The sequence below is a fragment of the Hypanus sabinus genome, chromosome 30 (genome assembly GCF_030144855.1).
Source record: "Hypanus sabinus isolate sHypSab1 chromosome 30, sHypSab1.hap1, whole genome shotgun sequence".
In the NCBI taxonomy this organism is placed as follows: Eukaryota; Metazoa; Chordata; class Chondrichthyes; order Myliobatiformes; family Dasyatidae; genus Hypanus; species Hypanus sabinus.
In genome coordinates this window covers 28,542,246-28,790,868 of record NC_082735.1, presented here as the reverse complement: position 1 = coordinate 28,790,868, position 248,623 = coordinate 28,542,246, and the positions used below count along the sequence as shown (strand labels likewise).

Genomic DNA, 248,623 nt, shown 5'->3' with positions numbered 1-248,623 from the left:
TTTGGAAGCTGAATGGTTCACATGCTAATTATTTATGCTGAGGGAAAATCTGATGAGATTTTCCAAGACCTTATTCATTTACTGGTCCATTGAATTTAGTAAAGCTTAAACATCTCAAAGCATTACGTCAATTTTTATATTTGTCAAATCAGTTATTTTCCTGTGGACAACAGCTATCGTGTTAAATACATGATGACGTTCCACTCATTTTCTTAACATGCTGTCTACATTTACTTTCCAAAATTTACTTTTAGGAAATGCTGGAGTTAGAAAATGATATTCTGAATCACGTTGCGCACAAGAGCAGCTTGTACAAATGTCTGATCTGTTGGTCCTGCAGCTTGGCTGGTCTACCAGACCCCAAAAGTGGTGTAGTTGATTTGACAAGCTAATTGTTGTGATAGGAAGGAAAGTAGTCACACTTTTTTATCCTAATGTAATAAAAATGCTCTCATTTTGTTTGACAAAACACATCTTCATTTCAAATCTGGAAAGTACCCCAATACCCAGCAGTAAGTGAAACAGAAACAAGAGAAAATCTGCAGATGCTGGAAATCCGAGCAACACACACAAAATGCTGGAGGGTCTCTAACAGCTGAGTAAATGAAACTGTGTATGTATCTATGTTAGGGCTTTATATTATCAGTTTTGATATGTGTGTACATTGTAGTAATGCAGCAAAATTTGCGTAGAGACTAATTGCTTACCAGTGCAACCGGAACTAAAGAGACTTGGGGGAATTGGGAGCTCATATGAATGCAGAAGGATTAAAGAAGCAAAAGGGCAAATTACCGGTTTGAAATTCATAGATTGAAGATTTAAGGAAGACGGGGAGAAGTGCTGTATAGCTTTAACTAATTGAAGATTTTTATCACATTTTTCAAATTTTCTGATATGCTTATGTGGGGTTCATAACAGCCCGTAAGCAGCAAACATCTTGAGGAACGCTAAGCAAGATTGAAAGAGAATTCCTGCAGGCGAAGGAGTCAGGCATTCTCAAAGCACCAGGGCTCAGTAGGAGAGAAACTAGAAGTGCTGTGCATAATACTGGTGACTTGTGTGCAAGCACAGGAGAATAAAATTTGATTTTAAGAAGTAGCAAAAAGAGAGAGAATTGAATTATTGAGGCTGGAAAGTAGAAGGAAACAACCAAACCTCCTTTACAATGCTAATATTAGGTTGCCAGTGCTTTATCTGTATTGTAAGAGACTGGAGTCCATGAGTTTTCCTCAGTCGTTCATTTGCTTTATATACCAAGATAATTGGCATTGAAGTCGCTTGCCAGAATAAGAAAGTTGGATTTAATAATATAAACACTGAAGGACATGAACTTTGAAATAAAGCAGCTCAAATATCTTTGTGATCATTTAAATTTTCATGGCTCTTATATTTCTCAAATCACTTTGCATTGTTGATACTCATTTGCCACATGTTTTTCTCACTGTATAATAGACCTTGAGCTGCATCAGTTGCCCTTGCAACATCAATTGCCTAGGCTGCCTCAGCTGAGTTGCTCTTGATTTATTGCAACAAAAGGCTTCCTAACTTGAGATTGATCTGCTTCTCATCTCGATGCACAGAAGCCAGATAATGAATTGAAATTTCAATTCTCTCTCTTTTTGCTACTTCTTAAAATCAAATTTTATTCTCCTGTGCTTGCACACAAGTCACCAGTATTATCAGAATCAGTGAAGACCAGCACCCTCTCTATCTATAACAGAAAATCTGCAGATGCTGGAAAACCAAGTTACTGCCAAAGCCTCTTGGCCCAAAAAGTCAACTGTACTATTTTCCATAGACGCTGCCTGGCCTGCTGAGTTCCTCCAGCATTTTGTGTGTGTTACCCTCTTAATCTAGTCATAATCTTCTCAGTTGCAAAATATTTAGAGTAACATTGCATGCAAATGGCACCATTTCCAGAATTCCTTTCCATTGAATTTCTGCACCCTGAAGACCCTCCACTGAGTTTTAGCAAAAGCAACAAAGCATTGATCTTTTAAAATGCGACCTGAGCAGTTACAGAATAAATAAGTTTCCACCGTAATACTCTTTTGATTTCTCTACTACTAACTTTATATGCATGTAAATGTTGTGCTTCCCAAAGAAATCTAAGACTTCAGTTTTGATAAGCGACTTCTATGACACAATGTTGCTCAAGTAAGCAATTTGATATCAAGAAATGGCTGATAACACTCGATACTAGAAAGACGACAGGACTAGATAATTTCCCAGCTCTCATACAAAGACCGGCATTCCAGAACTAGCTGTAGCTCTGGCCAAACAACTCTGCATGAATCCTACACTGGCATCCGCTTAATGATGTGGAAAAGTGTATATACATACTGTTCATAAAAAGCAAGAGAATCTTACCTTATTAATTTGACTAAGATTTTTGAGGAGGTGACAAAGGTGAGTAATAAAATTAGAATAATAGAAGTTGCCAACATGAGCTCTAGCATTCTACAAGGTCTTACATGCGAGGCTGTGACTAGTGGTGTTCAGATATAGAAATATAAATGAATGAATGACCGAAATTTTAATTCGGTCAGTATAAACATTACAAAAAGCATCATTTTCAATGATGATTTCATAATGATAATTTCATAAGACAAAATTAAATAATAAAAACCTTTGGACCCCACCGAAAGCGTGTAGGCTGAAGCTACAGCTTATTATGCCTAATCCTCTTATTAAAAATATATTTGGCATCAATCATCACAACAAAACAAAAGATTTCGTAATCTTTTAACACAAAATCCAGTTCCAAGATTCATTTATTTACATTATACTCATTTTAAATCATGTATTTTTATACTTGTTCGTTAAATTATTTTTAAATAATTTTTTAAACTTGTTAAGTGTAGTGCATGCTTTTAAATTCTCACTACAACTGTTCCATAGATTCACCTCTCTGACTGAAATACAATGATTTTTCACATTTGTTCTTATACTTTGTTCCTGATGTTATACATGTTCCTCTCAAATCATGCTGACTTTCTCTCAGTTTAAACAATCTTTGGGTACTTTGTGGTAACTGTCCATTTTTTACTTTATACATAATTTGTATTAGTTTAAAATCTATGAAATCTCTGAATTTTAAAGAGTTTAGTTGAATAAATAGAGGATTATAAATATAAATAAATACAGAGCAACACACACAAAGTGCTGGAGGAACTCAGCAGGTCAGGCAGCGTCTATGGAAATGAATAGACAGTCGACGCTTCGGGCTGAGACCCTTCACCACGACTGACAAGTAAGGGGGAAGATGCCAGGATAATGAGGTGGAGAAGGGAAAGGAGGCTAGCTGGAAGGTGATAGGTGAAGCCAGGTGGGTGGGAAAGGTAACAGGCTGGAGAAGAAGGAATCCGGTAGGACAGGAGAGTGGACAATAGAAGAAAGGGAAGGAGGAGGGATCCAGGGAGAAGTAAAAGGCAGATGAGAAGAGGTGAAAGGTCAGAATAGGAAATAGAGGAAGAAGGGAAGGGTGGGAAATTTGTTTACTGGAAGAAGAAATTGATATTCATGCCATCAGGTTGGAGGCTACACAGATGCAATATAAGGTGTTGCTCCTCCACCTTAGCACAAAAGGGCCGTGGACCGACACGTCAGAAAGGGAATAGGAATTGGAATTAAATTGTTAGGCCACCGGCAAGTCCCGCTCATGCCGGATGGTGCAGAGGTGCTCAATATATCTGACCTGGATGAAAACCTTTTGGGTGGATTGGTACGTCTGCAGATGACAGGATGTTTAGTTGCAATGCGGAGAAGATTGCCAAATGATACCCTAATATAAAGTAGATCAGTTACAGATATGGTTAGAGGAATTGCTGATGGAGATTCAGTTGGGCAAGTGTGGGATGTTACAGTTTGGGAGATTGAATGTAAAAGGAAACTACACAATTATTAATGGGGCACTTAACAGTACTGAAGCACAGAGGGATTTTGGGGTCTTGGGGTCTGCGATCATTTGCCATTTAATCCCAATCATCAACAATGTGACGGAAGCTGCCATCAGCACTGACACTTTGTGGGATTAACTCACCAATAACATATTCGCCAACGTCCAGTTTGCATGTTCGCTAAGAGCACAGCATCCTGGCAAAACTAAGTCAAAGAGCGTCAAAGTAAAAGAAACAATTCCAGCCAGTGGAGTCATGTCTTGTTCAATGGAAGATGGTTTTGGTTGTTGGAGGTCAATCATTTACTCCCAGATGTCAGTGCAGAAGTTCTTCCACTTAATGTTGTACACTTAAGCACCTTCAGCTGCTTCAGTAATGGCCCCACCCCTTCCATCATAAGGTCAGAAGTAAACACAGAAAACAAGTCAAATATAAATGACATACATTGTTGATTGGTCATGTACAAGAAGTCAGTCTTAATGATGAAAAACTCAAATGGTTCAAGTTAAAATCAGAGAATGTATACAGTATACAGCCTGAAATTCTTACTCTTCACAGACATCCCTGAAACAGAAAAAAAAAACACAGAATGTATGAATGAAAGTGCCCCCCCCCCACTTGCACCAGTAAAAGCACTGCCCCCCCCACCACCTGCGGAGAACCGTAGTTTGAGCTGCAGCTGTAGATCATGGACTCCGACAGGACCCCAGCCACCTTGAAAAGGAAAGAATTACAGGAGAAAAGAAGAAGAATAGGCTGTTTCGCAGACAAACTGGAAGAAGTCGCCACGGTCTGCAAAAAACTCTGGCATCATCTACAAGGGCTATACCATTTTGAGAGGTTTTAATGATTGGAATTGTCTGCTCTGGCTGGAAAATATTTCCTTGAAAAAGGGGCTGAGCTCGGACTGTATAGTGATTTGAACAATGAAGATAGAGTGCGCATAGTGAATGAGCTTCCTCTCAACAAGTCCATAGCATCATAAATATAAGATAATCACTTGTAAACTTGCCAAGGAGTTTCGGATAAACCTCCTCACCCAAACAACCTTCGGGAACGACCGCTTGTTGCCACCAGAACTAGTTGAGGCAGAAGTTGCTTGCTAGGAAGTTGGTCAGTAGCATAAACGAGAAACAGAAGGGAGCTGAGATACGCGCAGACGGAGTAGTGGGAAGTGCTTCCCATAGAGCACAAACATAGTTGTATGTCCTAATTAAAGCAGAAACGCTGGAAACACTGAGCAACCAGGGATCGACTGTGGACAAAGGGAAAAACAAGTCACTGGTTTCAGTCAACCTTTCATTAGGAAGAACCAGAAATAAAAGAAGTTTAACATTTTTAAATTAAGTTTTATTTCTACCTTTTTCTAGTTCTGGTAGCCTGAAATGTCAACTCTGTTTCTCTCTCCATTGATCCTGATTCATCTTTCTGCACATTTTCAGTGCTACCTGGTTTTTATTTCAGGTTTCCAGCATATACTACATTTTCCTTTTTGACAGTCATAAGTTAGTTAGGCTCTTTATGTGATGTGTTTCAACATAAAGAGTGGTAGTGAGGAAATCTGTAATAAATTCAGAGGATTAAATGTGCTATATGGACACAATATTTCATAAAATACATTTGGTACAGTAGTTGCTTCAAGTAGCATTTTAAGGCAAAAAAATTAAAGGATAATGTTTCAATTCAGTAAAATGTTATCAATGTCCTCTTTATTCTCTTGAACGCTATCCTTGACAGTGGTAAATGATGAAAGATATCTGCCGTTCTTTGCCAGGTTCGAAGCTTCTATTTTTCACAGGGATACAAGGAGTGAAGCCAGAGCATTCGAACCAGGCCAAAAACCTGAGCCGATCCAATATGCCCAAGATCAGTAAGATTTTGGTTAAAGAATGATCAGAACAAAGAAACCCAAAATCAGAATGATATCTTAGAAGTTATTGAAATAAAAGGAAACAGCTCTGGAAACTGCATTGGTCTTGTGCACCGTAGATGTAAGTTTGAATTAACAGTGATATCTACAATTAGCTATGATGAAATTGTATTAAAATATGATTATAGATGATTATAGTCTATCACATTACACAATATTGATCACAATGTAACTTTATCTATATGGTTTTCATTTTTATTAATCACATTTATAGTATGTTCCACTAATGGTTGATAATAAGAGTGACCACACATGTGGAATACTTTCCAGTCCACTGTGACATATTATGACATACAGTTAAACCCAACAGCGTCCCAAGATGGTTAATTTGCTTGTTATTATCATGTTTGAAAAACAGATCAAGTCTGTGACTTTCTGTAAAAACATTCTGTCTCTGTTCTCAGAGCACTGATAAGCACAAATGACAGAGCATCTGTACTGCGTCTAATGATAAAAGTGTCTGTACTGCTTCATGCATCAGAGCAAAGGTAATGATAGTATGTGTTAACTCTCTGAGCACTGGATCCCCGTGGTTTTCAAAATCCATTTGTAACATCATATAAGATAATTAATGGCAGGCAGATAATTGAAGAAACTTTTGACAGAAATAGCCAGCAACACCACAAATAGATAGACATCCGATTCCTAACAGTGGCTCGAGTGCTTTGGAGTTCAAGGATATATAAAAAAATAAGAAAAGAAAGCTCAACACTTAGCACCAGCACTAGTGAGACCACTTCCTGAGAGTATAATATAAACACATTTGAATGAAAGGCTCACATTTATATTACGTGTTGTCATATTCTTCAGAAACTTCCTTCCCAGACTCTTCTGCGTATGGTGAGTCAGACCGAAGTGCTGTGGCTTCCGCAGACAACTGCAGCGTGAAGTTCATAAACCGCAAGATGCTGCTAAGAGAAGCTGAATGAACAGTCATTTAGTGAGAAGTACAATTCAGGATCAGATGAGTGAACGTCGGCACACATTTGTGAACAGGATATCGCAGCTTTCCAACCTATGAATGCGTTAAGACTTGTAACTAAGAGGGTGATCTAAATCTAGAAAAATATACATTATCCCACAAAAGACTGGTGAAGATCATGAAATTGCTATGCAATAGATTAAAGCATCTCTGTACGATTGGAAATTGGTGTTTGAGCACTTAATGATTTCAGTAGCTCAATCTTGATTATTCTCAATGTTCATAGGTGACCTAGGGAAATAGAAGTTGAAGTCTCATATCCAAGCTGCCCTGTATGTGGGGGGCAGGTTTGTACAGAATGCTATCACTATACAAGAACACACAGAGATAAACTACTTGTGCTTGCAAATGCAAGTGGGATTTCACGTGAATTAGTAATCCTCCATTAATAGATGCAAAAATAAATTAATTTTACTGTAAGACCAATGAATAGATGTAGAAAGTGGGGAAAAGAGGAGTAGGTGTGATGCTGATGAATAAAGTCGACTGAGACTAGATTCCATTAGACTGCCAGGTGCTTAGAGTTTATGTTCAAGGACATTGCCTCCCCTCTCTGCAACTTTTAAAAATGAATGAAGAGTAGGAGGAAATATCACGCTGGCTTTAAACAGGAAAAATACAGACAGAAACACCCACAATGCCCAAAGCAGGGCAAAGGAATGTTGGTTTTATGAATCACAAGTTCAGTACAGAGAGCTAAGCTGCATTTCAGTTAATTTAAGATTGAAAAAAATTGTACCATTCTATGTTTCACCTAACCATAGAGTCCTTGTAGCACTGAAAGAGGCCTTTCACCATTAATTGGGCAGCTGTATTTTGTCAAGTAAAGCAGTTTATCCTTTACCTTCTATTCTTTCCCCAGCAAATTATTTTCTTTAATTATCCTATCTAATTTCCTTTTCAAAGCCCTGATTATTTTTCCAACACTGTTCTAGGTTAACACCATTCTCTGCATTTTCAATCCCTCTTTGTATTTATTTCCCATTATTTTATTGGCAGATGTTGGTCACTTACTATTTGCTAATTGAAATGGCGTCTGTCCATCATGGACTTATTCTGGTGAAGGGTTCTTCTCCTGAAATGATAACTGTTTCTACCGTTGTTGTCTGACCTGTTGACCGTTTTCAGTATTTTCTGCTTTTATCCAGCTTTCCACCATTAGAAAAGTTTTAAAAATACTTTCATGGTCTGCTAAACCAATACCATCTCCTTCATCCTCTACAGAAAGGAGAGCAACTCCCAATTCTCCAATTGAAACTTGATTCTTCATCCTTGGAACCATTCCACTAAATATTTTCCGCACCATCTCTAGAGAATTTACATCCTTCCTGGAGGCGTGATGATCAGAATTAGATGTAATATTCCAGTGGTGACTTTGCCTGTATGTTATACAGCTTCAATGTACCTCACCCATCCCTATTATTGTGCTCTCTGCCTGTACAAAGAAACCTAGAGACTTAGGCAATCTCAAGTTTCCCTTTTCAAAAGTTTTCTTGCATTTCCAACCAGTCCCTCCGATTCTGTGGATCCTTTAAAACTATACCACTAAGTCAAAATTTCTTCTCATCATTTTTTTGGCAAAAATTTATCACTTCATATTTCACTGCATTGAGTTTCATCTACCACTTGATCGGCTATTATTCCAGCCTATTGCTGCCCTTTTGCAGAATATTGCTATCCTCTTCACTCTTTGTTATGCCTCTTAACTTTGTCATCTGTAAATTTCAAAATTTCACCCACTACTAGTCATTAATGAATTATTCTTGTAACTGCAACGCCTTATTCTGCTTTCCTTTTAAGTAGACAGTAGAGTTAAGTAGACATCCTCAGAATAGAGGGCCATCCTTTTAGAACAGAGATGAGGAGGAATTTCTTTAGCCAGAGAATGGAGAATCTGTGGAATTCTTTGCCACAGGCATCTGTGGAGGCCAAGTCTGTATGTGTACTTAAGGCAGAGCTTGATAGATTCTTGATTGGTCAGGGAATGAAGGGATGCAGGGGAAGGTAGGAGATTGGGGCTGAGAGGAAAAATGGATCAGCCATGATGAAAAGGCAGAGCAGACTCAATGGGCCAAATGGCCTGATATCTGTTCCTATGGCCTTATGTACTTACATACAGAATGATCTGCCTGGGTAGATCGTAAACAAACACTTTTCTCTGTATTTTGCTACATGTGACAATGATAAAGCAGTACCAATGCCAACATCAAAATCTACACAAAATCAATGGAATGAATGAATTTTATAAATGGTGAACAAGGCAAGAAGGCGTTGATTGTGGATAATATGACTTAGAACATAAATAGAATCCAGAATAGACCATTCAACCCTTTGAGTTTGTGCCTGATCTACTGTGTCCATTTACTTTCCCACTCCAATAATTCAGCGATTAGTTCCATTTAATATCAGAGAATGTATACAATATACACCCTGAAATTCTTTTCTTCACAGACATCCATGAAAACAGAAGCATGACCCAAAGAATGAGTGGCAGTTAAAAACACTATAACCCCAAAGCCCTCCTACTTCCCCCTCCCATGCACAAGCAACAGCAAAACAACGACCCTCCCCCTCCCCACTTTCTTCTGCAAAAGAGCATCAGCACCCTCCACCCACAAAGCAAGTAATAGCAAAGCCCCCAAGAGAGACCATGGTCTCATCAACAAAAATCTAATTGTTCTCCTAATAATTTGACATACCACAGGCTCTCCTTCCCCCCCCTCCAATAAAGGAACAGAGAGATGTCCCTCTTTTGCTACGAGAGAGGAGACCAACAAAGACAAAGAGCTAGCACGAGGAAATCTGCAGATGCTGGAAATCTTGTGTGAGTTGCAAGCAAAGAGCTCACTGATTAGGGTTTAAAAGTCTGCCGAATCACATCTTTTTCCGGGTTGTCTGACTCGAGAATCGGCAACAAACTCTCCCCCTCCGAGGAGAGAACGAGTCAGAGTGGGGCGAGGGAAAAGACACTCTGTGTTTGCTTTCCTATATACTATACCTCAATGCACTGTTGTAATGAATTGAATTATTTGGGTGGCGAAATTTTTCACTGCGTCTTGGTACATATGTCACTAAGAAACCAATTTACCAAAGCACGGCTGTTGCCCCATCTCGGTACAGCTCAAGTTTCCAGCAAACTTTCGGTCTTTTCTCCTTGCTCCTTTTATTTTGGAATGTTTTCTGCATATTTGCAGGTGCATCATGGACTTGAAACCACCGACCATCATCGTTCATATTGGTGGATTCTCATTTATATTCAAAAAAATGTGTATACATCTGAAGATATTTTTGTTTATATTAGGCACGTTGTGTATGTCCCTCAGCTTTGCAATTGATTGGTTGATTAATCCCCCACCCAGCGTCTTATTCTCGGCCATGATGGGGTGTAAATCTTCACAAATCCCTGTAAATCTTGACTCAGCAGCCTGAGCATCTCAGTCATCATCTGCCCATTTTCAATTGAATTTGTCTTTATAGTTCGTTCATACAACGAGCTATTGATATCGCAGCAATTGCTTTACATGCAAGAAAATGGTAGCCCATCAGCTAAATTAAACAGCATGCTGTCACTGCACGATGCCCTCTTTTTCCTCAATACTTTGGAGTGGTCTGTCAAAAATCAATTCTCTTATCAGCAAGATTTACCCACTGTGGCATTTCCCCACTTCCTTTTCACCCCTGAAGACAGTTCTCAGCCCAAAACGTCGACTGTTTATTCTTTTCCGTAGTTGCTGCCCGACCTGCTGAGTTCCTCCAGCACATTGTGTGTGTTGCTACAGAGTGCTGAATAAAGTGTTACAGTGACAGAGGAAGGGCGGAGCAGACTGACAACAAGGTGGAAGGCAGGCTGTGAGGTCAAGTACGGTACTCCAGTGTGTGGACAGGCAATCGGGGGTCAACATCAGGCAATGGGAAAGCAGTTGCATCAGGGGTACAAAGACTTTTGCAAGGGGAATAGGGCTAAAGTTATGGAGGTGGGAAGGGATTAGATTAGGAGTGCTACTGAATCCAAACCCAATGCAAGTCATTAAGCATCCCACCACTGCCTGTGAGGAGTTTGCACATTCTCCCTCTGATCAGATGAGTTTCCTCCAGGTGCTCCGGTGTCATCCTATAGTCTGAAGGTATACTAGTCGGTAGGTTAATTGGTCATATTAAACTGTCCCGTGATTAGGCTAGGATTAAAATGGGGGAGACTGCTGAGCAGGGCAGCTCAAAGGGCCAGAAGGGTCTACTGTTCTCTGTATCCCAATAAATAAATATATAACTGGCAGGTGATCAGAAGCTTCATGTGACACAGAAGATGTGCATGGGTAAAGTTTGCAATGATTGGGGAATGGGAGACTGGGATTGCTTTAGAGTACTTGGTCTAGAGGAGGAAAAGAACAGAAGAATTTTCCAACAGTTTTACTTCTTGTTTGTTATTGAGTTTACTTATTTTAGAAGAGCACCACCTCAAAAAATAATTGGATAAGTCGTGGGATCACCATAGCTTTAAGTTTAATTTTTTTTTTGGAGATGCAGCATGGAATAGGCCCTTTCGGCCCCTTGAGTCATGCTGCTCAGCAATCCTGGCCTAATCACAGGACAATTCATCATCATCAATGATCACCCCTAGTTGGGTATGATTCTTCTCCTGGTGGTTGATCTGGTCACTTGTGGGTATTGAGATGACTGAAGGGGCTGATCTGTGATCCACAAGTCCTATTGCAGTGTTGGCAGGTGTAGGTCATTGAAGTAGTGGTGGATGTAGTTGGACCTGTCCCAGTCTCTCCTTATGTTGAAGTCGTTTGGTCTCAGCGGCATGGTGGAGATATTCTTTGAGCTGTGCAGTCCCCTCATAGACAGTCCTTCTCCAGCTTTTCCTAACCTGTGCTAATTTCTCCAATCCATTCAATTTAATGTGGCATTTCCTCAGGTGGGCCTTGATATTGTCCTTGAACCACTTTTTCTGCCCTCCAGGAATGTGCTTTGCATCCTTGAGTTGGCCAAACAGGAGTTGTTTAAGGATACAGGAGTCAAGTACCATATACGGACAATGTGGCCAACCAATCACGGTTGATGTTAAGTCACGATTGTGGCTATGGACTTAATGTTAACTTCCTCCAGGATGCTGGAGTTAATATGCCCGTTCTTCCAGCCAACTCTCAGAATCTTTTGGAGGCATCTTTGTTGGTAAGTTTCTAGGGATCTCATGTGCCTGCTGTATGTTGTCCATGAATCCGCTCTGAATAGCAAGGACTATAGTTTTATAGACCAGAAACGTAGTGTTGGTCTTGATATTTCAATTTTCAAAAACTCTCTTTCTCAGCCTGGCAAAAGCTCCACTCACCCAACCTATTCTGTGATTTATTTCAAGGTCAATATTGGCTCTTGAAGAAAGAAGGTTGCCAAGATATAGGAAATGTTCGGTGTTCCCCAGAGGGAGGTTGTCAACCTGGATGGCTGGAGGTTTGGGAGCTTGATCTGGAGCAGGTTGATGCAGGACTTGGGTTTTCTTGATGTTTAGATCAAGTCCCAGGACCTTGTATGCTCTGACAAAAGCATTCATTATGCACCGCAGGTCCTCCTCAGAATGAGCTTCGATGGCGTTGCCATCCACATAATGGAGCTCCATAATGGAAGTAGTTAACACTTTCTCCTTGCTTTGAACCTGTTAAGGTTAAAGAGCCCCCCTATCTATCCTGTAGAGAATCTGGACTCTTCGTGGGAGGACTTGGCCTGTGAGGTGAAGAATAGTTGCAATGAAAATGGCAAACAGATTTGGGGTAATGATGCCCCCCTGTTTGACACCAGTCTCAACCCTAAAAGGAGCTGCTTAATGGCCAATTAACCTAACAACTGTTACATCTTTGGACTGCGGGAGGAAACCTGAGCACCCGGAGGAAACCCACACGGTCACGGGGGGGGGGGGGGGGAAACGTACAAACTCCTCACAGGCAGCGGTGGGAAATTGAACCTGGGTCGCCTGGACTGTAAAGCGTTGTGCTAACCACTACACTACTGTGCTGCCCTAATGCAGACACAAGAGACTGCTGATGTTGGGAAATGGAGCAGTACACGGTCCACTGGAGGAACTCAGCACACCATGCAGCATTGGCGGGAGGAAAGGAATTGCTGATGTTTCAGGTTGTAAATATTTTTATAAAATGTAATCGACTGGAGGAGACTGTGAGGTTGAGATTATTGAGGTATAATTGCCGGGGACAAACGACAGTTGTACAGCTCTAGTTGTAGAAATATATTGTAGACTCGTGGGAAATAGGAACATGAGGAGGCAGTGGCTCCGTGAACCTGCTTCACCACTCACCATGATCCTGGTTAACCTTTGATCTCAGTGTTATATTCCCACTCTTTCCCTATGATTCCTGATGCATTTTGTGTATAGAAATCTATTCACCTCCAGGAACCGTCTGGGAATGTAGAATCGGTGACTACAGTCCCAGCACACAGACCAAGACCAATAAGACAACAAGAAGTGAGATTTCTTTGCTCAGAGGGTGGTGATTGGGTGAATTTCTATTCTTTAGTTGTTTCCAGACAGTGGAAACAATTTCTCTGCATTGAATCTGCGACAGAATCTACCCAACAGAATTTTGTACCTTTCAGTGAGATCCCCTCTCATCCTTCTAAACTCTAGTGAATACACATCTGGTCAATCGAATTTCTCCTCTTACAACACACTTGAAAGTTTAGAAATCAATCCAGTGAATCTTTACTAAATTCTCTCTATGGCAGGTATACTCTTTTCTGTGTAAAGAGGCCATAACAGGAAAGCGGCATCCATTATCAAGGACCCCCACCACCAAGGACATGCTGCCAACAGGGAGAAGGTACCAGAGCATCAGGACTCACACTACCAGGTTCAGGAACAGTTACTGCCCCCGACCATCAGGCTCTTGAACCAAAGGGGATAACTTCACTCAATTTCACTTGCCCATCATTGAAATGTTCCCACAACTTATGGACTCACTTTCAAGGACTCTTCATCTCATGCTATCAATATTTATTTCTGACTAATTTGTTGTTATTATTTTTCTTTTTCAGTTTGCTCTCTTCTGCACTCTGGTTGAGTGCCCTCGTTGGATGGTCTTTCATTGATTCTGTTATGGTCATTATTGTATAGATTTATTAAGTATGCCCCCAAGAAAATGATTCCCAGGGTTGTATATGGTGAGATACATGTACTTTGATAATAAAATTTACTTTGAACTTTTAACTAAGGCCCTATGCAATAGTAAGAATTTGTCCTAGAAATGTAGCAAGTTGTCCATGTATTTGTGTCATTTCAGTGTGTTATCTGTGCTTTCTCACAGCACATTCAATGCTGACAACATTTATAAAGACATTAGTTATAAATAAAGTATCTCTGATGAGTAGCCAACTCTGCTGTAAACTTGCCTCAGTTTACAATAAAACACTAAGTACGTTGCAAAGCCCTGTAGGACATTTTGAAGCCATGTGTGGTGCCCCATAAAAATGCAAGGTTTCTTTTGTTGCTTTCAAGATGTAGCCAGCAATGCCCCAGAGCAGCAAACAACCCAAGGATGAAGGAGACCTTCTAGAAACCAGACTGTACATTAAAATGGCGTCTGAATACAACCATCTCAATTCTTGGTGTACAGTCGTGGCCCTGCCTGAAAGTCATTATAACAGGGTGGACTCCTCCTTGAGCTGTGGTGCTTGTTCTCAGCAACAATGGAAGATAGATCCAGAAATAATCTCAGTGCCATGAGTAAGGAGCAGGCAAGTCAGGCAGGATTCCCACTGCAGTCATTCTCATTGGGACGATTCAAAGAGATGGGGAACTGGGAACTGTGAATATGCTACATGCTCATTGTATATTTTGAACACAAAAAAGCTTGTATGATTCAATTATACACTTCAAGCAGCCAATTTGTGAATGTTAATGCCTGATTTTGTAGGTTGATTGGCTCCTCTTTAAGGAACTGTAAGGAAAGAATATCTCCAGAAACTATATTATTCTGCTATGTATCAACAGCAGATAACAGAGCAAGAAAAGACATTTCATCATCTCATAACACAGTCACTCTTACTATCAATTCCAAGTAACTCACGTTTCCCAAATTTAAAACAAGCAAAAGTTCGGTGTACCTTGTGTTTTATATGCCTATGTGTTTACCCATGGCCCCTCGTTCCTCTGCTATGACATTCCCAAGACTGCAGCAATTCAGAACTACTTGATTTTTAAACGATTTCATTTATATAATCAATATTAAATGTGTACAAATATAACTACATCCACAAAGTATTTCAATACAGTATCCCTATTGTTCTAAACCTTAATCTCATGCAGAGTTACTAATCAAATTGCCTACTTTTTAAAAAACTTATAATCAATAAGGCAATGGTTGCTTGATCTAGGAATCTTTTCCATGATACAGCATTCTGGGTCCTCTCTTTCTTTAAAAGAAGCCAATGTGACTCAAGTAATCTTAAATAAAAAATTTCTGAGGAGGAATCTATAAAAGATCAGCACTAATGCATCTATGTTACTTAATAAATGATAGTGTTTTATCCACCACATTCAGTGATTGATCCCCTCCATTTTGAATGAGTTGTAAGGTCAGCAATACATCTCCTGCATTCTCCTCTCTCTCATCACATAGTAAAAACAATTTTCCGTTTTCTTCAGCTATTGTCTTCAATTATGTCTTTCACCACCTTTCACCTTTATCTATGCTCCCTATTGACAGGGAGCATCCAACCAAGATCTAACAGAGTAAATGTCAGGTTCGAATCTCTTTATCTTTTGTTCTGAACAGTGAGTGCTGCCTGTTTCTTCGTAGTGAGAACATCTCCTGAGTGCTCACCACCATGTCCGAAAAAAAAAAGCAGCATTCATCCGGAATAACCCTATAGTTCCACACCCACTAGATAAGAATCCAGCAATAGATGCAACACACTTGATGGCCATTTTATCAGGTACATCTGTACACCTGCTCGTTAGTGCAAATAGCTAATCAGTCAATCACGTGCCAGCAACTCAATGCACAAAAGCATACAGTTGTGGTACAGACCAAACATCTGTGAGGTTTAATTATCTCCGTGCTGATCTGGGTCTGTGGCTTGCAGCTAACGGGCTACGGGAACAACTGCAGTGTTGACTGGTTTCAGGGCTGTGCACGCATTTGCATGAACTTCAGTTCTGAATGTTATTTGCTTATTTTTATTGTTTGCATAATTTGGTTTTCTCCCCAGCCCATTGGTGGTTTTTTAATAGGCTCTTTTGTTCTTTGTTTTGCAGCTGCCAGCAAGGAAATTAATCTCAAGTTTGTATATAGTATACATACTTCGATAATGAATGTACTTTGAGCTTTGAATGGGGAAGAAATGTAGTTTAAGTGATTTTGATTGCTGGTGCCAGATAGGGTGGTTTGAGTATCTCTGAAACTGCTGATCTCCTGGGACTTTCACACACAACAGTCTCTAGTCTTGGGCTGAGAGTGGTGTGAAAACAATGAGCAGTATTTCTGTGGGTGAAAATGCCTTGTTAATGAGAGAGGTCAGAGGAGAATGGGCAGACTGGTTCAAGTTGACAGAAAGGTGATAGCAACTCAAATAACCATGCATTACAACAGTGCGTGCAGAAGAGCATCTCTGAATGCACAACCTTGAAGTGGATAGGCTACAGCAGCAGAAGATCACAAACATGCACTCAGTTGCCACTGTATTAGGTGCAGAGGGCTCCTAGTAAAGTGGACCCTGAGTGTGCACCGGCACAGAAATCAAGCTACTGTGTGATCAGCTATTCTTTCCCGAGGAACCAATTATTTCCGCAATCTCGCACTCAGCCCCATGTAAGATGCTGAATGCTGAGAGATTAGACGGGTCTGCTTTTCTCAAAAGAAGTCCATATCAAAACCCCATTACAACATCCGAGTGATATGTTTTCCTTTCATTTACTCCTTTGCAGCCGTAAACTCCAATGAGGAATGAAGACATAATCCCTGTCAATTGCCAGCTGGAATGTTTGGGACATTCACTGGTTTGAACTGAAACCCGACCAGGAATGAGGCCTGGTCCACCAAAGTCACAAGGCCGTGAGAATAGGCTCATTCACCAGCAGCAGCTGTTAGCTGAGAGGTCCTTGAATAAACTAACACATATCTTGCTCCCCAGTCTTTTGTGAAACTCTACCAATAATTAATGAGAGGGTATAAAACTGTTAGCTGTACAAATAAATGAAAAGTCAACAAGCCAATAAAGAAATAACCAGATTAAATTGAGGCTGCTGAAAACAAGTGCTAAGGCTGGGTAGCAGAGGACCTTTGCTTACTGACACTATTCAATATTCTACAGTAGCATCGATAACAGGATATGAAAATGCCTGCTCTCAAAATAAGTAAAAGATCAGCACTTTATGGATCTAATCCTTGTGTTATGTTTTTTAACTTCAAAACATTAAACTATTTAAAAACAAGACGCGGGTGTCTGAAATGTGAGTCAGACTTCGGGTTTACTTTAAGCGAGCCACACACGAATCATGTGATGACACATGCAATTCACATACTTATACATGTTACACATAATGAGTAATTCAAATAATCAGGAATGCTTAATAAAACTTTATATAAAATATTACTAAGTATTTCTGAAATATTAAATGCACAATACCTTGTCCCTTGAACAACGTCATGCCTTGTTCTCATTGCTACCTTAAGAAGGAGGTACAGAAGCCAGAAGATACACACTCAACGATTCAGGAATATCTTCTTCCCCTCTGCCATCCGATTTCTGAATGGACATTGAACCCATGAACACTACCTCACTACGTTTTTTTTATTTCTATTTTGCACTACTTATTTAAGTTAGCTATTTAAAATATATATTTACCGTAATTCATGTTACTTTCTATTATTATGTATTCCAAAGTACTGCTGTCGCAAGGACAAAAAACTCATGACCTATGCCGGTGATATTAAACCTGATCCGATTCTGATTCTGACTGAGCGACCCAAGGGTGCGACTGGAGATAAGTGAGCATCTAATGATAACAACACATGTGCGTCGTCCAATAAAATCCTCGTCAACTGGGCAAAAAAAAAAAAATTCTCTCAGAATATTGCGACTCTTTGAAATTTCCACCTTCAAGGACAATGGGAAGCAGAAACTTTGAATATTTTTAAAGCAAGGGGTGGTAGGTTCTGGATAAGTGTGGGGTGAAAGGTTACCAGAGACAGGAGGACAAGGAGAGTTAAGTTTACATTTTGATTAACCAGGTATTATTAAATGGCAGGACAGACTTGGGAGAGTTGGTGTCCTCCTGCTTCATGTGTAAGATTAGTAATGAGGGTAAAAGACTCAAAGTCTAAAGGCTATGAGATTAGACTCAGAACAAACATCTATTGGACATTTTTCTTGCAGGTATCTGGTGTTGCCACACTGAAAAAGCGAAAATGCCAGAAACTCTCTGCAGTTCAGGCCGATTTACGGAGCGAGAAATAGAATCAATTTGTCAGGTCATTTATTTTTGGTCAAAATTTGGTTGACATTGCAAATTACCAATGGTGAACAAAAATGCTTCCAGTAAGGTAGACAACATTCGACTGCCTCACTGCATACTGTCTGGTTATGGCGGGGGTGGGGGGGGGGGGGCTACTGCACAGGATTGAAATAAGCTGCAGAGTTGTAAAATTAGTCATTTCCATCAGGAGCACCAACTTCCATAGTATCCAGGACATCCTCAAGGAGCGATGCCTCAAAAAGGCAGTGTCCATCACTGACGACCCCCACCACACAGGTCATGCCTTGTTCTCATTGTTACCATCAAGAAGGAAGTACAGAGGCCTCGAGGCACACAGTCAGCAATTCAGGAGCAGCTTCTTCCCCTCTGCCATCTGATTTCTAATTGGAAGTTGAACCCATGAATACTACCTATTGATTTTTTTATCTTAATATTTGCACTACATATTTAACTATATATATATTCCTGATTCTGATGTATTAAAGTTCAAAGATCAAAGTATATTTATTATCAAAGTGTATGCGTATACTATTTACAACCTTGAGATTCATCTCCTTACAGGCAGCCACAAAACAAAGAAACCCAGTAGAACCCATTTAAAGAAAGACCATCAAACATATAACGTGCAGAGAAAAAAGAGCACGTTATGCCAACAAAGAAAGCAACTAGACAACGGAAGTTCAAGTTTTGAAATAAAAATATACAAAATTCAAGACAAGGTACATAAGGAGTAAGCTCATCATTGTATACGAAAATCGAAGGTGACTAATTGGGATTGCAGGGCATTGACTGGGTATTTCGCAATTCATTGAACTTTTAGACGGCGGTTGTTTATTGGTAGAGTAGCTTTTTCCAATTTAGTTAGCAATGCTACTGAGGGCATTGAATAAAACTGTTCATAAATGCTTGGAAGCATGATGCATCATGCAGTCTCAACAGAGGAGACACATGTGAAGTCATTCATAACCATTGTTATTCATAGTGGGTTGCTGCCTAACCTACTACCTACAGCCTCGAGCTGTCTTCACTATACTTGAAGAAGTTGTTTATTGCCATTTGTATGCAATTATTTGCATTTCTGTTATTCCAGTAACTCAGACTAATCCGTCTCACACAGATAAACTGTTGCAAAGTCCTTGAAAGCTTCAAATAAAAATGTAATCCTCAGCACTTCAAATTATACCCATGTATCTGATAAATTAAGATCATATTCTTGGTGTTTCTGTAAAGTTTTCAAACTCTTCTATTTCTCCATATCATTCTTTTAACACTGTAAATTCTTAATTATTAATATTCCATCTACCTGTGAGAGTCTGTGCTCTCTAACCACAAACTCAATCAGCACTCACACTGGAATAATGTGCTAAGTTTTACTTTCAGCTGTTAGTAGAAGCATTCTGCATGCCACACACCACTAGGAGACTTTGGAGTATGTGTACCAAGTGAGAGATTTCAAACTAAGCGAATGGGGGCAGTTGAGACATTCTGCGCAGAGCCCATCACCAGGAGACATTGAAGGGTACTTAATTAGGCACTTAGCAAGGTCCAACTAAAAGAGTTTAGGTGTAAGTGGAGCGGCCAGTGTGTGAGTGGGCCAATGTTAGAGTGGGGACATCAGACTCTGGCTCATAGGGGCGGAGGCTGTAGGCAGATCTTATCATTGAATTTTCCTTTCTTATTACACAGTTAGAGCAGTGGGGATGCCCGGTGGGATGGTGGAATGCTCCTCCTGCGGGAATGTGGGAAAACAGGGAGGACTCTTGTGCCCTGACTACCACACCTGCAAGAAGTGCCTCCAGTTGCAGCCTCCTTCAGGCTATGTTAAGGAATTGGATGAAATTTGGATCGACAGGGATGTGGTTATACTCGAGGTGCAGGATACAGGATACTGGGTGATCATCAGGTGGGGGAAACGGGATCGGCAACTAATGCAGAGTACTCCCGTTGCTGTTCCTCTCAACGACAGGTATACTGCTTTGAATACTTTGGCGGGGGCAGGGGTATGACCTAGCAGTGTGTTCAGCTCTCAGGCACTATTCTGGCTCTGGGACACAGAAGGGAAGTGGGGAGAAGAGGCAAGCTGTAGTGACAGGGGATTCGATTATTAGGAGAACAGACAGAAGGTTGTGTGGATGAGAAAAAGATTCCCAGGTGGTACACTCCCTCCCAGGTGTCAGGGTCAGGGACATCTCGCACTACGCCCACAGCATTCTTAAGTGGGTGAGCAGACAGAGTTCATGATCCGTGTCGGTACCGATGGCATGGGCAGGAAAGGTGACAAGGTCTTGCAAGGTGAGTTCAGCGAGTTAAGCGCTAAGTTAAATGACAGGACCTCCAGGGCTGTGATCTCCAGACTGCTACCCATGCTCTGCACTAGTGAGGACAGCAATAGGAAGCAATACAGTTTAAACATGTGGCTAAGGAGGTGGTACAGGAGGGAGGGCTTCACATTTTTGGATCATTGGGCTCTCTTCCAAGGAATGCACAGCCTTTCCATGTGGGATGGTTTGCATCTGAATTGAGGGACTAATATCCTTGTGGAAAGGATTGCTGGTATGCATGTAGGGGCTTAAACTAGAGTTGCAGGGGAATGGTAATGTAGCACTAGTGAAGATAATGGAGTGGTTGTGGGGTAAGATATTGTTACGCCTACACACAAAGTCAGGAATCAAAAGATGGAACATGGTGGGGTTAATGCGAGGTGTGTGTATTTCAGTGCAATGAGTATTGTAGGAAAGGTGGATGAGTTTAGGGCACGGATCAGCACGTGGAGTTATGACATTGTCGCCATTAGTGAGACTTGGTTGCAAGAGAGGCAGGACTGGCAGCTCAGTGTTCCGGGGTTCTACAATTTTAGACGTGAGAGAGTGGGATGGATTGAAGGGGGAGTGGTGGCATTACTAGTCAGGGAAAATGTCACAGCGACTTCGAACAGTACAGACTGGAGAGTTCGACTGCTGAGGCTTTATGGATGAAACTGGGCAATAAGAATTGAGGAAACTGACCTCATTAATAGGATTATATTATAGACTGCCCAATGGTCAGCAGAATCTAGAGGAGCAAACTTGTAGAGAAATCACAAATTGTTGCAAGAAACATAAGGTTTGAAAGTAGGTGATTTTAACTTTACACATATTAGTTGGGTCTCCAATACTGAAAAGGGCCAGATGGGATAAAACTTGTCAAATATGTTCAGGGAAGTTCCCTTAATGAATACATAAAGGCCACAAGTAGAGGGAATGTGATACTAGATCTCCTATTAAGGAATGAGACAGGGGAGGTGACAGAAGTTTGTGTAGGGGAACACTTTGCATCCAGTGATCAAAATGCCATTAGTTTCAACATAATTATGGAGAAGGATAAGCTTGGTCATTGTGTTGAGATTCTCAATTGGAAAAAGTCCAATTGTATGTTCCTGTCAGAAAGGCAAGGATAGGATGTTTAGGGAACCTTGGTTTTCGAGTAATATTGAGGCCCTGGTTAAGAAGAAGTAGGAGATACATAGCAGAGATAGGCAGGAAGGAGCAACTGAAGTACTTGAGAAGTATAAAAAATGCAAGACAGTGCTTAAGAAGGAAATCAGGAACATTGAAAGAAGACGGAAGGTTGCTGTAGCAGAAAGACAAGAAAATCTGCAGAAGCTGGAAACCCAGGCAACACACACAACATTTCGGGCTGAGACACTTCATCGGGACTCACTACGGGTCTCCTGATGAAGGGTCTCAGCCCAAAACGTTGACTGTTTACCCTTTTCCATAGATGCTGCCCGGCTTGCTGAGTTCCTCCAGCATTTTGTGTGGGTTGCTCTAGCAGACAAGGAGGAAGAGAATCCCAAGGGCTTCTACAGGCATGTTAAGAGCAAAAGGATTGCATGGGACAGAATTGGTCCCCTTGAAGATCAGTGTGGTCATCTATGCATGGAGCCAAAAGAGATGGAGGAGATCTAAACTGGATATTTTTACACCCCTATTTACTTGGGAGATGGAGTCTATAGGAGGTAAAACAGCAATGAGGTCATGGACTATATACAGATAATAGAGTAGGAGGTGTCTTGAGGCAAATTAGGGTAGATAAATCCCCAGGGCCTGACAAGGCATTCCCATGGATCCCATAGGAGGCCAGTACAGAAATTGTAGGGTCCTGAGCAGAGATACTGTATTTAAAACATACTTAGCAAGGGATGAGGTGCCAGGGGATCGGAGGATAGTTAATGTTGCTCCATTCTTTATGAGAGGCTCTAAAAATAAGACAGGAAATTATAGACTGGTGAGCCTGACGTCAGTAATGGATAAGTTATTGGGAGACATTCTGAGGGACCAGGTGTGGATACCAGCTAATTGGTCATATCAGGAACAGTACATTTGGGCCCAACTAAACAGCTCCTCCACTTAACAGAAGTTTCATGGAAATAGTTAAAAAGGTATTAAAAATTACCAGCTACCATTCAATTGAGTAACAATTTATATATTTAAATGAAATACAGAGGAAATTAGAACACGACCAATACCTCTAGAGTACTATAAAACTGAGAATTAGTTTTAAATAGTTATTTATGAAGCAATTCATCTGATGTACACTGCTGTGTTCTTTTGAATGACTGTAAAAGAACAAAATTAGTGCAGACACAAAGTGCAGATAATGGACTATCTTCAAAAAAATGCATCCTTCAAATCTTCACTTTCATTGTAACATTCAAAATGATTGTTGATACCTTCAAATTATTTGTAGTTCTTAACTTTGTTGAAGAAGTGAAATCGGTTCATTTTCACTCACAGCCATTTCTAGCATCTCCAAGACTGAATGCGTGAAACTGCGGTGAGCAGAACCGAATTGTTTTACTGCTTATTTCACAATTCTCAGTGACAGAAGTGTTTTTTGAACACAAACGCCTGTAACTGATGATATTTTAAAACTGTTCACTTTAAGTATGGTATAGAGTCTAACAAGTGCATGTGGCTGACGCTAGTTAGAAACTATTGGGCAACAGTCTCCTGTCCAATTAAGCCAAATAGTGTCCCAAATTAACAAAGGGAACCCCAGTTACTTTCTTGATTAGTTCTTGTTCTTTAAGAGTTGTCCCAAATAAGCAACTGCCCTGATTAACTGATGGCCCAGTTAACCAGAATCCACTGCACTTGGATAGAAAGGGATTGATTAGAGTCTTTCAAGGAAGTTACCAGGAAAGTTGATGAAGACAAGGCAGCAGATGTTGTGTACATGGACCCTAGCAAGACCTTTGACAAGGTCCCACATGGGAGGTTGAACAAGAAGGTTTGGTTGTTTGGCATCCAGGATGAGGTAGTAAATTGGATTAGATACTAGCTCGATGGGAGAAGCCACGGTGTGGTAGTAGTTAGTTGCTTCACTGACTGGATGCCTGTTCCGAGTGGTGTGCCACAGAGATCAGTGCTGGTTCCGATGTTTGTCATCTGTATTGATCATCCGGGTGATAACGTAGTAAACTGGATCAGCAAATTGGTAGATGACACCAAGACCGGCGATTTAGCAAACAGCGAGGAAGGCTATCAAAGCCTGCAGCGAGATCTAGAAAAATGGGCTGAGAAATGGCAGATGGAATTTAATGAAGACAAGTGTGAAGTATTACATTTTTGGAGTACTTGCACGCTGAGCAGTAGGGCACTGGGAAGTGATCTGAGAATACAGATTCATGACTCCTTGAAAGTGTAATCACAAGTAGATAGGGCCATAAAGAGGGCTTTTGGTGCTTTGGCCTTCATAAATCAAAGTATTGAGTACTGAATTTGGGATGTTTTGTTGAAATTGATGAGATATTGATATAAGATATTGATGAGGCCTAATTTGGAGCATTGTGAGCAGTTCTAGTCACCTATCTACAGGAAAGATACTAATAGGTTTGAAAGAGTGAAGAATGCTACCAGGACCTGAAGACTTGAGTTATAGGTGTAGATTTTTGTAAATAAAATGGCAGGGGCGTTTTAAGTTTAAAGAAAACCGTAACTAGTCCTTTGTTGTCAACCAAACACAGAACATAAAGCACGGTTAAAAAACTTCACATCATTACATCAGACCTGCCTCTTAAAGTGAACCCCAACGCATTGTCAGTAGAATGAGAGTTATGCATGTGTTTCCACCCTTTACATTACCCTGCATAGGAAAAGGTTAAGACTTTATTCCCTAGAGTTTTGAGACTGAGGGGCAATTTGACAAAGGTATACAACATTATGAGGGATATAGATAGGGTAAATGCAAGCAGGCTTTCTCCACTGAGGTTAGATGAGACTAGAACTAAAGGTCATGGGTTAAGTGTGAAAGGTGAACTACGTAAAGATATCTTCTTCACATGAGGGTTGTGAGAGTGTGGAATAAGTTGCCAGCGAAAATGATTGATTCAAGTTTGATTTCAACACTTAAGAGCAATTTGGATAGGTACATAAATGGGAGGGCTATCGTCTGGGTGTAGGTCAATGGGAAAAGGCAGATTAATAGCTTAGCATGGAGTAGATGGGCCGAAGGGCTTGTTTCTGTGCTGAACTGTTCTAAGACTGTAATCAATAGAAATGGAATTCAGCGAGGTAACATGTCCCACCACTCTACAAGGCAGCTCAGTTACTCACGAAACTATTGCAGATTCCAAGTGGCAATTTTAAACTTAAATTGCCTCTTTGTAAATGTGCGCATGTTGCAAGTGTATGAAATACAAATGTTGAAATGTGCAGAATTAGTAATTCAATGGCATTGTCGAAAAGTGATGAATGAAATCTGTGAGAAGATGTGCCTCATTTTGGTGAATACAGCTTAATTTACCTTTAAGGATGAACCACATCAAAAGAGCTTATGTGTTGTTTCCATCTTGCAGTTTGGGATGTCACCGTGCAGAATGGCCACATGATGTATTGGCACATTAGACTTTTCAGTGCGGCTATATAGATTCTTAAAAAAACATACCATTGGAAGAGAAAGATCATTTAAATTATTTGATTACATGCGACTTTGTGCTAACCTGACTGAAACACAAGCAGAACCATAACACATTAGACTCTGCGATGTTGGGAGAGTTACTTAAGTTTCACTCCCAACGTACAAGGTCACTCAGCAGCACATAGTCTCCACACAGTTTGTCAGCAGGGTTTATTTAGATTTCTCTCTAATCTATTGATGCACCGCAGTTTGGCTCATTTAAAAGCTTTTGCATTTCTTTGCGTAGGGGTCATCTGGTGCGCACCAGGATTATAATTACATCAAATGTTCTTCTCCCTTCTGGATGGGCCAAAGGTCAACATCAGTACACTTGGCGGATGAATCCATTTACTGTGAAGTTCAAAGTAACTCTGAACAAAGTTAACATATATGTCACCACAATCAACCCTGAGATTCACTTTTTTTGTGGGCATACTCAGCAAATCTATAGAATAGTAACCACAACAGGATCAATGAAAGATCAACCAGAGTGCAGAAGACAATGGACTGTGCAAACGCAAATACAGTCTTATCCGCGGGTTCAGCACGCACGGATTCAACCAACCGCGGATCGGAAAAACATGGAAGTTCTCTCTCCAGCACTCGTTGTTTGAGCATTGTTTGCCTCGCGTCTTCATGTACAGACTTTTTTTTCTCGTCATTATTCCCTAAACAATACAGTGTAACAACTATTTACATAGGATTAGGTATTATAAGTAATCTAGAGATGATTTAAAGTGTACAGGAGGTTGTGTGTAGGTTATATGCAAATACTATACCATTTTATATAAGGGACTTGAGCATCTGCGTTTTTTGGTATCCACGGGGGTTCCTGGGACCAATCCCCCACGGATATGGAGGGCCGACTGTATAAGTAAATAGCAATAAATAACGAGATTGTGATACAATGAGATAGAGAGTCCTTAAAGTGAAATCATTGGTCGTGGGAGCATTTCAATGACGGGGCAATTGAGTGTAGTTATCCCTTCTATTCAGGAGCCTGATGATTGAGGGGTGGTAACTGTTCTTGAACCTGGTGGTCTGAGTCCTGAGGCTCCTGTACTGTCTACCTGATGGGAGCAGTGAGAAGAGATCATGACCTGGGTGGCAGAGATCTCTGATGATGGATGCTGCTTTCCTTTGACAGGGTTTCATGTAGATGTGCTCAATGGTTGGGAGGGCTTTACCCGTGATGTACCGGGCCAAATCCACTACCTCTTGTAGGATTTTCTGTTCAAAGGCATTGGTATTTCTATACCAGGCTATGATTCAGCCAGTCAGTATATGCTCCACTACAGATCTATAGTAGTTTGTCAAAGTTTTAGATCTCATGCCAAATCTCCGCAGACTCCTAAGGAAGCTGAGGCGGTGCCGTACCTTCTTTGCAACTGCACTTACATACAATGGTGCCATTAAAAACACACACATGGAGATAAATTGCTAGTAAGTGCAATTATAGTTGGAATACAGACTTGTTAATATTTTCAAACAATTCAAATGCAAATGTTTAGTCACGACATTTTTTTGTGAGCTGTAAGACAATGTATGTAAAACAGGAGCAGGGAATCAGATGCAAAATATTCACCAGTTTCTAATTCATCCAGAGATGAGATTACAATTAGTAAGCCAGAGCTGCAGCAGAATATGTTGCAGTTATTCTTTAAGTAAAATTCAATCTCCAACTTTATTTACTGTTAGAAATAAATTTAATACATTAACCTGAACATTTCTGCCAAAGAGGAAGTGCTTCAAAACAAAATATTCTCTGGGTCGTCGCTGTAAACGGCTCATTTGTTTTGTAAAAAACTTTGCGATTGATGAAGGAAGTGGTTTGTTTAATTTTTGTGGATGGGATTCAAAACTGAGCCTGCAGCAGTTTGAACCAGTCAGTGGGGAGGAAAGCAGGCATGCAAAATTAACTTCTTGTTGATTGGCAAAGCCCATCGACACTGCAAAAGCAAATAAATTAATGGCCGCACATGTTCAGGTGAGTTCTTATTTTACCGTTTTTTTTCAATTGTCGCCTTCAGACACATGGAAAATTCCCTTTGCAGTGGTCACCATCAGCAGATGGCAGTATGGTAGTCTGGTGGTTAGCACATCGCACCAGTGATCCGTGACCCGGGTGCAATTCCTCCACCGTTGGTAAGGAGTTTGCTCTCTTTCCCCGTGACTGCATGGCTTTCCCCCCAGAGACTCCAGTTCCCTCCCTCATTCCAAAGTCATATGGCTAGGGTTAGGGAGCTGTGGGCAGGCTACGTTGGCGGTGGAAATGTCGCAATACTTGTGGGCTGCCCAGCACAATCCACACTGATTTAATTTGATGCAATAAACACATTTCACTGTACACGTGACAAATAAAGCTAATCTTTATACATGAAGTTGTTTAAAACAGTGCATTTCTTTTACCATCCTGGCACCTGCCAGCTACGTTTACGGTCAGTAGCTGATGAAGCTACTATGGGCCATAAGGACAACTAATTCATATCACTGTCAGAAGCCATGGCACTGCTGACATAAGCAAGATCAGAAGTAGGCTTAAAGTGCCTGCCTCCAGAACCAACCCCCCAACCCCCCGGTCGCAAACACAGAAATTCCTGCAAGGTGACTCTTCATCAGCATTGAACGTAACAATATATTGACCAAAAACACATGATGCTAACGTGCCGAGCGAAAAACAAACCCCAAACACGAGAAAGTCTGCAGTTGCAGGAAATCCAAAGCAACACACACAGAATGCTGGATGAGCTCAGCTGGTCAGGCAGCATCTGTGGAAAAGGGCAAGCAGTCGACGTTTCGAGCCGAGACCTTTCTTCAGGACTCTATTATGTTCACTTACTCTGCAGAGCTTGTATCAATGAGTGAGAAACTGAAGATTTACTCAGTGATCAGAAAACTGTTCATTATTGCATCATTTTCATTTACTGGGGCTGAGTTTGTAATCTTGGTGTCTCTCTGAAAATCCCAGTGGGTTGGGCTTAGGAAAACCAGGAAAATAACCTATCAGGACTTATCTGAGGAGTTGAGCTGTGGGCTTGTTAAACAGTTTACCATCCCTCTTTATGGTCAATACTAATTTTGATAAGGCCATCACCTAGAAAAGCCGGTGACTAAAATTTGACTAGGCTACAGCAGGAACACTTCATCTTTACTTCGAAGAATGTGACGAGTTAATTTTTCCCTCTGTGATCAGCATGAGAAGAACTAAAATTTAATCAGCATATTCGTGGTTAAAGTGGAGATGTCAGGAGAGGCTCTGATTCCAATTTGCTATATGACAACCCTGTGTATACCAGCACTAACCAGACAACATGTTAAATTGCCCATTTCAACACACTTCCTTTAACTGGATGAGTTTTACCAGTTAACTCGGTCTAATAAAGCTGTGCAGTTGTGGTGAGGGTTGACTAATCCACTGACCCTCAGCTGAAGAGGTACATACTTGCATCTATAAAACAAAAACAGGCTGGATCACGCTTAACCCAGCCTCTGCTCAAGCTCACCCCATGCTCAATCTTCAGAACCTCATTAATGTTACCTGGCCTTGCACATTCATTTGGACTACAGCCATTCCCCAAAGGTAAATAGGCCCAAACCGGGGATTTATAAAGGAAAAACAGTCAAAAGCTCCCAAAGCAGATTTGAATTATTAAAATAATTTTAAAAATAAAAAATGTATTGTAAGATACAATAACAAATCAAATTAAACACTGGGAGACTGGGAGGCCAGATGTAGTGAACACACACAAAATGCTGGTGGAACGCAGCAAGCTAGGCAGCTTCTATAGGAAAAGGTACAGTTGACGTTTCAGGCCGAGCTCCTTCGTCAGGACGAATCTTGTGTGTGTTGCTTGAATTTTCAGCATCTGCAGATTTCCTTTTGTTGGCCAGATGTAACGGTAGTTCAAGGTGTGACTGTAGGCCAAAGAAGAACCCAGTCTGGGCCAGTGTTGTCTACAACCTTTCTGATTTGAGCATCAGCAAACTATTTGTTCTGCTCATAAATGGGGGCATAAATGTAAGATCCTTAAGGTTGTTATAGTTGGGGGCTGGTAACGGGGATAAGTTCCCACCACCTATTAAATGCCCACAATAGTATGCATCTCAAATAGCTTCTAACAACCAAGTCCAGCTCCTGGCCTCTACATGTGGCTTTGCTACTCAGCCGGTGGAACCATTTTTACTGACAGGAGAAAAGGCAAAGCCAGGCTACTGGCGCTTTGCAACCAGTTGTTTTGGGCAGATGGGCTCACCGACCGGGTTTGGCAGCTCATCTAAGAAAAGGAGAACAGCTATACCCACTCATGGGAAAAGCTTAGGGAGTAAATCCCAAGGGAAATATCTGGAACTGGAGACCCTAAGGTTGCCCTACTTTGAGTTGAATGTTGGCTGGAAACTCCTGCGATGCTGTTGGTGCCAAACTGTATCGGTCTCTGCCGTTCCTTTGGGTTCATCGGATACGTGAAGAGGGGGTGACTGCTACATGGGCAACAGCTTGCTCTCCATATACTGCACAGGTTTGCAAATCTAGACAGCCAGGGTGCAACATCCATCGATAGAACAGCTAACTAAAGTGAAATAGTTCTGTTGCACTCTTCGTATTAGCTGTATTTGTCACATGTAATGAAAGCTTTCAGTGAAATGTGATGTATGCTTCAAAACTGGTCCAGTCTGGGGTTGTGCCCCGGGCAGCCCGCAAGTGTCACTATGCTTCCAGTGCCAACATAGCATGTCCACAACTTACTAACGCTAACTCATGTCTTTATAATGCGGGAGGAAACCAGAGCACCTGGAGGAAACCCACATGGTCACAGGGAGAACGAACAAACTTCTTACAACTGATGCTGCAAATTCTCTCACTAACTGCTGTGCTGTTATGCCATCCTAACAAATTTATGCTAGTAAAATATATTCTTCAATACATTTTATTTAATATCTGCAAAACTGCTGGGGTCGTCTATTGTATCTGGTGCTTCTGAAGCAGCCTCCTCTACATTGGTGAGACCTGTCGTAAATTGGGGGACCACTTCGTCAAGCACCTCAGCCACCCTACGCAACAAGTGTGATTTCCTGGCGGCCAAACATTTTAATACAGGTACCCACTCCTGTTCTGATGTGTGGGTCCATGGCCTCCTTTTGTGTCAAGATGAGGACATGCTCAGGGTGGAGAAGCAACACTTTATATTCCGTCTGTGTAGTTTCCAACCTGATGGATTGAATATCAAATTCTTCCCCTCAACCCTACTCTGATCTTTTATTTCTTCTCACCTGTCTATTACTTTCCCCGGATCTCCTCCTCCTTCCCTTTCTCCTATGGTCCACTCTCCTCTCCTATCAGATTCCTTCCTCTTTAACCCTTTCCCACCCACTTGGCTTCACCTGTCACCATCCAGCTAGTCTTCTTCCTTGCCCCCAGCCTCGTTGTTCTGGCATCTTTTTTCTTCCTTCTCAGTCTGGAAGAAAGGTCTCGTCTGAGATGTCGACTATTTATTCCTTTCTGTAGATGCTGCCTGACCCGCCGAGTTCCTCTAGCAAGTTGTGTGTGTTGCTTTAGACTTCCAGCATCTGCAGACTTTCTAGTGTTTATAAATTTTATCACTTCGCCTCTTCTAGTTTGAACAGACAGAACATTAACACAAAACTCAAAATTATCTGCTTCTGTAAGAACCGGCTGTTGAATAAATCTAACAAATATATTTCATTCTCAAAGGCACACCATGTATATTCTCCCCCAATTAAGTCAAAGATATAGTGTGTTAGATCCTAAAAGCTACAACATACATTAGTGCCAACATTTATCTATTTAACTCCTTGGATCAGCGCATGTACCTGGATATTGTAAAAAAACACAGTTGCATTTGGGAAAGTGACCTGTAACCTGACTCCGAAGGAAACATACTCTGTGCAAACTCAAAACTATGGGAATGCAGTGGAAGAAAAGGGGATTGCTTAAACTTTCAAACAGAAATGCTGATAAAATTTGAAAATGACTGAAAATCCAAGAATTTGTATTTTTTTCCACAAAGCAGATGTAGGGGATTGTAATTAAGAGGTGAGTAACTGGATCATTGGATTGAAGATATGATATCAGATGTCCCCATAGCAACAGAGGAATTTAAATTCAAGTAATAAATCTGGAATAAAGTATCTAGTACTAGCAATGGTGATTGGCAAATGGCTATAACAATCTAATAAATCATTTGGTTGACTAAGAGAGAGGAAAATTAGCCTAAATTATCCAGTGAGTGTCTACAATGTTTGACTGCCTTTGGAAGTGCTTCAGAATATCAACAATTTGTGAATGAATGAATGTTTCAGAAAACAGGAATATGGGGGACAAAAGATTGCATTTTGACAGAGATACTGAAAAAGACAACAGCATTTCCTTTCCCTTCCACTGCTGCAAGACATTTCCTTTCAATCTTTGTGGCCAAGATATCATCCTGCGCTGCAGAGTTGACCAGACGCTTGTGCAGGAAAGAGAGGCTCGCCTTCAAGTCTCACATTCTGTTTTCCCCATTCGTCTCCTGTAAGAAAACAATAGGTTTTGATCTGCAGCACAAACATAATCGTTCTTCTTTGTTTATGCCGCAATGGATTTATCAGCATGTCACAAAGATAGCTACCTATTACTTGGCAGATTGAAGACTGGATGGTGGTATATTTGAGTGAACTGTAAATCTGTTAATTGGCTGATTAATTATCACTCTCAGATAATTACAATGAAAACACACATCATTTGCGGAAAAATGAAGTTTTTCTCCAACCTTCCTTGTTAAATCTGACCACTGTAAGTGTAGATTACCAAAACCTGCAGGCAGCTAATCAAAGTAAAGTCTCTTATTTTACACACGACTGACAGGCAAGTGAAGGAGGCTGGATGGGTTGGTAAAACAGTGAGAGTATTTATAGAATGATGCAATTGGGCAGCATGCAGCTTCTGTTCCAACAGTGAGCTCATTAAGCTGAAGAACTTGTTATCTTTCAGTTGCTATAAATAAGAATTGATGCGATTGTTCATGTTAGTTAATGGTCACCATGTCCACATTCACACTCACTTAAAGGAGCTTTTATAAGACTATAAAACATAAGAGAAGAATTGGGCCATTCAGCCCATCAAGTCTGCTCTGCCATTCCATCATGGCTGATTTATTATCCTTCTCAACTCCATTCTCTTGCCTTCTCTCCATAATCTTTGATGTCCTTACTGATCAAGAACCCATCAACCTTCACTTTAAATACACCCAAATGACTTTGGTTTATGAGGTTTTTTTTTTGTAATCCATTTACACTGACAAACTGCTTCATAAACAAAAACTTCACAAGTATATTGTTTAAGAGAATATATGACCTATAAACTGACCGGCCCAGAACTAATCTCTGGTCAGGTTTCAATTCAAGTCTATTGTCATTTAACTATATACATGCACACCACCAAACGAGATGTTTCTCCAGAGCAGAGTGTAAAGCACAGTAGAACACATCACACACAATAACTTAGGAAAGTAAGAATTAAATCTACAAATGAATTACATATAGATAAACAAAGTAAAGTGCATAAATTTAATATTGTAAGCTACAGTTTAAACTGTCTGGTGACACTTTGAAAGTTATGCTGCAGGTCTGAGGGAAGTAACTTTAAATTCCTGGGTGTCACTATCTCAGAGGACCTATCATATAAATATTATTGTGAAGAAAGCACGACAGTGCCTCTATTTCCTCAGGAGTCTGCGGAGGTTCGGCATGTCATCAAAAACCTTGGCAAACTGCTATAGATGTGTGGTGAAAAGTGTGCTGACTGGCTGCATTACGGCCTGGTATGGGAACAACAATGCCTTTGAGTGGAAAATCCTGCAAAAAGTGATGGATTTGACCCAGTACATTACAGATAAAACCCTCCCAACCACTGAGCAATCTACATGAGATGTTGCCATAGAAAAGCAGCATCCATCATCAAAGATTTTCACAACCCAAGCCATGGTCTTTTCTCACTGCTCCAATCAGGTAGGAGGTACAGGTGTCTCAGGATCACACCACCAGTTCAAGAACAGTTACCACCCCTCAACCATCAGGTTCTTGAACAAAAGGGGATAACTACACTCAATTAAGAACTCTTCTACATTGTTATTTGATGCTCATTGTTTCTTGCTATTTATGCACAGTTTGTTTACAGTTCCTGGTCTTATAGGTTTGCAAAGTATGCCCACAGAAACATTAACTCTGTCTCTCCCTTCCCTGATGCTACCTGAAAAGCTGAGCATTTCCAGCATTTTATTTCAGTTTCAGATATCTAAGAGACATAGTATTTTTGAACTGTATAAATAAAACTCTACCTCAACTGGGACAGACTGAAACAAGAGGAAGGATAGCTTACAGAGAGACATTTGTTCTTTTGAAGATCCTGTTTCCATGCTCCTACAATTGAAGATATAGGAAGAGATTAAAAGAGAACACAGATTACAGTTGCACATATATACTGTTCTGACTCAGTGCTCCAGAAGCCTGAATATGAAGCCAAAGATTAGTGCAGGGATTGGGCAGGGTCTAGCCAGGGGCCCAGGCTGTGCTGGGTCTCCCCCAACATTTGCATCATGATGATTCTAGACTAGGGGCTGGGATGAAGCTGGTTCTATTCCAGGAGCCCAGATCATGGACCAAAGGCCTGGATCTTGCTGAGCCTGGCCAATGAGCCTGGATCATAGACTCCGATCAAGCTGGATGTGGCCCAGGTGCTCAAGCCTTCCTAGGCCTAGGCCAGAAGCCCATATTTCCCACCTTCCCTGATCTAGACACACTGATCTCGACCTTCACACTTGGGAGCTAGGTGGCAGAATCTTGGTAGTGATAAGTATGGCAGGTGCCCGACAGCTCCTGGACAAAAGGTCAAATCGGAGATGGTGTGATGTCCGAGTTGTCGTGAATTTTTAATGAACTCTAAATGTCTCTACCATGCAGAAACAGAAAAACTATTAAGGCTAATTAGTACAAAAGAACACTCAATTATTTAAATGAAATTAAGAACATAATGAGGCATGAGGTCTTGCCATGGACTGCAGAGAGATGCAGTGCCAGCAGAGTGTGGGTTCAATCACCAGCACTGAATGAATGACAGTGGTTCTGGTCAGTGTCACTATTTTCTACCAGTGAGATTCACCCATTGATATAATGTATTATTGCTTTAAAATGGATACCAAAACCTCATAGTCATCAGAGGAGAAATCAGGTGGGTGAAGGTGGCCTAATTTGAACTTGGAAAATAGATCTGTTACTGCTTTCCTTGGATTTAACTTCTGCTGAACAAGTCAATGCAGTTATCAAGTTTCTTTCTACTAATTATTTGAACAAGAACTAGGGCACCAAGGTAGCGTAGCGGTTAGTGCGACACGATTACAGGTCGGAGTGTCGAGAGTTCAGAGTTCAATTCTGACATCATTTGTAAAGAGTTTGTCTGCCCTCCCAGTGAATACATGGGTTTCCTCCCACAGTGCAAAGCCGTAATGGTTAGTCGGTTAATTGGTCATTGTAAATTGTCCTATGATTAGGCTCAGGTTAAATAGGTGGGTTGCTGGGTAGCTGGCTCATTCTGCTGGAATGACTTGTTCTACATTATATTTCTAAATAATAAATTAATAAACATTTCCTCAAATTTTGTCCTTATAAAATCTCCATGAGTAAACAACATTTGTTTGTGTCAAGGTTATTTTAAAAAGAGATGGTATCTTGCAGATCAACACATGTCCCCACCAGAGCCAAAGTGTTGGAAAATTAATGAATTCCTGACTTTGGCAGCTGAAATCATGTGAGCTGCTTATACGGGAGATGCATACGTCAGTAGTATGAGCTACTTGCTCCTCAAGTTTGGCTTTTGTTGCTTCAAAAAGTGGTTAAGAGGTGCCAACACTAGTTGTCTAAGAAAAGAGATGCTAGTTTATATTTTATTCCTGATGGAAGCTTCTGCAAAAAAAAAAGTAGAAACAAGGATAGAATTGAGTGCATTTATGTCAACAAGAGTAAAAAGTTACATCAGTAATCATTTTTCATGGAAGGAGCTGATTTGGGGGAGAAATTAGCACTTGTATAATCCTTTATATTTTCCACAGGATATTCCAGGATGTTTCCTATTTAATATCAAACCTAATTTTTTGATATGTTTAATAAATAAACTATGGTGGTAATAGAAAGGGTCTTTATTTCTTTGTAGCATACATGGAATCTGAACAAAATACAGAGAGGTTTGTTATTAATATATTAAATTAATATTTAATATACAAACATTTGTATTTATAGTAGAGAACTGGTGTGATTAAACCAGTCATGAAGGGCTGGAGAACAATACATTCTGAATGAGGAGATTAGAGTTAAAAGATATCCATCATATATTGATGCTTCAGTCAGAAATGGCTAATTCTAATTCATTCAAGCCTATAAAACATTATTCAAATGTTAATTTCTCTGCAGTCAAATCTTGTCATGAGAAATAACCACGATAGTCTACTCTTACCAAAAACTGAAACTCATGCTAAATTTTTCATCTTTTCAGTTCTTAATGACAACTCCTAAATAACAGACCACACTGAATTATACGTTACAGAATCTAAAAAAAAACTCCACATTCTTCTTTACATCCAAGGCTGGATACAAATGCGGTTCCAAAGCACAGAATAATATGTTGTTGCTCAATCCACAGTGCCTGAAGTCTTGTATTGGATGTGTTCCTTCTTGATTTAATCTTAAGAAACAGATTCCAAGTCCTTTCCTCATTCTATTGAAAAGATTTCAGGGAGATTGCATTCTTCTCTTCTGCTCTTAAGTTTCCTTTCAAAGCTGGACTTCCATTTTATTCTTCTGCAAAGTAATTGCTCGAACAGTAAATAGCACGTTAAAAACCGCAACTTCTATCTCATTAAATTCCTTTTAAGCTCCTACCAATTGGCAACTCTGTACCTATTCTTCTCTGTTCCTGATACATCATTGGTTCCAGGGCCAGTCTCTATCTCTTCGTTATGGTTCTCTTTTGGGTTGTTGCCTCGAAGAAAATTATGGAAAGAACACGTACAAATAAAACTTTGACAATCAAAGGAATACACAGGAAGCAGAATGTATGAAGGCTTCAGAATCAGTACTAAGAGAATAAAGTCACAGGGGAACAAGGAACATAAAGTGAAAAAGAGAAACAGAAGAAGAAAAGTATTTTTTTAAAGGTCGGAGAGTCCCACTGTAGTTTATAATCTACACTAGGACATTAGAAAAAGCTAAAGTCGGAACAGCATGGGTGTGCCTATTGCATTTGTTGGCAAAGCTTCTCAATGGAGCAAAAACAAAAATCAGCCCATTGCAAAAATATTGACTTGTACAGTTTAAATAAACAGAAGTGGGTGAAGGTTATTTGCCTCTCCCTCACCCACCCTCCCCCAACTACCTTCTCATTATGTCCATTGCTGATCCAGCTACCTCAGCTGTTTTCCCCATACTTTATTCCGTGAGGGTCCCAAAAAACCAAGAATATTAAGCAAGAGTTGTAGAAGTTGATTGAAGCACAGTCAAGGACAAATTTTGAGGATGGTTTCAAATGTAGGAGTTTCTGCTTTTATAAAGGATGTTTTCTGGTGTTCATTGTCCACCCACAACTCTCCTTGCAAATAAAAAATACTAAAAGTCCTTCTGGAGAAAGAGCTCTTGCAGTTCTGTTGGGTAATGAGTTCTAAAATTTGGATCCAGCCAAGAAGGAGGATTGGTTATCTATCTCCATGTCAGAGGGCAATGTGCAACATGCGGGGGTACCCGTAGACAGTGATGCTTTCTCGAGCCTGAAGTGTAAGACCCGTGTCAGGTTACGTCTGCGTGGAAGGAGATGGGAGTGCCAAAGGCAGTCAGATCAGGAAGGGAACACAGAGCAAGCCAAAAGGACGGGCAGGTTGCATTTCAGGAATGGGTTGAGTTTGGTGCTTCCTCAAAACAGTGATCCTGTAGTCGCCCTGCTTTTTTGGAGGGCAACAAAATGAGATGAAGGGAGAAGCTAAAGAGGATTTACTGGAATAGAGAGTGAGAGCAGAGTTGTGGTAAATGTAAATTTGTGGGGGGGGGCAGGAACTCTGAAAGCAAGAGGGCATTAATGTGGGTATGAAGGAGTCTGAGGAAACTGTGGATGATAGTTTTATCTGAGATGGTGATAATTTGCATTAGAAAGCATTCCAAATGTTCCCAAACCAGAAGCCCAGGAGAGGCACAGGCTGCTGAGGCTAGATTTGTGATGTTTTAGACTGGTAATCTCGAACCCTACCTGAACCTAGAACGTTACAGCGCAGTACAGGCCCATTGTTCCAGGATGTTGTACCAATCTCTTAACCTACTTCATGATACAGTAAATCTAATCCTTCCCTCCCACATGGCCCTCCATTTTTCTTTCATCCATGTGCCTGTCTAAAGGACTCTTCCTAATGTGTTGCCTCTACCACCGTTCCTGGTAGTGTGTTTCCATGCACTTTGACAGTCCCCCTATACGCTCCTCCACTCACCTTAAAATTACACCCTCTCCTATTAGTTATTGCCTCCATACTGGCTGTCCACTCCATCTATACTTGTTATCATCTTATGTGCTATTATCAAGTCACCCTTCATTCTGCTCCTCTCCAAAAAGAAAACCCCTATCTTCCTCAGTCTCTCCTGATAAGACAGCCTCCTGGTAAGTCTTCTCTGTACCCTCTCTAAAGCTTCCATATCCTTCCTATAATGAGGCGACCAGACCTGAACAAAATATTCCACTAGAGGCTGTAGTAGAACAACGGACCCTACGGAAACTTGTGAACAATTCTGAACGGTGTTTCTCACCCTCTGCGTGCCAAGTTGGCTGAACAGAGGAGCACTTTTAGTAATAGACAAAGACAAGTGCACTGCTCCAAAGAGCACTGTCCGAGATCATTCCTACCCTCGGCCATTAGGCTCTAAAGTGATAACCTCCTCCTGTTAGTCTGTTTGGGGTAACTTGTTTATTTTCATTCTTTCTTATTTCTCTTCTAATATTTGTATATCTGTGCACTTGTAATGCAACTGTGACATTATAATTTCCTTTGGGATCAATAAAGTATTATCTATCTAGATAGCTGCAATATTGCCTCATGGCTCTTGTTTCAATACCCCACCTAATAAAGGCAAACACATTGTATGCCTTCTTAACCACCCTATCAACTTGTGTGACAGCTTTAAAGGATATAGGAACATAAAGCTCCCAAGATCCTTCTGTTCCTCAACACTACTACGAATCCTGTCTTTCGTGTTCTGTTCTTCCTTTAAGTTCTACCTACCAAAATGTATTAATTCACACTTTATAAACAGAAGAGATTCTGCAAATGCTGGAAACCTTGAGCAACGCAAAACAAAGTTCCGGAGGAACTCAGCCGGTCAGGCAGCATCTATGGAGGGAAATAAACAGTTGATGTTTCTTTGAGAGACCCTCATCAAGCAGTCCTGCTGAAGCTTCTCAGCCTGATGTGTCAACCATTTATCCCACTGCAGCACACACAAAATGCCGGAGGAACTCAGCAGGTCAGGCAGCATCTAAAGAGAGGAATAAACAGTCGATGTTTTGGAGAGAGAAGGCACTGTCCAGTGCACAGGATTGAAAGTGTCTGCAGAGGGCATACCCCTTGATTCTGAGAGTGAGACAGAATACAATATTATACAAGCAACTGGTGGCTCCAAGTGGATGTAAGAAATGAGACATTTCACAAAGTATCTGCATCATTATTGAAATGAGTCTAATATCCCAAAACATTTTGTGGTTAAATTAATAGAATCATAATGCAGGCTTATAAAATGTAATGTTACATGGAAGTATCAGAATCAATTTTTTTTATCATTGTCTTATATGATGCAAAATTTACAGCAGTGAAAATACACAAAATTACTATAATTGCAAAATAAATAGTGCAATGGAAAAGCAATATTGAGGAAGTGTTCAATGATTTTGAAATCTGATGGTGGAGGGGGAAAAAATTGTCCTAAGTCATTCAGTGTGAGTCTTCAGACTCCTCTACCTCCTCCCTGATGATGTAACAAGAAGAGGTTATGTCCCAAATCATGAGGGTCCTTGATGATCTTTGAATATTCAATTATTATTCAACTGTTATTCAATAAGCTATTTTGTAATAAATATAGTAACTACATAGTTGATCATAAAATACAAAGTTAGTTAATAGTGCAGGCAAGATATTAGACACAGCATACATTAGCTTGCTTTCTATTGTTTTGGAAAAGGTACTGTGCTGTGATTTAAATACTGCAGCTATTGTGATTCGGGCAAAACTGTTAGAATTTCTCAGAAATACATTTGGACAATAACTACAGAGAAAATGGGTCAGAACAGGGTCTTCCACACTGGAAGAGTTAAAATTACTTAGTGTATGCAGAAAGACTTTATCTTTGGCGGTTAATTTCTTTTCAGGGCCACTTTCAGTTGCATTCAGCAGACAGAACTACGATCATCCAAGGACAAAGAAAGTAATTTTCAATAGAAGCACGCCCCCTGCAGTTCAGTTGCACAAATTACTGAACAAGCGGCAGTGAGGAGTGAATGACAATCTGATAGATGGTTTATTACCCGTATACGCAGCAAAAAGCTCTACAGATCCCCTGTTAAATGACTGGAGTAGCTTAGCACAACTGGAGACAATACTAGCCCAGAGCTTGTGGAATATTGCTGCTATAATTGAATCTGTAATAAACAAAATGTGGTAATCATAAACATTTGATAGATTAATAAAATAAAATCCTTGCTTTGTTTATTTATTTTTACTGTCTTCCTTACTTGGATTCTAAACCCACCAATCGGCTGACTCTGGACTGCTCTTTGAAATGAAGAGAATTAAGGGTGGCCGATAAAGGCCGACTGAGCTGGTGACATCTCCACACCATGAACAGGCACAAGGAACAATAGCTTCTGGAAAGTTCAGGTCACTAGGAAGCTGCCGGGTAATGTAAATTATATCTCTTGTTATAAACTTCGGTAGTTGATTCTAGTACAAGTGCTTTTGTTAAGCCAACATCGAGCAATTTACTGATAACATTTGTTTTTCATTTCACCAGCCTTAACCAAGTATTATTAACTGGTAGGACATAGTGGAAAATATTCATAATCTGGCAGTCTGCTTGTTTGGTAACTAAAATCTGAGACTCCGCTCAGCATGAATACACCACACCAAAACTGATTCTCTCATTTATGGATTTCTCTTTTAAAAGGAACAGCGTGGAACAGGCCCTTCTGCCCCTTTGAGCTGTGCCAGCCAGCAACCCACTGATTCAACCCCAGCCATGTCATGAGACAATTTACAATGACCAATTGACCTCCTAACCGGTAAGTCTTTGGACTGGAGGAGGAGAACGGACCAACTGGAAGACACTTGCGGGCACATGGGAAGCAACGTACAAATTTGCTTACCGAGGAAAATTCCGACGCCGAGTTGTAATCACGTCGTGTATACCACTGTTACCGAGTTGCCCAAAGATCACCTTTACTTCATCATCCTCATTCACCTGAGCTCAGTAGCAGCAGCTATTTACGTGACGACATTTCAGACTTTGTCATCTTTGCTGATGCTGATTTGCTTTATTGTCCTTATAAAAAAAATGGTGACACATATTCCGAATTTCACTTTTAGAGTACCTACATAATAATGCTGCGTAGCAGGGTGGAGATACATCTCTACCAAAGGAGGTGTTAGGCGCTCATTCCCTCTGCTCGCCTGAAAGTCACCTTTGCGCTTGTGTAGCACCTGTTTAGCCCCCCAACCAAATCACATGGAGCCCTGGGAGCAGGTGGTGGATGGCCATATAAGAAACTGGTGCACATCTGAAGTGCTCGTTATGCTCTGAGGAGTATTGATAATGGCTGGGGTCACCTGTCTTGAAAAGACACTGCCCAGAAGAAGGCAATGGCAAACCACTTAAATTTGTCAACAATCATGGGCATAGACCATGATCGCTCACATCACACAACACAGCACACAACGATGATGAGGAAATAATGGAGAATAGTAATCAGAAAAATGACACAGACGAGCTATTAAGACAATTGTATCAAGAAAAGTCAGATTATTTCTGCAATCATACTTCAACAGACTTTTACAACGACCAAGGACATTTTTCAAGGTAATTGTGTCAAGCAAACAATACTTGATGTGCCCTAGTAGAGTAGGTAAAATAGATGACACTGAAAAACTCTAAAGGATCATCAGAAGGATTATTAAAATCAATGAAAGTCCTTTTTAATTATAGATAATGCATCCTAAGAGCAAAACATATTTTCATTAGATTGCTCACCCCAATTAAGTAAACATTAGAACAGCTGTATTAACAAGAGTACTTGGCAATTTGTAACACTTACTTTTCTAGTATACAGAAATTATTCTTTGACCCACAACATAGGCCCTTTTAACTGACTTTGCACAATCTTCATATCTATTAAAAGAACACATTCACAGTCAATAGCTGCGCTCAAGTAATTAGAGCAGTTGGGAATGGAAAAGTTAAATTTCATCACATAGTCATTGATTGGCTGAATATCTGCGGCTCTGCACAACTTCAGTTACACTGATTACAATTCTATGAGCTTCGAACTCAGTGATCAATCAGCTCAATCCTGGCCTGTGTTTAAAGTTCTTTTCTGATAACAGACCCAAAGTTCAGGGACCACTCCTTCTTCGAGATATCATTCAGGAGTATAAACCAAATGAATGCAATTACTTGTTATCAGTCTCGTTCAGAAACTGACCATGAAAACAAGCTGATTACATTCTGAAGAGAAAATATGCATTATAGCTGTTGTAAATAAGGATTTGATCAAATGGTTGAATGCTATTAATTCAAATTATTTAAAAACTCAGTTTTTATTTACAGGATTTAATATGCAATTTGCATAAATGACTTAACTTTCTAATGTAGAAATTGATTTAAAATTTAACAGCAGACTATGTCTGCTTTTTCCATTCCCCCATAGATGAGAGCCAATATATATTAAAAAAAATCAACTTGTTAGCCGCCTAGAAATGGTGTAAAGCCATAACTTTCCCTTCTTTGAGGAGGCACAAAATAGGGACATTAAAGAACACCTTTCTACATAAATCTTTAACGATGCATTACTGCTGTAGAGTTTGCACGGTAACCAGGTCCTCATGCATGCACAATGTAGCAATATAAATTGCATCAGTAGATCAACTGCACCTGATATCACAATGATAATTACCATGGGGTGGCATGGTTGTGTAGTGGTTAGCACAAAGCTTTACAGTTCAGAGGACCCGGGCTCCATTCCTGCTGCCGCTCGTAAGGAGTTCCAGTCTTCTCCCCTGACCGCGCGAGTTTCCTCCCACAGCCCGAAGACATACTGGCTGGTATTGGCCATTGTAAATGGCTAGGGTTATATCGGGGCTTGTTGGGCAGTGTGGCTCAGAGGGCTGGAAGGGCCTACTCCATGCTTTATCTCAATAAATAAAATAAATTCTCTTCTCCACCTCAGAATTGCAGAAACGGTTCTAATTGTTAAAATGATAATTAAAATGAATCTTGTTTTAAAAATCATAATACCATAGAGAAAGTTTTAAGAGAGGGAACCTGTACACAGTGATACTCGGCTCCCTGTTACTATTGATGGTGAGGATATGGATGTGCTGAGGATCTACAAGTACCTAGGGGTGCACCTGAGTGGAGCACCAGCACAGGGGCTGTGTACAAGAAGGGCCAGAGTCACCTCTACTTCCCGAGGAGACTGAGGTCCTTTGGAGTATGCAGGCCTCTCCTTTGCATGTTCTACCAGTCTGTTGTCATCAGTACAATCTTCTATGCTGGCACAATGGCATCAACACGGGAGATGCCAACAGGCTCAATAAACTGATTAGAAAGTCTACCTCTGTTATAGGAGTCAAATTGGACACACTGGAGGCTGTGGTAGAACAAAGGACCCTACAGAAAATTCTGGCAATTCTGGACAATGTTTCTCACCCTCTGGATGCCAAATTGGCTGAACAGAGGAGCACTTTTAATTATACACTAAGACAAATGCGCTGCGCCAAAGAGCGCTAAACAAGGTCATTCTTACCCTCGGCCACTAGGCTCTATAATGAGTCAACCTGCAGCCTGGGAAATGAGCCCCATCTTGTTAGACTATTTGTGGTAACTTTTTCTTATTCTTTCTACTTCTCTTCTAATATTTATATGTGTGCAGTTGTAATACGTGTTACGGTAATTTCCTTTGGGATCAATGAAGTACCTATCTATCTAATGCAATAGGATGTCCAACTCTTAGGTTCAATTCCTATTGAATCATGTCACAGGTGTATAAGACAAGAGATAGTCTGCAGTTGCTGGAAATCAAAGTAATACTTACAAAATGCTGGGGGAGCTCAGCAGGCCAGGCAGCTCCTACGGAAAAAACATTTCGGTCTGCGAACCTTCATCAGGACTGGAAAAAGAGAGGAGAAGTCCAAGTAAAAACCTTACTCTGAGTCTTACACTGAACCGTCATCTCTTTTTCCCAGTCCTGATGAAGGGGCTCAGCCCAGAACGCTGACCGTTTACTCTTTTGCATAGATGCCGAGTTCCTCCAGCTTTTTGTGTGTACTGCAGATGTGTAAAGCACTGGTTTACGATGGTTTACGATGGTAAATTGGAAACAGTGTTGGACAGATTTATTGAGAGTTGAGTGCAAAGCAAGCTGGATCAATAAAAAGGAACTGGTAGATGAGGTATACCTGGATGTATCTGATAAGGTGCTAGTACAGATTACTTCACATGTCTCACTGCTTTTCTGTGATTATTATTAGCATGGAAGATGATTGATCAAACAGTAGAAAAGAGGTCCAATGAATGGATATCTTTCAAATAGTTACAAACTGCATTATGCAGTAGATGAACGGGTTGGGTGTATTTTTCCGAATTTTGCTGATGATATGAAAGGGGAGAAGGCATCAAATTATGAGAATAAATCAGAATGTCAAAAGAGATGTGGATAAGTTAGACAAACAGCCAGAAGTTTGACAAGTGATTTATAATGTGGTGAAATATGAGCTGTTCACTTGGCAGAAACAATAGAAATAACATAATTTTGGAATGGTGGAAGAAGACCAAAGGTTTCTGTTGAAGTTTCTCATCTATGAAACACAGTAAAGCAGCATACAGATGCAGTTAGTTATTAGGAAAGCAAATACAATGTAGGCTTTCATTACAATGGGCATGGCCTTTAAAAGATCATAAGACATAGCAGCAGAATTAGGCCATTCAGCCCATCGAGTCTGCTCTGCCATTTCATCATGGCCGATTTACCAATGCCTCTCAACCCCATTCTCCTGCCTTATCCCAGTAATTTTTGGCTCCATTACTAATTAAGAATGATCCTAGCACAGATCCTGTAGTAACAAATTTCTAGTTATGGAAACATCCACCTACCTACCTTTGTAGGACCAACCTCCTCTGTGGGATCTTGTCAAAAGCCTGACTGAAGTCCATTTAGATAACATCTACTCCCTTGCTTTTGTCAATCACCTCTCACCGGACTTCAAATGAAAGAAAACTGGTGTTACAGAAATATAAGGTTGTGAGGGAGCTTGACATGGTACAAAGGTGCTGAATAGATGGAAGCCATAGAGCAATGCCCAAAGGTCCTTTGGCTCAACCAGTCCATGCCGACCACTTTGTTCACTCAGCTAGTCTCAATTTCCTGCATTTGGGTCCATATTCCCTAATGCCCCTCACCTGTTTGTCCCTATCCAAATGCTTCTTAAATGATACTATTGCGCCTCCCTCAACCACTTCTGGTGGCTATTCATTCCAGATATCATTTCAGTCTGTGTGGAAAAAGTTGACTGCAAGTTCCCTTTTAAACCTTTCGCCTCTCACCCTAGTTTTGAACTCTCTTACTCCGAGGAAAAGGCTGTTAACCATCTCCTAACGTTCTAAGAATGCAGACCAAGCCCGGCCAACCCCTCCCTATAATTCAGGATCTCAAGTTCTGGCTAAATCCTCAAAAATCTTTTCTGCACTCTTTCCAGTTTAACTACATCTTTCCTACAACTTGGTTATTAAACCTGTATTTATTACTCCAAATGTGGCCTCATCAATGACTTATACAACTGCAATATAATGCCCCAGATCCAATACTTAATATCCTGACCGATGAAGGCCAATGTACTAAATGCCTTCTGCACCTGTCTACCTCTGATGCTGCTTTCAACTAACTATACACGCACATCTATGTATCTCTGCTCCATTACATTCCCTAGTATCCTAGCAATCATTAGAATAAGTTCTATTTTGGTTTGACTTTCCAACATGTATCATCTCTCATTTGCCACTTCTCAGCCCTTTTCCCTAACTTATTATGACCTCCATATAATCTCCGATGACATTCTTCACCCCATCAATTACACCTCGCTTTGTGTTGTCTGCACATTCAGTGATTAAGCCTTGCATACTCTCATTCAAACCCTTTATGTACAGCAAGTAATGAATTAGAAGGGTCCCAGCAATGACACCTGCTACACACTGCTACTTACTATTCACTAGGCTCCATTCTTAGAAACCACCTTCAACTGCTTCCTACCTGAAAGCAAAAGTTTGAAGAGATTTGGCATGCCACCTAAAAGACTCCCAAATTTTATACAGATGTACCGTGGACAGCATTCTACCTGGCTGCATCATCATCTAGTATGGGGGAAGTACGCTGCAGAGAGGTGTAAACTTAGTCAGTACTAGCCTCCATAGTATCCAGGACATCTTCAAAAAGCGTTGCCTCAAATAGGTAGTGTCCATCATTAAGGACCCCCATCACCCAGGACATGCCCTCTTCTCATTGTTGCTGTCAGGAGGGAGGTACAAGAGCCTGAAGGCACACACTCAGTGATTCCGGAACAGCTTCTTTTCCTCTGCCATCAGATTTCTAAATGGACATTGAACCCATTAACACTCACTACTTTTTTAATTTCTATTTTTGCACTACTTACTTAACTGATGTATTTATTGAAATTCATTTTAAAATTATGTATTGCATTGTACTGCTGCCACAGACTTAACAAATTTTGCAACGTGCCGGTGATATTAAACCCAGTCCTGATTCTGAATAGCCTTTCTTTCCCAGACTTTGTGGAAGAGGTCTCCTAAAGGAATCCTTATTCCCCTCTTCTGTCTGGTGTCCATCTTTAAAAGACCTTTTTGCTAACTTTGCACAGCCCAAGGAAAACCCTCCATAAAATGTAAGAGCAAAATTCTGGCTGAGGAAACTGGCAGGAGCGGGCAGCTCTGACGCAAGATTTTGACCTGAAGAGTCAGGACTTCCTTTCCCTCCACAGATGTGGCTCAACCCACCACTTTTCCTCCAGCAGATTGCTTCTTGCTCTGGATTCTAGCGTCAGCAGTCGCTTGTGTCTTCAAATGTTTCATGTCTGGTAGCAAGAAGGTTAACCAATATTGGAGCTTCATTCACAGCACTCTCCAAGAGATTTCATTCAGCAATGCTGTCCAAATCAGTCATCAACCTCCAAGTTGTGCCCTCTCTTTATATCAGGCAGTGTTCGTCCTATCAGCTGCTCTGCTCTGTTCATCAGTTAGTTGCATTGCCAAGGTCTAATTTGACAGCAATGGTAACAAATAATTGTTGTGCAGAATTGCTGCGACTTGTCACATCATTCAATGTCCAGCCCAGTGGGAGGAATCCAGAGCACCCAGAGGAAACACACTCAGTACATTGCTCCTATGACTCATGAATCCGACTATTCCTTGTTCAAGCACAGAAAGGGTAGAGGAAAAGATTCAGGAATTTTATTTTTTTTAAATCGCCTCTTTAAAACTGTACAACCTCTCTGACTCCTGGGATTCCTGGCTGTGCAAAGAGGAGAAGCACGTCCATGTATTAGAAGAAAAGTAAACAGGAAGGAGGCACTGCCTCACAAAGAATCAGCCTCCTGCCCCGTATGTAACAGAACTTATGGGCCTCATCAGTCATATCAAAACCCACAGAACTAGAGAGGAAGCAAACACGAGGAAATCTGCAGATGCTGGAAATTCAAACAACATACACAAAATGCTGGTGGAACACAGCAGGCCAGGCAGCATCAATAAGGAGAAGCACTGTCGACGTTTCGGGCCGAGACCCTTTGTCAGTGTCGGCCCGAAACGTCGACAGTGCTTCTCCTTATAGATGCTGCCTGGCCTGCTGTGTTCCACCAGCATTTTGTGTGTGTTGTAGAGAGGAAGCAAGTCATTCTCAATCCTGAGAAGCCACCTAGATATTAAAAACCTTCTGCAACCAAGTTCAGTTTGATAAAATATTGTATCATTTTTAATTTTGTCATAGTAAGCAAAAAATCAAACCAAAATGTCAAATACCATAGATCCACATCTTGAATGGAACAAAATTAAAATACTAAGTATTCAAAATTGTAACAGTGAGATGACTATACACTTGCTGTACATTATTAACTTAGATCACAAGTCTGACAGGTGGTTGAGGATAAAACATTATTACATAAACATACTGAAGACTGAATGGCTCATTTATTTGCAAATAAGGTGATTTTTCAAAAAGTAATTCATACCAGATTTTATCCAGTTCATAATGCACAGGCATAGTAAAAATAATTCAGTGGGAGGTATGAATTAATACATTTGAAACAAGTTTTACATTTGTAAGTTGTAAATTTGAGTGAGCCCAACAGCCACAAGAAGATGCCAGACAGGCCACATTTAAAAACTCCGAGGCAGATTGAACATAGCTGTTCCTGTGGCTGCAGAATTAATTTTACATGTCAAAGTCAAATTGTATACCAACTTCCAACACTAAGTTTTGATCTGATATGACATTCTGTTTACTTGCTTTTGCCCATTTACATGATTTTCAAATCATCATTGCCAATTTTTAACATTTAAAAATGGCAGAAATGATAATAAAACTTAAGACATCTTGTATTAAGCAATTTTAAGTTTTCTTGTATGTAACACGCTTATTGTCCAGAAATACACTGGAGTAGAAATTTATTGGGTATCAAAAGAATATTCCATTAGAAAGAATTTACACAGTAATTTGTCTTTCAATAAATTTCAAGAGCCCATGTAATATTTAGTTGTGGCTCTCTCTGTAAATGTATGCTGTTTCATTTAAATTCCATCTAGATATTTTAGACCAGGGGCTCCCAACCATTTAGAAAATGCCACCGAGTCTTACCAGTAACTGAGGGATCTGTGGATTCCAGGTTGGGAACCCTTGATCTAGTCTTACGATTTCTTCCAGATTAGTAGCATTTTAAAATTTTTGGCTCTATAACAATCGCAAGGTTTCTATTAACCAGTTTATCAACATGGGCCTTTCAATGAGTTTTAACAAACACTACACAAACATTACAATCTAAACTTTGTAAGTTTTTGAGCAATGTATCAAAATTTAAGTGGGGTACTGTTACCTAGATACAATATAGAATTAATACATGTTCATATTTAAGAAAATCGCAAACACTATCAATAAAATTAAATTGGCAGAGATAAAGTTCCATGGAAAATATAACACAGCTATCTAGGATGGACTCAGCATCTCCACAAGAAACATTGACAAAAATAAGTTATCAAAAAATACAAGGGAAAATCTATTGTTTCTTGTCATAATGAGTTGGGCCATATACAGCTAAGGAAGTAATCAGAATTAAGTGTTCTACATAAAATTACTCAGTCACAGTGCAATACATCATGGAAATAGGCCATTTGGTCAAGTTCATCCCTGTCGACCAGGTTTCCACCCTGAGATCCCATTTCCCACTGAATCTTTCCTATCCATGTACCTGCCTGAATGTCTTTTAACAATTTGTCATTGAACCTGCCTTTACCACTTTTGGCAGCTCATTCCATATGCCCACCACCCTCTGTGTGGGAAAAATTTGCCCTGAAATGATCCCAAATCAACTTGCCCCTCTTATCTACCATTTGGCAGTCACAGGATATATGGGTTGAAGATAGTTTTTACTTTGTGGCCTGAACGAATGAAAGGCGTTGAGACAATGCCAAGCTGCAAAAGAATACAAACATCTGTTCCTTCCCTAACAATCCCACTGAGGAAAGCTGCAGAACATGGATAAAAGTAACTGTGAGCTCCCACATAATCAACCAAGCTGGTATCATACTTATATGGATCAAGCTTAGAAATTTCTTCCTCCTCTGATATCACATTCAAAATGGTATCACTGGATAGTTATTCTGCAAAACTTGATTGAATGACAATAAACCCCTTTCTAAAACAGAAGCTTGGAAAAGTCAACTACCAAATAATTCGGGGTGGCAGGCTAGGTATTGCTTAGCGCAGCCACTCTGCAGCACCAGTGATTACTGATCGTGTTTCAATTCCTGCTGCTGTTTGTAAGGTAGTTGTATGTTCTCCGCTTCCTTCGGGTGCTCCAGTTTCCTCCCCCATTCCAAAGATGTATGGTTAGGGTTAGAGAGTTGTAGGCATGCTATGTTGGTGCTGGAAGCGTGGTGATACTAACAAGATTCCCCCCAGCGTAATTCTTGCTGATTTGATGCAAATGACATACTTCACTGTATGGTTCGAAGTTTCAATGTAGATATGACAAATAAATCAGACAAATAATCTTTTCTTTATCTGATATCTTGAGATGGATAAAATATCCATGGGTGTTATTGTTCTTGCAATGTATAAAAACTTCTCTTGGCCTACACATATTAAGAAAAAAATGGTCATGTATCTTGATGCCTATAGGACGTTAACACAATAAATTGACTGTCACAACTCTCCACAGTACAAACAACTGCATTTGAAAAGTTTTCAGTAAATCTCAACTCACATTTAAGATCCTTCTTGATAGGAGCTTCTGGGCCTTCTTCAATCTACACACTTAACATGTGATACACAAAGGTTTTTGATTAATAAAATATTGAATTTCTCCCTTTCTATTGCTTTTGAATATGCAATACCAGCTATTGTTTCTGAACCATGTTGAAATGTGCATTCTCTACTGCATTTTTTGCCACTACTTGACTTTTGCAGTTTCTTTTTGTTATTAGATACAAGGCATCATGACTAAACTTAAACTTGTCCCTAGTACGCTCATTAAGGGCTATGTGAATAATTTTCCTCTTTGCAACCCAAGAACAACTGAGCAAACTATCATGGTTCTTCCAGCACACATCACCACCAGAGAGTCTTTTGGAAGCTCTGATTGCTCCGGGCTTAGTGTGTGGGGGCTCCGCAACATTTACTCGGCGATGTGCTGAACTCGGGCCGAGGCCATGGGCCTGCTCCAGGCTTTGTGTCTGAGGACTCACTTTTGTTCTAAATGCTATTTGCTTACTTTTATTGTTTGCACAATTTGTTTTCTTTCCCTCCCTCTGCATATTGAGTGCTTGTCGGTATTCCTTTGGGTCTCTTGTTTTGTGGCTGACTCAAGATTGTACAATGTATACATACCTGAAAATAAATGTACCTTGAAACACAAAGTTGCTTACCCATTAAATCAGCTGTGACCTATAACATGTTTTAAAGATTATGAGGCTCAGATTACAAGCACTGAAATAAAAATCTGTAAATTTGCCAAATTTGGCTCCATTTCAAACATAACAATTCATATTTGGTTTGGCTGGCATTTTCCATATAGTATGTTACTCGTATCACCATAAACAATCCAAGTTACATCATTGGTATCATGCTTTTGGAGCTCACATTTCACCTGACTGCAGAGCAGTGATGATTCCAGCAAGTTTCTTAGTTAAATTCAAATTAAATATGCTGGAAACTCTCAGCGGGTCAGGCAGCATCAATGGAGAGAAAGACAGTTGACGTTTTTATTCACTGAGTTCTCCTCAGCCCTCTAGGTCAGCAATCTGATGCAATCTGACCTGCTCAGCATTAAATTATCCAGCATATTTTATTTTTAAATCATTGAAGTGTCAGCGGAGCAACATATCAATAACACAAAACGTAGTGAGACACAGTCCCTATCTAACATAGTGGTCCTGTTCCAACAGATTAGATCAGCAAAACATTTTTTGACAAATTCACATTGAACATTATATAGAAGACATTCAGATGCTATATTGGCCACATTTTTTGCTGTTTTAATTTAAGGAACATAGTTTAAAACATGTACTTCATTATCGGCAGCACAGCAGTTTGCTGGTATACAAAAGGTACATTTCAAAAAGAATTAAACGGGTTATCTCAGTTTCTGGTAGGCACTATATCTGGGGAGTTAACACTTTATTACATTATTTATCTATATGATGTCAAGTAATTACCAATTGGATTTTTCACCAGTGTCAAGATATGCTCTGGTGCCAGTGTACTGAAAGGAAGACTTTGTTGGAAAAAGTAAAACAAGCCAGCAGCAAATATTGACTTACATTCAAATGGAGTAACATTACAAAGCATTTCCTTTCCATCAATGAATCAATTAAACAAAAAATCACCCTGTTAATATTTCACACAAATAAGAGGTTTTGAAAACAACACATTCCCAATATTCACAAAAAAAAGTTTAAGCAGTGAGAATTATTTTTATAAAGTGAAGACGACTTGGATCATTATCAGTTGTGCAATTTTCTACAGAGGTGTTAACATAAACAGGAGAAAATAGCAAATCCTCTTTGTGCTCGCCTATGGCAATTCTTCAACAGGAGACAGGTGAAAGTTCATTGTGAGTTATCCAGTACTACAGGATAGGTTTACCATCACAGTATTTAGCTTTCCACAGATTTCAGTTATTTATAAAGTCAGCAACCTGAAGAAAAGGGTCATATGCATATCTCAGGTGATAATTGAAGTTCACAGAACATCCAGTGTGTTCTCCTCCACAGTTTTTGGTTCTTCATGATTTCCTTCATGCTTGCAATACAATTGACTTCCAGTGGGCGTCTCACTGGAGATACAAGACATCAAAACCACAATAGTGCAGACAGTCTGCACCTATCGTTTCAGCTTCAGGAATTAATGAAATGTTTCAGGTGGAATCATACCAAAAGAAAACTTTTTTTATGGCCAGTTTGCACCCCACCTGTGTCTTTTCTTCTGGCCTTTAAGTGAGAAACCAGCTCTGTTAAACTTCTGTAGACCAGTACAAGAAGTGGGCTACTGAACTCGCTGATTTCACAAGGATTGTGCACCACACACTCTCTCTCTCCATGCAGCAGTCACTATTGCTTCAGATCAATCTTCATTTTACTGAGCAGAAACAGTGAAGTACTGGGAGAAAGGTTCTACCTAGATCTATAGATTGTACAAGTTTGACAAGTGGATTCCAGTTATAAAGCTTCTTCTCTTTGTTTCTTACATTTCTGAACTACTTGGCCATTGTGGATTGATCCATTCTGGTTTTGGAGTAATTTCCCTTTCTCTCTGTCTGGCCAGGTGAAGAAAGCTTCATCACTGTCAAGTTCAGATTCCGAAATCATTAAGCTGGTGTTCTGTGCTGGAGCTTTCAGCCTGCCAACTACAATGAGACGTTTATCAGCAATATTGTAACACAAGTGGGGCGGTGGGTACATTAGCCTGTCTTGGTTGGAATTTTTACCCCTGAAACTGCCAAATTTGATAACACCACTTATTGGGTAACTGAGAATATAAATTTTACAAATACAGCAGAGTTGAATTTAAGCTGCAACCAGCATATTCAAATCAATGTGACAAATTATTATCCAGCTGTAACTCCATTTTGAAGATAATGCACTTTGCTGATTAAACCGAACTAGGATAACTGCACTTTAGCATATCTAAAGAATTCAAAATTTTAATACTCATTAAAAAGTAACAGAATAGGAGAATCTCAGCCAAGTTTTTGAACCTGGTCCAAAAACCCATCAAAGATAATTGATAACCAATTACACTCATTTCAAAACTGATCATTAATATTAAACTAGTTATATAAGAATTTATAAAGTCAATTGCAGCTTGGCCAACACAAATAAATCCCTTTAAATCTTTTGTAGTTCTATGCCCATGGTTGTTCCTCTCGGCACCTTCTGGCACATCAGTCAGCAACCTCTGCCTTTCCTTAGCATTTGTCTGTTTTTTACAAGGTCGAGTTGCTTGCTCGACACTCAACCCAGCACGAGTGGGAAGTGTACAAGGAGCCAGCTGGATTCGAACCTGGGATCACTCACATCGAAGCCCGGTATGGATACCACTACACCACCAACCGAGTTCTATACCCATGCTTATACATGTATGAAATGACAATAATTTGTTACTATCCATAATAAATCACATTTATTGATATTCTAGCCACTGTACACAGCAAGTTCAATCATATAAAATACTTAGATTGTTATGACATGGTGCTTGAAAACAAATCATAACTATCATGGGCCTTACATCAATGGTGGCAAGATATTGGAATGGATTCTGAGAGACAGGCTGTATTTGTATTTGGAAAGACAAAGGACTGATTAGAGCAAGCCATTATTATATTTTGTTTGGGGAAAATCATGTCTCCTAAACTTACATTTTCTTTTGAAGAGGTTACCAAGAGGATAGATGAGGACAAAGTGGTAGACACTGCCTACATGGACTTCTAGGTACGGTATATGATTTTCTTATCCAGCCAATTAACCACATGGCCCAGGGTAAAATAGCTAACCGGATACAAAATTGGCGAGGTGGAAGGGACAGAGGTAGTGGTGCAGGCTTGCTTTGTTTTTCAGATTGGAGGACTATGGCGTGCCGCAGGGATCCATGCTGAGACCACTCTAGTATGTTGGACATGTTAAAAGATTTGAATAACAAAGTGGATGGCATGACTAGGGAATGCAGATGACAAAAAAAATTGGTAATATAGTGGACAGTGACGAGGATGACAAAGATAATAACAGGATCTTGATAAAGTGGGCAAGGGAATGGCAGATACAGTTTAATTTAGGCAAGTGTGAAGTGATGCATTTTGGGAAGTTTTATCAGGGCAGGACTTGCAGGGGGAGTGTTGCTGGGGAAAATACAGTTTCTTGGAAGTGGCAAAGCAGGTTGACAGGTTAGTGAAGGCGGCATACGACAAGTTTCACAAATACATTGCCTATATTGGGGGCTTGAGTTATTAGGGGTGATTTGGATGGGCTGGGTCTGTTTTTCCTGAAATGGTAGATGAATATATATTTATGAAAGGCATAGATATCCAGTAGATATCCAATTCCCTTGTTAGCAATTTCTAAGACTAGAGGACATATAGACTTCTATAAACCTACAGTTTATAGAACATCTATAAACTTCAACTCATCCAAAATATAGGCATCAATGACCATCATCTCCCATATTTATTAACTTCCAATGGCTCCTTATTTGCTAAGGGTTCAAGTTTATAATTCACGCATTAGTTTAGTACCTACTCAACCCTATAGCCCATTGATAACCCAGTTTTCTTCCAGCTCTGGCCCACTTTGCACCCTTTCCTCCTTTCACCAACATTACTGGCCACGGTGCCAACGGTCTTGGTCCCAAGTAGTAGAACTCCCTCAAGTTCCATCTACGTATTTCAAACATCAACTCTCTTAAAATAGCCTTGGCTCTTTGGTTCAATGTCAACTTTAGTTCTAGTCTGTGAAGTGTTTTGGGATTTTTTTTTCTCTGGAGTTCCTTGCTAGTATAATTTCTAATATTATGAGCATCTGGTGAGTAAAAAGATCATCCTCTATTACAGTCTGATACAGACTTTGATGAGACTAACTCCTCACCTCAAATGAATGGCTTGCACTAACAGCAGCTGATCAAGGGTGTAGTTATGAAAACTCACATTTTGTGGGATATGCGGAAGAACTTTTCGTCTTATTTGGGCCTCTACCCCAGTGCTTTTTCCAATGCTCGATGACTATGTTGGTGCTGTTTCCTGGACTTGCACAGGACCCAAACAGCTCATTACCTTTGCTTCAGATTCCCACAATAACATGGTCCATCTCCAACCCAACTCTTCCCTCCACTAGCCTGCACCACCACAGCTTTGTCTCCACCACCAGAGGTCCGTTAACAAAAGATGTCCATAAGCAGAGACTCCCATAGCAACCTCATCGACATTTTCTCCCACGTTACAAGGACTCCAGTCGATTCTCTGAGTTATTGTTTCTGTTACATTCGATCCAATGATAAGGCCTTCTGTACGGGGACCACTGAAATGCCTTCTCGTTTCCTGAACTGTGGTTTTCCTTTTGACTTACTGGTCAGAGACCTTGCCTACATCTCATCTATTTCCCATGTTCTCATTCCCTCCTCTCCAGGACAGAGCAAGGGTAGGGTCCCCTAGTCTTCACCTTCAACCCTGGCAACCTCTGTATCAATGGATCACCCTTCACAATCTTCACCAGCTTTCTCAAGATTCGACCTTACCAGACACATTCTCTCCCCATTTAAGCATATCAAAAGAACTATTCCCTTTATAACCCTCTGCTCGTTTTGTCCATCTACATAATCCTGTTACTTACCAGTTGTAATACAAGTTCTAAAGGTTGTACAGAAATGCTCGTACTGGTAACCAGCTCAATAAGACAGCTGAGGTTGACAGATTATTCATAATGTCACATTTGTTTATGTCTATGGCATAAAAAAGATTGAGAACCCCTGCTGCAAAGTGATATTAATTTTTTTCTTTGTAATGTTTACAGTAATTTTAAAAGGTATCACTGACCAATAGTAGATTGCCTCAAAAGGAAGTTTTATTGAAGTTGGAAGTTTTAATGTCATCTTGGAAGAACAATTGCATAACTGGTAGACTAAAAATGGTCCTAAGTTCAGCTAAGCATCTCCACAAAGTGAATTTTCATTTCCTATTCTGTCTGAAAATAGCAACAGGGACTGAGGAGCTGTACGTTTCAAATTCTCTATCCTGATGTAGCATTTTTTAGAACGTGCCCATTAAAGGACTTAATTGTCACTGTCTGAGCCATTATTGAAGTGAAGATATAAAACAACCGATGCAAGGAAACTGAACAACTATGCCTCTCTTCCCTGAGCCCATCAAGGATGAGCCTTCCTAAATGACACCACCAAACGGGAACTAGAAAACTGATAGGGCGTATGTGGGATGAGCAAGGCATGGGCAGCATAATGTTTGTACCAGATTTGCAGTGCACAGAACTTGCTCCCTGATTTGCATGTGGAAAACTGGTAATTCCATGAATTACAGTCTGATCTCTGTAAGGGATTCCCTGATTAAGATAGTACTGAGTTAAACTTTGCCCAGGAACAGAAGTTAACTGTGCAATAGAATCCAAACTCTATTGAGATCTACCCCACATACATTGATTCTTGGTAGATAGCTAGCATCTCACATTTTTGATAGTGCAGTATTAGTTAACTACAGGCCTATATCAAATCTTCCCTTCCTGGGCAAGATTCTCGAGAAAGCCATTTTCAACCAAATCAACAACTTTCTGAATGTAAACAACATTCTAGAGAAGTTTCTGTCAGGTTTTAGAGCAAACCACAGCATGGAGATGGCTTTTATCAACATTGTCAGCAATTCTAGCCTCAGCGCTGATGTCAGAGTCCTAGCTCTAATTCTTCTAGATCCATGTGCTGCCTTCAACACAACTGGTCACAACATTCTCCTGAATTGCCTTGAGAACTGGGTTGGCCTTTCTGGTAGTGCCCATAATTGTGGTTTCATTCATATAGCTCAGAAAAAAAAACCATTTGTCTATTTTTTAAGCGATATGATGTACCTTTTGGTGTTGCTCAGGGAAGCTGTCCTGTTCCCCTATTTTTCTCCTTATACATGCTCCCCTTAGGAGACATTAGAGAGCATAAACTTGATTTCCACATTTATGCTGATGGCACAAATTGTCTGTCTCGGTTAAGCCTGTTAATGATAACACCCTATCTTCTCAAACAAATGCAAGAGCAATAATTTCCTAAAACTAAATGAAGATAAAACTGAAATACTTTTGGTTGGTCCCAAGTCCAAAAGAGATAAACTCCCTGATAAACTTGGAAACTTGACCCCACACACCCCCCCACGTTTGTAAAATCACAAGCCTGGGTGTTTTCCTTGAGTCAGATTTGAATTTTAAATCCCACATACAGAAAGTGACCAGTGCAGCATTTCTACACTTAAGAAATATTGCAAAGGCATGCTTGCTCCTGTCATGTAATGATGCTAGTAAATTAACTCATACCTTTATATAGAATAGACTAGATTATTGCAATGCCCATTTTACCTGCCTTCCAAAGCAATCTATTGGCAAACTTCAACGCTGCTGCTAAACTTTTACCCAAAACCATAATGAGAATATATCACTCCCATACCAGCTACTACCATACTAGTTCTTTTAAAGTCAATTTAAAGTTCCCTTACTTGTTTTTAAAGATCTTAATGGTCTGAGAACAGAGTACAACACAGAATTCTTTTTGTTTTAGAATCCTGCTCGAGCTCTCAAGTCCTGTTCCGCCAGTTTCTTAAATATAAACAATCTCCCACAAAAGATAGTAGGCAGGTAAGCTTTTTTTGAACTACACTCCTAAACTATGGAATTCAATTACCTAAAACTGTAAGAGATGCAGGCCCAGCTGACACTTTTAAACACTAAATCAAAACCCATTTATTGAACCTTGCTTTTAACTAATACATTTTTGTCTTTTACTTTCATGTTTATTTTTATTTATTTTCATATTAGTATTTTTATCCCAATGTAAAACACTTTGAACTACAATGTGTGTCTGAGAAGTGCTCTAAATAAGTTACAATTATTATTGATTCTGAGATTGCATTGGCTAGTGGGGAGAGTAAGATGTGTATTATCACATAATATGGCATTTTGTCAACAAGAGGTCCAGACATCAATAAACTTCTGTAGATTTTCCAAGAGCAAAACAGTCCTATCACACGAAAAAGAGCAAACATTTCCCATGAGGTGCCTTCCTGAAATTGAATGGCTTCTTGGAAGACAGAACAAGACATTTCATTCCTTTCAGAGAATAAGAAGTAATAAAAGGGCATAAAGAGATGGGGGTGGTGGTAAACAAACTATACAGCAATCCTCAAAAGTCACAGCTTCAGCGCTTCTTTCTTATCCCAGTACCTGGCTTGGAAGTAATCTTAAATTGCATACTTTCATGATCATCTGTTGCATCTAATATTTTATATCTGCTTTTTCTTCTGGGCTTTCCTCTTCGCCTGAAACAGGAATAATTTATAATTATATTTTATTTCAACCAAGGTTCATATCTTAAATTATTACCAAAATAAGAAGACTGATAATATTTGTGTAGTACTTTGCAGCAAACTTTTTATTTCAGACTGATTTATAAAGTAGAACCACTGCTCCTTAAAAGTTAAAAGATATAATCTGCAACAGATTATCAAACTCAAATAATGAGAAAACTAACAAAAGTAATGAAATAAAAGATCTGTTTGACATTCTCCTTGAATTCCAGGGATGAAGGGGTTAACCTGAGGAGAGATCGAGCATCTGGGACTATACTCTCTGGAGTTCAGAAGAATGAGAGGGATCTTACAGAAACATACAAGATTTTGAAAGGGATAGATAAGATAGAAGTAGGAAAGTTGTTTCCACTGGTAGGTATGACTGGAACTAGGAGATGTTGCATCAAGACTCAGGGGAGAAGATTTAGGATGGAGATGAGGAGAAACTGTTTTATCCCCAGAGAGTGGTGAATCTGTGGAATTCTCTGCCCAGGGAAGCAGTTAAGGCTTCCTCACTAAATACATTTAAGAAACAGTTAGATAAGTTTTTACATAGTAAGGGAATTAAGGGTTATGTGGAAAAGGCAGGTAGATAGAGCTGAGTTTACAGACAGATCAGCCATGATCTTATTGAATGCCGGGGCAGGCTCGATGGGCTCGATGGGCCGGATGGGCTACTCCTGCTCCTATTTCTTATGTTCTTTTTAATTCCTTTAAAGGTAATGATGTTACAGGCCAGTTTTGCTTTTATTGTCCATACTTTACAACCCTTAAATCAAATAAACTTTCTAGGCCATGACAGAGGGGAAAAAGTCCACTGCATTGGTGCATCTGGAGTGAGATTTAGTTAGAAAAGAAAATCCCTCTGCTCAAAAGTTATGAGTGAACCAGGTAAGATTTTAATAACAGGCTGTTAGCTCTTTGCACATGATTACCATTAACTGCATTTTTTAAAAATCCTGATTTATTTAATTACCCGAACTTAAATTCTCCAGGACTCTTGGTCAGACTTGAACTTGCACTCCCAGATCAAAAATCCAGGTTACTGCTGGTAATACCACAGCATCAGAACCAAAGGCGAGCACACTGATGCGTAATGGTACACTGGCTAATGCTTATTCAGCTGTGTACACAAAGCTTTAAGCCATTGACTCTCCCTAGAGTCTTATTCGATTAAGTCACTTTGCACTGACCACTGAATATAGCAACTCTTATGATATGGCAACAAGGGTACAGATGTCAAGAATAGCCTTTTCCTCTATGGCATTCAATAGGCTATGCTAGGGTACTATTCCTGAGAACAGTCCACTTACAGTAGCTACTCATAATGTAAGACTCTCCAGACACTTACATTTCATCAAATACTGACCCAAACACCAACTATAATACAAATTAATTATATTACACACACACACACACACAGACAAACTCACAGACTCAAGAGTCAGGTGGTATGTATGCAAATAAATAAACAGATGATGTTTCTGTCCAAGACCCATTTCTTCAGGACTGAAAAGAAAGGTGGAAGAAAGACAGAATAAAAATGTTGAGGGGAGGGGAAGGAGGATAGGTATAGGTGAAGCCAGATGTGAGGGAAAGACAAAGGCTGAAGTAGAAGAAACCTGATGGGAGAGAGGAGTGGTTCACAGAAGAAAGGGAAGGAGGAAGGGACCATTAAACCTGTTAGTTTCCTCTTCTCTTGTTTAAGTTTGATAATCTATTAGATTCCATTTTATTTATGCCCCAGGGAGCCCTTGCAGTTTTGCTGATCAGTGCAAATTCTTTTTTGAAAATCCCCCAACATACTGGAGGTTTAATAGTGACAAGTTTTCTATTTTAATTGCCCACCCTCTCCCCCACATCTTCCACTAAATGAAGACATGGGCATTTATAATAAGAAAAAGAGAAAGCTAGTATTTATATACCAGGGTACCTCTGATATAACCACTGCCACACTTGAACTAATCAATTTGTGTACAGCATGCAAAAATTATTAGATAATATCTTTTTAATGGCAAGTTGACTGAGGGATAAGTTAGGGTCAATACAGGAGCTACAGTAACTACTCTGATCAAACCAAATAACAGAATATAAAAGGATTGAACTGAACCCAGTATGATTACTGCATATTTATAATAGACAAGGGGAAAATGTATGCTGTTTACTTCAGAGCAACGAGTCTCAGATTTCTTGACTTAAAAGATAGATAATATGGATTTAAAAAGTGCAATAATACAATCAAGCTACAGGTGTGTAGACTTTTCATTCATCACCCTGTACCTCAATGTTATTCAGGGCCTTGTGCCTCAAGCATGGACCACTTCATTTTCTGAACAGTTTTATACACTTAAATCATAGTGGGCATTCCCAAATTTGACCTTCTCATAGTATTAGTCAACAATGAGTCAATTTCCAGTAGTATTTGGCAACAGTACCATTAGAAAAAAAGCCTGTCACACCTCTACTGAATGCAAAACTGTGGAATAATTGTATTTTAAACCTCCTATGCAACTTTGCCATTGAGTCCACCAACCACCCCTCCCCCGCCATTTTACTAGTCAACAAATCAAACTAAAGCAGATTTTTAAAAATGTAGCATCTAACTAAATGAAGGATCTTTTGTTGCTGAGAGCCATATCATAAAAATACATCAACACACGCTCAGTTAGCCAGGCAAAACGTTTAAATGTATCACCAGTGATTCATCTTTCCATTCAGCAATAATTTAACTTTGTAGATAAGATTGGAAGGTAATGTATGTAAATAATTCAAAGGAGGCTTTTTTAACAATACAAGTGGCTTAAGGAGCCCTCAAAGTAGTAAGAAGCCATTGTCAACTGCAGAGGTATTCTCACCTTTTACAGAAGCAGTGTACCATCCAAAGTAAAACGCCAATGGAAACCAGTATGACGAATGCAGCAATGACAACGTAGAGCACACTCCAGTCTAGAAGCAGAGGAAGAGTAAAGGAAGTAAATATTTAGAAATTTTACCAAAATACGCATATGTGAAAGTGATTTACAATGATGCACATATTTATGCTCTACAAGCATGTTGACTTCAGGTCATATTCCAGACAGCTTGCAATTATCCAGAAGCTGTTGGAAATGTGAAATAAAATTACTTAGGTACTCAGGTGTCCCAGAAGGAGAGAAAAACAGAAACATGATGAAAAAAAATAAAGTAGGTGGTTTATTCTGTTAGTTAACACCTTCAAAATGTTACAACACATTTCTTCAACACTGTAAATCCATGTTGCTTCTTTCCAAACGTATTATTTTTCAAATGCTATTTTGCCATTTCCTAGATAACAGACTTAAGCATATCCCCCTCACACTGACTCAGATTAACTCATCCACAATCGCTTGTTTTCTTTCAACTTCAAATTCATGGAATAATCTACGGAATGTTGGGAAGTGACAGTGTACCTTGCACCTGCACAGCTACTTCCAATAAAACCCAAGAGTACAGTTCAAGACCTGAGAACATATTTCCTTTCTGTCCCATTAATTTCTCCCAAACTACTTATTTACAAATGCCAATTTTTTTAAGGAAAAGTGGGGAAGAGAGAGGTATGAGAAGAGAGATTAATGAATAAAGTTAACCTAGAGCACTGCATGGTTTACCACAATGAAGCAAATCAACTCTAAATACATTATGCAGTGAAAAATAACGCGCATCAATTTGTTTGCATAAGAACACAAGATTCAACATTGACCTCACACCACTTTCCCACTCCCCATAGTTATAAAATCTATCAATGGCCACTTGAATAATCTCCACAGCTCACTGTGATTTACAATTAAAGATCTCAAAAGTTACAATTACCTAAGAACACATCACAAGAGATTCTGCAGATGCTGGAAAACCAGGGTAACAGGCACAAAATGTTGGAGGAACTCAACAAGTTAACAGGAATAGAAAATCTGGTTCTTTGAGCTGCTCCACCATTCAACAAGATTACAACTGATGTTCAGTGTCAGCATGTTTCAACATTATCATTACATTGCTCTATTTCCTCCACATCCAGAACTCTCACAATCTGTTTCAAATTAACACATTGACTACGTGTCTGCAGTTTTTCAAGCTGAAAAGTTCCAAAGGCTCATAATCTAAGTGAAGAAACTTTTCCTCATTTCAGTCCTAAAACAGCCTATCATTCTCAAACTGTGCCTCTTCGACCTAGGCTCGTCACAAGGGGGAAACATCCTTTCTGCAATCTAGCCCATCAAAGAGAATAACAAATGGAAAAAAAAAGTAAATTCTGACTAGCCATTTAAATACTTTAAGTATACAGTACTGTACAAAAGTCTTAGGCATATATATATATAGCTAGGGTGCCCTAGACCTTTGCACAGTACTGTAGATGACTGATAATACTTCAGTCATTCTAAAACTTACCACAGTTGCTTTCTCCATCTCCAAGATGAGTTCGAATGAAGTTCTCCATCCAGAATGGGTCACAGATGCAGCGCTTATTGAAAGAATCACACCGACCATGGTCTGAGCAATTCAGCTGACAAACTTTAATCAGGAGACAGCAAATAGAAGTGAAGGGAGGAAAACAGAGCAGATTAGTAACGGCTAGTTGTAAAAACATGCTTTCAGACTTTAATTCCCAAGGAGTTATTTTGGCTTCAGTTGCAAATAAATAGAGAACCCATGAAGTATTCTTCTCTAAAAAATGTGAATTTGTATACATTCCCTGTTGGTTCTTTATTCCAAAGTAAATCTAGCCATAAGCACATTTCTAAGTTAGTTTTTTTTTATCGTGAGTTTTTTTTCCAATAAAAATATAATTTAGTTGAGGTAAACCAATTCAATGCTTGTGTGAGAATTATGTGCACAAGGTCTTGCAAACACACTAAGCTGCATTTCTTAATGGCAAGCAAAGACGTGGCTGAGCAGGTAATTTAATCATACATGCATATAGCATTCTGAGAAACAGTTAAACTAATGGGCTGCTTGGTGAGTCAATGCATGGCAACAAAGAGTTTAGTATGGGGAAAAATATAAGCGAGAATAAAATCTTTGTGCCATTAGAAAACATTCCTTGGTGAAATACTGTAAAGAGTTGCAGAAATCCCTCGCAAGGCTAAGCAAAGCAATATGAGCATCAATGAAAGCAACTTCAGAGCTTGAAAGAGTATTTAAGATGTTTTCAATTGTCCTTACAAGATACTACCCTGAGAACTAAAAGTCCCTGAAAATTCTGTAATCTGAAACTTATCTTTACGGGAGCTATGTTGCACATCACATTTGGTTATGAATTACATGATATAAACAAGGTTTACATCATGTAATTCACGAACTACAACATAAACTAGTTCTTTACTTATGGGTAGATGTAGACATCTAGAATAAATATGCAAATTATAGTGTTACGACAGGGCAGGATACAATATTACATTTGGAACCTTGCATTTACAAACATTAACAAATCTCAACCAAATGATTTAAATTTTGTAAGTCAATTAAATCATACAATTCTTTTAAGTAAATGATTTTGTTTGGCTTAAAAACGGAAAGACTTTTGTGCCAGCTTTGTTTATCATTCAGCAGTCCAAATAGATTAACTTCATTCTATTCATTTGCAACACAAGTACCAAACTTATATAAACATGCTAAAGCCATTGCATTAAGCACCTGCCAAGTTACCAACTAGAACTATGCGTCAATATCAATAACATTTAGAAATCAACTAACCCTAACTTTAAATAACCAGATTACGCTTTCCTGTATATTTATGGGCTATTAAGTGGCTATTAGGTGGTGGTTTGAGTTAAGATGGGTACATTATCTGTACGTATCTTTGGGTAATGACCATTTCGTTCTTACAATTCTCCTTAAGTTGGAAAATACACAAAACGAACTCCACATGCTAACCACAATATTATAATACACAGCTTCAAAAGCACACAAGAATGATAAGAACAATTACTAAAAGTGGAGAAAGAGATTAAACCAGTTTCTGCTGTTCACAGGAACATACATATGAACGTAAACTTGACTTTTGATTTTCATAACTTTATAAAAGCTTATGGAAAATGTCCATTGGTCTGATGTTTGTAACCCATGGACGGAATCTAGTAACTAGATGGGAATCATTGGATAGGCAAAGTTATCAGTTATGCTAAAGTCTTCAAATTGAACAAGACAGATTACTTTCCAGTCTGTAATTTCAAAGAGGATTTTACGATACTTTAGAAAGCAGGGAGTTTTAATTTTTCTTAACATATACAACAGGGTTTGACTCAAAGATCAAAGACTTTTTTAAGGGGTAAAAAAAGGATAAATGAAAGTAATCTCTTTGCACATATCTTCATTTAGTCAAAACTGCATTGGAATGCACAAATGTAAAAAATATATATATGTGCTTTTGTTGAACTATTTACCCCTGCAGATTCCTCTAAAGTGGGATAGTGAGATGATGACTGGGCAGGAAACAGGGCTGGTTCCTATCTGGTCTCAAACCTATAACCACCTCAATAAAGGTTTGGAGTTACTGTATAACAAGCACTCAAAAACCCAGAATTCAAAAACAAACGTGTGCTTGATTAACTTGTTTGAAGTTATTCCAGGTACCAAACGAATCAATGCTTTTTATTCATAAAATTGCTTTTAAGGTTCTGTGATCGGATTTGATCTCCAATCAAAAGTAATTTGAAACTTTTTACGGTAATAAAATCATATTAACAAGACTAGTTACTCTTTTCAATAATGCCTCCCTTTTTAAAAAGGGAAGTCCAAAACTAAAAAACTTCACTTGCATATATCTATATCAAAAATATCTAATAATTATCACTCACTGACTGTAGATACTTGGAGAGCACGAAAAATTAGGAAGTCTGATTTCTGTTTCCGAAATTTATTCTTCAGTATGCGAGCAACGTCCTTTCCCTTCAATACCTGATGTACCTGTGTATTTCTTACACAGAAAATAATCTGCGTGCTGTGAAAATAAATGAATAGAATCACAAATTGTGTGACTGAAGTGACAATTCTACACTGTCCATGTTTTACATAAATCTTTATCACCCATTTTCTGTAAAAAAAAGATTGAGACAGTCTTTAGACAACAAACAACTGTGAAGGGTCACATGGACCATTATATCTGTTCATCAAGTAAAAGAAATGAAGGAACAATAAATATATTTATTATGCAAGATCAAATATTTTAAGTATAATAACTGGCATCAATTACTACAGATAAATTAATAACTTTGTCCATTATTATTTAAACTGAAGGAAATGAATTAGACCATAAGACAAAGGAGCAGAAGTAGGCCATTTGGCCCATTGAGTCTGCTCCATGGGCTGATCCAATTCTTCCATTCATCCTCACGCCCCTGCCTTCACCCCATATCCTTTGATGCCCTGGCTAATCAAGAACCTATCTATCTCTGCCTTAAATACACCCAATGATTTGGCCTCCATAGCCGCCCGTGGCAACAAATTCCACAGATTCACCACCCTCTGACTAAAGTAATTTCTCCGCATCTCAGTTCTAAATACTGTTGTGCCCTCTTGTCCTAGAATCCCCTACCATGGGAAATAACTTTGCCATATCTAATCCGATCATTCCTCTTCCCACCCTGTCTCTTGCAAAAATGCTATCCCCTTCTCACAATTCCTCCGTCTCTGCCGCATCCGCTCTCAGGATGAGGCTTTTCATTCCAGGACGAAGGAGATGTCTTCCCTTTTTTAAACAAAGGGGCATCCCTTCTTCCACCATCAACTCTGCTCTCAAACGCACCTCTCCCATTTCCCGCACATCTGCCTTCATCCCATCCGCCCACCACCCCACTCGGGACAGGGTTCCCCTTGTCCTCACCTACCACCCCACCAGCTTCCGGGTCCAATGTATAATTCTCCGTAACTTCCGCCACCTCCAACGGGATCCCACTACCAAGCACATCTTTCCCTACCCCCCCTTTCTCCTTTCCGCAGGGATCGCTCCCTACACAACTCTCTTGTCCATCTGTCCCCCCAATCCCTTCCCACCGATCTCCCTCCTGGCACTTATCCTTGTAAGCGGAACAAGTGCTACACCCGCCCTTACTCTTCCTCCCTCATCACCATTCAGGGCCCCAGACAGTCCTTCCAGGTGAGGCAACACTTCACCTGTGAGTCAGCTGATGTGGTATACTGCGTCCGGTGCTCCCGGTGTGGCCTTTTATATATTGGTGAGACCTGACGCAGACTGGGAGACTGTTTCACTGAACACCTATGCTCTGTCCACCAGAGAAAGCAGGATCTCCCAGTGGCCACACATTTTAATTCCATGTCCCATTCCCACTCTGATATGTCTATCCATGGTCTCTACTGTCAAGCTGAAACCACACTCAGGTTGGAGGAACAACACCTTATATACCGGCTGGGTAGCCTCCAACCTGATGGCATGAACATTGACTTCTCTAACTTCCGTTAATGCCCCTCCTCCCCTTCTTACCCCATCCCTGATATATTTAGCTTTTCCTCCTCCTCCTTTTTTTTTCTCTCTTTCTGCCCATCACTCTGCCTGTTCTCTATCTCCCTCTAGTGCACCCCTCCCCCTTTCTTTCTCCCGAGGCCTCCCGTCCCATGATCCTTTCCCTTCTCCAGCTCTGTATCTCTTTTGCCAATCACCTTTCCGGCTCTCAGCTTCACCCCACCCTCTCCGGTCTTCTCCTATCATTTCGCATTTTCCCCTCCCCCTCTTACTATCTTTCCTTTCGGTTAGTCCTGATGAAGGGTCTCGGCCTGAAACGTCGACAGCACTTCTCCCTATAGATGCTGCCTGATCTGCTGCATTCCAACATTTTGTGTATGTTGCAGGCTTTTTAACATTCAGAATGTTTCTATGAGATCCCCCCTCATTCACTTGAAGTCCAGGGAATACAGCCCAAAAGTTGCCAGACATTCCTCATACAGTAACCCTTTCATTCCTGGAATCATTCTTGTGAATCCTCTCCAATGTTAGTATATCCTTTCTAAAATAAGGAGCCCAAAACGACACACAATACTACAAGTGTGGTCTCACGAGTGCTTTTTAGAGCCTCAACATCACATCCCTGCTCTTACATTCTGTACTTCTAGAAATGAATGCCAACATTGCATTCGCCTTCTTCACAACCGACTCAACTTGGGGGTTGACCTTTGGGGTATCCTACACAAGGACTCCCAAGTCCCTTAGCATTTCTGCATTTTGAATTCTCTCCCCATCTAAACAGTAGTCTACCCATTTATTTCTTCACCCAAAGTGCATGATCATACACTTTCCAACATTGTATTTCATTGGCCACTTCCTTTGCCCATTCCCCTAAACTATCCAAGTCTTTCTGCAGGCTCTCTGTTTCCTCAACACTACCCACTCCTCCACCTATCTTTGTATCATCAGCAAATTTAGCCACAAATCCATTAATACCGTAGTTCAAATTATGTACAACTAGAACAGAGATAGAGGGTTAGCAACAAAATGGGGGAGCTTACATTTAATTAAGAGATCACGTAAGAATGCTTTTCAATGCAAGATTAAATGAGATAAGAATATCCCATTCATAAAGAAAAACACAGTATTCAAGGTACCTTTCATGGACCTTCGAAGGATGCATGAAAACTCTTTTACTTTGTAAGTAGAATCATTGTTGGAATATAAACACAAAACTCCTTACCTCTGTTCTGTGTAGGGCTGAATTTTTTGTACAGTAATATCCGAATCAAGGACACCCAGTAGGACAGCTATTTGCCGGATTAGCATGCCCTTTTGTCTCTCAGTTAACTGGCTGACACTGATGTCCAAGATTATTTCCACAAGATCATTCTTTCTGGGATCTAAAACCAAACAGGAATATTTTATTTTCATTATTTGAATGAGCACATTTTAAAGTCCAAGATTTGTATTTGGGCTCATTGTGCCTTACCCAAATTCAGCAAGCAATTTTCCATGTAGCACAACAGTAGAGTTAAATGGATGAGCACTGCTACAGAAATTAAGAGCAACACACATTCTATTTGCATTCAGCTTCCAGCGGTCTATCATAAACAAATGAGATTTCTGAGGAAGCAACGCTTACAAAATAAAATGTGTTGCCCACTGTAATCATTATGAAGAATTCTCAAGGAGCAAACTAGGGAAAAATAAAGTACATTTTGAATGCTGTGGTAGTGCCAGTAGCTGACAAGAGGTCCAAAAATGCCCCTTGAAAAGCAACAAGGAATGTTTCTGGTACACACGCCAAAATTCCTCCCTCAACTAAACACAGTAAACAAAAGATGAACTGGTTATTTTCTCACAATTTGCTGATGTATAATGCTTGCTGCACTCATCACATAACAGCTATGGCATTCCTCAAATAATTGTGATATAATGAATGATGTTCTGTAAGTATTATCAGTTATTGATCCAAAGCTTGCTGGTCACCCATGTAAAGTACCAGTAAGTGTGGAACTTGAGTGCTTTAAATAATGAACCTTCGAAATCTGAGCCTACTAGCGAATAGTCAGTGAACTCTTGTTGCCATATCCTAGTATAGAAGCTGGAGAACCTGCCTGTGGATTCTCTGCCAGATCTAAAATGGTGCAGGATCTCAAGAATAACAAACATTTTACGCCTTCAGGAAAGAAAGTTAGGATAAAGTAGTGCTTGTGCTCATGGTTTTTAATTATTTTTAAATTCCCCAGTAAATTTGTTAAGGAAGAACATGAGAACGAATATTAATAGCTTTTGAATATTTCTGATAATTGAAGTATTTTAATGATTTGGAAAAGAACAAAAGCTTTTGACAAAATGCAAAGCCGGACGTGTAGTTTTTTTTGCCTGTTAAAGGTATCTTCAGGTTTGGCAAATGGCATGCTCTTGTTCACCCACGTGACTACATTATATTGCACATTGTACTGGGGCAACAGAAGCCCATGCCAACCTGATGCATTAGGCCTTCATCAAATCCTTCTGAATGGTTATGTATAGGACAATTGCATAACCCAACTCTGAACTGTACTAAATAAAATAAAATCTGAACCAACAGCAAAAACAAATTGATAATTATATCCAGCACTTTTCCGGTTCAAGTTAACCTATTCTATTGAGAAGTTCAATAATATAACTTAGCGACTATTTATTTTATGAAGAAATCTAATTATGAAGAAAGACCAATCTTTTTGAAATGAAAAGGTTCAATTTAATGTCCCAAACAGATCTCTCCCTGAGATCACCACTATTACAGAAGGCAGTTTTCAGCCAATTCAATTCACTCCAAGAAACTGCTGAGAACACATCGTACAGCAAAAGGCAAGGGATTGACATTATGCTGAAGAGCTGACTACAGAACTTATCATACTCCTATAGCAGCACTTTTAGAACACAGCCATCTAACCAGTGCTGACAACTATGTCCTGCATAAGGAACCAGACAAACACCATCCTGCTAATAACCAGTCACCCAATTGACACCAAGTGATGGAAGGCATTGCTAAGTGAAGGCTTCTGCAATAATATGCAGATTGACATCCAATTTGGGTTTCACAAAGAGGATTTCCTCACAGCCCAAAGCCAATGCTGTAAGTCAGTATACTACTAGTGACTACAATAACAGAGAGCAATTTGTGACCTAACATGCCAACATTAATCAACTTTCTACAACAATCTACAACAAAAATATGATAAGACACTTTACTGGTCTGAATGAATGCTAATCCAACAACCTAGATCAGATGATGCAGGAGAAAGTAGCCCACTTGAGTGGCTCTCTATCTATCACTTTAAACATTTATTTCTTCCACCCGCTACAGTAAATGCCATCTGCAGTGCAATCTGTATCTATTGAGATACAGCGTGGAATTTGAGCCAGTCAAGCCACTCTGCCTAATATCATCTTCTAAAACAGAAACCTTATTCTCTCCATGCACTGCAGTGCACTGGGCAGAAACCTTGCCACTTCTTTAGCATTTTGTCTTTTTTTGTGTATGGGGATGGAAAGCATGCAAGGAGCTGGCCGGATTTGAACCTGGGACCGCTCCACCTCGAAGTCCAGTGCTGATGCCACTACACCACCGGCCAGCTACATTGGAGACATGATGCACTGGAGTACCTGAAGATTGCCCATTGCATTACGACTTGAAAAAAATAATCACCACTTTCTCCATTATCAATGTATTTAAATCCTAAGGTTGTCAAGCCGAGGAGTGGTAGTGGGGACAAGCTCCCACTACCTAAAAGTGCTCCTCACGGCATGCACCTCAAATAGCCTCTGACAACCAAGTCCAACTCCTGGCCTTCTCGTGTGGCTTAGCCTCTAAGCCTGGCGGAACTGTTTCTACTGACAGGAGAAGGGGCGAAAGCAGGTCCTGGCACCTTAAAACCAGTCGCTTCGGGTAGATGGAGCTCGTCAGTCCATCTAAGAGAGGGAAAACACTGATTTCAAACCTTCGTTGCCTTGCGGCCATACCCACTCATGGGAAAGGCTTCGGGAGTAAACCCTGAGGACAAATCCGGAGCTGGAGTCCTTAAGGCAGTCCGACGTTGCCTTCAACCTCGTTCTGGCAACTCCTGTGACAACACTGGTGCCAAGCTGTATCGGCCCTTGCCCTTCCCTTGGACAACATCGGTGGCGTGGAGAGGGGAGACTTGCTGCTTGGGCAACTGCCAGTCTCCCATACAACCTTGCCCAGGCCTGCGCCCTGGAAGCCATTTCAGGCACAGATCCATGATCTTGCAAGACTAACAGATGCCACCACCACCACCACCAAATCCTGGAATTCTTTACTAAATTGCATTGTGAGATGATCTGCATCAGTGGAACAGCACACCACCACATTTGCATGGACAATTAGGGAGGTGTGTTTAACATTAGACTTTCAATAGCACCACATCCCAAAAAGTTAATCCAAAATATGGTTAATAATTTATTTGGCCTGTTATCACATATTTAAGTGAATAAAACCAATTTTCCCATTAGTCACCAAACTAGGAGTACTGAAGACTAGCTTTTACTTGCCTGGTCTAACTTCCAATGTTGCTCTGTCCATGTGGCTTTCTCCTTTTGCATCAGTTACTTTTAAACGGAATGTATAAAGTCCTTCAACCAAATTGGATAGGAAAAGCACAGGCTGGTGGTCAGAGTTGTTTAGAACATCCTGTTTAAGAGTAGTGAATGGTAAATAAGAAAATCTGCGTGGGAAAATGTAACTCAAATGCAAATTTGAGACTAGAAGTGATGTGGAACATCAGTGATCAAAGTTTTTATTCGTCCGTGAAGATAAAGGAAACACTTTACAGAATATGATACAGAATGCTTATCAGACTACTCATCTGCTCAAATACTTGCTTTCATCTCATTATTGGCTCTTAGAACAATACTCAGAATTAAAGATTTTCAGACAAACCTTACTGAAGTTGATTATAATAAATGTAACATATTGCATTAAATAATGACTAGAGCAAAAGATGCTTCAAAACTTTCTCACTCAGCTAACTTTGCCAGGAAACTTACTCCAGCTGCGGGACTGCTCTCATCCCTCATCCAAAGGTAGCTGACAATCCCCTTGTCATCTGATGATTTTGACCCATCGAGCATTGCTGTGTTATTAGGAAGGGTAATCACAACATTCTTTGCTATCTTAGCAACTGGAGCCTTATTGATTTCTGTAAAAAAAAATAATTATCCACTGTAAGTTACCCATCAGGTTGAATATAAAACCACAATTAAGGCTACACTCAGAAAAATTATTTCATAATAAGTGATATGATGGAGTTAGGTTAGGCTGTAGAATTTTTTTTTGTTTCTTTTTATATAAAGTTCAATTATCTATGCTTGCATGTATTTTATATAATCAGCTATTGATAATAATATCCTCCTGCGCCTCACTGGTGCATCAGGCAGCAACCTTGCCATTTCTTTAGTGTCTGTCTATTTTACAAGGTCAAGTTGCTAACTTGACGCTCAACCCAACACAGATGAAAAGCGTGCAAGAAGACGTATGGATTTGAACCCCGGACTGTTCACCTCGAAGTCCACTAGGGTTGCCACTACGGCACTGGCCAGCTTACATGCTCAGCTATACACATGTAATTGTTCCGTGAACTTTCCTGTTATTGTATCTTACTAAAGCTGCTTGGCTTTCCTGCCACAGCTGTCACGCCACGTTAACCTGGCTACTTTATGGGTTAATTGTTATCACAAGCATGTTGTTAACTTCTACGCCGCAACCTATGCTGTAGCCCTGATTTCCACTTCTGCGTCGCTCTACGCCATAGCGAGCATGCGTTGGTGTGCGCCAAAACTCTACTTGGCGGTGGGGTTTCTACACCACTGTGTTGAGTTTCTTCGTGACAGACATGGACAAGGAAATGCATTTCAAACATTTTCATATGTCGGCAGGTAGATTTGACGATTTGGTTCCTCTATTTCGCATTGGTGTACAGACACGGCAGAGAAGAAGCAACCGGAAATGCGTAGGAGGAATTGCGATGCTACCAAGCGGACCAATCACAGTTGTTGCGGTCTGTGTCGCCACGACGCATAAGTAACTTTCCTGGAGATGTGCATGTCACCTTCTACGTAGGGTACAGCATAGGTACGGCATACGGTACACGACAACTATGGCGTAGATGCAACACACAAGTATAAAACAGCCTTAAGTTCAGGGGTTCCCAACCTGGGGTCCACGGACCCCTCAGTTAATGGTCGGGGTTCATGATATATTTAAAAAATATTAGTTAACTTTAATTTAGTTGGAGCAAGTTTTTTTGTTTGTGAGATTACCACAGCTTTGTTCTCTGCTCTTCTTACTGTTTATTCCTTGTTCTTGTAATAATAAAATAATAACAATAAAATAAAATAGCAGTAAACAACAAGTTTTATAGCTCATTCCTGATTTCCAAACCTCTGGATCACAAAAACACCAGGATCCAAAAATGATTAAATTATATATTCCAAAGGGCTAATTATTAATGAAACTATCTGTAAATAATACCACCTTTCTAGAGTTATGCAAGGCTAGAGTGATCAAGATGTAACGAAGAGGGCTGGCCTTTTTGATCACGTGTTACATCTTATAAGAACTAGTAAAACACTTTCGCCACATTGTAAATTCACCTGGAATTAATGGTCAGTCATGTGAATTAAAACAAAAGTACTAATATTTAGCAGTTCAACCAGCATCTATGTAGAGCAGGGGGACTTAACCTGGGGTCCTCAAGGGTCTGTGGATAGATTCCAGAGAATCCATAAACTTGGATGGGAAAAAATTTACATCTTTATTTTCTTTACAATTTTACATCTTTACATCTTTAACTTCTAACTAAAGTTCAGCATTTCCTTCAATTATGAATGAGGCAACAAACAACAGTAGTATTAGTAGTATCTGTGACTTGGTCGCCAACAGAAATCACAAGATATTTTCATATTACACTACAGTTGTTACAAACATCTCAAAATATCATTTACAGCACTTGCCTATATTTACTGTGTTAATAAAGAAGCCCAAATATTACTTCATCGTAATTTAATTTTTTAAATATTTTGATAACTATAATTCAATAGAATTGGTTTCTTCTGTAATCCTATGTATTTTATTTTATGGATTTAAATAAATTATTCTGAGAAGGGGTCCATGGTATTAAAAAAGTTAAGAATCCCTGATGTAGAGAGAAGTTTTATTGCATATCATTATTTCAATTAACGTGAATTAACTGCAATTCTGAGTTAAGGGTTCTCAGAGTTTGCTTGATCATTAGATTTTAACTTGCTTTCTTGTTGGTGTTAATGAGATTAAGCAGATATTTGAATCAGCTATTGTTAAGGAGTTATCTGAATAGACAGGGTGTCGGTCGGGATGAAAACAGATTTTGCTCATTCTCTGTGATGGTCATCTCCATGGCGCTGAGGCTATGAAGACTGCCCTGGCTGCTGTGCTCGCTAATATGATGAACTGATTAGCAAGGCTTTGGGCCTGCTCCAGCCTGCCCCGGGATTCGGATCTGAGGACTCAAATATGGCTCGGGATGCCGTCACTTGCTTCAATTGCTTGCACAATTTTTAAACCTTTTTTTTCCTTTTCTTGCTCATCGAGTGTTTGTCTTATATTTTAATTCTTTTTTTCCCTGTATTTGGCTTCCTTCAGGTTTCTTGCTTTGTGGTTACCTGTGAGCAAATCTCAAGGTTGTATAATTTACACATTCTTTAATAATAAATGTATTTGAATTGAATTTAATAGACTTGATTTTAATGGCCTGATTAACTTTTCTCATACCTGTTCAGATGCATGTATGGAATTTTAAGAAAAAAAATACTTGTCAGTACTACAGATATTTGCAGGCAGTTAATTATTCTTGTTGGTGCTGAATTTAAATTTACAATTTGAAATTGAAAACATCAAGCAAGACCAGAAAAAATAGTGCACACTGACAATGAAAAGTTTTCTGGAAGACTTGCATTGAGCATTAATTGAGCAAGTCCATTCCTGGCTGCAAAATTTGATGATGGGTTTGGTGTTTGCATCGAACCCTGAGAAAATACTGGGATTTATACAATGCATCAAAAAGACTGCTGTTTTAAAATGCATGATCTGTGCAAGAACATTTTAGACTTCAATTTCTAATTCCCTTATTTTTCTTAATCTCAGTGCTAACATTTTGTTTGCAACATTTACCAATTAGTAGGTTAGTCATTCTGTAATCTATCTATACCAGAATAAATCACAATGAATTCAGAATCTCCATCGCAGGAATAATATGCATGCAAAAGCAAAAATCTGATGTTCAAATATGCCTTCCAACAACATGCTGACATATTTACAAGTTCTGCAGAAACTAGAATCATTATAAATTGAAGTGTCAAATTCTACTTCACTTTCTATAATTTAAATTTCTTCATGAGTAAAATTCAAGAACAGAGTAGCCATTAATGAAGGAACCATGGAGAAAACCAACAACATGATAGCTTGCAACGATCATTATTACTGAATTGTTACTTTCCTTGACATTTGAATGCAAACTATTGCTGTCATCTCCAGATCAGAAGACATACATACCTTCCCTCACAATAATGCGAACAGAATCATGACTCTCCAGGTTTTTTTCATCTTTCACTGTCAGTGTAATCTCATATGTTCCAACCTGGAGACCTGTTACTGTAGCAACGGCGCTGTCTGCATTCTCGATTTTCACACCATCTGGGCCACTGAAATATCAAACCATCAAACTTTACCTTAGGTTTGAGTTACCAGGAGAGCACAAGTTATTTGTTGAGTTAGAGGTATGCTGGCTGAAAGCACAGCTCCCTGAAGGCCTGCATCCCAAAACAAAAATAGGCCTTTCAATAAATATCATCCATCCTCGATGGGGATACAACATAAATAGTCTTTCAATTTAAACAAGTACACATTCTCATTTCAGAGGAAGTTTTGCAGTCAGAATTTTGCCCAACTTTATTAGACTCTAAAAAGGCTACTTTACCTATTTCCCCCCAAGTGTAGGCTAAAGAAAAAAAAAATCAAAAAATCCTTTGAAAGCAACTTAATCAGAAAGCTTTAAAATAATAAATTTCCCACACAAATTCCATTCACTTTGCTGTCCCCTTCCCAATTTATAAAGAACTCATCATCATCACGTGCCATGTTGTATGATGTGGGTGATCATGGTCTACATGACTGATTGTTCTTGGCAAAATTTTCTAAGTGGTTTACCATTGCCTTCTTCTGGACAGTGCCTTTACAAGACAGGTGACCCCGGCCATTATCAGAGCTCACATAACCAGGACTTGTGATTATCAGAGCTCACATAACCAGGACTTGTGATATGCACCAGATGCACCAATGACTTCACATGATCTTGATTTTTTTTTGGGGGGGGGCTAAGCAGGTTCTGCACCTTGCCCTAGGGTGACCTATAGGCTAGCAGAGGGGAGGAGGACCTTACACCTCCTTTGGTAGAGACTGATCTTCACCCTACCACCCAAACAACTAATCAATCTCAATACACCTTCCAGCTCCATAATGCAGGTTCTTGAAGGCAACATCCTAGAACTGTTTAAATGGAATGAGGTTTTTACTTCTCATAACCTTCTGTCAGCCAGCTCCTGCCTCCTAATACTCCTTTGGTGAAAATCTGTTCCCTCATCTCCCTTCTAATCCTTCAACCAATTACTTAAAATGTAATCAAACTATCAAGGACTGCAGCACAATTACATAGCAAACTGGACAATAAAAGTAAACAACCTTTAGCAATGTAGCTTATCTACAAAGAAGCTGTTAAGCACCTGATCATAATTTTTAATATTACAGGCAGCTTAATATTTCTGTTTGACTGTAGTTATTTTTAATTGACTAGTCTCTGACAAAAACTGGTTTACATGACTATTTTTACCTTGTTTTTTCCCAAAGATAGGATATAATTTTCTGGTCATCCGTGCTTTTGCTGCCATCTAAAGTTGTGCTGTCCACGGGGAGTGTCAACTCTTTATCAGGTCCTGAGTCTGCTACTGGTGCTTTATTATTTTCTGCAAAAATTGTCAACACGAGAAAATTAAGTTTTAGGGACAGTTTCAGAAGCCTGGATGTTAAAAACCTTGCTTTAGGTGAATACTAAACCAAGGTGAAGGCCCTAAGCAACCTACAAAGTTTCACTGGTCAGTTGACCCTCAAATGTCGAGAATCTTGCAGGTCACAAGCAGACTGTGCCCTTTTGCCTGAAAATAATAATATTTCAGAAACTCTGATGAAGTTCTATAGGAGAATCCCCTGTACAATGAATGCAATGGATTGCAGAAGCTTTGATGAACTCCAACCATACCACTGACTTCAGAAACAGGGTCACTGATGGCTTATGCTTCACCTGGAGCTAAGGGCCCAAGTAAGTATAACAGAGTAAAAATGTCACCTGGCTAGTTTCAAACATAATACACATTACCCATGAGTACTGATAACGATTGCATTCCTCAGGCATGGTGAACAAAATTAGACCATAGAGCAAAAACACTTCAACTTGCCTCCAGGCTTCTCAAAACACATACCTGGTTGTACTATAACCATCACCTCAGCGGTAGCTTGGTGACCTACTGAATCTGTGACTGTCAGTTGAAAGATATAGTCTCCTTCCTGCATTGCTGAAAGTTGGAGCAAAGGTGTTCGTACACCCTGAGCAAGAGGAAAATACAAGTATTTATTTTCTTAAATAATTAGTCAGTGTGTATAAAATAGTCATAGCACATTAACAAGATCGACATTTTCTATAACCAGTGAACAAGCCAATACTCTTGGAAGTTACCCAACTTCATTCAGTTAGAAAAAAATGATTAAGTTAGTTGAATTTAAGTTATAATAAAAAAAATTTATTGTCACTTACAGTAATTTGTTAATGTACTGCAGAAGAAGGGTCTCGTCCTGAAACGTCAACCGTTTACTCCTTTCCAGAGATGCTGCCTGACCTGCTGTGCTCCTCCAGCGTTTTGTGTGTGTAGCTTTGGTTTTTCAGCATCTACAGACTTTCCTGTGTTTGAAATTTCCTAACTTCCGTCAGTGATTCTGAATATATTGCTAAAAAACAATATCAAACTGTATGGGTCCAATCACAAACAGGGAGGAAAAAGTATGCAGATGCTGGAAATCCAAGCAACACACACAAAATGCTGGAGGAACTCAGCAGGCCAGGCAGCATCTATGGAATAGAGTACAGTCGAGGTTTCTGGCCGAGACCGACCGTTAGGCAGGACTGGAGAAAAAAAAATGAGGAGTCAGAGTTAGAAGGTGGAGGGAGGGGTGGTATGATACGGAATTTATTTTACCTTCTTAAATCAACCAGAATCATGTAAATGTGTTTGCTTTATGTTTTCTTTTCTCCTTCATGCATGGAATCACTATTATTCGTTGCATAACCAACATTCTCCCTCAAAGAATAATATTCTTGTATTTTTCCTACCTGCATTTCAACCACTTTGCCCTTGCTTTTTGGACTTAGGGACCACTCATAGCTGACAATTCCATGGTCATCTGTACTTTGATTGCCATAAAGCATGATGGAATTCCTGGGCAGTGTAAGGACCTGATTTGCACCAGCATTAGCCACAGGGGGATAATCTACTGCTTTATGCACCATTACATATGCCGTGGTAGAGTTGCTGGCACCATCAGAATCCACAACTGTTAAGCTGAAAAATAACAACAGAAGAAAATAAACTATGCCAATCCTCCAAGCATACTTCCTGAATAACATTACAAATGCACACTCCAACAACACACTGCACAATGCTATAATTATTCATCTTAGAAGACATAAAGATCCAGATAAATGGCTTACTAATATTGAATTTAAATTATTTAGAGGGCTTTCACCAAGATCTAGCCTGGGATGGAGTTTTCCCCAGTTCTCAGAGACTGCACTGGCTAGACTTGTTTTCCCTGGTGCGTTGAAGGCTGAGGGAGGACCTTATCGTATTGAGCAATATAAAATAATGTTAAGACACAAATCGGGTAGAAAGAGAGGAACTGTGCAACACGGTCGAGACACTTACAACCAGAGTGCAGGTTTAATGCAAGTATTTTGAGATTTAGGATGGGATTTGAGAAAGCTTTTTTTTTTACCAGCAGAAGAGAGTTGATATGTAGTCAACTTTTTCCACCCAGAGGGTGGTCCATATGCAGAGTGAGCTGTCAGAGGAAGAGGTACTTGAATAGGAAATGCTTTAGAATAGGGGTTGCCGACCTTTGTTCCTCATGGACCAAGCTAGGGGTCCGTAGATTCCAGGTTGGGTAGCCCTGCTTTAGAGAGATGTGGACCAAATATAGGCAAATGGAACCAGCTTAGGTGTGAACCTTGGTTGGCATTGATTGGTTAGGCTGAACACTGAGTTACTGTCTGAGAGAATGGTGGAGGCAGCTGCACTCACAACACTGTAGTATTTAGATGTGCATTTGAAACACTGTGGCGAAGAAGGCTGTGGGATGAACGCTGAAAACTGGGATTAACATCGATGGGAATTATTAGTTGGTTTGGACATGATAGACTGAATGTTCCATTTCGTTAACTGTACAAATAGCTGAAATTATACTGCTGAATTACTACAATCTTTAATAAGCCATTAAGCTCTTAATAGTCTGGGATTGGAGTACATCACAAAATCATTTTCTTGAGCTCTCGGGTCCTCTTCTGCCAGTCTCTTAAATTTAAACAATCTCCCTCAAAAGATAATCGGCAGGTCAACTTTTTTGAACAACGCTCCTAAACTATGGAATTCAATACCTACAACTATAAGAGATGCAGACCCAGCTGACACCTTTAAGTGCCAACTCAAAACTTATTTAACCTTTTTTTTTAGACTAACATCCTTTTGTCTTTTATTTTCATTTAATTATTATTTTTTCATGTTTGTACTTTTATTCCCGTTGTAAAGCACTTTGAATGATATCTATATGAAAAGTGCAGTACACATAAAGTCATTATTATTCTTATGTTATCCTTCAGAAAACAGAACTAAACAAAATGTCAAGAACGATATATGCAACAAGCATTTTATAAAAAAGCAAGAATCATTCACCTGAAACATCAGCACTTTTTGCCTCTCCACAAATGCTGCCTGACCTTATAGTGGAGCATTTAAATTTTTAGGTATACGATTCATTCAAGTCCAAAGCAATTTAACATAGGTTCTATTTTAAGCTATATAAAGACGTCCAAATAGGCCGTATGATACCACCGTGCCCTGTTAACATGGCTCATGGAATTCAATCTTAATCTTGTCCATCATCAGGAGCCCCACCCCAACACCCAGGCCATGCTCCCTTCTCACTGGTGCCATCAGGAAGAAGGTACAGGAGACTCAGGACTCACACCAGCAGGTTCAGGAACAGTTACCAGCCCTCAACTCTTGAGCCAAAGGGGATAACTTCACTCGTCCATCAAGTACGTTGGACAATATTGAGCGTGACAATATTGACAATATTATCCTATAGATTTATTGAGTATGCCCACAAGAAAATGAACCTCAGGGTTGTATATGGTGACATATATATACTTTGATAATAAATTTACTTTGATATTTGTGCAAGTAAATCAGTAGGCAACATGTGGCAGGTAGATGAAGTCCAAATGCTGGAAACTTTGTAGGTTTATAGAGCTGTGGCTTAGAGGGAAGTCTGAAAGGTAAAAATCATTGTTGTTGGAGTATAGAAAAGATAATCAAAAAGGCTAAAACAAAATGAGCCATCTCAGCAGAGGTGGACCATGTCACAAGGGAATATTCCATCAGTTATATAGATCCTGGATCTGACCACTAGTGGAAAGAATCCTAGGCAGGAAATACTGGGTTGGACAAAGGATTGTTCAGATCAAACATGTTTTTATGTCCTCGTGCGTTACTCACAGCTGGCTTGAAGACCAATTTAACTAGCCTGAAGTATTTCAGACTCCATTGTTGAAGCTCTGTGAGGTAGGGCCTTCAGCACTGCACAGGTGGGATCTACTGTTAAAATACTGATGAATATGTTGATAGCCAGCAAAGACTCAGTCTCAATTGTGCCAGCTGTGCAAACTGCTTCCCTTTTGCCTCCAAAATGTAAAACCTTACAACTACCAAACAAATTAATGAAATGGATCCTCATAGTGCAAGATTGAAGAGGTGAGTTCCTAATCAGATGCCAGCCTCTCACAGCATGATTAGGTCCCGACAACAGAAGAGAAAACTGATCATTTGCACCTTCGATTCATCTGCAAGTCTAGCATTTATGTCTGAGCATCAGTGGATCAGTTCATCACCACCACCATCAGCCAATGAGACCCAGTTCCCGAAGTTCCATTAGCTGAATTGTTACATGCAACACATGCAAATCAGCAGGGGGCAGTCTCGAGCTTCTAGTTATTAATATTTTCAGTAATAAGCAGGAATGAATCAAATGGCCTCAATTTGTGCTAAAGTTACAGTAATCATTACAATCTACAGCATCCCTCCATCTACCTAGTTTCTGTTAACAAAATTCATGTCGTAGCCCAATAATGAACTTAATTTGCCTCAAATGTTTGTGGGAATAATTACTCAATTGCCATCTCTCCCAATTATTGAAATGATACCCAATGGATACACAGTCTTGGAACATCTATACCAAGAACGAACCTTCTATTTGCATCTCATGTCACTCAATAGTGACAAGACTAACAAGCATGCAGGATTTTAAAACACAAAAAGACAACTGCAGATGCTGTGGATCAAAGAATACGTACACAACGCTGGAAGAACTCAGCAGGCCAGGCAGCATCCGTGAGAAAAGAGTAGTTAACGTTTCAGGCCGAGACCCTTCATCAGGAATGGGGGGGGAAGAGAAGGCCAAAGCCCAGTAATAGAGATGGGGAGGGGGTAGGGCCTAGAGGCACCAGGTGGAAAACCAATCAGAGGAAAGATAAAGGGGGGAGGGGGAGGGGATAAGCATGAAAGAACTGTAGAGATAAAGAAGCAGAAAGTTGAAAGGGGAGAGAGGCAGAGAGGGACCTGGGATAGGGGGAGGGGGAGGGGGAGGGGGAGGGAATTACCGAAAATTGGAGAATTCAATGTTCATACCACCCGGCTGGAGGCTACCCAGACGGTAGAGGAGGTGTTTCTCCTCCAACCTGAGTTTGGTCTCATCATGGCAGTAAAGGAGGCCATGTATGGACATAGCTAGATGAGAATGAGAGGCAGAGTTGAAGTGGGTGGCAACTGGGAGGTCCTGTCTATTGTGACGGATGGAGCATAGGTGCTCAACGAAGCGGTCCCCCAGTCTGCGTCGGGTCTCGCCGATGTAGAGGAGGCCACGCCGGGAGCACCGGATGCAATAGACGACTCCAGCAGACTCACAGGTGAAGTGTTGCCTCACCTGGAAGGACTGTCTGGGGCCTGGAATGGTGGTAAGGGTGAAGAGAGGTGTGGGAACAGGTGTAGCAGTTGCGCTTGCAGGGATAAATGCCAGGTGGGAGTTCTGTGGGGAGGGACTTGTGGACCAGGTAGTCGCGGAGGGAACGATCCCTGCGAAAAGGGAAAGATGTGCTTGGTGGTGGGGTCCTGTTGAAGGTGGCGGAAGTTGCGGAGGATAATGTGTTGGATCCGGAGGATTTTAGATCCGCAGGATTCCAGAAATCCGCAGGATTTTAGAGAGTTCAGTACGAGTGAAAGGCACACATTGATGACAAAACATGCAACCTAATTATATTTTCTTGAACTATTATTATAGCTTGCTAAACTGCAGCTTTGCATTTTCAATCTCCATCTGGTGATTTGGCATTCTTATGCCATCCGATATCTATCAAGTAATTCTGCAAAGGTGGAAGATGAATTGAAGTACAAACTATTCCCACGTGTGACTTACAAACTACATCCAAGAGCAAAGTGAAAGAGAGCATCATGCCAGCTTCTGCTCCAGAAAAAAAGAGCAGAATGGATAGAATTGCAGTTCTATTCCCTTCCTGTAATGCGTTTAAAAGGGAAAGAATATAAAAGATACGCCTTGGGAATTTACATAGCAATGCACCATGCACTGTGCAGTTTCAAATTGCATCGAAGCACTCAAATATTCAGTATCAGAAGAGTACCTCCTAGTAACACACGCAAATTGCTGGAGGATCTCAGCTGGCTAGGCAGCATCTATGGAAAACAATAGACAATAGGTGCAGAAGTAGATCATTCAGCCCTTCGAGCCTGCACCGCCATTCTGAGATCATTGATATACTATCAATACCCAGTTCCTGCCTTGTCCCCATATCCCTTGATTCCCCTATCTATAAGATACCTATCTAGCTCCTTCTTGAAAGCATCCAGAGAATTGGCCTCCACTGCCTTCTAAGGCAGTGCATTCCACACCCCCACAACTCTCTGGGAGAAGAGGTTTTTCCCTTAACTCTGTCCTAAATGACCTACCCCTTATTCTCAAACCATGCCCTCCGGTACTGGAGTCTCCCAGCATCTGGAACATATTTCCTGCCTCTATCTTGTCCAATCCTTTAATAACCTTATAGATTAAACAGCCGACATTTCGGGCTGAAGTTTTTCATCGGGACTGTTCTGCTGAAGGGCCTCAGCCTAAAAGGTTGACTGTTTACTCTTTTCCATAGATGCTGCCTGGCCTGCTGAGTTCCTCCGGGTTGGGGGGGGGGGGGGGGGGTGGTGTGTGTGTGTGTGTGTGTGTGCGCTTGGATTTCCGGCATCTGCAGATGTTCTCTTGTTTGTCATTCGAGTGCCTCCTGCTAAACTGGATACATCTAGGTTGTGCTTCCAGGGATGGTGTTACAACTCACTGTGCTAGAAATGAAGTAAACTATTTCCCCCTACCCCACAAAGATGTATACTTGAACTTTTGTACTTGGGTAAGTACCTGAAAGTGTAATTTCCTGGGACCAAGTTAGTCAGCTTTAGTATCGGAGTACTTTCTGACACCTTCTCCTCTCGCAATGGACCCTTAAGTTCCTCCCATTGGTAGCTTATGATTTTATCATCATCAGTGCTTTCTGTAAACAGAAAAAAATGCGTTTTTAATTCAGTTACATTCTAATTAATTATTATGCTAATGGCTGCAAAATAGGAATCCAGAAAAGTGAATCATGATCTGGACTACAGGCATTTTAATATTTGCTCTGGTCTTGTAAAGTAAACGCTTGCATATGTTAGAATTGTAGTTAAACCTGATGATAATTGCAAATGATTCATGTTTGAGTTGGACAGAGTTAGAGTTATACAGTACTGAAACAGGCTCTTCAGGTCTATCTACACAAGTAACAATAATGTCTGTTAGATTTGTATCCCTCTGCTACTTTCCTGTCCACCTACTGGTCAAAATGCCTTCTAAACATTCTAATTTTTTCTACCTGCATCACATTCCCTAGTTGATATATCAATATATCCACCATAGGACATGTCAAAAACTTGCCTGGCTACACAGGTTGATAGGGCAGTTAAGGCGGCTTATGGAATACTTGTCTTTATTAATTGAGGTATTGAGTTCAGAGGTTATGTTGCAACTTCATAAAGCTCTAGTTAGCCCAAATCTGGAATTTTGCATACAGTTCTGGTTGCACCACTACAGGAAGGATGTTGAGCCTTTGGAGGGGATGAGAAGGTGTTTACCAGGATGCTGCCTGGTTTAGAGGGCGTGTGCTATCACCAGAGGCTGGATAAACTTGGGATTTTTTTTTTCCCCCTCTGTGGAGCACCGGAGGCTGAGGGGAGGTTCGCAAGATTATGAGAGGCTTGGATAGAGTGGGCAGAGAGCATCTGTTTCCCAGGGTTGAAATGTCTAATACCAGAGGGCATGTATTGACGATGAGAGGGGTTAGGTTCAAAGAGGATGTGAGGGACAAGTTTCTTGTTTACTCAGAGTGGTGGATACCTGGTATGGTGGTAGAGGCAAATACATTGGAGGTTTTGATGAGATGTTTAGATGGGCACATGGATTGAAGGAAGATGGAGGGATATAGACATTGCGTAGATAGGAGGCATTAGTGTTTGGGTGTTTTTGATTAGCTGGTTTAGCATAACATTGCGGGCCAAATGGCCCGCTCCTATGCTGTACCCTTCTATGTTCTCCCAGATCTCCCTATGGCCTCTAGTTTCAGACTACTACCCTGCGAATAAGACGCTCATTATCTCGATCCTCTATAAAGTCACCCCTCAGCCTCCTACATATCAGTGAGAACAATCCAAGCATATCCAATCGCTCGTTGCCAAATCCACCTATTTCAGATGAGATACAAGTGAATTTCTTCTGCACTCTTTCTTAATGCTACCATATCCTTCAGAGACATTAGATCACACATTAGAATACCGTACACAGCTCTAATCACCAAAGAGAAACATGGTGTTGCAATTCACAACCTATGCCTCAACCTATGCTAAATGCTTCCATGCAAATTAATTCTCACATAACATATAGATGAGTAAAAATGTCACTTGGCTATTTTCCAAGTACAAAGCACATTCTCTATGGGCAGCAACGCCAATTACGTTCCTCAAGCACAATGAACAAAACTGCGCTATAGAACAAAATGGTGCCATGGTAATGTAGCAGTTATGTGGCGCTATTACAGTTCAGGGCTTTCTGGGGTTTGGAGTTCAGTTTGAGGGCCATTCTGTAAGGAGTCGCTGTACGTCCTCCCCATGGAATGCCTGGGTTTTCTCTGGATGCTCCAGTTTCCTCCCACAGTCCCAAGGTATACCAAGTAGGTTAATTGATCATATAAATTGTCCCATGGTTAGGTTACGGTTAATCGGATTTGTTGGGGGTTGCTGGCTCAAAGGGCCTATTCTGTGCTGTATTGCCAAAATAAAAACATTCAGCAATTGTATGTGCATCCAGGCTTCTTCCAAACTACACTCCTGATTTTACCTTAACTGCTACTGATACCATTTTCAGGAACTATGAACTCAAACGCCAAGATTTCCCTGTATATCAACACAACCAAGGTCTCTGCTATTTACTATGTCTACCCTGGAAGCACTTGACAACCCAACAAGCATTATTTTACACTTGGCTGGATTAAATGCCAACTGCCAATATTCCACTCAGTTAGCCCTGCAGTTTATAAACTATACATGGCCTTTTTTTGTACTTCTGTTAGTAGGCAGACAGCAAGATTCAAATGAGGAGATACTACAAAAATATACTTTTATGCAGGAGGAATGATATTCTAACTGGAGACCAATAGCAGATTCGTGTTACAATAAATTTGTAAACTTACGGCTCCCATCAATGAAAGTCGATGTTGTTGGCAATGAGATCTCTTGCATCTTTGGAGAGACAATAGCCATGGGTGACTGATTTACACGAGGTGCTGTAAAACAGGTCATTTGTAATTAAATTAAAGCAATACTAAAAGGAACAAAGCTGGCAAAAATAAACTTCAACCTAAACGGTAGGTTACAGAGGAGAAAAGTGCCACTGCTGTATTGCATTAAGCGCTGTCAAGGTCAGATTTGCCTACAATGACATGAGATTTGCCCTTTGAACCCACAGGGTTAGCCTGGTGCAGGAACAACAGTATTGAGACAAGTCTCAGGGAAAAGATAGTTAAAAGGGAAATCAATGTATATTTGATTAGTTACGAGTACAAATGTTCGGACTTTTAATTTTTTTTTAAATAATCTATAACTTTTGGTTAAGTATTTTAGTTTTAGGTCTTCTGAATGCCAAAATATTCACTGGTACCATTCAAAGGTTGTGGTTCAGCACAAAACTACTTATTCTCACCACAAATATTTGTTCGCTTGCACTGTGTAGGGACCCACCCAACCATGAAACACTGCCGAATGTCATTTAGGATTGCAATGACAAGGCCTTGTGCAGCTGCTGAGACTTGTGAAATAAAGCTGTCACTCATACACACCAGAACAAAGACTCAACAGGAATTGCCCGTGGAAAAATGAAAAGCCAAGAGAGCCATGTCACCAGGATATTTTAGGCAGTCAGAATTGCCAAGGGCTTGGAATATTTCTTAACGCCATTGACATTCAAGCTTCCAAAGTGAACTAAATATAAATTAAAAAATAATTTCTGCAGTCTCCTGTCAGTGGAAGCAATACATTGTAAGGCAGACTTAATTATAAAACACTAGGTTTGCAAACATGGTTTCCATCATAAATACGATCATTGGAATTTAAAATGGAATGGAAAAATTGACATTTATGTTGGTAGAAGGGTTTTAATATAATATTAACATTACTTACAGTACAAAATGAATACAGAGATTGGCCCTCACCCTTGTGCCCTGCTTTAATTATTCTCCACACTTTCTTCAAAAGAGTTTAACATATAAACAAATGTAAAAGGATGGGCAAACTATTGTTCAACATCTACAGAAGTATACTCAATGGCCACTTTATTAGGTACACCTGCTTGTTAATTTAAACAGCGAATCAGCCAATCATGTGGCAGCAACATAATGCATAAAAGCATGCAGGCATGGTCAGGAGGTTCAGTTGTTGTTCAGACCAAACATCAAATAGGGGAGAAGTATGAACCAAGAGGCTTTGACTGTTGCTGCCAGACAGGCTGGTCTGAGTATCTCCTGGGATTTTCACACACAACAGTCTCTAGTTTACGGAGAATGGTGTGAAAAATTCTTTGAAAAGCATTCACTGAGTATTTCTGTGGGCAAATATGTCTTATTAATGACAGAGGTCAGAGGAGAATGGCCGGACGGGTGCAAGCTGACAGGAAGGGTACAGTAGCTTAAATAACCACAGGTTACAGCGGTGTGCAGAAGAGGATCTCTGAACACACAACACATCGAACCTTGAAGTGGATGGGCTACAGTAGCAGAAGATCATGAACATACACTCAATGGCCACATTATTAGATAAGGGAGGTACTGAATAAAGTGGCTACTGAGTGTATATGCTGATCTCCAGAATTACTGCATGCATTGAAATTTAAATTGCTACTCTGTGGTTATTTAAATCCCACAAGTTCACCTGCACAGTGGATAAATATTTGGTATATAAATATTTCAATGTTTTAAACAGGAACAGATCAAATTACATCGGTCATTACATAAGACATTTAACAGCTCATCTTGTAATCAATGCTAACCGCGTGCATAAGCAGTAAATACATTCTGGAAAATATTCAAGATTTCAGTAGTATTATGCACAGGTTATTAATACTAAGCTTCAAGAGGACCATGACCTTGTCGTAGGGTTTGGAGGCTTGCGTGCCTCAATGACCTAGGGAGCTATGTTGACTGGAGTCAGGGTCTTGTGCTTTGGCTTTTGATAGGGTCACCCACGCCAAACAGGTTAAAAAGTAGTGTGCAGACTGAGTGGTCCACAAGTCCTCCAGGTTTGGAGGTTCAGCTGAGGGGTAACAACCCTGGCTGGTCAAAAAATAAAACTTGTCAGAGAAACAGTAATGAAAAATGCTTCTACACCTGTGTGTGACAGTATGGACAGACAGAGAGTAGGGCTGTCATTGCTGCTTTAAACACCAGCACACAATGGGCATTAAGTATTAAGTTTACTAATTTAAAATACAAGCACCTATCTCAGCCCAGAACATTAACTCTTTGTCTTTTCACAGATGCTGAGTATTGGAGTGTTTGTGTTTTTAGTTTGCATTGCTAGCATTTACAGTGGTTTGCTTTTGAATTCATTACCTCTGGTTAACTAATTATGGGTTATTTTCAATTTGCTTCCCTTTTCATCATTTGGCTAAACTCATGCACAGGTCTTTAAAGTATTTGAAACTCCCATTCTGAAGACTCATTACCACAGAGCCATTTAGTATGTTGGTTCATTCACAGTTTGATGATTTATAATTCTTAGTCATTCTGCCATGTTAAATATGGGATTCAATCTAAATATCAGAAATACAAACCTGGCTTAACAGTCACATTCACTGACCCTTCTCCATATGCATTGTCTCCTTGCACAATCAGCTTGAACATGTAGAAACCAACTGAAAGCTGAAAAATCAAAGAGCCACTCATTACACACACGTCAAAATTGATTAGTGGCAACCAACCAAACTTCCCTTGATTCTGTAAGAAAGTGACGTAATGCAACATCATTATTCAAGAAAGGAGAATGACAGCAGAATTGGGAAACTAGTTAGCATGATATCACGCCTCAAAAATGTTGAAATTCACTAAGAAATTATAGCAGAATACTAAGAAAATTAGTGTGACTGGCGGCTTAAGAAAACTGTTTGACAAGAATGATGAGTTTTTTAAATAAAAATTTTAACAATTAAAGTTCAAAGTCAAATTATTATCTGAGTTCATACATGTCACCACATACAACTCTTGAGATTCATTTTCCTGCAGGCATATTCAGCAAATTAATAGAATAGCAACTGTAAACATGATTAAAAAAAAAGCACATAGAAGACAACAAACTATGCAAATATAGATAAATACCAATAAATAATGAGAGCATGAAATAACAAGACAAAGACCTACAAAAGACAGTATCACAAATCCAAGATTGAGTGGGGAAGAGATCTTACAGGATGATGTGCAGAGTCTGTCAAGTGATCTTACAGGTCAAAAAAATGGGCGAGAAGTAAGATATGCAGAACAGTACAGGAAAACAGATGCTGAAGATAAATTGATTGCATAACAATTAGCCGGAATGGATTTATCCTCCTTTTGTGAATTCACCATACCTAATTAACTTTTCAAATTGTCACAGAGATGTCAGAGGTGCTGCTATACTCTAATGGCAAGCTTACTTCTAGAGTGCGAAACTTCAGTACAACAGCTGGCATTTTTTCTGGCCCTATGCCTTTGCCATATTCAGTGCTTTCAGCTGCTTCTGAATGTCAGACAAAGTGAATCAGATGGGCTGAAGACGGGCTTCTGTGAGGCTAAGGTCTCAGGAGAAAGAATCATCTACTTAGCACTTGTATTTGGACACAGTTGCAAATGTGACATGTGTCGCTGATACTTGCCTGCTGGCAGGGCCCAACATAGATATGCGTATTTTAAAGGCTGCTCTCTTCCATTAGCTGCGTGCTTGTCTAAAACTATGAAAATACTTTGACATTGCCTTGTCATAAGGACACTCACTTCTGGCTAACGTTCATGGAGTCCTGAACTGCAGTTTTCCCTAGATCAGAATCAGGTTTAATATCACCGGCATATGTCATAAAATTTGTTAACTTCGTGGCAGCAGTACAATGCAATACATGATAAATAAGTATAGAGAAAAATGAATTACAGTAAGTATACAGGTATACTAAATAGTTAAATTAATATAAGTAGGGCAAAATTTTTTTTTAAGAAAGTAGTGAAGTAGTGTTTGTGGTTTTGATGTCCATTCAGAAATCTGATGGCAGAGGAGAAGCTGTTCCTGAATCGTTCAGGCTTCTGTACCTCTTTGCTGATGGTAACAATGAGAAGAGGGCATGTCCTGGGTGGTGGGAGTCCTAGATGATGGAAGTTGCTTTTCTGAGGCACTGCTCCTTGAAGATGTCTTGGATATTATGGAAGATACCACCCATGATGGAGGTGACTAATTTTACAACTCTGTAGCTTGTTACAATCCTGTGCAGTAGTGCCCCCCCCCCCATACCAGACAGTGATACAGCCAGTCAAAATGTTCTCCATAGTATGTCTGTAGAAGTTTGAGTGTTTTAGGTGACAAAGCAAATCTCCTCAGGCTCCTGATGAAATATGGCTGCTGTCTTGCTTCCTTTATAGCTGCATCAATATGTTGGGACCAGGTTAGATCATCAGGAACTTGAAATTGCTCATTCTCTCCACTGCTGACCCCTTGATGAGGACTGGTTTGTGTTCCCTTGTGTTACCCTTTCCGAAGTTCACAATCATCTCTTTGGTCTTACTGACATTTAATTCAATTAGTTAGTATATCTCACTCCTATATACCCTTGCGCTGCTATCTGAGATTCTGCCAACAATAACTGTAGCATCAGCAAATTTATAGATGCATTTGAGGGATGCCTAGCCACAGCTGAATTTCATGTAACCTGGTGCTGCTATTAGCAGGCCCTTCCAGATATTTACAATAAGAATTAAAATGAATATATTTTAAACAGCGCGTTGTGGTGCAGAAGGAAGTGGAACAGCCAGTACTTGAAAAATATAAAATTAATGGGCCCCATGCTTAACCTTTCTTACAAGATTGCAGAGTAACAGATTAGAAAGTTCTGCAACTGTGCAGTGCTTTGGTTAATCTACATCAGAACCTGTATTATGTAGTTTTAGTCTCCATGTAAAGTGAGGACACATCTGCCTTACAAATCTCACTTCACAACTTTTGTTGATCAATTCCAACATTGTCCTGTTGAGAGACATTGGGTTAAAAAAAAACACCTTTAGACCTTTAAAAGTTCCTTAAATAATAACATTAAAATATACAATTCTGAGAGGAATTTATATTTGATGGAGAGCAGTTGGTGCCTTTGGCTGAAGAGTTCAGAACTAAGATACACATTCATGCTGTGGGATCAGCCACTTGGAGCAAAATGAAAGCAATTTGTTCAGTCAGAAGGTTGCTTTCTTTTTAGAATTCTATGTATAGGATTGTTGTGGATGTTCAGTTGTCAAGTATAGTTAAGGTTGAAGTTGATACCCCCCCCCCCCCCCCCAACATCAAAGAATAATGGGGAATTAGGCAGGTGAGTACATTTATATCAACACCCTTGATGTTACTGAGTGCTGGCACAAACCCATACATTGTTCTAATTCTGAAGGGAAGTCTTTTATGTAAAGCTACAAAATATGCTTTAGAATGTACATGCACTCTATAATATATACTGTATACTATATATATATATATATATATATAGATATACACTATATAATATAATACATTTAAAGCACACTTGTCTAAAAACATCAAAATTTATCCTGTAACTATACTCTCCTCCTTTCATCTAATTTGTATCAGCCTTGAAGATCGCACATTTAACTACAATAACAACTAGACAGCAGCACAAATCACTAGGCTCCTATGCTGATTAATGCTAAAATACTTTAACAGCACAGACTTTCTTCCAGGAGAAATTATGCTATCTACTTTGAGACAGATAAGCAAGCAGTTAATATTAAGAAAATACCAGTCAGTTTTTTTTTTACTAATACAAATACAGATTACAGACTCAACAAGGAAAAGCAAAAACGAATGACAGAAAATATTGGAATGTGAAAGGCATGCAGAAAAACAATGTTTTAAAAAAATCATGTCTACAACGCAAGACAAAGACTAAAGTTTTAAAAAGTGGTAATGGATCTGGGAGGTCACAAGTTGTTGCGACTAAATCAAGAACATAGCATTGATAGTCTTTTGCCAAGTCAGTCCTTATTCTCATTATGTTTCTGATCATGTCATCCACTTCAAGGACAAAATTAACAAAAAAGTGTACATTCATGGTACTGGCTAATTTACAAGTTTACTGACCTAACCCACATCCTGGTCATTTCCTGGTTAACCGGCAAAAATCTTGCGCAACTCATTATAATGTAACACTTCAGCAAAACCATGGTTTCACAGGAATAATAAAGCACAATAGCATAGTGGAAGAGTTACTGGATAATCTATCAGCAGATTAAATAAAACCTAGATCTTAGAAATAGTCCCAATAACACTAAATGTAAAAAAAAATAGACTGGTTTAAAGACTGACAATATATTCTGACCTGATACATGACATCAGACTCACCCACGTGCTGACTCTTAACTGACCCCTTAATTCAGGAGCCATTACGAGTTCTAAGTGCTTTTGTCTGAACTCTGCCACAGGCCAGTTCTTGGCCTGATACTTGATTTGTACTATCACCATAAATGGCCCGAGCAGGAGCTTAAAAAATACTTCATATTCAGATTTTTGTAGAAAGGATTTGAAGTTAAAACTGATTTTTTTTCAATTCGAATACCACACAGTAATACCAGAGTACGACTCCTTTTTAATAATTAGTCAAAATAAATAATGGGGCTTCATTTAAGGACTGACCTCAAACAGAAAGCTGACATAAAAGTTATCGTCAGCATCATTCCACCTTCATTCACTTTATATTATATGCTCAAGATGACTATTTATAGCTAGAACAATATATTTTTTAAAATCTATTCATAATTTCAGTCACGATTACCTCGGACATTATTTTCATATACTTACTTTGGAGAGTTTAAGTGTCTTTAGATGTTGACCTTCCATTTCTCCCATGTAGTCATGTGGGTGTGTAATCAGTTTCCAATCATATTTATAGCTTGTGCCTTGAACAAAAATGAGAAACTAGATTAGGTTGCATTTTAAAATCAGGTCCTGATGTGATAATATCTTTACGTCAGATCAATACACACTTGAACACCTTAAAAGGATATCTTACAAGTCTTCACACTCAGGATGTGATTAATAGATACAATGGTAATAATGTAGAGTTTTCATGAAGCAGCATCTTTGCAGGTAACTGATAGTTAAAAAAAATTCCACATAGCATTACCAATATTTTAACCTAGCTAGTCCACACTAAAGGAGATTCACAAGAGAAAATGTGTACAATACATGAGATCTAATGGAACTAACAGGTGGTCAAATATTTCTTTTTTTTTCTATTTCATCCAATGTCCTAAAGAAACCAAGACTCTTTACACCTCACACAAATTACATAGTGAAACCTGAATGATTATTAGGTATCATTCAGGTACACATCAATTCTCCAGTTTAACCTGCATGTCATATTGATTTACATTGTATTAGGTACACAAGAATATTTAGCAGATGAAACATTTGACATTCATTTTTTAAATATATTTTGAACAATTTACAACAACCAAAATCAACTGGTCTTTAAAATACGTCCCAAACAAACAATTCGAAGTTAACCCCCGAAGCAGTGCATAAATCAGTTTAGGTTTTAAAAATCACGTCAGACGATTGCAGTGGATTACTAAACATGATTTTCAATGTTGTTCAACAGGATTGATAAAGTAGTTGCTGAGAAGTGCCCTTCTTTTTCCTTTGTGGAGAGTCAATAAACAATAGGTGCAGAGGTAGACCATTCGGCCCTTCGAGCCTGCATCGCCATATTGAGATCATGGCTGATCAATCACTATCAATACCCTGTTCCTGCCTTGTCCCCAAATCCCTTGATTCCCCTATCCATAAGATATTTTATCTAGCTCCTTCTTGATAGCATCCAGAGAATTGGCCTCCACTACCTTCCAAGGCAGTGCATTCCAGACCACCACAACTCTCTGGGAGAAGAAGTTTCTCCTTAACTCTGTCCTAAATGACCCACCCCTTACTCTCAAACCATGCCCTCTGGTACCGGACTCTCCCAGCATCCAGAACATCCTTCCTGCCTCTATCCTGTCCAATCCCTTAATAATCTTATATGTTTCAATCAGATCCCCTCTCAATCTCCTTAATTCCAGCGTGTACAAGCCCAGTCTCTCTCACCTTTCTGCATAAGACAGTCCAGACATCCCAGGAATTAACCTCGTGAATCTACGCTGCACTTCCTCTACAGCCAGGATGTCCTTCCTTAACCCTGGAGACCAAAACTGTACACAATTCTCCAGGTGTGGTCTCACCAGGGCTCTGTACAAATGCAAGAGGATTTCCTTGCTCTTGTACTCACTTCCCTTTGTAATAAAGGCCAACATTCCATTAGCCTTCTTCACTGCCTGCTGCACTTGCTCATTCACCTTCAGTGACTGATGAACAAGGACTCCGAGATCTCTTTGTATTTCTCCCTTACCCAACTCTACACTGTTCAGATAATAATCTGACTTCCTGTTCTTACTCCCAAAGTGGATAACCTCACACTTATTCACATTAAACGCCATCTGCCAAGTATCTGCCCACTCACCCACCCTATCCAAGTCACCCTGAATTCTCCTAACATCCTCATCACATGTTACACTGCCACCCAGCTTAGTATCATCAGCAAATTTGCTGCTGTTATTTTTTATGCCTTCATCCAAATCGTTAACGTAAATGGTAAACAGCTGTGGTCCCAGTACCGAGCCCTGTGGAACCCCACTAGTCACCACCTGCCATTCCAAGAAACACCCATTCACCGCTACCCTTTGCTTTCTATCTGCCAACCAGTTTTCTATCCATGTCAATGCCTTCCCCCCGATGCCCTGAGCTTTGATTTTACCCACCAATCTTCTATGTGGGACCTTATCAAATGCCTTCTGAAAATCGAGGTACACTACATCCCCGTCTAACTTCCTGGTTACATCCTCGAAAAACTCCAACAGATTAGTCAAGCATTAGTCAGATTAGTCCTTTCCTTTCTGGCTGTCACGACCAGACTATATAACAGTTTCTTCACTCAAGCTATCAGACTCCTCAATACCCGAAGACTGGACTGACACCTTGCCCTACTGTCCTGTTTATTATTTATTGTAATGCCTGCACTGTTTTTGTGCACTTTATGCAGTCCAGTGTAGGTCTGTAGTCTAGTGTAGCTTTCTCTGTGTTTTTTTAATTACGTAGTTCAGTTTAGTTTTTTGTACTGTGTTAAGTAAACCATGGTCCTGAAAAACGTTGTCTCATTTTTACTATGTACTATACCAGCAGTTATGGTCAAAATGACAATAAAAGTTGACTTGACTTGAGAAAGACTCCAGAAGTAGGCTGGACAGCACCAAGATAAAGGATTAACCATTTTACCTAAGGTAAGCAAAGATTGGCACCGAAGTGTGAAAATATTCGGCATTCTCTGTCCTAGAGAATGTTTGTCCATTGGACATGTTCAAGGCTGAGATTTGAAAATGAATGCGGCCTGAAGGTGAACTCAGAATGTGGAATTAGCCATGGTTTATTTGAATGGCAAAGCACACTCTCACAGCAAGTATACCCAACAATTTTTTTTGATCAGATTATTAGTCACCCAGCGTCTTTCCATGAACCAAGCCAAAGTGTATATTCTGAAACATCTGGGACAATCTGAGTTTCTTCTAATGAATAGTCAACTGAAGAAGCGTACACAAGCAGCTGCTCTAACCCCCGAGCTGAAACTGTCAGAACTTCAGAAGTTATCACATGAATGATTAGCACAATGCTCTACACTACCAGCCTGGGTGCTTCTCCCGCTGTTGCCTGTATGGAGTTTGTATGTTTTCCCCATGACTGTGCATGTTTCCTCCAGGTGCTCCAGTTTCCTCCCACAGCCCAAAGATGTACTGGTTTGTAGGTCAACTGGTCATTGTAAATTGTCCCGTGATTAGGCTAGGCTTAAATGGATTGTTGGGTGGTGTGGCTCAAAAGACCAGAGGGGCCTATTCCGCACTGTACCTCAATAAATAAAATAAATAGATTTGATGGCATAGTAGTGCAGCAGATTCACGGTTCCAGCTTCCTTCTCTTGATCCTGACTGGTGCTGACTCTGCAGAGTTTGCACATTTTCCTGGTGACTGTGTGGTCTTTCTCAGGTGCTCAGGCCTCATGCTGATTATTAGGTAGTTGGGTTAATGCCAGTTAGTCCTGATGCAGGTGGCTGGTAGGAGAATCAGGATGGGGATGAGCTTGTGAAAAAGGACAGGTTGCAGAGGAGCAGGGTTGCTCTGAGAACCAGCTGAGAATTAACACGCCAAACGGCCACCTTCAACACCATTGGAGGACAAGTAAGAATAGGAAGGGAAGTTCACTTCATATTTAATATTGTATTAATATGGTTGCCTAACAGAGTTTCATGCCCATGACTGGTCCTGAGCAATTTGATTAACATTATCCAATTCTCAAAATTGGATTAGCTTAACACTACAAAATATAACACAGTGGGAGAGTAGAAATTACCCTCTTCAGAATTCATTTTATTTTAAGTGAAATCTGGTGCAGAAGCAATCAAGGAATTTACAAATAGCTTTAAGAAATGCAATTGAATACTAAACTTAAATAACTAAAAGATAAATGGAATTTTGCGGAAGTCTTCATTCACACAAATTAAAGCAATTAAGGTTTGTAACATTAGCTAAATAATATTGAAATGCAGCTGGCCTGTTATGTTATATAATTATCTTTTACAGTAAATACTATTAACTGCTTAGTCAACTCGCTTTGTAGACTCGATTTAATTAACTAATTAAGGTCAGAAAGATTTACTGTAATTACTTCATTCAGTCAGTTAACTAACCAGACACTTACTGATACATTAACTAACATCAAGTAGATTATATTTACAACATAGAATTCCACCACAGCCAAAAATTCTATTCCCATTCTCCATTTAGCAACAGTTTAACACATATACAGCATAATAGCACTTTAAACGTATTTAATAGTCTAAAAGGTTAAATACAAGTTTAGAGAATAGCAAATATAATTCATTGCATACTGTGCAACTGTAAAAATATAATATTTAAAATATGCACACTACTGGGCTTGCACTTGTCAAGCTATATACTAAACTGCAGGATAGTTATTGTTACAAATAAGATCTTCAAAGCAGATCAAATCAGCGGGCAATATACCTGTATCAGACTTTCCAGGGAAAGGGAAATGGTAAGTGGGAATTCCATACATAAATGGAAACCATGCAGATTTTGGTAACTGTTTGCATGAATATGGACAAATAGCAATCTAAAACACTTCCCAGGTGTTTATGCAAAATGAGTTACTGAGAAGACAGCAAGAATTTCTGCTCTATGGTGTATGAGTTTTTGCCAGGGACCATTCCTATCACTTTAGGAGATGGGCTCCCATCTAACCTATGCATATTTTGAATAACATTTGAACACATGTTTTAATAATGTCACAAAATGTTTTCTTTTCCAAACGCATTTTCCCTTTACTGATGATTTATAGTCAAGTGATAAATCAGTGTGGTATTAGTAATGGATGCAATACACAATATAGTTTATTTTTCCAAAATACTCGATATTCAATTAATCACCATCTTTCTGGAGTATGAAAGGGTCAGTGTTGACTTGATGAAAGTATATAGAATTCTGACAAGATTCCCCCCGCCGGTCGAGTGGAAATGTCAAATACTAGAGGGCACAAGTTTAAGGTGAGATGGGAAAGATGATGTGTGACACTTATTTTGGAGGAACTCAGCAGATCAGGCAGCATCCATGAAAAAGAGTAAACAGTTGGGCCAAGACCCCTCATCAGGACTGGAAAGAAAGGTGAGGTCAGTGTAAGAAGGTGGAGGGAGGGGAGGAAGAAGTTCAAGGTGGTGGGTGAAACCAGAAGAAGGGGAGGGGATGAAGTAAAGAGCTGGGAAGTTGATTAGGCGAAGGAGATAAAGGGTTGGAGGAGAAGGGAAATCTGATAAGAGAGGATAGAAGACCATGCAAGAAAGAAAAGGAGGAGGAACACCAGAGGGAGGTGATGGGTAGATAAGGAGACAAGGTGAAAGTGTGAGACAGGAATGGGGAATGGTGAAGGAAGCCTCTTTTCCCTTTGTATAGACAATCTACTACAGCAATGGACAGTCAATGTTCCAGGCTGTCCAGATGAAAGGTCTCGACAGTCCGTTTCCCTGATCCAGAGTTCTAGCAGCAGCTTGTGCGCAGCTGCACAAATGGATATGCTGAATTTTGACAAACAGCCAAAATGACTTGCAAAGTTGACTGACTCTCTGAAGGAGACAGAGAAATCCAATTGCTTACCTTCAGGGGAAATCGGTAACACAAAGGCATTCAGATCAACTTTATTTGTTGGCAGAGTTATCTCCACGCTGTTCCCAGCAGAAACAATCAGTTCCTTCACCACTGAGACAAAGAGAATGTTTTAATACAAACATAATTGTTTTAATTCTCTCCATACCAAGACTGAATCTATAAGCATCTAACACTTTTTCCTTTGCTTGACTTGCTATCGCTTCTCTACAAAATATGTTTTTGAAATTCCCTTTGCTTTTGGCTTTAACTTGTTAGGCTAGTTCTGTCAACAATTATACTGTGATAGATCAAGATGAATGTTTTTTTTTAAAAAGTGTCAAAATTTATGTCCAATTAAATCCAAAATGATATTAAAGGTTATGAGAGGCATAGACAGAGTGGCCAGAGAGTATCTGTTTCCCAAGACTGAAATGTCTATTACCAGAGGGCATGCATCGAAGGTGAGAGGAGTTAGGTTCAAAGGGGATGTGAAGGGCAAGTTTTTTTTTCCTCAGAGAGCAGTGGATACCCAGAATGCACTGCCTGGTATGGTGGTAGAGGCAAATACATTAGAGGCTTTTAAGTGACATTTGGATAGGCACATGGATGTGAGGAAGATGGAGGGATATGGACATGGTGTAGGTAGGAGGGATGAATGTTTGGGTGCTTTTGATTTGCTTTTTAGCTGGTTTGGTTCAACACTGTGGGGTGAATGGCCTGTTCCTGTGCTGTACTGTTCTTTGTTCTAAAATGCAGTTGGGTTCAGCATTTGTAGAAATTTCCATTTTCTCACCCCCATAACACTTGCCTATGGCTCAATTGACAACAGTCTCTTTCAAGTTAGAAGACTGAGAGGCCAGATGCCCAAGCTGGTGAACATCACCTGCGTGCTAAAGGTGTGCAATAATGCCAAGTGTCCTTGCTACGCATGGAACGTAAATTGAGTTTCCATCTGTTTTCTCAGGTGAATGACAAAGAAACCATGGTATTATTATGACCATAGGAGGTGCTATTCTCTATAACTTACCCAGTAAGGTTAATATTTCTCTCTCTCTCAACCATCCTGAAAAGGCAGATTACTGGGTCTCCTTCACTTACTGTGTACAAATTGGCTACGACACTTCCCATATTAATGACTACATTTCAAAACACATCCCAGGATGGAGAGAAAGCCTTTTTGTTTTTAAAACAATCACATTCATAGAAAAATTATAGTTTTGATCAGCAAGCCTGAACATTTGCGGAGGTATTAACTTAAATCTTCCATGAAAAGCGTTTCTGAAGTTACAGTGCAAGTATCAATCACCAGCAAAAAAATGAAGAGGTGAACAAAGAAAAAAATTGTACAATAAATGCACAAAGTTAATATATTTAACTCACCTGTGGGGGCACTTGTGAATCTGGGTGCAGGAGTTACAGCAGTGGTGTTCAGAGGTGCATTTGTTATAGTAACTACTGCGAACGTCCCATTTATACTGTCATTTGTTGGATTAAATTGCATCCATTTCAGATTGGATGATGGAGTAGTCAATTTGGAATCTGGAGGACCAACCAAAGAGGCAGCATTTGGCCTTGAGGTCCCTTTAGCAACCTGAATAAAGAGGTAAGGAAACAAAACATTTAAATAGAATCAAAATTGTTCATGATGCAGGGCAAGGTTTAAAAAGTGCTTGGGTGTCTTAGGGACTTTTCAGCGGGCTGCAATCTATTTTGGCAGTGGCTAATAAAAAGAAGCAAATTGCATGTGGATCAGCCATTGTGTGACTGGACAGTGTTAGAGTGGTCAGGCTTTGGCTTAACAGGTTTGGGCAAGAACAGCTCGAAGCTCTAAGCAAGCTTCTAGAAAATGGTTTTTTTCCTATTAGTACATAGGCAGTACACTGAGAATAGGCCCAGAGTTAGTGGCATGATCCTTGTGAAAGATGTGGGAACTTTGGGAAACCTCTAATTTCCCTGATACCTACATCTACACAAAGTGCTCTGAGCTGCAGCTCCTTAGAGACCATGTTGTGGAACTGGAGCTGCAGCTGGATGACCTTTGGCTGGTATGGGAAAATGAGGAGGTTATAGATAGGAGCTACAGGAAGGAAGTCACCCCTAAGTTGCAGAAGGCAGGTATCTAGGTGCCTGTCAGGAGGGAAAAAAGGGAATGAGCAGCCAGGGCAGAGTATTCTTGTGGCTTTTCCCCTCAATAATAAGTTTACTGCTTTGGACATTGTTGGGCAGACGACTTATGGGGGTCAGCTACACTGACCCGATTTCTGGCACTGAGTCTGTCTCTGTGGCTCAGAAAAGAACAGGAGACAAGAGGACTGCCGTAGTGATAAGGGAGTCCATAATTAGAGCAGATGATACCAGATTCTGTGAATGTGAAAGAGACTACCAGGATGGTACATTACCACCCAGTTGCGAGGGTCAGGGATGTCTCAGATTGGGTCCACAGCATTCTAAAGGGGAGCCAGAAGTTGTGGTACATAATGATACCAAAGACAGAACTTGGAAAAGGGAAGAGGTCCTGAAGGGAGAATACAGGGAGTTAGGTAGAAAGCTGAAAAGCAGGACACCCAGGTGGTAATCTCTGGATTGCTGCTTGTGCCATGCACCAGTGAGGGTAAGAATCGGATGATTTGGCAGATGAATACTGTATGTGGCAGGCTTTCAGATTTATGGATCATTGGGATCTCTTCAGGGGAAGGTGTGACCTGCACAAAAGTACAGGTTACACTGGAATCAGAAGGGGAACAATATTCTTCTGAGCAGGTTTACTAGAACTCTTTGAGAGGGTTGGGGGGGGGGGGGGAAGGGAGCCAGAGTGATAGGGTTGAGAGTGGGACAGTTGGTATACAGGTAGATGCAGTGTGTAGTGAGACTGCGAGGAAGAACCGGCAGATGATAGAGCAACACAGCAGTAAGTGGGATGAGTTAAAGTGTAGTGGGGGCCAACATCAAAAAAAGAGTGATGGATACAGGACTGGAGGTGTAATATTTGAACTCTCGCAGAGTACGGAATAAGGTAGAAGATCTTGTAGCACAGATAAGAGATTAGCAGTTCAGGTGTTATGGACATTACTGAATCACAGCTGAAAGAACATAGTTCAGAACTTAACATCCAAGGATACACATTGTATTGAAAGGATAGGTAGGTAGACACAGGTGGGGTGGGGTGATCTGTTGGTAAAAATGAAATCAAATCCTGAGAAAGAGGAGACACAGGATCAGAAGATATAGAATCCTTGTGAGTACAGTTCAGAAACTGCAAGGGTAAAAAGACTCTGATGGAAATTAAATATAGGCCTCTAGGATATGGGCTACAAATCACAAAGGGAGATAGGAAGGGCATGTAAAAAGGGCAATGGTGTGATAGTCATGGGGGATTTCAATATGTAGGTAGATTGGGAAAGCGAGGTTGGTGCTGGACCCCAAGAGAGGGAATTCGTAGAATGCCTATGAGATGGCTTTTTAGAGCAGCTTGTGGTTGAGCCCACTTGGGGAACAGCATTTCCGGATTGGGTGCTACGTAGATTCAATAATAGAGCTCAAGGAAAAGGAACCCTTAGCAGGCAGTGGTCATACGATAGAATTCACCCTGCAGTTTGAGATGGAGAAGCTAAAATCAGATGTATCAACACTACAATGGAGTAAAGGGAATTATAAAGATATGGGAGAGGAGCTGGCCAAAGTTGAATAGAAGGGCAAAACAGCAATGACTGGAGTTTCTAGGAGCAATTTGGAAAGTGCAGGATAGGTACATCCCAAAGATAAATAAGCATTCTAAAGGGAAGAAGAGACAACTGAGGCTGACAACACAAGTCAAAGATAGCATGAAAGCAAAGAGAAAGCATATAAATTAGCAAAAATTGGTGGGAATATAGAGAGGATTGGAAAGCTTTTAAAAACCAACGACAATTAAAAAGCAATAAAGAGAGAAAAGATGAATATGAAGGTAAGCTAGCCAATAATATAAAAGAGGATTCAAAAACATCTTTTTCCAGATATGTAAAAGTACAAGAGAGATGAGAGTGGAAATCAGATCACTGGAAAATAGTGTTGGAGAGGTAGTAATGTGGGGGGGTGGGGGGGTGGGCGGGGGAAAGAGTTGGCGGACAAACTTAATAAGCACTTTGTGTCAGTCTTCACTGTGGAACACTAGCAGAATGCCAGTCATGCAGGATTGTCTGGGGGCAGAAGAGAGTGTCATTGCTATTACTAAAGAGAAGGTGCTTGGGAGGCTAAAAAGTCTGAAGGTAGATAAATCACCTGGACCAGATCACAGGGTTCCTTAAAAGGTAGCTGAAGAAATTGTGGGGGCATTAGTAATGATCTTTCAAGCGTCACTAGATTCTGGAATGGTTCCAGAGGACTGAAAAATTGCAAATGTCACTCCACACTTCAAGGTAGGGAGGCAAAAGAAATTAAATTACAGGTGAGACAATTTACAGGCCTGACTTCAGTGGTAAGGAAGATGTTGGAGTTGATTATTAAAGATGAGGTTTCAGGGCACATGACAAAAAAGTTAGCATGGTTTTCCTTAGGGGAAATCTTGCCTGACAAATCTGTTGGAATTCTTTGAAAAAATAACTAACAGAATAAACAAAGGAGTGTCACTAGATACTGTTTACTTGGATTTTCAGAAGGTCATTTGACAAGTTGACACACGAGGCTGCTTAACAAGTTTAGAACTAATGGTTTTACAGGAAAGCCATGAGCATGGATAGAAGATTGGCTGACAGACAGAAGGCAAAGTGTGGGAATAAAGGGGTCTTCTCTGGTTGTCTGCCATGACTAGTGGTGTTCCATAATGGTCATTGCTGGGACCACTTTCAAGTTATAGGTTAATAATTTGGATGAAGCAATTGAGGGCTTTGTACCCATGTTTGTGAATGATATGAAGATAGGTAGAACAGCAGGTAGTGTTGAGGAAGCAGGGACCCTGCAAAAGGACTTAGATTGGGAGAATGGGCAAAGAAGTGGCAACACACAAAGTGGCAGATGTAATATAGTGTAGGAAAGTGCATGGTCATGTACTTTGGTGGAAGGACTAAAGTCATAGACTATTATCTAAATGGGGAGAAAATTCAAAAATTAGAGGTGCAAAGGGAGGCTTTGTGCAGTATTCTCCAAAGGTTAACTTGCACGCAGAGTTGGTAGTAGGGAATGCAAATGTAATGTTAGCATTCATTTTTGGGAGGATTAGAGTACAAGAGAAAGGATGTAACATGAGGCTTTATAAGGTATTGGTCAGACCCCACTTGGAGAATTGTGAACAGCTTTGGGCCATTTTTTCTTTAACTAGGGAAAAAAAGATGCTGGCAATGGAGAGAGCCAAGAAGAGGTTTATGAGAATCATTTCAGGAATTAAAGGATTAACATGTGAAGAGCATCTGAGAGCTCTGGGCTTGTACTCACTGGAGCTTACAAGAATGAGAGGGGATCTCACTGAAACCTATCAAATATATAGAGTGGATGTGGAGAGGATGTTTCCTGTAGTGGGGGACTCAAGCACCGGAAGGCACTATCTCAGAATAGAGGGACATCCGTTCAGAGGAGGATGAGGAGGTGGTGAATCTGAGGCATTCATTGCCTCAGACAGGAGCGCAGGCCAAGTCATTGGGTGTATTTAAGGTGGAGGTTGATAGTTTCTTGATTAATCAGAGTGTCAAGGGTTACGAGGAGAAAGTAGGAGAATGGGATTGAGAGGGACAATAATCAGCCATGATGGAATGGCAGAACAGACTCAATGGGCCAAATGACCCAATTCTGCTCCCATGTCTTACAGTCAAAACTTATCCTTAAAACTTTAATTTAAAAAAAAGAAATATGATTAACCAAACTTGGAACAGCTTTTAAATTATTAGTGCAGGAAGTTTATTCCACATTATTGGAGCTGAAAGATGAAAAAAATTGAAATGTAATTCTCATATAATATTCTGATGGATGCACCAGAGAGCAATGGCATTTTTAAATGTTCAGTCTCTAACAGTTGACGTTGTAGTGAGCAGTCCCATGAGTCTTTCATTTTTTTTTAGCACTTTTAATAAGCTAAACAAGGAATTACACAAAACAGACAAAAGTTAAGAAAAAAAATGAATTCCCACATATAACATATATAAAGCCTTATAAGAACATAATGGCACTCTTTCTGAAACAGTGGTCCATTCTTGAAGACCTGCACAACACAATAACCAAGGGAACAACCCCAGTTATAAAGGTGTATGAAGCACCTTTAATCATCAATTCCAATTGTCAGAGCCTGGGAACAAAACAAACTATCGCAATGCATCATGCAGCTGGATCAGTCAAAGTTAAGCACAGGAGATCATTTGGCTCAGGAGGAGGTCAATTTCCACCCAGCCCCTCTATTGCCCATTACTCCGCTGGTGTTTAGTGTAGCAATGAAGGTCCTCCATCCCTGGTGGTGTTCAGGGCTTCCTTCATCATTTCAGTAGCTGGGTTTTCACTACCGTCAGTTATCCAAGATCTGGATGGAGACTCAGGAATACCGTCACACTCAGATGTAAAGGATTCTTCATTGCTGTTTCCTTAACAGTTTTGTTTTCCCGGTTAGGGTTGTTAGTCCCAAGCTGAACCCCCGTCCCTGGAAGACTGGTGGACTGGCCTCTACCCTTTGACCTGTTTGGCATGGGTGAACCTACCAAGAGCCAAATCATAAAGCCCTGACTCCAGCCAACATAGCTCCCCCAGTCATTGAGGCACGCAAGCCTCCAAACCCTATGACAAGGTTGCGGTCCTCTTGGTGACACACCCTCCACGTTCTTGTTGTCAAATTCCTCGTGTAATGTGCAAGGCACAACTAAATGCTGTCCTAGAGAAGATGCCCAAGTAATGCTTTATATTGATCTGTAATCTCTTATTTTCTGTCGCTCCAACTGTTGCACAACAAATTTCAAAAGCTCTCTAAGAATACACAATTTATGATACAATAGCCTTAAAATACAGTCCTAAAATCTTGAATATAGAACACACATAAATACATAAAAAAGCCTATAAAACATGAATGAGACTTTATCAGTAGGGAACAAGACTCTGTAGAGGACCCTGCACAAAATGGATCACTGAATCAGAATCAGATTTATTATAACTGACCTATACATGTGAAGTTTGTTGTATTGTGGCACTGATAGAAGATTGGCTGACAGACAGAAGGCAAAGATAGATAGATAGATACTTTATTATGAATAAAGGAGTCTTTCCTGGTTGGCTGCCACGACTAGTGGTGTTCCACGAGTGCTGGGACCACTTTCAAGTTATAGGTTAATAATTTGGATGAAGCAATTGAGGGCTTTGTACCCATGTTTGTGAATGATATGAAGATAGGTGGAACAGCAGGTAGTGTTGAGGAAGCAGGGAGCCTGCAAAAGTACTTAGATTGGGAGAACGGGCAAATAAGTGTTGTATGGTATCTCCACTAAGTTCTGGGCAAGGGCATTTGTTTGCTTTAGGCTAATGGTAAGCCTGAAGACCTTGCATGCCTTAGAGAAGTGGTAGATGAGAGTTTGTAGTTGCTGTTTGGTGTGCAAGGTTATAGCAGCGTCATCGGGAAACAGTATGTCACGTATTAAGATCTTTCGCACCTTTGTTCTTGCTCTCAAGCGCGCAGGGTTGAACAGCCGCCCATCAGACCTGGTGTGCATGCAGATGCCTTCTGTCAACACCCCAATCGTGTGCTTCAACAGCATAGAGAAGACGATGCCGAAAAATGTTGGGGCCAACACATACCCTTGTTTGACTCCACTACGAATAGCGAAGGGTTCTGATGAGCTGCCATCGTACTGAACAATAGCCCTCATGTCATCATGGAATGACTTGATGATACTTTGGAGTTTCAAGGGACAGCCAATCTTGAGGAGAACCTGAAAGAGCTCATCCCTGCTGACAAGGTCGAATGCCTTGGTCAAGTTGATGAAAGTGACATAGAGGGGTTTCTGTTGTTCCCGGCACGTCTCCTGGAGTTGACAGAGTGAGAAAATCATGTCGACAGTTGACCTCCTTGTGCGAAAACCACATTGGGACTCAGGGTAGACCTGTTCTACCAGAGTCTTTTAGACATGCCAGAGCTACACAAGCAAAGACTTTGCCGACAATACTCAAGAGGGAGATACCCCTGTAGTTGTTGCAGTCGCTCCTATCACCCCTGTTCTTGTACAAAGTGACGATTTTGGAGTCACGCATATCCTGTGGTACGGCTCCTTCCTTCCAGCGCTGACGGAGGACCTCATGTAAAGGTTGGAGGAGTGAGCTCTTGCAGTGTTTGATCAGGTCTGGAGGAATCCCATCATTGCCAGGAGCTTTCCCTGGGGCCAGACTGTCAATTGCCTTGCTGAGGTCCTCAATGGTTGGGTCGGAGTCGAGTCCATCCATGACTGGTAGACAATCGATGGCATCAAAGCAATAACATTTTCCCTCCAGTAGAGCTCAGAGTAGTGCTCTACCCAGCATTCCATCTGCTTGCTTTTATCGGTGATTATTACGGTGATTATTGACTTCAGGGATGCTGCCTTGCTCTGTGATGGGCCAAGGGCTTTCTTGTTAGCATTATACATCAAGCTGATGTTGCCTGTCACAGCTGCTGTCTAAATGTCCTCGCTGAGCTGGAGCCAGTACTCATTTGTGCACTGCCTTGCAGTCTGTTGCACTTTGCTTCTAGCAGCTCGAAGAGCCTGGAGTGTTTGGTCTGATGGTGAGCACTTGTACTCTGTGAGAGCTGCACGCTTGGCTTAGATGACAGGAGTCATGATGTTGGAATTGCCTCAAACCTGTCACTGCTCTTTGCGGTTTTTCTTCCAAAGATAGAGAGTGCTGATTTGTGGATGGTGTTACAAAAGTATGACCATTGTTCTGCTGCAGCATCTCCTTGTGAGGAGGTAGTCATAGCACCTTGTACTGACTGTTTCATCTCTGTTGTGTTGAAGGGAGGTTTTCCAGTTTGTTTGGAGTGGTGGATTTCTTCGGATGTAGTTTCATCTTGCCGTGTACTAAAGCATGATCCGTATTGCTGTCTGTGCCATGTTATGAGCAGGTGATTAGTACCGAGTTGATGAAAGAGCATTTGGTGATGATCATGTCTAGCTGGTGCCAGTGTTTAGAGCGTGGATGCCGCGATGAGACCTTGTACTGCAACTTCATCTGAAAGTAGGAGTTAGTCACTCACAGGCCGTGATAGGAGCAGAACTCTAGGAGACATTGTCCATTGTCGTTTATTTTGTCAATTCCAAAGTGGCCAGGAATCATTATCGGCTCCCACTCTGGAGTTGAAGTCACCAAGGAGAATGAGGTACTCAACACTGGGAATATTCCTGACAACAGCTTCTGATTTGTTGTAGAACATGCCTCAGAGTTTGCCTCAGAGGTGGAGTTCAAGGTAGGGGCATACACACTGACGAGAGATACTGGGCCATGACTGATATGTAGGCGGAGAGTCGTAAGTCGTTCTGATCCATTTTCTGGTAGCTCCACCATTTGCAACAAGAGTTCCTAATGGCAAAACCCACTCCATGCTCGCGGGGCTCATCTTGGTTCTTTCCCTACCAGAAAAATGTGTAGTCCCTTTCCTTCAGTGTACCTGAATCTGCCAAACGTGTTTCTTGTAGGGCAGCTACATCTACCTTGAGCCTTAGTAGCTCATTGTTAATGACCGCTGTTTTTCATGCATCTTCAATATCTTTGAGGTTTTGGTCAAGTCCAGTCATCATTGTGCGGACATTCCAACATCCCAACTTGAGGGGTGTTGTCTTATTTGATTTGTTTTTTTTTCCTTGTCTGGTGCGGTAGTTAAAATCAGCTCTTCGTGGAATAATCCATTATCCCCATGCACTCAATGGGGAAGCTTGACTGTGGCAGGACAGCACCTTATTGGCTGAGGGCTGCCCAGCTCAAGGAGGGCGGTAGTTGTCCAGGGAAAAGCGACGGTCTCTCCCACCGTCGGAAGCAACCCTGGTGCCATGCTCTACGCCAATCAAGCAATATGACTTATAACTGGTAACAGATGCTTCCCATGTTTGTCCGACACTATAGAGCGAAGCTGGAGTGGCCTCTCTAGGGCGCAAGCCAGGGCAGAGTTGATATGGAGATCCATCTGTTGCCCATGCAGTGGGACCCCCCTCTCCATGCTGACGACAGGTCCAAAGGGACGACGAGAGTCGATAGAGTTTGGTGCCAGCAGCATCGCAGGAGTTTCTGTGCCAGTGCTGGGTACAGCAGGCAGCCGCCTTCAGGACTCCGACTCTGGATTTTCCTCGGGGTTTACTCCCAGAGCCTTTCCCGTGAGCAGGTATAGCCGCAAGGCAGCAGAGGTTTGAAATCGGAGTTTTCCCTCTCCTAGATGAGCTATCATCCGTGGTTAATGAGCCCCATCTGCCCAGAGCAACTGGTTTTAAGGTGCTGGTGGCCCGCCTTTGCCCCTTCTCCTGTCAGTGAGAACAGCTCCACCGGGCATAAGAACTATGACACACATGAAGGCCAGGAGTTGGACTTGGTCGTCAGAGGCCATTTGAGACGCACGCCATGAAGAGCATTTGTTTAGCATTGGGAGCTCGTCCCCACTACCACCCTTCAGCTATGAGTACCTTAATGTCGTGCATATTCCAGAACCCATGAAACACAAAAACTTGAACAATTTGTTCAAAGCGCACTCTGCTGACGATCAAATGCAGTCTTATTGAACGAACACTCTTTAGTCTTCATTGCTAATTATCTGCAACCGCTGTTCTGGAGTCCAAATGCTGCTTTGGCTCAAATCAGACTTGGAGTTAGACGATAAAATTCTGAAAATCCTTTTCCCAATATTAGTCATGGATCCATTGAAAGAACATTAGATCACGTTATCCTTAAATCTAATCAATTAATCAGACCAATTCACATTTAAGGCTTATATTTCATATTTCTGCATTGAAACCAAGTACGTTTAATTGACCACATGACTTAGGAGTCATATCAGGAAGTGGTTCAAAATTGTAACACCTTACTCTATCTGGTATCATTATTGAAATTGGTAGAGAATCTAACTTGCAATTATTTTTTTTTAAATCACCCCATATACAGTCGCAAACATTTTTTGTAAAAGTACATCTGCATGCTAATTTACTTGCAAAATTCAATTATAAAATTAATTAGTCGAGCCAGAAATTGTTGGCATCTTTAGCGCCCAGAATAGGTGCCAAAGGTCAGCCTATTCAACTTGCCTATTTTGGATGCAGAGGGCCTGACTTGCTGCTACAAAGTGCCCAGGACTCCAGAAGTGTTGCCAAGCAATGATGCACAGAAGACTCAATGTGAAATTTCAGCAAACGCTCTGAAGGTCAGTGAAGCCAGGTCTCCAGCTTTGTCAGCTGTTAAAGCTGCAAGTATTTTTAAATAATCATTTGTGTTTCTCAATAATAGAGTAGGATAATTGGGGCAAATTTAAATAATTAAAATTAAAATCAGTTAAAAAATTATATTCATTAAATTAATTTAAACAAGAATTCAATTTTCCTAATCAGTCCCCCTTGAATGTCATCATTTTTGAACCTGGTTAAACTTGTTCTCACAGTGAATGTCATTTGCTTTAACTACATTCATTCACTCTAAATCAAAGGTATAGCTATGGGAATCTGTATGGAACTTTATTTCTTTCAGTACAACTCAGATCCCTTGTTCTGAAACATCAAAGGGATTTCCTTCCCTAATATTGAACTCAAAAGTTACATTACCTTGGCTGACTGTTTTCACCTCACTTTCCAGCTCCAAATTTCACTTCATCTCCATTTTACAGGACTGGTCTGTGAACAATATCAACAACCCGCAGGCTTCCCCAAGCACTTTGGTCACACATTCCAATCCCAGCTGCTACACTGATTCTTGTATTGATTCCATTTCCATCTCATTTATTTCATTTAGTCTTTCCCCACTGATATATGCCGCACATTTTCCTTCATCCTCAACTTCCACTCCATAAAAGCTGACATGGGTACACCTGTCTTAGTTCTGATGCAGGTGTTTTCAACTCTTCTCCTCTTACCCAGAAAAAGAATGGCATTCTTAACCTGACCGTTAATTTTTTTACTCCAAGATAGAGTTCTTTTTCAAAACTTATGGAGAATTCAGTTTGACAACTTATCTGCAAAATAAATTATGAAAATGCTCTAATCCAGTAAGGTGCAAACATAATTTAAATGACCAATGTGGGTTTATAAAATGGAAAATTACAGGGGACAATAAAGACAATGAGCATAAAGTTATTTATGCTAAAAATCTGAAATCAAAAGTGTTCTGAAGACAGACAACAACTACTTAAGCAGGGAAAGATTTAAGCTTTCATCCTAAATCAAATCATTGACCTGAAACATGAATTTATTTCTTTCTTCACAGATGTAGCTTAATCTTGTGACATTTTCCAAATATAGCTTCTTTTGAAAAGAAAGCATGAAAATGTATGAGCCACAGTTAAAAATCTATTAAATGAGGTACTAGGCTAGAAACATTTTATGAAGTATATGGTCACCAAATGCAGATTAATCACCGTTCAGCTATTCCTGGTGCATTTTACATTAAGCAACAAATACAATGACAAAATACAATTACAATTAAGCAAAAAATGACAAAAACAAAATACCATTTAAATTAGTTAGCTTATAAATTTAAAGATTAAAATTAAGATTAGTACGGCAGTGTAATTAATAATATTCATTTTCAACTCATGTCGGCTTAGAAAAAATATTGTATTCTAATTGAATTGAGCATCCAAAAGGTTCCTCCTCTTTTGAGTGACTAGCCAATTGTTTAACTGATGCAAATTACCCGTTTCATTATTCAAGTCACTTTTGTGGTTAACGAAGTGAAAAGTCAACATCTCACCAAATTAATATATCAGGCATTTATACAGATACCAATTAGTATGTTCACATACAAGTAAAAGGTTTGATTCAAGATATACACTCATTTACCGCTTTATTGGATACACCTGTATATCTGCTCATTAATGCAAATATCAGCCAATCTTGTGGCAGCAACTCAATGCATAAAAGCATGCAGACATGGTCAAGAGGTTCAGCTGTTGTTCAGACTAAACATCAGAATAGGGAAGAAATGTGATCTAAGTGACTTTGATCATGGAATGATTGTCGTTGCCAGATGAGGTGGTTTGGGTATCTCAGAAACTCCTGATCCCCTGGGATTTTTACACACGGTCTCTAGAATTTACAGAGGATGGCTTGAGAAACAAAACATCCAGTGAGCAGCAGTTCCGTGGGCGAAAACACCTTGTTAATGGGAGGGGGCACGAAAATGGCCAGACTGGTTCAAATTGACAGGAAGGCAACAGTAGCTCAAATAACCATGTATTACAACAGTGGTGTGCAGAAGAACATCACTAAATGCACAACACATCGAATCTTGAAGTGCATGGAGTATAGCAGCAAAAGACCACAAACACAGAAATACACTCTGTGGCCATTTTATACCTAATAAAGGAGCATCTGAGTGTACTTCAGTTTAGTTCAATATGTGGAGATCCTTTGCTTCGAGTACCACACCCTATATTAAATATTCAAGTAAACATTGAGTTTTACTGTTCCCATTTTCAGAAAGCATTTCAGAGGTCATTTGTCGACTCAATTACATTATAGCCCTGTAGCTAGTTGGCAGACATTTGTTATCCTGTCTAGTGCAGTGTTCCTTCTCCACCCCTGTGCATCTCATTTGGTACTTCAATAATGAGCCATCATTTCAAACAAAATGAGATCACGTTGCAAGGAGATTTTCATCTGTTAGGGAAATGGGCCGATGAATGGCAAATATATTTCAGCTCAGGCAAGTGCAAGGTGATGCGTTAAGGAATGACAAGCTAGGGTAGGACTTGTATAGTGAATGGACGCTAACAAATGTTGTGGAACAGAGGGACCTAGGAGTACAAGTGGGTGGTTCACTGAAAGCAGGCGTACAAGTAAACAGAAGTGAAGATATTTTTAGTACACAGGCCTTTGATGGTCAGGGCGCTGAGTTTAGAAATAGGGATGTTATATTTCAGATATGCAAGTCGTTGGTGAGGCCGCACTTGGAAATATTGTGTAGAGTTTTGTCACATTGTTACAGAAAAGACATTTCAGATTGGAGAGGGTGTAAAGGAAGCTGCCTGAACTAAGGGGCCCCAAGGTAAAGGAACAGTTTGGCCACGTTGGAACTTTACTTGCTGAAGTGCAAGGGAATGAGAGGTGACCTTTCAGAAGCTCACAAAATCATGACGGGTATGGATATGGTGGACGGTCCATTGGGCCGATAGAGTTGGGCCGTTCAAAAACAGAGAGTACAAGTACAAGAGGGAAGAGAAAAGAGACGTGAGAGGTAACTTCTTTAAACAGATTACGATGAGTACTTGGGATGAGCTGCCTGAGGAAGTGGTCTAAGTAGGTCTGATTTATGAAGCAATTGGATAGATATATGGAGGGGTAAAATTTGGAGGATGGAGGGACTTTTGGGCAACTTGGGACTAGTAGGGAAAATGCTAAGATGGGCTTGGACCAGTTGCACTAAAGGTGCTACTTCCATGCTGTATATTCTATGACTCTGATCATCAAATTAATAATGATTATATTTTGCTAAAGAAAGCTCTTAATTAAAAAGGTTAAAGGTTAACATGCTGAGTAGTATAACACTCAGTTATTGTTCTAATCTCAGAAGGGAATCCTTTCTCCAGATCAGGGGTTCCCAATCTCTTTTTATGCCATGGACCAATACCATTAAGGGGTCCATTGACCCCAGATTGGGAACCCCTGCTCTAAAGTTTAGACCCTGCTACCACTGCAATCCTGCAAATGAACATTATTTACACAGTGACTTGTGTACAATGATGTTCCATTGTGATGAATCACCCAACCCAGCCCAAGTGAAGATTTAAAAGCCGTGCTAATATATTCATTAATGGCCATCACCTTTTAATTCAACTCAAAATGTCAAATATAATCACACAGTAAACTCTCGGGCATTTTTTAAAATTTGGCAAGCAAGTCTGGATGACTAAAATGTTGAAGATTTACCTCAGAATGAAGAGACTGCTGCGGGATTAAGTTCCGCTGTAAGAGGGGAGCAGTTTGTTCAGTTCCTTGGTCAGTCACAGTGTTATTATTTTCCTTGAGGCTTTTTTTATGAGATGGTGTTTCTTCTGCATTTTGTTGCGATTTTAAGTTGCTAGTGCTTTGCTGTTTTACATTTTTGGATGGATTTAAATTTTTGTCGCCACCAGTGGGCAGTGGTGTTTGTGTCTGTTTTGAAACAGCATCTTCAATTTGTCGAATCTTCACAGGACTGTCAGATGGTGTGGGTAGTTCACGTCTTGTCCTGGTAAATATGTTCCTTCTCTTTGCTACCAAATAATGTCCAGATAATTGGCCTGTAATTGGTGTTCTGTTAACTCTGGTTAAATTAGTTCTAGCCTGGGCTAGAGGGTTCTCTTTTATTATTCTGTGCATGGAACTCTGTGAATCCCCACAAGGCAGGAGTTTAGAAATAAATAATAGGGTAGAGTTAGAACTGTCTGTTAGGTTAAGCAAGCAGCTCCCTTGTAGTCTGCAGTCCAAAAGGTAACACTTCCCTTCCAGTAGCCATGCCACATTACAGTGGCAATTCCGACAGCAGGCATCTCTGCATGACTGAATAGTACTGGCTTCTGCCACGAACTGACCTCCCTGTTTGTTTTGCACAAGCATCCCTCTTTGATTTGCAGCTGTCCAACAGTTCATTGCTCTTGCACCTACGTTAGAGAACACAAGCAGAAAGTGTTAATTGCAAGAGGTGAAAGATTCCTTTAAGCTTTGTCTGCCATGTTAGCTTCCACCACCCCCCCCCCCAAATTTTAAATCAAAGCAAGGCTAATCCAGAGACCCCAAGTACTCATTCTGAAACACACAAAGGTCCAAAAAATCTGACCACCAAACTCAGCCCAGTAGTTCAGTGAATTTACTACAAGCTGACAGAAGAGCAAGGGAACACCATATTTACTGCTGGAGTTCACTGAATTATAGAATCGTTATGAGCAGAAGGACTGTTTTGACTGTTGATTTGTACCAGCTACTGGTAGAGCAATCCAACTGGAGTTATGGCTCTGCTCTAACCTCAGTCTTTTATTTCCCTTCAAGCAGTTGAAAGTTTGGATTGATTCCTGTTCCACCACCCCTCCAGGCTGTGAATTCTAGATGACTCTTCTCTGTAAATAAAAATTTCTCCTATCCTCTTTATATCATTTAATCAAAGTCGCAAATTGGTTTCTTCCCTCAGCTCCAACATCTGTGGAAACAGCTGTTAATGGGAACAGGTGAAATAGGGAAATGGTACCTGAACCAGTAATGATTATGTACACATCTATTTTTCCTTCAAGTGGGATCACTTGCTTTCTCAAGTGTAACTTCATAGCTGCTTAGGTAAATCTTTCATTTTCCTTTCCAATAACTTTAACAAGTGAGGTGACCAGAAATAGCCCAACCTACACTATATGTTATAATATTGTGTGTGTATCCATACTGTTGTCAGAAAAAATATTGTGAACCCTTCTGCAATTAGCTGGTTTTCTGCATTAATTACTCATAAAAATGTGGTCTGATCTTCATTAGCTGTCACAATAATAGACAAACACAATCTGCCTAAGCTATTACCATGCAAACCATTGTACTACTTCTCGTCAATGCTGAGTACACCACTTAAACAATCAGAGTCTGGCTTCAAAAAGTACATAAACCTCTGGGGTAATAATGCCTTCTACAAAAGCCATTTGGAGTCAGGTGTTCTAATCAGTGAGATGAGAAGGGAGGTGTGGGTTGTAGAAGTGCTCTGCCCTATAAAAAAAGACACACAAAGTCAGGTTACAGAGAGAGCCTCAAGAAAGATTTGTTTATATGCACCATGTCTCTATCAAAACAACTTTCAGAGGACCAGGAAAAGTACAACTATTTCTGTGTTATTAGATTAGGCATATCGTATTTGTCTATTATTGTGATTTAGATGAAGATCAGACCACATTTTATGAGTAATTAATGCAGAAAACCAAGTAATTGCAAAGGGTTCACAAACTTTTACTTGCAGCTTTTTTTTTTAATACACACACACACACACACACACACACACACACACACACACACACACACACACACACACACACACAGTCCTGTGCAGAAGTCTTACGCACATATATATAGCTAGACTTTTGCACAGTACTGTCTTCGTCAACGTGGAGCAAAGGGCAAGTTTGTAAATCTGGTGCGAGCAAAGGATGTTAGGAATGGCGAGGGTAGATCACCACAGGAGTGGTGTGGGACAGGTGGCAGAGAAGGAGTGCCTGGGCTGGGAGGGGTGGCGTGGTTGCAGACACACCCAGCCCTGAGACACCAGGGAAGGTAATTTGATTCCAAACAAAGGGTTTATTGATATTTGTAGAATCTCCCTAGTGCTTCCTGCTCCCTTCCCCTTTTCCCAACATTGATTCCCCTCCTCTCAACGTCCTCTTCCCATTCTTAGTCCACAATAGAGACCCATATCACATACTCCATGAAACTAGATTATTTTTGGTGGCAGCAGTACAGAAATAGACAATGAATAGGCCTTATTTCCTCCCTGCATTGACTTGTGTAAATAGTGTTTCTGCAGACCCTCCAGCAGCTGAATTGACGAACCCTGCCAATCTAGCACAACTTATCCATAACGTGCAAATTTCCAAAGTAAGCACCAGATTTAGGACTCTTACAAGCCAGCTTGTGTCCTGAAATAATTGTCTAGGTTTGGGAATACAAGCAGAGGGAACGGATGCACTCTAACCCCACAAGCTCTGGCCCCAAGAACAATAGGAACATACTGGAATAAAGTTACTGGACTAACAAACATGGTTCTAAACACAAAGTACACTGCAGATGCTGTGGTCAAATCAAGACGTACAAAAAAGCTGGATGAACTCAGCAGGTCGGGCAGCATCTATTGAAAGAAGCAGTCAACGTTTCCAGTCGAGACCCTTCGTCAGGACTAAAGAAGGAGGGGGCAGGGGCCCTATAAAGAAGGTGGGGGGAGGGTGAAAAACCAATCAGAGGATGGTTAAGTGACAGATGAACTGCAATGTAGAGGTACTTCATTGAAGGGGAAAATGCCAAAAGGGCCTGAAATGAATAGTTCGTGCAAAGTAAGTGGAGGATTAAATTGTAGTCCTGATTTACACGTTGCAAGTAGTAAGTGAATGGTTCTAACATGTGCAGCTGATGAATCTAAAAATCAATAAATAATAAAATTTTGAATTTAAAAACATCTCATCTTTGTAATTCTAACTCAAACTATCAAATTGCTGCTCAACTTACCTGGTTTACCAGTGTCTTTCAAGGAAGGAAATCAGTCATCCGGACTCAATCTGATATATAAAAATCTGGACATCTTCATTGCCAGGGCAATTACAAATTGGTAATAAATACAAGTATTAGCATACATCAAATCACACCTTTTACTTGCAATTTTCCTTCACTTTTCAACACCCTGCAGTACCACTGTTCCATAAGCAGCAAATAGGTAATCTTCTTCTAACCTCTACCTGCGTCACAATAGAACATGCTCTACCAAAATATGCTGACTACCCTATAATGTTTTATTACTTTCTGAGGATAGCTTGCTAGGTGTCTGCTCAACAAATAAAAAAGGTAATTTTGGCTACTGATCTTTCACTGGCATTTCCAGTTGATTATTTGACGCAGAGAACAAAAAGTACAAACAGTACTCATTTATTCTAAGATGCAATGTTCAATGGCCTGGAATGACCTTTGTGTTTTTAAATAAGCATTGGCTGAAAAGTGGTGGCTGGAAGATGTATTAAAACTGGGTTGTATATCCATGTTGTAAAGGGCTGTCATATTTTATTAAAGTACAGCTGTGTTTTAGATAGTTAGTTTGGAGTATTAAACATTTTACATCTACATGAAAAGAATAAAGCCATTCAGTAGGACCTCCTATCTACCACTGTTGCCATGAAGACTCAGGAGCAGGCAGAAAAGATGGACCTAAAGTCAATTTAGGAATGAATAAATTCTAAGTCACCTCCAAGGTCATTTCAAGTTCTGTGCCCTCTAGTTCTACTGTTCTGGGCAAGGCAAAATAACAATTACATCACCTTTCCTCTGTCAATTTCCCATCAGAAAAATCTCAGTTTAAACAATGGTTGCTCACATTCCAATCCTGCCGTCTTCTCAATCACACTGGCTGTTCTCTTTGTTATCATTTCCATGGCTGGAATATTCTTTTTGAATTATGACGATCAGAACTATATGAAATATTCAATTTGTGGCTATGCTAATCATTTTTGAAGTTGCAGGATAACCTCAGCATTTGAATTTGACACAGATCCTTCAAAAATGTTCCACTAGATTTATTTCCTCAATTACTTACTACTTGCAATGTGTCAATCAGGACTACAATTTAATCCTCCACTTACCTTGCACGTCCTATTCATTTCAGGCCCTTTTGGCATTTTCCCCTTCAATGAAGTACCTCTACATTGCAGTTCATCTGTCACCTAACCATCTGATTCCAAATAAATGCTCATGAGGTTTATCATGCTCAACAATAGAATTAAACTATTCACTTAATTTGTATCATCTACAAGCTTAACCATTGTACTTGCAGTTTTTCAAATACACTACATTAAACAAGGCAGATCCCAAAATATACCACAATGATAATATTCCCCCGAGGTCCATTTTGAACCCTATATCATAAACTTCAAAATGTACACTACTGTGCAAAAGTCTTGGGCAGATAAATATTGCTAGGGCACCTTTGCTTCAACTTTTACACAGGACTGTTCTACTCCAGCATTTTGCACGTATTGCCTCAGACCAAATCATTTACACGTCCAACAACAAATTCCCAAAACACGCACGTTGACACAGGGGAGAGGAGCAGGTGGACAAAGAAAAAGATTCAAAAACTGTTCCAATAGCCCCCTTGTAAATATTCTTGTTGTACTAAAGAATCATTGGGCCATAATCACTCCAAGTCAGGAAGACCCATTTGAGGAAGTGTTAAGAACCTCAAACTGCCAGGGAGTGTAATACAATACCTAAATAAACAGTGGAAGAAACACCTTCTATTCATCTGAGGAGTCTCCAACCGGATGGCATGAATATCGATTTCTCCATCCAGTTAAAAAATTCCCTCCTCCTTCCCTCTTCTTCTATTCCCCACTCTGACCTCTTACTTCTTCTCGCCTGCCGATCATCTCCCCCCAGGTCCCCTCCTCCTTCCATTTTCTCCCATGGTCTACTCTCCTCTCCCAACAGATTTCAACCTTTTATCTTACCTACCTGCCTGACTCCAACTATCACCTTCCAGCTAACCTCCTTCCCTTTCCCCTATCTTTTTATTCTGGTGCCTTCCCCCTTCCATTCCAGTCCTGAAGAAGGGTTTCAGTCTGAAACACCGACTGTTTACTCATTTCCATAGATGTTGCCTAGCTTGCTGAGTTCCTCCAGCATTTCAGGTGCTTTGCTTTGGATTTCCAACATCTGCAGACCTTCTCGTACTTACTATTTCTTGATATGCTATCCTACCACCCATCTGCCTAGCATCTACACCCCGAACCATGAAAGAACATGCACTGGTTTCATTCTAAAAGAAACAAGATGAAAGCAACACACCTTTGTTGTTGAGACTGCCCTGAAAGCAGCACCATTCTTGATTCCAGGTGAGCTCAAGGCATTAACTCCAGCTACAATGTAGAAGCAGGTGTGCCTTAACTGGCATGGTCAATCACAGTAACAGTGACCCAACAGCTAGTGCTGCTAAATTATACAATTCCTCCTCTGTACTTTCCATGACCATTTTGAACTTACTCTTGGCAGAGAAAACATCCAATGGAGAGCAAGAAATAGCATTATCTGTAACTCCTTCATAGAAGAGCAGAACTATTTCAAATTTCTCAGCTCTTATCCAAAAGGATATTGATGAACTAGTCAAAATCACCTAAAATTGATTATTCTTTCAAAACTTAAGACCCTAATATTTAAACTATGATGGTGAAAAGATTTTAAAAACATGAGAAACTTAAAAGGTAATTAAATTTGTCTTTAATATTTTCAAGATCATCATGTCTCAAATATCCAGTGTAATTTAACTTCATTTGTCTGAGAAAAGGTTCTTGTTTATTTGCAGAACAACCAGTTTTCCTTAACCTCTTTTCCCAGAAGTCAGATTTATTTAAAGAGCCAACAGATAAACTGAATTTTGTCTTCACTGAGGTCCACATTTCCTACGACTTCAAGTATTGGGTGGTGCAGTTGTTCATAAGGACATACTAGTTCCTTAGCTGCAGGAGCACTCCAGTCTACTATTACTGATATCTATCTATCGTATCTCGATGCTCACTTTAGAATCAGGATTTTCCAAGCCCCGTGTGTTTTTTTTAAAAAAAGACTGCATTTACTAATCCTACAAGTGAGAGAAGCAGGCAGATTGAAAAGCATAGGGATTTCAACAACTGCAGGCTTCTCTAAAGTACAGACATACAGTACAGTGACTACAAATATCAATACACTAAGCATAGAGAAGTAATTTGTACAGATGCTGGAAACTTGAAAATAAAATATCAATCACATAATTAAAGTCTAATTTTAACTTTCTTTACTTAGAATATGTTTACATTTTCCATTCCTCCACTACACCAATATCCAAACTACATCATTTGAAAATGTTTCTCTTTTTATTTATCTCGTTCACTATACAGTCATTTGGACTTGTAATATTATTGATCACCTCAACCATACAGGTATCCTATATCATTTTACTACTTGCTACCCTTCACCTTGCAGTGAATAGGTTTTCAAGCCGTGGAACGATTGGTCAGGTTAGGACTCCGGATAAGGCGGGAACACCAATATTGGTCAATAAATTACGAATTGCTACAACCCTGCAATTGGCTCTCACTTGTAGTTTCCACAATTAACCAATCCATTCCTTACAAGGGAGCATCCTGCACAGCCATATCTCTTGATCTCATAAATCTTTCTTCCAGAATTTTTGACCTCACAACACACACCTCAGAGCACCCTCTTATCCAAATGCCCCCTACATCCCTGCTGAGTGACTTTATTTTAAGATATGGTCCACAGGCTGCTGGAGAGAAATGGGTTCCCATATATAGTGGGGCTTTGAAGAAGGAGGCAATCTAATTGATACTCAAGGGGAATGACAGGGTAGATCCTGTTTCCCTTAACAGTAAAATGTCAAAAAGCCTCAGGTGTACTCAGAAGCCAAAGAGGCCAGCTCATCATTGCCATGATTTTAAAAATTCTTTTTACTTTGAGTTTTGTCTCCAACCATCCAGTACTTTTCCATTTAATTCAAAAGCATCTTGTTGTGTAGTTGTAATACATTACTGATTTGCATTATTTTAATGGCCAATGAGCATCTGCCCAGTTATACATGTTCAGCATATCTTACCTCTCAGTGCGCATTTCAGCTCAGCAAATATCCTCTCGGTGTTGGATGACATGAACAAACTACAGTGCTTGACTGGTTTGGTTATAAATTATCATAGTCTGCAATTGTTCTGTGACATCTAACACTTAAACAGCCATATATATTGATAGCAAAATGCCAGGAAACAATTGTGAAGGATTGCTTCTGTACGAATTAAAACAACAGCCTGCTTCAGCTCAGATAAAGTTCTATCAGCAAACAAATAAATCCTTGCAAATATACTTCTGAGGGGAAAAAAGTGTGTGAAGAATTAAAAACATAAAAATAAAGATCAAATTAATGTAATTTTAAACAAGGCAATATTTAAGAAAAATATTAAAACCAGACTAATCAGGACTAGCCAATACTGCCTGAAATAAAAGATGTCTTGCTATTTCTTTGTTATTTCACAAATGGATATTTCACTGATTTACCATCAATAAAGTTTGTGGAACTAAAGAGAAGCAGAAACATTCTAGAAATTTAAGTGGAAGAGATTTCACTATATTTGGGAATGTTTTAAATTTAATAGATGCAGTGTGGATGCAGCTGCTATTTACAAAACAGTGCTTTTTGATCCTCAATGAAACATGTTCAAATTCAAAATTCTTTTAGCTATATTAAAAATACATAAAAGCCAAATTTGAAACAATGGGTGCTATTATAGGACTTATGCCGAAAATTTAACCAAGAGTAATCTTGTGGACTATGTACTGAAACAAGCCACGATCTGACAGCTGGTATTCAGCAGATAATATTATACACGTCAAGAATGATTAGCAAACTGAGCATGCATGATTCACTCATTTAGATATTAATGACATTATAAAAGAATAAAACTCGTGTTTTCGTACTCATTAAAATTCATAGTAGCAACTGACGATTACAATGCTCTAGTGCGAGTGGGAGAATGTGCACTAGAACGTAGACAAAAGCTTGTGTATTGTACGGTTTGGTGTTAGGAATGTGCTCAAGGCAAATAATCTACAAGTAACCATTACGTGGACTTCACTGAATTCAGCTGGCATCTTGTCTTTTGCAGTCACATAGCTGCTAACTCTTTCCAAGTAGGACTGCCATTGCCTTCATGCAAGTTAATCAGCAGGCTGCCAACATAAAAACCTTGCCTATTGACTATTTTGTAGTCTTTCTGACAGCTCATGTTATAAATTGCTGTTTCTTTCTGCACCTTGTGGCGAATCAGGCAGCAATCCTGCCGTTTCTTTAGCATCTGTTTTTTTTTTACAAGGCTGAGGTGCTAGCTCAATGCTCAACCCAGATAGAATGTGTGCAGGGAGGCAGCCGGATTCAAACCCGGGGCCACTTGTCTCGAAGTCCAATGCGGATGCCACTACACCACCGGCCGGCTAAAGTTATAAAAGACTTTCTTTTAAAAAAAAATGCTTTCAAATGCCCAAATGCTTCCGAAAGTTTAACATTTTTCATTTTTAATTTAAATCTTAAAACTACTCTTAAAAGTTAATCACAAACATTATTAATTACAATTAAAAGCCATAAACCACTTCTTCAATGAAGACTTTCAAAAGCCAACTGTCTGAATACAAAATGTATTTGGCCTCTTTGTTCAGGATATTATGACCTGTCCCTAAACTCACTGGTGAGTACCACACCCAACTTTCATTATGTTCCTTGCTTCTGCATTGAACTAAAAGATGGCTATTGTCTGCAATGCTCACTTCTTGCTGCACGTAGAATTTCCATGCCAACTTACACACACCATCTAGTCCATCCTTTTATTTAATGAGAGTAGCATGAAAAATGAAAACTAAGTCTTACAACGCACGTTGACCAAAGGTGCATGATTATTTATTGGCTATTTGCATAAAGCACAATCCTAACACTATTTTTTCAGCATTCTTCAAATGTTTAAAATTATAAACTTAAACGTTCAATTATTAAATTGAGAGAATAACTTTGTATTTTGAGTGGTGATGTATTTACATACAATTACATTTTTGGTGAAGCAAGGTCAAATTCTAGTGCAATAATTATACTCATAATGTTTCCACTGAGTGACACTTTTTTGTGCTAAATGGATGAATATGCTTAATATACAGCTGTGTAGTTAAAGACAATTAATAATGAGTATTAAACATCGCCAATGGTACCCATATTCCAGGACAGATTAAAAATATGACACATTCATGATAAATCCAACCTTTGAACATAATTAAACAATTAAAGTCCAAACTACACGTATGGTTGACTTAAATGTCATTTCTACCCCAAATGTACTTTGCTACTACTAGTAGAGTAAAACTGATATCATGCCAGCCTTTATACATTGATAGTGCCAGATCAGACAATTTTCAGGACAACTCAATGTTATTCTGGGCTGGCACGGCAGCGTTGAGCTGGGTTCAATTCCCACCGCTGCCTGTAAGGAATTTGTACATTTTTTGTGACCACAGGGTTTCCTCCCACAGTCCAAAGACGCACCGGTTGGTAGGTTAATAAGTCATTGTAAATTGTCCCGTGATTGGGCGAGGATTAAATCGGGAGATTGATGAGCAGCAAGGCTCAAAGGGCTGATTCCTCGCTGTATCTCAATCAATAAATAGATAGTCAAACACACTTTAATTTCATCTATTTCTTTTAAAGAGAACATACTGCAAGTAGCCAGATACATTCTCCATGAACCCAGTCAAGATGAAAGGAATAGGAAACATGCAGGCACTCTGTACCCCAGCTCCGGACACAAATCTACTCACTGCCCTGACACCCGGCTCTCCGCACCCCGATTCCAGCAGCACGCCCAGGGCAGATGGATGAGAGCCCAGCCTCAGCTGCACACAGGAAGGGGGGGGGGGGGGGTTCGGTTCTGGTCACATAGCCCACTTGAACTCGGGACTCCTGGCTCTCACTCAGGTCTAATGAGCGAGTCAGGATTTCTGAATAAACGGATGCAGATTATCCGGGTTTTTAAAACTGTATGATAAATTTGAATTATGCACTCAAAAACGATGTGTCTATGGTGGTGCACTTTTAGTGTCCTCATAACAGTTAAGATTTAGATGTGGTTCAGGAAAAGTCAGTGATTTTCACTTCTCTGGGAGACGAAAAAGATTATGAGTGGCTCAGGGCTTTAGACCAGGATTCATACGAATCATTTCAGGTTCAATCATACAGTTAAGTTAACCAGTGTTGCAAAAGCAGCTCAAAAAGATAGATGAAAGCAGCACATGAAAAAATGTAGCTGTACATAAAACACCTTCATTCAGTGAATATGGGAAAAAGTAGGACTATGCATATTTGTTCTGGAAAAAAAAGTTGGTGTTAACATCTCCTTAAAACAGGAGTTCACAACCTGGTATCCACAGACCCCTCGGTTAATGGCAAGGCTCCATAGCATAAAAAAGTTTGGGAACCACTACCTTAAAATGTCAATAACCAGTCTTTCGTCAAACATTCAACAGATGGCATCTGAAAATATGTACACAAGATATAAGGTGCTATCAAGAGAACCTATTATAGGTTGATACACTGTTGAAATATGAGGAAGTGGTGTTTGTCAAATAAATCAATTAATTCACTTTGAACTGGATTAAGTCTTACAGCGTAAAGCTGCTTGCAATAACTTGAAATATCTACATTGAGATCAGATGGTGACTTACTTGTAAACGAACTCAATGTGCTCAGACAGAAGAAAATATACAACAGGTCCTTCAGCTTTGAAACACACGTCCGCCTAACGAACATCCAAGGTATTAGAGAAGACATCGCAGGGAGAGGAAAATCTTCTAGGCTCCTGTTCATGGTCACCATATCACTGAAGACAAAGATTACCTGCACAGAGCACAGATCACATTATTTGTGCTGTCGAACAACTGATATCAAAGCTGAAAATTCATGTTCAATCAACTGTTCCTGAAATTGACCTTTACCACAGTTATTGTTCCTTTCCGCGCCTTTCCAGGAGCAACCCTGCCATTTCTTTTAGCACTTGTAACTGTTTTTTTTTAAAACAAGGCCGAGTTGTCAGCTAGATGCTCAAGCCAGCACAAATGGAAAGCGTGCAAGAAGCTAGCCAGATTTGACCCTGGACCACTTGCCTCGAAGTCTGGTGAAGATGCCATACAACATCGGCAGGCATCTTTACCACAAAAAGCAAAATACATTCAGTCATACTAAAGGAAATATTTCAATTGGACTAGCCATTTTAAATATTACCCATATATAAAATTAAAGGTTTTGCTGTTGCAATTGAAAGCACTACATTATTATTACAGAAGGGAACTGAAAGATTTCTTATCCGTAGTAAGAATGCTTAGATTGTATTTGAAGTAACGTTATGTTGACTGTGACATTAGTAACAAATCAAAGAATGCATTACCCTGGATTCAATGCACAAATGAGGGAACAATGGGATATTCCACAAATGAATTACACTGGACAACAAATTTTTTCGATAGTGTTGCTTCCACAGAATTTTTTATTTTTTTGTTTATGATAGACTGCTAGAAGAAGTTGAACACAAATATAAATTCAGACTCCTTGTATCTCAAAGGAATTTGGAGAACCAAGAAGTTAACTTTTATTGAATATAATGTGTTTAATTGCATAACGGTGCTGATGCTTTGCAATAGTTCAACTAAGCTAAAAAATGTCCTGTTGGTGATTTTCATTTGTACTCAGTGTCTGAGGCTTCTCGCTTAAGTGTCCAACAATAATCAGCCAGCATTGATGGATTCCAGTTGCCCTGATACCATTTCTCCATGACTGCAATGTCCTGGTGAAACCTTTCACCATGCTCGTCACTGACAGCGCCAAGATTTGCAGGGAAGACGTCTAAATGGGAATGCAGAAAATGAATCTTTAGTGACGTTTTGCACTTCTTGGTTTTGCATGCTTGAAGCATGTTGTCAACTTGCTGCACAGAGTTTGGTGTTCTGTAGTTGCCAAGAAAAAAATGCACAACATCCTTGAATACCTTCCATGTGATTTTCTCCAGTCCCACTGTAAGTTCTTCAGATTGTCTGTCATTGATGACCTGTTTGATTTGTGGACCAATGAAAATGCCTTCCTTTATCTTGGCATCAGTTACTCTGGGAAATGTCTGTCACAAATATCAAAAGCTTTCACAGAAATTTATAGCCTTTCTAAAACCTGTCCTGCCATGCAGCATCTGCCCTGCCTAAGTATGCCCAGGTATGCCTGGACAAGATAGAAAACTTCTCTGCATATATTTTGAGTAACATTTTAATTGACTTGAATTATGAACTGAAATCATAATTATGTGATTTCAAAAAATTGGAGCGTGATAGGGAAACTTCAAGGTGATTTTCATGATCAGCAGCCCAAAATTCCATAAGATACACTCAAAAGTACTCAGGAAGCAAAATCTCTGCTGACTAGTGTTATAAATGAGTATTCACATTCATAGCTATGTTAGCCTTATTCCCCCCTCCTTTTTATATTACTAATAAATCTTTAATGTTAGCTAACAATGCAAACCACTGAAAAGAGAAAAGATGTCAAACGGCAACCCAATTATGCAGAGTAGAAAAATATTTGAAGTTATTAAAGAGGATTTCTCACCAATTAAACTGCCCATAATATTCCATGACATGTCTGAAAAATATAAAGCGAACTGATTTCTGAAGCCTCAAACACTTTCTTATCCATGGAAGCATAGTGAGTTTACGCAGCCCCCATCAAAATAACTATTCATCAAACAGAGGAGGTTAAAATCATCTGATCTGATCATTTATGTCAGTGCTATTTGTGGAGCTTCCTGCACTTGTTTGAGTTGCCATGCTCCCTACATTAGTAATATGACCAGCATTGTCAAGTGTACATTCTTTTTTGTTATATGTTTTGACAACACAGAAGGCTGTGATTCAACCTATCCAGTCTATGTTGGCTCTCTGAGCATTCCATCAACCCAACTCCTCCATTCATTTTGAGCATCATTAGACAAGAGGCAATTCTCACAAACAAAAACATTTATTAAAAGCTTTAAAAATATATTTCAGATGGTTTGAGTTGTAAAGAAAGTTTTTGGCACTTTTGGCTTCATAAATCAAAGTACTGAATACAGGAGATGGGATGTTATGTTGAAGTTGTATAAGATGTTGGTGAGACCGAGCATATGTATTGTGTGCAGATTTGGTCATCTACCTGCAATAAAGATGTTAACAATGTTGAAAGAGTACAGAGAAAATTTACAAGGCTGTTGCCAGGTCTGCAGGACCTGAGTTATAAGCGATGACTGAACAGGTTAGGACTTTATTCCGTGGAGCATAGAAGATTGAGAGGAGATTTGATAGAGGTATACAAAATTATGAGGGGTATAGATAGGATAAATGCAAGCAAACTTTTTCCACTGAGATTGGGTTAAGAGTGAAAGGAGAAAAGTTTAAGGGAAATATGAGGGGTAACTCCTTCACTCAGAGGGTCGTGACAATGTGGAACGATCTGCCAGCACATGTGCTGCATGCGAGCTCTACTTCAACATTTAAGACAAGTTTGGATAGGTCCTCGGATGTTAGGAGTATGAAAGGCTTGGTCCTGCTGCATGTCAATGGGAGTTGGCAATTTAAATGGTTCAGCACAGACTAGATGGGCCAAAGGGCCTGTTTCTGTGTTGTACCTTTCTATAGTTCTATAACTCTAAAACAAACCGTGCTATATAGTGCACAAATAAGTTGTAGAAAGGGTAGCAATAACACTGGACCACTCAGTCACAAACATGGAAAGGGCACCAATTCCAAAGGTATTTTTAAAATCTTCCAAAGTTGGAAACTGCAGGTTTTCACAAACAGTCTAATTTCCAAGAGAAAAAGCATACTTTGTTTGAAAAAAAAAGAAGCCTTTAAGATTTTTTAAAAAACGCCCTCAAGGCTGTTTTACACATTGATAATTCTCTTGTTGTCTGCCTTTTAATTAACTTAATCCTACACCACATTAGGAGAGTCACAGTAACAAAGTTTCCATTTATCAAATACCTTATATTCATAACCTGCTTTACAGCAGAACTGCAAAGAATATAAACATTACATAAATATACCAGGGTACATGGCAGAGCAGCTATTAAAAGTGGATCAATTAAAATTTTAAATGCGAGGTCAGAAATTGGGGAAGAAAATACAGGGACAAGCAGAATGGCCAAAACATGGTAGAATTTGAAAATAATGAGATTTTTTTAAATCATAACTCTGAAGTAAAGTTATACACATTTTGTTAGTCACTATCAAAATCAATAGGTACTGAGAAATAAAAGAGAAATAAAAATACTAGTCTGGGACTTGGCCTAGAAAGCTTTGAAAATTTCTAGACTAACACAATATCTGTGACTTGGCACGTGACATAATCAAAATTCTGCACATGGATATAACTCCTGCAAATATTCCAACAGAATCGGAAATTAAGTTGACAGAATTATTTGAAAATATTAGAAACTTCTTGAGAAATAAAGTGGCAAAGGAGCAGAAATATTTCAGTATTACAGTGAAAGGTTAGCTTCTTCAAACATAAAATATCAGCTGTCACATTTAGACAAGTGGAAGGAGCCAGGATACCAATGAACAATGAAAAGCCACAGAGTGAAAACCTCTCTGTTAGTTAAAGCACAAGTGATACATTTATACTTTTGGTTACCAATTCAAGCTCTGTTTATTAACATAATCTAATTCTGACAGCCCTTTGTTCTGGAGATGTAGCACAAGCTAATGTTACTTGGGAAAAATATGTGCAAGTGAAATTCATACACTGAATTTATTAAATATTGTATTTGGTTAATGCCATATTGCCAGCAGCTAGGATTACGAAGGAGAGCAATGCATGACTGGTTCTGTCAACTGAATTACATGATTTGAATTGAAGTTTTACACTGCTTTATTCCACTTCACAAGGCATAGATTCATCATTGTTTAAATATCAGAGTACCTGCTCACAGGATTCAATTATTATCATTTTAAATTTATTGACAATCAATTAACCATTCATAATAAATTGCATTAGATGTTATTTTAGCAACTTGCTATGAAAAAGACATAATGCAAAGGTTACTATGCACATTTTGAATCATTTTGCAAAATAAACTCTTTGATATCATAGTTTTCTTTAGAGAATGCACCTTTAGCTTTGGGAATCTGACTCACAAGGCTCAGCTTGATGTCATCTGAACCTCAGAAGACCACATTCACTCCTAACAATTCTAAACAAACTGTTAATGTTCCTACAACATGGTGCAATTAGCAAATTACAACATGTAATTTTGGTAGGACAACTAGCAGCTCATCCCAAAGAAAAATAATGGAGGATAAGACAACCATGGCTGACAAGGGAAGTCAAAGACAAAGGAAAAGCAAAGAGAAAGTATAGCAAAATCTAGCAGGAAGCTAGAGGATTGGGAAGCCTTTGAAACTCAACAGAAGGCAACTAAAAAGCATTAAGGAGAGAAAGGATGAAATGTGAAGGCAAGGTAGCCAACAATATAAAAAGAGGTTATGAAATTTTTTTTAGACACATCAAAAGTAAAAGAGACAAGTGTAGACATTGTACCACTGGAGAGGTGGTAAATGAGAGCAGAGAAACAGGGGAACATAGAAATGACAGACAAAATGAATTCTGCCTGTCTTCACTTATAAGTGTCTTCACTATTCAAGTGGTCCGGGGGCAGAATTGAGTGTAAATGCTATCACTAAGGAGGAAGCACTTGGGAAGCTGAAAGGTCTGAAGGTAGATAAGTCACCTGGACCAGATGAACTATAACCTAAGGTTCTGAAAGTGGGAGCTAAAGAGATAATGGAGGCATTGGTAGTGATCTTTCAAGAATCACTAGATTGTGTAATGCTTCCAGAGGACTGGAAAATTACAAATGCCACTCCACTCTTTAACAAGGGAGGGAGGGAAAAGATAAAAAATTATACTGTAGGCTAGTTAGCATGACTTCACTGGTTGGGTATATGTTGGAGTTCATTATTATGGATGAGGTTTCAGGGTACTTTGAGGCACATGACAAAATAGGTCAAAGTCAGCATGGTTTCCTTTACGGGAAATCTTGCCTGATTAATCTGTTGGAATTCTTTGAAGAAATAACGGACAGAATAGACAAAGGGGAGTCTGTGGATGTTGTTTACATGAATTTTCAGAAGGCCTTTGACAAGCTGCTGCAATTGTGGCTGCTTAACAAGATAAGAGCCCAAGGTATTATAGTAAAGATACTAGCATGGATAGAAGATAGCTGACTGGCAAGAGGTAAAGAGTGGGAGTAAAGGGTGCCTTTTCTGGTTGGCTGCCAGTGACTCAAGATGTTCCTCAAGGGTCTGTGTTGGGTCTGCTACATGTTACAGTATATGTAAATGATCTAGATGATGAAATGGGTGGTTTTATGACCAAGTTTGCAGATGATAGGCGTAGTGGCAAGAAGTATTGAAATTGTAGGGACTCTGCAGAAGGACTTGGACAGATTAGGATAGGGGAGTGGTTGGTAGAAGGAGTAAAGGCACAGACTATTTTCTAAACAGGAAGTGAATTCAGAAATCAGAGGTGAAAAGGACTGGGAGTCCTCATGCAGGTTTCCCTAATGGTCAACTTACAGATGAGTCAGTAATGAGGAAAACATTGACACCTGTTTCTAGAGGGTTAGAATAAAGAAAAGACAAGGCTATATGAGGCATTGGTCAGACTACATTTTGAGTATTATAAGCAGTTCTGGGCCCCATATCTAAGAATGAGGTGCTGGTATTGGAGAGAGTCTGGAGTTGGTTTACAAAAATGATCCCAGGAATGATTGGGGAGCATTTGCCTGTCTGGACCTGGACTCTCTGGAGTTTAGAAGAATTGGGCGGGGGGAGGGGGTGGAATCTCATTGAAATGGAGTATATATGGAAAGTCCAAAATAGAGTGGATATGGAGAAGATATTTCACAGTGGGAAGAGTCTAGTACCAGAGGGCACTGTCTCACAGAAAAGAAGGGTGAGCCTTTAAAACACAGATGAAGGGCAATTCTTTAGCCAGTAGGTGGCGAATCTGGGGAATTTATTGCCATAGATGGCTGCAGAGGCCATCATAGTGTATATTTAAAGTAGAAGTTGATAAGTTCTTGATTAGTAAAGGTGTCAAAGGATACAGGGAGAAGGCAGGAAAATAGGATTTAGAGGAAAAATAAAACAGTCATGATTGAATGGCGAAAAAGACTTGATGGGCTGAATGGCCGAAGTCTCCTATGTCTTATGGTGAATTAATGACTTAACTGAGGATGATAAATAAATTCTCAGTGTGGAGCAGGGCAAACTTAAAAGAACATTCCGAATAAGAATTTAACCAGTCTATCCTTTCAATGTTCTATAAAACATTCCATCTCCCAACTTCACACCAAAAATTGCCCGTAAAAAGTTTCATCATCTTTTATATCATTCCCCATGTCATCCTAATTCAATTTATAATTGTCATCATAGATTTGCCTTCTATCTTCCCCAAATACAAAGGAAACAAAGCCATGCGCATTCCATAAGCTTCAATAACGAAATGTCATGATAAAAAAAATTCACATCAGCAAACTCCACATTAAAATTTGCAGCACTACATAGTAATGCTGCTTCTAGATACCATAATCTTCAAATTAAAAGTCATCCTCAGACTGTCCATACTGGAACTCATACCAAAACTGTTCTTAAAGTTCTACGACAATTCCTCATTAACTTGCTACATACAAGAACCATGGAGAAAATGTTTCCTGTTGCAAGTGGATATGGTTAAAAAGCAAAAGATTATCTATTTAAGACAGTTGGAAATGAAATATTTTAACTTGGAGCAAATTCTTGGAACAGTTTTCCCTTACATAGCTTTGGAAGCAAACTTTTTTGAGGCATGGTTGTTCATGAGGCAAACATTTTGAGATGGGAATATATTTAAACAAAATCAACCAGGATCTTATTCAATAGCAGAATCAGGCTTGAGGGGCCAAGTGTGAGGCCTGATGCTAATTCACTTGCTCTTACAACTACACTGAGTTAAGATTTCAAGCATACTTGCATAGAAGGGAATTGAAATGACCAGAAAATAAAAATTCTTACTCCAGAAAATCAACATTAAACTCTTAAACATTAAATGTTAATAAAAGTACATTGTTTTTCACCTTTCCTATCATTACAGATATATAGCAATGCTGTGCCCAAAATCCACAATTAAACAGAAAAAAAGGCTCATTTCTAACTTGTTTTAAATGGACCCCTGAAAATTTTGATTTAAATCTTCTACTTTGCTCTTTTAACATAATGCATAATTCAATGGAACGAACAAACAACCAGAGATCACAGCAGCAGTAGTGACAGATGAGTAGTCATCACTTCCACTTAAAATATACAGACATACTGATAATAAAATATCCACATTAAATTTAATATCAATACTAAACATTACTGGTAAAGCTTGTCCATATCACACTACCTTTTGATTTACGCGCTTCTTGTTTAAATAGGACAAAATGAAAATATCCTGGATCATATGCTTATAGAAAACTTTCTAAAATGTTATAAATGTTTCAACTTTCTACATGTTATAAGTGGTTCAATTAATTAAAAAATATCTTATCACCAATAAAATTTTGTGCAAAAGTCTTAGGTTTATGGTATTAATAGACCTTGCGCTCGGGTGCCTAAGACTTTTGCACAGTACTGTATTTGTCAACATGGAGTGGAGAGTGATTTTGTAAGTCTGGCGGGAGCAAAGGATGTTGGGCATGGCAAGGGTAGAACACCATGGGAGGGGTGTGAGGCAGGGGGCAGAAAAGGATGCCATGGGCAGGGGCGGACAGCGTGGTTGCAGACACACACAGCCCTGAGACACCAGGCAAGCTCATCTGATTTCCAAACAATTGCTTTATTGATCACGACAAAATGTCTCTCTGAGCTTCCAACTTCCACCGCTCTCTCTTCCTATTTTCCCAACCATGATTACTCTCTCCCTGCCCCCTTCCCACACTCAGTGCACAAAAGAGACTCTTTACCAGAATCAGGTTTATCATCACTCACACATGAATGAAATTTGTTTTTTTTTTTGTGGCAGTAGAACAGTGTAATACACAAAATTACTACTGTACTGTGCAGAAGTCTTGGGCACCCTGGCTATCTATATATATGTATATATATATATATATATATATATATATATATATATATATATATATATATATATATATATATCTAAGACTTTTCCACAGTACTGTAGTTCTTCCAATGCAACCATGTCTTGCAGAGTGCTCTATCTTATAATATAAAAAGAACTCCAAAAGGTAAGAGGACTGGTTATTTGATACGGATTCACTGATGAAATGTAAGAGTGTATTGTGCATATATGAAAAAGTTCCTTTAAATATTCCACCCATCAACTGTTTCAATTTAAAATTCATTACGTTTCAGTTAAAGCAAATAATGCAAGCAGCTTTCAAAAGCAATGCTATATATAAAGATAAGTTTTCTTTAATAATATTTAAATTTCTACAATGAATACAGAGCAACTAAGTCAGATTTGCTGGAAAAGTTGATTCATCAGTGTACTCACTTCAAATCTTGAGACTGAGATTGCAGATCTCATTGCAGTATATCAGTGATAAAAAAAACTAATTGTTGGAAATCCTCAAATACGAAAGCATCGGAGAAGAGGGAGAATCCAACATTTCAGGGTAACCTTTCATCAAAACTGGCTAGTTCTAACGTGTTGACTGGAAAGGCTAAAAAACATTGCATTTAAGAACTTCACTTAAGTTCTCTGAGCCAAGTTGGAAGAAATTAAACTGTTCCTAAAGCTTGCATTAGGCTTTGTTGCAGCAATATAGGAGGCCAAGTGTATTGATGAAAATAGAAATGGGGTGAAGGATTAAAGCAACTAAAAGCTCAATGTTATCCATGCTCACTTTGACCTCTGTTTTTGGTTTACTACCTTACTAAACCCCCAAACGGACCACAGCCTTGTCGTACAGTTTGTTGGTTTGCGTGCCGCAATGACCTGGTGAGTGGAGTCAGGGCCCTGTCCTTTGGCTCTTGGTAGGATCACCCACGGCAAACAGGTCAAAGGGCACACTAAGAGTAGTCCACTGGTCCTTCAGGTTTGGGGGTTCGGCTCACGGCTAACAACGCTGACTGGTCAAAAACACTTGTTACGGAAACAGCAATGAAGAATACTTCTATACTGACAGAAATGTGGGACCTTCATTACTACTCTAAATGCCAAAGTAATGGGCACTAAGTATATTATTAAATCAACACCTAACACAAAAGTGATCACCAAATTTCCAGTATAAGGCACATATCATGAATGCATATTGCAAAATATAAGCAGTATCTAATCGGCACAATATGTGAATCTTTTGATGGAGGGAAGCAAGGAGATCTAAAGGACATCTCCTCCAGTTGCAGAAAGGGGGACAATGCAAAGGGAACAGCATATTGCTGAGGCAGAGGAGTTACCCAGTCTGCCAAAACCTCCAGCATTTTGCATTTCAAATTTCCAGTCATTCATTCATTATGTGCCCTGTCCTATGACGTAGGTGATCGTGGTCATGACCATAATTGCTCTGGGCAAGCTCTACGGAAGTGGTTTGCCATTGCCTTCCTCTGGGCAGTGTCTTTACAAGACAGGTGACCCCCCCCCCCCCCCCCAGTCGTTAACAATGCTCTTCAGAGATCTTCTACCTTGCGTCAGGACGCGTGACGTGCAGCAGCTTCTCATACCACCATCCACCACCTGCCCCCTTGGCTTCACTAACCCCGATTTGGGGGGGGGGGGGGGGAGAAGAGGAGGGTACGCTAAGCAGGTGCTACACCTTCCCAAGGGTGACCTGCAGGCTAGTGGAAGGAAGAAGCGCCTTACACCTCCTTTGGTAGAGACTTATCTCCACCCTGTCAGCCGTTACCCAAAACATTCCAGTATCTCTCCCCACACGTCAGTAAGACAGATTTCTACAATTAGCGACTCCGAATCATAATCTTCAATCGGGACCGATACAACTTGTGCCACCTTGATCACTACTAGACATAATGTTTCTTCTCTATGCCTCTTCCCTCTTCTACAACATGAAGCACGTTTAATTTTATACTTCGTAATTCTGACGTAAAATCGTCGACCAGGAATCTTAACTCAGATTCTCTCTTCACACAAGTCGCCAAGTATGGTCCGTGTTTATTATAGATTTCTAGAATCTGCAGCTTTTCGACTGGGGAACATTATTACCTCAGTTAATACTTCTTCCTCGTGTTGACCGAAAGCTGCAACGTCGAAAATCTGTTCCTTGTGTGCCCATACACCAAGAACTGCTTGCTAAGCTCGGAAGGCACCAGTCGAAGGGATAAAGGGAAAGGAAGTAGGTCTCAGTGCTCGAGTTAACATTAATCCCTCAACCAAGGCGATCGTCAAGTGTGCTAGTTATTCCTGCCTTCTCCTGCTTGAGAACTTGTAACTTGTGGTTTGCAAAGCACCGGGGAAAACGAGAACACGAATGGTATAAAAACTTAGGACTCTATATCACGGCACATATTAAGATACTCACCCCAGTGGCTTCGTATCTCGTAGAATTAAGTCCAGATTATTGAACTGACGCATTGATTTAATCAGATCTGTAAACTAAATGCATTACAACAACACTTTGCGGATAAACGAGCGGGTGTGCGCGCCCGTCTGTCTAACACACCGCCACTCGGCCGCTGCTATCTCATAACTCCGGTTACAATACCGGTACCATATGGCCGCCTCGGGATTCGGACTGCAGGGACTGATAAACTCGCCACAATGATTTGTCGCTCTGCAACCGCTGCACAACTCTGCATTAAAGATGCATTTGGCTAAGGCGTTAAGAACGTAGTCCCGTCCGCATCACCGGCACCTGGCGTCCGGCCTCGAAAAACCCCGATCAAATTTAGACTCCTCTGAAATATTCTCGCCTGTCAAACCTGCATCAAGACTCCTCCTCATTTCGCTGCCGGCAGATGCGCTGGGCCTGAACCCGGATCTCCGTTCTCACTTCCCCATTCTCTCCATCGCATTATGCCCATCAATTGTGAGAAACTGGCCCCCCGTTTCAAATTTCCTAGGTGCCCTATTCCTGCCGTCTCGTTCCCTTACTCTCCCACCCGCTTACACAGTTTTGAGAACTAAGGGAAGCTTACCTTTCAGCACCTTCTTCTCTTGGTCTTATTTCTTCTCGCTTTCCCTCTACCCTATTTCCCCTGCGTCTTCTTTCCTGTCCCTTTGTGCCTTCCCCACTTAACAGAGTTGGTCTCACTGTCTATGGAACTGCTTGTCATAGCGGTGTGCGCACGTCTGTACCTATCGCTCCCTCCGTGCCAGTGTGTATTTGCCTGACGTTCTCCTCCCCGCTGTGTGCGCGTCTCTCTCTCTGATCACGGGAGATCATCCACTGGAGCATCGCAAAACACTCCAGTGCGTCACTTCCGCGACTGACATCCGCTTCTGAAACACATCAGCTGTTTAATAAATCAATAACCTCTCAAACTCTGCCTGGTCTCTTTCCTAGGGTGGGGAATCGAGAACCCAGGGTATAGCTTTTAAGGCGAGAGATTTGACAAGAGAACCCAAGGGGCAACTTTTTCATCAAGCGTGGTCAATAGCTTTCAAAGCAAATGGTCGAGGCAGGTACATTAACAACACCGAAAAGATACTTGGAGAGCTATATGGATTTGAAATATTTGGAGGAAAATGCGCCAAACATGGTCAAATTCGTTGAATAATGACCCTACTTAGATGGGAATATTGGCCGGAATGGATCAGCTGGGGAGAAGGGCTACGTCTCTGGGCTACATGACTGCTTAAGATCAATTCCACCCTCTAATACTAAACACAAAGTATACTACACACCCTCTAATACTACCCGTAATCCAGCCCTTAAAACCGGACCAGAACAGTTTAAGCTGCTATTGGGACGAAATGCGAGAATGAAGCACAGTGACGAGGCATGGATAGAATTAAGTGGCGGTCTGTCGGAGACGGGATCTTTATTCCCCACGAGCAAGTTATGCATCAGGGTCAGGACGAGCTGTCTAAATGGATCAAGTAATAAAAACCATTCCTGCAGCGGGAGGTCAAGCCTGCTCTTTGCGCCAAGGGGGGAGGCTTAGACCGCAAGTCACCTGCAACGTTGCCGCCAGCTTGCAGCTTCACCGTCCATGAAGGGAGGAACCTCGCTGCTCCTGGCAGCACCTCCGTCTCCAACATGACTCGGTCTCGGAACATAGCTGGGTCTGGAGGAACCGGGCCCCGGAATTGGCCGGTCACCACCGGCACTTAGAGACGGTTGCTGGGGAGGTGAAATCCTGATCTGGCCCTCCCGGTTTGCGTGCCATTGATTGGTTGACGTTGCCGGGGTGAGAGTTCACAATCGCCCGGCTCTGGCCATGCTGACCCCTGCCTGAGGAATGGGCCACGTTCCGATTGGTCAAGGGGAGAGCAGTTCGGAGCGTCTGATTGGCTTACGTTATTCGAGGCGAGAGGTCATTATTACCCGGATGTTGTGGAAGAGCGAGGTGAGTTTTGTATTTTGTGGTTTGATCGGTTTTGTCTTTTTTTTGAAATATCAATTTCGTGTCTGAGAAGTTAGTAAATCAGAAAAATGATAGGGAGTGCTTTTACTATTCATTTCACTTATTTGTTTGGTGCTTGAATATGATTATGTTACGGCTCCAGGCAGCACTGCAGTGAGGGAGTGTGGTTTGTTGGAAAACCTTGTGAAGTGATGTTATACTCAACTGCAATCCAAATGAAGGGCTTCGAGCCGAAACGTCAACAGTTCATTTTCCTCCATAAATGCTGCCTGTCCCGTTGAGTTCCGTGATAGTGAAGATTCACCGCGTGTCTTTGAAAAGTTCTTGATCGCTTACAATGTAATTATGGAGACAAGGAACTGCGGGTTCTTAAATCTGGGGCAACGCGCAACGTGCTGGAGGAATTCAACAGCTCAGGCCGTATCAGTGGAGGGATCGGTAAATGTTTTGGGTCGAGACCTTTCATCTAAACAAGTCGAGGCCAAGATGAAGGGTCTTGAGCCGAAACGTTGACTGTCTTATTTCTCTCCATAGATGCTGCCTAGCCTATTGAGTTCCTCCGACATTTTGTGCCTAATGTTAAAGGCATAAATCATCTTTGCAGATTTTCTTTCATTGAACACTGTCATATATTAAGTTACACTATAATGCAGATAATATATATAATTTTTAAACCTATTTTTTCACTTTTGTTATATCTACAAAAATGTGAAGTGTTCTATGTGTTCTAATATATCTATCCATGGCATTGTACATCTTACAAATCGGTGAATCAAAAAGAATATTTTAACAATATAAGAACTGAGCAATAGTCATCAGTGGTAGTAGAGACTTAAAGTATGAGTTGGTTAAGAAGCTCAGTATTTAGAAAAGCTGCATTTTTTCATGGTTCCGGCATCTACTTTGAATATGCTTCCTAAAAGAATGACATTGGGTAAAAATGTGTCATCCCTTGTGTTCGAAAATTTTTAAAAACTGCAGATGCTGACAATCCAAAACAAAGACAGAAAATGCTGGAAATACTGTGGGAAGAGAAACAGTTACTATTTCAGGCCAGATTGAAAGGGAAACAAAAGAGGCTTGTTAAGCTGCTGGAAGGAGTGAAACTGGGATGATTATGGGATAAACCATAAACACATTATCTGGTCAATGAGTGAATGAGAATAACTAGAGAATAAGGACATGAACAAATAAATCTGCGAGTTGAAAATACAGAGCAGGAGGTCACACCCAGTATATCAGGCTGGGCACGTCCTCCACTCCCATAGAGAGAGAGTGAGAAAGGATAATAAAACATACTGAGCTAATATCAGAGATGGATGACTGATGCAGTCCAAGAAATCAAGTTACCTGCAGTTGTAGAATTTAGTTTTTAGTCCAGGAGGCTTCAGTGTGTCCTGATGGAAGATGTGGTCGTGTTTATCTTCATCATGTTTCATGTCGTATGACATAGATGATCATGACCTCATGACTATGATTGTTCTTGGCAAAAGAGTTTCCCAATATGACATTACAAAAGGGTCAAAGTACGTTGTGGAATTAATGTAGCAGGCAGTGGGAAGCTCAGGGCAACCCACCCAGTTTTCACCTACCCAAGTCCTTTAGGAGTCTGTAGTTCTACACAATATTTGTCATTTTTGGAGTAACTTTTTTTGGTATTTGCTTTCTTTTTATATTGCTATTCAGATTGCTTAAAATGACTTCAACTTCAGAGAAAACACCTGAAACTGAAAAGGAGGCGAATAATAAGATACTGGAACGATGTCTTAAAGTTCTACATGATGCAAAAAATGACAGTGAACAGTTCGCAGCACTTTTACTGGTAAGAATGTTTCAGTTCACCAGTTTTACTTTGGTGGTTTTGATATTCTGACAATAAGTCAGACAATAAGTTTCCACCCGAGACACACAGTGTACGCAATGAGTTTATGTTTCAAGTTATCAAATATGTTGCATTTACTTTGGTTTATGTGGATCATCATCCTATTAAGTAAGTAGATTCTTTTTAGCATCAGTCATATAACATAATGGGTGGCAGGATGGAGATACATCTCTGAAAGTTGGTACAGGGCACTCCTTCCTTCTTCTAGTCTGTGGGTCATCATGCTTAGCCCCAAGATCAGGGTTACTCAAGCCATGGGACCAGTTGGTTGATGGTTGTATGAGCACCTGATGCATATCTCAAGTTTTGGTTACGCCAGGCAGTCTCTGAAGAGTATTGATAATGGCTGGGGTTTTCCGTCTTGTAAAGAAGCTGACCAGAAGAAGGCAATGCCAAGAACAATCATGGTCACGGGTCCATGATTGCATGTGTCATACAACACAGCACGTAATAATGATGATATAACATGGAATCAGGCCCTTTGACCCAATTTGTCCATTCTGACTGTATTGTCTAGTGGGATTGTCCCATCTGCCAATGTATGGCCCATAGTCCTCAACTCCTCTCCTATCCATGTACTTATTTAGATGACTTTTAAATGTTGCTAATGTGCCCGGCAAAGGTCCCATCACAACCCTTGAGCCTCACCTGTAGACTCAGGCTTCCAGTCCAAGAAGCCACCATCAACCATCACCGTCTTCTTCCTACCAATGAACCAATTATGAATCCAATCTATGATCTCTCCCAGATTCTATACTATCTGACCATCCAGACTAGCCTACCATAAGGGATCTTGGTAATGGCTGTGTTAAAGTCCGCATAGACAACATCCACTACCCTCCTTGAAGATCTCCAAGACATTTGTCAGACATGACTTCCCACACACAAAGCCATGCTGACTGCCCCGAATCAGATCTTTGGCAGTAATTTACCTATCACTGTTGTTGGACTGATAAGCTTGTAGTTTCCTAGTTTTTGCTACACTGTTTAAACAATGGCACCACAATAGCCATTCTCCGGTCTGACCTTTGGCCGGAGCTATAAAAATTTCTGCAAGGGCCATCACAATTTCTTGTCTAACTTCCTACAAAGTCTGAGAAGGCGCCAGCTCAGATCCTAGGGATTTATTCACCTTCATGAACTTTAAGACCTCCAAAACCCCCTTCCTTGTTAATTTGTATAGGACTTAGGACAACACCACACATTTCACAGATTTTCTTTGGTTCCAACCACAGGTGGCTATGCTCATCTTTAAGGGAATCTATTATCTCCACAGCCATGCTTTTAATTCTACCTGTAGACTCTCTAGGGATTTCTCTTTGTAAGGTGAATGTTGTATCATGCTTATGGTCCAGGCTGTGGAAAGGTTATCTAAAATTGAATGTTATTAACTAGTGGTAAATTGGAATTTAGTTTGTTCATGATGGCACAAAAGTGAATGGGCCACCTAGCATAGTCAGAAATCCTTAATTTATAGAATCTTGTTAATAGATGTTAATCAAAGGCCCAAGCTAATGAGCATAGGTTTAGACAAAATTTGTTTGGAGTTGTTGCATACTATCTGGAGAAGAATATGTTAATCTTAGTGCACTCAATGCAGATTTGCCTGAATAGGGGATTAAACTACCTGGATATTTGGTGTCCTGATAATTTAACCTTTTGTGTTAGCGTATTTTCAAAATAATTTGGATTATAATCCAGATTGCTGGGTGTAAATTCAAATTGACTCAGATTTCAAGTAGGATGTAGAAAATAGTTACATAGATAGTTGCAATGCACTTGTTTATCAGTGTTCAAAAATAAATTGTCTTTTTTTTATATATTAGGTGACCAAAGTGGTGAAAGCAAGCGAAACCAATGCAGAAACTCGACGACGAATATTTGATGCTATCGGATTCTCTTTCCCAAGCAGGCTGCTTATCACCAAGGAATCACCCAGTGGCTGTCCCAATCAAATCTTTCGAGCTCTTGGCTTGACTCTTTTTGCATGTTTTTCCACAAGTCCAGAAATGGCTACTCACCCTGAAATGTTCAACAAAATTCCCATTTTCAATGAAGTCATCAGTTCGCAAATGGAACCTGGGGCAGATATTACCACCTTCACATCAATGATTGATGATTCTTATCAGTGTCTTCAGACATTTTCTGCCTGTTCTGAAGGACAAAAGCAATTAGTAACTCAAGGAACAGTGTCTGCATTATGTCAGGCTTATATAAACCAATGTCATGGTTGTGAGAAAGCATTGCGTCTACTTGTCAGTCTGCTGAATGCAATGGAAAATATATGTTGGAATACTTCTAAACCAGAACTCTTTAAAGTATGCAACGTGCTTAGTGAACAGTTTGCTGCAGAAGAAGGTAACCGGAAATTTGAATTGTGTAACATAATGCAGCATTTTCTTCCTAACATGTGTATCCTGAAAGAGGACCCTACCTTCACTGCATGCTTGAAGAACTGTTACACTGGTCTCTTCAGTATACTGAACAGTAAACTGAGTATCTCACAGAGAGATCCAGCACTGAAACTTGCTGGACTTTTGTTGGCTGTGTATGGTTCAGACTGGCTTTTAGCAGTAAATGATGACACAAGAATTAAATTCTTGACATTGATAGTGAACCTAGCCTGTGTGGAGGTACGGATTTGTTTGGAAGATCCTGGACTTGAGGCAACTTACTCTAAACCAGATGTCATCACCGCGTGTTACAGTATAATTGAGTTTGGGATGATGGTTTGTGTGCTTGACGATAAAGTTCATCTAACAGAAGCTGAAAGTGGACAATTAGTAAAAATAATGGTGGAGGCTTTTGGAGCAATCATTGGCTATCTTAAGCAAGTGAGTATGGAAAATGATTTATCGTCAGAATTAACTGCATTTTTAAACTTGTGTTTCCTTTTGTCTCCGATTTGGGCAGTAGTAGTGGTCATTGCAATGACCCTAACACTAATACTGACCAGGAAGCAGTCAGTTTAAAAGGGTTCATAATTCCTTAATCACGTTCGGTAGAACATTTTCAGTCAGCGTGTTGCAAGCCCAACAAGAGAGTAGGGTCTGGACAGGTGGAATGAAAAAGGTAGGAATGAGTCAATAAACAGCAATTTTTGTGAAATTGATCATAATCCAGTTAGGCTTAGCATTGTCATAGAAAAGGACAGAGGTAACGTTGTGAATAAACATGCAAAACTGATTTAGGATAAAGACTGAATCATATTAGACAAAGGAGAACTGGGCAGAAGAGAACTAGAAACAGCTACTTCAAATAAAATCAAAGCAAGCAGAGGGGCCCTTTGACCAATTACCCATATACTTTAATCCCATCTTGTTTTTTTATTTTGTCCACATTCTCATCAACTTCCCCTAGCTTCAACCATTTGCCTACACACCAAGGGCAATTTACAGTAGTCATTTAACTGCTGAGCCCACACACTTTTGGAATGTGGAAGGAAACCACAGTTCTGCTGTACTGCCACATGGCTTTCAATTCTCTTGGTTTGGATTCACCAAGTTTCCCAGGTACTCACAGTCAATTGACTGCTTCTCCCATGGCTTCTCCTTCCAAGTTGTATGTGATACCTGGTGGGCCTTGTCACAGCTCCAGCACATACTCTCCTCCGTCTGTCATGGATCTCTCTAACATTTCATCCTCTGCCGGATCCATGTCTTCATCTGCCATTTCTTCACCCTCCTCACATCTGTTAAGATCACCTGTCTCCAGACCGCAGATCCCGCAATCACTAACTTTGTTTCTGACAGCCTTCAGCACCCCTAAACCATGGTCCCTGCTGTCTCCCGCTTGGACTCTGATTTGATTGGATGACCACGGATCTCGCCAACTCCAACACCAGCTTCGAAGACCCTGGCTGCCTCTGGACTGGTGACACTTTGACGCCAACCTTGTTCCAGTGACCCCAAGCGGATCCAGACCCCAGATTCCACCGCCGTCATTATTGGTTCCGACGACGCTGGATACCTTCAGAGTGCAAACTGTGCGGTCTCTGGCTGTGGCTCCAGCCTGGATTTTGACCAGCACACCCAGGCAAAAACTTTCATTGTTGGTCCTGGGCCTCCAGGTCCCCATTCCCCCGCAACCACTCTTCAAACCCAGGTCTTTCAGGCTCCACCGTCACCTCTTGGGTCCTCAGAGCCTCCATCTTCTCCCACCCCACTTTCCCTGACCACTCCAACCCTCCTCTCTCCTCTGGCACCAATTCTCTTTCCCAGCTCTAATCCTTCACCTTTCTCACGTGAAGTGGCTTCAAGTACTTCCAGCTATCCTCCTTCCCCTCCTCCCACCTTTTTATTCTGCCGTCGTCCCCCTTCCTTTCCAGTCCTGAAGAAGGGTCTCGGCCAGAAACGATGACTGTTTGTTCATTTCTATAGATGCTGCCTGACCTGCTGAGTTCCTCCAGCATTTTGTGAGTGTTGCACATGTGTGTTGGTTTTAATAAGGCTTTTGATACTTCTTTTGTGAAGAACTGTTTAAAAAAAAATGCATTGGAGTCCCCTGTGATCCAAAATTGTGGCAGATTAAATCCAAAATTGGCTCAGCAGCTGTGAATAAAGTGTGACAGTTGATTAATTTTTTTTTATGAATGGAAGGCTGTTACCAACGGTAAGAGTACTTGTCACTTTGCAATTTTCAAGCCTGTTAGTAATTTAGTGTTAACTGTTGGGTATTGGACAGTGGAGGGACGTTGAAGGTGTTCAGAGATGATGCAGAACTGGTCATGTGATTGACTGTTGACATGGAGGCTTAGCTAGTAGGAAAACTTACAAGTGCCTTGCAAAAGTATTCAACACCCCCCACCAACCCTTTGTTCACATAAACCAGGATTTTGATCCATTTAACTGAGAATTTTCATTTGTGAATCGCATACTCCTTTTATTACAGTAGAGCCCAAAAAAACCGAAAATTGTAAAGCAGAAAAAACTAAAAATTCAAAAACTGAAATGTCAGCAGTTCTAAAGTATTCATTCCCCTTTGCTCAGTATTTAGTTGAACCATCTCTTGCAGCTATTATAGTAGTCTTTTTAGATAAGTCTCTATTCGCTTTGCATAACATGATGGAGCCAGATTTGCCAATTCTTGCAAAATTGCTCAAGCTGTACCAGGTTAGTTGGGGAGCATGAGTGGACAGCCATCTTGAGGTCTTGCCAGAGATTATCGATTGGGCTAAGGTCAGGACTGTGACTGGGCCACTCAAGGACGTTAATTTTCTTCATTTGAAGCCACTCCGTGGTTGCTCTGGCAGTGTGATTTGGCTTGTTGTCCTGCCGAAAGACAAAACAACTTCTTTAGTTTAAGCTTTCTGGCAGAGGCTAGCTGGTTTTTATCTAGGATTTCTCTCTATTTAGCAACATTCATCTTCTTATTAATCCTGGCCAGATTTACAGTTGCTTCTGCTGAAAAGCATCCCCATGGCTTTTTCTCATACATCAGCACTCACCCCATCTTCCCACTGTCGTAACAGTGAGAGTCCCTCTTGTCCTTACCTATCACCACATCAGCCTCTGCATCCAACGCATTATCTTCCGCAACTACCGCTATCTCCAAAGGGACCCTATCACTAAACATATCTTCACTTCCCCGTTTTAAATTGTCAGTCACATTGATCAAAATCCCTGGTTGTAATATTTACTTATGTGAAGAAAGGGCTAGGGTCTGTATACTTTTTCAAGGCACTGTAAACAAGTTGCTCATATAAGCAGGAAAGTGGCTAATGACATTTAGTCCAGTCAAGTGTGAAATATGTAATTTGGGAAGATGCAGCAAACCAATGAAAAACAGATTAAATGTTTGGTATGGAAAGCAAAATAATCCTGGAATGTTTGACCAGAAATCCAAGGTAACTGGACAGGTACAGAAAGTGTTTAAAAAGACACAGGACACTTTACTGACCAAGGCAAACATTGTAAGAATAGGAATAATTATGCTATAGCTATATATAACATTTATTAGATCACAGCCCTGGTCAGCACATTACTGAGAATTGGTAATTATTACATTGAAGAGGAATAGATGTGATTTATTGTAGGACAGGAAGATTGTAGAAACAAGGTAAGATATGATATGCTTACAGTTTTTAATTTGGAATCACAGAAGGTTTAATTGAAATGTATGATTATGAGGGATCTAGATAGCGTGAATAGGAAACACCTATTTTCCACAGTAGAAGCAACAGAAAACAGGTACAAATTTAAAATAAGTAGTCAAAGGATTAGATCGGAGATTAGGAAAAATAATTTCACTTAATGTCAGAGCCTGTTGCCTTGTAGGGTAGTGAGGTAAAACCCCTCACCATATTTAAAAAGCATATATATACAGTTTATGTATTTGAGGTGTGACCTACTTACATGGTTACAGACTGGTACTAGAAGATGGAAGCAGCCTGAGTAGCATTTCTTCAACCAGTGTTAAATACAATGGGCTGAATAGCCTCCATTTTTGCCTTAAACTTTCTGTAGCTGGATTTTCAGTGATGAAGAGATCCTGCAGTCAGAGATTTATTGTCAGAATGCGGTGTTCATGCTGTTTACATAGTTCATTTAAAGAACAAACACGAGGAAATCTGCAGATGCTGGAAATTCAAACAACACACACAAAATGCTGGCGGAACACTGCAGGCCAGGCAGCATCAATAAGGAGAAGGGTCCCGGCCCGAAACGTCGACAGTGCTTCTCCTTATAGATTTATGGAGGTGCAATGTTGAATAGGCCCTTCGAGCCACGCTGCTCAGCAATCCCCTGATTTAATCCTAGCCTAATCGCAGGACAATTTACAATGTCCAATTAACCTACCAGCCAGTACGTCTTTAGACTGTGGGAGGAAATCAGAGCACCCAGAAAAAATTCACATGGCCACAGGGAGAACATACAAATTCCTCATATGTAGCGGCAGGAATTGAACCTGATTTTACTGTAACGTATTATGCTAGCCACTACACTACCGTGCTGCCATGTTATCTCATGTTATTTCATATATTTTGGTGTTACACGAAAGCAAGTACTGAGACATGATATCAACAGATGATTTTCAAGTTACTGATGAGAATTTCTTATCAAAAGCTTGTTCATTGCATTATATTTCGAGTATTCCCAACAATTCCTTTAAATTAGAATTTCTTACTTCTAGTCATTTGTTAAACATGTGACAGTAAAATTTTCTCTTAAAATTCTTCCACTGATGCAGGTGAATGAGGAACAGCTGAGAGACCCATTTGTTTTTGCCTCAGTCAGAGCCCTGGGTGCGTGGATGGCCGAAGAGACTTCTGCACTAAAGGATGACATCTGTGAAGTGCTACCTTCACTGATCCGGTATGCTCAGATGCTGTTTGAATGCCCATTTAGACCAAATGATATAGACAGTGAAGTAAAGGAGCTCTCTCTGACTGATCCTTCTGAGGCAAAAACTTGGTCAAAAGATGCTTTGAGGTAAGAAAAGAATACAGTAATACATTTTGCAGTCTACTTAATCAAGCTTGTAGCCATAAGCATTATTATGTTGCGTCTTCTATGTGGACCAGTGTACGGCTAAGGTCCATATTATAATATACTTTTATTGTCTCAACAGTAAGACTTACATTAAACCATCTAAATGTTTTAACTGTAAAGACGTGCTATATTTCAGTCTTTTGATCTCTGGCATGCGAAGGAAGGATTGTCGCTGGTGAAGTCTTGCAAGTTAGGAATACTTTAGGGCACAGAACTGGAGGAGTGTTTATCTCAGTGGGCTGTAAAGTAGCCAAAAAAAATTGAATTTGAGAATTGAGGTCATGGAGTAATGTGAAGGGTAATATGCATGTGGATGATGGATGGGTGGGCCTTGAATGTTGTCTTTGTAGCTGGTCCAAACAGTTTGAACTCAAGTTAAGAGAGAGTAGATTGTGAGAGAAATGCTTTGGAATAATCAGATCTAAAGGTACAGCTGGTAGAACTACTTCCTCATAGCACTGGGCCGCGATTCGATCCTGATCTTGGATGCTGTCTAGGTAGATTTTGCTTATTTTTCCTGTGATCTTGTGGATTTCCCTGGGATGCTCCATTTTCCCGTAAATGTGCAAATTGGTAGCTTAACCGGGCATAGTAAATTTCCCTTAACGTGCAAGTAATGGGGAGGATGTGAGGAGAATTACAAAAAAATTATTGTAAGATTAGTGTGGATGGCTGGTGATCACTGTGGACTTGTTAGCCAAAGGGTTGATTTCTGTACTGAATCTCCCTATGAATCGATGGGCATTTGTGACAGGCATAGATCGATAGCAAATGTGCTGAGCTTGGTTAAAGATGAGTAAGTAGACATAGGCAGCCTAAATGAAGGTGTGCGTTATACTTTGACGGCTTCTCTGAAAGATTAGATTATGGTAACAAGATTGTTCCACTTCAGACTTATGCCTTGGAAAGGGATGAGTTGACGGCAACGGAATGATTATGAAGGAGCTTAAAAGACATAAGGTGCATGGAAAGAACAAAAGCAAGTTTGTGATAAGGTGGAAAATAAAGTTGTTTGGGTCACACTATCTTGGTAGCATCTAGTTCATAATTGAATGCAGACATTAGAGAGAGGTGTAAAGAAATAAAACCTGGGGTGTGGAGTTTCAAGATGGCGACGTAGACATCTGCCTTTTAGGCGCTCTTCATTTTTTAAGCTATAATCACCCTTTAATCAAATCTTTGCGTACTTAATCACATGGGTTGATATTTACGATTTATTTCTCTTTTTAAAAAATAACACTGGATTTAATTTTTTCAAACTTAAAATGTCTGTATCTAAGAAATCGTCCAAAGACCCTATAACTCTCGATGCAATCTCCAGTATTCTGGATACTAAACTTGCAAGTCTGGAAAACAAACTTACTGCGAAAATGTCGGAGCTTGAAGAAGTCGTTAAATCATTTGATATCAAGCTTCAATCTCAGGCAGCAGATATTGAACGGCATGAAGAAAAGTTTGCGGCTCTTGACAAGATAATTTGTGAAAAAATACGTACAATCGAAACTTTGGAGGAGAAGGTACGGTCGACCGCTAAAATAGTGGAGCAGTATAAGTTCAAAATCACCGATCTTGAAAACCGGTCTCGCAGACAGAATTTGCGCATTATTGGATTTCCCGAAAATGTTGAGTCTGGTGATTTAACTGAATATTTCTCTAATTTATTATGGGAAATTTTTGGCGAGGACCCTTTGCGGGTTAAACCTACTATTGATCGTGCCCACAGAGTTTCGAGATTTTTGGCTGCGAAAGACAAGCCACGAGCTGTGATTGTCCGTCTCCATTATCCTCGGGAGAAAGAGCTTTTAATTCGATTAGCTCATCAGAAAGGTATGATTTCTCACAGAAACAACGAGTTTCAAATTGTTGAAGATTATTCATTCGAGGTAATGAGGGCGAGAATCGCTTTTAAACCGGTGATGGCGGAGGTTCATTCGATTGGACTTAAACAAGCTTTAAGATATCCAGCGAATCTCAGAATTACGTTGAGCGACAACAGTCAGCGTTTCTTTAATACTCCGGAAGAAGCGAAGAAATTCGTCGAAGAATATCGCTCTTCTAGTACAACTTGAACTATGTGTTATGTGGAAGATCTTTTGGAGAGAAGACGTCATTTCGTTTTAGGCTTTAACTTATGAAGCTGTGATATAGCTTTTTATTTTGGTCTGTAGACCTGTTTTTTTTTCATTATTATGATTTACAGATGCTCTTTTAACTTTACTATAATGTCTTTTTTCTTAATTAACCTTTTTTCCTCTGGATTAGATATACATGTTAAGACTTTGTAATAAGGATTTATTTTTTTAAGATGTCGTTCCCTCTTCCCATACTTTGCTTTCCGTAAGCGCTTATTTGCCTATATTTGAGAATGGGACGAACGTTTTGAATTTTTGAACCTTTTTTTTAATATATATTGTAGTGACTATTGAATCCTTTCTTAATTTTATTTTGATAACCCATTTTTTTAAAAAAAAGATTGGTGAATTTACATTTATCTTTTGTAATATGGTCCTTCCAAAATGTCGTTTCTTCTTCCCATAAGTCTCTGTTTTTGATACATCATTTCCTTATATTTGAATATAGAATTTTTTTTTAAAGGCATATTACACTATTTTAAACTTCAATGGTTATCCTTTTTTTTATTAATGATTTTTTGCTTTTTTATACTTTTTTTTTTCATTTTGATTGATATATGTTCTTTCTGTTTACAACCCTGTATTTATATCTGGGTGTTATATAGTTTCTCTTTTCTTTCTTTTCATGAAGTCGCCATCTTGAAAATGGGGGTAAAATTAGTGTTAGTTTGTGTGCCTGCCGCTTGGCTTTTTTTCGTGGGGTTGGGGGAGGGGGTAGGGATCTTTTTTCACGCTTTTGCTTTTTATTTTTTTGCTTTTAGTTTATGGGCCGACTTTAAATTATTAATATTGTTGAGGTGTCATGTTCTCCGGTTGCTCCTGAATCATTTCTCCTTCTTCCTGAATTATGGGTTATGTGTCTTTTTAACCTTTTATGATATACGCAACTAATATTGGCATGATGGACAAGTCTATTAACTTTATCTCTTGGAATACTAATGGTTTAAATCATCCGATTAAACGTAAAAAAATATTTAAAGTATTCCATAGACTAAATGCTAATATTATTTTTGCACAGGAGACCCATATTAGGAGGGAGGAAAATCAACGCTTTTTTAGGTTCTGGAAAGGTCAACAATTTCACTCGAATTGTACCGCCAAAATTAGAGGTGTGTCTATTTTTATAGACCCCTCAATTTTGTTTACACATCATGAAATTATTTCTGATCCACAGGGCAGATTTTTCTTGATAACTGGTTCACTTTTTATTTGAAAAGTGGTTCTAGTTAATATTTATGCTCCAAACTTTGACTGCCCTGAATTTTTTAAATGTTTATTTACTTCCCTTCCTAATCTAAATGAGTATATGTTGATAATGGGTGGAGATTTCAATTGTTGTTTGAATCCTTCGATGGATAGATCTAAACCTATTTGAATTCTTCCGAATAGATCAGCCTTACTTATTAATTCTTTTATAGTTGATTCGGGAATTACTGAAATATGGCGGTTTTTGAACCCTAAAGATAAAGAATTTTCGTTTTTTTCACATGTGTATCACAGTTATTCTAGAATTGATTATTTCCTTATTGATAATCATTTATTAACAGATGTTATTGATTGTAAATATGATTCTATTGCTATTTCGGATCATGCACCTTTGAAGTTATCTATCAAGAGTTCGGACTTTTCCAATAATACTAGATCTTGGAGACTTAACGCTACTTTGCTTCAAGATCCAGAATTCATCACCTTCATAAAACAGCAAATTGACTTGTTTTTCTCAACAAACTATACTGAAGAGATTGACAGAGGAATACTCTGGGACTCTTTTAAGGCTTTTATCCGCGGACAAATTATCTCATATTCCGTTGGTAAAAGAAAACAAAGATATTTAGATATTGCTCTATTAGTGGATAAAATTAAAGAAATTGATAAGATTTATTCCGTGACTCCTACTAAAGAACTTTATAAGAAGAGAGTTGAGCTTCAAATGGAGCATAGCTTGTTATTATCTTCTTCAATTGAGAATCAATTAATTAGGACCAGGGCTCAATTTTATATCCATAGTGATCGAACTGGTAAACTGTTAGCTAACCAATTAAAAGCTATCTCGACTAAGCGACAAATTATAAAAATTCGTAAACAAGATGGCAATCTAACTACTGATCATAAAGAAATCAATAACACTTTTCAAGATTTTTATAAATCTTTATATCAATCAGAATTTGATGGTGATCTGTCCATGATGGATAACTTTTTTAATAATTTGAATATTCCCAAACTGACAGATGAAGATCGTAGCCTGTTTGATGCTCCTATCTCTTTGGCCGAAATAGGAGAGGCTATCTCATCAATGAATTCAGGGAAAGCTCCTGGTCCTGATGGTTATATTATAGAATTTTTTTAAACTTTTTCTTCTTTGCTTTCCCCTTGGTTATGTGAAATTTTTAATGATGCATTTGTTAAGAAGAGATTACCTCAGTCTTTTTATGAAGCTACTATCTCTCTAATTCTCAAAAAAGATAAGGATCCCACTTTATGTGCATCTTATCACCCTATATCACTATTAAATGTAGACTCTAAGATTCTTACAAAAGTTTTAGCTATTAGGTTAGAAAAGGTACTATCACAGATTATTTCAGAAGACCAAACTGATTTTATTAAGAATCGGTATTCCTTTTTTAATATTAGAAAATTGATTAATATAATTTATACTTCATCACCCACAATTCCAGAATGTGTTATTTCATTAGATGCTGAAAAAGCTTTTGATAGAGTTGAATGGGTATACTTATTTAACGCTTTGAGATATTTTAATTTTAGTCCTAATTTTATATCATGGATCAAACTAATATATTATAAACCTGTTGCTTCTGTTCTTACAAATAATTATAGATCCTCTTTTTTTCAATTATCTCGTGGTACAAGACAAGGTTGTCCCTTAAGTCCTTTATTGTTTAATATTGCATTAGAACCTTTAGCCATTGCGATTCGTGAATCTCCTAATATTTTTGGTATTACCTGTAATGAGAAATTATACAAGTTATCACTTTATGCTGATGACTTGTTGTTATATATTTCTGATCCTGGCAGGTCTATTCCCGCTATTTTATCTTTGTTGGCTCAATTTGGTGGTTTTTCTGGTTATAAACTAAACTTGGATAAGAGTGATTTATTCCCTTTAAACGCGCAAACTTTATTGGATGAAAGGATACCATTTAAAGTTGTTAATGATAACTTTATCTATTTAGGTATAAAAATTACCAAGAAATATAAAGATTTATTTACATTGAATCTTTTACCTATGCTTCATCAAATTCAACAACTTACTATAAGATGGTCTCCCTTATCCTTATCATTAGTTGGTCGGATTAATGCTATTAAAATGATGATTCTACCGAAATTTTTATATTTATTTCAAGCTTTACCAATTTTTATTCCTAAATCTTTTTTTGATAACATTGACTCAAAAATTTCTTCATTTGTGTGGCAAAATAAAAATCCTAGGTTAAGTAAAAGACAATTACAGAAATCCAAAAAAGATGGTGGTTTAGCCTTACCTAACTTTAGATTTTACTATTGGGCGAATAATATTCGTAACTTAATTTTTTGGAAATCAGATTTGGATTCACCATTGTGCCCACAGTGGGTAAATTTAGAATGCAATGAGGCACAGGGATATTCTCTATTTTCCATTTTGGGTTCTTCTCTTTCTGCCGATTTAGTTAAATTCAATAAACAGATATCCAACCCTGTTGTCAAACATTCATTACGAATTTGGTTTCAATTTCGTAAATTTTTTACTCTGAAAAACTTTGCTCTTGATAGCCCTATTTTACTTAATTTTTTTTTCAAATCTTCTTTGACAGATCAAGCTTTTAGCATATGGAAAAGGAAAGGTATAAAATGCTTTCGTGATCTCTTTTTTGAAGGTAGTTTGATGTCTTTCGACCAACTTTCCAACAAATTTGAGTTACCTAAATCTAACTTTTTTAGATATCTACAAATCAGAAATTTTTTACATAAAATTCTACCATCCTTTCCCAATTCAACTTCAATGGACTTTTTAGGTTTGATTTTTACTTTAAATCCATATCAGAAAGGATTAGTGGCTTTCATTTATAATATGATTATGAAGATACAACCAGAAATATCAGGTAGAATTAAACAAGAATGGGAAAAAGAACTCCAATATAATATATCAATAGAAAAATGGGAAAAAATTTTACAAATGGTTAATTCTTCTTCTATATGTGCTAAACATGCTTTAATACAATTTAAAGTTGTACTTAGAGCTCATATGTCTAAAGATAAACTTGCTCGATTCTACTCTCATATTAACCCTCAATGTGACAGATGTCATTCAGATCTGGCTACATTGACCCATATGTTTTGGTCATGTCCCATCTTATATAACTATTGGAAGGACATATTTGCTACCATTTCCTCAATTTGGAATATTGATTTACAACCTCATTTTATTACTGCAATTTTTGGTATACCAAATGAGGATGGTATTCAGTTTTCCCCTTCAATTAGACGAGTGATTGCTTTTGTAACATTAATGGCCAGAAGGTCTATATTACAAAATTGGAAAGAAGTAAATCCTCCTACCACGTCTCAGTGGCTTTTTCAAACTATTTCTTGTTTGAGCTTGGAAAAAATTAGAAGCACTATTTTTGACTCATCAGTTAAATTTGAAGAAACTTGGGGACCGTTCATTCGACATTTTCATATGAATTAATTTGACTTCTTCCAGACCTCCTCTCTATTTATTCTTGTTCTGGTATGGAGTTCCGGAGTTTTTGGCACTATCATATACAAATAAACTGTTATTATTGCCCATGTTAGTTTAGTTTAGTATTTTTTTTTCAATATACATTTTTATTGTTTGTATTTTCACAATTTTTTCTTTTTCTTTTGTCGATTATTCTTATTTTTTTCATATAATCATTATAGGCTTGATTGATAATGTATTATGTTTTTCTGTTGATATTTTAATGGGATATTGTTATCCTATTATTAATCTAATTTCAAGTCTATTGTGTTTACAACCTATTCAGTATTATGTTATTTTTTTTATATATATGAAATTCAATAAAAAGATTGAAAAAGAAAGAAAAGAAATAAAACCTGGAACAGAGAAACATAGTATACCATAGTTGCTAGAAATCTAAAACAACAGAGAATGCTGGAAATCCCCATTAGATTAGGCGGTATTCATCATGAGAGAAAAACTGAGTTAATGCTACACATGATGACTTTGCAGCAGAACTGGACAATTCTGACATAAGCAGAAAATACTGGTTATCTGAAATTAGTGAAATCACCATAGAAGATAAAGTTTCCTCAATAGAGTATTGAACTTTGAAACACTATTGGTAGCCAGAGACAGTAAAATCAGAGTGGGGTGCGGAATAGGTGTTAAATGCAATTAGAACTCCAGAAAAAATTTCTGACCCTTTTGCCGTAAGCCTTTTCATTTCCAACACCTGTTTCTAACAGGTCTCATTTCAAGGGTAGCCTCAGCATCACTCTGTATTATCTTCAAGTTTACTATTCAGCCAATCACATAAAAAAATTCAAAAGATGAAAAAATGGGAAGCATTTATCAGTTGCAACAATATATTGGAATATACAAATAATTCAAGTTAAAATGGAAATTTGAACTTCTCATGATACTTTATAACCTACGTTTTGAATTATATGAAACAAATGAAAAAATATGAAAACATCTTTTTGGACTGAGTTTGTAATTGTAGTATAGTACTTCTAGGTTGCAGTGGAGAAGCTAATTGAATGTACATTGGAACAATTACAGCAATTATGTTACATGCTTGCAAAAATTCAAAATCAAAACAAACCTATTGCTGCTAGCCTGTGGCCACGACAGAGTTGTTACACTTACATGACGCGCCCTCAGCCCTAACCATTGCTCCAAAAGTCCAATCCTTTATTTGATCCTTTATTAGCAATTAGCAAACATACAATCTTGAAGCGACGAAACTTAAAGCATACCCTTGTAAGATAGGCATCATTCAGCATTATCTCAACAAAAGGTACGACCTCCACTGGTCCTGAGCTACAGACTGCGACGAAATAAACAAGAATATGTAACTTATTCCCTTCTCTTTAACCATGCCCCCACTCATGTCTAGTTACCATAATAAACACAATAAACGCTGGAAAGTGTATAGAGAGCAGATACATGGTTCCTACAATTGCTATTGGGGACCTAAGCCTTGGAGATAGTAGGGTCAGGAGAGGTAAAGCTGGGCTGATATCAGCAATGTATGAAATTTCTCTGCTGTATTTTTAGATGACGCTGTCAAGGGCTGTATATACATGTGAAATATAGTAACACCTGTGGGATATCAGCAGTGAAGTATTTGTAGTTCAGAATCTGTTTATGAGTGTGTGGGATCGAAAAATAATTATTGATCTGATGAAGAAATTGAGTAGCAGAATGGAGGTTGAGGGTGCTTAATTATAGTAATATAATTAACATAACAGGACAGCATAATAGCTTAACACTATTATAGCGCGAACGATCAACGGTGAGGGTTGAATTCCTGCCACTGTTCGCAAGGAGTTTTTACATTCTCACTATGCCCGTGTGGGTTTCCTTCCACGTTCGAAAAATGTACATTTAGGAGTTGTGAGTTGTAGACATGCTATGTTGGTGCCAGAAGCGTGGTGGCATTTGCCTATCGCAATTCTCAACTGATCTGATTTGATGCAAAATGATGCATTTCTCTATGTGTTTAATTGTTTCGGTATACATGTGATAGATAAAGCTAATCTTCTAAATCTTCTTTAAAATCTCCTAGTGAGAGCTTGTGAGGGGGTGGAGTTTCAAGATGGCGACGTAAACATCTGCCTTTTAGGCGCTCTTTATTTTTTCAACTATAATCACCCTTTAATCAAATCTTTTTGAATTTAATCATATGAGTTGATACTTTCGATTAACTTTTTTTTTCCTAAAACTATATTTGATCTAATTCTGTCAAACTTAAAATGGCTACAAGCAAGAAATCGTCTAAGGAGCCTTTATGTATCGACGCAATTTCTAATCTTCTGGACGTTAAACTGGATGCTAAACTTGGAAGTTTGGAAAGCAAGCTGGAAAGTAAAATGGAAAGTAAAGCAACTAGTTTGGAAAGTAAACTGGCAAGTTTGGAAAACAAGCTTACCACGAAAATGTCTGAACTTGAAGGAGTTGTTAGATCGCTTGATAATAAGCTTCAATCGCAGGCATCGGATATTCAGCGGCATGAAGATAAGTTTACGACTCTTGAAAAATTAATTTGTGAAAAAGTACGTACAATTGAAGCGCTGGACAAGAAGATACAATCGACTGTTAAAACAGTAGATCAGTATAAGTTTAAAATTACTGATCTCGAAAACCGATCTCGCAGACAGAACTTGCGAATCATCGGGTTTCCCGAAAAAGTTGAGTCCGGTGATTTAACTGAATTTTTCTCTAAATTACTGTGGGAAATTTTCGGTGGTGAAGGTTTGCAAGCTAAACCTGTTATCGGCCGCGCTCACAGAGTTGCGAGGTTTTCGGCTACGAGTGTTAAACCACGAGCGGTGATTGTTCGCCTTCATTATCCTCGGGAGAAAGAGCTTTTAATTCGATTAGCTCGTAAAAAAGGTATGATTTCTCACAATAGCAACACATTTCGAATTGTTGAAGATTATTCGTTCGAAGTAATGAGAGCGAGAATCGCTTTTAAACCAGTGATGGCAGAGATCCACTCGATTGGACTTAAACAAGCTTTAATGTATCCAGCGAAGCTTAGAATTATGCTGAACGACAACACTCAGCAATTTTTTAACACTCCGGAAGAAGCGAAGAAATTTGTTGAAGAATATCGATCTTCTAGTGCAACCTGAACTATGTGTTACGTTGAAGATTTTTCGGAGAGAGGATGCCATTTCATTTTAAGTTTTAACCTATGAAGCTGGGTTATAACTTCTTATCCTGATCTACTGGTCTGGTTTTTTTTTTACTATCATCATTGTTTATAGATGCTCTTTTTAATTTTTATAATATCTTTTTTTTATTCTTTTATCTGTTTTGGATATATACGTTTATATTTTGTAATAATGATTTACTTTTTTTTCCAAGATGTCGTTTCTTATTCCCGTAAGACTTTGTTTTCTGTAAGCATTTATTTGTTTGCCTGTACTTAGAAATGGGACGAATGTTTTGGATTTTTTGGTCTTTTTTTTATATATTGTAGTGTCTTTGATAACTTTTTTTTAATTAAATTTCTTTTAATAGGTTGCTGAACTTACATTTGTATTTTGTAATATGGCTTTTCAAAATGTTGTTTCTTCTTCCCATAAGCCTTTGCTTATGAAACGTCATCTTTCTTGTATTTGAATATGGAATTTTTTTTTAAAGGTATATTACACTTTTAAATTTTAAAGTTTATACTTTTTTATTAATGATTGTTTTATTATATTAGTTTTTTCATTCTGACTGATATATAATTTTTTTTTGCAACCCTATATTTAAATCTGGGTGTTACATAGTTTTTTAAAATCTTTTTATGGAGCTGCCATCTTGAAATGGGGGTAATATTAGTATTAGATTATGCGCCTGCCGCTTGGCTTTCTTTCAAAGGGAGGGGGGAGGGATCTTTTTTCACGCTTTTGATTTTTATTTTTTTGCTTTTAGTCTATGGGCCGACTTTAAATTATTAATATTGTTGAGGTGTCATGTTCTCCGGTTGCTCCTGAATCAATTTTCCTTCTTCCTGAATTATGGGTTATGTGTCTTTGTAACCTTTTATGATATACACAACAAATATTGGCATGATGGATAAATCTATTAACTTTATTTCTTGGAATACTAATGGTTTAAATCATCCGATTAAACGTAAAAAAATATTTAAAGTATTCCATAGATTGAACGCTAATATTATTTTTGCACAGGAAACCCATATTAGGAGGGAGGATAATCAGCGTTTTTTTAGGTTCTGGAAAGGTCAACAATTTCACTCGAATTGTACCGCCAAAATTAGGGGTGTGTCTATTTTTGTAGACCCGTCAATTTCGTTTACACATCATGAAATTATTTCTGATCCACAGGGCAGATTTTTGTTGATAACTGGTTCACTTTTTAGTCGAAAAGTGGTGCTAGTTAATATTTATGCTCCAAACTTTGACTGCCCTGAATTTTTTAAACGGTTATTTATTTCCCTTCCTAATCTAAATGAATATATGTTGATAATGGGTGGAGATTTTAATTGTTGTTTGAATCCTTCGATGGATAGATCTAAACCTATCCGTACTCTTCCGAATAGATCAGCCTTACTTATTAATTCTTTTATGGTTGATTCGGGAATCACTGAAATATGGCAGTTTTTGAACCCTAAAGATAAAGAATTTTTGTTTTTTTCACATGTATATCATAGCTATTCTGGAATTGACTATTTTCTTATTGATCATCGGTTATTAACGGATGTTATTGATTGTAATTATGATTCTATTACTATTTCGGATCATGCACCTTTGAAGTTATCTATTAAGATTTCGGACTTTTCCAATAATATTAGATCTTGGAGACTTAACGCTACTTTGCTTCAAGACCCAGAATTTATCACCTACATAAAACAGCAAATTGACTTGTTTTTCTCAACAAACTATACTGAAGAAATCGACAGAGGAATACTTTGGGATTCTTTTAAGGCTTTTATCCGTGGACAAATTATCTCATATTCCGTTGGTAAAAGAAAACTAAGATATTTAGATATTGCTTTATCAGTGTATAAAATTAAGGAAATTGATAAGATTTATTCCGTGACTCCTACCAAAGAACTTTATAAGAAGAGAGTTGAGCTTCAAATGGAACATAGTTTACTATTCTTCAATTGAAACTCAATTAATTAGGACCAGGGCTCAATTCTATATTCACAGTGATCGAACTGGTAAACTGTTAGCTAATCAATTAAAAGCTATTTCGACTAAGCGACAAATTATTAAAATTCGTAAACAAGACGGTAATTTAACTACTGATCATAAAGAAATCAATAATACTTTTCAAGATTTTTATAAATCTTTATATCAATCAGAATTTGATGGTGACCTGTCCATGATGGATAATTTTTTTAACAATTTGAATATTCCTAAACTGATAGATGAAGATTGTACCTTGTTAGATGCTCCTATCTCTATGGCCGAAATAGGAGAGGCTATCTCATCAATGAATTCAGGGAAAGCTCCTGGCCCTGATGGTTATATTGTAGAATTTTTTAAAACTTTTTCTTCTTTGCTTTCCCCTTGGTTATGTGAAATCTTTAATGATGCATTTGCTAAGAAGAGATTACCTCAATCTTTTTATGAAGCTACTATCTCTCTAATTCTTAAAAAAGATAAAGATCCTACTTTATGTACATCTTATTGCCCTATATCATTATTAAATGTAGATTCTAAGATTCTTACAAAAATTTTAGCCATTAGATTAGAAAAGGTACTATCACAGATTATTTCAGTAGATCAAACTAGTTTCATTAGGAATCGGTATTCCTTTTTTAATGTTAGAAAATTGATTAATATAATTTAAACTTCATCACCCACAATCCCAGAATATATTTATTTCAAGCCTTACCAATTTTTATTCCCAAATCTTTTTTCGACAACATTGATTCAAAAATTTCCTCATTTGTGTGGCAAAATAAAAACCCCAGGTTAAGTAAAAAACAATTACAAAAATCTAAAAAAGATGGTGCTTTAGCTTTGCCTAACTTTAGATTTTATTATTGGGCAAATAATATTCGTAACTTAATGTATTGGAAATTAGATTTGGATTCACCACTGCGCCCGCAGTGGGTAAATTTGGAATGTAACGAGGTAAAGGGATATTCTCTATTCTCTGTTCTTGGTTCTTTACTTCCTGCTGATTTAGTTAAATTCAATAAAAAAAAATCTAATCCTGTTATCAAACATACATTACGAATTTGGTTTCAATTTCGTAAGTTTTTTACTCTGAAAAACTTTGTTCTTGATAGCCCTATCTTACTTAATTTCTTTTTCAAACCTTCCTGGACAGATCAAGCTTTTAGCATATGGAAAAGGAAAGGTATAAAATGTTTTCATGATCTTTTTTTTGAAGATACTTTGATGTCCTTTGACCAACTTTCCAACAAATTTAAATTACCTAAATCTAATTTTTTCAGATATCTACAAATCAGAAATTTCTTACATAAAGTTCTACCATCTTTTCCCAATTCAACTTCAGTGGATTTCTCAGATTTGATTTTTACCTTAAACCTTTGTCAGAAGGGATTAGTAGCTTTTATTTATAATATGATTATGAAGATACAACCAGAAATATCAGATAGAATTAAACAAGAATGGGAAAAAGAACTTCGATATAATATTTCAACTGATAAATGGGAAAAAAATTTACAAATGGTTAATTCCTCTTCTATATGTGCTAAACATGCTTTAATACAATTTAAAATTGTACATAGAGCTTATATGTCTAAAGATAAGCTTGCTCGATTTTACTCTTATATTAACCCTCAATGTGACAGGTGTCATCTAGAAGTGGCTTCATTGACCCACATGTTTTGGTCATGTCCCACTTTACATAACTGTTGGAAGGACATATTTGTTACCATTTCTTCTATTTGGAATATCGATTTACAACCTCATTTCATTACTGCAATTTTTGGTATACCAAATGAGGATGGTATTCAGTTTTCCCCTTCAATCAGACGAATGATTGCTTTTGTAACATTAATGGCCAGAAGGTCTATATTACAAAACTGGAAAGAAGTAAATCCTCCTACCACGTCTCAGTGGCTTTCCCAAACTATTTCATATCTAAGTTTAGAAAAAATCAGAAGCACTATTTTTGACTCATCAGTCAAATTTGAAGAAACTTGGGGACCGTTTATTCGACATTTTCATATGAATTAATCTGACCTTTTCCAGACCTTCTTTCTGCTTATTCTTGTTCAGGTATGGAGTTCCGGAGTTTTTTTGACACTATCACATACTTATAAACTGTTACTATTGCCCATGTTAGTTTAGTTTAGTGCTTTTTTTTTATCAATTATACATTTTCTTTTACTTATTTTTAATTCTTTTTTCTTTTTTGACGATTATTTTTGTTTTTTTTTTCATATGTAGTTATACAGACTTGATTGATTAATGTACTTTTTTATGTTGATGTTTTAATAGGATATTATTATCTTATTATCAATGTAATTTCAAGTCTATTGTATTCATAACCTATTCATTATTATGTTATGTTTTTCTTTATATATATATATGAAACTTAATAAAAAGATTGAAAAAGAGAACTTGTGTGAGTTCGGATCTATTAACCATATTTATAAATTACATAAAACCCACTTATCCAGGGTAGTTGCTAATATAGAGCTGGCTGACATTTTAAGCAATTCAGATAGATACAAAAATTTAAAAAATGTTAATATATTAAACAAAATTTGGACATAGTGGTCTGTGAATGTAGATGAAATGTCATGAAATAGGCAAAATGCAAAGTGGCCTTTTTATCTTTTTACAGTAAAAATATGCAGAGGTCTGGTTATAATGCACTGGGAATACAGCATGTAAATGCTTTATGCATAATAAAGCTTTTAATAATCTAAGAGTGATATCTGGACTCCAAGGATGAAATTACAAAAGATTACACAAACTTGTAATTTTATCTGGGAGGGGTTATTTTATCAAAGTTTCTAAGTTTTGCATTCTTAAATGCAAAAAAAAATTGGAAATGGCAGAATTTGATTTTTGGCCAGATGTTCATTCGTTTCTTCAATTGTTGCATAGTTATTGCACATTATTGAAAATCAATCATTTTCAGGGATGAGGGATAAAAATAAGTACTGTATACAGTAACAGATCAGTGGAATGGGGTCATGAGATTACATGGTCAACTGTTTGAATGATTTTCATGTTTTATTCTACAAAATGCAAAAAAAATGTATACTATTAACTTCTCAATCAGATTTGCATCATGTTCCCATTTTACAGTAGCCCAATGGAAGTTTCTTAGGGAAAGATAATTGAGAATTACTAGTAAAACCTCTATTAATATTGGGGTCCACTTAAGATGGTTGACTAATTGTGTGTCTTTACTTACAGGTTCTTGTTACCTGGATTTTGTCACCTTTCAGCTGAGGATGCTCCTCGAAGAATCTTAATTTCACATGGGTTTCATGTTTTACTTTACCGCTATTTTGCACAACAGTGGAAGGTCTTCAGTTCTTGGCAAAATACACCACCTTTACCCGATGATCCTGAAATGAATCTCCGAACTGCCTGTGGAGTTTTCCTTAATCTTGTGGTGACTGAGCCTGCACTGATCAGGTATATAGTACCCATCTCAGCTGAAGTTTTATAATATAATGGAAGAATTCTGTGAAAATTAGTTAAAGTTCAAAAATTTCAAAGTGAAGTTTGTTATCAAAGTGCATATGTCACCATATATAATACTGTGATTTATTTTCTTGTGGACATTCTCAATAAATCTATAGAACAATAACAGAGTCAATGAAAGGCTGCCCAACTAGGACATTCAACCAGAGCAGAAGGCAACAAACTGTGCAAATACTAGAAGAAGAAATGATAATAATAATAAATGAGCAATAAATTTCAAGTATATGAGGTAAAGAGTCCTTGGGAGTGAGTCCATTGATTGTGGAAACACTTCAATGATGTGGCAAGTGACATTGAGCAAAGTTATCCCCTTTGGTTCAAGAGCCTTTGAATATATTAGAAAAAATTAAATACATTGGAACAAATTATTGAAAAGAAGGGTTTTCTGGGTAGTGAAAACAATCCATAAGACATAGGAACAGAATTAGACATTTGGCCCATTATGTCTGCTCTGCTATTCCAATCGTGGTTGATAGAATATAGTATTAATGGTAAGACTATTGGCAGTGTAGAGGATCAGAGGGATCTTGGGGTCCGAGTCCATAGGACTCTCAAAGTTGCTGCGCAGGTTGACTCAGTGGTTAAGAAGGCATATGGTGCATTGTGGGATTGAGTTTAAGAGCTGAGAAGTAATGTTGCAGCTATATAGGACCCTGGTCAGACCCCACTTGGAGTACTGTGCTCCATTCTGGTTGCCTCACTACAGGAAGGATCTGGAAACCATAGAAAGGGTGCACAGGAGATTTACAATCTGTTCAAGATGAGAGGGATTGATCGTGTGGATAGTCAGAGGCTTTCCCCAGGGCTGAAATGACTAGCATGAGAGGGTATGATTTTAAGGCGCTTGGAAGTAGGCACAGAGCAGATGTCAGAGGTAAGTCTTTTTACACTGAGAGTGGTGAGTGTGTGGAATGGGCTGCTGGTGATGGTGGTGGAGGCGGAAATGATAGGGTCTTTTAAGAGACTCCTGGATGGCTACATGGAGCTTCGAAAAATAGAGGCCTATGGGTAAAGCCTGGATAGTTGTAAGGTAAGCACATGATCGGCACAGCTTTGTGGGCCGTAGGACCTGTATTGTGCTGTCTCTTGCCGTCTCCCTGTTGACTGGAACACCAAAGTCTGGGGCTCAGTACTGACCAGAAAGGGAAGGAGAGGGTGGTTTGATTACCTTTTTGCAAGAAATTTACTTGGAAGTGTATGAAGTACTAAGTATGTAGTACCAACTTTGTCAAGTATAGTTGCAAATGTATTGCCATTATATTACCATTAGAATTCAGTTTACAACTAGAGAACAGGTGCATTGAAGCTTGAACTTTGCTTAGTGATCTCAAGTAGCTGCTAAAATAACCCAACCCATAGTTGCAGCTTTATTTAAATGTCATTTTTCCTGTGAAAAGATCAACATTTTGGACATTTTCCAGAACAATAATTGAGCAAGATAAATTGCTTTCTACTTTGCATACCTTTCAGTGTTCAATGCCAAGGCAAACTTCTAAATGTCACCACTTGCAATTCTCCCCAAGATGATAAGCAGCCTTCCTGAGTCACTGCAGCCCTTCAAACAGAATACTTGCATTGGATTCCGATCCAGCACAGATGAATGAATGACTTTAAATATCCATGTCAGGAGAAGAACATGCAGCAGTTGAAACTATTTTTGGTGATGCCCTTTTTGGTGATGGATGTCTATAGTTTAGAAGGTGCTCTGAAAAACTATTACTGTAGGGAATAGCTACAGTACACACTACACATTGATGGAGGTAATGAATTCTTCCATTGGAGGATGGAGTATATTGAAACTAGCTGTTTTGTGCTGGATTGGGTCAAGCTTCTTGACTATCATTGGAGCTGTACGAATAAAGGCAAGTGTGGAATATTCTATTTCATTCCTATCTTATGCCTTGGAAATAGTGGAATGACTTTGGGGTGTCATGAGTTTATTTTAGATATATAGCACTGAATAGGCCCTTCCAGCCCTTTGTGCTGTGCTGCCCAGCAAGCCCCAATTTAACCCCCACCTAATCATGGGACAATTTGCTATTACCAGTTAATGTACTAACCGTTACTTCTTTGGACTGTGGGGAGGAAATCAGAGCACCCGGAGAAGACCCCAGCCTTCCACGGGGTGGATGTATAAACTCCTTACAGAGGATGCTGAGATTGAACTTTGAATTCAGAACTCCGAAACCCTAAGCTGAAATAGCATTATGATAACTGCTTTGTGAACATGGCACAGATAGAGCAGCAAAATACTCAGCCAAGGAACAGTACTGACATCAAAAGTCAAGTGTATTGACAAGTGCACACATTTATATATGTGCAGTTGCAGCAAAAAAGTTGTATCAGCATCACAAACGCACAGCATTAGATACACAACATTTACAAGGGAAATATATTAACAACAAATTGTACAATGAAGAATACAATTTAAAGAAAGGTCCATTGTAATGCAAAGTGCTCATAGTGTTGCTTTATTGAAATTGTTATGGTTGTACAAGTTGGTTCAGGAACCAAATGGTTAATCCTGTTGCAAATAAGTTTCTGGTCAATTTTGAACCTGACCTCACAAACTCATTATTGGTGAGGGTCTTGGTGGTGGTAATGCCATTGAACATCATGGTTAGGTGATTGGAGATGGTCAGCAACGTTATGGTGTGAAAGTCGCTTGTCACTTATCAGACCATGTCTGAATTTTGGCTGCTGCTGCCTGTAAGTGAAGATTGCTCCACTTGTTAATGAGTTGCAAAAGGGTTGGAATGGTGGACATCACCAGCACTTCCCTACTTCTGGTCTTATAAAGAGGAGTATTGATAAAGTAGTTAAAGAAGATTGATCTTAAGGCCTCTATGTTTGTGTGACCAATGACACTGGAGCATTTTTCCCTTTATAGCCATTGACTTCATTTCTACCAGGGCTACTTTGAGATTCAGATTTATTTATCACTCGTACATTGAAACATTCAGTGAATTCACAACCAAGGGTGTGCTGGGGCAGTGAACAAATGTCACCACATAATCAGGCACCAACATACTATGCTCCCAATGCTTGGCAGTACAACACGGAACACAACAAAACAGAATACTTGATGGCATGTTCAGTCCATATTGCCTCTTTGGTTCACACTGGGACAGGCAGTGTTGACACATTTGAGCCTGAAGTACCTCTGGCTATATGGTTTTCAAAGTTTGTTGTGTCCAGTCTTTTAAACTGTTTCTTGATACCATGTGGAGTGACATAAAGTGATTTCTCGTTGGCAGGGGTCTCAGATAGAAGCTCAGACAGGTGTACCATAAACTTGTGTACCAGCATTCAGCACTTGATGCAGCATGACTGCAGACCTTGATCTGATCTAGTAGTTGGGATCATTTTACCTTGTGATAAGCATAATCCTGTATGGTATTATTGGCATCTTGAGATAAAAATGGTGGTGCTTCTGGAATACTGACAGCACTGATTCCCTGGCTTAATAATTAAGGTAAAGTAGGTATACGTTGGGTTATGATATTTAGAAGATAGAACAGGGGTGTCAAACTCATTTTAGGTCATGGGCCGGATTGAGAAAAATGCGACTTCATGCGGGCCAGATCAGTTGTGCACGCACGCGTGCTCCCACAGCTTTCATTGCCTTCATTTTTTCAACCTGCTCTCATGTGTCTCAGTCTCTGCTATATCTAAAATTGTTTCACTTTACGAATTTTGTTTTTTATGAAGCAGTTTGCCTAGCAAGCATTCTTTTTATGATTGGTATTAACTTACAGACGTAGATTACAAGAAAGTAGGCAACGAGAAAGAAACGATGCTATTTCGGCTAAGATTGTTTTGGGAGCCATACCTTTTCCATTAATAAACCGTTTGAAATCAAGCATTAGCAAACACAAATGTAGACCTAACACAGGGGTGTCAAACTCAAATACACAGTGGGCCAAAATTTAAAAATCGGTACAAGTCGAGGGCCGGACTGGTTCAGCGTTTATTGCAAAACTTATTGAAATGAATTTATTACACATATTAACCTGGAACTAACAAAGCTTAGGTTATTGCCTACAAAAACAACATTGAACATTAAATAAATAAAAAGTCAGTTGCGTTTATTTCTTATGGCTTTATCTGCAGCTTTTCCAGAGTAATTTCTAATAAAAACATTTTTCCACAGACCAAAACTCTGTGATTCACACTAGTCTAAGCCAGATACTTGGCATCTCATCTTGGATGCAAATTCATCAACATTTGGAGTCAGGCTCTGAGCTGAGGAAATCCTCAGAATTGAGTGAAGGTGTTCATCAGAAAGTCGACTCCTGTGTGATGTTTTGTTTATCTTCATCAAAGAGAACAGTTGTTCACACAGATATGTGCTGCCAAACATAGAGAGCATTTGAGCAGCTTGGGTACGCAGCTGGGGCATTGTGTCGGGAATGAAACGTAGAAACTGTGCAGCGCCCACCGAGTCATTCTTTGCCTTGAGTGTGTCACTACATTGGAGTTCAATCAGCTCCATTTGTATGTTGGTTGGTACGCTTTCCACGTCAGCTGCAAATGGATTACTAAACAGTTCAAACCTGCTTTTTTGGGCTTCAAAGTCGGCACCAAGTATGCTAAGTTTTTCAGCAAACTTTGCACGTGGGAACACTGCGGTAGAAACCTGCTCTTTCATAGTTTGGCAACACGGAAAATGGCTCAAGTTTTCTTGCTGCATCTGCGTCTCCCACAGGCGCAGCTTGGTTTTAAAAGCCCTCACTGCAGCGTACATGTCTGTGATCACACGACCCCGCCCCTGAAGCTGCAGGTTGAGCGCATTGAGATGGCTCGTGATGTCACACAGAAACGCCATTTCGCAAAGCAACTTTTTATCCCGGAGCTCTGTTGTGTCTTTCCCTTTGCTTTCCATGAACTGACAGATCTCCTCACACAACTCAAAACATCTATTCAGCACTTTTCCTTGGCTTAACCATCGTACCTCTGTGTGATAGGGCAAATCATTATATTCTGAACCCAACTCCTCCAGAAACGACTTGAACTCGCGGTGATTTAAACCTATGGCTCTTATGAAGTTAACTGCTCGTGTTATGGTGCTCATTATATGTTCCATTTTCAAGTCTTTGCCACACAACGATTCCTGGTGTATGATGCAGTGATAAGCTGTCAGCTCACCTGCCCTGTTTTCCTCCCGCATCTTCTCCCGGATCCTGCCCACCAATCAACTCTTTTGACCGCACATCGCGGGCTTCTGTTTCGTGTCCAGATGCTTGTATTTGTCATGGTGTTTCGTTTCATAGTGTCGTCTTACGTTATATTCTTAGTTACAGCCACACTGTCTCTGCACACAAGACAAACAGGTTTGCCCTTTATATCTGCGAACATATACTCTGCCTCCCACCTGCCTTGAAAACCCCTATTTTCAAAGTCCACCTTTCGTTCAGCCATTTTTGGGGTGAGGGATAGCTGAAAGTTGACCACACGTGACTAGCGCCATAAGGATGCTGATGAGAGAGTAAGGCAAGCGCGAGCAATGCACTGGCAGTGCATTGTGGGATTTGTAGTATTAGTGGTGCATGCAATATACCGGCGGGCCAGCTCTAATAGGAAAAAAAATTATTCATTAATGATATTCAGGAAATAAACCAGGGAAACCGAATAAACACTAAAAACCCTGAAAACCTGGTACCTGAATAAACTCAGCATTAGCCATATCACACGCCATAGGCGCTTCGATTACTGGGGCCAGCTTTAATAGTAATTCGATATTATCTTGCGGGCCAAAGATAATTCCACCGCAGGCCAGATTTAGCCCGCGGGCCTTGAGTTTGACATATATGAGATAGAACAATACAGCACAGTACAGGCCCTTTGGCCCACAATGTGTGCTGACCCTTGAACCCTGCCTCCCATATAACCCTCCACCTTAAATTCCTCCATATACCTGTCTGGTAGTATTTTTAGAAGAAGTTAGAAGATAAAAGAAGATTTAGTGATAATGTTTAGTCCAGGTGGTATCCTGTTTCACAAACCATTTCAAATATTTCCCATCAATATGCTAACCACCCTAATGCCCCCTTTACCCCTGTCATCGGTTGTGATGCCCAACTAAATTATCACTGTCCATTAAAAATCATAACTGCATGTATGTCATCAGGTAATTCTGTTATGTTGGCATTGCTAATGAGCTGATCAGTTGCTCTCCGCATATTAAAATTTATTTGCATGAAATAGAATCTAGTGTCCTAGCTTTGCCAGTGCTTCTTCATTATAGAAAAACCTGAATATCTGAAATGGGGACATTGTCTAATGAGGAAAGCTTGGATAGATGATGCTTGTATCCAGTGAAGCCTAGAAGGGAGAGGGGTCTTGATAAAATTAATCACAAGGGGATGTTGTTTCTTCTGATAAAATCTACAATCCAGGAGTCACTGTTTAAAAATAATGGGCCACCCGCTTGTCACAGAAATGGTGATTTATTTTTACTTTGAAAGTTAGAGTATTTTGGAACTCTCTGAAAAACAGATGAAGCCTATAAAAACAAAATCAAAAATATTGGAAATCTTAAAATAAGTACAGATTTTTTTGTTGTTATGGTCACCTTTCTTAATAAAACATTGCTCACCCTTGTTTTCATTTTACTTTTTACAGAGAGGAAGAGTGCTTCTCATCTTTACTTAAGTTGTTAATGGAGTCCTTGCAGTCACTGCTTTACAATCAGCGTTTCCTGATTCTTGCTGCCAATTTCACCACTTTGGGATTAATGATTAGCCGCATATTCGCTGACACACCAGGTACAGAGTAGATAAATTGTTATATATCAGTTTACCAATTATTACTGTTCAATCTTCCAATTTTGCATGTAATGTAAAATTGACGATAAAATATCACTACTTTGGGGACGAGAGATTACAGGACATTTTAAAGCAATGTCCATCTGTGCTAATGCAAATGAGTTTAAATCATTTTGCACAATGAATCAGAATTTAAAAATCAGCTGGGTTGTCACATGATCAGTCTAATGAAAACTGCATCAAAGTTCACAATATTGTGATTTACTCGTCTAAATTTAATTATTTCACTTATCAAGAATGTACAAATTATTGAGAATGCAAATGCTGAATAAGAATTATGGAAAGTTTTTGAAGCTGTGGTTAAAGAAGACAGGTTTGAGGATGTATAAATTCTGATTTTGAACATATAGGGGGAAATATTGTTGTTTTCGAAAATTGCAAGTGCAGGCCAAAATATGGTAAAGACTCTATCATCAAGATAGGCCAGTGATGGGATGATGCAATGGAGCCAATGTTGAAAAGCCAGAAAATGTGAATTGAGACAAGGCTAGAGGAAACTTTCTGTATACAAGAGCCTTGGTGTGATTTGCAAAGAAGTTCATCAAAAGATTTTGAAATTAGTTCATTGAAGAGAGTGGAGATTAGTGATTTAAGTTATTGAAGTTTGGTGAAAATGAATGCCTGATCTGATTTCGACATTAATCTTATGAGCAGATAAAGTGTGGAAAGTTAATCCGGAAAATGTTGGTCAAGTTCTAACTGGAGGTGATAAATGGGGAAATGACTTTATGATGAAAATGGTAGCAATAAAGGTTGAAAGTGGAAGAAAGCTATTTTAGTAGAGGATTAATGTGACACACAGCTTGGGATAAGTAGTTAGTCTACTATTGGCTGTAACCCCAGTGATAATACAGAAGAAAGTATGAAATTGTGAGCTGGGTTTCTGAGTGGTAGTGAAGAATATCTTAAGAAGTTCATTTGGAGAAGGTCTCACCTGAACTATAAGTCAGACATTTAAAAGTTATTTGTAGTTGTAAGCATGTCAAAAAGATTTTTGTTTGTTCATAAGATTGTCGAAAGACAATGTGTACTTGTGATGAACAAGAGAAGGCCAAGATTGAAACTTTGTGGGAAGTTCAAAATCATTGTGCAAGAATGGTAGGAAAAGCTTCTTCTAGAAATCTTCTTCTTCTGGACTGCATTGGCGCTGCCTCCTGCACGCATGCTGAGCTCGTTGACTTCATTAACTTTGCCTCCAACTTTCACCCTGCCCTCAAATTTACCTGGTCCATTTCTGACACCTCCCTCCCCTTTCTTGATCTTTTTGTCTCCGTCTCTGGAGACGGCTTATCTGCTGATATCTACTATAAGCCTGTCTACTATATCTACTAAACAGACTCTCACAGCTACCTGGACTATTCCTCTTCCCACCCTGTTCCTTGCAAAAATGCTATCCCCTTCTCACAATTCCTCTGCCGCACCTGCTCTCAGGATGAGGCTTTTCATTCCAGGACAAAGGAGATGTCTAAAGGGGCTTCCCTTCTTCCACCATCAACTATGCTCTCAAACGCATCTCTCCCATTTCCCGCACATCTGCCCTCACCCCATCCGCCCACCAACCCACTCGGGACAGGGTTCCTCTTGTCCTCACCTACCACTCTACCAGCCTCCGGGTCCAACGTATAATTCTCAGTAACTTACGCCACCTCCAACAGGATCCCACTACCAAGCACATCTTTCCCTCCCCCCCCCCCCCCCCCCCCACTTTCAGCAGGAATCGGTCCCTACGGGACTCCCTTGTCCATTCGTCCCCCACATCCCTTCCCACCGATCTCCCTCCTGGCACTCATCCTTGTAAGTGGAACAAGTGCTACACCTGCCCTTACACTTCCTCCTCACCACCATTCAGGGCCCCAGACAGTCCTTCAAGGTGAGGCGACACTTCACCTGTGAGTCGGCTGGTGTGGTATACGGCGTCCAGTGCTCCCGGTGTGGCCTTTTATATATTAGTGAGACCCGACGCAGACTGGGAGACCGTTTCACTGAACACCTACGCTCCGTCCACCAGAAAAAGCAGGATCTCCCAGTGGCCACACATTTTAATTCCACGTCCCATTCTCATTCTGATATGTCTATCCATGGCCTCCTCTACTGTCAAGATGAAGCCACACTCAGGTTGGAGGAACAACATCTTATATACCGTCTGGGTAGCCTCCAACCTGATGGCATGAACATTGACTTCTCTGACTTCCGTTAATGCCCCTCCTCCCCTTCTTACCCCATCCCTGACATATTTAGATTTTTCCCCCTCCTTTTTTTTTCTCTCTTTCTGCCCATCACTCTGCCTGTTCTCCATCTCCCTCTGGTGCTCCCCTCCCCCTTTTTTTCTCCTATTGCCTCCTGTCCCATGATCCTTTCGCTTCTCCAGCTCGGTATTCCTTTTGCCGATCACCTTTCCAGCTCTCAGCTTCACCCCACCCTCTCCAGTCTTCTCCTATCATTTTGCGTTTTCCCCTCCCCCTCCTACTTTCAAATCTCTTACAATCTTTCCTTTCAGTTAGTCCTGTCGAAGGGTTTCGACCCGAAACATCAATAGTGCTTCTCCCTATAGATGCTGCCTGACCAGCTATGTTCCACCAGCACTTTGTGTGTGTTTCTAGAAATCATGCTGGGACAGATGAGAGCAAAAAGGTGCAAAAATTGTATAATGAGGAGTGGGATTTGTTGAGCACATGGATCAAATGACTTGGTGACATGATTGTTAGGTATTTTAAGGCCGTGTTGGAATGCTTTAGGAGAAATATAGACAGTTGTATGACAGCCAAGAACACTTCTGTTTTGGAGCAGAGACTGATGACCTCTTCATGCCTGGCTTTGAGTATGAGTTTTGTGATTAGGAGTGTTCTGCAGCTTGTATATTAAAATAAAATCTTTTCTTTCAGTGCTTCAGGGAGACTCAGTATCCAAAGGGTTTTTCCAAGAGGCGATCCACTTTCTTTCAAAAGCACACACAATACAAAGAGAAAAAATGGATCAAAGAACATGGATTGTCCAGACTGAGAAGTACCAGGAAATTTGGGATCAAATTTCTGAGCTTTGGTTTCTAGGAATGCAAGCTTTTGGTAGCTGCATACCTTTGTTACCATGGCTGCCACAAAGTATAATTGACTCAGAATGGTTGAATGATATTTTTGATTTGCTATCTCAAGCTTCCCCTGTGACTGTAGAGTCTGATCTTATTACTGCCTTTCAATCTGTTTTAGCTGAGTTAGCAAAGAACAATAAATCATGCAAAGACTTTATGTTATTGAAGAACGGTGCGGAGAAAGCAAACCTGTATGGAATGTCTATTTTGGAACAGGTTCTCTGTGAAAATTAGAGAAAGCCAAACTTGCTGTCCTGAATTTCCCAGATTGAGCCACCAATGTAAAGATTGGAAGCTTTATTGTGTTTTCAAAAGCTGAAAAGATTTACTTGTGAATTTTTTTTCCACCAAGTTATTTGAAATTTATTTTGAGTTATTTTGAGTTCTTTCTGCTAATTAAAGTTTTATTGTTCACTGTTTTTCTTTGCTCTAAGGAGCAGCTTTGTCCCAGCACGTTTTTACAACTAAGAAATCTCATGATTTATCTTCTTACATTCATCTACTTTTGCCCTTGGTTGCAAAAGTTTTAGCTATAATCAGTTAAATTTTAATATCTAAGTCAGGATGATATGTTGTCATCTGCAGTGTATGATCGAAAAGTGAACTTGTTACAAAAAATTGAATCATGTATTATTGCATAATATAAAAACAATTACAGTGTGCTTGTAATGTCAAACACCAATGTGATTGACTCTTAAATTAGTTGTGCTGCCATATCTTGTAATAATAATTCAAGCTGGGTTGGACAGTCTCGAAAATGAGTGCACAACATTAAAGTGCTGGTACACAGTGTAACTCTCCTGAATTAGAAATTTGCCTGTTAGTGCCCACGATTTAAAAGCATATAGGGAAATAATGATCTGGGTTTTGGAATACATTATGTTGCTGGAACAGAAAGTAGAAAACGCTGTCTCAGAATACATTTTATTCAGCACTGAATGAAAACTGGGTGCTTTTAAAGAATTGATGATAATAAGCACATAAAATATCCACAGAATTATAAAGAGATATTTAATGATGTCTCTTGGTTCATTCAGACTTTAACAATCTATTGGTTGGCTGTGTAAGTTTATGTGCAATAGTTAATCTCTATTTTATGTGCATTGTTAAAATCTCTACTTAACCCTCGAGTAAAATCTTTCAACTTTCTTTTGCAAAGATATTGTTGTTACTGTATTTTGGCGAGTTCAGATTGAAGTATTGTCTTTTGTGTTTATCAGTAACCATGAAGTTAGAGGGGTTGTTGGAAAATATAAATTGTGCAGTAATATTTTGATACAAATAAAGGGTGATTACTTTTTTACTCTCCCAGCAACTGTTATCCCAAAACAATGAAATAAGACTGGATGTATCCATGTGAAGTAAGGTTTCAAACTGAAGCAGCAAATGTTTTCAGGTCAGCTCATTTTGAGTTTCCACAGGCTTCATTGTTACCTGCCTTGTGAAACTTGCTGTTCCAGTTAAGTGAGTGTTTTTTGACAGGATACTGTGACTCAAATCCATAAGCATTCAAAATCCCTCTTATGTTTATTCCTTTTGATTCTATCTCTGTTGTTTTATTGTCCCGGGTCTGAACAGACAGCTGGCTGAGGATTGTGATGAATAATCAAGTTTAATTGTCATCCAACCATATGAAATGAAACAGCTTTCCTTGGGAGTCAAGATGCAAAATCAAATCTCCAACAGTCACCCGCAGCACATATAATGATCGCAGAGAAACATGCAGTTACAAAAAAAAATTCTAAATAATAATGTAGCCCAAGGCCCTGAGTGTCATGGCCCATGGATGTTGTCCTGAAGCTACATTTCTGCAAGAACAGGCTGCCACAGATCCCTAACTCGTACAAGTATAACCAGAGACGAGTGCAGTCCAGCTTGTCCTGGGAGCAAACACTGGAGGGCAGCACCAACAGGAGGGAAAGCTCCCAACCCAGTATGGGATTCAGCAGCACACAGCCAGCTCCAGTATCTCCCTCCCCAGTGACTGCAACAGGCAACCCTAAGGCACAAGGGCCTGGTTCAAGGCTGCACAGCTCCCCTGCCAACAGCCACACCAATGAACCAGTGAATCAGAAGCACAGTATTCTACAAACGTACATCTACCTATGTCCAACAAGGTCTTGCAATCACAATAAAAACATCAATCATTTTCACCATTTGCTGGATCATGCACTGCCTTCGCTCACCGCCTCTGTCGCCTTCTTTGCCGCATGGCTGAAGCACACCGCATCACAGTGCATAAGTCCAGGTCCCCTGCTACTGAGCAACTTGCTAGTGGGGTAGACCTGCCATACTTGATAACCAGCAGTGCCCTGTGATTATACCAAAAATGACAAACAATTTCACTTTATTATTTGGACCAGAGAGGCTGCTGCATCCAAGCATGCCACCATCTTACTGGAAGAAAGATCCTTCTTCCATCTCTTACAGCCCCCATGTCTCCATCCCCAATTGAAGAGGCAGAACTGAGATAGAGATGGCACCACATTTCCTCCCCTCCCAACTAATTTGCTCTCTCCCCCAGCTACTTTCTTCCTCCATCTCAGAATGCCAGCCTTACCAGATAATCAGTGAATGGAAATGGAGGTGGCCATTTTGTGAGACTGTAGTTGCAGTTGCCATTTTTGAACTGGTTGATAACTGATTCTTGCGCGGGGATAACTTAAACAGAGCAATTGAAATGTGAACACAAGGAGTTTCTGCTAATAATCTGCTAAACCTGAGACCATTCTCAGACAAATAGCTAATTATTATATTAAGTCACAGGCTTGAATGAGGAGTAATCCATGATCTTGTTAGGCTGTGTCTAGATCACCTGGTACAACTGATTTGAACAAGTCAGAGTTGAAAAAGGCATGAGGCTGAGGGCAAAGGCCATAGAGCAAGGCAACACATACACAGTTCTGGAGGAAATCAGCAGGTCAGGCAGCATCTATGGAAAAGAGTAAACAGTCAATGTTTTCAGCCAAGACTCTTGATCTGATGAAGGGTCTCGGCCCAAAACGTCGACTGTTTACTGTTATCCATAGATGCTGCCTGGCCTGCTGACTTCCTCCAGCAGTTGATGTGTGTTGCTTTAGAATTCCAGCATCTGCATATTTTCTCATGTTGGCTACAGAACAATATGGGTTGTAGCCCTGGACCAGAGCCACTAAGAAGATGGCCCTGGTTGGTCAGGTGACCTCAAGCCAATGAGATTGAAGTGCAACATTTGAAGTGGTGAGAAAAAGCATATAAAAATGCAAAGGAGCGACAACTCTCCAAAGACCAACCATCACAGTTGTGAAGGACCCCCACATCGGAAACCTGGAGATTATAAATTGGGATCATGAGGAACACTTGGCCGGCATTGACTCCTTTCCTGGATTTTACCTTTTCTGTTCTACGACTGTTGATGGAGAGTCAGGGAAACTTACTAGCTGCACAAGAAGGTATTCTGTTGTGTAAATTCCCATGCTCTTCTGCGGAGTCAATAAAGGTACTTGTCAGCAAATACTGATTCCCCCTATGCCTAACAGCAAGGTTGACACATGTTCAAAACGAAGTTGGAGGTGGAGCGGAGAAAAGTAGGAGCAGAGGAAGTTCAGAGCCCGTCATTCCGAACCGAGAGTGAGGATGGACGGATCTAAGCGCTGGACCAATTTGGAAAGGTCAAGTACAGGCTGGAACGTGGCAATGGGATCCAGGCCCATAGAGTATCGGAGTGGTGGGGTCCGGGGATGACCCTGTGGACAATTCAAACACCGGTCTAGTTGGACTGAAAAAAGCGGTATGTATGGACTGAAGGTGAGTTCTGCAAGCTGTGGTACTGAGGCTGTGTCCTGCCACAGGCTTTGTGTTGCTACAATTTGCCCCACAGTGTGATGAACTGCAGCCGAGGCTATGGGCCTGCTCCAGGCTTCAGAGCTGCGGACTCACTTTTTGGTTCTGGATGCTGTAACTTGCTTTTATTGTTTGCATGAATTGTGTTTCTCCCTCCCCTCCCTCTCTCCCCCTCCAAATAAGGTGTTCATCTTTCTTTTTAATGGCTGCTTGTAAGTCCTCGAATCTCAAGGTTGTTTAATTTATACATACTTTGATAGTGAATGTACTTTGAACTTAACTGATCATTATTACTAAGGGGTAATCCTTAATACTTACCTGCAATTCTTGGCTCAAAGCCCTTCTCGGCCCCTGTGTTAAGAGCATCTGCAGGAGCCAACTCGCCATTACAGGTCCTCCCAAGCTTACAAGTGTCCGACCTCTGTCTGTACTAGAATTTAGGGGACTGATAGTACAGTTTTGTCAGATACTGCAGGGTCACAAGCATCTTCTGCCACCTGTGAACTTGGTTTGTGGCTACATTTCCACTTGGTGCATGGTTCAGGTTGCAAACTGTTTTCATGAATGGAACCCTGTTATAAACTGGAAATTACCTGCATTCAGTTAGCACATCCTGCTAAAACTGCTCAGTTTTTTTTTAAATAAGTTGTATATCTTTCAGTTAGTCTTGACGAAGGGTCTCGGTCCAAAACTCCGGCTGTACTTCTCCCTATAGATGCTGCCTGGCCTGCTGTGTTCCACCAGCATTTTGTGTGTGTTGCTTGTATATCTTAGTTTGCCATTTTGTGGAGTTGTAGAGCAATACTGCATGGATACAGGCTCTTTGCCCAATGAGAACACACCTGCCATATTGTTCACTTAGCTAGTCCCAATTTCCTGCGTTTGGCCTCTCCCCCAATGTACCTGTCCAAGTAGTATCTCAATCACTTCCTCTGATGCTGTTATAGTTTTATTTCAAAAGGCTGTATTTGTTCCTAAGCTACACACTCCTATTGTAGAGGATTGAGTTTGTTGATATTATCCTCCTCCTGGTTTAATTTTTCAGTATATCTAAACTGCTTCCTGTGACGTAGCACTTGTCATCATGGTACAGAACTTTGCTGAACTAGAATGAGTTCACTGCAGAAAACTATCCAAGCTTTTACTTGTTTTTATTTTGCCTGGACTATTGATGTGGTCAATAAGTGGTGTATCGACGTGGTGTAAATTCAATTCCTTCCAAGGCAGCCAAGGAATTTAAATAAATCTGGGAAAATTAAGCCCAGTGTCGCTGTAGGTTACCATGAAACTATTAGATTGTCATTAAAACACTCATTCTATCTATTCAATGCTGTTCTTCAGGAAAAGGTATCTTCAATCTTTGCCTGGTATGGCCTATGCAAGACTCCAAACCCACATCATTTAAATGCCCTCTTAAATGGCCTCAAGAGCTACATAGTTTGAGGGATTAAAAAAAAACAATGAATGAGCTGAACCAGCTTTGATCTCCCAAGTAGGTCTGATTAACTTTCAGTTGAATTTGCACAAGTGATGACAGATAATAATTTTCACTTGCAAATCAAGAAACGTCATCGAAACGTTGGTTCAAATCGATACCTGCACCCAGATGGAAGCCCAAGAAGAGTTTACTTGTAAAAACTTTGATACTTTTCGGGGAGCCCGAAGCCCTGTGACATTGATTTTACTGTGTCAGATGTTTCTGTTGCCATCACTGTTTTAAGGCGGGGGGGGGGGGTGGAAATTCCAACCATCTTTATGCCATGGGCCTCTACCATTAACCGCAGGATCTGTGGACCCATGATTTGGAATTCCTGTTTCAGGGCCATGCTGATGGATGAACTTTAGGTAGTTGTTCCCCCAGAAATCAGCACCGATAATGGCATCAGTAATTCTTTCCATGTGAACTCACTTACATAATAGCATTACCTCAAATGTACTAGTGCCCAGATTGAAGGCATTGCTATGTGTTTTTGTACATCTTTCTGTCAAAACCAAGTACTGGTTACGACAAGGTCTTGTTTCAGGCATCTTGTTTGAAGGATTCCACTGGAGATTCAAGAGACTCCAGATGCTGAAATCTTGACACAACAAATAAAATGCCGGAGGACTCAGCAGGTCAGGCAGCTTCTGTGGAGGGAAATGGACAACCTGTGTTTCAGGTTGAGACCCTTGATAACAATTTGGCTCTACTGGGACTGATTTTCCCCAGGGGGATAAAGAAATCTGGTACGTCCTCCATGGCACTTAGTGCTTTTGTTGATGCACCAAAGAAAACGTCCTCTTTGGATGCAGAGGCACAAGATATTCTGCAGATGCTGGAAATCTTGAAAAACGCACGCAAAATGCTGGAGGAACTCAGGTAGCATCAATGGGGGAAAACAAACAGCAGAGACGCTGGCTTGTTAGAGTGACTGCTCTGCCTATAACCACAAGAAACTGCAGAGAGTTGTGGACATAAATCGATGCATTACAGAAAGCAGTCTTCCCTCCCTGGACTCTGCTTGCAATTCTCACTGCCCCAGGGAGTAACCAAAGCAGCAAGCATAATTAAAGATCCCACCCACTCCAGACATTCTGTCTTCTCCCCCTTGCATTAGGCAGAAGGTACAAAAGCCTAAAAGCATGCTCACCGTGCTCAAGGCCAGCTTCTGTCCCACTATCATAAGATTATTCAACAGTTCCTTAGTATAATAAGATGGACTCAATCTCACTATGAACTTGCACCTTATTGTCTACCTGTTCTGTACTTTCTCTTTAACTGTAGTACTTTATTCTGCACTCTGCTATTGTTTTCCCTTGTGCTACCTCAATAGTTGTAATGAATTATCTGCATGGACAGTATGCAAGGCATGTTTTTTCATTGTACCTCAGTTCATGTGACATTAATACACTAACTTAATTTAAACAGTTAACACGAGGAAATCTGCAGTTGCTGGAAATTCAAACAACAACACACACAAAATGCTGGTAGAACACAGCAGGCCAGGCAGCATCTATAGGGAGGAGCGCTGTCGACGTTTCGGGCCGAGACCCTTTGTCGACAGCGCTTCTCCCTATAGATGCTGCCTGGCCTGCTGTGTTCTACCAGCATTTTGTGTGTGTTGTTGTTTTAATTTAAACAGTTAACATTTTGGACTCGATGAAGGGTTTCGGCCAAAACCATCAACTGTTTATTTTCCTCCATAGATGCTGCCTGACTTGCTGAGTTCCTTATGTGTGTGTGTTGCTGTAGATTTCCATCACCTTCTGTTTAATTTAATCTTTCTTTGGGAATCATGCTTTTCCAGATATCTGTATCCTTTCTGACATTCTGGCACCCTCTAGTCACCCAAGAAGTTTGGTTTGTTCTGCTCCAAATTATAGTTGATGTTTTACAGGCAGGAAGAGAGATCCCTGGACAAAGGCCAATTATCTCTTGTCCTCACATCACTGGACCTTCCTTTCTTCCTCATCCCAGGATGGTGGGTGGTGTTCTTCTTCTTGTAAAGTTTAATGGTGGCTGGCAGACCCACATAAGGTGCACTACCACCACCTTCTGAGTTGGAGCGTGGAGCAAAAGAGTCAGGAGGTATAACCACTAAATTACCCCTCCAAAAATCTCAAATAGTATTAAGAAGTCTGTGGCTTTTCAGAAAGTCAGATACACACTTATATACATTACGATGGCAGTGATATCCTAACAATCTTTCCATGTTAAAATGTTTCATTGTACCTCACGGGAACTGCATTCAGATGATATACGCTGTGCCAGTTCTTGACAAGTGCACTCCCTACAGATGCTGGTATCATGGATATTAATTCTGAAAAGGGAATTATTCAACCTAGTATGTCCAATATGTAAATATATAAGCATTACTTCTATCCTTTTACACCCATCCCCCAGTTCAGTTCATCCTCTGAATTTTTACATAAATGCTGCCCTTTCTTTTCCTTATCCCAACTTTGTTGCCATAGTGATTGAAATGTATGGCTTTCATCTCCCCCTTATGTAAAGGCACCACTACATTTACAATATATCCTTAATTTGAAGTGATTGCTTGGCAAGGATGTCTGCCATCTCGTTTCCTTCAACGCCAACATGGGCAGGAACCTATATGAAATGTATACAAATGCCGAGATCCTGCAGCCTCAACAGATGTTGTTCAATCCCAAAAAGAATGTCTGGCCTACAGTTTGAAGTACCCATTCCAATAGATGTCAAGACCAAGGCTAAGATGATAGTAGTCACCTCAGATGTGAATATTGATACTTTGTCTGATAATATTTGGTCACTGGAAACTTTGGAACAGAAACACATGTATGATCTGTCATTGGATCTTTTGCACCATCTGTATAGATATGTAGGAATCCATAATATCTGCCTTGCATAATTTACTGAACTTCCTGTGCCACTGATAAACAATCACTCCTCACCTTGATCTTTTCCTGAAAGCCCAAATCAACCAGAGGCAAAGGGAAAATCCACTGAGGAGTGACAGAAAGGGGTACACTGGGACCATGATCCACATTACACAAATCAAGATTTTGTGCCCATTCACTAAAAACTTGTGAATACAGTGCTCCCAACATTCTACTAATGTTGGGTGACCAACTTTATGTCATCTTATGTTAACCCAATAAATCATCGCTAAGTGTAACTTCCGCAGATGTAAAGGTACTTTACCCATTTCTATCAGTTTGCTGAAATTGGGAGTAAAAAGGACCCGAAGAATTATTGGGGACCTGAGTCACCCCAACCACAAACTGTTCCAGCTGCTACCATCTGAGCAACGGTACCACAGCAAAAAAGCCAGGACCAACAAGCTCCGGGACAGCTTCTTCCACCAGCCCATCAGACTGATTAATTCACGCGTATACAATTGTACTTCAATGCTACATTGACTGTCCTGTTGTACGTACTATTTACTTCAAATTACTATAAATTGCACATTTAGACAGATGTAACATAAACACGAGAAAATCTTGCAGATGCTGGAGATTCAAGCAACACACACAAAATGCTGGTGGAACGCAGCAGGCCAGGCTAGGAAGAAGCACAGTCGACGTTTCGGGCCGAGGCTCTTCGTTAGGTCTAACTGAAAGAGGTAGTAAGAGATTTGAAAGTGGGGTGGGGTGGTGGGTGAGGACAAGGGGAACCCTGTGAAGATTTTTACTCTTCATGTATGTGAAGGATATAATAAAGTCAATTCAACTGGGCATGATTTAATAGCACCACAACATAAGTCAAGTTTATTATCATTTCGACCATAAACTACTGGTACAGTACACAGTAAAAATGAAACAACGTTCTTCCAGGACCCTGGTGCTATATGAAACAACACAAAACTACACTAGACTATGTGAGACAGCACAAGGCTACACTAGACTACGTAAAATAACATAAAGACTGCACTAGACTACAGACCTGCACAGGACTACATAAAGTGCACAAAACAGTGCAGGGCAGTACAATAATTAATAAACAAGTCAATAGGCACAGTAGAGGACAAATTACAATAAATGATGTAGATGTCAGCCGAGACTCTGAGTATTGAGGAGTCTGATGGCTTGGGGGAAGACACTTGAGCTTTATCTAGGGCAAGAGTTCCCAACCGGGGGTCCATGGCATATAAAAGGGTGCGAACCCATGGTCTAGTGGCTTTAAGATTGCTGATGAGGCTGACCCATAAGCAACACATCTATAATCAAAGAATGATCTGATTAATGCAGTGTACATTTGTTTAAATGACTCCGTACGTACACCCAACTAAGCACCCTAGCACATTAAGGGCTTTTAAAAAAATTCTCTAGGATTTTATTCACATGCACCTTCCATGTGAACTTTGTGTCCATCCACATACAGTATCTTTACCACTGACCCTTGTTTAGAGATTTACCATATAACTTGAAATCAGTAGTGGGTGTTATGTTCCTTTTAGAAAAACAAATACTTTGAGTATCTTAAACCCCCACCAACATCCCCCTCCCTTGGTAGCTGCCTACCGTTCCCTAACTGCATAATTTATATTCCTGCCTCTCTTCGATGGGTGGAGTTTCGCGCTCGGATGCTATTTATACCGGCGAAAAGGGGGCGGGCCGCCGTTCGCAGGGGCCAATCACGTCGCGGAGGGGGCGGGGCCGCGCGCCAGGCGCCTGCGCACTGCAGCCGCGCGGGAAGCTGATTTGAATCATCGGTTGTGTTGTCGCTGGCTTTTCCCGCTGCCGAGAGGTCAAGATGGGGAAGGGGACGCTTTCACTGTAGATGCCCCGACCGAATGCTCGGCGCCTCAGCCCGTCGGCTCTCCGTGTGCTTTTGCATTTTTAAAAATTGCGCTGACGGCGCTGCTCCGAGATGTCCGTGGCGGAGCCGCGCGGCGAGGTAAGAACCGAGCAAGATGGAGCCGGGCGGTAGCGGGCCCGCTCCCCGGATGGGTCCCGCCGCGGGAGCACAGCAGCCGAAGCCTGTCCAGGCAGCCTCCCCGGCCATTTAACCACCACTGTGCGGCTCCTGCCCTTCGGCAGACCTGTCAGCCGCCGCCGGTTTTCTCCCTGCTGAGTTTAAATGCGCCGTGTTTAATTCCGGTTATTTTGTCCCCCCAGTACCTGCAGATTATCTGCGATATCCCCAGTTCACATCGATGTAGCATTAACCTTTGTTCAAGCTTTGGCGGCAGGTTGGTTGGCAGTTAGTTTATGCTTGGCGGTTTACTCCTAATGTGGTTAAGCAGTGTACTATACACCCTTTTTTTAATATCCTGTATTTTAACCTCTTAAGCCATTGACGTTATTGTAATACAATCTTGAGAACATTTAACTTTCAAATAATACTTCTTTTCATGGGTCAGACTAAAACCGAGCAGTATGAACCTTAATCTTGGATCGCATTATGGAAGATTAAGCATGAGATGGCTGATCTGGGGAAAAGTAATATTTAAATCAGTTGTATTTTCTTTTGATGCCCAGATGTACGATAGTTTTTCTCTCCCAATTCTTACTATCAAACTTGGTGTGTTTGTTGTCCAGAATCACATTAATTCTATCGTTAGAGTGTTAAGAAAGCCCACTATATAATTTTTAAAATTTGTTTTCCTGTTGCATTAGATGCTCTGTATAATAGAGGTCTGTGACATCCCGAAGTCTGTGCCCAAGTTTAGAGTATTCGACCTGAAGCTAACTTTGTTACTCTTTCTGACCTGCCATGTTTTTCTGACACGATCTGATTTTATTTCAGATTTCCAGCATTTGCAGCTTCTTAATTTCCGTTTCTAATGTGTTTTATTTCTAGTTGGGATTTTAGTTTGGTTTCTGTTGGAGGGTGGATAGGGTATGATGGGTTCAGCTGCCTTTGGCAATCACTTTCCTTGACGTTGATCTTTTTTGGCGGACTTGGCAAAGCGACTGTGCAACCAATTTTCTACGTAATAAGCAGTAACAATACAATGCTGTGCAAAAGTTGTAGACACCCTAGATTTCTCATATAAATTTTGTTTCAAATGTTTATGTTTTGTCTTCTGCATTTAGTGTCAGTCGAAAGTAGGAAATTTTAGATTTCCAAAAAAAATAGATGTCACAGAGAAATGTTTGAACTTTGTTAAAGAATGTAACATATTAAGTGTTAGGCAATTTTTCAAATAAAAACTTGATTACTTTGTGGTATTTAGCCCAGTGTATGAGTAAACAAAGGTAACCAGGTGCTAATAATCGAATCACTTGAGTTGACTGAACTAAGCTGATTAACTATCAGAAATGGGTGTAGGAGAAACAAACCAAAAAGTGAGGGTATGACAGTTTAACCTTCAAATCATCAATTCTTCCATTTTGGCATGGGAAGTGTGATCATAGCAACAAGACACAAGGTGGTCAAGTTGCATCAGCAAGAACCCTTGTAAGCAGAAATATCAGGGCAGACAGGAGTTTCAAGTTGTGCTGTCAAAGGTCTTCTGAAGAAGCACAAAAACAAGTAAGGTTGAGTACCACAAACGCAGTGGCCATCCAGGAAACTGAGTGCAGCAAACAAAAGAGATTTATCAAACTGATGCCTCTTCTAAATCAGAAGAAATTCATCACTGCTAGCAAATCTGAAATCACAGACACCACTGGAACCCATATCCACTTCCTTCTACAGACTGGAGATGTCTTGATGAGTGCTGTCTATGGAAGAGTTACTGCCAAAAAGCTATTGCTACAAAATGGAAACAAAGCCAAGAGGTTTGCTTATAACACAAGGACTTAGGGTGCTGAATAATGGCAGCAAGTGATCACGACTGATGAGTCAAAATTTGAAATTTTTGGCCCAAACAGGAGCTGGAGAGTGCTACGTGGATGGGTGTCTAGAGCCAATAGTGAAACACGGCAGATGCTCCCTGCAGGGTTAGCACTGCATTTCTGCAAATGGAGTTGGTGATCTCGTCAAAATCGATGGGATTGTCAATACTGAGAAGTACAAGCAGATTCTCATCCATCTTGTACTACTGTCAGGGAGGCGTCTGACTGGTTCCAACTTCATTCTGCAGCAGGACAATGACCCCAAATACGCAACCAAGGTCATAAAGAACTATATTCAGCAAAAAGGAGAGCAAGGAGTTCGGCAATAGATGGTATGGCTTCAGGGCCTCGACCTCATCGTCATCAAGGCTGTCTACATTTACCTGGATACACTGAGCAAGCGAAACAGCTAAAGCTTGCGGAAGAACGATGGCAAATTCTCCAAGATGCTTGGAACAACCTGCCCGTCAATTCTCTTATGAAACTGCAGGATAGTTTACCTAAGATAATTGATGCAGTTTTAAAGGCAAAGAGTGGTCACATCAAATATTTATTTGATTTAATTTTTTTTTACTGTTTACTGCTTGTATGATAACTTTTTGATATTTACGAACATTTTGATATTTTTGAAAGCATCTTCACTTTACAGAATTTTTTACATGGGACGAAGACTTGCACCATACTGTAAATAATAACAAGAAATAACAAGCATTTCCATTTTTTGATAAATACTAAAACTCAAACACTTAAACTATGGGTTAGATATACTTTAACTTACTGGATTAGAATAGCAAGGCCTGCTAATTTGTGTTAAATTTGGAATAAAGGCATCTAGTATCATAATGGTGTCCACACAGAACTTCAAGGAAGGAAATTTTAGTCCTTGCCAGTTAGTCACAAAGCAAGCAGTTGATTCTTTGCTCTTCTCTGAAAAACCTGGAAAGCTGACCTGTGGTGGGGTGATTGGGCATGGAAGCATTGCTGCTCCCAGCAAATTGTACATCCTCTGAACGTTCACAAAGCTTGGATAATGTTATGTGTGCAACACCGTGTGCAGTGGTATTATAAATTAAAACACATTGCAAGATCTTGTATGAAAAACATAAATCTCATTCTAGCATGTGCTTTCGTCTGTTAATTTTTTTTGCAGATAATGAATTATAGTAGTAAATTTGGTTACTTTCCCAAAATAGAGCGGTTATAATACCACAGTAAATAGAGAGATATTTGCAGTCTGAACACAGCACTCACTTTAAGCCATTTCTCCATCAATAGTTCAACTCAATATGTCAACAAATAGGTGCTGTTTCTGTTGTGGCCAATGCTGAAATAGTCATCCTGTGTTTATATTTATTTCCAGCTGAATCTTGTCGAAGAAGAGAAAACAGTTGACAGTGATACTGACAGTGGTAAAGGAAGTTGTGGAATGGACTCCCTGCACTCCAACAAGGAATTGAGTCATTTTAATGGAGGTTTGTGTTCTTTCCCTACTGTATGACTTTAAGTTATCAGCTCCTTGGTCTCATCTAATCTAAAATCTCTTTTGCGTTATGGAATTGAATTGTTTCTGTACAGGAGGCAGCTGTTTGGGTCAGTGTGCACACACTGGCTCATTGCAGGCTAATCCAGCCAGTTCCATTCCGTGCAGTTCTGCAAATCAAATAGCTGTCTAATTGCTATTTGAAATTCCTGATTGGCTTTTTCTTTCACTGTAGCAGGTACAGAGCTCCAGATGATCATCATTTAGTTTTTTGTTCTCACACAAATTAATGTACTCGTATCTTTTGCTAATCGTTTTTAATCTATGACTCTTGGTTCTTGAACCATTCAGAAGTAGAATTTGCTTTTCTTTTTTTAACAGTTGTGATCTTTAACATTTGTTTCTCCCATTTGTGGTCTTCTACTTCCAGCATGGGTTCAGAAAGGGGAAATCATGTTTTACTAAAATCCTGCAGTTCTATGAAGAGGCGACTAAAATTTATATTAACAATAGAGTGCTTGATATCATTTACTTGGACTTTCAGAAGGCTTTTGACAATGTACCCCACAAGAGGTTAATAATCAACTTACAGGAGGTAGGGTTTCAGGTTGATGTGTGTGAATGGGTGCAGAACTGGCTTAAAAACAGAAAACAATGAGTTAGGATGAGAGCATCATTTTCAAACATAGAAGATGTTAAAAGTGGGATCCTGCAGTGATCAGAATTGGGTCTGCAGCTGTTTTTAATTTACATTAATGATTTGGATAAACACAACAAATAAACTAGTAAAGTTTGCAGATGACACAAAATTGGGTGGTGCGGTTAATATTATTCAGGAAGCAGAATCAATACATTTCGATCTAAATAGAATCCAGAAGTAGAAATATTAGATATAAATATATAATGGGGGTGGTCTTGAGTTAGAAAATGCACTGTATGAGAAGGATTTGGGCGTCCTGGTAGACTCATCACTATCAACATCTGGACAGTGCACGAAAGCGATTAGGAAGGTTAATAGAATGTAGAGCTATATAATGTGCTCAGTGGAATTAACGACTAGATTTGTTCTTGTTTAACTGTAAAATGCACATGTGAGGCCACACCTTGAGTACTGTGTACAATTTTGGTCTCCAGGTTTTGTGAGGGATGTGAAGGTACTGGAGAGAGTTCAGAGAAGGGTGACGAGACTTTTTCCAGACCTGTGGGGTATGATCTATGAAGAAAAACTGTAAGAATTAAATTTTTTTAGCTTAAGTAGACATAGAATGAGAGGAGACAAAATAGAAGTGTTCAAGATCATTCGGGGTATAAGTAGATGTCGGCTGCTGCTTCAGAATTAATCCATCATCGAAGATACAGGGCCATAGGTGGAGACTGGTTAAAGGGAGATTTCAAACTAATATCAGGAAGCATTTCTTTACACAGTGAGTTGCGGACATGTGGAACAAACTACCTAGTTGTGTAGGTGAGAATAGTACCTTAGAGGCTTTCAAATCTAATCTCGATAGTTACTTCAACACATTATGTGGATAGGAATTTGGCAAGCTTTGTTGGGCCAGATAGATAGATTGGCTTTAATGATCCGTAAGGAAATCAGTGTCACAGTAGCATTACAAGTACACAGATATAAATATTAGAAAAGAAGTAAGAAAGAATAATAAAAAAAAGTAAGTTACCTCAAACAGTATAACAGGAGGGGGTTATCACTTCCCTGGCTGTATGTTGACTCATTATACAGCCTAATGGCTAAGGGTAAGAACGACCTTGTAAAACGCTCTTTGGAACAGTGCAGTTGTCGTAGTCTATTACTAAAAGTGCTCCTCCATTCAGCCAAGGTGGCATGCAGAGAGCCAGAAACATTGTCCAGAATTGCCAGGATTTTCCGTAGGGACCTTTGTTCTACCACAGACTTAGTGTCTAGTTTGACTTCTATAACAAAGCCAGCCTTTCTGATCAGAGATTAAGCCTGTTGGCATCACCTGTTTTGCATACCACTGCAGAGAAGATTGTACTGCTGACAACAAGCTGGTAGAATATGTGAAGGAGAGGCTTGCATACTTCAAAGGACCTCAGTCTCCTCAGGATGTTGAGGCAACTCTGGCCTTTCTTGTACATGGCCTCTCTGTTGGTGCTCCACTCATGTCTGTCACCCAGTAGAGCCCTCAAGTACTTGTAGGTCCTCAGCACATCCACGTCCTCACCATCAATAGTAACAGGGAGCAGAAAAGGCTTAGGAACAGGGAGAATGGCCTGTTCTTGTCAAAAACTTTCTGTTCTTCTAAAGTACATTGATTGTATGTCCATAGAGTAAATCTAGGCACAAGAGTGTCTGTATATAAGATGACCCTGACAGGAAATGATGAAGTTTTGGTGGTGGTGAGGTGGAGGTGCTGATCAGTCTTGCTGCTTGGGGAATGTTACTGTTTTTGAGCCTGGTTGTTCCCTCCTCCCTGATCAGAGCAGGACAAACAGTCCATGAGTAAGATGGGTGGGGGCCTTCGTGATGTTGCTAGCCTTATTCACTGTTTTCCATATTTTACTGATAATAGAGCATGGAATTTATCCAGGCCATGACTTTACTCACTGCAACTGGGCCTCCAGACTCTGCTTCTCTCCCCGCCCCCCCCCCCCCCCCACCACTCTCCAAACCCACGTCTCTCAGTCTCCACTGTCACCTCTTGGTCCTTAAGCCTCTATTTTCCTCCCACCACACCTTGTTGAACACTCCAACTCTGCTCTAGCAACACCAACTCGCTTTCTCCTCAACCCAGGTCTCAGTTCTAATCCTTGCTGTGTCTTTACCATGCCCTCCAACCTTCCCCACTCTGAGGCAGAGTGTTCTGTCCTCAGCAAGGGCCTTACCTTTGTTTCCCTTCTCCCACACCTCTGAGCTCTGTGCCCACCAAGATGTTGCACTCTCCTGTTGCCTCTGTCTCCAAGCCCACTTCTTTAACAAGAATTCCATGTCCCGCACTGATGACCTCTTCTCCTGTCTTTAACCCTGCTCCTATTGGACACCACACTCTGGTTCTCTGCCTGCTCTGGACCTTTCCATCTCAAAATACTGATGAGACATTAACCATTGTGACTTCAGCATTCCTCTCTCCTCCTCAAAACTTGCCCATTTCTGCATGCGCTGCCCTCTACTCTCTCCACACCAATCCCAACCTTGCCATCAAACCCACGGACAAAGTGGGTGCTATTTTAGTATAGGGCACTGACCTCTAAACTCAGTCACCTCATCACCTACCTCTTGAAGAGGACTACACTTCAGAACATCAGAAAACTGTCTCCTTACATCATAACTGACCTCATCAAATCTGGAGGCCTCCCATCCACTGCCACCAAACTCATAGTTCCCTTACCCCACACTGATTGCTTCTACTTCCTACCCAAGATCCATAAACCTGACTGTCCGGGTAAGCCCTTTGTCTTTGCTTGTTCCTGCCCCACTGAACGTATGTCCTCATACCTCAACTCCATTCTATCCCCCTTGATTCTTCCCACCTACATCTGTGACACTTCTCATGCTCTCGAACTCACTAGAAACTTTTCAATTCTCTGGCCCTGACCGCTTCATTTTCACCATGCATGTTTGGTCCCTATATATTTCTATAACCTAGCAAAAAGGCTTCAAAGCTCTCCTCTTTATCAAAAGAACCTACCAATTCTCCTCCCCCCCACCACCACCACCCTACTCCATCTGGTAGAAATGGTCCTCACCCTCAATAATTCTTACATCGACTCCTCGCACTTGCTCCAGACTTGAGGGTAGACATGTGCCCCTGTTATGCTTGCCTAATAATTCGCTAGGTAGAACAGTCCATGCTCCAAGCCTTCCCCAGTAATACTCCCTGTCTCTTCCTTCGCTACAAAGATGACTGCATGGATCTGCTTCATGCATCCATGCTGAGCTTGTCAATTTCATCAACTTTGCCTCTAGCTTCCACCCTGCTCAGATATTCACTTGGTCCATTTCTGACACTTCGCTCTCCTTCCTCAATCTCTCTGTCTCCATCTCGAGACAAACTGTCAACAAACTTTTCATAAACCTACCAATTACCTTTGTAATCTTGCCTGTACCTCTTCCTACCCTGCTTCTTCCCTTGTCTGTTTATCCCTTTTCACTCTCTTGTAAAAGATGCTATTCCCTTTTCTCAGTTCCTCCTTGCTCCATCACATCAGTTTCCAGGATGCAGCTTTCCTTTCAGAACATCATTGATGTGCTACAGCTTCAAACAGCAGAGTTTCCCTTCCTCCACTCTTTGTGCTTCCCTCACCTGCATCTCCTCCATTTCCTGAACATCTCCGCTCACCCCATCTTCCTGCTAGCTTAACAGTAAAGTTCCTCTTGTCTTTGCCTACCATCCCATGAGCCTCTGCATCCAACACATAATTGTCCACAACTTCCGGATCGCCAAAGGGATCCCGCCACAAAACATATTTTTACCTCACACCCTCCACTTTCCACAGGGACCACTCCCTTTGTGATTCTCTTCTCCATTCATTCCTCCCCACTAATCTCCCTTCTGATACTTATTCCTCCAAACGGCCTAAGTGCTAAACCTACCCATTCGTGTCCTTCATTACCTCCATTTAGGGGCCCCAAACAGTCCTTCCAGGTCAGGCAACTCTTCAACTGTGAATCTGCTGGGGTCATCTAATATGTTCAGTGCTCCCAATGTGGTCTCCTCTACATTGGTGAGACCATCGCAAATTGGGAAAACATCTCATTGAGTACCTCTACTACATCTGCCAAAAGCTGAATTTTCCAGTGGCCAACCGTTTTAATTCCGATTCCCATTCCATTCCATTGTCAGTCCATGGCCAACAGCTGTATTCTGTCTGGGTAGCTTCTAACCTGATGGCATGAATATTGATTTCCCCTTCCAGTTTAAAAAAAAACTTCCTCCTTCTATTCTCCACTTTGGCTTTTTACCTCTTCAGACCTACCTCTCATTCCCCCTGAGTTCTCCCACCCCTCCTTCTGTTTCTCCTACGGTCCACTCTCCTCTTCTATCCAACTCCTTCCACTCCAGTCCTTTACCTTTCCTACCCACCTGCTTCACCTGTCTTCTTGCTTGTTCTGCTGCTAGATTGTTGTGATCAGCAGACACTCTAAAAATTTAATACTGTGCCTTTTCTTAAATTTCTGCAACCAACTTGCTGAATGTTCACAATTTCCTTCAATTTTCAGTTCATCATGATAGATCTTTGCTTCTTTAATGATCAGCATACCGTAAAATAGCATATGTTCACTCAGACTCTGATGATATATGATCGAGATCTATAATTTTCACTTTATGCTGTGCTTTCCTATTTTTCATAAACTTCAGTTCATTACATTTATGGGAACCTTCCCATCACCTTGTGGAATTTTCCACTTGTGACATCTTAGAAGCTTTCTAAAAAAAAATTTCAGTGGTTACAGATTTTATAATTTTGTATAAGGGATATGTAACCTATAATACGAAGACCTGCTTCTGACAGTTTTGGTATGTTTACGTTTTTGAATTTGGGAATTGTTACTTTTCTCCTTTTTTTTTTCCCCTATCATATGGTCAATTGGTTGTTTAGGAGAATGGTAATATACTGTGCATCAAAGTGCAAATTAAATCAAGTTTAAAAAAATTGTCTAAAATGCTGAAGTATTTGCATTTATTGATAAAGTACATTGATAGAGAATATAATGTAACTAATACTGTTGAAAGAACATATCAAGATTTATTTAACTTAAGTGTGTTTTGTCCCAGACTCGGATGAGGAAATTTTTGCCTGCAAAAAGGTGAAGAGAAAACCTCTACAAGACAGCGACTGTGATGAAGATTTAAGTAATGCAAAAAATGTTAGCAGTTCCAAGTTGGATAGTGCGACTGATGATGAGGAGCAAAACCAGAACAGCAATGCTGTAGATAAACACAAAAGCAAAAAGTTACATCGAGTTCGGAGGGTGACAATGAACAGTGGTGAGAGTGACTCTAATACTGACAGTGACTGCCAAGCTACGGTAACAAAACCCTATTTTTTGAGCAGTGAAGATGAAGCTGAAGACTTACAACCTGGAAGTTCTCAGTTAGATCGTTCTTCAGGTAGTCAAGAAATTCATAAAAGTTCAATGTTTCATGAAGAACAAGCAACTCAAAAGAACAAATCCCAGCGATCACGAGACAAAAAGAAGAAACAACTAGAAACAATTGAGAAACTGAAAAGAAAAAAGAAACAAAAAAAGCAGGTATTGAAATGGATCCTTAACACACATAAGCCAACTAAAACTTGCGTTCAATGACATTTTAGATTTTATCTTGGTTTTTGGAATAATTTGGCTAGGTTAATCACATTAAGTTCTCTGAATACCTTAATTCTAGGAAGTGTCTGCAGATTTGAAGACTGCAGATGATAGCGGGTGTCTATTAAACAACAGTGATCTGTTTGAGACCGAAATGGATGATGAGAATGAACTCATTGGAGAAGAACATGTGTTTTCGTTAGATGCCATACGAACAGCAGTGAAAAAGAAAGCAAAGCAACCTAAAGTGAGTGAAGCTTGATTGTTTTTTAAACTTGCATTTTTGTAAATTTTGTGGCATGATATTAACTGTTGTTGGAATATGGCACCTCCAATTTTAAACTGATATCTGATTGTGTTTTGGTATTACCCCTTAGTTTTGCAGGCTCTGGACAATTTTAGATATGAAGTAAAATTAAAGTTGGCATTTTTTTTAGAGCAGAGGTGGGAGAAGGGTGATTTATTTGGGGATATTGTTAATGAGGTGGCATGTGTTTAAGATGTTGAGTAGAAAGGTAAAAGAAGGGTAGAGGATTAATTTACTTCCAATTTGGCCAATTAATCTCTGGTTAAAGGGTCCTGGAGGGTAACACTTCTCTTGTTTAAGAGAAATGTAGATTCAGCTGTTAGTATGTCATAATTCACATACCTATGATACGAGAGCTAGGAAGAATAACACCATTACAAGAATGTAATTAACCAAATTAATATCTTCTGTGTTGTAAATATCTTTGCTTCTGTAATGTTACTCCTAGTTTGCAATATTTTATCCCACTGGCCAGAGAAACGTGCATCAGTTTGTTGACTTTAAGTATAACATTGAAGAAGAATCAAGTGTAAGATTAATCAGTGCATGCGATGTACTTAGTATATTTTCATTGTGATGCGTTGTGGCTATTTGGCCCATCCATTCAATGCTGGCTCTAGGAGCATTCATCACTTGTTTCACTGAAACCAAGTGAAAGTTAATGAATTTTTCTCAGTATGTTTACCATTAGCAAAAGGTGACTTAGAATCTGAAGATGTAGAATCCTTGTGGGTAGAGTTAAGAAAACTGCAAGGGTAAGATGACCTTGATGGGAGTTATTTACAGGCCTCTGAACAACAGCCAGGATGTGGTCTACAAATTACAGCGGAAGGTAGAAAAAGCATGTAAAAATGGCAATATTGCATTATTCATGGGGCATTTCAATATGCAGATAGATTGGGAAAATCAAGTTGATACCTCCGAGATGGCTTTTAGGAGCAGCTTGTGATTGAGCCCATCAGGGGATCTGCAATTCTGGATTGGCTGTTGTGTAATGAACTGGATATGATTAAGGAGCTTTTGGTAAAGAACCCTTAGGAAATAGTGATCATAATATGATAGAATTCACCCTGCAATCTGAGAGAATCTAAAGTCAGGTGTATCAGTATTACAGTGGAGTAAGGGGAGTTACAGGAACATGAGAGAGGAGCTGACCAAAGTTGATTGGAAGGGGACACTAGCAGGGATGATGGCAGAGCGGCAATGGCTGGAGTTTTGGGGAACAATTTGAAAGGCACAGGATCCCAAAGACGAAGAAGTATTTGAAAGGCAGGATAACACAACCATGGCTGACATGGGAAGTAAAAGCCACTATAAAAGCAAAAGAGAGGGCTTGTATAATTGAGCAAATATTAGTGAGAATTTAGAGAAATCAGAAATGTTAAAAAAAAATAACACCCCATATGAAGGTAAGCTAGCCAATAATATCAAGTGTATTTTTTCAGATACATAAAGAGTAAAACAGAGGTGAGGTTAGATATTGGACCGCTGTAAGAACGATGCTGGAGAGATGGTAATAGAGGAGAAGGAAATGGCAGACAAACTGAATAAGTATTTTCCTTTAATCTTCACTGTGGAAGACACTAGTAGTATGCTGGATGTTTGAGTATGTCAAGGGGCAGAAGTGCTTGGGAAACTGAAAGGTTTGAAGTTAGGTAAGTCACCTAAGCCTAATGGACTACACCACGGGGTTCTTAAAGAGGTAGCTGAAAAGATTGTGGAGGCATTAGTAATGATCTTTCAAGAATCAATAGATTCCAGAGGACTGGAAAATTGCAAATGCAACTCCATTCCTTAAGAAGGGAGGGAGGCAGATGAAAGCAAATTTTAGGCCAGCTAACCTGACCTTATTGATTAGGAAGACGTTGCAGTCAATTGTTAAGGATGTGATTTTAGGGTACTTGGAAGCACATGACAAAATTGGCTAAAGCCAATGTGGTTTCCTTAAGGGAAAATCTTGTATAACAACTGTGTTGGAATTCTTTAAAGAAATAACAAGCAGGATAGATGAAGGAGAACCTCTGGATAAAAACACAAAATGCTGGCAGAACTCAGCAGGCCAGACAGCATCTATGGGAGGAGGTAGTGACGATGTTTCGGGCTGAAACCCTTCATCAGGAGTGAAGTAACATGGGATGGTCGAGGGGGGATAAGAAGTGGTGGGAGGGATGAAGTAGAGAACTGGAAAGTGATAGGCAGAAGAAAAATGGGCTAGGGGGGAGGTGGAGAATTATGGGAAATAAGAGAGAAAGAAAGGTAGGGCTGGGGGGAGTTTATAGTGAGGGGGGAAAAGAGAGAGAAAGAGAATCAGACTAAAATTATAGATAGGGATGGAGTAAGAGGGGGGGGGCAGGGGTATCAATGGAAGTCTGTGAGTTGAATGTTCATGCCGGCAGGTAGGAGGCTACCTAGGCGGGAGATAAGGTATTGCTCCATCGACCTGCGTGTGGCCTCATCTTGACTGTAGAGGAGGCCATGGAGAGACATATCGGAGTGGGAGTGGTCTGTGAAAGCCCACTCTCGGCTTTCCTCAGGGATCGCTCCCTATGCAACTCACTTGTCCATTCATCCCTCCCCACTGACCTCCCTCCAGGCACTTATCCCTGCAAACGGAAGAAGTGCTACACCTGCCCCCACATTTCTTCCCTCACCACCATCCTAAGCCCCAGACAGTCCTTTCAGGTGAGGCACCATTTCACCTGCGAGTCAGCTGGGGTGATATACTGTATCCGGTGCTCCCAATGTGGCCATTTATACATTGGGGAGACCTGCTGCAGACTGGGAGACCATTTCGCCGAACACCGGCGCTCAGTCCTCCAGCAGTAGCGGGATCTCCTTGTGGCCACACACTTCAATTCCACAGACCACACCCACTCCGATATGTCTGTCCATGGCCGCCTCTACCGTCAAGATGAGGCCACACGTAGGTCGATGGAGCAATACCTTATCTCCCGCCTAGGTAGCCTCCTACCTACCGGCATGAACATTCAACTCACAGACTTCCATTGATACCCCTGCCCCCCCCCCCCGCCTTACTCCATCCCTATCTATAATTTTAGTCTGGTTCTCTTTCTCTCTCTTTTTCCCCCCTCACTACAATCTCCCCCTAGCCCATTTCCCTCCAGCCTATCACTTTCTAGCTCTCTACTTTATCCCTCCCCCCACTTCTTATCTCTTCTCCCCCCCCCCCCCCCGACCATCCCATGTTACTTCACTCCTGATGAAGGGTTTCAGCCCAAAACATCGTCACTACCTCCTCCCATAGATGCTGTCTGGCCTGCTGAGTTCTGCCAGCATTTTGTGTTTTTATTTACTTCCAGCATCTGCAGATTCACTCATGAGAACCTCTGGATGTTGTGGTACTTGGACCATCAGAAGGCCTTTGACATGGTGCTGCACTTGAGGCTGCTAAACAAGACAAGACCCCAGGGTATTACAGGAAATATATTAGCATGGATAAAGCATTGGCTGATTGGCAGGAGGCAGAGTGGGAATAAAGGGATGCTTTTCTGATTGGCTGCTAATGACTAATGGTGTTCCACAGGGGTCTGTGTTGGGACCGCTTTTTGTTTTGCATTGTATGTCAACATTTTGAATGATGAAATTGATGACTTTGTGGCCAAGTTTGCGGACAATATGAAGATAGGTGGAAGGGCAGGTAGTGCTGGGGGTAGCAGAAAGGCTGCAGAAGGACTGTGCAAGATTAGGGTAATGGGGATTGAGGTCGCAGATAGAATACTGGGTCAGGAAGTGTATGGCCATGCACTTTAGTAGAACGAATAAAAGCAAAGATTATTTTCTAAACGGAGAAAATTTAAAAATCCAAGGCGCAAAGAGCTTTGGGAGTCCTTGCAGGATTCCCTCAAGGTTAATTTGCAGGTTGAATTGTTGGTGTGGAAGGCAAATGCAATGTTATCATTCGTTTTCAGAGGACTAGAATATAAAAGCAAGGATGTAATGCTGAGGCTGTATAAGTCAGTAGTAAGGCCTTGCTTGGAGTATTGTAAACAGCTTTGGTCCCCTTATTTAGGGAAGGATGTGCTGACATTGGAGAGGGTTCAGAGGAGGTTCACAAAAATGATTCTGGGATTGAAAGGAATTATATGAGGAGCGTTTGATTGCTCTGAGCCTGCATTCACTGGAATTCAGAAGAATGATGGGGGAATCCCGTTGAAGCCTATTGAATGTTGTACGGCCTTGATAGAGTGGGTGTGGAGAGGATGATTACTATGTTGGGGGCAACTAAGACCAGAGGGCACAGCCTCAAAATAGTGAGACATCCATTAAGAACAGAGATGAGGGATTTCTTTAGCCTGATGTGGTGAATCTGTGGAATTCATTGTCCCAGGTCACTATGGAGGCTAGGTCACTGGCCGCATTTAAGCCCAAGGTTGATGGGTCCTTGATTAGTCAGGGCATGAAAGATGGGGAGAAGGCAGGAAAATGTTGTTGAGAGGGAAGTGGATCAGCCATGATGAAATGGTGGAGCCAACTTGATGGATCGAATATCCTAGTTTTGCTCCTATGTCTTATGGCCCTATTGTCTACTAGAGATTGTGCAAAATACAAAATTCCTGCCTCTTCCTTGCATAAGTTGAATTTGGACATTTTGAATGACCCTTGGGAGCCAAGGATATTGTTCCAACAACTGTCTCAAAAGTGAAATTCTATTATTTGTCTTTGTACCCTATCGATATTACCTTACTAGTCTTGGCTGCCGTGGTTTCCAGTTGTGTGAACAAGAGTACACCAAGAAGCTAGAACTTTTGATAATTGGCATTATTTAAAAAATATATAACTGATATTTGGAAAAAGAAAGGCTGCTGAAAGCATCTAAATAGAAATTAATATCACATTAGACTGGAATATTGCAAGGCTTTGCTTTTCATAGCCTTGCAATTCATGAAGAAATAAATACAGATGTGTACCAAAACTTCGACTGTACTCTTTTTCATAGATACTGTTGGCCTGCTGAGTTCCTCCAGCATTTTGTGTATGTGGCTCAGATTTCCAGCATCTGCAATTTTTCTCTTGTTTGTAATACAGACATAGATCTTCACTTCTGACTTGAGCACAAATTTCCATAGCATAAATACTGTAGAATCTCAGCCAGGTGGAGGTCTGTTACTGAACTCCTTGTGGGATCCAGTGTTGATGTTATGATTCTGTCCATGGGTTTAGAATGTTGCTGTTAGTTTGAAATTTGCTTACATTTAAAGTTAAATACTAAAGGTTCACAATTCCTTGGTCTTCCTAATTTTCCCTGGTTAGAGCTGGTGTTTGTTTTTTCTTGTAAGATAAAGATTGCAAGCCATCTGGGCTGATTCTGTCTTTGATTTTCAGTTCCTAATTTGTGATGGTTAACAGTTTGTCCTATTATAAGTTGCTTTGTTGTTAAAATGCTTGTATTCCATTTTAATGAGGATTCCTTTCCTGTAGTTTATAGACATCATGGACCACAATTAGATTGCATATTGAATCATGAAATATGATGTGCTGCTGTATTTCTCAGTTTCTTTTTCTTATTCTAGAATCTTGGTCCTTCTGAAAATCTCCATGACTATGAAGAGCAAGGACATAAAGATGGGAAAAAGGTGATAGCATATGTGAATTTTATTTACTTCATTGTCCAACAGTGTAGTCCTATTGCATTCAGTCTGCAGTTTAGGAAAACGATGATGAAACTTCTGTCAGTCAGGGTTGACCATGGATGTTGAGTCTTAGCTGTCTAGATCCACAAGCCTGGATATTACAATATGGAGAGCAAACTGTTGCCCATGTAGCCAGCAGCCCCGCCTCACAATTCTGATGAACCCAAGGAACGGTAGAGATCGATACGATTTGGCACCAGCAGTATGGCAGGAGTTGCTAATCAACGCTGAACTCAATGTAGGACTCCCTTAGGGACTCCAGCTCCAGATTTTTCCCTCTAGGTTTGCTCCCGAAGTCTTACGCATGAGTGGGTACAGCCGCAAGGCAGTGGAGGGTTGAGATCAAAGTTTTCCTTCTCCTAGATGAGCTGACAAGCCCCAACTGCCTGAACTGCCTGTAACCTGCCTTTGCCCCTTCCCCTGTCAGTAGAAGCAGTTCCACCAAACTTAGTGGCTAAGCCATACATGAAGGCTAGGAGCTGAACTTTGTTGTCAGAGGCTATTTGAGACACATACCATTTTCAGCATTTAATAGGTAGTGGGAGCTTGTCCCCACCACCACTCCCGGCTGTAACAATCTTGAGGAACCATTTAAAAAAATAACCTCTCTAAAATTATGTCAATAGTCAGTTTTAAAAATGTTGATAAAATTGAAGTCCAAGTCATTTAAAAGAACTTTAATGTGAGCTCTTTCGTTTCCCGTTACAATAATTCCACTGTTGACCTTGTCATTGCCCATTACAAGTTATATTTCTACTTAACTGCCTAATAAGATGGTTAGTTCTTGCATTGCTTGCAACGTTAACAAGTTAACTGTGGTGCTCTCGTTAAAATGCTCAACTTGATCTAGTTGATATTTTTCAAGTAAATCTCCAATACTCTGCTGCTTGACCATTTAAAATATATATATTAGTTCAGCATTTTCCTTATCAAGTTGTTTTCGACCAAGCTCTGGTTCTGACATTCCTTTTTAAAATCACTAGGTTCATTGCGGCAGTTATAATTCTACTGGTTAACCTCTCTTTTAACAAAAACAAGGTGTCTTGGAGTACTAATACACATTGTAATCAAATTTGCTTGTTCCGCATTGCCAAAGTCTGGAGAGTGGCAGATTAATTATGTAGTTATACTAGTTGAGCTATAACTGCAGTATCACAGAGAAAAAGTAGCTGGTATTGCAAATTCACTTGTTTAATCATGCCTCTCCTTTGCTGTGATAGCTAAATACAAGAGAACATCTAGAGAAACTCAAGACAATTCTTTGAATGCAGTCTACAAACAAATTACTTTTATGCCTGCTAGGACTTGCTTACTATGTATTAAATAAAAGGAGTATTCAGCTTTCTAAACAACTTCCTGAAAGTTCCAGAGTATTACATTGTCCTGATATTTGTAATTTAAATCTGAGTCATTTGAGACTGCTGAGTCTTTAGTTTGAATACCTGCAATTTAAAAAAAAATCCATACATGAGACCACTTTGATTCTCCAGTTTAATGTTGAGCATTTTAAAATGTTCTCCAAGCCATGGCATTTATCATTGTAACCCCCTGGGTCGCCTCAGGCTCGCTCAGCTCGTTCTCGTCTAGGGGCAGCAGCCTTCGGCCCCGCCAAACTGGGTAATCAGCTGGTGTGGATGCTGTGTGATATCCCCGCCTCACCCAAAAACAGACAGTACACCATATGCGATTAAATGAGTACAATTTATAAAGGTTACTATAACTAAATGATTAATAACAATACAGTATATATGAAGAAAAAAATAAAGGAAAGGCGCCAAACTTATCAAAGTCCAAACCACTTCGTGCACAACTGTTGGAGCTCAATTACTGAAGTCTTCTGGCCACCATTCGATCCCCTCCAAACTCCTTGACTCGCAGCTTAGGACCATCCGAAGTGGTCAACCAAGCAGATCTAGCTTCATCTCCTCTCCTCGGAGTACCTCCTGGCCTCGGACCCCTGCTTGGGGTCCGTTCCTCACCCAGCTTACAGCATTGCGTCCTCTCTCTCAACCCCTCGCACCGATCTCCCTAAAAGCCCGCCAACAATAGCTTACAGACTCAGAAGAAAGAACAACGTTAATCCCAATTGGTTTACAAAGGAATACAATTCTTGTTATCAGTAAATTTTAACCCAAACAAGCTTCCAGCACTCTCTCGCAACAAAGAAGCATTCCTGCTTTTAACAAGACAAAGAAGCCATTTTGATTACATACACGGTAACAAAGATAAAAGAAGAAACCCCCTTTACATCATCTTTTGCTTTGGTTTTAATCAGATCATTGCATTCTTAACATCAGAATATTTTCAGCAAAGCAAACCTTTACTCCTTATTGTCCAAAGTATTTATGGAGAGGCTCATAATTGTGGATTTGGCTTTCAAAATATGCTTATCTGATCAATTGGTAGTTTTTCAATGAATAGCAAAAGAATAAACTCCATCTGCTCCATTCTTCCAGGGTCAATTCACCTTAACTTGCCCATCAATCTTCTGCTTGCTGACTTCCATTTATTTCCATCTACCAGTTTTAAAGCCTCTTTATCTGCTTTTCCTTTGCTTTTTTCCCCCTTTCTTTCCATCTCCCCTTTTCTTTATTTTGTCTCTACCTAATACCAACTTTTTTATTCGTTAATCTTAAAAAGGTTCTTTGTCATTTGTTAAGGTTGCTATATACATGCAATAAACTGTGGTGTTTGTTAAAAGTGCAGTCGGGTTCCAGAAAAATAAATAACCAGCAATGGGTATTGTGGCAGTTTCTGACATTATGAAATAACATGAAAATGGGGTGGGGGTACGGGGTTTAAAAAAAAAACAACTTAGGATATGTGTACCTTATAACTAAGTACAGGTATTAAATCTGGTCCATCATCTACCATATGTTACGTTGTTTCACTACCCAGCGAAAAGTTTTGCATGGCACCTTCATGTTCTCATATACTGTATAATGCAGAAAGAATGGGTAATATGACTGATAGATCTGAAACATTCCCTGAGTTTTAGTTGGTCAGTCTTTGCCTCATCCACATATAGAAACCCCTCCTTCTCACATCCTTATCAATTTCCTGGACACTGAATCACATGTGTTAATAGACATATATGCAGCGTAAAATTTTAGAATGAAGTTGGTCTCGACATATTTTGCCCATCAGGAATAACAATAGGTTAATGAATAACAACACACACAAAATGTTGGTGGAACACAGCAGGCCAGGCAGCATCTATAGGGCAAGCACTGTCGACATTTTGGGCCGAGACCCTTCATTAGGACTAACGTTCCGTAACATCAACAGTGCTTCTTCCTGTAGATGCTGTCTGGCCTGCTGTGTTCCACCAGCATTTTGTGTGTGTTGCTTGAATTTCCAACATCTGCAGATTTCCTCATGTTGGGTTTATGAATAATATAACTTTTTCCATGTTTTTAAAAAATAATCTTTGAACTCCATTAGGAGGCATGTGTGAAGCATAAACATTTCAAACAATGCTTTGAACCTAATGTTATCTTTCTTTGCTATAAAATCTGATAAGTTATCTGTGCACTTCAAGTATAATCCAAACCCTACTTTTCAGATTGTTCAAAGCATGTTTTCAATTAGAAATGTAATATTTATTAAAAGTTCAAATTCCTATAAATGTGGCTATTCTACTTAGTGACAGTGCAACCTTATACTGTCAGAACTGTTGAGTTTGCAGAGATGTACACAAGCACTATATGTCCACATTATTATGCCACTGACCGAAATGTACAGGACAAAATTATGGAACATGTTTTGCCAGATCTTTTCTTTGGCTTGGCTATATTTAAGAAACTCATACCATTAACTAATTGATTGATTGGGTTCAGTTTTCATTATTGGTTATGTATAATAGGTAACGTTTGAAGGATATTTTCAAATTAGAAGCGTATCTTTACTTTCACCTTATACAATGTGTTTTTGATTTTGTTTAAAATGAAGCGATAATCTCCTCTAAATCTACAAGCTGAGTATTGTGTACCATTCAGCTAATATAGTCTTCTAATATAAAGAAACAAACTACAACAAATACAGAGAGGATCACATTATTAATGCATTTATTGCTTGCAAGGGAAGATATATTTCCAGTCAAGTTTTGTTTGGAAAAATAGCTTTGATCTTATGTTTCTACAAAAGCACTTTAATACTTTTTTTTAACAAGAGAATAGTAATTAGGTTGCTCCATTCCATAACATTGCATTCCTCTGTTTATCCTTATTGTATTCTCATATTTGTTCTTCAGAAGCTCTATCCTGTCTACTTCTGTTTCAAAACATCCCCTCTGGCCATAAAACAAATTACCTGTCATTTTAAACAAAAAGCTTCCTCCCATAAAATACACAAACTTGGAAGTTTTCCCATCCAAATCAGCAAAGCACCATGGGATTTCATAGACTCCATTTTGTTACATTACATTTTACAAAGGTTACAAATTCATAAAGACTTCAGGGTTGTAGATATATTTCCATACTTGAGGATATATACCTTATTGAGGATAAGATTAAGAGATTGCTGACATACAATGCAAGGTCCTTCTAGTACCCAACCCCTGAAAATATTTTTCATTGTTCATTTTGAATCTGCTTAATTTGGTTACTTAAAGTCTTGAGTTATTCTATTTTTATTGGGCTTTCTCCCCCCTCCCCCAATAGGTACGAACAGAGAGGAAAGCAGCAAAAATGAGTAAGGAGGCAATGCGCCAGATTCACAGTGAAACACAACGATTGTTGCGAGGTATGTTTTCAGAATATAGATCTATTACAAATGGCATTATATGTGAACATTGTTGATTTAAAGTTTATACTTAAAGACAAATTATATTTGGAAATGTGGGAACATGGTAGAGAACATAGCTAAATGTGTTTTCCCCGTGTAAACATTACATGATCCAAAATTTGATGTTTCATGTTTTTTTTTCCGCTAGCTATTTCGATTTTGGTTTTGGAGTGCCTTGTCAGTTGGGAAGCAATGCATAAAGGGAGCTGTAATGTTTAGAGAAAAATAAACCAAAGCCGCTGAGGGACTGAATTCAGGATTTGACACTGTATGATACGCCTCCAAATAACTACGTTTCAATTGAAATGAGTACACTGATCCTTTATTACAAACCCAGCAAAGATGAAAATTTTTATAGCAATTTAAAAAAGCTAAATTAGTGATATAGCAAAATAAAATAACTAGTGTAATTAAAACGTAATTAAAATAAAATTTCCAATTAGCATAGCTAAGCATTCAAATTAGTGGTCAGCAAAACAAATCACCCCAATTGCCCCTAACTAACTAAGACAAAGCCTGACTACGTCACTACACTCATTTGCTTCTACTACACCCCACCCATGTGACAAATTACCCACAATAAACATGCAACACAGAATACAATACAGCCAGAAAATAGAGGCATGGCTCCTACAGGAGTGTTATCAGTGAAGGAAGCCTATAAGCAATTTAGGATTTTAGTGGATTGAAATTGATTGCAAGAAAGTTTTCAAGAAGAGAATTGAAGAAAGATTCAATAGGTGATCTGTATCTTACAAATCTCTTAAAGAGGAATAAAAAGTAGACACTTGAAGGTACATTTGTACAAATCTTGTTTTTGATCCCTAAATTAAGAAAAGAGCTTGGTTTAAAGTTAATGCTGAAACTGTTTCAAATATTTAAAAATTATTTGCAAGCTTACAGACATAAAATGAAGTTTTGGTTATATGCTTTAAGATTGAAATCAATGCCAAGGAGGAGGGTAGTAATAAAATTTTAATAAGATGATACCAAGGTTTTAGTTTTGAGGAGACTCGTGGAGCAGGAAGGAAAGTTCTGTTTTTATCATATCAGGTTTGTAGCATCTTTGAGAGGCCTGCAGAACTGGAGTCCTTTCCTCATTTGCATTATTGAAACCTATTTGTCCAAGCATCAATACATGGTCATTAACTTAAAATGTTAAGTTACAAAAGGAGAACGGTTAAATTAATTTCTCTTCTGGAGGACATGCCAGGAAGATGTCTTGGCAAAAGGAATAAATATTTGTAAAAGTTATGAGTTGGATAATCGGGCTAGTGTGAATAACTTTCAAAAAGCATATATAGGGAGTGTGGATCATATGACTTTCTCTTCTGTTGTAAATACAATGCTTCTGGATATCAATAACTCAATGACAGTCAATAAAATTTGGGTTTGATATTGTGGTATTAAGATTGTTTCAGGAAAATTGATAGTACTTTTGATATTCTACCCCCAATATATTTTGAACCTTTGTGAGCAGTTTTTTAAATTTATTTCAACGTTTTGTACCCAATTAATAACCTGAAAAGTGTTGTAGTTGATTTTATTTTTTTTTAAAACTCAAGTTTATAGACTTCTTTCTCTGTCATATTGGTTGTTTGCTTTGTAAAAGATCAAAAACAGCAGTCAAAAGATTCATCAACTAATTTCACCATTCCATTCAATCATTTGGGTTCTGATGGCAATGGGAGGAGGGTTGGAGGAAAGAATGTAGAGGAGGAGCAAGATGACGCTATCGATCCTCTCAATAAGCCTTATTTTTTTAACCCTGAAATCCCATTGTTTAAACATTTATAAGTACTGTTAATATTGCGAGCAGCTAAATTTTAATGTTATCTTATTTTCCCAGAGGCAAATTTATCTTTGCCTTATCATCTGCCAGAGCCACAAACCATTCATGATTTCTACAAGAAACGTCCACGACCAGCCTGCCAAGGAGGTGCTATGTCGTTGCTCAAGTAAGTTGTTTTAAAGCGAACATAACTAGTATGTTTGGAGTAAAACTCCAACATCAGAAATATTGCATTTGGCACTTAAGATTTTCTTCATTTTGTGACATTTACAATTGTATGATATTTCCAGTGGCTAAAATAAGTCAGTTTATTTTGTATTTAATACTCTCCAGGAAACTACTGTAAATGACTGCAGTGGAAAAAAACAGGCTAGTTCTGTGCTTTAATTTTTTATAACAATAGATGTTTCGTACATCAATGCGTCCAATTGCAGAGGTGCAGTTATCCTGTAATTTGGATTCCAACAGGAAAACTGTAAAGTGCTCATCCACTGCATTTGCTGAGTTTGGTTAGACTTCTCCCCAGGATTAACTTAAAACACTGTTTTTATGGTGAAATAATCATAGTGCAGTGAGATTTAACTGAAATAGATACAAAACTCTGAAAAGAAAATGACTTATTTGAGGACATAGTAGATAGAGTAATAATTTTCTGTCTCTAGATGTATTTTTTAACCATGTAACCAAATAGTCCTGATCTTGTGCTTATTTAATATGAACTTTAAGTACATCAGAACACCTTTTCCAACTATTTTCAAAACTCCTCATAGTTATTTTATTTGATTTGTAATGTCTGTTACATAAAAACCTGCTTTCAAAACCCATGACAGAACTTAGTCATGTTATGCCAGGCTTGGCATAGTGATGGTCTGCTAACTTGTGTCAACTAACTCCAGATGTTTCAGCTTGTTATATCACCTGTCACTTACGTCTTGTGTTGAAAGCAGGCAACATAGTTAGAGATTTTCTTTGATATGGATCTGCCCGCTGCAGATGTGACTGACATGATATGATTCATAATACTTGTATATTTCAGGCTTCGCTACCACATTTCCCTTCATTACCAGTGCCTGCGGGTCAAATGTTCCTCATTTGTGAAGGATGCGTAAGATGGTGCAAAATGCATTTTGAGTCTGGCAATGGGGAAATCCACTTATTAGATACTGGTTGAAATTCTTAAGTTGACTTGGATGAGGGAAAAAGTTTATATTTATGTATACCGTTAGATGCTGAAGTAATTTGATATTTTTACCATTTACCAAGTTAGATTTAGTATCCTATTTGATGACAAAGTAAATAACAACAACAATCAGAATTTTCTTTCTTTTTCAATCTTTTTATTATTGTTATTAATATCAACAAAATAAAATTGATACATAATGGGATTACAAACATACACAATTCAACTGAACATGAAAGAATATATAAGCAATGATTACAGTATAAATGGGTATTCCCAAATCATAGACAATACAATATACAAATAAACAAGGCAAACCTAGGTATAACATAATATATAATTAAAAAAAACAGAAAAAAGAAAAAAAAATTATGCAAAAAAACTAATCTAATAATCTAGTAACTAATAAGGAAAAAAAACAAAAAAAGAAAAAAATGGAAAAAGAGGAAAAAAAAGAGCTGTTTATAATATATCAAAAAAATACAAAATCATCAGTGTCAACTCCGATCCTCTCAACATATATAGAATCAAAACTGGAAAATCAAATAGGCCTGGAACAGGGTCATATTACATCATATGAAAATATTGAATAAATGGTCTCCATATCTTTTCAAATTTAATAGAAGTATCAAATACACCACTTCTAATTTTTTCTAAATTTAGACATAACATAGTTTAAGAAAACCAATGAAATACAGTAGGAGGATTAATTTCTTTCCACTTCAACAAAATAGATCTTCTAGCCATTAGTGTAAGAAATGCAATCATTCGACAAGCAGAAGAGGATAAATGGAGTGAGTCCATCATTGGTAAACCAAAAATTGCAGTAATAGGATGAGGTTGTAAATCAATGTTCAATACCACAGAGATAATATCAAAAATATCTTTCCAATATTTTTTCCAAAAGTGGACACGACCAGAACATATGAGTTAAAGATGCTATCTCAGACTGACATCTATCACAAATAGGATTTATATAGGAATAAAAATGAGCCAATTTATCTTTGGACATATGAGCCCTGTGCACAACTTTAAACTGTATTAGTGAATGTTTAGCATATATAGATGATGTATTAACTAATTGAAGAATTTTATCCCAATTCTCAATAGGGATAGTAAGGTTAAGTTCTCTTTCCCAATCATTTTTAGTCTTATAAAGGGGCTCTGAACGTATCTTCATAATTATATTGTAAAGTTTTGATATTAGCCCTTTCTGAAAAGGGCTTAGTTCAAACAAATTCTCCAAAATGCCTGAAGACACAAAATTTGGAAAAGTAGGAAGTACAGTATTTAAGAAATTCCTGATCTGTAAATATCTAAAAAAAATGAAATCTAGGCAAATTATATTTATTAAATAATTGCTCAAAAGACATAAAACAATTATCCAAAAATAAATCAGAAAATCGTAGTAATCCTTTAGTCTTCCAAGCTGAATAATCAGAATTTTCTATTTTTATTAGTTATTACCTTTTCTTCCCCATCCTAAAATTATTTTTTAGCTGCTTTCACAGGATTTTAAAACAAAAGCTGAATGTATACAACAATTTTTTTTTCTCTCATTTCCGAACAAAGGTCATCAGCCTGAAATGTTAATCCACAGAGGGTGCCTAAATTATGTGTTTTCAGCATTCTGGTTTGACTTTCTTAGATTTAATTTTTTACATGTTTACTTTTTATGCAGTGGATAAACAATACACAATTTTCTTTTAGATCAGCGAAGTACCAACCTTGCTTACAGCAGGAAACAACTGATTCCACAACAACGGCTGAAACATTAAATGGCATCCCTCAAGATGATATGCCACTCAATCAATTGGTGCCACTCAATAAAGTATCCGTTTCTACAACAAATCCAGAAGTAGAAGAATCCCATGTAAATAATTTGGATAATAAAGAAAATACTTGCCCCAGCTGGTCTGGGAGTGAAATCCATATTGAAAAGAGTGAAGGACAGACGGAAATGGTCAAACAACTGAATTTCTCCACTGACGTAGAAAGTGTAGGAAAAGATTATGAAATGCTCGAACATAACACAGAATCTGATCATCACTCTTCCTCTTTAAAACTAATTGAGGAAAATGTGCCAAATGAAAACCTTGCAAATATGTCTGAGGATCCTCAAACTGAAAAGGTAACAACTGAAGGCACAGTAAAGCTCTCCAGTGATGCAGAAGAAGGACAGCAGCAGTTGGAAACAGCTTCAATGAACAAGCAAAGAAAATCCAAATTGGATAAATTACGTGGGCTGGGAGTGGATCTAACATTGAAACCTCGCCTTTGTGCTGATGAAGGTGCTTTTGTGAACTTGGAGGAGCCCAAAGTAAACAAAGGTTATCTTATTCATATGTTGCATTTAGTAAATAGTCCTGAAATTTTAAGCTAGCATTTTTTTAATCTTGAGTGGGGTTTGTGAGAAATCAGCTTTTAGTCTTGGCTATTAAGTTGTCACATTTAGAGAAGCTGCCAGATTTAACACACTGTCATATCTTGTTGGAGTTTCTAAAGAATGGTAGGGTACAAATTAGTGCTTCTGACTTTCCCACAGTGAACATCTGATGAGTCCTACGAGGAAAGGGAAGCACTTGTTTACATCTCTAGAAGAAAGGTAGTTCAGGGAGCTGTAGCTTTAATCATCATCTAGCTTCAGTGCTGGAGAGTAGATTTGTTCAAATATAACTTCCAGGAATGTGCATAGGAATGTTTAATGTTTAAGGAAGTTTAAATCAGTGAAATTTTTAGCGTATTTTACTTCCTAGAATAGTTAAGTCCAGTTATACAGCTGAATTAAAACCAATACTATGATTACAGTAATATATGCAGAAGGATGGGTGAAGTAGTGGATGTTAAAGAATAATGCTGCAATCGTAGGAAGTTGCTTGGGCCATTGTGCTTGTGCCAGCCTTTGAAAAGATTCATTCCAATTGAATCAACCCCTTGCCTTATCCCAGATCGATACAGATACGTACCCACCAATTAGTTAACCAATTTCCTCTACTGAATGCTGCCTATATTTTTAAGAATGCACTTCATATTGAAATACTCACCCATCTCTTTTTTTTCTTGCCAGTAACCTTAAATCTGGCTTGACAGTTCCTCTTGAGAAATGTTTAATTTTATTAAAAATTTTTGATTTTTTTCCCATGTACATTGTCAGGTGCACTTGTGCTTTTAAATTAGTCAGGTAAATTCTGATTGAGCAAAAGCGAACTCCAAAAAGTTTCCTTTATACTCTTAATAAAAATCTCGACCAGCATCTTGTATAACTGAAGTTGTCTTTGTTTTCAGAGCTTCAAGCATTAAAGGAGCGTTTCCTTAAACATGGCATCAAGTCTGCTAAACAAAACCAAGAACGGCGTGTTGAGCTTAACATTGTTCGGAAAGCAATCACTGCTGAGGGGAAGGAGGAGCTCAAAGCAGATTCCGTAACAGTGACTTTGGGCAAGAAGGAAGTGGAAGAATTTGTACCAACAAAACCAGGTAAGTAAAATCCAGATAACAGTTGGTTAATTTGAGCATTAGTTTTTAGCCTGGGTTTAATGATAATCCTGAGCCACGATCAGTACTCCCGCTCAGATTTTACTCCAGATGTTCAGTACGGCATGTAAAATTAATTGCTTTCAGTAGCTGTGTTGGCAATAAATCATGGGGTTCACTTTTGATTAATTTTGACATTCAAATGCAATCTGTTCCCATTTACAATATTGATTGATATTATAGTTTTATTCTAAAATTATTTTGATCCCATTTTAAAGCTAAAATTTAAATGTGTCTTCATCCACTTCCCATTCTCTAAGCTATTAATTGCTAAACCTAAAATTGAAAAGTTACCCTCAAACCCAGTTGTTATGAAATGATTTGGGAACTGGAAAGTGATTTATCTATTTGAGATACAACGCAACCATTCGAGCCATGCCACCCAACAATCCCCTAATTTAATTTGAGCCTAATCACAGGACAATTTACAGTGACCAATTAACCTACCAACTGGTATGCCTTTGAACTGTGGGGGGAAACTGGAGCACCCAGAGGAAACCCATGAGGTCAGGAGGACAATATACAAACTTCCTACAGGCAGCAGTGGGATTTGAATCTTTGTCGCTTGTACTGTAAAACACTGTGCTAACCACTACATTAACATGAATAGCAAAATGTGTCTGCAATCTCAGAAAGCCGATATTCCTTATTTCAAGGTTATTGTATTGTCCCTGAAATAGCTTGCAATAGCAATAATTTAGCTTTGGTGATTTTTTTTTCTCTCTCTAGCTAGATCTATACATCTGAATGCAAGCAAAAGATACTTAAATGCCTTGCAGATCTTCTAGATATAGTTTCTGTGATTCAAGATCATAGAACTGATAGCTTTGACAGGTACTCTTATCTGTAAACAAACTTTACTGGAAATGAGAGTAGGGTGTATTTCACTGTTTGAGCATTATAATAATAACCTATCCCTTGCCATCAAATGTTTGTGTATTTTACAGGGGAGAAACTGCAGGCTTTGAAAGCCAAACTCCAGGAAGCCATGAAATTACGGCGGTTAGAAGAGCGCCAGAAACGACAGCTCTCCAAACTTAATGACGAGGAAGATTTTGAGGATGAAGATGAAGAGGATGGGGAAGAAGAACTGACAGAGTCTGAAGAAGAAGAGTCTGAGGTACACTCAGTGTACATTTTCAACTTAATGGACAAAAGAAAATGAAAATATAGCAAGGAATCTTGCAATGCAGAGTATATCCCAATCTATATTAATATTGAATGAAATAAATCTTAATTGCCTTTTCCACATTAAAATACCATCATTCAGGTCTACTCCAACTTTGACCATTATCCTGATGTCTATCGTGTAGAGGCATGGATGAGAGAGGAAGGATAATGACAGAGAGCTTCACGTTCTTCCTGTAACTTACTTTATCCTTTGTCCTGCTGGTTCATGTAGAATTTTAAATCTTGAGTTAGATCAGGTTAATACTCCCAGCATCGAAATAGCTCTACAAGGAGAAAGAGAATTATTCTAGTGTAGAAATGACAGTGGTGTGGGTGTGCTTTGGGAGGAGGATAAATTAGGTCATGAATTAGATAATAAATGAGGAGATGCTGAAAGAGCAGAAGAACGGCAAGAGTTTGATGTGTGGTTTGACAAAACGCTGAAGATAGCAAGAGGTTGATAGGTTGGGAGGTCGGTCTGGAATTGTAAAGAGCTATTTGGTGAAGGGTTATAATACAGTATGGTGTATATTTCTTGTCAACACGCTGCAAAAAATGTGTGGTAGCATACTTTGTTTTATGACAACATTACCAGGGGTGTAAGTTCAGATATGAGGCCAGTTTGGAAATATTTTCTGTGGAATAGAGGAAGTGGGAGGGATTTAAATGAGATGTATAAAGTTGAGGTACCTACACAAGGTGAACAAGAAGGGCCCAGTTCCCAGAGCAGAGATCAAAAACCAGTGAACACTGATTTAAGGAAATTTGTGGAAAGATGATTAAATATTTTTTGTTCATCCGGTATATAATAGTGTGGAATTGGCTTTCTCAATTGTTGGTGAAGGCTGAAATACTGGGCATGTGTTAAATAATCTGATTGAATATGTGAAGAACTGTAACCACAGAGTTTTTGATAAGGTAGAATGTGCAAATAGCATTTTTTTTACTTGTGTCACTAACAGCAAGATGGACCAAATCAGCCTTTTCTTGTTATGAATTACTTGGAAGTATTTGACATATGAATGTTCAAGGTGATTTCTATGTATTGGTCAAGTAATAATTCTTGTATTAACAGTGGATTATGTATTCTTTTTTAGACTGTAGAATTACTTCTTGGTGATGAAGAGGAGCCAGCAGGAGAAGTAGATAATGATTCTCAATCTACTGATACAACACAGAGTAGGTGGAACCCATTTAAACAGCACGTTGCCAATTGAATCAATCTTAAACTTCTCAACATGATCAACCTGTGGTGCATGCTTTTATATTTAAGAAGGTTGTACACGAAGATTTGCATATTGACTGGCCACTGGCCTGTTAGAGAGAAGTGGCTGAATTATAAGTTTAAAGACAAACAATCATATCAAAAAAAGTGAGAGGATGTGCATTCTTTTTAAAGGATTGTGCTTGTCAAATCTTCAGAGTATTTTGGTATGGCAGATTGTTTAAATGCAATGGCTCGCAGTGAAAGGCATGCACTCTATATTAAAAAAAAGTAATTGAATTCAGAAAACTTGAATGGGTCTTTAGGTCTTTGTCCTAACGAAGGGTCTCGGCCTGAAACGTTGGCAGCGCTTCTCCCTATAGATGCTCAAAACGTACAAAAAAGCTGGATGAACTCAGCAGATCGGGCAGCATCTGTTGAAAGAAGCAGTCAACTTTTCGAGTCAAGACCCAGATGCTGCCTGGCCTGCTGCATTCCACCAGCATTTTGTGTGTGTTGCTTGAATTTCCAGCATCTGCAGATTTCCTCGTGTGTGGGTCTTTAGGTAGCAGATTGGTTATTGACTGCATTTATGTCTTAACAAATCCATATAACACTGATCTTCTCTTGATGCTTTATTGCAGATCCAGAAGCAGCGACCCAAAATGAATCTACACCAAAAGCTGTCATGTCAGATTTTTTACAATCCATAAATTCTGGTACCAGTTCTTCTTCTAAAACTAGGTAATTTGTCGATAATTTGTAATTTGCTTTGTTATGTGGAGCGTCAAAATTATATTCATTCTCGTCTGATGAGGAGCCCTAGATTTGAGTGGAAATTGATTTGATTTAAGTGGGAAGTCAATTGCTACTATTTCTTTTTTTTTCTTGCCTGTCTGTATTGTCTAAATCTTTTAATCTTGTACCTAGACATTTAGAACTTAGAACTTCTTGATTTAGTTTGCTTTCCATTTAACACTTTTGCATACTTGTGAAAATGTATTCGTTCAGGCTGTGATAGGTGTATATTTAAGTCAGTTATTTAAATTTATAACTTAGGCTTGTGGGAGAAACAGTCATGGTAAATTGTGTGCATATCCTTGATTATAGAAGATGAGCAGGTTCCAGTCTTCACAAACGCTTTCAAATTTTCATTATGAATTTATGGTACTCAAATGGCTTTCTATGTTTGTGCTATGTGTTGACGTGATAGTGCCACATCTAGAATGGGATTTTCAATTGAGTTCATTATTGAATAATATCTTCCTGCTGGTTTTGGAGAGAATTAACATTTGAATTATCTACAGTTACACCAACTGCAAATTCTGTGGATTTTTTGTTTAGTGAACAGACTTCTGGCAACAAATTGAGGCTGCATCTGCAACAGACACCACCCAAAGGAGATAGCAAACTTGGTAAATAATTCTGCTTTTTTTTGCACATCTCACTATTGCTAAAAAAAAAAGCAACACGGTGCATTTAATTAGAAGTGTTCTTTCAATATCTGGAAGCAGAAATAGTTCTATTCTCATGTCCCTTATCTTTGCATCCTCCACTTAATCATTCAAAAAGAAATGTAGTAAATTTTAGTTAATTGGGGCACATCAGAACTGGTACATTTTGGCCCAGTTGTGCAGCTACCCAATGAGCTGAAGCTTCATGGAAATTGTTAAAAAGTCTAAAAAAAAGGCAAACTACCATTTAACTGAGGAACAATATGTATTTAAATGAAATATAGAATAAATTAGAATGCTACCAATAACTACAGTACTATAAAACAGTATTAGTTCCTAATAGTTATTGATGGAGGAATTCATCTGTCGTGTTCTTTTGAATGACTGTGAATAAACAAAATCAGCGAGACACCAAGTGCAGATACTGCTTTAGACAATTGCAGACACCTAATGAAGATAATAGACTACCTTCATATAATGTGTTAGATGATTGCATCCTCCAAATCTTCATTTTCATTGTAACATTAAGGATTGACGATACCTTCAAATTCTTCATAATTCCTAACTTGTTGAAGCAGTGAATTCATTTCATTTTCACTCCCAGCTGTTTCTGGCATTTCCAAACCTGAATGCTTAGAACCATGGTGAGCAAAACTGTTCCACATTGTCTTATTGCTTATTTCTCGCCAACTATCAGTGAAAAAGATCATTGCTTTTTGAACACAAATACATGAAACTGACGTTTTTTTAAAAAACTGATCAAGGTGTACTGTAAAGGCATGAAAGTGCACACAACTGATGCTAGTTAGAAACTGTTCGACAAGTCTCCTACCCCAATTAAGTGGAATAATATCTCAAATAAGCGAAGGGAATCCCAACAATTTTCTCAAGGTAGTTTTTGTTCTCCAACAGTTGCCCCAAATAACCAGAATCCACAGAGTATGAAGTATAGAGCAAGAAAGATGGGCTCTTGGCTTTGTCTGGCCTGATAGAATTCAATTTGATAAACTTGATTTCTTTATATCAGAATGAGCAGTGTCTTGTTACTATTCTAAGATTGCAGCTATGATTGGTACCTAGGTTGTCGATGCTGAGAGAACCGAATGTAGCAACATCTAATCCTGCCCTCAATCTCTCATACAATTTACTGAGTTGTAATTTGGACATTTTTCTTCATGATTAAGTCATCTTTCTATTACAAGTCAGTCCTAATATCTTTATCGCCAAGCTGGTTTATCTGACATGGTAATTTTGTAAACCTGCATTTTCATCAAAAAATTAATAACCGCATATTTCCTAAATGTGCTGTGGTGAAAACTTTTGTGCATTTCCTTATGAAACGAAGCTAGCTCAAGAACAGACTGCTAAGTAAGGCAGATTTCTAGTGGCACATCATTGTCTTAACTAGGTATTAATAATTGTCATTTGAAAATATATACATCAATGTTTCAGATGAAGATGATTCCATCTCCCAGGCATCCACAACAAAGGACAATAGCCACAACAGTAGCTTTGAGCTAATTGGATCAATGATTCCTTCATATCAACCAATTAACAAACAGCCTGGCAGATTTGGAATTGCTATGCACGGAGGATTCCGATCACCATCACCTAACCTCTTTAATCCAAATAGTCAGTTCAAAACAAGCTTCATTAGTTCAGCATCAAAGGTAAGTTTGAGATGTAAATTCAGATTTATCAACTTTTGTTTTTATACTTATTGATCTCCTGGATTGTAGGGCTATAGTATAAATCTTGAATTCTCCAATGCTAGCTATTACAAAGATGAACAAGTACATTTTTCATAAGGATACAAATTGGTCTAATTGCCCCAAAACAGAAAAGAATGAGGTTGTTTTTACTGTTAGGAAAGACCAACTAAAACACTGGCATTCAAAGTTGTGCCTTTAAAACTAAAATAACTATTCTGTACGTCTAGTTATACATCAAACAAAACCTTGCTGAGCAGACAAAAAAAATTGAAATTAATGTTTGTCGTCATGTGGTAAAAGGCTATGTTCTTTTAGGTGGGGTAATGAGTACTGTACATGCTATTTATAGGGAAAATAAAATTATCAATGCATTTTTATGCCATCAGAGTTCTGGGAAGCTGTCTGAGCCTTCTATGCCAGTAGAAGATTCACAAGACTTGTACAATGCATCTCCAGATCCCAAAAATTCAGCTGGTGAATCTCAGTTCAGGTTCTCTCTTGAAGATGAAACACAAAGTCAGTTACTTGATTCAGATGGGTAGGTGGTATGTTCATTCAAAAGGTCAGAGTTGGGAGAATACAAGTTTTTAAGTTAATAATTTACTCTTGCTTGGAGTGTGGAATGCATTTTACCTATTGTATATTGAGATACAAGTCACTGAAACGACAATTTTAAGTTCTTGAATTTAGTTGACCCAAACCATATTGAAATGCTTTTCTGCTATTTTGGAATCTATAAAGAATCTGTTGTGGAGTGAAGTCATCAATATGTTCTCTGATTTTTGCCTTGTATGAAGAATTGTATTTTTAAACTTCATGGTAGTTATTATGATATTGCAGAACCTCTAAAACTGTATTTGGTTTAACTAGGTTTCTGAATGTGGGCCATCACAGCAATCAGAGGCAGCCATTAAAGCGACAACTGATCTTGGACAGTATGGATGAAAACGCAATGGATGCCAATATGGGAGAGTTGTTGGGTCTTTGTTCAGGAGAATTTAAATCTCAAAATCTTGATACGCTAAAAGAAAACAAAGAGAAAGAAAATATTGATGAGCTACTTGGACTTTGCTCCGGCAAATTTATTTCTCCAGGTACGCTCTTGTGACTTTAACTTAAATTTTAAATGCACAGAGAAGAATCTGGTGTGTGTATTATACTGATAGTCTTCTGCTTATTTTTGCACTGGGTAATTGGGTAGGTGTGAATTTGAAATGAGAAAAATCTAGTGCAGTCATTCCGTGAGGAGGGGAAGGATGGAATTTGAGGAAGGATCTTTTCATCAAATGCTGTTCGTAATTTTGGACTAGAGGCAGCATAAGAAGTGCTTAATGATTAAGTGAGGTGCTATAACAGATGAGACCATAGGCCAAATGCTGGATGTAAATAGGTCCTTGATGGTTGGATAGAAACAGTGGAATGAAGGCCCTGCTTTAATGCCATAGGACTCTCAATTTATGAAAGGATGTATTTTGGAAGGTATATTGCTGTGTGAAGCAATGCAAAATTCAACCAGGCTAGTGAAGTATTTTATGAACATCTTGATAAGATGATAAATATGTGCAGATATTGATAGCTTATTCATAAAACAAAAAAATTAGCTTAGTAAATTGTCTTACAGCAGAAATTTGTAAATTAAGAAATCACTCTTATCATTTGGATTTATTTTTAACAGTGTTTCTTTCACTCTACAGCAGATTCATTGTCTTCCATCACTTCCACTGTAAAGCAACAAAAAGACACAACCACAGTATCTGATGATCCTATGAATGAAGTGCTGGCTCTTTGTTCAGGTTCTTTTCCAACAGACAGGTAATATTTTCATTTTTGCAAAATGGTATTAATCAGAACTTTGTCTGCGAAAGGAGCTCTTTATAGTTTTGCATTTGTTTCAATATGCTTTTTGAAATGTTTCTAGAATGAAAACTACTTTTTATTATTAGTTTGATTTCTCTCCTCCATCTAGGGAAGGTGATGAAAATGAAGATGATCAATTTCAGCTGCTAACTGATGATGAAGCTTTTGAGAATGAGGTGAGGGAATGTATGAATTCTGGTCAATATTTAATCTGATAGGTTCTACTTGTGAAAAAGTAGATAAGTGTGCCATGTAGTTAAGTGTTGCTGAAGAAAAGCTGATGTCAAATTTCTCTAATTAGGATGATGAAAGTGAAGATGAAGAAAACAAAGAAGGTGAAGAAGATGAAGAGGAACAATTGGCTCAACAAATAAAGAGAAAAAGCAAATTGTGAGTGTATCCCTCGTTATAATTTTTTTCTCCTTCCGACTAAATCACAGCTGCACCTTTGTAAATGTTCTGTGTTTTTCCAAAATATATCTTTTCATTTAAAATACTGCAGTGTCTTTTCTAAGTTTTGGACAAACAATGGCTGTCAACAATGATCTGCCGCATTCTTCCCAACTATTGTTCCGTATACTCAAATTATTTTATTCCGAAGAAGTTGGAATCTTATTTGGTTGTATTACATGGTGATTGTATAAAAAATAGATTATTCACTGTTTCAGTTACCACAACCCAAATATGACTAAGTTGAAATTATTTGAATAGAAAACTGGGAGACTTTGTAGAAGATGAGGCTGAACTTTCTGGCAGCGACGTGGCAAGTGATGAGGAATATGATGCAGAATCTGACGACTATGAAGAAGAGGAAATCGAGGAAGAACTGCCATCAGATGAGGAACTGCAAGAGCAAGTGAACAAAATTCACATGTGAGTCTTTGGACAAACAAAATTAATTTTATCTGGAATCTTGGTTTTGGTTGAAGTAATTGAAATATTTAATCCAATCTAATTTTAGAACTTTGGTGCTGGCTTATCAAATACTATAATCTGCAATGCTTTTAAATTGCATAAGTGGTTAATTATGTTCAATTTTTAAAAAAACTGCTTTTAAGAGTGGAAGATCTTGTTATTTAATCTAATAACTCAAATGCCAATTACAGTTGACCAAAGAACAATAAGTAGAATCATTAGAATCAAGCGGAAGTAGATTTGCCTTAAATTTGAATTCACATTAAGTGACACTATCAGCTTGTACTCTTGTACACAAATACTTCTGCAGATTGTAGAAGGTGGGCAGATGGAGTGGTAAAGAAGGCATTTGGCGAACATGTCTTCATGGGCATAAAATGCAAAAGTTGGGACAAAATGAGCAACTTTATAAAGCACAGTTTCAACAGAACCTGAGGTTAACCGTGTGGTTTGTGTTGACTCGCAAAAGGAAGGATACAGTGGAGCTGGTGAAGATGCAGAGGAAGTTTACTGGATAATGCTTGGATAGAGAACTTTTGTTTAAGGCAGGGGTCCCCAGCCTGGTGTCTACAGAACCCTCGATTAACAGAAGGGGTCCATAGCATTTTTTTTTAAATGGAAACCCCTAGTTTAAGGAGAAATTAGATCAGGTTTTTTTCCCTTTCTGAAGTAAAGGGGCTAAAGGGTGACATGATAGGCATGTGTATAAGATCATAAGGGCCATAAATAGAGAAAATAATCCATCTATTTCCCGTTGTGGGTATCAAAAATAAGACCATAAGAAAAAGTAGTATTAGGCCATTTGGCCCATCAAACCTGCTGTCATTTCATTATTGTTAATCCATTTTCCCTTTCAACCCCATTCTCATTCCCTCCCTGTAACCTTTCGCGCCCTGACTAATCAAGAACCCATCAACCTCCAATGACTTGGCCTTCACTGCTGCCTGTGGCAACAAGTTCAATAAATTCACCACCCTCTGACTGAAGAAATTCCTCCTCATGCCTGTTAATGAATGCCCTGCTATTCTGAGACTGTGCCCTCTTGTCCTAGACTCCTCCCCCACCCCCCCCCCCCACTATAGGAAACATACACCCTATGTAGGCCTCCCAAAATTCCCCTTCCCCCATTCTTCGAAATTCCTGCAAGGACAGGCCCAGACCCTTCAAATGCTCCTCATATGAATAACCCTTTCATTACCAAAATCATTCTCATGAACCTCCTCTGAACCCCCTCCAATGTCAGCACATCCTTTCTTGGATATCCTCATGTCCTTACATACTATCCCATGAGCCTTCGCATCCAACGCATCATTCTCTGCAACTTTCACCATCTCTAAAGGGATCCTGCCACCAAACACATCTTTATCTCTCCTCTCTCTTCTCTCCCTACCCGTCCCCTATCTGCAGAGATCACTCCCTCCATGATTCCCTTGTTTATATGTCCCTCCCCTCAAATCTCTTTCCCAGCACTTATCAGTGCAATCAGCCAAAGTACTACACCTGCCCATTCACAACCTCCCCTACCTCCATTCAAGGCTCCAAACAGTCCTTCCAGGTGAGGCAGCACCTCACCTGTGAATCTGCTGGGGTTCCCGATGCAGTTTCCAGCGCAAATTGTGGGACTGCTTCGTTAAGCACCTTCACTCCATCCACCAAATATTTTAATTCCGATACATATTCCTGTTCTGATATATTGGTCCACGGCCTCCTCTTGTGCCATGATGAGGCCATCCTCAGTGTATTTAATCTGGGTAGCCTCTGACCTGATGGCATGAATATTGATTTCTTCTGGTTTTTAAATAAAACTCTCCCCTTCCCCTCTTCTGTTATTCCCCACTCTGGCTTCTTGCCTTTTCTCACCTGCCTATCACCTTCCTGTGGTGCGCTTCCTCCTTCCCAATTTCCTACAGTCCATTCTGCTTTCCCATCAGATTCCTTCCTCTATCACTTTCTATCTGTCCTCCTTCCCATCTCCCCACCTTTTTTATTCTGGCGTCTTTCCCCTCCCTTTCCAGCCCCGAAGACGGGCTTTGCCTGAAGCGTTGATGGTTTGTTCATTCCATGGATGCTGCTTAACTTGCCGAGTTCCTCCAGCATTTTGTGTGTTGCTTTGGATTTCCAGCACCTGCAGAATCTCTTGTTTAAAATATACCATGTTTTTATTTATTCTCAACCTTTTGCTGCTGGAATACAGTTGGATGGGTATATAGGTTTGATTGATTACTTACCTTTTACATTCAAAATACCACTCGTTTCCTTCCTCCACCACAATCCCTCCCCTAACCCTTTGCAGGAAGGTGTTGATGGATGATGATAAACGACAGCTGCGTCTTTATCAGGAACAATACTTGGCCGATGGGGACCTGCACAATGATGGACCAGGACGTGAACGAAAATTCCGCTGGAAAAATATTAGTGAGTTTCAAAGCAATTTTTTTCCAAGCACAATCCACATTTTGGTTTTTTTTTTCCCTTTTTAAGTAAGCTGCTGGTATTTCACGTATTTATTCTCGGTTTACCTCAAGTTCATAAGTTATTCCACATGGTTATAAACGTAATTTAAAATTTTATGTCAATAACTTGAGTTTGGTAACGGAGTAATGTTTGCGTGTTTTGGTAGCACTGGGTCTATTAATCCTGTGGAATTTCTTTTTTATATACAAGTCAAACTTAGTTGACTTTAAAAGTAGATTGTGAGTTATAGTTTGAATTAATTTTAATTTCTGCTTACATTAGTAGACACAGAGTTCAAGAGTCCGGAAATTACATTGCATTTATTATAAACCTCTGGTTAGGCCATTTCTGGAATTTGCATCATTTGTGGTCACCACATTAAAGGAAGGATGTGGAGGCTTTTGGAGAGGGTGCAGAAGAGGTTTACTAAGAAATTTAGGATTAGAGGATATAAGTACAGGTTGGGCAAACTAGGGTTGTTTTCTCTGGAGTGGCAGGGCTAAAAGGAGACCTCAGCGAGATGTGTAAAATTCTGAGATACACAGATAAAGTAGACAAGTATCTTTTTCCGAGGATCAAAATGTCTATCAGAAAGCATTCATTTAAGGTGAGATGGGGCAAGTTCAAAAGTGATTATACGGGGTAAGTACTTTTACTCAAAGTGGTGAGTGGAGGAGGCAGAGAACATTAATAAGGGCATGAATATGGAAGGGATATGAACCATTAGCAGTCCGAAGGGATGAGTTTAATTAAGCAGCATTAGCTTAATTATGTACAACATCGTGGGTTGAAAGGGTCATTCTTGTGTTTTCTACGGTTAAGGTTTATGTTTTCTATTTTTGCAGGAAGGAATTAAGTTAGTGCATGTTTGTCAGAGACATTATTATCATTATTATTACTACTACTACTATTGTTGTTGACCAACAAGCATTTCAGCATCTGAGACATTAGGGAGTTAGACCATGTCATGGTATGGTCTTAAGTTTGCAATGTCCCAGTTGATAGTGTCTTTGTGGAAAGGCAGATAGTGAAGAGAGCTAAATTTGAGGAGTTCTTCACTTGTTCAAGTCATTGCTTGTATTTTCAATCTCTCATAAATTTAACGTGCTGCCCAGGTGTAATTTGCTAAAATTCCCACAGTACCCTGCTTTACTTATCCTTGAACATTAATCTCCAAAAATTATTCACTTTTGTAGATTAATGTTTACTCTTTCCTTTGTTCTGCAAAAATGTAAGTACTCTTCTAAAATAAAATAAACCTCACTGCTACTCTGTGGAAGTGGAAAGATCATTAAGTTTGTTTAAGAAAGCCATTATGATTGGCCTCTCATTTCCACTATTGTAAGTGTCCTGTTAAGTCATTTTGATTTTGGTGTTAACTCCACCAAAAAATTTTGTAAGCTGGGAAAGCAACCAAATGAAGTTAGGGGTGCACGAAGCCAATCTTAATGTTTGCTTGGGTTGTAAAGTGCTGTTGAGTGAATTTTAAAATATACAAGAAAATGTGATTTGCCTAAACAAATAGCAAATTTTAACAAAATGACATAACCTAATTTAAAGAATCTTCAGAAAACTCAGTGATTTACTGGAAAACATATTGGAAGGATCATGAACAATAAACAGATAATGAGTACATAAAATCTATGTGTAACAGGCATGTCAGAAATGAATCTCTTGGGCAATTCTATATCATCCTTCCATATTCTCTTTACTACATACAGATACATCATGCATCTGTTCAGCATGTCAGTCTGGTGTAGCTCTGTGTTACTGGCTGGCTGCAACCCATTTCGACCTAAATCTTGATTATATCTAAATTCCACTTTGAATGTTTATAAATGTATTGTTTCAGATGATTCTTCACATGTTGACCAGTTTCATGGAGATTCTGAGGATGAAACAAATGAAGAGGAAGCAGATGAGGCAGAAGTAAAATGGCGGAAAGATCGGTTTGAACGAGAGCAGTGGCTTCGTGAGAAGGTGGTTTTTCTACCTTAGTGCTTTTATTAGATCTGCAAGAGATATTTATTATTTTGCATCCTCGTGACAACCATAATTGGTCGAGTTAACTGGTGCATAATATAAATTTTTGGATCACACTAGGTTGATTGGTCAGTCTGCTACATAGTTTTCATGTGGATTTGTTGGAGAGGTAGAAAGAAAGAACATGCAGATTTTTTCTAATCTAAGTGTATCAGATACAAAAGAATCACAAGAGAGTTAATGATTTATTTCTGCTGGTTCAAGGGTCCCTTTAAAAGGCCAAAAACCACCTTACCAATGAAATCTCAAAGTCTGCATTTAAATGCTCTAGTCTTTCAGTTTAATAAACAATTTATTATTATATTAGACATGTGGATGTTTTGGAGTGTCTGTTAAATGTACTTCTTAGATGTGTTATACCCCTAACACAGGCTTTTGTTTTATACAACGCATCAAGATAAACCATTCGTTCCATATTTTTTTCCTTACTGTTTTTTCCTTTGGGCTTGTGTTCCTTAGTAGGTATTTCTATCTAGAGAAAATGTAAAAACTCAATGATCTAATCCAAGAGTAGTTTGTGGTAATCAATGGCTGCCATCGGTACAACCAAGGCAAAATGACTGTCTCCCTTCCACTAGCTAGTCACTTTCCAGACAATGTGTGTAAATGAGAAGTACAGAGTTGAAAAAAATGTTGCATCATACTGTGAGAAATTTTAATTTAAATATAATTGGGCATTATTTTGCTGTCTAATAAGATAAAGGTAGTAGAAAATATATCATTCACAGCACATGAAGAAAAACACCTGAAATTTTAGGTGTTTGTTGGCTCAAACTACATATTGTATACTGAAAGCAAAAAATGTTTTTAACTTTTTCAATGGATTTGCAAGTCAAATCTTCTGGATTTCATCAGGCAGAAGTATAATTTCTGCTCTCCCTTCAGTCCCAGGAAGCAGATAGTGAGGAAGAGGTTGGTGAAGAAAGCCAATTCATGAAGCTGGCAAAGAAAATTACCATCAAAGCTTTACATAAAAGTACGTATATCAGTTCAACTTGATGTTCATATGTTATGCAAAATCAACTTAAAATTACAAAGTAAAATGTAAATACTAAATCACAAGTGAACCGTTTCAGTTATGTTCTTACATATATTTCAAGTTTCATCAAAAAAAATTGACAGGCAGAAAAGACAAAGGAGTCAGTGGATGTTGTACTTGGATTTTCAGAAGGCCTTTGACAAGGTGCTACACATAGGCAACTAATCTAGATAAGAGTCTATGATATTACTGGAAAGGTACTAGCATGAATAGAAGACTGGTTGACTGGCAGAAGGCAGAATGGGAATAAAGGGGTTGGCTGTCAGTGGCTAGTGGTGTTCTCTTACTTTTGGGTCCATTACTTTTCATGTTATTAGTTAATTTTCATGTTATCAACTGGATATTGGAATTGAGGACTTTGTAGCAAAGTTTGCAGGTGATACAAAGATAGGTGGAGAGGCAGGTAGTGTCGAGGAAGCAGGGGGTCTGCAAAAAGACCCCCTGGAGAATGGACAAAAAAGTGGCAGATGGAATATAGTGTAGGGAAGCGTAAGATCATGTATATAAATAGAAGGAATAAAGGTGCAGATTATTTTCTAACTGGAGTGAAAATTCAGAAATCAGAAGTGCAAAGGAACTTGGGACTTCTGGTGCAGGATTCCCTAAAGGTTAACTTGCAGGTTGAATTGGTAATAAAGGAAGGCAAATGCAATGTAAGCATTCATTTCAAGAGGATAGAATTATAAAGACAAGGGTGTAGTGCTGAAGCTTGAAGACATGTTCAGATCAGATTTGGAGAATTGTAAGCAGTTTTGTGCCCTGGATCTAAGGAAGGATGTGCTTGCATTTGAGAGGGTCCAGAGGAAGTTTACAAGAATGATCCTCTGGATGAAACAGTTAACGTATGAGGAATGTTTGAAGGCTGTATTCGTTGGAGTTCAGAAGGATGAGGGAGGATTTCATTGAAACCTGGAGAAATTTGTAAGGCTTGGATAGAGTGGGTGTGGGGAGGATGTTTCCAGTATTGACTTGGACAGGAGGACAACACCTCAGGATGAAATGAACAGACCTGAAGAATTTCTTTACCTTAAGGGTGATGAATCTATGGAATTTATTGCCACAGATGGCCATAAATCATTAGGTATATTTAAATCGAAGATTGATGGATTTTTGATTGGTAAAGGTGTCAGAGGTTATAAAGAGAAAGCAGCAGAATGAGGTTAAGAGGGAATAATAAAATCAGTGATGATTCTATAGAAGAACAGACTGGGCTGAATAGCCAAATTCTGTTCCTGTGTCTTACATGTGTGCGTGAAAGTGCTGAAAAATTGCCTTTGTGAATAAGACTCAATTGTGTTATAAAATGTAGAATTTATGTTCTACAAAAATTGCCATGCGTATGAGACAGTTTTTTTTTTAAAAAAAAAGCTCAACCTAATATGTGCAATGCCTGGATTTGCAGGTAGTTCCATGGAAGTGGCTCCAGCAAGAAAACAGCAGGAATCAATGGGATTCAAGCCTCAAAAGTCTATTTTTTGTGTATGTAATCAATCTTAACCAAATATAATCCAAATCTCAATTTTTGTTCTGAGGGAAGATGAAGTTTTCTTTTTTTGAAAGTGTCTTGATATATTTTGAAATGACTTTGCCTCTTTACAGTAGTGCAAGTGTTTATATTTTTAAAAATTCTTGATTAGATAGAAACAGAGAAAGCGTACAGCACAATACAGGCCCTTTGGCCCACAAAGTTGTGCCAAACATATCCCTATCTTAGAAATTACTAGACTTACACATAGCCCTCTATTTTTCAAAGCTCCGTGTACCTATCCAAAAGTCTCTTAAAAGACCCTATCGTATCCACTTCCACCACCGTTGCCAGCAGCCCATTCCACGCACTCACCACTCTCTGTGTTTATATAAAACAAAACTTATCCTGACATCTCCTCTGTAAGTACTCCCCGGCACCTTAAACCTGGGTCCTCTTGTAGCAACCATTTTAGCCCTGGGAAAAAGCCTCTGACTATCCACACAATGTACAAATATTTTTTGAACATATTTGATCCTGCAGTCCTAAACTGCTAATGTCATAAATTAAATGGAATGTGTATTTGACTTCAATTGCTTTTATGTTTTGACAAGCCTTGGGCACCATTGTAGTGTAACAATTTCCTAATCAAAAATGAACTATTCCTTTGTTGGCTGTTTGATTATCATTCTATCTGATCTGACACAGATATTAAGGAAACATTGAAACAGCAGATGGTACCAAGTTATGTTTTATTTTGTGTGTGTGTAATTACTGGTATGATAGATTGTGGAGTACTTGATTTTGGTTTTGTAAACCAGACTCCAAACGGAAGCAAGTCCCCAAGATGTACAGTATCTGCCACGTTTTAGTTGGAGTGATAAATGCATTGAGAATAAGGGCAAATATTTCCCAGTCTGGCGGTGGGACTAGGTGGGGTAGGTACTATTGAGTGTGGGGCAAAAGGTGGAAAAATTATAAGGAGTGAATTCAGAAGGTGATGTGGTTGGGTTGTCTAACTCTAGCAAAAATCTATTCTGTTAAATGATGTATTTGTGTTTTTAGAAAAGTCTTAATGGTATGTTCCATATATAGGTGATTTTATATATAGAAAATTATGATTACAATTAAATTCTGGTCCCAATAACACAGTAAATTTAAACCTGCATAATTTATTTCAAATTTCAACACACAAAGTTTAGTCTGCTTTTGATCCATTTAAACTATAGGAAGAAGTGTTTGAAAACACATGCTTGCCATTTTGTAATAGATCATAAGGATTTCACTTTGGTCCATAACTTGAAAATGAAAAGTCTGTTAACAGTAAAGAAGTTAGTGTATTCTCTTTTTTTTTTAAATACACAACAGAAAAAGAATGGATCTCTTCTAAACCAACCTCGAGAGGTCCTACAGAAGCTAGCAGCAATATCAGACGTGAATCTAAATGCTCCTCGTGCCAACTCCCGGAATTTTGTCTTCCATACACTATCTCCAGAAAAGAATGATATGAAAAGGATAGAATCAAAGCCACAGGTAAGACTAAAAATGACAGGTGTAGAGGACAGCTACCAAGCGACTATGTCAAACATTAATGAGAAATTCCAAGGGGACAATTCTGAATTTGGTCTTGAGGCAAAAAGCTGAGCAGTTTGAAGGAGCATCAGAGAGTTCACTTTGGTGATAAAGATCAAAATTCCGTTAGGCTCTCCATAATTGCAGGGACCAAATCAGAGAAAATTGGGGCAAGGCTGATTTTACTAGATGGAATGATTGAGTACAAATGTCTGCAAATAACTTCTTGGAAGTATATCTACGCAAAACAATGGTAGGTATTTTACCAGGAGTTTCAATTGATCTGAATCCACAAAGATACACAGAGGATGAGATAAGCCAGTCAAGGGAAGCTGATGTCAAACGTTTAAAAAAAAGTCTGATTACAGGAAGTGTAAGACATTAAGAAAGCAAAGAGGGATGATGAAAAATACTGGCAGGAAAATGCAAAATTGTTTAATAAGGACAAAAGCAGCAAAGTTATAATTAAAACAAAAGAATGGGTCAGTTCAGGAGCGCAAAGGTCCTTTTGGTAGAGGCTTATGAGTTTGGTAAAGTTCTTGATATTTTCTGACTACTTTTTGACTATTTACTATTTTCTGACAAAAGGACATAATGCTGATGTGTTAAGGCAAAGGAATGTAAAATACTGGATAAGGTGAACAATAAAAGAGATATTAAATGCACCATCATTAATAGATAAATGCAGAATTAGCAACAATTGGTTGTTCAATAAAGCCATAGCTGATCTTTAACCTCTGCAGCACTGCCGAGTTGGTCCATATCTCCCAATTTCCTTTGTATTTGAGCTCGAGGTTGTTAAGAATTTTAGATGTTGTCAATTATTGAGCCTCTACAACTATCTGTGATAGAAAATTACAAAAGTTCACCACTTCAGCCAGATAAATTATTGGCTAGGTAATGGAACTTGCCTTTACAATACTCAGTAAATATCTACTAACCACTACTAATTCTCAGCCAAGTTACATGGAGGTAATAATGGGACTAAAAGAGGTTAGTATGAAGTAGATTTGGTAGCATCAGTAGGTGTAAGAGTGCTTGGTTTTGCTCTGGAACAGTATATAGATGAAGAATAGGAGTAGACTCTGTTGGGAACCAAGTGTGTCTGCATAATTTACTCACAGTAGATCACCCCCAAGATAAAGAACACCAAGTGGAATAGTTTACAAACTGTTAGGGTACACCACAATCTAGTTCACTGGTTAGAAACATATGTAAAGAAAAATATTGACCCTTAAAGTGGGAGTGGCAGTGTTGAATTCTGAAGTGAAATGCTGTTTCAAACTTGGTAAGACTATGCTTGCCACTCTGCTTTAGTTTTGGGTATGCACCCAAGGAGAGTGGCTTTAGAGTGTGCGCAGCCCAGATTTGCTGAATTATGCTTGGTCTTGAAAGTCAAATTATAAGCTGTAAACATTAGGAAATTGAGTATTCTAGTTGGGGTACATGATCCTAAAAATAATTTGCTTGGATATATGGATATAAACTTCAAGTAGAGAATTCCAGTATTTATTGGGAATTTTGGAATTTGGCTCAATTCTGTTGGCTGTATTTGTGGATAAATAGTGTTGAAATGTGGGCTACTCATAGTCTAACCAGTGAAATGGCTGAGGGACTGGAAGCTTTCATTGTCTGATGTTCCATTAATTGGCTCATTGGTTTTTGCTTGTGTCTTTTGTAATGGTGTATATATTTATAATTTTTTAAAAAATTATTTTTGTTGGCAATAATCCATTTTGTTTTGCAGACAAAAAGAAAAGCAACTGCAGCTCCAATCACCTCATTAGCAAAGCAACCACGCACTGAAAAGACACAATTAACTAGCACTCATACTAGAAGTATATTTCGATATTTAGAGAAATAATTATTGTAATTATAATATAGCTTTACTGTTATTCATTTTGTTATTGTAAATTAGATGTGTTGTGCTTGTACATGATTATAAATGCTCTTACTAGATTGTTTTATCTGAGAAATAAATACCATTTTTATAATTCTGTGGAGATCTAATTTTCACCAACTTGAACATTGATGTTTTTGGTATAAAAAAACATAAGCACTGTTTTCCAAAGTGCTTTTTGTACACTATGTATTATAGTCTGAATATATTATACAAATATAAAGTTCTTTTAAAAAAAAAATCAAGTTTCCAATGAAACAATGAAAAATTACCTTCATGTCTCCAGGGAAAACTGCATAGCGTTGGTAATATTTTAAATACTTCATGAAGAATAAGAATAGATTTTAAACAATTATGCATTAATAGAACTTAGCTGACGCCAATCTGTTTGTATAGATGGACAAGCAAATCCCTAGCTATTATTTCAACAGTTCCTGGTGCCCTTGTGAATTTTTATCCTGCAAGCAACATTAACAGATAATATACTTGTGTTGAGTCTCTGGGGATTTTGAACCCAAATTAGTTGGTTCACTTCCTGCCAATGATGCGTTTTGAGACATTCTGAACATAGACAACACAATCCTTTTCATACTATGTTTTCCATTTGCATTGAGTCCTTTAAGTAACAAAATATAGAAGTGAAAGACATCAAAGAAACATTAGATGTTCGTCATTATTTTTGCTAAAAATGCACAGTATGTTTGAAGAATTGCATTGTAGCCTGTGCAGCACAAATTTGCTCTTGTCTGCTCTGAATGAACTTGAACCATCTCAAATTTCCCACTTTGATTTTCTGTTTCACTTTTTGGTGCAAGTCGAGCCTTTCCCTAAATGTCTTCATTTTAAATTAACAAGTCTCGTTCCCTCCATTTTGAAAATGTTCCTGTTGTATTTAAGTCACTGATAATCTGGTGGAGTTATCACCACATACTAAATTTCCAAAAAGGGAAACAATTTTTCATTTCTACTTAAATCCTTCAAAAACTTTTTACTTCTTTCTATGAATAGATGTCAGCATGCTTCATATTCCCCAGCTTGCTTCACCCAACATTTTGGAAACCATGTACAGTTGAAGTCAGAAGTTTACATACACCTTAGCCAAATACAAACCCCATTTCCAGAAAGGTTGGGATATTTTCCAAAATGCAATAAAAACAAAAATCTGTGATATGTTAATTCATGTGAACCCTTATTTAACTGACAAAAGTACAAAGAAAAGATTTTCAATAGTTTTACTGACCAACTTAATTGTATTTTGTAAATATACATAAATTTAGAATTTGATGGCTGCAACACACTCAACAAAAGTTGGGACAGTTAAAATAAGATTGAAAAGTGCACAGAATATTTAAGTGACACCAGTTTGGAAGACTCCACATTGGTAGCAGGTGAGGTATCATGACTGGGTATAAAAGTAGCGTCCATCAAATGCCCAATCTTTTCAAGCAAGGATGTGGTCGTGGCTCACCCCTTTGTGCCAAAATTCGTGAGAGAATTGTTAGTCAGTTTAAAAGGAACATTTCCCAATGCAAGATTGCAGAGAATTTAGGTCTTTCAACATCTACAGTATGTAATATTGCGAAAAGATTCAGACATCTCAGTGCATAAAGGGCAAGGTTGGAAACCACTGTTGAATGCGCGTGATCTTTGAGCCTCGGGCAGCACTGCTTAAGAAACCATCATGCTACTGTGGCAATTATAGCCACCTGGGCTCGGGAGTACTTTGGAAAACCACTGTCACTTAACACAGTCCGTCCCTGCATCCAGAAATGCAACTTGAAACTGTATTATGCAAGGAGGAAGCCATACATCAACTCTATGCAGAAACACCGGCGAGTTCTCTGGGCCCGAGCTCATCTCAGATGGACCGAAAGACTGTGAAACCGTGTGCTGTGGTCAGATGAGTCCACATTTCAGCAAGTTTTTGGAAAAAACGGGCATCGAGTCCTCCGTGCCAAAGATGAAAACAACCATCCTGATTGTTATCAGGAAAAGGTGCAAAAGCCAGCATCTGTGATGGTATGGGGTAGCATCAGTGCCCACGGCATGGGTGAGTTGCATATATGTGAAGGTACCATTGATTCTGAGGCGTATATTAGGATTTTAGAGACATATGTTGCCATCAAGGCGACGTCTCTTCCCGGGACATCCATGCTTATTTCAGCAGGACAATGCCAGACCACATTCTGCACGGGCTACAACAGCGTGGCTTTGTAGACACAGAGTGCGTGTGCTTGACTGGGCTGCTGCCAGTCCAGAGCTATCTCCTATTGAAAATGTATGGCGCATCAAGAAGAGGAGAATCAGACAACGGAGACCATGGACTGTTGAGCAGCTGAAGTCTTATATCAGGCAAGAATGGACAAAATTTCCAATTGCAAATCTACTACAATTAGTATCCTCAGTTCCAAAACGATTAAAAAGTGTTATTAAAAGGAAAGGTGATGTAACACAATGGTAAACATGCCTCTGTCCCAACTTTTGTTGAGTGTGTTGCAGCCATCAAATTCTAAATTTGTGTATATTTACAAAATACAATTAAGTTGATCAGTAAAACTATTGAAAATCTTTTCTGTGTACTTTTGTCAGTTAAATAAAGGTTCACGTAAATTAACATATCACAGATTTTTGTTTTTATTGCATTTTGGAAAATATCCCAACTTCTCTGGAAATGGGGTTTATATATTTAAACTCAGTTTTTCACAATTCCTGACATTTAATCCTAGAAAACATGCCTTAGGTCAGTTAGGATCATTACTATTATTCTGACATTTCACATTCCCTTTGTTAGTATTTGGTAGCATTGCCTTTAAATTGTTTAACTTGGGTCAAACGTTTTGGGTAGTTTTCCACAAGCTTCTCACAATAAGTTGCTGGAATTTTGTTCCGTTCCTCCAGACAGAACTAGTGTAACTGAGTCAGGTTTGTAGGCTTCCTTGCTCACACATGCTTTTTCAGTTCTGCCCACAAATTTTCTATCAAATTGAGGTCAGGGCTTTGTGATGGCCACTCCAATACCTTGACTTTGTTGTCCTTAAGTAATTTTGCCACAGCTTTAGAGGTATGCTTGGGGTCATTGTCCATTTGGAAGACCCATTTGCAACTGAGCTTTAATTTCCTGGCTGATGTCTTGAGATGTTGCTTCAATATATCCACATAATTTTCCTTCCTCATGATGCCATCTATTTTGTGAAGTGCACCAGTCCCTTTTGCAGCAAAGAACCCCCACAACATAATGCTGCCACCCCCATGCTTCACGGTTGGGATGGTGTACATTGGCTTTCAAGCCTCACCCTTTTTCCTCCAAACATAACAATGGTCATTATGGTCAAACAATTCAATTTTTGTTTCATCAGACCAGAGGACATTTATCCAAAAAATAAGATCTTTGTCCCCATGTGCACCTGCAAACTGTAGTCTGGCTTTTTTTTTTAAATGGCAGTCTTGGAGCAATGTCTTCCTTGTTGATATAGGGCTCGTTTTACTGTGGATATAGATAATTATCTACCTGTTTCCTCCAGCATCCTCACAAGGTCCTTTGCTGTTGTTCTGGGATTGCTTTGCACTTTTCGCGCCAAAATACGTTCATCTCTAGGAGACAATGCGTCTCCTTCCTGAGCGGTATGACGGCTGTGTGGTCCCATGGTGTTTCTACTTGCATACTGTTGTTTGTACAGATGAATGTGGTATCTTCAGGCGTTTGGGAAATTGCTTCCAAGGATGAACCAGACTTGTGGAGATCCACAATTTTTTTTCTGAGGTCCTGGCTGATTTTGTTTGAAAACTTCTGACCCACTGGAATTGTGATATCGTCAATTAGAAGTGAAATAATGTCTGTAAACAATTGTTGGCAAAAATTACTTGTATCATGCAGAAAAGTAGATGTGCTCGACGTCTTGCCAAATCTATAGTTTGCTAATATGATATCTGTGAGTGGATAAACAATGAGTTTTAATGACTTCAACTGTAAATCATGATCTAGCACTGTGATATTTGTAGTAGTATATGAACCGTAGCTGCACAAATTCCTCTGGAGCAGGGGCTCCCAACCTGGGATCCATTCACCCTTCGGTTAATGGTTAGGTTCCATAGCATAAAAAAGTTTGGGAATCCTGCTCTGTTAACCCTTCGATCTATAAATAATTTTTCTCTGTTTCAAGAACTGCTCCTCTACTCAATTTAGTTTGTTACACTGAAAAGAACTTTTTTTCTATCAAACTGAATCATTTTGCACATGAATTAGAAATGTCATTATTCCAATTAGTTCAGACCATTCATTCAAACTGTCTGGGTTACTGAGTGATATAACAGTGAGTTTCTCCATTTATCAATCTCCTTGTCCTGTCCTTGCCCTTCTACATGATTTCCTTTAAGTATTCAACTTATTTTAGAAAGTAATATATTGATTACAAAGTTTAATCTGTATCTTCTCCGTGGCTTATATGTCCTTTATATTGTGGGGCCTGGAGGCACACGGTAGCGTAGTGGTAGGCACGCTTCGCAGTACAGTTGATCTGCATTCCATTCCTGCTGCTGCCTGTTAGAAGTTTGCACGTTTTCCCAGTGACTGCATGGGTTTCCTCCCATAGTCCAAAGACATACCTGTAGGTGGGATAATCGGTCATTGTAAATTGTCCCATGGTTAGGCTAAGATTAAATCGGGGATTTCTGGGCAGCATGTCTTGAAGAGCCCATTCCATACTGTATCTCAATAAATGAAGTATGAGTCCAGAATTCATCACTTTAATCCAGTTAGAATCAAAGTAGTATTTTTAATATATCCATGCTAATGTAAGCTTGAACTGTGTCCTAATTTTCTGTTGGCTTCAAAGATGCAAATATGTGTACATGTACACCAGAAAAATTACACAATTGACAGAATTGTTGATGCTTGATTAGCATGGTTGAAAGTAAAATGGGAATATTAGATTTTCCATCTGAGATGACTGTTTGAGTTGGATGAAATGTGCCCTGAATTTAAAAAAAAAATTACATTGGATGGAATAGAAATGTTTGTTCAGTGGCATTAATTAATGGGCAAAATTAAAGCACATGGTATTGGGGGTAGGGTACTGACATGGATAGAAAATTGGTTGGCAGACAGGAAACAGAGTAGCAGGTCTTTTTCAGAATGGCAGGCAGTGACTAGTGGGGTACAACAGGGCTCGGTCCTGGGACTGCAGCTATTTGCAATACACATTAATGATTTAGATGAAGGGATTAAAGGTAACATTAGCAAATTTACTGATGACACAAAGGTGGGTGGCAGTGTGAAATATGAGGAATGTGCAATGAGAATGCAGGGTGACTTGGACAGGTTGGGTGAGTGGGCAGATGCAGTTTAATGTGGATAAGTGTGAGGTTATTCACTTTGGTGGCAAGAACAGGAAGACAGATTACTATCTGAATGGTGTCAGTTTAGGAAAAGGGAAAGTACAATGAGATTTATGTGTCCTTGTTCATCAATCACTGAAAGTAAGCATGTAGGTACAGCAGACAGTGAAGAAAGTTAATGGCATATTGGCCTTCATAACAAGGAGAGTTGGGTACAGGAGCAAAGAGGTCCTGCTGCAGTTGTACAGGGCCCTGGTGAGACCCCACCTGGAGTATTGTGTGCAGTTTTGGTCTCCAAATTTGAGGGAGGATATTCTTGCTATTGAGTGCAGTGTAGGTTCATGAGGTTAATTCTCGGGATGGCGGGGCTGTCATATGTTGAAAGATTGGAAAGACTGGAACTTAGAAGGATGAGAGGGGATCTGATTGAAAGATAAGATTATTAAGGGATTGGACACGCTAAAGGCAGGAAACATGTTCCCGATATTGGGGGGAGTCCAGAACCAGAGTACACAGTTTAAGAATAAAGGGGTAGGCCATTTAGAACAGAGTTGAGGAAAAACTTTTTCACCCAGAGTTGTGGATCTGTGGGATGCTGTGCCTCAGAAGGCAGTGGAGGCCAATTCTCTGAATGCTTTCAAGAAAGAGTTAGATGGAGCTCTTAAAGATAGCGGAGTCAAGGGATATGGGGAGAAGGTGGGAACGGGGTACTGATTGTGGATGATTGCAAATGGCCTACTCCACCCATTGTCTTTTATCTGCAGGGTAAGTTAAAGGAAGTCATGATTAAAAAGATTGTGGATTGGGTTTACAGAATTTTTTATTGTTTTTCTCTGACAGATGCCAAAATATATTCGAGTAATGTTCTCTGAAAGCTGTTCCCTAATACTTTTTAATAGCTAGCATTCACAGGTTGGCATATGTCACTGTTCAGTTTTGTTAAACCAGCTGCTGTTATGACAGGAGACAAACCCAAAATGTTAAATGTTCCTTTAAGAGAAGCTGGAACATAAACAGTTCAATAGATTTCAACACTAGAGGGAAACCTTGTAGCACAATTTTATAGTTGCCGAGGAGTTTGTGCTTTGCAAGATTATGCAAAAGCTGAATTTTCCTGACTGATTACAAGCAAAATAAAAGTGACATCCATTGTAAATTTTTAGTCTGAATGGTATTAGGCTGAAATAAGTAATTTGTATCAATTACATTTTTCCTCATTAAACTAAATGTCAGATTATTTTCTATGTGCAGCAGGCTGAAGAAAATTATTATTCCCACAGTGATGGAATTATGACTGGAAGTATACTAATGGGAGCAGTAAAAAGGTGGTTATTAATGCAATTAATGGTGTGAAAGATGTCATCAGATATACCTGCTGCTTGTTAGCAAGAAGATGCATTAAACTGAATTTAACTCTGTTTCGAATGCTGAGCACATCATTAAATCAGGGCAGATTAAGACAACTCGTTAATCTCACTCTGTGTATACAACACTAATATTAATAGGTACTGCCCACTCGCTGTGTTGCATTTCCTGCCCTGGATTTTCATAGTTTTGTTCTTAATGTAACAATCTGAGCAGAATCTATGTATTTTTTAATTTCACAAACAGTAAATAACTTTATAAACATGAGAAATTCTGCTGATGCTGGAAATCCAAAGCATCACACACAAAATGCTGGAGGAATTCAGCAAGTCAGGCAAACACTAACCCTATGGAAATAAATAAACAGTTGATGTTTTGGGCCAAGACCCTTCAGATCTGGAAAGGAAGGGGGAGAAGCCACCAGAATAAAAAGATGGGGTGAGAGGAAGGAGGATAGTTAGTGATAGGTGAAGCCAGGTTGGTAGGAAAGGGCTAGAGATGAAAGAAGCTGATAGAGGAGAGTGGATCAAAGGAGAAAGGGAATGAGGAGGTGTGACTGGGGTGGATAGTTTATATCGGGTTAAAGCTATGGTTAAAGAATAATAATTCTCTAAATTGTCTAATGAATCTTTAGTATTTGCTGTACTCATTCTGCCATCCAAGATCCCACATCACTGCCTTTTGAGCTTTTACCTTGAGTTGAACTGACCAGTTCATTCCAGACTAATGTTTGCTTTAAACACTTGTTTACTGTTTGCCTATTACAGTATACACCCATGCTGAAGAGTATTGATGATGGCTGGGGTCACCTGTCTTGTAAATTCACTGCCCAGAAGGCCACCTATAGACAATATTGCCAAGAACAATCATGATCATAGATACTATGATTGCCAATGGCATTGCAACACAGCACATGATGATGATGATACCATGCTAAATCATCAATCTGTGGATTTATCGTGCATTATTTAGCACTTGCCTTGTCTTGCTCAGGTTGAGGAATGATTGGAGAGGATTGGGCTTTCAGAATTGAAATGAACCATCTGAAGAGTGATCTTATAGTAGCAATGGATGGAAGCATATGTTATGTAAATAGTTAATCTAGAATACTATAAACAGTGAAATTGATGCTTAGTTTATGATTTGTGTCATGAAACTTCCTAGAGAAAACAATAAAAATTTGCAATGTTGTTCCAAAGGTTAAACAGTAGGTAAATGGCTCTCTTTGTCCATAATTAGGTGGAAACATGGCGCATACAGAAACTGACTGTCATGACTTTGGGAGTGGTGAAAGCAAAGGGCAAAAAATTTGGAATAATTAAGAGGGCCATTAAAATTAAGCATGAGAAAGTTCATAGAGAAACAGATGAATTCAAATTAATAAGAGGGCATGGCCGCTAAGCAAAATTGAAATAATCAAGAATGACTATCACTGGGGTGGTTAAAAACTGAAGAATTAAAAATGGTGAAGCTTGGAACAAAAGTGTAGGTAGAAATGTGGATTTTAAATTAATTTGAGTTTCTACAATACAACTACAAAAGAAGTCCATCAACAAAATGGAGATTTATACAGTGCAAAACAAATGTGTCTGATATATAATTCATAACAATAAGGAAAAAGCACCCAAACTAAAATCATATAAAGTTCGTGTCTGCCCCACCCTCCCACTACAAAACTCCAGGCCAACCATTCTAATGTGTAAAAGAGAAATTAATCAGAGCATTCAACCCTACAGAGCTGTAAATATATACGTATACAAAAAAGAAAATATAATGCCTACCACCAAAACTGTCACCTCCTGTGAGCTAAGTTTCTAGTCACAGTGCGGGTAAGCATGGCAGGATTTTGATAACTGCTGTTCTTTCACTTGTTAATCAGTCAAAGCATGATTTAAACCCTACTTGAATACAGTTCTGGTGATTGGTTTCCAGATCTTTTCCTCAGTCATAAGAGATGTTGCCATACGTTTATCAATTCATCTTTTAGTAAGAGACAAAATGGGTGCAAACAAGCTTGTGAGAGCTAACACGGGGAAATCTGCAGATGCTGGAAATTCAAACAACAACACACACAAAATGCTGGTGGAACACAGCAGGCCAGGCAGCATCTATAGGGAGAAGCGCTGCCCACGTTTTGGGCTGAGACCCTTCGTCAGGAAGGGTGTGTGTTGTGAGAGCTAACTTCACTTTTCAGAAATGTGCAGCTGATACGATAGCAAAAGTCCATTTATTGGTATGATTTTATAATTTAAGTAGCACTTTAAGAACGTTACCGATATTCCCATTAGTATATTTGAGTATTATTTCACAGTAAAGACAATGGATGTTGTTTCACATTAGAATGCACTTGATTGAAACAGTTTGACCGTTATATGCTTTTAATTATTTGAGCATTTACAACACAAGGAAAGGGGTCAGCTAAGATTTCTAAATGACAGAACCAAATTAGGATAGTAATTCTCCACACCCCATAAATCTGGATGTTTTTCCATAAGACATAGAAGCAGAATTAGGCCATTCAGCCCATTGAGTCTGCTCCACCATTCCGTCATGGCTGATCCTGGATCTCACGCAACCCCATACACCTGCCTTCTTGCCATACCCTTCGATGCCCTAACCGATGAGGAAATGTTCAACTTCAGCCGTAAATATAGAACATATAGTACAGTACATTACAGGCCCTTCGGCCCACAATGTTGTGCCAACCCTCAAACCCTGCCTCCCATATAACCCCCCACCTTAAATTCACACGGACTTGACCTCCACACAGTCTGTGGCAGAGCATGCCACAGGTTCATTACTCTCTGAATGAACAAGTTCCTCCTTATCTCTGTTCTAAAGGGTCACCCCTCAATTTTGGGGCTGACCCCGCTAGTTCTGGATACCCCCACTATAGGAAACACCTTCTCCTCATCCATCCTATCAAGTCCTTTCAACGTTTGGTAGGTTTCAATGAGATCCACCCCCCCCCCACCCCCTTTATTCTTCTAAATCCCAATGAGTACAGGCCCAAAGCTGCCAAACGCTCCTCAAATGTTAACCCCTTCATTCCCAGAATCATCCTAATGAATCTCCTCTGGACTCTCTCCAATGATAACACATCCTTTCCGAGATATGGGGCCCAAAACTGTTCGCAATGCTCAAAGTGCGGCCATACCAGTGTTTTATAAAGGTTCAGCATTATCTCCTTGCTTTTATATTTTATCCCCCTTGAAATAAATGACAATATTGCATTTTGCCTTCTTTACCACAGACTCAACCTGCAAATTAGCCTCCTGGGAGTCTTGCACAATGACTCCTAAGTCCCTCCGCACCTCTGATGTTTGAACCTTCTCCCCATTTAAATAATAGCACAATTGTTCTTTTTACCAAAATGCATCATCATACCTTTACCACTGCTACTTTTTTGCCCATTCTTTCAATTTGTCTAAGTCCTGCTGCATTTGCATTGCTTCCTCAGCACTACCTACCTCTCCACCTGTCTTTGTATTACCGTCAAACTTTGCCACAAAGCCATCAATTCCATTATCTAAATCATTGACAAAGAATGTGAAAAGCAGCAGTCCCAATACTGACCCCGTGGAACACCACTAGTCACCAGCAGCCAACCAGAAAAGACCCCTTTTATTCCCACACTGCCTCGTGCAGTCAGCCATTCCGCTATCCATGCTAGTATCTTTCCTGTAACTTTTCCTTCCCGGATTGTTACATGTTTTGTGGCACCATATTCTTTCCTTCCTTTCATGTTCAGAAAATAGCTCCTTCAAGATAACTTCCAAAATCATGCTCCTGATGTATCTCAGATCTGTAGCATTTTACCTGACTCATGATCACAACAGTCAGTTGTGTTCAGAACTCCACTCAGCTGTTGCTGTATTTTGATAGCTATCACTACTTTCCCCATTCACTGTATCTAACTTTTATGGATATAATCCTTTTCTTGATAATTTTCCATCTGCTAGTTTTGAGGTGGCTTTCTAGAGATGGGTCAGCTTCCAGTTTGTCACAATTTTCCTCAGACTTCTTAAATACAGGTGAGACTGCACTCCAGATTCATAAATAACCTTACACTGAGACCAGACATAATGTAGTGCACCTTTCTAGAATATCTTGGTGTAAGGTATCTTCTCTGTGCTGACTACTGGGCAGAGAAATGGCAGGTGAAATTTTCCTGCAAATTATGTAATGAAAATTTTTGGGAGGACTAAGGCTATGATTGGGTGGCAGGGTGGAGATATGCCTCTACGAAAGGAGGTGTAGGGCACTCCTTCCCTCCACTTGTCTAGAGGTCACCCTGGGCAAGGTGTAGCACCTGCTTAGTCCCACCCCCAGATCAGGTCATGTGAAGCCATGGGAGCAGCTGGTGCACATCACAAGTCCTGGTTATGCGACTACTGACACCAGGCAGACAATCTCGGAAGAGTATTGATCACGGCTGGGGTCACTCAGCTTGTAAAGACACTGCCAAGTAGAAGGCAATGGCAAACCACTTCTGTAGAAAAATTTGCCAAGAACAATCATGCTTATGGAAAGACCATGACACCTACATCATAAGACAGCACATAATGACGATAATGATGGAGTCTAAGATTTATGCAATGAGTGGTAATATCCTAGGAACTACTGAGCAAATGGGAGCTTGGTATATGTATCCATGGATACTTAATAACAGCAGCACATATACTATAGATGGGATGGTGACGAATGCACATGGAATGCTTGCTTTCATGAAAACAGCATAGAATCACCAAGATGATGCCTGGGATGGAGCATTTTTGTTACGAGGAGAGGCAGAACAAGTTAGTTTTCTTTGTAGGTGGGATGAGGAGACCTGTGGTATACAAAATTAGATGAGCATAGAGAGGGGTCATTAGAGAGAAATGGTAAAGGTTTCTATCTGCCATGGGCATTGTTTTAAGGTAAGGGATAGGAGATTGAGAGGGGACCTGAATTGCTTGCAGCGAGGTTGTGGTTGAAATACGAGGGAGTTGTGGAGGCAGGTATGACCACATTTAAGCACGTTAAGGGTTGGGTCGTTCTCTGATCTTGACAATTTACTAGCCAAAGTTTTGTCACCATGCGAGAAGACATCATCAGTGTGCTGCTGACTAGTGTGTCCTCCGAACGCTTGGCTATTATGTCCTTTCCAATCAGCTGGTTGGACGTCAATTTTGGAGCTCAGTTGTGAAGTGGGGAGGAAATCTCATCGCAGAGGCCAAGCGTTCAGAGGACACACCACAATCAGAGTACTGACAATGTCCCTTCACGTGGTGACAAAATGTTTGCAAGTCACCAAGATCAGAGAACAACTCGACACAACTGTCAACCACCCAAGCTACACGTCTTCTGAATTATTTCTAAAACTTCAGCATAGAAGACAATAGACAATAGGTGCAGAAGTAGACCATTCGGCCCCTCGAGTCTGCACCGCCATTCTGAGATCATGGCTGATCATTCACTATCAATACCCAGTCCCTGCCTTGTCCCCATATCCCTTGATTCCCCTATCCAGCTTCAGGAAGTCACTAATCAATTGGAATTTAGTACACCAATCTACCATCTGTACCCACACTTAGCTTTCTTATCCATAAACAGATTTGTCTGTGAATAACCTTCATCCTTGAGGTGGATCTTTAATTTATTAACCTTTTGCAAATTTTCCAAGGCAATCTTTTTACTTATTTTATTAGTTTTCCTCATGAGCACATTATGGCCTGAAGTCATTTCCTTTGGTTCAGTTGATGTTCCTTGTCATTTTTAACTCTGAGTCAACCACCTTTGTTTTCTGAGGAATGTCGTAGCCTGCTGAATAAATCCAGATGAGAAATTGGGATTATGAGTTCCCCATTTCAAGCACAAATAAATTTAGAACAGACTTTAGAGAACCGAATAGACTGATGCAGCAAATTATAAAATGTGTGTTGGAACTGAAGAAAACAGGTTTCACCATTGATTTTTTTAGTATTGTTGGGATAATTATATTTTTAAAGATCAGAGATTAGGTTTCTGAGAAATCACCATGTTAGCCGCAGGGCTTGGGACCCAGTAAGAGAAGAGTTATTAAATGTGACTGAGGGTTGTATTGCAGTTCAATCTGTGTACTCTATCTCTCAGCTCAAGTTCAGGGAAAAACTGCAAGTAGCATCTGCACATTTTTACAGCGGTAACATCCCAGAGCCGAGGGCAAGGTCCCTGCAATCTGCTGCACTCCATCTTAACTCCAATTACCACGTTTAATCTGGGGCCAACAATCAGTTAGGGTCTGAGGGGTGCCTGAGGGGAGGAGCTGTGATTGCACGGTCTGATTTGAAGGTTTACAGTACTTAATAACACAGGCAGGGCAACATGAAATTAGAGATTTGTTCAGTCAAGGATTTCCACACATGTAAGCCGATTGCATTATATTCTTCTTCATAAAAAGCACTACCTGCAAAATTATATTCAATACGGCAATTTATAATGGAAGTGAAGACCAAAAGGAAGAATTGCTTCAATTATGTATGCTCATCTCTTATAATCTGTCAGCCCACTGATTTCCAGACCATTGAGTGCTGTTATCACTCATGACATTAAAGCCCTGTCCATTTCTGTACCTGTGTTTTGCAATGTTAATTTTTTAAACCATGTTTTCATACAGTGCATACCTATTTATCAATTCTGTCCAATTCCCTAAGTATTTTAATCCATGAATTTGAAATTGCTCAGAACTTTTGAATGGAAGGATGGTCAGAAGGCTCAAGGCCTGCTCCAAGGACCAGAGCAGAAATTAAAAAGAAACCATCTTGGCACTTTTCTTTTGCCTCATTACCACAAATCAAGGAAAAGACTTATTTGAGCTTATTTGATCAAAAAGGACCCTACATTCTTTGCTATTTTTAATATTGTGTGGATAATTCTCAAATTGAATTGTGATAACAGATTCCTTTAACATTTCAGACACATTATTAAAATGCTGTGAGAAATGCTTCCTTTTGGGTTTGTGTGGTTTTCTCAAAAAAAAAAATCACTTCTAGCTTGCTCCAGGTAGATATTATATAATAAAGGATCATAGATGTGAAATACTTTTGTTTCTCTCTTCATTGATGTTGCATCTTCTGTGTGAAGGTAAAGCAAGAAATTGCAAATACTAGAAATCTAAAGGGTCAACGGAAGGTCATCAAACTGAAACGTTAACTCTTTTTCTCTCGATGTTTGATACTTAATTGAATATATCCATTTTTGTCTTTGATTTTTAGTGTCCTAACCCAGATATGTTGCACAGTTTGCCACAAGTGCTTTAGCATCCTTTCTATGTGCATAAAGCCCAAAGCTACACGCATCATAAGACTTATGTTGAATCACCGTTACACCTCCAATCTTGTATACTCGCTGGGAATTCCAATACTCATTAGCCTTTTATGTGTCTGCTGACTTGAGGATCAGTCACCTGTGCAGTGCCAGAACTTTCCAAATGATTATTTTTAGTGAAAATGTACAACATCACGTTTTAATTATTTCTGATTCATGCCGAACCTCTTGCTAATTAGAGAACTGATTTTAGATAGTTAGATAGCCAAAAGTTAGATATGGCCCTTGTGGCTAAAGGGATCAAGTTAGAAATAGCCCTTGTGGCTAAAGGGATCAGGGGGTATGGAGAGAAAGCAGGTACAGGGTTCTGAGTTGGATGATCAGCCATGATCATACTGAATGGCGGCGCAGGCTCAAAGGGCCGAATGGCCTACTCCTGCACCTATTTTCTATGTTTCTAACTGTATAGCACAGAAATGGCCCCTTCAGGCCAACCTTGACCATGCTGGCAGTGATGACTATTTACACTCATTACATTCGTCTGCTTTAGGTCCAAATTGCTCTATGCGTTTCCTAGCCCAATATTCATCCAAACAAACCTTTAAATGTAGAAATTGTGTCTGCCTCCACCACCACCTCTCACAGCTTGTTCTCTTTATTCACTACCCGCTTTGTGAAAACCTACCATCAGATCTCCTTTATATTTTGTCTCCCTCAACTTAAACTGTGCCCTCAAGTTCTAGACTCCACTGCTCCAGGAAAAAGACTCCATCTATAAATGTCGATGTCCCTTGTAATTTTATAAACCTCTATTTCTTAGGTCACCCATCTCAGCCTCTCTCACTCCAGTGAGAATAAATCCAGTCCATCTAATTTCTCCTTGTAACTAGGCCCATGGCTCGCCACTCCAAGTCACGTCCTGGTGAACCTCTATGGTTATCACATCCTTCCTTTGGTGTGAAAACTAGAATTGTACAGGATATTTATATATTTTTCATTTATTGAGGGTCAAAACGGAATTGGCTCCTCCAGTGCTTCGAACCGTGCTGCCCAGCAATCACCCACTTTAACCCTAGCCTAATCACCGGACAATTTATAACAACCAGTTAACCTACCAAGCAGTATGTCTTTGGACTGTGGGAGGAAACCTATGCGATCACAGGGGAAACGTACAAGCTCCCTACAGGCAGTGGCGGGAATTGAACCCTGGTCGCTGGTACTGTAAAGTATTGTGCCAACCACTGCGCTACCATGCTGCCAAATGTGGTATTCCAAATGCAGTCTAACCCAGTTTGTACAGCTGAAATGTGACATTCCGACTAATGCTCCAACCCTGGAAAGGCAGGCTAAGTAAGTACTTTTTTCGCTGTCCTATCCATCTGTGTCACCATTTCAGGGAGCTTGCACCCCGAGATCTTACTGTGCATCAATCCTCATTTACTTTTGATGCCCTACCAGAATTTGACTCCAGGGCATCACCTCACACTTGTCTAGATTAAACTCCATCCGCCACCACACTGCCCAACTTTGCAGCTGATCTATGTCTGACTTTGCCCTTAGACCCATGGCTCCATGGACCCCTGGCTTAATGATATTGGTTCATTGCATAAAAAAGGTTGGAAACCACTGGCTTAGGCAATCTTAGTTATTACCAGTTACTAATCAGTCCCTTTTTTTGTGGTCAAGGTTATTAAGACACCCTGTAGATTAATTGACTATGACAAAACAGAGGGGGCAGACATAAATATGAAAGAAAATAACAGGGTAAAACTAATGGAACATTTTTTGTTTACCTATACACAGCCTACAGAGAAGTCATCACCCTGACACAGTGGCGCCGAGAAAATAACCTCTCCCTCAATGTCGTAAAAACTAAGGAACTGGTTGTGGACTACAGGAGAAATGGAGGTAGGCTAACCCCTATTGACATCAATGGATCTGGGGTAGAGAGAGGGAACAGCTTTAAGTTCCTCGGCATACATATCACAGAGGATCTCATGTGGTCTGTACGTACTGGTTGTGTGGTGAAAAAAGCACAACAACCCCTCTTTCACCTCAGACAGTTGAAGTTTCGTATGGGCCCCCAAATCCTAAGAACTTTCTACAGGACACAACTGAGAACATCCTGACTGGCTGCATCACTGCCTGGTATGGGAACTGTACTTTCCTCAATTGCAGGACTCTGCAGAGAGTGGTGCGGACATCCAGGGCATTTGTAGATGTGAACTTCCCACTATTCAGGACACTTACAAAGACAGGGGTATATAAAGGGCCAGAAAGATCATTGGGGACCTGAGTCATCCCAAACACAAACTGTTCCAGCTACTACCACCTGGGAAACAGTACTGCAGCATTAAAACCAGGACCAACAGGCTCTGGGACAGCTTCTTCCACCAGGCCAACAGATTAATTAATTCATGCTGATAACAATTGTATTTCTATGTTATAATGACTGTCCTATTGTACATACTATTCATTACAATTACTATAAATTGTACATTTATTAGATGGAGACGTAATGTAAAGATTTTTACTCCTCATGTATATGAAGGATGTAAGGAATAAAATCAAACATGAGGAAATCTGCAGATGCTGGAAATTCAGGCAACACACACAAAATGCTGGTGGAATGCAGCAGGCCAGGCAGCATCTATAGGAAGAAGTACAGTCAACGTTTTGGGTGTTCCACCAGCATTTTGTGTGTGTTGGTTGAATAATAAAGTAAAGTCAATTCAATTCAATGTGTATGGCTGAATGACAACCGACCTTGAACTTGATATTACTGTTCTGGTGCCAAGCAAGGACATTGGAACACATATTCGTACATTGAATATACATAACCTACAATTTGTCACTCCATCTCACCTCCCCACAGCTTTACCATCCACCAGAATAAAACTCAGGAGAAACACGAGAGGTCCCCGTTCTCCCATACATCAGCAAAACATAGAAAGTTACATGAAGGTGGTGTTAATGGAACCGGGAGGCGATGGGGAATCGGAGGTGGTGATTGCAGGGTAAAGTAGGTAGGATCAGACTTCAGCGGAAGAAAAATATTAGCGTCAACCCGTTGGACCAAATGGCCTGCTTCCTCACAGCAACCCTGATGCAATTCTGTCAGCTTTGAGGCAGTGGAACTGGTGATTGTTCACATAAATTATTCCAGTGTTTCTGGCAATCATTCACTTGAAGTTCCAGTGAGGGAATCACATGAAAATTCTGCCATTAGTAAAGGACTTTGATACATGGGAAGAGATAAACAGGAGAACTGTGGGACTGATTTCAGCCGTTAAAACTAAGTTATATGGGGCACTCAAAAAGTATTAAACTACTTTTACTGCGGGTGAGATTATGTTTTATTGGATCTTAGGATATACTATGTTAGAATTGAAGGCTCTTTCTTTAAATGGATTAATACCCCAGTTAAAAAGGCAAACATATTAAACTTTTGTCCACTAATACTGATAACAATAATTTGTAGGCTATATTTATCTCAGAAAGATTGAGAGTAGACATTATCAAGGCTTTTTTTTAAATGCTGAAAGGCATAAGTAGATGTAAATATATCATTTAACTTAATCTGTGATCTAACAACTAGAGGACACGAGTACAAATTTGGCAAATCTCATGGGAGCTTACAGCCTGGAGATGTGAAATAAAAAGGTAAATGTGCATGTTATCTCCTTCAGAAACTGTTCACATTGGTTGTTTGACACTCTTATACTCTGTGCATTTTTACCGAATGGAAGTGAAGGTTATGAGGGGAAGTTAGATGCCCTCCAAATCAGAATTTGGAAAATTCCCTCCAAATTTTGGCTGTAAAATTCATCCAGATAAGGTAGAATAGAGTACTGGATCAGACTGCACTGGCTCCCACATGAATTCCACCATTCTCATCTGCTGTGGCAACCACAGGAGGTTTTGTCCAGGAGTCACACACTCTGAGGCCTTTCCGCCTGGTGGAGTATGTCACATATATCAACAAGGTCCAAGGCAGCAAACCTCAGCACCAACTTGATGACCTTTGACAGTTGCTATGGTCAAAGGTATTTTCAAGTTTTAAATAAATAGCGTGCCTGAGACTTTCAAAAGTATTTATTTTTAAACAATTAGAATATTATTTTACAATAATTAAGTGCATTCATCTTCAACCAAATAGCATTAGTAGTATATAAGTGGCATGAAGGTTGGATGGGATCTCGAGTGAGCTAGCAAATTGGATACAAAATTAGCTTGGAGGTAGGAGGAGGAGGATGTTTAGTGGAGGGCTGTTTTTCAAGTTGGAAGCCTGTGAGCAGGGGTGTGCTGCAGGAATGGTGTGGGGTGCAGTGTTGTTTGTCATCCATTGTCAATGACTTGGATGAAAAATGTAGTTTTCATGTTTGATAAGTTTCCAGATGATGCTAAAATTGTATAGTGGACAGTGATTTTGGGGGGGGGGGGGGGAGTTACCCAAGATCAACTGGGAAAGTAGGCCAAGGAATGGCAGATGGAATTTAACTCAGACAAGCGCAAAGTGTTGCACTTTGGTGAATTAGTCCAGGACTCGGTCAAGGCCCAGAAAAGAATTACAGAACAGAGAGAAATAGGGTTACATGTACATAGTTCCCTGAAGCCGAGAGATGACTCACTAATCTTCATCAGTTGGTTCATGGAATACAATCACTGGGACATTGTGCCACAGCTGTACAAGCTGTTGGTGAGTATTTTGTGCAGGTCAGCCCAACTGACTATAAGGAGGATATCGTGAAAATGGAAAGACTGCAAAAAAAAAAAAAAAAAAATTCACAAGGATGTTACTGGAACAGGAAGGCTTGAAATCTCAGGAGAGGTTGCATCACCTGGAGCATGGCAGGCTGAGGGGTGACCTTATAGACACATAAAATTATGAGGGGTGTAGAAAGGTCACCATCTTTCTCCAGTGAAGGACATTTTAAAGCTATAGAACAAAGGTTGAGTATAAGAGGGGAAAGTTAGCGTAGTGGTTAGCACAACGTTTTACAGTACAGGTGACCCAAGTTCTATTCCCACCACTGTCCTGCAAGGTGTCTGTTCTCCCCATGACCACCTGGATTTCCTCCAGGTGCTTCCATTTCCTCCCATGGTACAAAGACGTACCGGTTGGTTAGGCTAATTGGTCACTGTAAATTGTCCTGTGATTAGGCTAGGGTTAAATTGGGGCATTGCTGAGAGGCATGACTTGAAGGGCCAGAATGGCCTATTCCGTGCAGTATCTCAATAAACTAACAAATAAATAAATATGAGGAAATCTGCAGATGCTGGAAATTCAAACCACACACACAAAATGCTGCTGGAACACAGCAGGCCAGGCAGCATCTATAGGGAGAAGCGCTGTCGACGTTTCGGGCCAAGAACCCTTCGCCCTGACGCTTCTCCCTATAGATGCTGCCTGGCCTGCTGTGTTCCACCAGCATTTTGTGTTATAACAAACAAATAAATATATTTAGAGGGGACCCAAGTGTTCTCACACAGAGGGTGTTGAGTGTATGGAATGAACTACAAGAGGAAGTGGTAGAGTTGGGTACAATTAGTGTTTAGACAAATTGATGGATAGGAAAAGTTTAGTTGGATATGAGACAAATACAGGCAAAAGAGCTGAGGTGGACAATTTGCTGACACTGATGAGATGGGCTGAAGACCCTGTTTCTACACTGTATGATGGTTTGACTCTCAAGAGAAATGGACATATAAACAAAACCCCAGCCTGAATTTACATTTTCAGTGAAGATTGGCAACCTCTTAAGTAAATTAAATTGTTGCTGTACACCAGCCGCAAGTGGAAACAAGCAGAGCCTGAGGTGAAGTGCAGTGGGCCCTGCAATCAGTACGATCCAGATAGGGGTTCACTGGCAGGCCAAGGAATTGCATGTGGACTCTAAATTAACACCAACTTCCACGCTGCAAAGTACAAAAGACCAGCTGGACATTGGAGGGAAGACGGGTAGCTGTTCTGTATAGATCTGACCTCCTGAATTTGTATGGGTCAAGGAGGGTGCTCACAGAATTACTTTCTGAAGACTTAAACATTCTCCTTGCAGGAGATTCACCATACTTCATAACATATGCACATTACTGACTACACAGCAAAATGATCCACTTTCCTATTAATGTTTATCTTGCTCTTCTCAGATATAATTTACTTGGGGGCATTATGGTGTATCGTCTTTATTTTTAGACTGATTTTAATATGTATTTACTAGTTTAGGCTTTATTGACAGGTAGATATGTATTTAAAATGTTTTTGCATATTTCTACTGAAGGAGGGGATTTCAATCCTTCAGATCTACTTGGGCATACAAGGCAAACCCATTCCCCAATGAATTATTTTCCAACCGATTCTCCTGCGGGTTCTACCAGCCATCTACAGTAGGTTCCATCTATGGAGACCAATTACATGACATGTTCTTGGGATCAGGGAGGGAACCAGAGCACCCCATGGAAACCTTCAAGTTGCAGCAAGAGCAAGTATTCTTCTCAAGACAACACGAGGTCAGAATAGAACTGGATTCATTGGGTATGTGAAGCATCTACTAGACCTGCCACTGTGCATCCCCTATTTAGAAATGCCTAATTGAAAAGTACC

The 248,623-nt window shown here is 39.4% G+C and overlaps 3 protein-coding genes across 9 annotated transcripts; 2 read left to right on the top strand and 1 right to left on the bottom strand.

Annotated features, from left to right (window-relative positions):
* Positions 1-47,531: 47,531 nt before the first annotated feature.
* LOC132383493 (dyslexia-associated protein KIAA0319-like protein) lies at positions 47,532-137,156 on the bottom strand. Of its 4 annotated transcripts, none has more exons than XM_059954511.1 (21): positions 136,976-137,156; positions 124,502-124,673; positions 113,429-114,141; positions 99,780-99,990; positions 98,409-98,510; positions 92,958-93,055; positions 88,696-88,783; positions 86,063-86,155; positions 83,704-83,836; positions 78,290-78,518; positions 77,385-77,508; positions 76,739-76,871; positions 75,406-75,554; positions 71,865-72,016; positions 71,370-71,508; positions 68,050-68,209; positions 65,206-65,348; positions 62,798-62,920; positions 61,252-61,342; positions 58,302-58,366; positions 47,532-52,705 (listed from the first exon to the last, which is right to left on the bottom strand). In XM_059954511.1, exons 2-21 carry the CDS (start codon positions 124,650-124,652, stop codon positions 52,518-52,520), a joined length of 3,285 nt encoding a protein of 1,094 aa, XP_059810494.1. In that variant the 5' UTR covers positions 124,653-124,673; positions 136,976-137,156; the 3' UTR covers positions 47,532-52,517. The 4 variants fall into 4 exon arrangements, with proteins under 4 accessions (XP_059810494.1, XP_059810491.1, XP_059810493.1 ...); XM_059954508.1 differs by having other exon boundaries at positions 58,272-58,366; positions 136,976-137,155; XM_059954510.1 differs by lacking the exon at positions 136,976-137,156 and adding an exon at positions 136,155-136,255 and having other exon boundaries at positions 58,272-58,366.
* Positions 137,157-137,236: 80 nt separating this feature from the next.
* Positions 137,237-173,478, top strand: ncdn (neurochondrin). Of its 3 annotated transcripts, none has more exons than XM_059954516.1 (7): positions 137,237-137,368; positions 139,073-139,208; positions 141,095-142,102; positions 146,457-146,581; positions 161,962-162,186; positions 168,880-169,022; positions 171,965-173,478. In XM_059954516.1, exons 2-7 carry the CDS (start codon positions 139,083-139,085, stop codon positions 172,399-172,401), a joined length of 2,064 nt encoding a protein of 687 aa, XP_059810499.1. In that variant the 5' UTR covers positions 137,237-137,368; positions 139,073-139,082; the 3' UTR covers positions 172,402-173,478. The 3 variants fall into 3 exon arrangements, with proteins under 3 accessions (XP_059810499.1, XP_059810495.1, XP_059810498.1); XM_059954512.1 differs by having other exon boundaries at positions 146,457-146,698; XM_059954515.1 differs by lacking the exon at positions 137,237-137,368 and adding an exon at positions 137,571-137,725 and having other exon boundaries at positions 146,457-146,698.
* Positions 173,479-182,175: 8,697 nt separating this feature from the next.
* Positions 182,176-228,110, top strand: LOC132383354 (claspin). Of its 2 annotated transcripts, none has more exons than XM_059954247.1 (26): positions 182,176-182,347; positions 185,594-185,705; positions 191,467-191,945; positions 192,079-192,246; positions 197,838-197,900; positions 202,619-202,700; positions 204,592-204,700; positions 207,425-208,044; positions 209,000-209,191; positions 210,196-210,368; positions 211,516-211,597; positions 212,267-212,366; positions 212,967-213,037; positions 214,529-214,746; positions 215,175-215,326; positions 215,659-215,882; positions 216,486-216,600; positions 216,755-216,821; positions 216,947-217,035; positions 217,357-217,518; positions 219,854-219,975; positions 221,867-221,994; positions 222,943-223,033; positions 224,499-224,575; positions 225,930-226,094; positions 227,881-228,110. In XM_059954247.1, the coding sequence occupies exons 1-26, from the start codon at positions 182,321-182,323 to the stop codon at positions 227,995-227,997; spliced, it is 4,005 nt and encodes a 1,334-aa protein (XP_059810230.1). In that variant the 5' UTR covers positions 182,176-182,320; the 3' UTR covers positions 227,998-228,110. The 2 variants fall into 2 exon arrangements, with proteins under 2 accessions (XP_059810230.1, XP_059810229.1); XM_059954246.1 differs by having other exon boundaries at positions 216,483-216,600.
* Positions 228,111-248,623: the final 20,513 nt, after the last annotated feature.

Coding starts and splice junctions, on each gene's coding strand:
- LOC132383354 (XM_059954246.1), top strand. CDS start 182,321: ATGTCCGTGGCGGAGCCGCGCGGCGAG. Junction 216,601..216,754: donor GGTTCTTTTCCAACAGACAG/GTAATATTTTCA, acceptor TCCTCCATCTAG/GGAAGGTGATGAAAATGAAG. Junction 217,036..217,356: donor ATAAAGAGAAAAAGCAAATT/GTGAGTGTATCC, acceptor TTATTTGAATAG/AAAACTGGGAGACTTTGTAG.
- ncdn (XM_059954512.1), top strand. CDS start 139,083: ATGACTTCAACTTCAGAGAAAACACCTGAAACTGAAAAGGAGGCGAAT. Junction 162,187..168,879: donor ACTGAGCCTGCACTGATCAG/GTATATAGTACC, acceptor TACTTTTTACAG/AGAGGAAGAGTGCTTCTCAT. Junction 169,023..171,964: donor CATATTCGCTGACACACCAG/GTACAGAGTAGA, acceptor CTTTTCTTTCAG/TGCTTCAGGGAGACTCAGTA.
- LOC132383493 (XM_059954508.1), bottom strand. CDS start 124,652: ATGGTGACCATGAACAGGAGCCTAGAAGATTTTCCTCTCCCTGCGATG. Junction 93,056..98,408: donor GTTACCGATTTCCCCTGAAG/GTAAGCAATTGG, acceptor TTTTTGTTCAAG/GCACAAGCTATAAATATGAT. Junction 58,367..61,251: donor GTACACTGCTTCTGTAAAAG/GTGAGAATACCT, acceptor TTCCTGTTTCAG/GCGAAGAGGAAAGCCCAGAA.